The 288358-nt window shown below is 35.0% G+C and overlaps 1 protein-coding gene and 1 long non-coding RNA gene across 4 annotated transcripts; both read left to right on the forward strand.

Moving 5' to 3' along the window:
- Window positions 1–11500: 11500 nt before the first annotated feature.
- Window positions 11501–14602, forward strand: LOC116415408 (uncharacterized). Its single transcript, XR_004226041.2, has 2 exons — window positions 11501–11929; window positions 13187–14602. It is a non-coding gene; the product is annotated as an uncharacterized LOC116415408 (long non-coding RNA).
- A 58895-nt stretch (window positions 14603–73497) lies between these two features.
- LOC100871716 (neurotrimin) lies at window positions 73498–241754 on the forward strand. Of its 3 annotated transcripts, none has more exons than XM_012494179.3 (11): window positions 73498–73628; window positions 128397–128489; window positions 148728–148831; window positions 153678–153885; window positions 155275–155430; window positions 169294–169422; window positions 172238–172375; window positions 173210–173380; window positions 174219–174290; window positions 174762–174830; window positions 240466–241754. In XM_012494179.3, exons 1-11 carry the CDS (start codon window positions 73550–73552, stop codon window positions 240636–240638), a joined length of 1392 nt encoding a protein of 463 aa, XP_012349633.1. In that variant the 5' UTR covers window positions 73498–73549; the 3' UTR covers window positions 240639–241754. The 3 variants fall into 3 exon arrangements, with proteins under 3 accessions (XP_012349633.1, XP_012349635.1, XP_003699038.2); XM_012494181.3 differs by having other exon boundaries at window positions 173231–173380; XM_003698990.4 differs by lacking the exon at window positions 240466–241754 and adding an exon at window positions 182795–187319.
- The last annotated feature ends 46604 nt before the right edge of the window (window positions 241755–288358 follow it).

The following is a 288358-nucleotide window of genomic DNA, read 5'->3' on the forward strand; positions in this document are numbered from 1 at the left end:
TAAAATAAGAAATAATGTTCCAAATATTAGAGCTAAATTAAAATATAAAAGATACATAAATATATACCATAAAACAATAAAATGAAATTATATATTATTTTTAATACATTAGAGCATAAGAAAATACTTTATTTAAATAAATTTATAAAATATATATATACAGAAAATTTTCATTTATATTTTCAACTTGCTAATTAACAATTACAATTTTATTTAATTTCGATGCTCATTGAAATTACGTTTCTCAATTTTTCTTCCTAGAGAAAGCGTTATTTGTCCCGCCAAAAAATGATTGAGCATTACAAAACGTGACGAATTGAAATGAGAGGAAATCGAAACACAAGAGATCTGACACTTGGGGGCATCGTAAACGGCATTTTAATATTCTACAAACTGAGTGAATATCGATGAGATTCTCGACAGGGTCTTACAATATTCAGGTTAAGGGGATTCGATCTTGTAGGCAACTTAAAGTCGTTCCAAAGAAATACAGTCGTTTAAGCGTAAGATGGATCCTTATCCATGAAAATCGAAAAAATCCAAGGGTTTTGCCTTGTTGTAACTCGTTGTTTCGCGATCGCGTGTAAAAATCAAGACACTCTAGTTTCTTCTTTTTGACAATTCCAAGATGATCCAATGCTGTGATGATTCGATCACGTGTATCATTGATTATAATAATAATCTATGCTATTTCAAAATAATTTAATAATATTAAATAAAAATACTGGCTTTGATCGAGTAAAATTCTTATTATTATTGTATTTATAAAGAGAAGTTCTTTACAGTTCAAAAAATTGTAAGGAAAAAAAAAAAGGAACATTATTCTGTTCACAAGCGATTTCAGAATAGCATTAAGGCGAGTAATTAACTGCGCAAAAGTTGGAATTCTTCTTGTCACAGACTTCACGGCATATAAAGTGAAATGTACGAACAAAAATGTAATTTAATGTTTGTCAAAGTTCATTCCTACGGTATCGTGACAATTTTCTAAAAAAGAAAGTTTAATAATTATTAATATAAGCTAGAAATATAATTGAAAATTAAATTAAATTAAACTAGAGATTAAAAGTTTTTTTTTTGACAATTTTTCTTTAATTAGATAAATTATCAATTAATTATAAAAATAGTAGTAGACCTCTTAAAATGAATATTTAGAAAAAAACTTTTACTTTTTTCTACTTTTTCAAAATTATTATATTATTAAAAAGTTTAAACAATACATTATGGGCTTGTTTCCTTCCTAATTTCTCAGTCGAACTCAGTCCAACGCGCCTTGTAGAATAATTCTAAACTGCTTTCCATATCTCGAATACAAACACGATCAACTTCAAAGTACAGACGAGAATCAGACAAGGCGTTTAATTTACTTAATCTCCGTTCCATTTGATCTCCGCCTATGTTTTATTTACGATTCACTTAAGAAGCAGTTCTCTTCATTCGTATATCAACTGTATCACACGGTTCTCATCATTAAACGTGGATTAATACGTAGAAAAATAAAAACTACTACCCAGATATCCAAATACTCATAACAATCCAAACCCAAACTCAAATCCAAGCATTCGAGCATATTATATATAACCTAACTATATTCCGTGTATAGCAATTAGAATTAAAAACAAAAGGAATGGAAAGGAGACTAACCTCCCAACAACAAGGAGAATTAAAAAAAGAGGGAAATCGATTCGAGAAATTAATTTCCACGAGTCACCAAGAAAACCGAGATACCAAGAAACTTGACACCGACCCGAGAGACCGCAAATAACACTGGAAGCCAATAAACCATCAAGCCACTATCCCCCATCCGAAAACATTTCACGAAGCCCGTCTCTAATAATTTTTGTCTTCCGAACGTGTCCCGAGATCACTCTCTCCCACGACGAAAACCGACCACGCGATAATGACGTGCTCCTTAACAAAGGAGAATGGTGGTGGTCTTCTTTTCTCGTGTCTCTGGCTGTCCAAAGGAGGAGAGAGAGAGAGAGAGGGATAGAAGGAGGATCCAACAGATCGATTGTCAGACCGCAGGCTGTTAGAAGTTTAACTAGGGCGTGTATAAACTCCGCTCACGCAGTCGTCAAGCCGCGCACCGAGACCCGCGCCACAATGAATAAAAGATGCCACTGTTAAAGGCAATCCAACAGCTCTTCCCGAAGCCGGCCATCTATCCTCTACCCCTCCCCCCAAATACCCTCGAGGGACGGTCCTTCATACTCGAGAAATACCGGACGCTTCGATTCCTTCGATCGCACCCGGTCCGGCTGAAAATCGCATGCCACGAGGAACCTTCGGCAACAATTCCAACTTTTCTAAACGAGTTACATCCTCCTTTAATGAGGAAACGAACTTTTTTAATGAGAACCGCCTTTTTCGCCGTCTTCCACTTCCTCTTGTCCGGCCTTTCCACTTTTATCGAGAGAGGAGGGAAGGGGGAGGCATTCTTTTGAGGAGGGGCTAGGAACAAAGGCGATGGAATTTCGTTCGATGATTCCAATTAGCGTTTAAACCGTCCTGACAGCTATCTTTTATCGATTTCGTTACCATTCGACGACCACGCGATGGTTCAATGTAGGGGGTTCTGTCTGTTCTTGGAAGATGATGATGATTTGCCGAGGGGATAAATGAATGATAGGATTGAATCGATTAAAGTGATTGGAACATGCAAAAGGGTTGTTTAGTGTTGATAGTATTTTTTTTTTGGATTGAAAAGTAAATGCAGTTGGTAATTTTGTAAAATTATTATTTAATATAGTATTATTATTTCATAGTTTAAATACATATGCGTATATCAACATAGAGTAGCAATCAATTGCAATTATATATTATTGTATATTTGTACGAGAAGTTCACTTCAAATTGATAATTGACTTTAACGGAAATTCAATCGCGTTTTCGATAAGGATATATATTATATATTTGGAATTAAACTCTCCTCACAACGATACTTCGCTATATATAAACATTTATTTATTCGTACGGTATTGGTTAACACAAAGAAGAAAAAATGATTTAAAAACAAAATGGGTGCACGTTCGTGTGGGGAAGTGATACGTATTGAAATTCTCTCCGAATTTTGAAGAGTAATTCGAACAGAATCATCGTCGATGCGTTATTTGTTCCGTTGGATCTACACTATCGACGTAATCAAAATTTCCTGAAAACGGTCCGATCCGTTCAAATTATCGAGTCGTAACGAATTTCACGAGTAAACATTTTACCGATGCGTTAAAACAATGCGTCCACTGTAATACTCCGATTGCTATTATCAAGAGGAGAATAGATGTATATCGGCCACGAAACTTTTTTACTCGAATCACGTTTTCTCGTGCCGCAATTTTGTTTGCCGCCCGATAAAAAACTTTTGTTTCACTCCACAAGAAAATGAATATTGAATATCGAATTGTTTGGAAAACTCGATATCGAAATCCAGGAAAAATTGGAAAGTAATACTAATCTTTATAGAATTAGAATTCGATCATATCGTATCTTTCTCCAGATATCTCTCTCATTGATTTTTCGAACAATGAATATCTTCGAACAATTTGAATTTAAATTTTCCGGATCGTTTGGAAAATTCGATATTGAAGTTTAGAAAAAGAATGAATTAGAATTAGAGTTTGAATTTTTTATTTTTGAAATGATAAATTTTTGTCGAGTAATTTTCAAATACTCGTTTTTGTTATATGCAGAAGAGTTTGACTTTTGCTCGAATAGCATTTTCTCGATCAGGTTATCAAGTGCAGCTGAAAATTCAGCAACGATCGGTAAAGATTTCCGTGTTTCAGGTGGCTCCTGCGATTCGCGGAGTGAATTATAGGCTCGTTAATCTTAATAAATTGCTCGTAGCAATTGGGGAAACGAGAATTGAGTAATTGGGCCACAGGCATCGATCATTTTCAGTCAATTTCATCGAAAAACGAAGAAAAACGTTTCTATTCATGAGCGGCACGGTAGATAGCAACTGGGTCATGCGCTGAAATTTTCTAAGCCAGAATCTCCACCGTGTAAAATCTGCTTAACCTTTAATCCCCTTTTCTCGTAATGTCGAGGAATGGAAGTTAAATAATTGCCCATCTCTCGCCATAATATATATTTATTAATCCACCGTTCACCGAGATTTCTTTGCAATAAAAGGAAAAAAAAGAAAAAAATAACGAACCGTAGAATCGAAGAATAAATATTCGAAAAGTGGCAAATAAATAAATTCTCGTTCCTTTCCAAGATCGACGTGAAAAAAAAAATTACCACGAAAGCTCGCCTAATTTAAATAGCAAAAAAAAAAAAAAAAAAAAACATTAGCTCGAACGATAAAGTCAGGGCAACTGCATCCAAGACAAATCGGCGATCGATCGAGGGATACGCATTCGGCCGCATTACAACGAGGAGGGAATCGAAGAGTTAATAGCGTCGGTAAATTATTCCAATCACTCGATAGATCCCATAGTAGTCGGTTGAACGATCGCACGGCAATCGAGCCGGCATTAATAACCCGATTGATTTGTCTATCGGGAAGAAAAGCCCTGAATCAACGTCTCCGCGCTTTTTATCTTCCTCGTGCCGGTCCTATCCCCTCCTCCTCCTCCTCCTCCCTCGTGAAAAACGTGAAGGAACGATAGAGGATGGGGAAGGTGGGGCGGGGATGACGCGCGGAAGGTGGAAAATGGGGATGGTATAGGTCGATTTGGTCAGGAGAAGGGTCAAACCAATAAAATCAAACGCGGCTAATTCGTTTAATGGCCGTGACCCAAAGCTGGCTATTTATTTAGAGGAGTATATATATATATATACTATATATATATACTATATCGAACGATCTTGGAGATATCCAAGAGCTTGCCTCGGGCTGGCTAACTGATGATCCGCAGTCACGTTCACGCAAACACGATTGCCGCGCCGATTTAATCTACTCAGATCCTCGAAGGAATCTTTTATGCTTGCTCCGCTCGGTTCCCCTCTGAACGATGGCCGAGTAGCCTTCTTGCCACGGGACGAGAAAAGAGAGGAAGGAAGGAGAAGATTCGATTTGCGAATCACGGTGAGCAACCCCCCCCTTCCCCCTCTGAAAAGTATCTCGGGAATTATGAACGGGAATGTGGAACCGTAACCGTTCGACTCGAGCAATCAGTCTGTGGCGGGTTGACACGCAAGTAATAGCAACGATTGTGCGTGTCTCTGTTTCATCGTGCTACGATAAATCTTGGTGACATGTCGCGAGGCACGAGGGGAGGGTGGTATGGTCAAGTTAAACGGGGACAACCCGTGCCATCCTTGCCTCGGGGATTGATGACCGGGGAGGAGGGGTGAGATGTTTGTTTCGGGGGAGTAAATATTATGATTAGAGGAGAAATCTTTTCCAGGGATCGTATTTCTTCCCGACGTTTCGAGCACGTCGAAATGTTTTCTCTCTTTTAATGGAGGGGTGGGGGTACGTGTTTTTGGCACTGCTCGAACGAATATGATGTCCCTTTGGTGGAATTGGATAGGGTTGATTTTTGTAATAGGGAAAGATATTGGAAAAAAAGGAATAATTTAATTTTTTTGGTGATATGCTATTGAGAAAATTTTCCAGGTTTTCTTCTTTTTTTTTTGGTATTTTTATAGTAACATCAATAAGAATATGTTATTGAATCAGTATGAATCGTCACGTATAATTTTTGATATAATTGTTTGTAGTTAGTTAATGCAATATAAATTGTAGAGTTTCGTTTCTAACTAAAAAAAAAAAAAAAAAAAAAAAGAATTTATGCAAATCTGAGCTAAGTTCATCATTTCGAAACAAGGCGCATAACATTTGAAATTTAAAATAATACATCCCTCCCCTGCGGATATTTCTTTCTCGTTTCTCGACGAGAAAAACACGATGCACGAAACGCGAAAACGAAAAAGTTTGGAAAATTAAGCATTTGCACGTGCACGCGCACAGTTCAGCTTTCCAGATTATTTGCATCAACCGAGTTTAAAAAAAACGTCGCAGCCCGAACACTTCATATGTACGCGCGTCATAATGGTTGCACGCTTGAATTCTGTCTCGCATTTCGTCATTCTATTTAAATGCTCGAAAGAATATGTATATAAAAGAAGAAAAGAAGAAAAAAGACTCTAAGCGAAAGCGTATTCGTGCGAAGAATTATTTTCACATTTTCATTTGTGTAAGAAACAAGTTCGATAAAAATTCCTCGACTTCTTATTCTCTCGTTGACACTCCATCCAGAAGTGTCTTTAAATATATATATATGTAATAACAATTCTAAAATTACTCCAAATAACTTCCCTCAAATTCAGAATTTTATTTCCCCCATATCTTATCATTCTATTAATCCAAGAACGATTGAATTTAAATTCTTCTCCCGTACTATGAACTACTTCACGAACTCGTATATTTCCTACGCTTTGCTCCATCAATTCTAAAGTTGGCTGGCAATAATGGGTGCAAGTTAAGAAAAAATTTTTCAGCCTGTCCGCTCGACGAGGCCCCCCTTCCAACCTTGTGGAAGCACATTATCGTCAAGGGTTCAACCAGTGTAAACTCCTGGGGTTGCACGTGCAAATTGAGCACGACTTGTTTAACATGGTCATAGGAGCTGGTCGGGATTGCTCGGATAAGTCGTGCCCCTTGTTGCATCCTGCGTGTATATACGTACGTACACACCTCCTCCAACAAGTCCCGTACAAGTCACGTCTGCGGAAATACAATCGCTGATTTAATCTTGCGAATTCGGCTAGCTGTCTTGTGTATCCAAGGTGCCAAAGATCGCGCTCTTCCACTAGGGTCATTAGTCGACTTGTATATCCACTTGTGCAAATATATTATTGCGTTGATTAATTCAAATGCAAATACGTTATAAATGTATATCGTAATAATTTTTTTTCTTGTAACTATACGTTATATAATGTTATAGATACATTATTTATTTATACGGATATATTAATTACTTCTAAATAAATTTTGTTCCTCAACTGATTTTTGACGATTGTCTACATAATTATAGAATAATTTCGAGGAAAGATAAGTTGGCCTTTATCAAGATTCTAAAAACAAGGAACAATCGAGGGAAACGAAGAACAGAGACGAGTCTATTAATCAACTTGATACAACATTGATCACGTTCACATTTAACGATTGAAACGCCAAAATTGTTTCCGCTCAAGTATCAAAAGACAATACGGCGTATACTCCGGCATAAACGATGATCGTGTTTAGAAATAAAGCAGTTGCTCTGTTCCTCTTCTCTCCGCTTCATTTTGTGGTCGAGCGATTCACCCGTTCAAACAGAAAGGATATTCGATTCTTCCAGATCGTCTGGCATCACAGCAATTGTCATTAAATTATTCTGCGCCTTTACTTTGGTGAAATATCCGGTATCGATATCGTTGTCGTGCTTCGTTTTCCGAACCACGGCAAAAAGAGACATTATTCTCGATGCTTTCTCTCTCTCTCTCTCTCTCTCTCTCTCTCTCTCTCTCTCTTTCTTCTGCTCGTTGTTTGCGGGAACAACCGCTACGAGCGCTCGTGATCATCGAGAGTTGACTAGGCGTAAACTAACGGGGGTTGTTCGTGCAAATTGAGCACGTTTAACCTGCTGAGAGCGCAATATCCATCCTACACTATACAGAAATGTTCTTTCTTCCATTTATTACTACTATTTTGGTTTTGAATAAAGCTCGAACTTCTCGTATTTTTACGATACATAAATTTCAAGGCTGTTGAAGAAACGGGTTTTTCTTAACGGTGGTTTCGCGTTGAAAGTTTCTTTCGGTAAACAGCCATCGAGTTAGACAAAAATTCGCGCGTTGTGTTGGCAAAAAGTAATTATGTTGGAAATGTATGGAATGTATTCGGCGAAAGGCACTTTAAATTTTGCAAATGTAATGGAAATCCTTTATGATTGAAACTTGGCGAGCCGAGAATTGACCTTTCTCAAGAGGGATGTTTAAGATAGCTTCTCAATTCGAGAGATTAAAGCCCGAGCTTTATGAATTATGGATATCGAATGAATGTTTTATTTGTCATCGCCTTGCGCGACCTGGTCGCGTTTGTACAGAAAATAACATTTTAATCATTGAAAATTAATCGTAAAAAAAATATAGACAAACAGATCAAACATCATAGAAAATAATATTTAAGAAAAATATCGATAGAAAGTTTATAATCCATATCAATCGCCAAAAATCTGAGTTACACTTCTTTTCATCTAAAATCTAGTTTAACAACATCTGTATCGAAGATCCACCTTTCACCTTCACCATAGATCGCCCAGATTTCCTCTTTCCTTGGTGAAACTGTACAAAGTAACTTCGAACATTCCGCGGCCAACCGATGTCTGATGAGTTTCCAATTTATCTCGTGATCCATTCGACAGGTTTTTGGCGACACGGATCACCGTGGACAGAAACTCCATTAAGAGACGTGGCGAACCCGGTCTTCTGTCCCAGAATCTAATGTATTTTAATGGAATTCTTGGTCCGCTCGTTTCTCTTACGCCACGCTTGGCCTCCCCTCTCCTCCTTCATTTGCCAGGGGATGAGCATTAGCGGAAAAGTTAGCCAAAGTACCCGCGACCCGGGGTGCAGCTGTGGCCGGTTCGCACGCGGTTTTTCCTTCGAACCAGCGGGTTAACGCTTTTACTTAGCTTAACGTTCGTTAAGGGAACAGCTGCCGCTCGCCACCGCGGAAAACGTCGTCGATGTTTTCTTTTTCGCGCACCCGCTTCTCTCATTTGGAGGGGATCTTCCTCTTTCTTCCCTTCCATAAATATAACTCCGTTTCGTCGTTGCTCCGATCCGTCGCTTTAATCCGGCTCGAATAAGAGCGCGATGGAAATGTTACGGACATTGCCGAGATTGCGCAAATGTGACAAAAAAAAAAAAAAACTGTTAATGATAATTATTGTCCTTTTATCGCGTGTTGAATTTTGAAAAATTTAAAAGCTTTTTAAAAGAGATTGAGGAAGGATTTAAGAAGATGTAAGGTATGATAACGTTTTAGTTTTTAAATAAGGGTAAAAGATAAGGACAATTCTGGTATTTCGTAAAGTGGAGATTTACCGAAAGAAGATAATACGGATTCATTTCTTTTTTTTTTAAGGAAGCTTTTTAATTTTACTAATAGAGGTATACACGCAATGGAAAAATAATTTTAATATTATATATAAAACCGTCGAATCTCCCTGAAACGGTTGAATATTAATTATTTCAACACGTAGTTTTCCCTTTAAATCTGATAAAATATTAATATCTATTGTCACTACAGTTAACAATGAATTAACAAGTTAAAATTTTTACGTTATATAGATTGACTAATGTACAAGTATTAAATTAAGGTATATCACTTTTTAATTTCCTGTAAGTCGATAATAGCACAACACTTATAAATCAATTTGCAAAAACGATTTTCAAAAAAAATAAATTGCCAACGATTTAAAACAATTCCTCGATAGAATAAGCCCTCCGTTTAAATCCATGTCGGCTCGTAGCAGTTGAAAACCTTTCCCAGATTAACCCTATACGTTACACCGCCGAGCCGACGGTTGTCCGGATTTCCACGTCCGACCTGTCTCTCGGGCCTGCATTATTTAACCGACTCCCTCCCTAATTAACGAATCCGCGGTTGTTTAATTTCACCGACGCGTCATAAACGCGCGCCATGTTTAGCGCGTGCACGCGCCACTAACCGCTGAGCATTCCGATAAATTTTGGCCGCGATTAACTTCCACGTTATCAACTATTGTTCCGCGTAAATTGATTTTGATATTTAGCCTGAATATCGTCTTTGGGATTACGCAAGGGGAAGTATGCGTATCGAGTCATCGAACCGAAGAGATGCCTGTCATTGCTCGTTTATCGCTTGACGAGGACTTTGGAGAGGATATTTCGTCAATTTTTTTTTTTTTTAAATAGTAGGAGAAAGTAGTAGGAATTTTAGGAAATTATGATGTTTGTCTATGGTATATGGATGGTGATTTTGGAAAGAATGCTTTGCTAATTTTAAATATTTTAGTAGAAAAGTAATACGAAGGTAAGATGATTTTAAAGATGGGATGTTATAAGTTTGAGATTTTGGAAAATTTTATTAATATTCATTGTGTTCAGTTAGTTTGGAAAGTATATGATGTTTATTGAGGTACAATATAATTTTATTTTTGTTACTCGATATTGTAAGGATTAATTTTAAATTCATGGGGAAGGAAAAAAGAAATGATACGAATTCATGTGAATTTTGGAGAGCACATTTAGGAGAGCTGGTTTTGGAATTTAAAATCCTTGAAGAAAAAATGTAATTGCAGTTACTTCTTTCGCGCTTGCGACCTAACCCCGGATTTAACTCAGGCGTGAAGCCCTAATTGGGGTCTGAATTTAAACAGATTGGAAAGAAATTGGTGAGATAAATTTTGCAAGTTTGTACAGTAGATTTGAGAAAGGATTTTAAGCAAATTTGGATAACTAACATTTTCAAGTTATAATTTTTAAGTATATATTTTACATTGTAAACTTCGAAAGAATTGATATCTTTTTCACTTTATTAGTATCAAATACTGAGCCCACTTTTTTTTCTATATATATTAAAATTTAATCAATTTAACAAACACTTCCTTCTTTATAATAAATATTCCTATAATAATAACAATATAAATAATAAAAAATGAATATAATTCAAATAATTTATAAAATATTGAAAAATTTTAAAGTATAAATTTAGTAAAGCAATTATTAATAAAAACATGTATGTATGTATAAATAAATAGTAGTATATAAGTAGATAATCATCAAGCAAGTAAGTTTGAGACAGATGGTTGTCATTAATTACCTGACGATGGTCCATGATATTGACTTGGAGGTTAATTACTCTTAAGGTTGATTAACTGCTCTTCTATTGACTAATACTGAAAGCTTAATTGCGCCTCAAGTGTTTGACATTTAGATGATTATTGACAGGTGATAACTAATCTTGAAGTCAACTGAATACTAAACTTAGGAATTGATCGATTCATTCACAATGCTATAACTTTGTTTTCTTAAATAAAATAAAGAGAAATAAAAATGATTTTCATCAATATAAGACGAATAAAACTTTAGTATTTATAATATTTGCATGGAATATCCTTCAAATATTTAATTGATACCATTTTCATATAATATATCTAAATTTTTTTAATTTTTAAATAATTAGAAATAAATGCAATGTTCTTGAATTATTCTAAAATCAGAAATTATGTACAATTCGTAAAATATATGTTTCATGAAAGGAGGATCAATATTGATATTAATATCATTAACAATAATAGAAAGCTTCGTGAAATAAGTAACAATAGCTATTATTCACTGTTTGCTTAAAATAGTATCTTAAATCAATTTAATACAATACAAAATATAAATATATAATAATTATTTACTTCTCACTATAAATTTTTTTTTTTTTCATTTGTATCCTTTTTTAAAAAATGCGCCGTTACAATCGAAATTGCTCGCGATAGACAACTCGAATATATCGATAATCAGCGCCACCACTCGTGGCGTCACGTCGATGAGAACTTCGCAGATTTAGTGCGCAATTCGAAACGGTAACCTGTAGACGAAATTGATGTTTATAACACGTAGTGAAACGAGCGGCATTAACGCGTGGTTATAAGCGATTCAAATTACATCGGTATATAGACGGCTACCTACTACAATCAGTGTGCATCATGTACAATTACATGTGACTCCGGCGTGTGCAACCACCGATTAATTTATCGTTCCATTATGAAATATTAACCTTCCAATCGGCTACTTTATTGGAGTTTATCGCGTCGACAGTGCTTCGTAACTTTACACCTCGAGAGTAATAATAGTGCATTATAATTTGGTGAAAGAGAGACACGAAGGATTGTAAACAGAACATTACAAAGATATTTCAAGCGAGTATGCATGAATAAATGAATTGAGTGTATGGGTGAGTGAATTGAAATATAATTCTTTTATTTTATTAATGGCTGATCTCATATTGGCTGTCAGATTATGAGGTTATGTTCAAACTGTCATTACATTTAATCTATTGTACCTATTGTTTCTACCTATTGTTTCTACCTTTTTTGTAAGATAGAAATGGTATGAAAAGAACATTTTTGTTTTAAACAATATATTTAAAAAGCTAAAAGACTATTGTTTTTAATCAATAATATTGGAAAATTATCAATTATGTATAGCTTGTAAATGTGCGTGGTACTATTAATCTTCTATAGATAATTCATGTATCTTTTTTATTCATTTTTCTTTCATAAATTGATTGTATTGAAACATCAATATTTATGAATGGGATAGTGTAATAAAAGAGAACAATATGATAAATTTCTTTAATTATTATTTCTCCAGATGTTCAGAATCATAATAAAGTTATGAAAGAGATATCATAAATTTGATAAGTAAATTGAAAACTAAACCAACGATTATGATATTAATTAAAAGATACGAATTGTTTGTTACTATTTCTTGAATAAGTACTTGTTCAAATACACATAATATATCTCAAAATGTTTTATGAAATACTGATGTTAACTAATTTCTTTCTTATTTATTAGAAACTTTACTTTTAATTTATGAAAAAATTAAATTACATAGTATCATGCTTAATATGAAAATAATTTAAAATGTACTAAAATATTATTACAGAATAATATATCATAGATAGATTTTGCATCTTTAGGAAATTTATAATATCTTTTTCACTTCTTTTCCTTCGGGAATTTTATAATGTCTCTTCTTTCAATTCCTTTTCATGCTATCTATACTCTCTTCAATTTTAATTTCATTTAATATTTAAATCATATATTGATGCTCATTTTTTCTACACATTTTTTACATTTCTACATTCTTTTTTCAATTCTTTTCCTTCGGGAATTTTAGAATGTCTCTTCTTTCGATTCCTTTTCATGCTATCTGTACTCTCTTCAATTTTAATTCTATTTAATATTTAAATCATATATTGATGCTCATTTTCTCTTCACGTTTTTTACATTCCTACATCTTTATTATTATTACTTTCTCTTTAATTCCTTTGGATATTAATTCGTTAATTCCAATTCATCATTCTTCCAATATCTATCCAATCTACGATCCCATCGATCCTAAAATTCAAGACATTACGTGAAAATCTGATACACAAGCAAAAGGATACACCGTATACGCAAACAAAATGATATTTTTTTCACAGATCGATATCTTGGTCGGCAGCTATCCAGCCTAAGCGAATATTTAAGAATTCATTATTCCTTCTTGCCAAAGGTTTACCGGAGTGAAAGCTAAGCCTCGTCGGGGATCGAAAATCTCGAATAAGACGAGCCATGCATTATAGATACCCATTCAGAGCACCGGTGGGTACTTCGTAACCACGTTGGCACCGGAAGAGCCTAGTTAAGGTGTGCCCTCAGACAGGCGGCCGAAAAAAGAGAGAGAGATCAAACCACCTTCCACAAATAGAAGTGATACGGTAAAATGAGGGGGGAAAAAAGAGAAATCAGACTATCTTTTATGAGTAAAAGTGACGAATCGAGAAAAGGAAAGAAGAAACGAAGAGTAGAATGAAACAATAGAAAGGAAATCAGAGAGAAGATTGTACAGAGGAATCAGTCAGAGGAAAGGTGAGATTAGATCACTTCCTACAAATGAAAGTGGATACAGAGAATTGAGAAAATTGAAAGAATGGGAAATGAAGAGTCGGGAAAGAAGTCGCACAAATAATTGAATAATCGAGAAATGAAAAAGGAAAGAAAGAGAACGGGAAACGAGGATCGAAAAGAGATAGAAAAGGCATGAGGACGAAAAGGGAAACAGAGAAGAGAAATACCTATGGTGATATGGATGGAGAAGGTTGGTGAGAAAAGATGGTATGGCATGGCAAAAAGAGAGCGGATACGTTGGGTGGGGGTAGGGTAGAGGGTTCAAATGATTTAGCCCCGCCGTGGGGTTAGATCCGCAATTTCGTTTGAAACATTCATGAGAAATATCCCCCGTCTAGTACCGCAGCTGCAGCGTTTAAAGAATTGCGCCACGCGGTCGCGACCGTTTACTTATCTGGATGGCTTCCTCCTCGGGGCTTCCACCCAGTCTTGAAGAAACCAGGGAAGAATGTTTCGCCCGCATAACCGGATCTTTCTCCGAGGCCAGGCCTTACGAACTGAAAAAAGAAGAAAAAAAAGGAAACGAAAAAAAGAAAGAGAAAAAACGCTCCCGGCACTCTGTGGATGCTGGCGATCTCGCGGAGGGAAACAAAAATAAAACAAGCCTTGCCGGATTTCACGGTCTTCTCACGGCCCAGAGAAATTCCACGCGCGACTTCTTCCAGCAATCCCTCCTTCTGTGTATTTCCTTCTTTATTTTCTATTCCGTCTTCATTCGCCTTCGTTCTTAGTCCCTCGACGAGCTTTAACCAGGTTATGGGTCAACATCAATTTCTTAATCGAGTGATGCGATCTTTGATCGTTTAATCGTGTTATTTGACTTCTTTCTTTTTTTTTGTGCATGCACAAGTAGATCATCATTGGAATTGATACACTTTGTGCATAAACTTATGAGACGATACATCTTCATTGTACCAATTGGATTAATAAAAGTTTTGATGAAAGATGACTTTTGTTCTAAAAATTTCTGTTTTTCTTTTCATTATCTTTTACAGATCTTTCGTATGTTTCTTCATATGTGAATAAAATTGACGTTCTCGACAAAGTTGTGGGAATTGATTATGAAAATATATCTTTTTCGGCAAATTAAAAATCACACGACGTTCTTTCTTTCATTTATAAAATAAGATATCATCTTGTGACCTCCGCCATCGCTGACAATTCACGAACCATATCGTTTATCGGATTTGAATAATCGGCGAACTGTTCGTAGCCAGCCCTCCGTTAGCATGCAGACGGTCAAACTGATTATTCCATTCCGTATGCCGGTCGAATAATGCTAATACCTCCGGTGTACCTGTATGTAATTGTTACCAAATATTTGCCCCGGAATATTGGAACTTCCTGCCGGTTTAATGGGGGAACGATCGTTACAGTTTCCTTGACGAAACTTTAAGGTTGCGCACCAGGACGGAAATTGCGTCCCGCTCGTTCTTCTCGATCGAAAATGGGCTTATTAGCGTGAAGTGTTCCCCAAGTATTTTCGTCCTTAGGATTGGTAATTGGTTTCATAAATATAGAGGAAACTTTTCCACCCTTCTCGCTTCTTCTTCAGCCTATTTTGAGCGTATTCGTAGAGTAGTAGAGTAGTTAGTAACATAAATATCGAATATAGAGGAGTTTGTCTTGATTCTTCTTTTTTTTTTTTGTTTCTTTTTGCTTGTATTTTTTAAATGTTTTTATGTGAAAAATCATTGAATTGAAAAGAATGTATAAAAGTATTTAATTAAATTAGACATATTTTGTAATAGTTTTCAATCTTCCAAGAAGTTACTTCTTTTATTCTTCGCTGAGAAAACTTGATAAAGGCAAAATTGAATTCTTAAATAAAATATATGCTGTTCCAAAGTAATAAGTTTTCTTTATCTTTGAAAATTTTGATAATATTATTCCAATATTTAATTTAAATTTGCCAAAAATAATTAATTTTTTTAACATTTTGAAATTTTTTTTTAAATAATACGTTGTTTCATACGTTTATGATTCGAATATTTTTTACGTATTTCATATGATCGTGCGAGGTAAACGAATGTATTTGGTTCTTCTCTTAGTGAAGCTTAGGAGAAAAGATTACTTCGATCCGGCTTAGGTGATTGAGATGACCAAGACCGGAAGACTCCAAGGTTCCAGCTATTTTTCTTATCAAATTACCCTTAAAACCTTCGTTTATCCCGAGAAATTATTCTTTTTTCAATGAGTTTACTTTTTTATCTATATATATATACTCTAACAAAAGGAACCGATTTATCGCAGGCAAGAGTTCTATTTAAAAAGAGAAGGTACATAATAGCAGTTAAGAGGAAATGAATTCCTGGGGAAAGAAAAGTCTCGTAATGTCGTTCGATCTTCCACTGTAAACTTTTTTCAAATTTAAGTAAGAAGATAAACTTATTGGATCTAAAATTTATTTGCATTTCCCTAATGTTATTACGCTATACGTGATATAAAAATTATAAATTAAAATATTTCTCTTCTTTTCATAGATTTACAATAATTTTTATATAAATATCTCTTCTCTTCTTTTACAAATTATAATAGTAATTTTTTTTTAAAACTTTAAAATAATCATTTGCAAAGGAAATTAATTATACAGATTTTTCTTTTCTTTATCGATTCGGTTAACATTCTTTTATACGCTTATTGCAAATAATTCGCAACATTATTCCGCAAAATCGATCCAATCACATATTGCAATCTCATTCAAATTCTTCCTCGTCGATCGCATCGATCCCAAAAACGAATCAACAATATTATCCACTTCGAAAATCTCTCGATTCCCTGATAAACAACGAGCGGGGGGAGACGATCTTGGAAATCGGTTGGCGTCGATTTCACGGTCGGCACGTGTGGTTGATCCCGGCCGAAATTGGGCGAGGCGGAACTTCCGGAATTTTCGATGAACTGGTGGAGTGAGGTGGGCGGCCGAGCGGAAACGAAAGATATTCGTCTATTCGGTGGCGGAAGAAGGAGACCGTTGTCGACATTGGTGACGACAGGATCCATCGAATTCCGCTGAATAACGATAGCGCGGAAAAGGACCTTAACATCGCCGGTCGTTGGCGTGCTGGCCTCGTCCATACGTCCTCTATTCAATTATCGGCCGTTCACCACTCTCCGCTCGTGCGCGCTCGTACAATCCCTCGTGCTACTTGGAAAACGCTCGAATCCTCTCCTCTCGCCTCGAACGAAAACGACGTCGTTATTTTTCCAACCTCTCTGAACCGTAAACAGTAAGCTCATTTTTCTATTCCTAGGTTTCGATTGGTTTTCCTAATAATTTGTTTTGCCAGCTTGAATTGCCAATTGAGATTGATAAAGTGATAATATCAGGTGGTTTACAAGTACGTAGGATTGTTAATAATTTTTTTTTGAATTATTAGGAAATATTAGATCGATAGGAAGAATACAAGTATACTAATTTATTTATTTTCCAAATATTTTCCGTTCTGTTTGATTTATTTATAATTACGTGTCTATGAGAGGTTGAGACAATCTAGTTTCCTGACCAGTTTCACTTTTCCTTTCTATTTCAAAGAAAACATTTCAATTTTTCCGTGATATAGATTTACAAAAGAAATTGATTCGTAATTTAAATATCTATCTTATCCTGTGCTCGATCAAATATTAATTTAAAATACAAAGGATGTTTGTTTGCTGTAGTTATCTCGCGCACGTCACAAGTTAACCCAAAGTCTCATCACTTAAGAGTAATGAATAAATTATTCAAACATGCATTCGATCCCTTCCATGGCGGGGTTCCCTTGGCAGATATTTCCTCTTCTCTCTCTCTCTCTCTCTCTCTCTCTCTCTCTCTCTCTCTCTCTCTCTCTCTCTCTCTCTCTCCTCATGAAACATTATTCCTTAAGAAATTCTCCTTTGCACAAAGCCCCCTCCCTCTCCTCCCCCGCATCGTGCGACAATCGAATTTCTTCGAACTCGAATTACTCGTCACATCAGAGAAGAACAATCCTTTCGAACCAAAGGTTTCCGCCCATTCCACAAATTCTGTCGCGCCGATACGAAAATCCTACGATGTTTTCCGCGACGACGAAATCATCCCCGAGAATCCTCGTGGCTCCAAGGATCGCCCTCTATATAGAACGGCGAGCCGACGAGCGCAATAAAACGAGGGGAAGGGTGTTAAAGTTTATTGCGGAACGGGTTCGTTGTTCGCGTTTCTCACAGTCGAAAGAGACTGTTATAACTTTATCACGAGCCGTTTTTATTAACCCAACCCGCGACGCGATCGAGTCTTTTTCTCGAGCGAGCCGCGATTTATTATTCGAGCGAAGAAAAGAAAAATTGTCGATGATAAACGTAAGGATGGAGAACTGGCGATCGTCTTAATGGTTGCGTCGATGCTCGCCTAATTGGGGGAACGTTGATTGAATATAGCGTCGTTGGCGCTAATAATCGAGAGGCTGTGCATTAGAGCGTCGGAATAATTGAATCGGTAAGTGCTTTCACTTAGTCATTGTTACGCAGGCAAAATTGGAAAAGCTCTGGAAACTTGTGTAATCGTTGTGTCGTTCAAAACTGATGGGCTTTTTTTTTTCCTCTCCCTCCTATGCGTAACTTTTTTTTTTTTTTTTTTTATAGGGAATAATAGGCGGTATCGATCGATGCATCGAGAGATACGTGATTTCGTTACGAAAAATGGGATTTAAAATCTCGCGAAAAATTATTTTAACAATGAAAATTGTTGCACATATACATTGTTATGGATGTAACGACAATTTGATCCTCGCTGAGGATTTTATAAACTTATCAAGTTTATAAAAACTTGGATTTTAATGGCAAAAGTGTATAATTATATATTTAATTTTTTTTAGAAATCAAATGATCAGATTTATGACGATGATGTCAAGTTAATCAGGTCACGTATTTAAATTTTAAACAGCGTATATTTTATATTGGATATCAATTGTTTTGTACAGTAATAATTGGTCAAAAGTATTGCGTTATAGAAATTTACAATATGTAATTTAGATACCTTCCAGTTTCATTTCACTTATTTGATCGTAATGAAAAGTATTTTTGATTTTTGCAAATTAAAATAGAAAAAAAAAAGAAAAAAAGTACGCTCTTCCTATTGAATTCGATCTCATTGAATTAAAAATTATACAATAGGATGTTATTTTCTCTGCTTTATCTTTTGTCTCATCTGATAAAACGTATGTTTGTAATTCTTTTTTTTCCTTTTCACGTTCGAATGAAGCAGTATTATTGCAGTAACGTTGTTACATGAATAGAGATTGGAAATGGAACGCGAATAAAGGAGAGAAATATTGTGAGAAAAGTAATTCTGATATAAAAACGTTTCTTGTAATATTGTATGCTTTGAAAGTTTTATAACACCAAAAGCCAATGATATCCGTTCCAGGGAATATGTTAAAAAACAATTCTGCCCGATCGATGTTACGAATTTTAGAATTGTAAATTATAAAATCGTTGCATAATAATGGAACAAATCGATCGTGTTACTTTTTTTTTTTTTTTTTACAAAGAAATAACGTTTTTCATAATCGGGATACATACATTGTTTTCCAAGTGTGAATAACAATAAAATTTTTAAATTAAATTATTTTACACAGTTTTTAAAAATTGAATTTCAATTTTCCGAATAATTTTATGCCTTTTATTTCTTGATTTGTATCGTAATGCAATTTTAACGTGCACTTCATTTGCATGATAAGATACAATTCAATAAATGCGGAAATCTAATCAAAATATATTACTACACAATTTGTCTTACGTCGAGAGCTCTAATTGAATCTAAAATAATTTCATTTAAGAGAAACAGCATTTCCTTCTTACGTGTCCATCACCTATTTTCTTATCCTCTTATCTCTTTGTTGAAACTTTTAAAACTTCCTAAGCATTTTCGTATTTTTTTCAAAATATTTAAAGTTTATGCAAACTTGGAAATCTTGTAAAAATTTTATAGAAATTCACAGACACTTTATTTTAATTTTATTTATTATTTAGAAGGGAAAAGGAAAATGACGAAACTTCAGATTTCACAGAAAGAGACCACTATTGGAATAGCAAATGAAGTTCAATCACAGTCCGCTATCCACAGTCCAAATTTTTATTACACTAACAAATACGTTTGAAACAATTATATTTATATTTCATCATTTTCATAAAAAAAAATCTTCGTCCCACGTGAGCACAAAACTTGCAAGACTCCAAAACTATCGTCTCCCTTCATGACCATTAACTAATTGCATTTTGCTAATTACTCGCAAATCCTTCCGTTTCCGCTTTCGCAACTCTGTATACGCCGAATACACGATCGTAAATACCTTCACTTTCGAAGTACCTTCGACTGTGCTCGTCTTCGCCATCTCTTACTTTGGCTATTTCCGTCTCCACTTGTCAGGAACACAAATAAAGACTTTGCACTCTGTTAACTGGCGAGGAGGCGAGATAGCAAGAACGGAAGAACGATCATCGCCATTTCTCCACGAATCTTCCACTGAAGCTTTAATGATTTGTAACTTTTATTAGGGAAACTCTTCTTATCCGGTTTTCTCGTAAAAACAGAGACGAGATTCGTTTTGAAAAGGTTTGAAATTTGATCGAAACAATCCCTTTCGATATCTTGAAAATGAGACGATTCTTTGAATCCAGTTTAGACTATGTAACAAGTTAAGACACGTTGTGCAATTTGTTAAGAGAATGAAAAGCGAAATTTTATGCAAGCTTGTATATTTTATCTAAATAAAGTGAAATATCTTTTGAGGAAAGAATTTTATATGAAACTCTATAAAAGTTATTTGTGAAGGTGTAAAAGAGTATATTATGTGATATTAATAATTTTTTTTGATTGACAAATTTGAAGATGGTTAGAATACAAAGAAAAATTTTCACGTTAATGCATCTTAATATTTATGAATTATAATTATGGAAGAAGTTAATTAGATAAAAAATCTGTGATTAAGGTTATTAATACTTGATTTACAATAATGGTTGCTAGGTTTACAGATAAATTAATATCGTAAAATTATTTTCAACAAATTTTAAAAATGATATATGGATTTGGATAAAATTAATATTTTAGTTGAATAATTATATTCGTTTATAAATAGGGAATAAACGAAGATAAATGATCGTATTAGCAAAAAGTTTATAATTGCTTTGTCGATTAATATCGTCCATTTATGTAATGTACGATACGGCTACGTTGTAATTTTATAATGCTGCCTTCATTAACGTCCATTAAACAACGGATGCAAAATGGTGAATGCTGCAAAATTATTAAATAACATATCACAAGGGTCGGAAATTAGATTTCCTTTTAAACATATCGGATTATCTCTTTGAAAAGAAAAGAAAAAAGTTTCAAACATTTATCCATACTTCACATATTATTTCTGAACGCGAAACAATACGAAATATTCAATTTCATAGCTCCTCTTTGATATTTTTCTACCAAGTATCGATAAATTTTTCCCAATCAAAGATTTCCAATTAAAATCCTCATATTTCAATTATCACAGTCGAAAAACCAGCAAATCGTCTTTTAAAGACGCAGAGATACCCTTAATTTCTTCTCCATTCTTCCTTCAACCCCTCTGTTTCTTCTGTAACAGAAATTTGAATCTCCCCCCCCTTCTTCATCCCCAACTTGGCGGACGTGACCTTTCGCGGTGTGGTTGTAGCTTTCGATTCGAAATAAAATGCATTGGGAATTACGTATATCCCCGCGTGTTCGCCCAACTGAAATATTTCCTATCGTTTCAGCGAGATTCGGGGAGGGCGGGCTCTCCTCTCGCCCCCTCGTGGGAGCGAAAGTTTCGCTAAAACGTTCCCTCTGATAAATCTTGTTTACAGATGGGCAGGCTCAGGTGATGCGTGCACTTGGACTCGTCAAAACTTAAAGCACGAGCCGGGTTAGAACTTTCGAAATACACGGGAGACCGTTGCGGTACGTGGTTGTCCCGGAGGCCGCCACCCCTCCAATAATTGTCAAAAACTGGCGCGAGTGCGTTGGGAATAGTAACACCTGTATATTCGGTCGTAGGCTGTCGTCGATCCTCTGTGGAAATTGTTCCCAACGTTATTCGAATATGGGAGAGGGGAAGATTTCGTTGGGTCGTTAACGAGATGTGGGCGGCCTCGTTGCGGCTAATTCATCGTTTGATTGATGTGTACGCTGGTTGGAATTCCGGATTTTGCGGAAGGGTTAACTTTATATCGAGCTCGATGTCTTCGGCTGCGAGGCGACGTCCTTGATTTCCCGGGTCAAACTGCTGAGCTCGAGTTTTGACAAGTGCGATGCGTCGTCGTGAAAGCGGCGATTCGGGGAAAGCAAGGATATCGTTAAAATTTCTTCAACGAGGGGAATTTTGGGGAAATGAATGCGTGGATGAATTAGAGATGGGGAAAAAGTTGTTGTAATACGTTATACTTTTCTAATATATGTATGTTTTATATCCATACATTGATACGTAATAGTATTGATAATTGAAATTCATTCGAAAATCGGTCATTTTTAATTTTTTATTTATAGATTAGCAGGTAACCAAAGCGGAATCCGCTCGTAAATTAGAGATTGTTATTTGTCCAAACGAGTGATTAGATTTAACGTTTGCATATTATCGAAGCTCTCAAGAAATGAGGGGGTTGAAATTACTTTCCATAGAACGCGAATGTAATTTCATCATGTAATAGCCGTGAAAAGACACAGTGAATAATTTTAGTAGTCACCAGGGTATTCTGCTCTTCTGAGCATTTCCACGACGAGAGGAACGAACGAGTGGCCACTCATAACTTGAACGTAAACGACCTCGTTGTTGAAAATATCGATTCTATCTTACGACTTGTAGCCGTCTATTCCCACGATGACATTTTTTTCCTGAAAAAAAGAAAAAAAAAAAGAAAAAAAGAGGAAAGAAAAAATGGTTGAAAAGATTCACGCGTATCACCCATTTTCGTTTCAATTCGTGTTACGATTAACTTCGTTTTTCATCATCGTAAAGTGGTCTGCTTCACACAAATTATGGCTCTCTTGATTTTCGAAAAAAATGCCTTTAGTGTATATGGGAAAATTTTTGGGAAATTGGAATTGTCCAACGAGAATTTTATTCATTTCGTATGAAATGTTTGTTCCAAAGGTAAAAATAATATTCGACGTGTAATTAAATTACTAATTAAAATATCATCTACATATTATTCAAGTTAAAACAAAGGAAAAGACGAATTAAAATATAAATTTTTGATAAAAAATCACTTGGCAATTATCTTCACGAAGAAAAAGTTAAGAAATAAATTTTTAATCACAGAAATGATTTCTCAATAATAGTTTGAATAAGGGAAGATTGGAACTTGCTAATAACACGACGAAATGCATTTGCAATATTGAGAAAACATATCATCAAAGGTATTATTGATGAATGCAGATCGTAGAAATTTCAACGCTTGATTTCTGGAAAGCTTATAACAAAGTAAAACAAATTAGAGGAATGTATCGAAAATCGATCCTCCTAGATTTGCTCAAGTTAAAAAAGAAGCAATCTATGTCATTAATTTCTTTTTATCCCCGAAATAGCTTTGATCATCGAACTTGTTTCGTGTTAAATATTTTCTTCTCTTTTTTAAAATCAGATACGTGTTACGAATACTTTAAATTTCACGGTCGTAAAAGCGATAAGATACTCGCAAAAATTGAAATATCTTGGAATAAATATCGTAAAGAAGTTTGTAAGCTGAGAAGAAATTACGAATAATATGAAATAGAACTTATTTCCATCTCTTTCTAAAAAATTTTCATTTTTCTTATTTAAATTTGAAAAAGGAATTTTAATTCATTAGAATTTTAACTCACTAGAATTAACAATGATAAACAGAAGTTAGGAAAAATTAGAATCAAACGAATTGGTTATTTCGCGGTTACTAAAAATGGCGAGCAGATTCATTACTGCGAATATATGGAATAATTCTCTCTTTGAAATAATTGCTTAATATACATATTGCTATTTCTCTTTCTGAAAAAAAAAAACGGATTCATGTTTACTTCGGTAAATATTTTATACATTCTTTTTCGTTTCCCGTATAATAACGGTGCATTATTGCGAAATTTCCGCCATGCCAACGATGATTTATGTGCTTTTAGAAGTAATTCTCTTCTGAAGTTATATCAATAACATAATTCGGCGGGATATTGCAACCAATTTTTTATATTTCGTGACAGGTAACCACATGTTACGAGCACACAGATTTATTTTCTTTTTCTTACAATATCACAATAAGTATCATTCTTACGAATTTTCTGAAATACCTGAATAAACGCAGGAACGTCCATCAGCCATAATAATTTCCGCGTTATTTAACACCAATCCGATAAAAAACACCTTTGCCTTCAAACAATATATTTTCAACATCGAGCTTTCCAAAGCGCAATATTTATAATATATACATGTCCATAAATCAATTTCCACGCATTTCACTCTCACTCTCACTTGACCATACATCATATTCAATATATTTTCATCCATATCCAAATATACGTATATTCCTTCGAGACTCAAGATCTCCTTAAAATTGCACGCACGCGCCCTTTATGCTACAATAAGCCGGAAACTTATATCTACACTAAAACACAGTGAAAATCCTGTTTCTTAAGCCTTGTATCCCAAACCCAACAAACTTCGTGACAATATCGCCCCTCGCTGATACAACTTCGCCTTGAAAACTGCCTTCGCCCTCGTCTATCCATTAAGATGTTTCTTTTTGTCTTTTGTGAAATTTCGTTAGGGGACGTTTCGTGTCACGAACTTCGTGTAATGAACAGCCGAGAAGTCGAGGATCGAGAAAAATAAGGGGTGGAAAAGTTGGAGGGTGGAGAGGAGAGCGATGGGCCGCATCGAGAATGTCCATCTCTCAATTTGCATTTTCAGCGTTTCGCTTGGCAAATAACGAGTTCATTACGCCCCTCATCAGATATAAATGACATATTTGATTTTCGTCGTCGCCGTCGGCATCGTTTATAAGGCGAGCGTCGCCTTCCATCCCCTTAATGAGAGGCTCGAGATCGGGGATCTTTTGTGATCCGTGATCTATCCGTAAATCGAGAGACATCTTGTGCATTAACCACCTGCGAACGTTAATCCTATCCACGACTCAGCCGGATCTCAACTGTTCGAGAGATAATTTTCATCAGTTTCACCCCAAGATTTCGACTCGTTTGAACGACTTAGACGTCACGTAAATTGGAACGTATCGCGGTGACGAGGCGTACGATTGTAATTCACTTGTGGAGCGATGATTATACTTGATTTATTTGGGAAGTTCTTGATTGTTTTTGGTTAAATAGATTGTGATTAATTTTTTTTATTCTTTAATGAAATTCATATGGATAATTTTTTGTTTGAAATTTTGTTACTGGTTGTGTAGGGAATAAGGGAATAGATTGGATTTTTTTTTTTTATCGAAATTTTAAAGTTTGAGAAACTGTGATTCATTGTAGCGAAAGATTTAATTTTCTTTTTTTGGAAGTATCTTGAATATTTGCATGTTTATTGATTAATTTTGCAATTTTTATTAAATAATCTGGGTGTGTTTTCATGAGATATGTTCTCCCATTTTTGTTAATTTATTATTGTAAATATTTTGAATATATGCATATATAAAGAAATTTGCGATTCACTTTAGTGGAAAATTATATTTAATTATTTCGTAAATTTTTGAATATTTCAATGTTTGTTAATTTAAAATATACACGCGATAATAAATTATTTATGTTTCGGTAATAGTGATGAATTTAACGAAGGCTGACATAGGATGCATACACATACACACACACATTCTTTTACTTTTCGAAATTAATTCCCTTAGTTGGATTTATTTTTCCTTTAATTCGACTTGTTACTTTAAATTATTAGAAATTTTCATTGTTTCATTTATATCAAACGCAATATTCCATTTCTAATATCGAAAATGATGAAATTAATACAAAGATGTTAAAAATGTACGAACGGATGCGTTTTAATACGAACATTCTCATTCTCTAGAGTATTTTAGAGGAAAAAAGAATACTTTTTTCCCAGTGGCCTATATATTACGTGCTTATCGTATAAAGGCGATGCACACTGGAAGCGTTAGCCCCCTTTTCAACTAAGTTCGTACTCGAGTTGGTGAAAAAAACCATGGAGAGAGAGAAGAAAAAAAGGTTCATCGCCCTGTGAACGTTTGAATAACTTCGATACGTACGTACCGTGGCAGACAATAAAAATCGAATACGTCGAAAACTGAACGGGCAAACAAGGAAATAAATATTCAACTGCATTTTGCATGAAATTACAAAGGGGCCGTTTCGTGTATCGCGCAGCAAACCGCCGTACAACAGAAAATATGACGCGATAAATATTTACGCGGTGGCCTTTAAAAAATTTACGAGTCATTTCCACCCGTAACGAAATATTCTTTTTATCGTTTTCATCTTCTTTTCCTCCTCCTCCTCCTTCTTCTTCTTCTTTTTCTTCTTTTTCTTCTTCGCTCTTTCTTTCTTTTCTTTTATTATTTCTCAAACTCACAGAGTAAATTGATCGATGTGAATTTATGCGAGTAACTTAAATTTTTTAAGAATACACCTTCAGCCGTTTTCCGGGTATATCCTATTCGTGCTCCTTTGGATCGAGTGTTCTCATCGAGGGTACCTCTTGATTTTTACTTTATTTCTCTCCCTCCTCTCTCTCTCTCTCTCTCTCTCTGTCTCTTTCTCACCCCCTTTCTTTCCGGGCTGCTCATTTTCGTTCTCACCCAGTTGGTCGACAGGACGTGCTTTCATCGTTCCACCACTGTTGAAAGAAGAGTAATGACTCAGCAAGATTCCCAACGATCTAAAAGATTTTCGTTCGGATTGGCATCATGAAAATTCGTTCCATCGCTAATGACGAGCACTTCACCGATCGCTATTATCTTCCATCCGTGTACGCGTACGTACGTGACGTATTATCACGGCGACTAGCCTCTTTCCCTTCTTCTATTTTTTCAAATAACATGTTTCAACTAATGAGAATTATGCCCGGGGGGGAAAGGAATTCTCTTGGCGAGAAATGAGTTTTCGAAACGAGATATAAATGTAATGATGAAATAATCCTGGAGATCGGGATGTTATATCTCACTTGTAAGCCTACTGTTTGAAATTCGGAACACTTTTTCATAAAATAGTTAGGATAATAATGATATGAGAGAATTATATCAATGTAATATAACTACATGCTGTAATAATTTAATGTAATGTAAAAATGAGAGAAGATTCGACCCAGTAAATAGTGAACTTTTAATAATGAATCATAATTTTAAGAGATTAAGAATAGTAGGAGAAATAAGGATATTCTTGCATTGAAATTTTTCATTATTCCTTGTTAGATATTTATTTTTGTTACGAATTTTAAGCATAAGTTTAATTATGTAACTAGATATTCGAAAGTATCTACGATAATGAATTTTTTCAAAATTCTTCTTACAAATGTATTTAAAAGAATGTATTTGAAGAAAATTAGGATTATCAACAGATATCTATCACATTAATATTCATCGCGTTTCAAATATAAATAAATATTTTTAAAGCTTTGGACATTTCATGTCTTTTTGCATTCCGTAGATTTCCGTATACAATGTACTTAAATTATCCATAAATTCACGAATATATTCTTTCTCAATCATAGAGGAGATTTCAAGCGATATTAACGAGCGAAATTCAATTCAATCTTGCACAAAAAAATATTCCCATTTACCGCCATTCAAAAAACTCACTCGTCGACAATAAGAATCGAAGAACGTTTCCAAAAAAAGAGGGGGGAGGGAGAGGGAGTGAGAAAGGAGAAAATTGTTAACTGGAACGTAATGGAGTGAACAAAGAAGGACGGAATAAGGAGTAATTCCACTACTTTCTCCCCCCGTTACGCGTGGCAAAGCGCAACGTTAGCATCGATGAAACAATGGAGTGGCTTTTCGAAATAACCGTTCCGCCGTGGAAAATGGGATAGAGTGAAATTCTCCCGGCGATTTTTCACCGCTTAACGCCACGCTCATGCGAGCTCGTGCATTAATCCGGGCCCATCCCCCTCCAGGGGATGGTGATAGTTAACCGGAAGTGACCACGAGTGACATCGTGGATCCTGTTATGATCCTTTTTTTTTATCTATCTCTCTATCTATCTATCTCTCTCTCTTTCTCTCCCTCTTTTTACCTGTTTTCAACTCGCAGGTCAGCCTTGATCCGAGCTGACGAAATGGAATACGTGATGAGCGTTCCGTTCGCTTGCGTCGTCTCCTCTCCGAGCTGACCAAACTGGTCGATTATTGGAAATCGATGGTATTGCGAGAATGACGGGCAAAGTGAGTGTACAATGTAGAAAAAAGTCGAAATCGTTCGAAAGAGTTGGGTGAAGAGGGAGGGGAAATCGGTTGACGGAGAGGTCGAGGGAGGAGTGTATCGAAAGTCTTGGAGATGGAAAGTTGAAGTCGATTCGTTGGAAGAAGAGATATTTCTATGTGTGTATGTGTGTATGTGTGTGTATATATGTATGGAAATGTGAGAAATTGTACGGATGGGTTTGACAGAAGTCATAAAATCGAGTAAATGAATTTTGAGACGGGATATAGTAGTGAAACGGAAGATTACATGTATTCTACTTCGAGGAGTTATTCGTTTTTTCAGGATTTTTAAGAATTTTAAACGGAAGAATCATAATTATTTTTATATATATGCATATTTGAATAATCTTTCTTGAAAATTATAATTTTATGAGAAATGTGTCTCGTTTCTGATTATAAAATTACAAATAATTTTTATCATATGTACACATATCAGTATTATAAGATGATAATCCAAGCAATTTTATATTTATTTTTATATTTACTAGTTGCTCCTAATTAATCTGGGATTTTGCAATTGTTCTTAATTATCTTTTACAAAGAAAGAGAGAAAGATATACACACGATTTCATTTCATTAAGAGATCTTAAGATAAATTAATTAAAATATCCAAAATAAATAGAAAAAAGAAACTACAAACAAAGGAAATTAAAAAATACCTTCACGTTAGAATTATCGGTAAAAAACGATTGATTTTCCAAATTTCCCTCCCTTCAGAGTCTCCCTATTAACTAGCTGAATACTAGCAGCCACAATTCTGAGACACCCAATAGAGAGAGAGTTCCCACTTTGGTTAAACCTCGATTGAGGATAAAGCGAAAAAGGGATGGGACGAGAGAGGAAGAGGAAGGTTTGAAGGTGGATGGTTGCCGGGCTCGACGTCAGCCGATATACATCTTCGAGATCCGATAAGACAGGATAGATATGTTTCACGGCATCTTACCTCTTTACCCGCATTAAATCGAATGCCAGGGTATTCTCATGCATGCCAATTCCAACCCTTGGCCTGCCTTGCCACGTAACCCCGCCACCCCCGCTTTTCTATCTCGACTCTGGCCGTGATTTATGCGTTAACGTAAATATTGTTGCCGGCGAGATTCGAGTGGCCGTGTGAAACTGCTGTACACGATCAGCGCAGACGCTGTTCCCACCTGTTTGCCAATGCTACTGAACGTTTATCTCGGCCAAAGAACATTTCTCTGGAAGGGAGTGGCTCTTCACGCTTCCAATCGAATCGATTTGTATCGGGAATTGGATATTTTTTTTCTTTTTTTTCTTTTTTTTTTATGGATTTATTTATGGCGAGGGATTAATATTGAAATATTCGAGGAAATTATTTATTGAAAATGAATCATATTCGCGTAAATTAGGGCAACAAACAATTTGGTTAAAATAAGGGTAACAAATTTTGAACGTCTAAATTTAGGTAGATAGATATTACACGTGTTACTTATTTGATGTCTTCTTTAATGAATTATACTAGTTCACGATTTTTATAATATTTGAATGAATTCTGAATGAATTTTTAGATATTCGTATTTTAAACTGTGGTTGCTAGCTGTATTGGCTGAAATAGGATTTGTCCAGTGGTATATACTATTGGTGGTATGTGGATAATTTGTGCTATGCACTCTATGAAATTTCTTCGTTTCAAATTTTATTTCTCTCAATTCTGAGTTACTACAAGGTAATCCAAATAAAATATGGACACGAGTTACTTTTTGAGAAACGAATATAAATAATTATTTTCTTTAAATTTTTCTTTTTAAATTATATAGGAAGATTGATCTTCTAACAATAAATTTTTTATTATTAGGAATAAAGGATTGATCTATTTACATTTTAAGTTCTTATGTGCACGACGATATTAAAATTAAATGTATGACACAGAAATTGAATCGAGATTTATTCGCGAAGAATGTATCCATTTCGAATATTTTGGAAACAAATTGTACGACCTTGATATAAATTTTCTGCCATTGAAACGAGCTCTCTGTTATACCTGTGAATAGTCATCTTCTATAAAGCTATTCAGTCAGCAGAGAATTCTCGTTGAATGAACTTATGCATTGTGCATTGATAGTGACTGAGCAAGTAGATCAGCAAATCTGCATCAGCTTTTGTCTTAAATTGCGAATTTTGGCAAACTATTACGTCATTCGTGTTCCTCTCTATAAAATTCAAATGTAGCTTTTTTGAAATTTTCTTAAAGTCTTCTTTGAAAAAAAAAAAAAAAACTGATTTGAACATTAATTTCAAAATTAAGAATAGTTAATAAGAATTTTATTAAAATTCCTTCTAAGGAAAACAATTTAAACAAATTTATATATATCTTGTTTTTCTTTATAAATAATAAATAACTTATATCATTTTTGGATTGTTGGGTATTATATGGAACTTTTGTTGATAGTTTTAACTTAATTGACTGAGAATTTTATTCGTCCATGTACAGCTAAATGTATGTTCAGACATTTAATATCTTTTAACAAGGCTTGTATATTCCTGGAATTGCATACTGCTCGAAGTGCGACACTTGTGGTTGTTACTGGCTGTTTCTTGCGCTAAATCCACTTGTCTCTTTCATTAATGGGAACATTTCGAATTTTTACCTGGTTTTGGCCTGGTTATCTCGCTTTCATAATTCAAGATATGTATATGTATGCACATTACGTAGAAATACTGAAAGTCTTTATGCTTAATCCTCGAGTTACATAATCCACGAATTTAATCTTCTGCGAACATTTAAATAAAAGTTTCAACTTGTAAACAAAATTTATAATTTATATTGAGGAATTATTGTTGTTTTTTATTTCTTTCATTAATATTTCATAATATTTCACTTTAGTTTCTAATGATAAATACACATTTATTTTTCTTCTTTGTAATTAGAATCCTTCTTTTTTGCTAAAATATGATAAAAAATAATATTTACTCAAATATGTAATTTTATAGGAGATGTACAATTTCTTATTTCCTTTTATTAATTATATATATTTTTTAACGATCTTAATTTTCAAGGCTCTATTATTTATTAATTCAAACGTTAATTAATTGTCTTTGCAGGAATAATTTTATCTCGTTAATGCTCTCCTCGAATGAAATTGTAGCTAGAGCTAATTTCCTTAGTCGTTTAATTTGTTGGTGTTAATCTGCTATTTTCTCAAGTCGTTTAAGTACAAAAATTCTTCGTCCAATCGATTATTATTTCATGGGATTGACATTTCAATCGAACATAGCTTTTTATAATAACAAAATGAAAGTTGTAATGAAGAATATTTCAATAATTTTGAGCATACAATTTTTTTAAAATTTACTATAATAATATTATTAACTCAATTTCTTTCCTACGTAATCATTTTATACGAATTTTCAACGAATATTCTCTCTTAATAAAATTATTAAACTACAACTACTTATTTACTAATTTTACACAATCGATATCCATTATTTGAATAAACATTTAAAATTTAAAAACGTGCATGCAACATTCAACTTTCTGTCTTTCAATTCCTGACGATATCCAACTATCAGAGAAATTCTTTTCCAAGACACCCCCTCCTCCTCCTCCTCCTCCAAAGGTATTCGAAGCTGCTGTAACAATCGTCGGCGAAGAGCGCAGAGAGTGCAGAAAGGGATGGAAGAGGAATCAATCGAGTCGAGCTCTGCAGGCACAGACAGAGGCGTCCGGGTAATGGTTTTCTCATTCGAGGAATTTAAGTCACGTAGAAAAAGTATTTGAACGGTGTGAATTAGCATTCCGTAGGGTGTCCGGCCTGGGCGGGCGTTTCGACAGCCGGAGACAATAGAAAAATCAGTCGGTGCAAATCGATTGGCAAATAATGTCCGTGGCCTGAGGGGGGGTGCTTTTACATCAGGAGGAGGTGGACGCTAGAGGCCGCCGCCAGTGCCCACTTCTCTCGAGAATTTCCTTCCACGTGTTAAAATTCATCCCTTTATTATTATTCTCACTTTCTTTCTTTTCCATTCTTTCTTTTTCTCTCTTTCCTTCTCTCGAACGTATGCACGCCTCTCTGACGTCGATCTCGAACCGATCGTAATCCACTCGTTTTCTCGAGAGCAGCCATCAGTCGTTCACCGGATCTTCAAATCGGCGATAAACTCGAAGAAATTAACCGGGCCATCAAATTGTACTTCGTAGAGAAGTTCTCATTGGCTTCGGGACTTTAAATGTCCAACCTCGCGAATTACGAGCCTCACGGGTCTTTAACTTCCAAGTAATTCGTAAATTTCTATCGCTTCACCCTCTATCCAGGTGAACTTCATTGCGCATGGGCCGTTAGTTGGCCTATCGTCAGTTGGCCCTCGTTTCTCTTCTTCTTCTTCTTCTTCTTCTTCTTTTTTTATTCGGGTATTAGCTTAATTTATATTATGGCACGCAGTTTTAATCTATAACGAATGCCGGCTATAAGCGGCGTCGACTTAGAATGTGGTAATGGATTTCAAGCGACGATTTATGGTACGATCGGTGGTTAATTGCTACCATTTGCACGGGATTAATCGCTCCGCCGGTAAACATTTATAGTGTCGATTTGAATTTACAGGTTCGATGGCGCGAATTGGTTTCCTTTTTTTTTTTTTGTGTATGGTGAGAGATCGAAAATCCTCGTATGCTTAATTCGTGCATATGGAGCTACTTTTTTTAGTGGAATATTATTTAATTTTTCAACTCTTAAAGTAATATTCTTGTTAAGAAATAAGTTAACATTTATAATATTAATATAACGAATGAAAGATTTTGTTTCTTTATCATATAAGAAAATTTGGCGTTAAAGATTATTGGATTAGAGATTTATGAGACGATTAATTTTTATAGAATCAATCATATTTGTTCGCAATATCACAAAATTTACAAGACCTTATCTTTTTAAAAGATGGATCAGAATTCGTTGGATGAAAAGTGCAAAAGTATCGATAAATTTAAACGTAGCGAAGTTTGTGCTTCGTAAATCCTTGCGAGCATAGCTAAAGGCTGTTTAAAAATTTATCATAATGAAGCTTAATCACGCAGCATGTCGTAAACTTGTTGAGAGTCGTATACCAGGGAATAATGCATCAAGGGGGATCCCACTGCATGCTAACAGCCTTCTTACTTAACAACCAGTTTACCAAGCATGTTCTAAAAACATCTTCCTGATGTTACGAAATTGTTTAGCTTGTTTTTCTATATACATAGACATTAAAGAAAATACATGTGTACATATAATAATTCTTTTGCATGAGAAACTGTTATATACTTAACAGTGACAGTAGTTAGACAGTAATTAGTGAAACGAACGAACGAGTTGTGAATTAATTATAAAAATTTTGGAAATGTAATATGCTTACAATATTATATTCAATTAATAGTAGTAATCATTAATCGTTACGATTGTTAATTGGGATAGAAGCAATTGCAATTTGAAAATCTCAATGACAAGCTCTGTTATTACGTTACATAAGTACATATATACACGTGCTGTAATCGGACTACTGGGCAGATTAGAATGATAGATAATAGCTTTGAACATCTATGATCCATTACTGTTCATATTCGCCCGTCCTATCGAAATTCATTCGCATTGTCAACATTTACATATGCCGGTATTGTATTTATCTTTTGTTCTGTAAATAATGTCGTAAATCTTTGTGCCTGATTCAATGGCGCCTGTTACGAGGAAATTAGGTTATCATCCATTCAAGAATAATAATACACATTGATAATACAAGTAATAATTTTTTATTATTTCTAATTTCTCAATTTCGAATGATGAATCAGAGATGTAAGAAATAAATCAATTTTAGAAATATAGATTATCTGCAGGTGGATCAGAAATAATTCATACCGATATAAATTTATCTAATTTTCGATATCTGATTAATTTTATCATCGACTATAAAAACTGATCCAAATTAGTAAGAGTTAAAAATAAATTAAAATTAGTATTTTTAGATCTCTACTTCTTCTTTATTTTAGATTTTCAAATATTCTGAAATTATGATAGATAAATCATTGAGAATATATTTTCCACGAAGAAATGTTAGAATGTTAGAACATGTTAGAATAAATTTCTGGATATATTCTTAGCAATCGTGTAAAATCGAACCACCTTGGCTCGTGCATTTACTGCATAGTATTTGATGTTTCAAATCGATTCGTTGATTACTATACCGCTTTGTATATCTCTATGTGTTTGAAACTACAATTGGCTTTAAGCCAACCAAGAATCCCGATGTATGCGTTGTACGGACATGTATCCGACGATTGTTTGTGTTTCTTTTAAATTTCAGATGAAAGTAGCCCTGTTTGACGACTACACGAATACTTTATGCTTAACAAGGTGAATGAAAAAAGTTACAAAAGTAGATATTCATCCTGTACAAAAAAAAAAACTACGATGAACTTCTTTTTATAAAATGCAATGTTCGTATGAAGAGCCATTGAAACTTCTTGTATAAATTGTATGCTCACTTGACGAGTCTCAAAGTTTCTACTTTTCCATAGAAAATGAAAAGTAGATGCAACAAAGTTTTTTTTCTACACGATGAATTTAGTTTTAAGTAGCTTAAGTAGCTTAAACTTTTAGTTTCATTATAAATTAAATTTTCACCTTGTATGTAAAGAAAGATAGTAAATGTAATAAATTATGTTATGTTTAGATACTGTTAAGATATTGCTACCATGTCTCTTGAATATTTATGGGAAGAAGGTATTGATATTTTATATTGAAAGTCCCTGGAGGAAAATATTATTTTCAAAGTATAACATGGAAAATATAATTGTAATACGATAACTGTATGAGAACAATTGAGAAAAGATACACCACCAGTATCGTTGGATAATTGATAAAATGGGACAATGTAACCATAGTAAGTCCAATGGGTAAGCTCGATTTACTCGAAGTAGAAGTTCGCATTTACGCTTAATATAAATATCCGACATTCTTTACATTGTAAAAGATAAATTCTTCCCGCTCGAGAAATTCCGAGAGTAAAGCTTTTTCTGTTTGCATTTAATTTCTTGAGCAATTCATTTGACTGCATAACTTCCAATTCAATAACTTGTGCCGGTTTGTTTAAAAAATCATCGTGGTATTCACGAAATAGAGAATATTAAATGTGAAAATGTGCTCTCAAAAGGGACACAAGGAATACATTTCGATATAAAAATAATTTTAAGATGGAAAAATATATATCTTTATACGTGTATAAAATATTTTAAGAGACACTAACAATAAGATTCGTACTTCAGATAATGGTAATGAAGGATTCATCATATATTGCACAAAATTACAAATAATTTAATCTCACGTCTATCTAAAAATAAACACAATCTTTTATATAGTATCTCTCTATATATCAAAGTATTTCCATTCAGTGTAAGATTCAAGAGAAGCAAGATAAAAATTTCAATCCTCTATACAGATTACAGAAACTTTTTCATCTGAACAAAGATTCGATTTTTAATTGCAGCGAAACGGCCAGATCAACGCCGATTTTATTTTTCATTTCGTTCATTGATGGCGCTTCTTTAACACGGGCCATCAATTATCGCCACCAGCCTTGCACCCGGTTCACGAGATGTAACCATACAATTATCGAGGGATTTGTCGAACGTTTAGCGCGCGGACATCCCGTAATCCGCGCCCCAACGGCGTAAAAAATTAACCGGTGGTAATTCGCATTTATTTTACACGCTGCCGAACGAAGCCCCCGAAATCGTGCATCGTCAAGTCTCACTGTGCATTCGAAAATAAAACAGTGGAACGGATGGGGCGATCGGGCGAATTTTCGATACCGCTTTTATCTCTTCAATCGCCGCCATTGTCGGCCGTTTGTTTCACAACTTCTCTGTTTACGCCCTCTCTTTGTTCCCTCGTCGTTTACAATTTATACCATAATTATATTTATTGTTTAATTTATATTTATATTAATTCATTATTGAGGTGATTTTTGTTCCTTCGCAATTTGACGGATATTAATTTGGTATTAATTATCGTGGGATATCGTAGAGGTGATGATGATTCGATTTTGAAATGGATTGGAACGGAATGGTTTTGTGTTACCTGGCCTTTATTGAGTGACATTGGTATGCGGTCTATGTTTGCACAGGGTTGATATGAATATAAAATTTACTCGCTGATGAATATCGTACGTATATGGATCCAGGAATGTGCTATGTGTTTTTCAGGTTATGTACAGCTTACGTATGTGAATTCCTGTAAACGATATTATTCGCCTCTTTAAACGTGTATTTCTGTTGACGTTAACGAAGTGGATATAAGAATTATAAAATCAACTTCCACAATAATTTTAAGATTATGTTAAGATACTTCATTCGTGACCAATATAATATTTCTATTACAATCGATATCTAAGAAAAATTCTGAAAGATTTCTTACGATCGAAATTTTTAGAAAATCTATAAGAATTAAAAATTAAAAAAATGCAAAAAAAAAACATTCACATTAAACTCCCTTTCACATTTCCAAACGTAAAATAATTCCAACGGAGACTTCACGACCGTAATCTTATTCACGCACAAAACGTCATCAAAAATTCAAGCATCAGCCATCAGAGAGTCACGGGCAAATAACGAGCAATGAAAATTGAAGGAGATTAAAAGAAAGCCCTCTGACAGGGATGGGGGCCGGAAGAACGTGAAAATTCGTCTGCTGATTTCCGCAACGTCCCGGGAGATTATCGCCATTGCCGTGGCTAGGATGGTGCCTGCGGTGATTACGTCGAATGGATATGGGAAGGAACGAGTCCAATCTCAGCATCGCGCTTCGATGGGCAATATCAGTGGCTTATCATCCATCCCCCCTCATGCGCGCGCGCGTGAACGTTCCATAATATAAATTCGCATACTCGTTTGACGAGACGGATAAAACAAGCTAACACGTTCTCTCGTGAAAGGGAGGAATTAATTATTCGCGATTGGGATTGAAATACTTTTCTTGCTGAATTTCTCCTCTTTGACTATGCTATCCGGATATTTTTTTTGCCAAAGATTAGGACGGGAAAAATGTAAAAGTCTTTTCACTTGATGGTTTTACTTAGGTCCTCTGATGAAAAAAGAGGATTTTTAGCGTGACTTGATAAATGTATTTTATAGAAATATTTTGGTAACTTTGATTTTTACATCTTTCAATGTTGATTTTACATTCTTTATTATTCTACTTGTGCTTTCTTTATTAAAAATTATTCGTTATTATCTTTCGAATAAGTTACAAATTCTTTTTCTTCGTTTCGTCATTTCGGCGATGAAAAGAATATTAAAGAATACCTCAAGTATTCATCGATCTCAAAAAAATTGATACCAAAATTTTATTTCAAACAGAGGTATTCTTGGTATAAAATAGCAGCTCTGTAATCTTTTCGTATAACAAATGAATGGTAGATAACAAGGAAATAACGCTTTTTCGTTAAAATTTTAATTACAACTTTGCCTCTCAAAGGATCGTAATAACTCCCCTTTTTCGCGAAATTTTATTTTCCACTCCCAAGCCGCCATATTTTTTCCCTTCTCTCCTTCTTCCTCTCCTCCTCGCTCGTTTCTTTTATTCATCGCGATGGAAACCGATGAAACGTCGTTTCTCTTTCTGATTTCGTCCCAGAGAACAAACAAACTCGTTTTTTTGTCTTTGGTCACGATAAGCTCTGACGAACGTGCTGAAACATTTTAAACGATTTCATGGGAACCGTACGAACGTCGCTTTACTACTCTCATTCCGTTTTCTCTCCGAGTGAAATAGACCTTCCACGGATTTTTCCTTTTTTTCCTTTCTTCTCTCTCTCTCTCTTTCTTTCCCTTTTTTTTTCAGTTTTAAGGATCAAACGTTTCCTTCGTAAGTATTTCGATTGTAAGTCGATGCGAATTTACAAGTTGATCCTCCCAGACAAATGGTCGTAAATAAGCGCGCCAGATCTTCAACTCGTTTTCCCCTTCACTATTCCTTCGTTATATCGAAACCTCGCCAATTTTCAATTGCGTAGCTTAGTCAAAGGCGATAGTTGTCGCTATCTTTTCGATTTTTATTCAGAAATCGTTAGTTATTACATCAGAAACCGTTCGAAGAATGTGATATTTGGGATCGTACTGTTACATATCTTATTTATTCGGATCTCTTCTTGTTATGTCTTCTATTTTTGAGTCAATCTTATTTTTCTACAGTTTAGAAAAGGTTTATTAAGCTCGAAAGAAGCACTGAAAATTTATATATTTATTTTTTAAAATTTCTTTTTTAATTTTTTGCGTTATTAAACATTTTTTTTTTGTTTTACATAGAAGAAAAATATTTCTTTGTTGGTATCTTCGTGTGAAGCATATAATTAAATTATTTATCGAAAAATTCTTATTTTCTTGTTCCTCTGTTCCTAAAGTTTTTTATTCTTGAGGGTAGATTGTAATCTTTAGATGTTACAGCGATGTCTCTCTCTTACATTTAACTTGAAAAATTGAACTTCGTGCTTTTGAGTTGTTCGAAGAAATTTTTCTTTCATAATGGTCTCCCAGCTTCGCTCAATAGATTTGTTATTCAGTTTGTCTTAAAGTATTTTCTTGTAGCTTCTTGTGAATAATGCACTGACATTCTCGTTGGGATACGATCAATAAATTTTGAATAAAGCATGCATTCTTCAATAAAGTATTTATATTTCAAATTATGTGAAAGACAAATAATATATTAAATGTGATCCAAACTAAATGCAATATTATATTGTATTGCACTATTATTTCTGTCTTTGTTCTTTATTAAATTAAGAATCGTAGTTGATTCTACGTTTGATCTGTCATATTATCTATATGAATCATAAAGTATGTAATGTAGTATTGCTTCGATCCATCCAGATGCACAGTATACTTTCTATGATATGTTTATCAATTATTTATGAATTGAAATGTTCATTAAATTACGAATTAAATCACCAATATTCTTTTTCTCTTCGAATTAAATATGTCTACATTTATGGACAAATACAAAATTATTTTAAAATGTATTAAAATTATCTATCGCGTTCTTTTTTATTCTGAGTGATGGTTCGTTAATAATTGAGTCACACGCCTCTCGCGCATGTTTCGTTTTTCTTGGAATCACTTAGAGTCATTTTAACTCTCGCCGAATATTGGTGAATGTTAAGTGTTTGATAATGTGCTTCTTGAGACGTTTCATAGAATTACATGACATCACACACGAACGTGAACGTGAAGGGTGTAGTAGTCGAACACTCGAGGAGGAATTCCAAATTGCTTAATTTAACGACCTAAGTTTGTATCACCCTATATAACGCTGAATCGTTATTGAGTTAAGGCTTTCATTCCATTTTAGAATCAGCATTAAAGGCAAGCGTAACTGTGCTCTTAGTCTTTTCTATTTGCATGATTTTCCTCTTCCTATTTCCGGATACATTCAAATTCGATTAAGAATATTCGATTGTTGAGTAATGTTTATATTATTCGACGAATTACACATCGATATTTTCAATCTTATGATGATGATGATCGGATTGTATTTTTTTTTATGAATTTATTTTTGTGTGTAAATATAAGTTGAGCATTTCATAAATTTTTATATGCACGATTCGTAAATTTTTACTATTTTAAATTCCCAATAGGTATATAAATATCAACTATCCGTAACATTAATTTTCAAAATATGTCGATGTTTTAACTTTACATTTAGTTACAATTTTTCTATAACATATTTATTACAAATTCAAATTTTATCGAACCATAAATTTGTAGTTAATTAACGATAGAAAATATGAGAGAAATACTATTAATATTATATTAAAATATAATTCATCGAATTTTATTTTTTTGTTTCAAATTTCGAAATAATTGAAAATCTCTAATTACGTATTTTATTTATCGCGAATTATATTTACATAAGAATTTCGTAATAATCAATGATTCATTTTCTTTCTCTCCATCGGTTATATTCTATCGAAAATTAAAATTTCAATTCAGATTCTGATCAGAATTCATTTCTTTGTATTCTTCACGTGTATTTTATTCATCGTTTCGAAATTAAATAAATTTCCATCGTTTAAAATTTTTAAGTATTTCACACTTTTCTTAATTACATTAACAAAAAAAAAAAATTATCGCTTCGATTCAATGAAACGAGCACTGTCTCTGAATAATAATAATTTCGATTCGTATCATATTTTAATTCCAACCGTTTGATTTTTATTTCATTTCATAAATTCCACCAGTAACGTTTCTTCTTCAGTTCTATAAAACGAATCACTTCGCATACGTTAATCACGATGGAAGATAATGATGAGCGGAAAGTGGATCGCGTAAAATGGTGTCTGGATGTTATAAACGAACGATATATCGATGGATTTCACGTCGGCTTGTCGAGATGCCCGCCACGTACAGTTCTTTCCTATCCTGTGCCGATACGAAAAGCTCATGGATTCCGAGAGTTCGCTTCATAAGGTTCAACGAAGACATTTGCGTTCCGCTTCGTTGCCCTCTTCCTGCTTCAATCGACGAGCAGAAAGGGCTGGAGCTCTGGATGCTTATACCCTCGAACCTTGGAGAGCGCATCAAAAAGCGGCCGGCTCTCTATCTCTCTATCCGTTGTCTGCGTAAAGAGAAAACACAGATGATCGCGTTGAATTCGCTTTGTCAAGTAGTTGTTATCTGGGATATCGATGCTTTTGAGAAAATACAGCGAGATGATCTCAAATGTTCGCAGATTCTGTGTACAAAAATAAGTCGAGAGAGAGAGAGAGAGAGAGAGGAAGGAATAAATTTTTTTTTTTTAAGATCTCCTTTTGGCTAAATTAAATTTGGAAATATTTCAAATACAAGTGAATTACGTTGAATTGTCAGTAAAAGATTTATACTTTTGAAATTTTTTGAAATAATTGGATGGTTTCGTTTCTTAAATAATAATTATAGAAACTATTGGATTTCTCTAAATTTTTAGAATCTAGGATGTCGAGATATTCTTATAAATTTTCTTATAAAAATTATTTTATGTAAAATAATATGAGTCAAGTTTCTTAAATCTCGTTTATTAGGAAATTCTCCTGCAAAGAATTCGTTTATTTTTATCGTGGTCGTCTTTTAATTAGAATTGTCAGTTCAATTTCATCTACCGTCTCTCGTTACTCTGATAAATATTTCAATCTAGTGACAGAATTTGTGTATTCTTTATTCCAATTTGCCTTTTCATGCGTGTATAAACTTTTAACGTTATTATTATTTAAATCTAAATCACTATCAGTACAATTTCAATTCTACGCATACGATGAATATTGAAATAAATACGAAAACGATAAATTAAAGCAATTTTAAGACAAAATATACGCAACAATTGAAACATACATCGAGACAATTGTGTTCTTTTTCATTCGAATTTACCATTTATGTAGAATAAAATGAAACAATACGACATATTGTACGTTTTTCACGTTAATGAATACTATATGCATTATATTCTTAAGTTTTATCTTCGTGTACACGGAGAAACTCGGTTTGCGGAAGGATAAAGCTCATTAAACTGCACAAAGCTTTGCTCTCTCATTTCTCTTGCATTCATGTAAATAAGATACAATTTGTCCTCATCCCGTGCAGTTCGATATTTTCAACAATGGCCTCTAAAATCCATATTTTGAATATACTCGATCGAATAATTCCTTGGTAAGAATAAGGGTCCTTTACTCACTTCTAAATAACATTAATTAATTTCTAAAATTCTAAAATTATTATTCAACGTATCTATCTTTAGAATATCGAAGAATCTTAGTATTTGTTTCACGTTATATTTATTTTTTCCATGTAGGAATATTGATTTTTTTTAAAGCAAAACTTAAATATCAATCAATTATTTTAATAGAAACCTTTCAAATAGATCTCATTTTCTATAATTATACTATTTCCATCATTGATTAATAGGACGAACTAAAATTAATTACTTACGATAATTAGTAATTACACATTAGTGATTACACATTATAACAGTCATTTAAATTAAACTAATTATATCTCTTCTTATATATCCATAATTGCGAAACATGAATTACAATAGGATTCAATGGAGTCATTCGTTATTATTTTTAATTCTCAATTCCATTTAAAAAATACTAGTTGAAACCTAATGTACAAACTATTAATTCAAAGCACTAATTGGAATCATTTCAACTTTCTTATACACTTTGAATTTTCTCTCATTAAATTCTACAAAATTCTATAAATATTTTCTCCATTTCAAAAATCTCTCCTCCTAAAATCCTTTTAAAATATTTTTCACAACAATTCCCAAGGATTCCATTCCGCTCATTTATTACCTTCTCTCCAATCATCAATCCTCATCGAATCCTCGAACAACCCTAAATCTCCACTTTACGACGACGCAACTACGCACGTTCTCTCGCTCGGTTTCCTCGTTAATCGAGGATTGTTGGATCGTTGTCGAAAACCGGCGAGTTTTCTGCAATCTTGTCCCCGTTCAGAAACTTCCCTCGTTCTCTTCCTATCCTATTGACGGAGGGGGGAAGGGAAAGGTTTTAAAGGATTCGAAATAGGATTACGCTCATCGATCATCACGCGCACCTGTATCTGCCTTAAGCGGCAATATTGGAAGCGGATTTTAACGTCGGTTTTAACGGTACGTATCGCGTAATATTATCCCGGTATTAATAATACCGATAAATCAACCGTCGTGAGAATAACGTTCGACTTCGGGCAACGATATTCCGTTGGTAATTCGACAGGATCGAATGTGCGCAGTGGCACTCTTGGGATACAGGTATACGGTGTGTAGATATGCACACTGTAAATGGTATATTTATATAGAATAATGTACACGTGGAAACCAGTTGTGTAATTAAGCTTGTTACCAATGCATATATTTCTCGAATTGCGGAGGATAGAGTTTAGAATATTGTATATTTCTAACGTGTTTCACCCATTCTGCTTGCTTCCTCGATTACTCGCATACACGAGTATTGGTTTCAGAGGAATTGGTTCCGAGACGTTTCTGAAAATGGGGAAAAATACACCGATAAGAGACTTTAATTTGGGATATTTGGACGATTTTAAAGTTTAATGGGAAAATTTGTTTGACCGTGCGTTATATTTTAAATTTCATAAGGGAAGTTTGAAGTTTTAGCATTTTCTTCTGTTGGTTAAGAGCGAGTAAATCTTCAGCTTTGTAAATTCCATTTGAAAGAAAAAAGAAATATCTGGAACTTGAAATATTCCAATTTTGTGAGACATAAGATAAAAAATGAATTATCGAAAATAATAAAGAAAGAATATATAATAATAATTATAATATCAATCCAATTCACTTTTTAAAAACTTCTTGGATAATTATACCTTTGATCTTAGCCTGGAATTTTAAAAAATACTCTCTCAATCATTCTGAAACGAATTAATTCAAAAAAATCACTTACTTGAGACAGCTTTATACAATATAATTTCCAAGATACAATCTTTATACGTCATCCCTTTTCACTTTATCACCTCGCAAATCATCACACTTTCTTTATTATTATATCTCTTTTTACATCATTACACAGAAAATCGTCTTTCAACCAAATGACGATGCATCCTCCCCTGCCCCTTCCTCCATCTAAAAGCAGCCTGTATTGGTATTTACCAGTGTCTCACGCGCATCGACACGAAATGCTCTTCGAGGATATGACATCAGGATGGAAAGAGACGAGATTACGTGAGGAAGGAAGGCGCGCTATAATGATGTACTTGCAGGATACGCTCGACAAGGAGATTTAGAGCTGTGGTAACACTTGCACCGTGGTCGACTCGAGACATCGCTTCTACAAGAACGCAATCTGTCCCCGATAGTTTCTCCACAGGTTACAGGACGAATATCTGGCGGAGTTGTCATAGTTGGAGGTGCACATAGAGGGGTATCGACAGTTGGGAAAACCGTTAATTACTACTTAAATGTACTTAAACTTGCCTAGCAGTTCGGTTTCAACCACGAGAAACTGTTTTCCTCGTTGCATTGTTAACTTCGTAGACGATTACGATCGTGTTATTTCCATCGTCGCGTGAACTACGAAGTCGTGAATTGATTAATTTGGAACGTGAGCAATTGATTAGTCTGATTTTTCTGGGATCATTAGAAGCAAACTTTAGAGGCATCCATTAATCTAAATATCCTAATGTTTGAACATTCTATTATCTGAATTTCTACTCTGCAACGACGTTACACTGGATAAAGGAAGCTTTCACTTCATGAACAAAACACTTCTCCAGTAGAAGAATCTATTGTGATATCGTATAAAGTAGATTTCACATAGAGATGTGGAAGGTATAACGACAGCATTGACGTCGTAGAGTGGTTCCAATTCGAGGAAAACTGTAACAAAGAGAATATTGTTAACAATATTTTCAATTTTAAAATATTAGGTACATAATGTTAGGAATAAATTAAGTCTAAAAAAAATATGCGTTCAAAAATTTTTTATTAATTTGAATAATGGATATATCATTGCATTTAAAGAAGAAGATGCAATATCTGTATGGTAAATACAACATCAAGGAAAGAATCTTGAAGAATTTGAATTCACATGACTCGAAATTTATATGATTTTTCTTTTTACACGATCACGAAACATTAATTTCATTCAACGAAGTACTGTTTAATCCTTGCTCGAAATATAATAACCCATGTTTTTTAACACGAATTTTTCTTCCATTTCAATTCTCTTTTCCATTTACAAAACCAGTGAATACGTTGCGCTAATATATGTACGTACACCGCATTAATCTAGAGTTAATAGCTCGAAACAGCGAAAGAACATAATAAAAGCAATGAAAAAGTACATTGATCGAAGCGTTTAATTGCAATCAGAGCCGGTCACGTTACGACTACAACTGCACACCAGGGCACGAAAATTATTCGCCATGGAATTCGAATAAACGGTTGACGAATACGTATGACTATTTTCCATTGTGATTCCGGTAATTGTCCGGCCTGTTCCATTGAACACATTTAACTTTTCAAGACATTATTATGGGCAAAATGGTCATAAAGCATGTGGACCCGTCAGAATTTTCTCTCTACTTTCTCGTTCGAATATTTCCTACCATATTTCTCTTCTTCTCTTTTTCTTTCATTTCAGCAGCTTAATTTTTATCCAAGACATAATTCATTAGACGCCGTATCTTGACTATTTGTTCCCTTTTAGAATATAATTGTTATAAATTAGAAATGGAGTAGTCTTTATTAGTATTTCGAATATAATCAATAGATTGGAGGAAAAATGTTAAAGGAAAATGTTCAATCGTAAAATTTTATCTTCTTTCTGCATAGAAACGTTACGTTTGATGTATCCTTTCCTTATTCGAATGCAACATTTATCGGAAATTATAAATTGACTTTAACTACTTTAAAATATCCCTTAAAATGTTCCAGATTATTTGATAGTCACCTCACATTTCCATAATTTATTTACGTACTTCGTTCATCGAGAAACAAGTAAATTAATTAATATTCACATTTTCAACGAAGCTGTATATCTACATATACGGACAGTGGACGAGAAATGAAAACGAAATTACCAATTCCTTCATCAATAAACAAAAATTGAACGAAATATACAGGAATCTTTAAAACTTTATATCAACTTTCCAACTTCTATTCGAAATCAACAGTTTCGTAAAATTCGAACGAACAATAAAAAAAACAAACATTTAACAAATCTTCTATAAACTCGATTCGAAATTTACAAGTATAATACATACCCATTCAACTTGATCTCCCTCCTCCCCCCGTCACGCTTTCACTTTTTACCTTTCCTCTTCGAAATTCCACCGAGATCCATTCCCAGACATTCTCGTGGAATCCACTTACCACTCCGTGAAACGTCTGTTTAGATCGAGCCACCCCCTCACAGGGGGGAGAAGGAAGGAAGGAGAAGGGGAGGTGCAATTTACATATTCCCAGCCGAATCCTTTGCCGTCCTGTTATCATCGCCCTCCACGCCACGCGTTTTCTTCTTCCCTTACTCGAACAGATACACCATTAACGCCACACACACCCCCCACACGCGTAACTACCCCCGTACAAACCCCCGTTTCCGGCTCGCTTTGTGTCAACCGACCCGAAGCGTCGATATCGCGCAGCTCATCGTCAAGTTTCTGGGCAAATTGCAGGCTCTTACCTAAATCATGGGCCGAAACAATGGCTAATTCCAGGCCACGCTTTCAACCCCGCTTCCGAATCTATCGGCCCACTTAGCCGCATTGCGGATCTTCCATTCAGGGTTAGGCTGGTTAGGTGTTCGCGAGAGCCTCATTCACACGCGCGATATACACACACACATATATATATATATATATAAAGATAGATAGTGCAAAATCCTTGATTTATCTTCCCACGCAATTGTAATCCTGGGAGGCGCAGCAAGCCGCCCAGTGCAACCGGAGCCCTCCTTATCTTTCGCCCACTGTTCCTGGCTTATTTCCCTGGCTTTAAATCAAAAGTATTGGTCTGGACACTCCAAGGTTGATCGGGGTACATCTCTTTGGGTATTATGGGCCCTTTAATGGCACGTGGTTATTTTTCATTTGAGTGGGGGGAAAGGGGGAGGTGTTGGATTGGAATTTTTTATTAAATTGGAAAAATTGTTGAAGTCGCTTATAACACGCTGTGAATATGGGAGAGAGATTAATTTGGTTGTTTTAGGTTGAATTGGATTTTGGGTTGAAATTTTGATGGAATTAGGAAAATGGATCGTTTAGATCTTGTACATATTTTATTTCGTGTAATATTCAATAATCCTTTCGTTTACGTGGATACTGTGTCTATACTGTGAATATATCGTGGAATATATTCGGTTTAATATGTAATTTAATACTTGAGATATTTTTTTTTTTTTTTTGATTCAGAGATTTAGAATATATAAAATATGTTATATTAAATGATGAAGAATTACAATCGAGTTATGATCAACTTCGAATCCAATGTGCTGATTACAACAAATGTCGGAGAAGAATTTACGTTTTAAGAAAGGTAAATTAAAGAAATTTTAAATATATAGTAATGTTTAAATATAGAGTGAAGTGTTTGGAAAGTGAACATGGGTTTAACTGACGAGACAAAGATGATGAACGTAACTTTTCCTTCGGAGCTCATTTTTCTTCGGAATTATCAGAGGCTAAGAATTCAAAGAGGCATAAAGTAACTTCGCCGTTTTCATATTCAACGTTTAATACCCTGTTCTTCAGGCAGCGAGTTATTTAAAATATAAAGGATCGCAATTTCCTCGGAACGATTTCCACGTTAACTGTTGTCCGATCCTTAATTATTCCCGTTCTTTCATATTTTGCGGAATCTGTAGCTAGTTGTTTGTGATAAACGAGTTTCATGATTGACGTTTAGCCTTCTGGGTGGAAGGAAAATATAATGAAATCGATAATATTAAAAATGATAAATGGAATAAGATCCAATAATAATTAAAATGATGATATTCATCATTTGAGAATTATATTTCTCATTATTTTTTAGATACTTTCTTTTATTCTAATGTATAAATTCTTTCCTCTCGTGAGCAAAATTTTCACAAGACGAGCATTTAATTCATATATATTCGATACATTAAAATAAACGAGTACATAAATCAATTATCAAGTATCGTCTTGATAAAATGCGATTACATGCGATCGATGCAATTCTTGGAAATTTATTCGGTCTCTATTTAGAGCTTGAATAATTTTTCCTTCTTTTTCCTTTATTTTTAATACAGAGCAATGATTAGCTATGCAAACAACTTTGAGCAAATATATTATTCCTCGAAACTATTTTAATAAGAAATATAAATAAGTTTCAGATTTTTTATGAATGATTATATAGATATGAACGGCGTATAAAATTACAGTTTACTTGCTCGCGATTGATTGATTGAATCCATTGTGGCACGATGACGTAAGAAGTATCTATGCACTAAAAATTTCTCGATACTGCTATATTATCATCCATTGTGCGAGCTCTTAGCATTTTTATTATGAAGATATTGTATAGAATTCATTCATCTTTCTCATACATTCAAGTCATACAATTTCTATAATGTAGTTTTTTACTTAAAAATTATATCCATCATCGTTTTTGAAAGGAATCTAATCAAAATAAAAATAAGAGGAATACTTGTTGAAATTCGGTTTACCTTCAAAAATTTTTCACTGAATAATACGAGTTCGATGATTGTATTTGCATTAATTGTATACACACATTTTTCATTGATCAAAAAACTGTTTTCAAAGAAATAAAGATCATGATCAAGATCTGTCATGAGATATAACGAAAATGTATATTTTCTTCTCGTTTTCCAAAACAACGAAAATAGTAGCCTCATTAGGCCTGAGGCTTACACAGACCATTTCAGGAACCACATCACAACCACAAAATAGTGTTTGCCTCATGAATTAATATGGAACCCCATAACAGTACTTACACGGACCACTAACTGAAATCAATTTCGACCATCATCGTGATATTAGCCACAAAATTGTCATAGCTTGATAATACACTGTCCACTACTTAAAGATCGCTCGTCAGAGTCAAAAATTTCTATTCCCACGTCATTTTTATTTTCCTCGATATAATAACAGCAATCTTTCTTCTCGAAAGTTCGATATCATTTTGATTATTAATACAATTTTCAAATAAGTCCTTTAAAAAATAGCCAATAAACTATGCCTACAACGATTCTACTGTATTAAACCCTATATCGAAATATGTTATATATTTCAACACTGTTCTATTATCCTCGACGGTTGGAAAAAAGCTAGTCGAATAACAGCGGGTTGACACGGTCCGCGAGAACAGATGCAAGAAAGAAAGAAAGAAAAAAAAAAAAGAAACATGTCCAAACCACGGTGCGAAACGTAATTTGCTTTGGTTACGTAAATTTCAGGACGAGAACGTAGGATCAGGCCGCCGTTTAAACCGTTTCCACGACGGAGGAAAGTTTTTCTCTAATATGGTCAGTCAAATCGTCTAATATTAACGTGTGGAAGGGCGGAGAGAAAAAAAGTAGAGATTTTCCACGCATCGCCGACTCTATCCTCTTTCTTTCCAACGGGAAACTCCATTAGTCGCGATATGAAACAATTTCTGAAATCTCGACAGACTGGTGGTATAGGAAATTGATAACGAATGTATTGAAATTTCGAAAGAATTTAACGATACGCGAATTAAATGGGGAGATTAAAATTTTTGTGGATGATCGTTGTGTTTAATGTAACGACTGGATGGAGATCATCGAAAGTAAGAGATTTTAATTGCATGAATTAATTGTTGTTGCGTTATAATTCTTTTTCCTTTTTCGGTCCTCTTCTTTTGCTGATGTATATCTCATTATCACGTTTAAGTGGTCAGGTTATAAAAAGTTATATAAATTTGTTAAATGTTTCATTTAATAAAATCTCCGAATCAAAATTTTCATGCTCCCTCATAATAACGTTGAAATAACTTAGCAATAAGTTTTAAGAATTTTACGAAACCTCTTAATGCTCGAGCCAAGACCAACTTCGATCTTCCATTACGATTGACACGAAAAAATAACAAATTTTAAAAGTGAGAAGGTGTACAAATTCGACGTTCCAGGTTAAAATTCGAATCGAGAATTGAACAGAGAGAGAAAGAGAAGAAAAAGAAATTCCAATTTCACAGTTAGTTATCATTCACGCGCGCCTCGTTTCAATTTCCAATCCTTCTCCCTTTGCGACATCATTCGCGGGAATAACCGATCCGACTATTTGGCAACGATGGTTAGATTTAATGTCGCGAATATATAGAAACGAAATTATGGGGTGGAACCCTCTCGGATAACGAACAACGCGGGATCGTGGGTGGAATTGAAAATCGCGTTGGACACCCCGCGTACGTCCAACTCGTCACCGCCAATTTTTAACCCGCGTGTGGAAGTGGGCCATTACGGTGTCGCGTAAATGAAGCTGCACCGGGCGGCGGATTAACTTTTATTTTGCGTGAAATAAACGGAGGCAGGCGGAAGAGGGGTAGCCGCGAGCGGAAACACGGCTAAAAGTTCGAAGTTCTCTCTCTCTCTCTCTCTCTCTCTGTCTGCGTGCACGATCGATGAATTTTTCAACTGGCAACAGTCGTACGAGTTTAGTATATGGCCGCGCGCGCTCATGGGGCATTAACTTCAAAAAGGTCATTCGCGCGAGCTAAACAAGCACTAAAAAAACTCGAGGCTCGTTCAACACCGCGTTCAACCGGTCGTCCTGGAAAATGCGTGGAATTTTCACGGTGAAACTTTTCCCGCGTGGGCCTCCACCGTCTTCCTTTCGCCCGCGTCATTGCTCTTTCTCTCTCTCTCTCTTCTCTGCGCGTACGTGTGTGTGTATATATACACGTGTACGTGTGCGTGGGCACGGATGCAGATGGGCGTTCCGCATTTTGTCGTCCAGCCGCGAAATCGTTTCGCTTTAATACCCCGTTCAAAATTCGAGGCTGTCGGTTCCCTGGAAAGTACGTCGCTTTAGATGGGACGCGGAACATAATATATGCGGACAAATGCGACGAAATCTAATGTTCCTCCCCCTCTCCATATTCGCATTGAACCCGAAACAAATGGTAATGCGAAACTGGAATGATGGAAACTTTTAATGGGATGTACCGTGGACGATCGATGCTCCCCTCTTGCCCGCTATTACGCGTATTACCGCTACCGGATTTCTTTTTATCCTCGGTTGGAAATGCTTATGGAAATTTCTCTTGCTGTTTTTTTGTAATTTGCTTCCATTTATTAATCGTACTTCTTATTAATATTTTATGCTACGTTAGTTTTATGTTAATTATCTATAGATTAATCCAATCGATCCTTTCTTTTCTATTTCATATTATTTTTTCATTAACTGTCGATCAGTTTTGAAATTAATATCTCTACTTTGGCTATCATTCTTTCATAATTTAGGAATTTTACTTCAATATATGAGCATATATATTGAATATGAAATAAAAATCAATATTTCCTTCGTTGTAATCAATAATTTCCTCTTTCCTCTCAATCAGTAATAATTCATCAACGATACAGAAAAGAATTTAGGACGAAGATCGTAATACGTATTTCTATCCTCCGATTAATCGGTAATTTTTTTCCTTTGGCCCAAGGAACCTGAAGACGAAAATCGATATTTTCTGGAAAAAAAAAAAAATCCGAAACCATCACGAGGGTTCGAAAGAACAAGAAGAAGAGAGTGGCCAACAATGGCCGTGTCACGGCACAATGAGAACGGCATAGTCTTCAAGCGGCGTAGTTAATAAGGAAAAATCGTGTGCACAGTGAACGGGCCAGGTGTCGACGACGTCGCGGCATTACTCGAGAACTAATTGCCCTCGTATTATCTCCATCCCCTACCGGTTCAGCCTCTCGTAATCAACCAGCCGCAAGACCTGTCTATCACAGTCCTCCAGGTGGCAGTGTTGTAATTTGCAAGCCGATATCGCAACAACACCGTGTTTACCGTTACATCTGTCAGGCTAATGGACCCAGATTAAGGCTTAGCCCGTTATCGTTACCCCCGAACCGTATCAATGTCTTTCTAGCAAGCGTTGTCGCGGTTACCCTCCCCTTGTCCACGTGAAATCCTGACTGACCTGTTAATTGTAAGCCAACACCGATAATGGTGCTGTTTCTACCGACGTCCCTGTTAATACGTCCCTCGCCACTGTATCAGCGTTCCGCCACCTAACCCTCTCGCGGTGATTTTCAGTTTGGCAAGGAACTGCACTGGCTTTCTGAGTAATGGGGGTGGAGCGAGTGGCGACAGGAGGGATTGAACAACGAGGGTATTTTGATATTTGGAAATATGACGTGCATTCACGTGGAACTGTTGCATTTTAATAAGGGATGTAACGTTTAGGGATTAAGTGTGGAAATGTCTTAGGGTTCTTATTATTATTATTTTTTTTTTTTTAGAGGGTCAAATAGAAAAGATTGGAAGATGGAATTCTGTTGTGTGTGGAATTATATGGTATACAGTATAATTTAAGAATGTTTAGTTAGATATCAATTGTTGACGGATATTAATTAACATTATCTTTATTTGAATCGAACGTAAACTCATAAAATATCCACACGTCAATTGCCCGGAGCGAAATCAAAGTTTGCTACGTGAAGGTAATATACAGGTATGTGCCCGGCATACTACTTCTTTCGATCCAAAGAATCCAACAACAATATTTTATTTGCCGAGCAAAAAGAAGGACCTTCCAACAATTTAAGCGTCACAAACTTATTGGTTTACCGGATATTCTCCGGGGATAGAAATGTATACAGGCTAGTTCTAGTAGTCGAAGTATAAAGTAATGCTAGTTTTTTTCTTTTTATTGTATTGCTTCGTTTATAGTGGTTTATTGGCACTAATTTAAATGGCACTGTAAATATTTTTACCACCAAAATTTATCGAAGCTAGAAAATTTTCGATTACATTCTCGAGAAAGATAATGCATGTATCTATATCTATCTATCTATATTATTCATATATATTATTTGAAATTCGACAAAAACGACTCTCGTATTCAATGTTTCTTCAAAGAAGTTCAAAACAAGTACTTGCAACAAAATCAACGTACAACCATTTGATTCTTGATCAAAATATTTACTCTATCGAAATGAAAAAAAAAGTCGTACTTTAAAGCATCGACCATACCGATTGACATACCGATATTAATCCGTTTCTGTGACGTGAACCCGCCATAACGCACCAAGACATGGACGCTTAAAGTACGACGATGGAAAATGTCGGGTTATCATCGAGCATCCATCGACGCACCATCGATCCATACAGGCGTCGTAAAAGTGATATCACCTTCACTCTTATTACGTCTGTTATCCTTCGATGCGAGGGGATGCTAGGGAAGGGATGGCGGTCGCCTCGATTCCTCGATCGTTCCTACGTGTGCATCGAGAAATTCCCTTCTCTCCGCGTGTTTGCCACGATTTTGTCTCGCGATACGTGCACGAGTAGCTGACAATGTTGGACCTATCTTGCAGTGGAAAATTGATAATGTCGCAGAATATTTTTTGTATAACATTTGTCCTTATCGTGAATCTTAAAATCTTTAAACGATAGCATCTTGATTCTTGGAATTCTCGAAATCGAATTTGGGAAAAATTAAACGTGAAATCCGAACAAAGTTCAGATTAAAAGATATTATTCTTTGAACTCGAAATATAAATTTTGGAAAAGAATCAGTTTGGGAACAATCTGTTATTGGATCGAATATTAAAATTCATTAAAATTTCATAGTACGAAGTTCACTAAAGCGGAATAATCGTGACACAAGTTACGCCATCGAGCCTCGAAATTTTCATTAATTAGGATAATCTAATATCCGGCAAGCGTTTGTATTAATTATTCGAAATTTGAATTAGGAACTATTCGTATCAATTTTCGAGGAAATTACGATTCAATCGCGAGTTCAAACGCGGTTATTGGACGGGTATAACGTTGAAACGATAAATATTGCGATATTAACTTGAACGTAAATAGACAGTTCCAATTAAATTCGTATCCAGGCAAATTTTATTATTCGCGTGAAATATTTACCCTTAACAATTCCCAATTACTTTTCCACGCGAAATAATTAAAACCTATCTCTCGACACGATAAAGAAGACAGAAAGTTAGATTTACACCCCGTGGAAAACCCTGTGTTTCGAATATTCGAATATTTCTACACACACATACATTTCTCGTGGATATGTGTCTGAGAGCAATTTGCGATAACACCGTTTTAATACCCCGGAGGCGCAATCTGTGAACTCAAACAACCGCGGTTACGTCTAATCGATGGAAGACGAGTGCAGACATGCTATCTGTTTACAGTCAAACAGAACTTAAATTCCGGGCCACGATTTCCGGGATATCGTTTATAAGGGCTTAATAAGTGCTCGAGCCATCTAATTATACGCGGGTACCCACGAAAATGGATTCGTCTAACCTGGTTAAAAGAGGACGAACATATAAAATAGGGGAGCGGAACGTCGCAAAGTTCTCTTTGCGAGATTTATTACGAGGGGATTTCGAAAATGATGTTAACGTTTTTCTTTTCTTTTTCAATCGATTCCCGAATTCGAAGAGTCAAAGAGATTAAATCGTGCGTCGATCGAGAGATTCATTTCGCGTCGTGAGTGTAATATTTTTCTTTATTGCGAATTTAAAATATGAAGAAATTGTAACGAGGCAACTTTGCACCCTGTTTAACGTTTATAATTTGGGGAAAACATCCGATCGCCAATATAAATAAATTTAGGAGAAACAGGAGATGAAAGAATTGGAGTATCATTCGTAAGATAACATTTTTGCTGATTAAATTTTCTCCTAAAATTCTTCTTTCGATAAAGAATAATCAATAATCACATGGTTCGACGAGATATCTTTAAATTTACATCGATCCCGTACAATGAATCGTGGCGATATTAAAAATATTTTATTTCGCCATCCTCCGTTATGAAATTTTCTTCTCGAACGTGGCAAAAGCAACACGGCGTGGAATAATCACGTTTACAACGAGAACTCTCGCGACAACAGCGTAGCCCGGTTACGTTGTGTTTGCATTGAATGTTTGGCGTTTGATTAAAAGTGTCGTCGATAAATCTCAATTATCGCGGTGGCTCGAAGCGCGAACACCAACGTCCGGCGAATTTCTGATTAAATTGTCGTGGGAAATATGCGAAATTAGCATTAAATGCACTACACCTCCCTCCCCCCCCCCGTAATTGGTATGAAAACCAAAATATACGATCGGCCACGCCGTGCGAGCATTAATGAAGTCTGCGAATTATTGCGTTTTGTCACGTTCCGTTCAATTGTCATTGCGATAAAACGAAATATATTTATTTATCATCGCTTCATTAACCACGGTCACGTATACGTATAAGTTGAATGGGAAACACGCGATACGATCGTTGCGCTTTTAGGACGAGTCACGATGTAATACGGCAAATTGCATAGGAATTTGTCATATCTGGGAATCACTTTATTTTACGTTATTTTCCTTTGTGCTCGGAAGACGTTGATACGTACGGATGGATTATTATTTTTAAAGTAAAATAGGTTTCAAAGCTCCTTTTTCAAATAAGGAGCTTTGCGTGAATAATGTGAATTTGGATGGTACACAAGAAATTGCATAGTGTTGCATTAATTTAATCGTAGAAAATATTTTAATATCCGTCCAATTTTTTTGGAAGATTGTTTTTTAATTCTGAGGATATCATGGTAGATTTTGTTACGTGATACATTTGAATGTATCTTGTAAAAATTTAATTTAAAATTAATTTATCAAAATGTATTATTTTATCATAAAATTGCACGTTCGTTTTTTTCGAAGAATTATTTATCCTGAAAAATCTGTCAGCCTTTTTTTTTTTATTTACCCGAACGCTCTTTAGATTTTCTCTTATATTTTGTTATACAATTGACATTCAGCTTTAAGGATTACATAGTACGTAAACGTAATCTTCTTAACGTAGCTTCAATCTTTTTCATGTTGTTGTTTCCCTCTGAATAAACTATGAATGTACGAAAATTAAATAATTCTTCAGTAATATAAAAATGACAAATAATAATAATAATAATAAATCTGTAATTTGAATAAAAGATAAATTAAAAATATATATATTCGACATATTTAAATTTTTCGTCTGTGAAAAATTTCTGGATAACGTGTTGCTAAAAATTTGAGAGTAAATTACTACATATTTTGTTGCTTATTTAACAACTCGGATATCTAGGAAGCCTTTAAAGTCTTAAAATTCCTCAGAGCGTCGAAGATCTTGCACATCTTTAAGACGACGTAAAGTTTGAGATATTCGAAGTTTAAGATTCTTACTCTATCAAGCAGGATAATTTTCTCCCCCCTCCTTATACATAAAGAAAAAACTTGAACGAATATGTGTATATATCTCTGATAAATTCTCTCACACGTGAGATATTCAAAATTATAATTTCGAATTTTCGAGATATTTCATTTTAATGAAACAATTATCAAATAGTTAGTATTTCGAATTTTTCTTTTTTAATTTAGCAATGCGGTGATCCGTCGAAACAAAAGTTTTTCCGAAGGGCTTGTTTTTTCAATTCTCAACGAGATCAATTACCATCAAAAATATCGGGAAAATATTTTTTACGTCATAGTCAATCAGGCTCATTGTAACTCTATTTTTGAAACAATATTATTTTTCCAGCTTCTGACCGTGACGTGACACGAATAGCACTGCACGAAAATTAAAATACATTATTAATATTTACATCTTCGTATAGTTAGTAAATCCATTATTCAACAGTATTTTCCTATCAATCTGCTATAGATTTCATTATTCCAGATCGTATCGATAACCTTTATTGCTTTCGTTAATTTTATCCCCCATTCACAAAATTGTCAAAACAATTAAAATTTCCAAGTGGAATCGATCCAACACTTTTGCTTCCCGATACATTTCATCGCATGCTCCATTTTGCTCAAAATTAAAGCGACGAACATGAAAAACCAAACGTTCTGGAAATTTTAAAAATTCTCTCGTCCCCTAACTTTCGTCCCCGGACGACGTCGTCCACTGCCGTTTTCCTTTCCACCTTTCCGTATATTTCCAGCAAAGCGGCGCTGCGATATAAAACACGGGGATAAAAAAAAAGGATAGGATTAGCCGAGGCACTCGACGCGGGTGTATATACGGGTATATCCTCGTTATTCGGACGACTGCGTCACAATGGCCGCAAGGCGATTATAAACTAAAGCAATTAATTATAAGTGGTCTCGCAGTATAACGACTTCATGTTGGAAATTCCGGCCTCCAACGACGGAGCATACCGCGAATATTTGGTTTCCCATGAAACGCTTCAAGAACGGCCGCGCCTTCGTCTTCCGGTATGCGGTGAAACTGCAGTTCCCTCCCTTTTCCAACTCACCCTCGCGCGTTCTTTTCATCCCCCTCGATCCTCCTCCTCTCTCTCTCTCTCTCCCTTTTTAGATCTCCATTTATCAATTGCAACAAGCCGAGAGAGGGCGCCGGCGGGAATAAACCGCTGAAAAATCCTATTATCGCGAATCCTCTGCATTTATTTTGTTTCCATTTAACTTGCCGGCGAGTCCGTCTTACCTCCAATCAGGTGTATCTGGAATATCGATGCCTGGAATATCGTGGAGTGCTGTGGAGCCAGCAACCCGTTTGCAACCGGTCTTTCTCAATTAGCCTGGAAAAAGTTAATAAGTTGAAAGTTGTAATTGTAGTCCAAACTTTATAGTGTTTGGATAATGTCGAGGTACGAAAGTTGTGTGAATGCATCAATGGTGATCTGGATAGATTTATCGGAGAATATCTTTTTGAAGGGCGACGCGAAAGTAGTTGATGTGTTAAAAGGAAGGAAGGGAGAATGTTATTGGAAGACGAATGGATAAAAATGACATTCGGAAGTAGATTATTTTGAAAAAGGTTACCGTCGAATTGAAATATCAAATTCCACGAAATTTTTGAACAAACTTTTGAACCGACCGATTTTTACCGGAGAGTGAAATTCTCGTCTGCAAAAATCAACTTCGTGAGAAAAAACGTCTAAATATTTAACGTCGAGATCCATCAACTGCCAGTAGAACAAACCTATCAAGAAAAACATTGTCCTCCTCCAGTTCCGCAGAATTTTACATAAATAATGAGAAAAGTAGTCAAGCACTTTACTTGTTTCGCGGAGAAATCCACAATTTCTAAGGTGACAGTTCCAGTCCATCGAACTGGAGAGTTATCGAGTCGAAAGCGACTCTATCCCTTCGTAATCGAGTTATTATCCTCGAAAAACATCTGCTCGAACATCCGATTAAGAAAACCGAACGCACGTTTATCTCTCTCTTTCTCTCTCTATTTCTCTCTTCTCTATCGTGGCGTGGAACATTCGTGGAAAAATTATGTTTTGTCGTTATTAAGTTTTCAGAGAGGAGGATTGGATTCCTCCTCTATCCCTTCTATAAACGAATTTCCTCTCGACAATGGCCTCTTTATAAATCTTGGTATACTATTGCGAGATTGACGACGATAGGGATCTTCGCAAGGAAAGGAAATGGAGATGGTCTCTTGTGAAACGTTGGATAACCGAGATTCCATTCAAACCTTTGATTCGGTTGTTCCTTCGATTGTCTTACGATGTAGATTGAATTTTATCCGGGTTTTGGGATAACTTGGAATTTGAATAACGCCGAAGCGAAGATATATTTGTTATTAATCTTGTAATTTAACATAAAGATATTATTCTAGTATGAACGTACACTTAATTTGACTATTATTATTTGCACAAATTATTCAAACAACAGGTTGTACAAACCTGTACAAAGAGGTTTCCAAGGTGTCATTACAATTCCACCCCAACGAAAAAGTTGTTCGAGGAATCCAAATCACCCTTCCCTGCATTAGCAATACTCGCAAACAGAAGAAAAATTACATAAACGATTTCTACGTTCCTTTATCATCCGTATCATCCAATCTTAGTACCTCCGCATTGGTTCTTATTGAATTTCAGACTTCAGATATTGGCTTCCTTTCCAACCATCGATAGAACAAATGTAACCTCTCCCTGACAAAATATACAATTTCGTCGTGGAAAAATCGAAACGTTCGTGCTATATACCTTGTAATGCATGTTACAATTATCCACGTAGGAATAACTCATAAAATTCGCGAAATCGCCGTTATCATTTTCAAAAAAAAAAAAAACGCAAAGCCTATCCCCTCCTTTCTTTCCAATCAATTCCAACTTCTCGTCTAGGGATGCAATTCATCGCAATTAAAATGACACGAATCGAAACAATAGGAAAAGAGATTCGAGTATTTAGAAAAAAATAATTAGAAGAACAAATGCGTTCAACGAACGAACGTCTTGTTACGTGTTGTCGAAGAACGAAATAAACTACTTGAAACTTGGGTGAACGTAGAGTGTGTATTAATTAACGTAATCTGCATCGAAAATGATTATCTTCAATATGGTCAAGAGTGCTCTCGTTCAAGAACTCTGTATGCATCGATGTTTACCTCGTTTCGAACTTGGGAAGGTAGTCAACTTAAAGGCGGTTCCCCTCGATCTCTTTGAGTATTCCACGCTCTAACCTGATTTCATCGAGGATGGCAGCGAGTTTAAACAGCGCTACTGGCTGGCCTCCTGATATCGGCGTACAACTTTAATGAGGTGACAAAGATGATGTCCCTAAGACGTCAATTATGGCCTCTCTCGTTCGACACTCGTGCAATTAAACATGTAGGATCAGCAAGAATAGCAGCAGTTTCGAAAGTTTAAGAAGTTGGAATTTATTTTTGGAACACGAAAATCTTAATTTTGTTTTGATATATCTTTTCTTTTTCCTTCTTCTTCTGATACCTTTTAACTGAGCAACTGAATAATTTTTTCATTTTTTTTTTATTTATAATCTGCATTATACGAGTTATACGAGTGTAAAAATAATTTCATTCAAATGTAACAAAACTGATACGATCTCTCATTATTTTTATATCCTTAGTTTATTAAATTAGAAACATCAACTGAAGATATATCGCAAAATAGATTCTTCATCCTGATTTATAATTTAGATTTATAATTTAAACAATTCCAAATTTACTTTGGAATTGTCAGATCGGATTAATGGATATTATTTAGTATCCATTAATTGTGTCTAAATAAAATATTGCTTCGATCAATTTCCACGGTTTTATTATTCCACGGTTCTAAAAACGTTTTCCATCTCGAGTTTTCAAAATTCGACAACTTTTTAGGTTGTCGTACCAGCAACATATGACGTCAATGCAGCACGGTTATTTCCGGTATTTTCTTTTCTTTTTTTTTTTTTTTTTTTTTTTTGTTTCTCGCCAAACTACGAGTTTTTTTACGTTGGAGATTTTCAAGCTTCAACCGAGAACTGAATAAAAGGAAAATGAACCAGACCACACCCATCTTCACATAGCGAGACGTTCACTCCTCGTCCAGAAATCAGGTCTGGAAATCACGATAATCTTGTTCCTTTCCTTTTTTTTTTTTTTTTTTTCGTGGAATGAGACTTGTACACGGCTCGAAACAACTTTAAGAAGTTTGTATCTTGCGAGAGAGAAAAGAATCAAAGACGGGCGTGATTTTGCGGCATCTTCTTAAGAGTTCGCAATGATTTGACCGATTGAATCTGTCGTTTTGATAAATTTTGTTTGCAAAGTTTAATCCTTCATTCTCAACATTTTCTCATAATAGAAAATTCTTTTAGTCGGTTAAATTCAAATTATTAAAATGTTAAAATTGTGGAATGTATTTTATCGATAAATAAAGAGTTAGATTAACTAAAATTTATAAATAATTCATCCAGAAAAAGTAGAAAAAGTCTTGTTACGAGAAATTAATTCAAACACGAAGGATTAACCAGCAAGGATTCGATTATGGATTATCCATTATTTATCGTTGCGATAAGAAAAAAAGAATAATTTTTGATCCTCCGTCTATCTGCGTTTGATTTCGAGCGAAGATTAATCCGTGTAAAAGAAATATCGCTAGGAGATTACACGTTTAATTGCAATTAATTCGCGAGGGCGAAAATTTGCAAACGCGGCGATAATGTATTCACAATGTTGACGAAGCGGCCGCAATTGCATAGAATCAAATGACCGCGCTCGTCCACCGTAGATATGGACCGCTTATGAATACGTAATGAGTGTACTTGTGTTTACGTGTTTGTGTTGGCCTTAGAATTAACGAAACATTTCGAGTGAAATTTTTCGATTGAAATCGATATTGAATCATTTTTCCTTAATTCAAATTGTGTGAGTGATGACAAATAAAAGAAATATGAACATGATCGTGCAAATATTAAGAGAGATATTTTATATTATACCTTGAATGAAGAAAATGTTTTATACCTTTGGAAAGGAAGATAGAAAAAAAGGAGAGAGAGAGAGAGAGAGAGAAAGAAAGAAAATAATGGTAACATTTTCTTCTTGGACGTGTTAGTGGACTCATAAGGCTACCTAGTCTTAGACATTGAGATATTGGACTTGTGGTCAGGGGATATATTGTGTTTTCCGTGCGGATTTTTCTGATGCTAGTGCAGAAGAACTTTTCCTTTATCGTTCTATTCAAAGAAGATAGATAGAGATTTCTTTAATCTCGCCTAGGAAAGACAGAAAGCCTCTAATTTCCCTCAAATCGTAGAAATTGCCTCCTTTTTTTTATACAGGAAATTTCTGCACGTTTACTCGAAAATAAAATACTAATCTTTTAATTTTAACACAAAAGTAAAGAAAGTAGAAGATTCCTAATTTCATTCAAAGAAGAAGTAGAAAACTTTAATTTTCCATCAGAATAGGGATCAAAATTTCTCTTAAAGAATGTACCTATAATTTTCCATCAAAAGATAGATAGAAATATCGTAACTTATCGTAAAAAAAGATATAAAAATTTCGAGAGAATAATTTAGAATAATTTCAAAAGAAATATATTTTTATATAGAAAACTTTACTCGATCTATCTTCAGAAAAAAATCTCCTAATTTCCCGAATATTTTACACAAAACTTCCAACTTCCTCTTCTAAAAAAAAAAAAAATACATAAACATTCGAATTCAAACCTACCTCCTTCGAATCAAATCTTGCACTCCCTTCACATCACTCATGAAACGCCCTTTTAACGCCCACGTAAGTAGAACGAAAGCGGAGGAGGATTCGTTTGAAGTCGTTCTTCTAACTTCCCCTTCTTAGTGAATCGCGAAGAACTGATGCTCCTGAGAGATCCGAGCCGTTACGAGGGAAATCAGGCGTGACGTGTGCATCCCGCCCGCAAATCTGCCGGCTGATTCATTCGGGGCACGAGTTCCGCAAGCGTCAGCTTGGAAAAGCAATTATTTCCCTTTAAGCTCCGTCGCATCGCCTCGACACTCGGTTGTGTAAGTCGTGGTCGCCTGCCTCTCCTCTGGACACGCTCAACCGTTGTTTATTCCATCCTCGTGGCCTTGCCTCAGAAACGGCGTTCAACCCTGCGAGCGGACCGCCTCGAATCGTGGTTTAGAAATGATGTTTCGAACGAAATTGACCTCTGCTTGACGAAACTGGTTCGAATTAATGTGCAAGATGTGCGAATTTATATACGCTTTATAGCTGAATTTTGGTTGTATGCTCGAGGTATGTGCTCTTTCTGGGAAAAAATATTCATTCGTTGCATTTTCTTGGTTGAAAAAATGATTTTGTGGACGGCATCTAGCTTGGAAACGGTTCTTTTTTCTGTTTCCAAAGGGAATAAGAGAAGATATTTTAATAATGATGGCAAGATTAATACTGAGACTGCAACAGAACTTTAACGAAGATTATCCCGAAAATCATTTTCATAATTGCTTTCCAAAGTACTTTGAAAGTGACAATAATGATGTATGAAATACAATAATAATTTTATTGTCGTATGCATTGCTTTCACCTGCTTTTGTCATCGCTATTCGCTATAATAATCGTAATGAAGGACACAAGCGACACGTGATTAGGAATTTCGGGTCGATCTGCATGCCCAATTATTCTTGATTTGGGGAAATTATGCGGGGTTCGAAAGTTTACCTTAACAATTTGAATCACCTTGACAAATTGAATAATTCTAACGCGTTAAAGGGAGAAATACTGCATAGAAATATCATATTTTAATTTTCAAAAAATTGAAATACAGCTGAAACCAATTTATCTCTTCGAGGGATGAAAATTCACTAAATATAGATTAATATATTACGCGTTTAAAATTAAAGTAATATATCACTTTCCAAATAAATCGATCGCATTTATAAATATTCAGGGGAAGAGCATGGGTCAATTTATCATTCGGCTTGCCGATATTTTAATAATTTATTAAAACGCGTATCACATGTTTTAATTCGAAAAACTTCAAATCTGATGTATCTAAAATCAATTAAATTTTTCCAATACCTCGTAAACGCTACAATTTACAATTGCTACGGTTTACTATTTTTTCACGATAGATCATAAGTGTATAATTAGGCGAATAAATTACGAACCCCATGAAATATTTAATAGGGGCGTGCATCACGCATAACCGAGCGAGACGAATTCGTTTTCTCGACGTACGTAGCCTCCACGCGGAGGCAAATTTATTCTGTGCAACGATCGTATTACGTTGTACTCCAATTTTCGATCGGGCTACTATAAACAGGTTTCGATTGAATTCGAAACGTTTACCGGGCCGGACATCTTCGGTCATTGAAACGTGTAATTGGTTTTGTATGCTGCGCCGCTATACGAAACGTTGGAACGGAACCCACACCAGTTACCGGTTTGTGATTAACATATGCAATGCGTTGAAACTCGTTTAAACATCGTGGATTACACAGTATTTTAATCATCCGTAGGTAATTTGCGTGCAATATCAAAATGCTAATTCAATTCTCGGTACATGATCCCGGAATTCTTGAAAATGCAATTTCAATTTTCTATAGGATAGGGTGAATGGCCCATGTATTCCAACGTTTGTTAGATTGATCAAAGCGAAAAATAATGACACGATTGAGCAACTGTTTGGGGAAGGTTAATGGAAAATTTTATTTTGTTGAATGGAAAAATTCATCCCTTGCTATTGATTTTGTTCAAACGTAACAAATTCTTTTCATCTTGATTTATTTCGACGTATACCGTAATTATTGTTCTATGATTCTATGGTTTTATTGTTGATTATAACTGGTTTTTTTTTTTTTTTGAGAAAAATGATTAATACGAAAGTGGATTACGATTTGAGCAAATTTAGAATTTGCGATACATTGTATTCGAAACTTAGATAATTTTGAATTGTTCGATCCTTCATCGATCTTATGAATAATAAAAAATAAACAATCAAACTTCAATTCTAAACTTCCTTCCAATTTTAATTTATCCCAATTCTTTCTTTGACGTGTATCTTCCTCTACAAAACTTAATTTCTAATAATGAAACATCGTTCGACAAGGATGCAACTCCCACCCCCTTTAGAAAAAAAAGTAAATCATTAGTTAAAATATTTTCAACTACCGCAAAAAACAATGACAATCACCTTTCGTGAAGCTACTTATCCCCAAATTCAAGCATCACTTCTATTACCGTTCGCAATAACTTTCTCGCGCGCGAGAAAGCACAGATTGCTGCGAACTCGGCGGCACTCCAGTTAGCAAACTATTTTCCAGAAACTGATTGAATGGAATATTTTCGAAATTTTCCACTGGCCATCACCCGACGCGCATCAAAACTCTTCATTATAAACTCCAAACGAACGAGAATTTCGCGAGTGCTAGAGAACGTCACACGTTCAGAATTCATCCTCCTTCCAGCCTTTTCCTACAATCGCAGTTTCGTACCTCGTTATGCCCACATTTCGCGATCCAATCGAATGTGTTTAATCCACGCGGTGGACATATTTTCGTGCAGCTTCCAATTTGCGAATAATATGTGAGGTGATTGCCAAAATATTTCTATATATAAGAGTATCAAAGTCCAAATTGTTCAATATTTAAAAGCTTACATAAAGAATATGTAATCATCGTTGTAGTGATGCTTTTTATGAATCTTATTTATTCCATTATTTATCCTTCTCTTCCCTCCCAGAATATTTAATATTAAACTCTCTTGTTTTGGCCAACGTTTCGCTTCTTTGAGGATACAACAATCCAATTGGAATCTCATCTTTATAGAATATTAATGTGATCCAAAATCCATTTCATAAATTTATCGATACTGTCAGAAACAACAATCGATCGTCTCAACTTCCAACAGAAATCTCACGAATTAGCCGACCGCTATTTCGCAAGCTACTTCCACGTCATTTCAAATCCTAAACAATCTCTGCCATTACCACGATGTTACACGACGTGTCGCAGTAACGAACAATTCATGATCAATGCGATCTCTTACGAGTTACCAAGTTTTACGACGCGATCAGAACCATCGAGGTCCTCTAACAACTCGCCATCGTCGTCCAGGCATCCCGCGTTACGCAGCCATAACGTCACAGTCGTAACACCCTCGTGACGCCGGTTAAGATCAGCGAACCGGATCCAGCTACACGCTCGTCGAGGCAGGCCAACGACGCTTTCGACGTGTCGCATGCGAGAAGTTGAACAACGCCACGGTTACTAACGAAGTTGCCAAGTTTTCTCGTTTGTGCCGCTCTTTAACGTCTCGCTGGGCCATGTTAGGGCGTGTAAAACAACGAGGCCAAGAAACGATGAAGCTTGGTACCGCTTGGAACCGTTCCCCTTGCTCGAATGACAATCCACTTCCTCTTTCATACATATCTGTGTTTATATTCGTAATATAGAGATATCTTCACGTAGAGAGAGAGAGAGAGAGAGAGAGATTTGGCCTATTATTGATACACAGTTTGATGAATAGATATTTATAATTAAATACGTTAACTCTACTACGAGCTATTATCGCTTGCTTGTTTCCTCTTTGTACAGAGAGAATTTTTCGAGAGAACATATGTTTTCTCGAAATTCGTTTGGGGGAGCTGACCTGACTCTCCTCGCCCATTTGCATCTACTGCGGTAACAGGTCATTCTTCCCACAGTGGGGAATTTCAGTCCGCTAACTATTTTTCCAGCAAAGAGAATTTTTCTGGAATCACTCTGCAGATATATGTAATCCAGCATAACCTAACTTAACTTTCCGTTGTTCCATTTGCATCCCCGGCGCAGTAACAGCGAGATCGCCGCTCACTGATTGCATTACTTTCCCTCACTTTTCCCACGGTGGAAATTTTAATCCTAATCCCACACCTTTATTATTTTTTCCCTCCTCGTTCTTTTTACGGGAGGAGTGTGTTTCTTCGAGGGTCGAATAAAATTTAGGAATCGGCATGAATAAAGGGGCTAGGATTTCTTCACCATTTTCCACGATTTGACTTGTTCCTCGAGCCCAGCCGGGACCGAGCTTTCGGTTGCCACTTAGTGAAAATCGAATTACGCGCCTTTCACCTCGCCGCCAGGAAATGAGCTTCCAGTTTCTTGGGGATGAACGTTTTCTGCAAGTTTCGACGTTTCCTCCATCGTTCTTGCTCTTATTTTTCCGCGGAATCGAGAGCAGAGGGAAAACTTGGAGAACCTGCTTGAACGATGATTATTGTATTTCGATTTTCGACAAGTGTTTGGCGGACGGTTTATTTCGTTTATTTTGAAATTATTCGTATTTGTACTTTCATGGACGATATTCTTGGACGATTAATAGTTGATTGTAACTATTTGGGAGTACGAATGACGAACAATGACGTAAAAGTGATTTCAATTTGGTATTTTTTTAGCGAGAAAAGAGAAGTGGATAAAGAAATGTCTAAGCACTGAAAGAGCTTAATAAATTTTTTAAATTTAATTAAATTTAAACGAAAAAAGTGAATTCGCGAATATTTCAATTTGCAAATCTTGAAAATTTGTTAGCTCTTGTTTTATCATCAATAATTATTCGTAAAGTTGTAATCATACGAAGAATAAATTTAAGGAGTTTTTTTTAAATCGATTTCGAAACAATCCAATTTAATATCGAAACAAATTCTTTGAACCATTTTCCGCTTACGTGTACACTCGTTGTATACTCGGCAAAGACTAATCAAAAGCAATCGCACAGCGCCGGTAAAGTTAAATATTTAATGTTTCCAAACCACTTTGTGCTACATATTTCAAAACCTCGTACGAGTGCGGAGGTTATTCAATTATTTCAACGTTTTATCTCTTCCACTTCTTTCTCACCAATTAAATAATATTATTTCCATAACATTGAACGTAATAATAATTTTCTAATTGTCATTGTAACAATTAGGTGATTATAATATTTTCGATTCATTCCAAAGTTTTGAAAAAAATCAAACAAAACGATAAATGATATTTTATAGATTTCATAAATTGTTTTATAAAATGAAAAATTGTGCAATTAAATCTTCAATTTGTTCTTCATTGTGCTAAATAAAAATTACACGATTCTACAAAAAAGGAAGAGAGATTCTACTTGGCAAAGGAAATGATAACCGGGGAAAATCTCATTAAACTCTTTAACTCGCGTGAATAATTTGTATCTTTTGTTTGCAAAAGAATTCGTCTCGTTCAATTTATATTTTTATTAATTTCATGTACACATTACGTATAATTATTTCAATATTAATGGAGTAAAATCTTTAAGAAAAGATATTTCTAAATTTTAAATATAAAATTTTGAATATTTTCAAAACGAAAGAAACATTGCAATAATTTTTCTTCAAATTTCTTCAATATTCATACTTATCGTAAATCTTTTTGATAAAACTTTCATTAATAATATAATTACATAAATATAATATTTTAGGAAAAACAGTAGAGAAGTAAAACGGGTCTGTATAAATTTTATTTCATTTCACCACAATCTAATTATCCAAAAAGGAAAGAATCGCACGTCGAAAATTAAATATTAAATGTAAAATTTTATATGAAATTCGAAATTAAATATCGTTTACATTGAAAATATCTTCTTGGTGAACCTCATTTTGACCAATATCCGGTGTTAAAAGTCAATTAACCATGGCACGTTGGTGAAACATAAAAATTCTTCAGTTTCCCGCGCGGAAAGTTACACTTTTCGTTCAGCTAGTCCGGAAGTTAGCTAGCCGGCTGTACTTTCATTACCGCTAAGATTAATCTACAGTTGAACTTTGTTCATTAATGCGAGATCATAAAAGTTTGACCGATTTTCATCTTGCAGCGACCAACGGATCAAAGAGTGTTTTAATTTCATTCTATACTTTTCGTTGATACATGCAAAAAAAAAAAAAAAAAAAAAAAAGAAAAATGTCGAGGCATAACTCGAGAGCGAAAGCATTTTATTTTGCATGATTTACTTTATGGATCATTCACGTAGAAACCGAAATCGTGTGTGTATCTTATGAAACGATATTTTGGATTCGATAAATTTTTCATTTGTTAATGAAAAATCAACGTGATGGCTATTATCGCGTCGAAAATTGAAAGAGTGTTGTATAAAAAAAATCGATAGAAATTGTTCAATTGTTTCGAAAATTCGCGTTGGAGTTGCACGTTTGGGATTGTAGAATTTATAAAGGAAAAATTTCCCTTCGATATTGATTTACGTTAATTCGACGAAGTGACGATTACACGTGTGTGTGCGTAAAATTATAATTATCATTAATAAGAATTATCGGAAATTTTAAAACGTTAAATTTAATCGTCCATTACGATTTCATTTCTACAATTTTGAAAATCTTGTAAATATTCACGTTGAAACGTTTGCGGTGAAAGTATCCTTTGAATTATATTTTTTGAAAAAAAAAAAATTCCAAAAAGTATATATTTATTAAAAATATAAAATTCTTTGAAATTCTTATTTGAAAGTATAAATGTATATCCGCATAAATATTTATTCTTTTAAAATAAACCGATAATAGCGTGAATGTAAAGTATCATTTTTTCTTATAATTATTTATTTATTTTATACTTTATCGTATACAATTAATCTTGGAGGTAATGGTGTCCTAAAATGTATGAGATATCGACTCAATACCGATACAATTGGTCTACAAGAGATACGCAAGTTACATTGTCTAACGTGGTAATAAATTATCTCCCTAGTGTATACTTAGATGCATAGAATACGTGTTACAATATCGATATTTTGTGTAAATTGTGCAATAAAATGATTTCCTATTAGCCATTGGTATCCTACAAGAAGTAAAAAACAATTATATATATAAAGTATTTATATAGAGTGCAAAATGAAAAATATCGCTTTTCGATTTATTAACATTTAAAGAAATTTATAAAAATATATTCTGTATGCAAACAAATATATAAAAAATATAGGACAATACAGATATCATAGCAATCCTTCAAAAATGAACATATATCACGATGTATCTTGTTACTCCACTTTTAAATTCAATTAAATTCTATTGAAATTAGGAAAACTTTCAAACGCTATAATTTAGAAAATAGTAATTTCCTATCAACGAATGAACGATTATTAGAAGCGTGGAACCTTGCCCTTTAAATCACTTTTTTATTTATCTCGATACGACTTTCGGTTCCCGAGATATCCTCGTGTAAAGAAAAGGTAATTTTCAATCGTTTACTAACGCTATCCTTGTCGCTTATTCGGACCTCTCGCTCGTACCTCGTCTCACTGACCTATCACAAATGCCAGACGAGCGACAGACGCGATTCCTTGAAAAACGTAGTACGCACTTTCAGGAAAAATAGATGGCGCCACCATTCACATTCTCTACTGTCTTAAGTGCTATGAACACTTCAGATTTTTATATCTCGGCAACGGATTGAGATATCGGGATGAATCAAAAAGGGGCTTCAATGGTATAGTTTTTCTGCATTTCTTGAGTGGATTTTGATGTGAAAAATTGAAATTTCATTTGTTGTATATTTGATTTTTTGAATGATTACAATAGTTTGTTGCTGCGATTTAAAGTTTCCTCGCATCGAATCGTTTTTTACCAACACGGTTAACCCGGTATATCCGAGATTGAGATTTCTTTGAAAAAAACTTTTCATTCGCGAGAAGTTTTATTCTATTAAAACTTTTATTACTCTGTGGAGGGAAAAATTTGATACGGATGTTGAACAATTTATAATTTTGATCTATTTTTAGATGTTATAAGAATAACGAGAAGTTGTAAATAGTACAGCATAAGTTATGGATAAAGAAATATATAAATGTATAAAACGTATATTGAAAAAAGAAATACAATGAATTTTTTTATTTTATTTTTTTGTCGATACGTAAATTCAGTATATTAATATTAATAATATCATTCGAGATTAGTATTAACTGAAAGCAAATACCGTTTTCCAACATGTTTTTTGTCAAAGCAATTTTAATTCCGCGTTGTATTCCATTTTTTTTTCTTTTTTGTTAATTTTACATATTTCTATATCATTTTTATCCTCTGAAATTTTTCTGGTTAAATTCCATATAAAGGGAGATTGTTATTATACTGGATTCCTGCAGATAAAATTGTCACGTTATTATTATTGCGTGTTAAAAGCTTTAATTATTAAATTACAAAGTAAATTGTTTCGGATAAATCTTTTTTCAGATAAATTTTGAATACTTATCGATAGATTAAAATAAAAAATAACATTTTATTATTAAAAATAAAAATTTACTTCAGTTTCTTCTTAAAATTAGCAATCTTTTGAAAAATAAAACGCGAAACAATTAGAACGATAGAATTCATCAAGATTTTATTTGATCAACGTTGAAAGTTCTAATTCTCTTAGAAAACGTATTTAATGCGCGGGTTTTCTCATTGACTGGGGAATGTTTAATGTATGATGCCTTTCTATCTGAAATTCTGAGGAAGCACGCTGAATTTAGATCCACCGATAGATCTTAAAATGTCTGCACCTAAGATAAGGGTTTTCTCGACGAGGACCACTTTTTTTCCTCCTCCCTCTCCCTTTTTATCCTTCCAATGCGAAATGTTATCTCGCGTGCTTTTATTACAGCATTCTCTCCACGTAAACCTCAAAGCTCAAAGAATTCCCTTGCAATCATGCTTTAAGAAAGATGCATTAACATTCTTGTGATCTTTAGATTTTTAACTGTTGCATAAAACAAAATGAAATAAACGAACACTGGTAAATTTCCTCTTCATCGATCTCTTATCTTGGAATATTTATACAAGAAGAATTATACATTTTACAATTTTTTAACTTTTCCATACGTGTGATTTATTTCTGTTCCATTAGAAAAATTTGACAAGTTCTATTGATTTTTTCTACCTACGTCTCCCAATCATAGTGTTATTTTCTATTCTAACACAAACGTTCCGAAAATTATATAGACATCGCCATAACTAATTATTAATATCAACACTATTTACAACAATTACCTGTATAGAACGATAATTTGCTTTTCGAAGGCTCGCGTGTATTAAATATACGCGAAAAGCAGAAATATAGTTGGATTATACGACATAAATGTAACGCCTCGTTCGCGCAATTAACAATTTATACTTTTACGTTTCACTTTTGAAGTTTTTGCTTTCCATACGTATTAAAATGAGCCAGTGAAAATTAAATTCCAATTAAAACGAGAGATGGTAATTTGACGCGATTGTGTCAAATGCCCTCAAAATTCGTATCGCCATAATATTTTTAAAATATTAAATTACGTATCTTTTTTTGAAAATTTTAACGATTTTATCGATTCACACATAATTTTGCGTATCTTATAAATTCTCGAGGATTTGATATTTAAAAAAAAGTAGCTTCGATTACAAATTTTTATCATCCTCAATACTACGATAAAATTATAATTATATCTATTGTATACCACTTTTTTAAAAAAAATAACTGAAATTATATCTACATCAATTTCATTTTCTATCGGTCCAAATTCCAAATAGATGGAGGATCGCGCAACTTCACTTCGCCGATCGAGGCGAGCCTCGTTGGATGGGTGGGAAACGTAGGAAAGGGGTTAAGCACGGAGGCAGGCAGAGAAAAGCCGGCGGATGAGTTGGAAAACACGTCTCGCATCCGGTGCCGTCACCTTGAAACCATCTCTTACCGGTTTACGAGGCCACCCCCCGCGAAACTTTCGCTACACTCGCGTTTAAAGTCATGCTTCGAAATAGCGCGATGCAGAGGGGTATAATGTCTGTTACACGAGTACGAGGGTTGGGTTTATGACTTGCACCACTTCGCATCCCGAAAGACGTGAAACGTTTAAACTCTTGCTGAAAAACCTTTTTCGAATGACTTTCGACCCCGCGAAATTTTAAACACGAATGTTATCCTTTCCACTTTAAGATGGAACTTTTGTTTAGTAGATCTATAATACAATTTTCACGCGCCAACTTCGTAATTAGTATTTAGATTTATTATTGAATAATCTAAATTGAGTTACAATCAATAGGATGGTTATTTGGAAATATTGTGTCGTCGAGGATAGTTTGGAGCTAATAGCTAATGGATGTAACAATAGTCGATGCTTATTTAGGTAACAAATAACAATAATTGTTATGTAAATGGAATGGAAGTGATGCACACAGTTAGTTAGTTTTGGTAATTGGACGGAATGTTCGAGGATAGAATCTTTTGTAGAACGTTTTCTTTCTTCCTCTCTTCTGCAGATTACAAATATACAGGATTACGAATATTTTCTAACTTTCTTTTTTTTAACTCAGATTCAGATGAACAAGGATGTATATCAATTATAAGAAGCGATTTGAAGTTGGATCCTAAATTTGATTTGATCTTAAACGAAGGGAATCGATGATTGAAAGATAGTCTGTTAAAAAAAGAAACTCTGTGCACGTTTTCCCGATCTGTATCGCGAATCTAATCTAACCATCTGACTGAGGGAAAAATAGATAATTCTTCTCGATCGATCGACCGAAGAAGTGATTCCGTGATATTTCTATTCGATATAAGTTGGAAAACTTGATCGAAATCGTGAGATTCGAACGTGGATAAAATTAATTAAACGAAATTAAGATCAGAAGGAAAACATTAATGGCCTATTCGTTGCCGAGGAGGTACTTAATCTCAATTTAACCGATAAATTTTCGTATAATACTCGTTTTCGTATTATTACCTTACAAAGCCTACTGTTCTGCTTGCGTTGCGAGCAAAAACAATTAATCAGAGAAGTTAACGAAATTGTATTGTACCGTGAATATATACTCACAAAAATAGAAAAACACGATGCCCTGGAACCGTTCAAAATCACTTATAATACGATTCAATTTTTTTTTCAAATCCACTCCAATAATAATACTAATTAATTCTCGAAACCCAACGAAATTGTAGCGCGATAATCGTGATTTTTAAATCGAAAAGCTTTCGTTACAAATTTCACTTTAATCCCCCTCCCTACGATACTTCCAAAACATCGCCTCACCTCAAAATAATTAATATCACTACTCGCGATCAAACGAAAGTGAATCGATGGAAATTGCATCGAGTTATACCACCCATAACATCAAGTTCCATTTCCAAATATTTATCTCCTCGTCTCGCAAATCTTCGCTCGAACGCTCGCAATCATCGTCAAACCTCCGCCCCTCCGTGCCAAAATAATTAATTCCCTCCCCTCCCCTCCGAAAACGCGATCAAAACCGCATCGATCACCGACCTGGTGCGCTCGCCACCACCGCGCTCTCTCCAAAGTGAACACCGGCTCTGGATCGTGTGTCCTGCGAGGAGCGTCTATCAATCCTAAGGGGAAGTTTCGCGGTTGGATTCCTTGGGGCAAACCTGTGTTTCTACGTGTGTTCCTCGCTATCCTGGGAACGTGTCTTTCGTACGAGGAAGGCGGGTCCAAGGGTTCTCGCGATGGCGGAGGGCACGTGAGCCCCGACGGGCGCATGCGAACCAACCCTAAAGCTCATCGAGAAAGGATCCCTCTCTCTCTCTCGCTCCGCTCCCTCGCCGCTGCCTAGCCCCCTCGCGTGCCAGTCTGCACCGAGATTCCGGCGCGAATCGTCCTTATTCCTCGCGGCGTCACGCCAACTCCTAGATGGATGTTGCTGAACCGCGTTCTCGTGTCAGCGATTTGCATCGTCGCGCGATTCCTCGCGGTCTGTCCAGCCTTCGTGGAAGGTCAGTGCTCCGAACAGTCGTCCGTTTGTTGAAAATTGGAAAAAGTTGCACGGGATCCTCACTTTTACGACGATTCGAGTGACACGTGTGATTCGGCATGCAGAGTACGTGTGTGTGTGTATGTGTGTGTGTGTGCGTGCGTGGAACGCGGTCGTTGATGTGCCTAGGAGCATTTACGATTTATCTTCCAACGTTTTATATGTGATCGAGTTTTCTTTTCATCGTGTTCTGTGTCATAATACGCCAGAGCAGAGTTGTTAGATTCGTTCTGTTCTGAGCTGGGTACACTGCGATCGCGTTCTTCTCTTCGTGAATGTGAAGTTCTTCCTCGGTTCTAACGAAAGTCATCGTTCGAGGATTTACGATGCAAAGGATATGCTTACGAAGTTTGGTTTTTGGTGCGACAATTCGGGGCTTGACAAGCACAGTGTTTCAGGGGGTGAGATGGATATCACGATGTTGTTCACCCGTCCGTGTGCTTTTTCACCAACCACGCGTGCAACGACAACACGTTTGAACGCATATTTAACGCGGACAGAGACAGAGACGGTCTTTGATGGGTACAGCTATTTCCACGCGGTAAATTAGGATAATTTGTTTCCGCGTTTTGCACTCGTTTGTTTTTATTTGTACCTCGTGCAAACCTGTACGTACGGCCAGTGAGATGTAATAATTACGCGAGCTTTTCAATTTGCCTGAAAACATCTCTCAACGTTCGCTGCGGAATAAATCCTGCAGTTCTCGTTTAATCTGGGAATGAGAATAATTCTCCGCGAGAAACGTTCGACGTTTCGAGAAAATTTAAACAATTTTTTTTTAAAGAAAATCAACTCGAGTGGGCTAGCATCAGCTAGCGATATCATTTTTGATTCTAGACGAGGAAAACATCTTCGTTAAGTTATCGATCGTCTTATCAATCGGGAAAAGAGGACGGAGAAAATAATTAATTCAAAACCGAATAATTTTGTCATTTCTATAGTGATTGCAAAGAATATCGGAAGAAAAATTTTCCTGTCAAAATTTATCTCTAATCCTCCTTAATTTTTTTCTAAAATTTTATTTTTTAATGACATTCAAAGGGATTATTTTTTTAGAACCACCTGTATGATTTGGACCATTAATTATTTTTTAAACAAATATATACAGATAAAATTGCCTTTTACGTATCGAAGGTATATCCTGATAGTAAGAAGCAGACTGTATAAATTACATATATTATTTTCAAATTTGTAGGAGATTACTCTTAATCATTGATCGAGGTACATTTTTTTTTTTTTTTTAATATTCTTTCCTGATCTTTCATCTTGAGCGATGCGAATTTTTGAATATTCTCATAATTTGAAATTCAGATCAATTCTTCCATTTATATTTATGCGGAGAGAGACTCGATTTCTCGAACGAAAATAAAAATTTTTATTCAACAATTTCGAGAGCCGTAAAATATCTTCAGAAATGCAATTACAAATGAAACCTTCAACCTAACATATTCTTCCTTTCGTTCGATCTATAATCAAACATTCCTCCTATCTCTTCGGATCATTTGAATATTGTTTTACCTTCATTAAAAAAAATCGATATTAAACCGGTATTAAAACAGCACAGTTATTCTTATTTCGTTCGATTTATCGTAGAACCATTATCTGTAAATGATCCGGGAAATATCATCTTCTCGTTAAGAAACAACTTGGTTTGCGTTCGATATTATGTGGCAATACGATCCCTTGGCAAACTTCGAGATATGCAGACTGTTACACACCGGATATCTCACTCGTGGTGGCTCCACGATTCCTCTCCTCCGTCGACGCGCGATTATCCCTCGATATCACGCTGCATTATTTATCCGCCCCCATAAAACCGTCGAATTTTCGGCGAGAAAAGGAAAGGAAGGCAAGGAAACTTTTGTCCGTTATCCACCGGGTTCCGCCCTCCGACAATAAGAAATGGAACGGAGGAGGCGACTGGCTGCGAAGCTTCCACCTTTTTCATCGTCCCTTTTTTCCCTTCTTTTTTTTTTTCTTCTTCTTCTTCCTCCTCCCTTACTTTATTCGAGCAACTTCCCCGCAAGAACCGGAAATCTGTTCGCGCCGGTTGCCAAAAAATCGCTGGCATCGTAACGACGCTCATTTAATTTCGGGCCAACAAATGCCACTGAATGTATCTTCCATGCCAATGTTCTTTTCTAGCTTATTGTTCGAGCTTCAATGCGTGCGAGGACGCGTGTATTTTTTTTTTTCTTCGTGGAACGACTAAGTCATTTGATAAATTGTCAGTTGAATCGAAAGAGTTAGAGCGGTGATATTTGATAATTATTTGAATCTAATTTTTTTTTTTTGCAATTTTTCAAAAATTTTATGGATGTATGTGCGGGATTTAGACAAAATGCCTGTTTCGGACTAATGACCGATACATGCATCCAATATAAAAAGGTATTGTCGTTGCTCGTACGTGTTGAAAATTAAATATTCACTGCGGATAAGAGAAAACGTTTTAATTAAATGGGAAGGAATTATAGAACGTGGGATACAAATTGTACGATACTTCTGAAAAAAATATAACACCTCATATATAAATACTTAACTCACACGCCAACTTTATCAAGGGCGCGAATACTACCCTCGTGTATTTTTTAACGACCGAAGAATCCACCTATTCCTCCAATCTCCTACCAATCTCTCTAAGGATCTTCATTCTCGCGCGCGCAAAAGGAAAAAAAAACAACCCTCACGAAAAAATTCCCCGGTTCAGCCAATTACATCTCATCCCGAAGCCCGTGCGTAAACCGAGCGATTCGAGCCAAGACCCTCGTCGAATTAATGCGAATACTCCCTCCCCCTCCTCCACCCCTCACCCAGGGCAGATTCTTGTCGATAAACCACCTTTTAGCGAGCCCGCCCGCGTTATATCGCCGCCATAAATTTCCTACACTTCTTCCACCTTCTTGTGCCATCTTCCTTGGTAATAAGCTATCGTATAAAGTGTGTCCCATACCTATCTTCGCCCCTGCTCTCACCTCGAGTAAACAGGCGCTCGATACTTTCCTCCCCCGAGGAGGGGTTGTCGGCGGGGGAGAGGGTTGTGTCCCACCGATAACCGACAAATTTTTCACCGTGGCCGCTCGAAGAGAAAATCCGTGAGGGGAGGCCAGGCAACGATTTTTAAAATTCCGCCCCGTAAATCTGTGCAGGGGGTGCCGAGGAGTTCACGGTTGTATAGATAGGATAGATAAGGGGATAGAGGGATAGGGGATATCCCCTTTTTGGTCTGTTCACGCGCGTGCACGCGCCATTATAGAGATTCCGAGACGATTCATTTCTCGATTAAGCATTTGTTCGAATGGAAATTCCTCTTTTTTTTCTTTTTCAGTCGATTGTAAGTAAAGATTGATCGCTGGATTTTTGAGTTTTGGTTAGGTTGGAGGGTTGGTTGGTATCTGAGATATTTTTGATCCTTTCTTAAAGCGTGATTTAAATAATTTTTAATTAAAAGTATTATGCACTAATGTTTCTTGTTATCTTTTTGCTTATTGACGAATCTGTCAATTATAGAATCTTGCAAAGCCTTGAACAAATTGCTGGAACGAGGAAAGTTGTTATCTTAATAACATTAACGTTGATCTATATTGTGATCAGCGATATTTCGTCTTTTCCGCCCATAAATAATAAAGTAAATTTAAAATGAAGATTGCAGAAGGGGTGAGAAACGGTCAGGTGTAAAGATTGGCGTAGATAGTGTGTATCGCAGTAGTTTTCAAACCGGTTATCTTATCACAAATACGGAACGATAATAAAAATTTTCAATTTGACGCTCAACATAATATTTTAAATGTGAAATATCCAAACATTCACATTTAAAAATATTATGATAAAAGTTATAAAAATGATAGGAGTGTTTAAGTACATTTCAATATAAACAGTAGTTAATATTTTTTCGTAAAAATAAATTTTTAAAATAATTGTTCTCACTGTATTGCTTACCCGACTCGATTTCATTTTTCGATAAAATCATTCACAGCGAAATTGTATTCATTCCCCCCGTGCATAAAAATTCCACGTGCATCGCAATGCAGATTTTTCCAAATTGCAGCCACGATTTTATTTTACGCGTGAATTTGAATTGCTTGGAAATTATCACTGACTTCGAATGCAATACGTTTTTCAAAACACGCATTTACATACGTATGTATACCTATCCTACGTGGGAGGGTTTTTAAATGTAGAAAAAAATTTAAGTTCCTTTCATTACATTCCTCCTTTCTTTTTTTCCAACTGCAATTCTATTCGAATTCATTTAAACTTTTTCATTAGCAAAAAAAAAAAAAAATCGAATCTAACATTCAATCTTTCAGAAACTAAATAATCATCCCCTATAAAATTTAATTCCCGAATAAACATCGGATCACTTTTTAAAAATTTCAAACCATTAATTTCCATCCGCCCAATAAACTTCAATTTAATCAAGTTGTAAGCTCATAAACTTCACTTCATTCATTGTCGAGGATATGTGAATATTGCCAAAAATCCATCATGACCTTCGTTTTGCAATGCACATTAGTTTCACTTTGTCGGGAAATTAGGCTACTGTGATTGAGCGATCTGAATCGATGCACAGCATTGTTCGTAGAATTCCATTGTAAGCATGGTGCGCAGACCGGTCATTAATATACAACACGCCACAAGGCGACATTCAACCCCTAAAATCAGGCGAGCGATCTCTTGCTAGCAGGATATTGATTGATCCGTTGAAATAACTCTCGTGCCGGCCACAATAATGCTGACTTAACAATACGATCCGAGATTTACGATTCGATCATTCTTGACGAGTTTTCGGCACAGCTCGACAGAAATTATCGCACCTTCTTCGCGGACATCGTTCTCCGTAATTTCGTTTTTATGACGTTTCTTTGATTTCAATCTGTGATCCAATTTGTTTGCAATTTTTATTAAATTTCGGATCGAACGTCGCGTAGAATGTCCTTGGAACTGATTTCTTTTTAATACGACGAAATTGGATAAGTTAAAATGGGAAAGAAATTTTGTTAAAAAAAAAAAAATAAAATAAAATAAAACGAAATGTAATGATGAAGTAATTTAATCCAAATTAGGATCTTCTGATGAAAGATATTTTCATAAGAATAATTAAAGTCCCGGATAAATTTTGTGTGCACTTTGATGATTTATTTTAATTGCTTTTGAATTAAATTGGAAAAGATTTTTTTACGATTCTCGGTGGGAAAATTCGAAGAGGAGGAAATAAAAATATGTGTAATCTGCCTCTCTAAGAGGCAATCATTTAATTCCCTACAGATTATTATGGAATTTTTTATTTAGATTTTTATACGACGGAATAATTATCCCATACTTCCAATTAGTGCATTAAATATCATTCACGGAGTTATGAGATGTATAAACGTTAAAATTACCAGCCCGTTATACCAGAATTAATTTTATTTTTAGGCAACGAAGATAAATTTAATAGCCGGTATATAATAAAATAGATGCACGTTGAAAGTACATTTTCGAAAATTGTTAATTGAGATACATACGTTCACGCTTATTATCACGAATGTGGATTATCACGGCCGATTATCACCGAGGTTTGATTAAAATTTACAATTACGATCCATTTTGTCGCTCTAAACACACGTTCACTGTGTATAGCGCGTGCGTATATAACTTTCCAATGTGTGATAATTGTTATCAACGCGAATAATAAATTTGTTTGTTATCGATATCAAAATGAGAGAGAGAGAGAGAGAGAGAGAGAGAGGCGATAATAAAAGGAATTTTCATAACCGTTGTTTTATCAAACTTGTTGACAGATATTTTTCGAATAATTACAGACAAGGCAAAGGCAATTTTCTGCAAAAATTTATCCCTTCATCGCCAAAGTTTCGTATCATTTTTGTATCAATTATGTGTTTAATTCAGCTTGTTGCACGATATATATATATATGGCTAATTTAATGGACCAGCGTACGTGTATTAAAGCCTTTTTTTTTAGCAATTTCATTTCTCGTTATTTTGCAGATCAAAGCATGCACTTGCGTGAACGTATCAATATTTCTTTGACACGTTTCAATTTTCGTGACACGGTCACTTTTCGCCTCATACAAAACGTAGAGTTAATCAGATTTTAGGTGTGACGTGATGGATTGTAATTAGCATATCATTAAATTACTATTATATCGAAGATATGCTATACAATTGATATACAGATTCGAAAATTCATAAACGATAGTGTTACGTATAATATCATTCAATAGTTGAGTCAATGATTGGTGACAGAGAGTTTAATGTACCAATTATTGATTTAACTATTGAATAATGATGCACGTATATTATGCTATATTATAAATTTTTGAATATATAATCTGTCTTCATCTGTCTTATATTATATTGAGAATTCTTTGATTGTGTATTTTTCATAACATATCTTGTTATAAACAAAATATATAATACACAAAAATTAAAATTTAAAAACTTATTCAGAAATTGGTTATTATCTATATTTACCAATTCTTCAAGAACAATCTAGTAAGAGAGATTAGAACACGAATATCACCCTAGATTATTAGTAAGACGGTGATTTCTGAAGTTGTGCTAAACGTATCACAAGTACATGACTTCTGTAATCTTGAAACTTCCAAGTTTTTGAACTTCGAAATTCTGGAACTTGCCAGGATTTTCAGCAAACTTTGACTAGCAAAATTTCAAAACTTCGCGAAACCGATGTAAAAATCACGCGATCAAAAATTATCTGTAAAACGGAATCGTGCGAGAAAACTTTAATATCACAACAATTATTATTAATTTTAACCAAAATAATTTCGAGACAAGGAAAATAATAATTCAATTCAACTTAACGAAGAAATAAAATTATAAATATTCATATTGATTCTATTTTAATTTTAATAATAATAAGAATTAATAAATCGAAAGGGAAATTTTAAGAGAATAGAAACACGAGGAAATTTTGGACCAATATTTTTGGAAATACTCTTTCCGAATTCAATTCAATGAATTGAAATGCAACAATTTTAAATTTAATTCACCACGAATCCAATTTTAAGTTTCAACAATTACTCGCAACTATCCATATTGCCCAGACTTCTTTATTAATTATTCCTTATTATGTATATTTTCTACACATTTTTCTATCGCAAAAGAAACACCAGAAACGACCTCTCCCTTACCTAATTAATAACAAATTAACTTTTTTCACGTTACAATCCTCCCCCCTCCTTATCCCAAGGAGCTGTAAATATTTTCCCCCGATATTTCTTTATCACGGTATCTTTAAACGCGCCTTCTCTCCAGCTAGTAAAAAATGAATATCGTGAATCCGCGTTTTCTTCTTCACGAGAGAGTGCTTTTTAATTTTCGCTCCCGTTTACGGTAAATAAAAAGAAGCGGAGGCAAAGTAGGTTCGTTCGATCGGCCATCTAAAGGATCGATATCGAATATGAAACGTCGAGACGTAGGTGCGTGTCAAAGATAAGTCCCTGGCAAAGAGTTGAATGATAAATCAAACGATCGACATTTACCATTCCGGATATATATATATATATATTTTTCAGCCCGATTCGCGAAATAGACTACACATCAAACGTTTACTGGGCAAATACAAAGGGAAGGGAAAAAGGTGTGTGCCGAATAGACTGAAGTCAGAGTAATTTTACCCCTCACGGTATGATTGGCTCTGTTTGAATCTTTGTTTTCTTGCATTTCTAAATTTAGTCTTGTGGATTGGCTTCTGAGATTCGATATTCGAAGAGTTACGTGGAATTATATAATGCATCTCTTCTTGTTGAACACTAATAATAAGTTTGTCAGAGAATTACTTTTTCGTACGTTTTATGCAAGCTCTCCTCGTGCATTGATGATTATATAAAGGTATCGATATGAAATGTCATCATCGAGAGAAATATTTGAAAATATTCATATGGTTAGAATGTGCTAAAATTGTCGTGAATAATAATTATTATTATTTAAAAAATATATATATATATATTTTTACTATTCGGTAGATTAAAAATATTTCCTCTTTTTCTCGAACGAATAAATAAATTTTGTCATTCCCTTTTAAACGAATTTGAAATATAGTTCCTCTTTTCGCATAACACAGTTCCAGATCTAATTAAATTTAGATCTATTAAATTTTTAATTTTATTTTTCCTCCTTCTGATAAATCTCCTTTTTATAATTTATAATTACCTTTCCAATTACATAATATATTATTTATTTCATCCCAGACTGTTGAGACGATAGATCAAGGAATTTCAGAATTAAGTTTGAACGAAAGCTATTGGATTTTAAATATTTAATTAAATCCAATTTATCGTAATCGACTTCAAGACGATAGTTCTCAACAAGAAGGTGCCACAATTAAATTACTAATAAAATTTATTATCGTTCAAAATTTCTGATAAATCTTGATATACCGCGATGATTTATTTTTATTTTCATGGATCCGTCCGATCAATTTATTCCACCGTATACAATCCAATTCTATTATCGATTCTTTAAATATCAAGAATACGTGCATCTTCCAAAATTCCACGCACCGTCAAATTCTTTCATAAACGTGAATCTCCTTCGATTCCAGGCAGTGACATCCATTGCACGGCATGTATACATATCCATGCATACATTTGACTCGACTAAATTAGAGATTGTACAACACACAGCAAATTTCATTTAAGCGGGATAGCAACGAAATTTTCGTCTATATCGCGAGCAGCACGAAACCATTCAACGACGAGGCTTTCATTTTCACCCCCTGCCATGTTTCCGTGTTTATCTAATTGTACACAGCTACCTCAGCGACTTCTGAGTTGCGTTAAACTTCTTCCGCCGCTAGTTGGCGTGCGTAACGACCAAAAGCTGTCTGGAAACGTTCGTGTCGTGTAAGCAACGAATGCGAATTCTCTCCTCTGAGTTATGGCGTCCATCGTGTCTACCTTTTAAGCTGCAAAACGATCGAAATACGCTCGTTCACGAGAAACGAATGTATACATTCACTTTTGCATGTTTAATCCAGAAATTCTTCTCTTATTCCACTCACGAGTTATTCTTAATTTATTCATATATTCATTTTTATTTATTCATTTATTAGGAAACCGAACGTAACAGCATTAGATTAAATATCATTTTTGTGTTTAATAAATAGTACATTGAGCTTGAAATTATTTTCGGAGTAACGATTGTAAAAAAAGAAAATATCATTGACGCAAGGATTATTTTTATTTTAAAAACTGATCTCAGTAATTTTCGAGTCGGAAAATTGAATTGGCGGATCAATACGTTGGAAGGAACGTATAATTCTTTTCTACGTTTAATGTATCTAATTTTTCTATATACAATTTTTTATCATTCATGGTAAACCTGTAATTTCACAATTATCTAACAATTTCATTTCGCTGACTATCAAACTTCATTTTTTAATCTTCGAATAATACGCTCAAATTTCGATCCTCCGCAAATGAATACCCGAAAATACTTAAATTCTTTTTCTAGAAATTCCAACTAATCCTCCTACTCGTCCCGTAAAAAAAAAAAAAAAAAAAAAAAGAACTTGAAAGAATCCAGAAAAGAAGAGGGGGGAAAGGGAAAATCAAATTCGAGAGAACCAATTACACGAAACACACTCCTCTCTCCTTCTCCCTCCCGAGCAAGCGTGCATTAGCATAATCGGGGGACGGGGAAACGAGCATTATTACGCGAATACTCCTCTTTATTTCGCTTGTACCGTGGACAAATGCGACTAACGTATCGAACTTCCGTCCCGGCTAATTTATGGCGTTGGGATTAGGGGAGTAAAATGGCGGAGGGTGGGGCGGAAAATGGCAATTCTGCAGTGCGGGTGTAACTCTACCCTTGCCACCCTTCTTCGCCGACCGAATCCTGGCCGAAACGGGTTTCGAGACGCTTAAGAGGCGAAACGTCTCCTCTCTCTGACCACGGTGAAATATCACCGTTAAGAGAAAGAAACGACGCCTCTGTCCCCCCACGGGCCTCGGCAAAAACAGGGGTAATAAAACTCGGCCCGATGTCCCTGCGTACCTATGCTACAAGAGGAGGGGGAGGGGGATACGTTCGAACGATTACCTCTTCCACCATGGTGTTCCACCATGCATGACTCCAACCAAGTCTCGATGGGGCAGGGCCGTTTATTCCTTCCTTCGTTTAATGCTTTATTTTCGGACATGGATCGGTTGAGGGGGGGGGGGGATATTTGAAGCAATGACGAGTTCTCGAAGCCGATTCTTCGCAAAGTTTATAGAGAGAGGGATGGGATGGGATGGTTGGGAGAAAACGTTCTTGTTGGCGAAGGAAGACGTATATATAACGCCTGTTAAGAAATATTCGAGAAACCGGTGTCCCAGTTTTTCGAATATTTTAAGAAGTTGTTCGTCCGTTTCGTAAATCGAGAAATTTAAATTATATTATTATTGGAATGCGAAGGAGAGTTGAAATTAAGGATGAGGGAAGCACGTGTGTTCTTGTCCATTTTTGTCACCGTTTCCAAAAGTAATTGTAAATATAAAATTTAATTCTTTCCGAAAGTATATCGAGAAATTTTTTCAGAATTATTTCAGAGTTTCAAGTGAATGATAAGATTAGAAGGATTATTTGTAATTTTCTTTACCTGCAATTTAATTTTAAAAGTTTCACAAGAATAATTATTTATTATGAAAGAAAATATTATTTTTTCATACTTGATGTTTCAATTGCTGATATTTTCACCCGTTCTCGTTCGTTATTTATAAATTTTGAAAAATTCCCGTGTTCCATATTCGCGTTGTAAAAATTTCACGCGAAAAAAAGGAAACTAGAATTAAATAATGAAAAATTTCGAAGAGCAGAGACGCGCGCGCGCTCCTCCACATCAATAAAAATCCCACAATTACGGACAAAAGGAGAATCATTTCGGTACGATATTACACGAAGCTTTCGTCATTTTCAACTATTGTATTTCATCTACATTATAATACCGACTTATTTTCATACAGTGTGATCCAGAGATGGTTTTTATATATATATGGTTTGATGATTATGCGGTGGAAATTATTTATTCCCATGATCAGTGTTATTCGCGTGCCATTGCATCACATCTCCATTGTAATAGCGTACATAGCAATGTAGGATAGTATAATTTAGCTGTGTATATTGAACATGTTTCTCGCGCTTTGTTAACCTCCATTCGCGGCATGAACTCCTGCTTCTTCGCATTTTTTTCACTTGTTATATATTCGAACGAACGAAAAAGTAACGATTCGATAATAAAATCTGAAAATAAATATTTCTTTTACATTCAACTTAATATAAATATCATGACAATTATTATTACAATCTTTTTTACCGAATTTATGGATAACTTTACCGAAAGTAATTATTGTTTTGTTTAAAATTCATAAATATATTTATATATATATATATATTAAAGTAAATACAAATGGAAGAATAAATTTATTCTGGAATTTGTTTGTATAAGAACGCAAGAAAATATCGATCAAATTGTCAGAGAAATTTGACACCGACTAGAAATTGCGTTCCAGTTGTTAAATTAATAATTTTAATGATCGATACAATAAGGTAACGTAATACATTTTCTCATCGCTTAAGCAAGACAGGCCAATTATTTATTAATTCTGGGAAAAACGAGATTTCTTCTACCGATTTCAATTAACTCTTTCGACCCTATGAAAACCTATACCCGTCAAGCAAAATCCATTCTCTTGATTTATGAACATTTCAGGTATTCATATGCATCAAACAAAATTCCATTGTTGCAGCCTACGTATGCTTATATGTATTCAACGCGGTCTATAATGATTTCCTTTCAGTAAAAATATGAGATTGCGCTTTGAAAGCGTTATTTTCACGTTATTTTCATTCGAGATTTTTATAACGGGACCAGAAGTGTGTGGAGCTCGTGAATATGCTTCATTGATTCGACCTGTTAACGAGTTAACTCGTCATCCGGCTTGTCTATAGTTCGAATCTGATTAATCGTTCGACCAGTGACTCACTGGTTTTTAATACCTCACTATCTGTTATTAAATATATAATACGCGTTCATTCAAAAGTTTCACGACATTTATTTACTCGAAAATTATAAAAAAGAAAAATTGGCTAAACGATGATCATTATTAATCGATATAATCGTGCAATCAAAATAAAAACGATATTTGATATTTGATCAAGAATGAAAACAACAAGCAAATATATAAGGCGTGGAAATTTAATATTTTTTACTATGAAATGCATGCAATATTAAAATTCGCGATCACGTATTTCAAAGTTTGATTTTTTCGAAAAACGTAGCTTGTTAAAAACGAGAAAGTTTTATTATTATTTTTTTTTCTCGTTGCGACTAGAATTCAAAATCATTAATGATGCGTTTAAAAAAAAATCAAAAAATTTCTTTCACCTTAAAAAATTCTGTTTTTAAAAAATCGAATCGAGTAAAATTGTTATCGATATCATCGTTTCAAATTAATTTTCACACGTAAAGATTATCTCTATTATAGCACCAGTCGCAATATATTGTACATATTTTTATGTTATAAGTGTGCAATCCTTGTGTTAAAAATTCTCATAAATACATGAATAATTTCCGATGGCAAGAAACTAAAATCATGATATTTCGAAGCAAACTTTCTAAATTTCCCTCTTAATTAGACAATATCTTTACAATATTGTTTAAAATTTCGACAAGGTTGTTAACCATGAACGTGTTAACCAACTGTGTTACGCTACAGAGTTTCAGAGTTTTCCACAAACTGGCGATCTAACGTTATCGGCAAGATTCCCTTCGCGCCCCTTTAGAGCAATTTTCCAAAGCAAACTTGATACAAACTTTCAAACTAGAATACCACCGCCACATTACAACAATTTTTAATTTTCCCCCGGAGGGAAAGCTAAACTGAACGATACACCAATCGAACCAACCTTTTTTTCGTCCATACGTAAGAAGTAATTGAAACACAACCGTGAATTACAATCTCGATTGCAGTCACGATTTTTAAAATTGAAATTATGAGACGAATTCTCCTTTTTTATGCAAATCAAAAGTGTAACATTCAATGTTCTTTCAATATTTCTTAATCAAATTTAGAAAATAATAAAATTACTATTTAGTAACTGTTTTATAGATATATAAAATATATTAGAATTTGAATATCATCAAGAGAAGAATAGAAGAATTTTTCATTTCCTTTAAAAATTCAAGATATTTTGCGCACACATTTCTTGCTAAACTCAATATTGAAATTCATACGTTCATACACACAATGACTTTTATTGATTCCAAAAATTAAAATCAAATACCAGATTTATCTCTTTATCAAAAATTCCTTCGTTAAAAAAGATGTTCTCCCTTAAATACTTTTGTTCCTGAAAAAATCACCCCGTATATTTAATATACGTTCGTAAATTGCATGATCGATACGCCTATTATTCGGAGCAGTGGAGAAAATTTCGATCGCCGCGTGAGTTCTCGAGGGGGCGATCGTTGACCCACTGGACGAAGCGATCCAGCTGCATGATAACCGATTAAAGAACGCCGCTACTCGCGTTTGCTATACGAGTCAAGGAGATTTCTTCGATTGCGCCGGGAGACGATAATTGGAGATTGGCTCGCGACCCAGCCATCCTCCACGATCGTTTGATGTGGCGGTGATGGCCCCAGGGCGCTTTCGTTTCTTCTCTTAGCCGATCCGTAGACAATGGCGGCAGGGAATTGATTTCGCAATCGGTTTGGTCGCCCGATTTATCGTTGATCGAACGACCATTTTCGAACGAGACGAGTGCTAAGGAATAAATGTAATGTTGTAGATAAGGAATGGATCGAACGCGGCTCTGAATTCAAAATTTCAGAAGAAATGTGTAACGAAGTATTCGAAGAATGAGAGAGATCTTTATGCAACTAACATTATTTAATTGTTCAATTAAAAATTGAAGACTATTCTTCGATATTGATTTTCGATAAGTATAAAAAAAAAAATGAAAGAGAATTCCAGAGAAAAATTTGTTTAATATTATTTTTCGTTGTTTTCTCTTTTAATATTAGTATTGCGACTAATTAATTAATTAGTATTAGAAAATTTAAATTTTCATTATATTTATAATATTAAACGTGCAAGAGTGAAATAATTAGATTCCAATTTCACTCGAAGCAAGTACAATACTAAAGATTTAACTAACAAACCGCAATCGGTTTTAACAACTTTCACAGCTTTAACCGACTTGAACAACTTGTACGGATTGAAACGTAGTCTCCAACAGACTTGCACGTATATACCAATAACTGACTAAAACAAACTTCAACTGACCACTGTGCTTTTCAATCTTATCGCGTTGTTCAGTCATCGTTATATATTTACTCGACATCATCGAAATTCATTCTCTTCGCTCGGTGTCTATTTTAGCCTGCAATTTATTTTCTAGAATCACGCCTTACATTTTCTTCTCTTACTTTTATCCAAACATCTTATATAACTCGAAAATTATGATTGAGAATAAGTGACTCCATCAGGATGAGTCATAATGCAAAGGATGAGAATGACTAAACCTTCTTTCACGCTATTTCGGATACTCGATCTAAATAACAATTCTCTTTCACACCTCTACTTAAATATTCCCAAACACTCCTTGCTCACTCTTCTCCCATAATACAAACATCCAATTCCAACCATTTTCATCCCGAATCGCCAAAAATGTACGATTGTTTCGATGATTTTCCTCAAACACTCTTCCCTCCTCAATATCCTGGTATCCACCACAACCATCCAACTCCATGCAAACACCCTCATCCATAACACCGAAAATGTACAAGAACTACTTGACTCGCTTCCCTTAATAATTTACCCACCAATAACGAAACCAGAGTATAAAGCACGTTAAAAACGGCGCAGAATCTCACTCTCTCTCTCTCTCTCTCTCTCTCTGCGTATCTATCCATGACTGGCCTAATTCTCGTCCAAAACAACGGACATCCATGCGTAAACAACGGAACATTAACCGTGGATTTCCAACGCTTTGGCAAAACGCTTCGAGAGAGAGAGAGAGAGAGAGGGGTAATCCGCAAAACGTTGACCGGCTAATTGCGCAAAGAACGACGCGATCCAAGATACGTGGGCACGCGTAGTCGAAAGGCAAAATCCACGACACGACAATGCGACGAGCCCTGTCGTCGTTCCGCCCCTCTAAAACATCGCGACCGCACAACCCTGTTATACCCGTCGCGGTGTGCCGAGAATCGGGGGGAAGGAAGGAGAGGGGTTGGTGCCAGATTGCGCTAATTAATGCTAATTGCCCGAGCTAATAAATAACTGCATGAATAAACATATTCGTTGGCCGGTGGTGGGGCTTGCAAGTTCGCTTGGAAGGGTGGAGATTTCGGATGGGGGGTTGTTAAAGCACTTCGCACACCACAGATAGTTGCGAGATAGTTGAGTAATTAATCGATGTTTTGGCGACACGAAATTTGGCAATTTTGGCAATGGCGATTGCCGATGACGGATTTAAATAATTAATTGTTATACTCGTTAAAATTTACAATTTTATATTTCGTATCGTATTGATTAATTAGGTATATCTTCCCTGAATTCAAATTGAGCTCAAATTTCGATCGGACGCAAAAATATATTATATTTTATGAATATTTACCGGTTAGATCAAATTTTTTGTCAAAATTGATATAATATTACAAGTAATTGTTTGATTTTAATATCACGCGGAAACACGCAATAAGTTTTTCTTGAAATAAATAATTTTTTTTTTTTCGCTTTCACTTCGAATATTCGTATTTCGAATCTAGGGAAGCTGGTGACACGCGTAAATCAATATCTGTCTCGAAATATGAATCGATATCACTGCCAACATCGCAACGATATACTGCATCTCGATGCAACTTGTATCCACGAAAATTTCGTTTCGTTTCACCGTTTGTGCAGGATGCTTAACACAGAAAGGGCCGAGGATGCCCGAACAGCGGCGACAGAGAGAGAGGGGGGGGGAGGGAGGAGATGGGGAACGAAACGTATGCGCCGTCAGGCGTGGAGGTGCAAGCACGCTACACAGTATACGCTGAAATATTCATCGATCTCGGTTGCGGCAATTACGGTCCGCAAAACGAAGCCGTTCTCGTGTGTATCCCTGGCCACGCTGAAAATTTATCTGTACGAATGAACGCGGCCGTCCCTGTTCTGCGGCCATCGTTCGACCTCGTTCCTGCGAGTACCGGCAGCCTGAAAAAAGAGCCGCGGAAGGTGTGCACACTCTCGTCCTCCTCTGTTTGTCTATGGAAAACAGGGGAATTCTCGAACGACGAAAGAATATTGCGGTGCCTCGTGCATTTGACAGGAAGTTTGGTGAGAGTTGAGCGGTTGACAGAGTGGGAGATGATGAAATAATAATGATAGTTACTGACATGGAAAATTGTCTGGAATGGAGTTTATTTAAGATGGGGAAATTATTGGGGATAAAAACACGATTTGAAATTTATATTGTACTGTAATATTAACGCAAAATGGACGAGATTTATATAGTATAGTTATTTATTGCGTACACGGGATGTATTATTTTAATTGATTATTCTACTAAATTACCGATTTTCCTGCAAATATATATTTTTTTATATTACGTGTGCAATAAATAAGTGACACAAATGACACTGACGTTTAAAAAATAATGAACTCGTTAAATGAACTCGTTCGATTAATCAATGTAATTAAACCCGCATCGCTTCATTAAATAAAAATTTAATTTGCTTCGATTAAAGGACTATCAAATTAATTTAAAATCTTTAATGCATCATTGGTAGTATCGTTGTAAACAATATTGTTCCATGAGTAAATATATTTACCTATAATTTAATCTTAAAACTTGAATAAACCCTGTAAAAATTAGGAAAACTTTGAATCGCTATATCTTCGATGATAATAACTTCCGGTCAACGAATGAATTATCAATAGAAGCGTGGAATCTTACCCTTTAAAACACTATTTTATTTATCTCGATACGACTTCCTGTTCCCGAGATATCATCGTGTAAAGAAATCGTGTAATTTTCAAGCATTTACTTTAAACCCATTAAATTCTATTGAAATTAGGAAAAATTCAAATCGTTGTAACTCCGAAGATAATGATTTTTCATCAATGAGTGAACGATCGTTAGAAGCGCGGAATCTTGCTCTTTAAAATGCTTTTTCATTTATTCCGATACGACTTCCGATTCTCGAGATATCCTCGTGTAAAGGAAAGGATAATTTTTAATCGTTTACTAACGCTATCCTTGTCGCTTATTCGGATCTCTCGCTCGCACCTTGTCTCACTGATCTATCCCAAATCCTAGACGAGTGACAGACGCGATTCCTGGAAAAACGTAGTACGCACTTTCAGGAAAAATAGATCACTAGATGGCGCCAGCATTCATAATCTCTATTGTCTTAAGTGCTATGAACACTTTGGATTCTTATATCTCGGCAACGGATTGAGATATCGGGATAAAACAAAAAGCAACTTCAACAGAATGGTTTTCTCTCTTCTTTTTTTTTTTTTTGAGCGTATTTTGATGAGAAAATTTTTAGTTTCTTTACAAGAAAATATTCGAAGTTTGCAAATATTGTAACGTTTCATGGAATCGATGAAAAGTTTTATTTTATATATTTAGATTCTTTTTGTTTTTTTTGTTAAAAAATAATATTTCGTTAAAAAATATTTATTGCATGAATTTTGATACGTATATCCAAGTTTCATTGCAATTTAAACTAATAAACGATACATGGCAATAAATACAAATATCATTGGCACAGAATAATGTTATTTTCCAAATAGCGCACGAGCACGTTCCGTTGACTGAAAATTGAAATTTCACGCGATAAAATATCGGGATAAAAATTCCTATCCTCTGGGCGTTGACTTCTCGTATCAGGAGAGAAAAAAAAAACGTAAATGTTTATTCGATACTTGACTCGCGCGGATGGAAATGGGAAAACGCGTTACATCGAAGCGAATGCAATCTCCGATGACGTATCTCAGATAAGTAATTTACCACCATAAGCGATTCTCGTCTACATTTCGATTCTATATTTATCGCGAATACAGGGGGACGAATTTAAAATTCAAATACGGGAAATCAATGTGAGTTATGGCGTTCCACTTCCATTTTTCACTTACGCGTGAGTTAATCACGATGGGAAGACAAACGACATGTTCGATAAAGGAGTGAAATATCTTTCGAGCAAGTTAATTCAAACTTTAAATTTTATCGCTTTATCTTCTATCGAAAAATAAAAATATACGAATTCTCCTCAATTATTTGTAATTTTAAAGGAATATTTTTAAAATCATATCCTTTTTTTTATTTAAAACACGACGAATACTTTCGTTTATTCGTCTGAAACTTTGAATCTAAAGTTCGAAATTCATTCCAATTCATCTTTCCAAATTCTTTATATTATTTAATAGTTAATTTCATCTATTTGAAAAAATTACAAGAAAAGGAGAAACGAGTATGATAAAATATTTTCAAGTATCAACTATATTGACGAATTATTTTCAGCTAGATAGATATTTGCTAAAATTTCTTTGTTGGTGAAATAAATTATTCTTCTTTTTCACTGTAAATTCATTATTTACAACTATTTTCCTATCCAAGAAGTTGAAAAATGAAGTTCGAAAATTTATTAGTAATAAAAAAATTGTAAATCATTATACAAAATTTCGATCATTCAGATCAATACTTTATATTCTTATTGAACGATCCAATTTTTGGAACGGCATATATTACAAGGATTATAGATTTATTCGAGTGGAAATTCGTTTGAGCGAAACTTAACGCTTGGTGGTGCAAATTCATGTAATATTTCAATGAAAACTCGAGCAAGTTCGAGAACCGAGTATAACTATAGACGAGTATCAATTGAAAGGAGCAGTCACGTAAACTTGATACGGATGTGTTAATTCCAGAGAAGTTTAATGGGGGATAAGTTGACAGAAATTGAACAACAACAACAGCAATGATTAAATATCACGCAGAGACAGAGATCTCGTGTGTATACATTTCACGTGACTATCGAGTTTATAAATCGCCCTGCTTATATTTGGTCGGTGGTTTTTACGTGTCACGTTTCTGGTCCGAGAGGGGATCGACTGGTATCCCTTGGGATAGGATAGCAGGGTTGTAAATCGCTCGGATCTACGCCCTTCTAGTATCGTGTCGAGAAATCTGGCCATCTCGAATTATATTTAAATGAACGAGCCACTCTCTAGAAACGAAGTTATATACGCCAGTGAAATTCTCTCGTTGATAATTTAATTATTTAAGAATTTATAAATATCTTTATTATATTAATTTAATGCTTCTTGCATTACGAGTTGACATTATCATTTTTAACTCGTCAGATATGTTTGAAATGATAATGAAGTGGTGATATGATTTTCATTCTCAGTTTTTTTTTTTTTTTTTTTTTTTTGTATTACGATACATTTTATACCTTTTTCTACGTGAAAATGGTCTGGAAAATGGTGTACATATTATCATAAACAAGTGGCAATAGTGTACGGTTCATTGAAACAGGTGGTCTAATTAAATGCATTTAATCTCGGAATTCAAACACGAGGTCGGTTTTTTCTAACGTTGCGCCACTAAAGAATTCCATTTTCTTTCATTTCAATATTATACGCGGTCTCTCGTTTCCCCCCCTGGTAAAATTGCAGTGATTAAGGAGGGTAAACGGTCTCTCTGAATTAAGATTTCGTCACGCAACAAAAAAAAAAAAAAAAATACTATACTTGTGCACGCAATAGGCGAGAAAATTGACCCTTCGTATACCGTGATAAACCTCTTGTATATCGTATAAATACAACGCGAAACACCTAATTTTTACACCTGAACAACGATCACGGAATTACCACTAAGCATAATATACATTTAAATCCAAATTTCGATTTTATCTTGAATCTTCAACAATACTACACTCGATTCGAAATCTCTGGAAATTAGTTTACACAAATTATTCATACAAGAAGCATTATTTCGCTTGCATTGAGGAAAGGAACGATAACGATTTTCCAATTCTCATAAAATCCGAAGCCTCGCCTCGAAACACAATACTCGAACGTGACGTTTTATTCGCGGGATTTCGCAAAACTGATGATGAAACCCGTAGTGTCGACAATCACCTACGTGGGCGTACCAGTCATTTCGAAATCCCCAAACAAATACAAATACAAAGTGAAACGTTCCGAAGAGAGATTTGAAATCTCGTTGCAGTTGCAGTGCATACACGTGCGTGTTAGCAGGGAATTCCACGTATTCTAATGTAATGGCCCTCGTACGAGTGGACGAGTGTTTGTAACGGCATTTACGGAGAAGAGGGGATGCAACCCCTCTTTCTCTCGCCTCGACCGAGTTGCAAGGCAACCCCGGTGGGAATAATTCCCGTGATTCCCCGCACAAGTCGGTGGCCCATATATGAAAAAAGTTAGAGCCAATTATGGTCGAAATATTTCATGAAAGCGCGTTGAAATCACTATCTGCCTCGCGATCCCTTTGAAGGTACAACAGTAATTAAAGAGTCCTCCTCCTTCTCCTCGTTGTGCGTGGGTGATTATCACGTAATAATTTCTGTAAAATTTGCTCCATTATCGCGCGTACAATTTCGTTTCGTTTCATTTCTCTAATTAATAAGATACTGGCTGTTTCATTCGTGAGTTTGTCTCGCGTATTTTTTTCTTCTTTTTCTAGTTATTAAATCAAATAGTTTAGAGTTTTGATTTTTTTAATTTGTGATTATGTTACGCTTATACAATGAGAGAACGAAATTTGAAACGTTTATTTCATTTTATCCTGTCTGTGTTACTACATCAATTAATGAAAATCATTACCGTATCATAAAGGACACATAATTTAAGGTATAAAGAAAGAGAAAAATTGTTGTTCCAAATTAATTTCCGATAAAAGGAAATATCAAAATAAATTACTCGCAAGAGAGTATCAATTCAACCGTTCAGCTTCCAACCCCAAGCCCATCGCCTACATTTCAACAAATTCAACCCCGAGGCAAATACTTAAAAAAAAAAAAAAAAAAATCCTTCGTTAGAAACCAACGCGCCCCGACAGACAACCCATCCCGAAATGTTTTCCACGTTTCGCTCGATATATCAAATTCACGACCACGATTCAATCCAACGAACGAGATCCGCCAGACCACGTAGGGACCGCCCACCCATCCACCCCCCAAAACGAAGCTACCGTTTCAACATAAGGTTGTTGAAAAACCCGCGAAACGGATGATCTCTCCCCGTGATTATTTATATCACGACGCTCCACCACCCCCGATGTTTTCAAGAAACGTTAACCCCTCGCCCTTCCCCTCCTCCTCGATTCGAAACATTCTCGGTAATTCGGCATTGGCCGGTTTTAAGCCTTCACAGTTTTTAGCTTTCTCCGCCGTCTCGCGGAGAACGGTTTTATTCAGAGACTGTGGCGCGCACTTAACAATTTGCCCGATCTTTAGAAAGGCGATGCAAACACCGGTGAATGGGATTTCGGGCACGTCGGGGAATGAAAAGTGCGGGGAATCAAGGAAATAAAGTGCTTGTCGGCACACGCGTTTCCCTCCATACGTAGGCATAAAAAAAAAAAATAAAAAATAAAAAAAAAAAGAGCGTTCGAGACATAAATGCGCGCCGTTAGCCCGCCGGGATTCAGCCGTGGATTCTATGCTATCCGGTTGTGCGAGGAAGAGAGAGAGAGAGAAAGAGAGATGTGTATAGAGCGAACGCCGTTGTCGTTACTCTCCCCGAGGAATTTTTGTTTCACGGATCAGAATGTTTCACGACAAGGCACGTTATCTATCGAAGATATTTTTTTCGTTGGGGAGGGAGAAGAGAGTTGTACGTCTCTTCGTTGAATGGATGGCTGATCGAACGTCGATTATTGGTAGATTATTGGATTATTTAGAGTCGTCAGCTTGCTTTTTGGAATTTTATTTTATATCGATGAGAACGGAATTATAATACAAATGATTCTTTCTTAAATGTGAATCTTATGCTTTAGTCTGGTAAAAGAGTCGTCAAATTTATGAAAAGCAATTTTGATATATATTCTAATTTTACAAATTAATTTTATCTATTGAAAAATTACTTTAACTTTAAATAAATTACAGTATTTAAAAAATGGATGAAAAAGTTCGATTGGACGCGTAAAAATTGATAAGGATATTCTCCTTTCCTTTTAAATTTAATCGTCTCACGTTCCTATCGATCGATAAATCTTCTTACCAATCAAGGGCAAAGGATGGGAAGAAAAGAGCCTTTTATTCGATCGCGGATTGCAGTCTGATAAAGATCACCCCGGCCAATTAAGACGAGTCTGTCGAAGTAAACAGAGACTACTAGATTTAGCGATACTGCAGGGATTTGTCTCTTTAAATCAGCCCCCGTGACGTGAGTTTGGAGGAATACATTCCATGCACCAACTTAAAGAGATAAAGTGGTTGCGCCCGACATCCGGAGAAACAGGAGGTTTCAGATTCGATAGGAACACCGAACCATTTGTACCAAAGACTACAATCTACTTACGTATATTGCACGCCAAACGTATTGGCAATCGTTTGTAACTCTTAACTGTCCGAGCTGAAATCTCCTGGATTCTTCTTCGGTTTTACGGTGCTTGCTTATCTTAGAAAATCGATCTTTGCGTAACAGGATGTTTCGCTGTTGCTTTGTTAATTTTGTTCGTAGGATCGTTTCTTCATCCTTTCGTATTTTAATTTCTTTTTTTTTTTTTTTTCGTTTGATAATTTGTATGCACAAAAGATCGTACAATTTGAGTTGCTAATTTTGTCGTTACTTCGAAATAAATGTTAATATAAATTTTAACAGTAGTTTTTTTTTTTTTAGATAAAAGGTTTCTTTTTTAAAATAATTTTTAAAATAGCGATTTCAAGCTTTTGCGCGTGTATAGTTTGATATTGATAGAAAGAAAATGGTACGTGAAGAACGTATTGCAAATTTTTAAAATCGTTTTTTGATACAATTTTCATTTCAATAGTTATCGTATAATCGAAGAGATTTTATTTAGTTCGTACTATTCATTTCAATTAATACACGTTGATTATTTTCTCTGCAAAATGCAACAATGTTTTCGAGGGATACTCTTTCACCACGAATTGTTTTTTACGCTCGAAATCGATGAAACTTTATTTAAGCGGTAACACGTGTTCGTTGACGGCCTGAATACACTTTTGGTTTCTTTTTGCGAAGATTGTGAATGCAAAAAAGTGGACAAATAACCGTCAAAAGCTTTGATTATTTGGCCACCTCCATATCACTTTTTATTTCATTTTAACTAACTTTTATAACCGTATTCTTTTTTTATATATCTGCATACATGAACAACATAAAGGATTTTTCGAAAAAAGGAAAAATAATAAAATAAAATGAAATAAAAATAACTTTCCATCTCTTGAATTTATCTTATTTCAATCTGACAATTTTAAAAATTCCAAAAAATTCTTCCCTCCTATCTTTACTATCTTTTACACTCCAAATACGTAATCCTCATCTACTACGCTCATAAATATTTCGTATACAAAGATGAAGAAGCACTTTCATCCCAATAACAATAACAAAAATTCATCCTCCAGAAGAAAACGAATGGATGAAATGATTCAAATTCCAAAACGAATTTCATTTCAAAGGAAGCGTTTCAAAAGACGGTCGAATTCGCGGGGAAAGCAAAAGGAAACGCAAGCATGCCAAACGATGCCACACTTTTGATCAGCGGTAAAACGTAATAGCACGAAAGAACGATTCAATTACGCCTGTCCCCCCCCGTAAACTATTTCCACATCGCGCGTATACCAAGGAGGGAGGGTAACGTTTGAATCTACTATCGCGATGAGCGTGTACACCGGCAACCTGTAACGCTCCCTCGAGGTGTTCCAGGCGAGGCGACGAGCTCTCGGGGATTCGACTTAGAAGGGTAAACCGAGCGCGACGAATATACACCCTCGTCCGCCTTCCACCCACCCGCTCCGCTTCCTGATTCTTCGTCTACCACGAGTTTTGCATCTCCTCCTCGGCCAGAAAACAAGGATTATCCTACTTGCGCCACTCTAGAAAAAAAAGAACGATCGAAAGATCAAACGTATGATAGGGAAAGGGATCACTGCTGAGGACAGTGATCAACGTAATACCCCTTCTTCTTACCAAATATTTATTCGAAGATTCTTTTCTTGTTTAATGCTACGAAAACGCTGATAGGATTATTGGCAAACAAAAATTTGTATAATATTGTAATTAGTGTTAATGTACATGAATTATCATATCGATATATTCTACCAATTATTGAATAACAAGTAAACTGTGAATACGTAAAATTCCTTGTCGGAATCGGATACTGGAAAAGCGTTAAGATCCATAGCGTGGAATTCGTTCGAAAGGAATAAAGGAATTCGTAGGTGGAAAGAGCACTGGCATTAATCCAGAATAGGCAAGAGGCGGGGGTATGAGTTGGTATGAGAAAGGGCTGGTCGAATGGGGTTGGTGAGGAAGAGGGATCGCGGAATGGACGAGGGAATGGAAGAATGGAAGAAGAGCAGGAGGAAGGATAATGCAGCCACGATAAAACTAAGCCAGCTAACACCAAGGATAAAAAGACACGAGGGTTGGACGGTTGGCAATGTCACCAAATTGCTCGAATATTTTGCACCCCTCTTCTCGAGGATAAAGCGAGGGCCACCGTTGACCACTGCCGTCCCCTGATAAACTTTCCGTTTAAGGAATGCGATCTCCGTTTTATTCGACTTATGCTCCATGGAAAACGATCGATGGATTTCGTTTCGCAACGCTTTTTCGAGCGCAAAGGGTGGCATCGACTATGTCTGGCGTTTTACGACCGGCTCTTAAATCCGGCGACACGTCTGCCTTCTCTGTATCATTCTGCCATTTTTAGGGAAGGGATGTTTGTCGAGATTGAAACGTGGTCGGTTTTCTACTTTGTTCCAGTTAATAGTTACTCGATTGCTCACGAATTAATCAATAAACTTTATAGAGAAAAATATTTGATCGGAATTGCACGTTTACAAAAATACTATAATCTTGATCTCTAAAAGAAAAAAAAAAAAAAAAAAAGAATCGATCAAAATTGTTCGATAAAAATTCTATTTCCTCCAATTGTTAGCTCGCTCGTTGAGAAAAAAAAGTTCTTCTCTCCAAAAATAAGAAAATGAAAATTAAAGGGGTTATGACGCGTGCCTCCATCTTTGATTAAAACTTCCCCACCCCACCTTTCCCCCCGCGTTTACCTATAAACCGGCGTATTTCCACCCGAGCTTCTTCCGCTCTCGACACCTGGTGTTCGCCACCGTTTGCACGACACTCCAGAGATTCGTCGAAATTAAAACGGTACGCGGGGATCGAGTCGTTCCGGGTAAACGGTGGCGATCCGATCAGGGAAAGTGCTCGCGAAACGGCGCGTTTCGTGAGGCGGAATGGCACGTTCGAGGATCGAAACCGATCCCCAGAAATTGGCCACCGGTCGTCGAATACGCCGCCAAATTATCCACACTCTCCTTCCTTACGGGCAAACACCCTTGATTAGCCCAAGAAGCAGCTACACCTCACCTCTGTATCCCGCTTCAAAAGCCGTTTCCATCGTTGTTCCACTTGCCAACCATCTCCCTTCCTGCCCTCCTCAGTTGCTTGTAATTAGTCCGCCGCTGATGTACTTGTGGGGGGGTATACGACCGGATGTACACACTCAGGATGTTATAAAGTCGTTGTCGGTGGCACGGGTTAAAGGTTAATTACACGCCGCCGCGTGTAACACGCCTCGGGCAACGTTAAACTTTGGACACCATTGATTTGTGGCGTTCCCTTCCTATGAGAAATATACCTTATACACGTATACACAGAGAGAGAGAGAGAGGGAGGGAGGGAAAGGGTTAGAATGGGACCGAGAGATCGTATCGGTGATCTAGGAAATTCCTTGTTCGCCGGTAATCCAACGAAACTCGAAAACGGATTTGTCCTTACGAGCCGCGGTTCGCAAACTTCGCCACGCGGTGGTGAACAACACGTTCGCCACGAAACACTTGCTACTCTCGAGTATCTTGGGAGAGAGTTTATCCCGTGACTAGCCCTCGGGCTGCTGGTCGAACACCACAACGCCCGTGAAATGATCATACGATAACTCGGCCCCTAACTCGTTAAAGGTATCACGGTTCGTGAAAAGTGAGTTTCGCGAGTGACGATCGACCGGTGTGGCGAAATATTTAATCAAAGTTTGCCGGCCCAACTATGCCACGGAGAAATTGCTTCTTGGATCTTGTGCCGTTGAACGCCGAGGTTAAACTGATCCCCTCCTCGCTTCGAATAATTAGAATCGTACGCGTCCTCGCGTCGCTAAATGTTTTGGAAACGTTTTCGCCGGAAGAGAGACGCGCGGTTCTCCTTGCGCGTTTGTTTATTGTTGCTGCTCGAAGATTCGTGGAAACTTTGCCTCTCTCTCGCTCGAGGGAGTTTGTACTCTCGTTCGTCGATTATTCCCGTTTTCAAGGAATTTTATCGATTGTATTATTGTATTGTATTCGTTTCTGCGAAGATAGACTGTTTGTCGAGAGAACGAAATATTTTAGGATTAAATGTAGATCGTTTTTGTTTCATGTTTTGTACATTACTACTTTATCGTTAATTGAGTGGTATGCGCTTTTGATATATTTTTTATATTTTGGACAAAGAACGGAAAGCTCTTTTTGATTGTCATTTTTTTCTCTTATCGATCGTATAAAACATTATGAATTATAAACAATTACTTTTATTACTGTATTTTTTATTAATAATAAAGTGAATTTTCTTTATTATTAAATGATTGATTGGTAATTGCAAAGAAATCGGATATAATTCTTACTTACTTATATATCATATTTGTGAATCAGAAAAAAATAGGTTTGAGCGAGTCGATATCATCGCGATTATTTAAAATAATATTGGCACAAGGAAGTGAAATTTTCTATAATTTTGTTAAACGTTTAAAAAGAAGCATTTGGTTGAAAATATCTATTATTGAAAATAATACGACAGTAAGAACACAAAGGAAGTAATATTTTCGCGGTAATGTTTGAAAAAAGAACGGAGAGATATTTATGACCGAAAAAGAAAGAAAAAAAAAAAAATACCGGTGATCTCTAAATTTGTTATTTTCATTCTTTCCCCCTTCCTCTGTTCCCGATGCAAATGCGCGTACGGTTCGTTAGAGATCAAAATCTCCTTTCCGCAAGGCAAACTTCATTAAAACGAATACAAAAGCTCGAGTCGCATAAGAATCACAAATATATCGAAATGGTTCCCTTTAAACGAATAGGATTATAAAGCAGAGATCTGACAAACGGAGCATCCCAGAAATTAGCTTATCATTTAATTACACGGCTTTCAACTTAGCTTCTCTCCTTATGCAGATGTGGCGAAAAAAAGGCAAAGGGAAATGTTGTCTTTGAAAAAAATCTCGCGTCACATCCCAAGGAAAATGCTTTATTCGTCAGTACCAAGCCGAAAACCGTATTCGCCCTCTCTCTACCAACGTTTGGCAAGCTCCGTTCCTGGCAAACTTCGTTTCTCGTCGCTGCATCCGCTCATATTTATCGAACTATATCTTTCCATCTTCCCTTTTTTCTCTCCCCCCTCCCCTTCTTTTCTTCTTTGTTTTATCTCTCCACACATTCCTTTATATATTTTCACGCAGGGATAAAATACGCGCGAACGAATATACTCGTTTCGCTGTCTATATTTCGCGGTTCTTTCTGTTCCATCGGTAGTGGAAGTTCCACTAGTGTCGCCAAGAAAAGGTGTTCGAATGCATAAGTACGTTCCCGTGAAACGTGCTCCATTTGCAGCTCCTATTTCTTAACCTGTTCTCTCGCCACCTTCGTCCAAAGTTTCACTTTAACGTATGTATGCGTTCAAATTCTATTTTTTATTTAAATTGTAGGCTTGTAAAATTATTCGTCTAGTATCAAAGTTTAAAGTAATCTACGAAATTGAGGAAAGTAGAAATTAGGGGTGAATGATAAAAATTTTATAAACGAAAAAATAAGTACAAATAATTTCGAGTTTAACCTTATCGATCATTAATTGATACGAATTCGAACTACGATCTCGATTAATTATTATCTATTCCAAAAGAAGAAAGGAATAAAAATTGAACAGAAAGAAATGTCAAAAGAATTAAGAGGATTGAAAACTTGTATCAATAACAAGGATGATTAACTCTTCCTCTTCTTTCACAGAAAAAAAAAAAAACAAAAAGTAGAGAAATATCCTGTACCAATATCAAAGTTAAGAGTCTATCGCAATTGTTCTTCTGTGAAAAGGAATTTCAATGCATAAGTACGATCGCGGAAAACGTGTTCCAACTGCAGTCTCCTTGTCCCCTTTCTGTTCACCAGTCTTCGAAAATCGCGGCTATAACCAGCTTTTTCCAATTTCCTGTGTAAGGAGTACCTTTTCCTCCCTTTTCTACGACCGGCTTTTCCCGCCACGGCTCCCTCCACTTCTTCGCCTTTGTGCGAAGAAAAGACTGGGGGGACAGACGCGAGAAGTTTTAATCAACGAAACCTAATCTCGTAAAAAAGCGGGCGTAACGTGGTCTCAGTTACTGCGATTCCATCGTGCCAAATTCGTTGCAGCCGAAAAGGAAATTTATTCATCCGGAAACGATGGCGCGTGTCCGATCGATAATCGGTTAAATGAAATTTTGACGAAGGTTTCACGGTGTAAAAGTACCGTTTCCGCGATCCGATATTTGATTAACGAGCAATTATTAATTATGCGACACACGATCGACTTTGATGGGACGTTTGCGTATGGAGAATTCAAGGATATCGAATATTTCAGCAATGTAGAAATTGAATTGGTATTTTCTGAATTCTTAATTTTAAGAATTCATAATTATTACAAAGAAAATTGTTGATAGAATAGAAACGAATAATTGAATGTTTGAAACTAATATTGCCAAAAGTATATTTTTAATATCTGTAACGAAGATGTCTAGAATAAAATTAAAAAAAATACCCTGTTATATGCTTGCACGATAAATTTTAATAACGAACCAACGTATCCTGTTCGAAGAAATTAAATCGAAAAAGCCTAGTATTCATTCTCTCTTCAAAACGGAAACACGAGAAAAGACGCGAATCAAAGAATTCACATATGTCGCGAAAGGAAAAGTAAAGAGCGATCGAAATAGGATCGAAATTAGCAGAGCACGAATGACAAGGGAACGACTTAATTAAAAGACGAAAACGGATCCTCTCTCGATAGAAAGAAGAAAATTCTACGACGAAATTCTCGAAATCCTCTCTCTCTCTAAATGGATTTAGCTGCGACGTTTAAAATATCCTCGCGATCGTGTCTCGTTTTCGCGAAAGGACAGGTCATCCGGAGTAGAGGTCTAACGATAGAGTGACCGCATCCTGGAACAAAAGCAAGCCGAGAAGTAGTAGATTTGTGTATATATATATTGCCACTGGAGGGATGGTTGTTAGGACAAGGGAGAAATGTACGAGCGGACAAGGGGAGACAGGGCGAAAGGCCAGGGCGAGGGGATAGAAAACAAGTGGGTGCGCGATAGTGCAATCTTCCGGTGGTGTCGCGTTTTCCGGCTGGCCGATTCCGCGCTGAGCTCGGCTCTCCTCTCTTCCACCGATCCTCAATTCCCTCATCCTACGTTCTCCACCCTGTGTTTCTCCTTCGCTCGCAGGGAATGGCCGATCCTCCTTGTAGCGATGGGACCAAGTGTGCGGCAAGCAAGTTCGAGCATCGTTCGAATATCGATGGAGGGAGTGGACTGGAATATTTATCAAATCAAACGAGTCGTAAATGAATTGTTTGATAACGAAATTGATGTAAATTTATATAAAATTTTATCAAATGTTCAAACTTTCTTTTTTAACGAATTTTAATAGTAATTAATTTACTACTCTTATTATTAACAATCTTTGAAAATTCTTTGCGAAACCTTCCTTTTTTTCGTGTTCAAACTTATTGAATTTGCGAATTGATTGAACTTGATCCCATCGCTAGTTGCCACCACCACTTGTGTCTGGCTCCTAAAGCTCGAATCCAAAAGCGCAGCAAGCATCCTGGGAAAGCCTCGTCAGCGAGTGTGTGCCGCCTTTAACGGATCTACACCGCAAACGTGGCCGATCCTCTCGTATTGGGCATCCTATACCCTCTGTCTACGTCGTCCTCTCGCCGCTTTTGCGCGGCCATCCGTTTCTTTCGTGGTCTGAACACGAATCAGGGTTATTGTGCACCCTGCAAGCAATACAACACACACAGCAAGGGATACACAACTCGCGGCAATTCGTGGTCGATCCCGCCTTGACGAATGTGCTTCTTCCTTCGTGGTTTCAACACGCTCACCGAAACAATGGATGCCCTGATGCTGCGACAGCGAACCTCGCTGACAACGCTCCAGATCTTGCCCGAGCCTTTGTCGTGGAACGACTTGCCGGAAAGAAGGAGGCCACCAGCCGTTAATGTTGAACCGTTGACGAATCTATATATATATAGAGGAGCTTTGTCGCTAAATTTGAACGAGCAGGATTTCGATTTCCTTCAGGATTTGCTGGATTTAGAATTTTCCTCTGATTTGTTTGTTTAGAAGTTATTTCTGGAAATCTCTGAATTCTGGAGGAGATGTCTTCGAAACTTATCAATTTTATATCAAAGCTATATATACACGTATATAAAATCACTTTTAATAATAAAGGAAAACCATTATACGAGATTAAATTTAAACTTACGTACATCGAACAAACTCGAATTATTAAGAAGTGATTATCATCAAGAGTGTACGTTTCTATTTCGATCACAACAATTCGAACCAATTTTCTCTATCATTATTATTATAACAATGAAGTTATCCTTTATAGACAAGCGCTTGGTTAAAAGAGAACGGGAACAGGGAAAAAGAGCGCTGTCGTGGTGATTTTTTTCTGCTGTTGGCTACCAGATTCGAGAGGGGTTGCGAGCGGTCGAAAACGTGGACGAGCAATCCGACAAGCGTGAAAAGCGAGAGCCGTACACATTCGAGGGTTGGTCGTTTTGACGAGCATCGTCGCGAGAAGCATTCGTACGCTCCACCGCCGCGTCGAGCATCCCCTCCTCTCCCCATTACATTACATTGCAAATGCACATTATCTGCATAATAATCCGCAGCACGTTTCACGCCGTCGTGAAAGCGGCAACGTTATCCAGGACGGTTGACGAAACACGGGGGAAGGAGGGGAGTCCTGATTATCAGTTGCGTTAAATTGTGGCAAATTGGAATCAAAGTTTGGGATCTAATCGAATCCAAACCTGCCATTGTTGTTATCAATTTGCGCGCCTCTCTATTTTGACGATGTACCCATGAATTTGAGATGGAAATGGCATCGTGTCTTTTATATTAAACTTTTCGTTCGCTCCCTGATATTTTGAAAATTGTCGATGATATTGAAAACGTTCAAAATATGTATGTATGTGATTTAACGATACGTTTTATAAATTGATGCACTTAATATTTTTCAAATTGTCGACAGTATTGAAAAATGTTTTACATGAAAGGTAAATGGCTTGATGAAAATGTAACATTCCGTGAATAATTTTTCTTTTTTTTTTTTCACAGATCATCAATGCAGGGTCGTATAGTTTTTCGTCCATTGATGGATAAAACTTGTTATTTTCCATAAATCTTCAGAGCGGAATATAATTGTTTTAGAAATATTTTGAAGTATTCTGCACAATTCAAACGGAAAAGTAAGATATTATAATATTGTTTTTATTAATAGAATATCAATATTTTATGAAAATACGTAAAATTTCTTTTGTTAATAATAATTACGTAATAAATTGTGATAAAAAAATAATAACAGACGTTTTTAACGGATTGTCAGAATAATTTTTTAAAAGAAGAAAAGCATTTTGAGAATTTATACTTTATCACTTGACTATTTTTTTTCATTATAAAAATAATAAAAAGTATAATAAATGGAATATTAAATATAAAGCGAACACATATACGGATTAAAAGAATTTATCAATTTTATCAATTAAGAATCTTCTATTTTGAATTCATTGTTCCACGAGATTTGATATTAATTTAATAAAAATTTCTCTCTTTGATCTTTTATCAGAAAATACCTTTTGTATTTTTTTTTTTTAAATCTTTGATATTTCGTATTATAGTCTTTAATATCCTATCAATAACACTATATAATCTTCTTTTGATAGAGACCAAGCTTTGCCGTTGTTATTAACGAGGTTCCTGAAAAACCAATACTTTCTTTTTTTTTTTTTTTTCGATCATATTGTTATGTCCTAGCCATTTGTTGACACCGGACAACGTTTGAAAAATGGTTCTATTTTTTGACGAGAGAACAAAGGAGCACAAATGGAGACACTGTCAATCAAGTTCTTTTCATACAACTCGTACGCCGACAAAAAAATATCAAACTTTTCTCTTATACGTACATCTCGCCTTTGATCATTTCGCACATGAAAAATCTCTGTAATCACAAGCCTTAATCAATTCGTACTTATTACCATCTCAGTTGCCAATTTAACGTTTGTTAAATCCTTAAAATATTACTTTAATTCTTTTCATTTTTTCTATCACTCACGATACAGCAAACAAAACACAACTTTCTTTTTACATTGTATTATTACCACACTCAATTTTCAAGAGCACCTCTCGATAATATCTTCATCTGAAACATCTCTGTTAAAACAAATTCTAAAATCACGAAAAATCAAATCTCGATATAATATATAACTAACCAATTAATCAAGATGCTTTTCCATCCTATTTCAATCCGTATATAGTCAAGCTTGATATACCAACAAGTCCTCGCTTTCACGGAACAGGCAGTTTATATACATAGAATGCACACATAGACGAGCACCCGTGTCGAACACCAAGATCAATATCCGGATGATATCGGTGTCGTATCGATACGAAATTGCGAGCAAGGGCCGCGTTAGCGAATTCGGATTTCACGTTACAATAAATTGATAACGAAAGGATGGTGTGGGGGGTTGGATCGCCGCGGCTGGTTGGGCAAATGCGATTACGGGCGTAAGCAAACTGAGGAATTTGTGCAGAGAAGAATATAATTGGCCCGCCTCGATAATCTACGTCTACGTCCCGTTGCACGAGAATTTCCTTTAAATCACCGAATAATTGCGCCGACGATTTGAGTCACGCAATTTGAACGAATCGTGTCACTATCTCGTTTAAACCGTCGTGTGGATGATAAGATGGGGTGATAGTGTTTAAGAGAGATTGTGTTTGTGAGATTGATTAAATGGAAGATTGTGGTATTCTTCTTTCTTCTCCCTCTTTTTTTTTGTCGAGAGAAACGAAGAGGAGAGGAGGGTGTGAAATGAATAATACCCGTGAACTGCATTTTCGCGAATTTTTCCCTGTATTCTTATTTTCATTTGCATTTGAATGTAAAATTGCGGCAAGGGAAAAAGATGAAGAGATTAATTGTCTCTGTGAGATTGATTGTAGAATCGAAAATGAATGTTCTTTTCTCGTTGAAAAATATTTAGAGATGTGAAATTAGTACCTATGAATTCTATTTTTGGGATACGATGTTTTTATTTTTTTTCTTTTTCGTTTCATTTGAATTTGCATTTAAATTGTTCGATAAATAGCGATTTTTTTCCCTTCTTTCTTTATTTTAGAAATGCTGAAGTAGAACTAGTTTTTTATATGGTCCTCAAACCATATATGATATTTTTCAATCGAATTCCAAAAAATTATCAATTTTTTAATTACTGTACACATCTTGTACTTTTTCAAGATCGTATTTTTAACAAAGAACGTTAAAAGACTCGCACAATCGTCAAAATTGATAAAAAAAATAAAAGTACACGCTCTTATCACGAAAATTCTTCAAAATCAAATCGACTCGAGCCAAAACGAGATCAATAGCTCCGTCATGGTTATGTCATTCCGACATAAAATCCATCGTGAAAATAAAAGGAGCGAGCAACACGATCGATATGCCGTTCGTATACGGAATTCGACATTTTCCAGCCTGTTGAAGAGACGAGAGAACAATTCGTCGGGTCGTTTAAAGCGTGCAAACGTTCACCGCACTCGCCCTTATTATTATTCCGCTCGACTATCTTGTAAAGCATCCCGGCCTCGTCTTATTCCGCTTATTTACCTCTAAACTGATAACGGACTAGCGCTAATCCGAACACACTTCTCGAAATTGTCTTGCCTCCCCTCCCTTCCCACAACACGAATTCGCGAGCAATGATTTTGATTAAGCATCCCTCCCTCCATCCGCCATACTCGAGGGCATTAAATCAACCCGCGCCGTGGAAAAAGGAGAAAAGGAAAAGGGACAAAGCCCGGAGGACTTCTGACTGTCCTCGTGGAGAAGTTTTCTTGGGCCGGGGAGAATAATGACGGGGTTCTCCGGCGCGAGAAAGAAAGTTAGGGAGCCTGGTGGCGGAGATAACACGATGGAATTCCAACCGTGTATTTCTCGATGGGGATGGATATTTCGCGTGTAAACAGAATGATACCGGTTCATTAGATCGAGGCGTTTCCCCGTGAAATGAGGGTGATTTGTTATTAACGCAATCTCGAAAAAGATACAATTGATTTACTGATATTTCGAAGAAAGTAGAGAATTATAAAACTTTCGTATCACTCTGATAATTTTTTCTTTTTTTTTTCTTGAATTATATCATGTTAAATATTTTCGCTTGGAAATTTTTATTATTATTTTTATCTTCTTGAAATGAGAAATGAGTTTTATGAAACTTTGCACTTTTTTAGAAATATAAATATTTTTTTTAAAGAAAATTGCTTTGCTTTCTATTGAACTTTTAGTTTTTTCTTTTATAAATTTGGAGATTATTTTTAAAATAAAGTATGTAATTTGATAATTTGAAAATTATTTGATTTGTTCAAAAAGTAAAAATCGAAGAAGAAATCGTGTCTTTGGAAATTTCTTTTAAGGAAAGTTTAAAGTTTTTCCTGAATATTTCTTAAGACGAGGTTGGAACCTGGTGCAAGCCTATAAATCAAAGTGTCAATACAGTATGAGTGATAAATTTTCAGCACATTACTTGGAAAAAATGAGATATCTGGTCTAGATATCTATCGAAGAACATCATATAATATATTTACCTAACAAATTTCATTTATTGCATAATCGGCAAATTGTAAATATTCTTAAATATATTTAAGACAAATCGATAAAACGTGATTTTTCATTATTATTTCAAGTTAAAGTAATCATGATATAGAAATAAATTTTATTTTGTAAAAAGAATATCATTAAAATTATTCACATAAAAATAACACTCTCAAAAATGTCGATTTCAACTCTGAAGACTGTTTGGCAGAGAGAATATAATGATGTACTTGAAATGTACGTTCAAGTAGCAAATAATGTGTAATTCGTAAAATTATCACAAATGCATTTTTTATTTATCACTGAACACTTACTATTGAAATCTTCTTTAAAGGAAAAATAGAATGTCTTTCAAAAAAAAAATATAAAAAAGTCCATTTAAGAAAATTAATACTGTGAATTCACAAATAAGAGATAGAGAAAAATCTTATCTCTACATAAAAATATTTATATTTTTGATACATATGAATATTTTTAATAATCATAAATATCATAAATAGAAACGAAACTTTTTACAGTACAGTTGAATAAGCTGAACTGAAAAACAAACATTTCCTTATTCGTATGCTCGCCTACTATAAATGCAGTAATCCCATCCTGTTTCTTGCATCTGCTCTACAACAAAAATTACGTCCTGTTCTCACAAATTAGCCCAATTATCCGCAATTGGTTAGTTTGCACAGCGTCCCGACCAACCAACCAAGTCTAACCCCTTAACCAACCGGCATCCCCAAGCAGTGGCATAATGAAATGCATTTGATGCCCTCGTCTTCTCACTTTCGAAGCAGGAGACCGTCGAAACTGGCATATAGAAAGGTCCTTTGTGATACCGCGACCCAACCCGAGGGCCGAGGTCCGTGTTTGCCAGGGGAAAAAGGAGAAAAGAGCATACGCGTCCCCCGCCTTCTTTTTCCACCGTCCAACCCTCTTATCCCCTTTTTCTGTTTCCGCCCCAACCCGTTTCTCTCGTTTGCCCGCAAGAGGTAGAAACAAGAAAGGCAGTCGGCGGAAATATTTCGACGAATCCCCGGACGCATACGAGACCTTCTTTTCGCGAGAATTCCACTCCCAGAGACGTGTACTTTTGTGCAGAGGAAGCGTACGTGGAACAGAGAAACGTAGGAAACGCTTGTACTTGGAAGCGGGGCCGACACAGGTCAGAACACGGACGGAGCGCTCGTGTCGGGGGCTACATCCACGGAATAATACACGCGACATATGAGCACCGCTCTTACACGACTCTCCTGACGTTCGCTAATTCACGAGCCACCTACTGCTCGCCTCTCTGAGACTCATCGATGTGTTTTTCGCCGTGTTGCCTCGTTCACAGTCCGATGAAATGACGGTATCGTTGTTTGAGTGGTTTTTCATGCCTGTGGTTCGAAAGTTGTTTCCTCGCCGCAAATTGTTGCGCGTTCATTACAATTTTGATTATGCTTCTTTTCTAGTGGATACTCGGACGCTGGTTATATGGAACTTAATAATAATACTTTGTTTTTTTGGTATATCGATTTTCTTTGATATCTTCCGGTTGATAGGGTGATGATGTAGTGGTATTTGGAATGAAGATTCGGAATTTTAGTATTGATACGGCATACAGTTGTAGATGAAAGTTTTTTTACTGTTCTTTTTTTCTCTTTTTTTTATCTCGATTTAAGTCATACACAATTTGTAAATTTCATCGTTTTGTGGATCACAGTCTGGTTCCGACAGTCATGAATTTGATGGATACGAATAATCCAAATCATATCAAATTTTGTATAAAATCGAAATATAATGAATACAATCATCTTAATTATTATGAAATTTGATTTGTTCTTCTGGACATCAGAAATTTGATTAACCCTTATTGAAATAATTTTTCGTGTATTCAAGTTCATAATTTTGTTATGAGAAATCAAGAATTGAACGATATCGAGAAACTTGTAATTATTTCGTAGAAATTCGCGGTATTGGAATGCTAAAATATTTTTGTGATCAACAATGTGAGAGACAGAGGGAAGATTGCGAGTCGCGAGTGTGGTATGCATAATGAAAGGACAGATGAGCGGAAACAATGTTGGAGAGGATGATTTGCTTCGTAACTACAGAAGTACTACTAAGTAGTGCTTGCTACAAGAGGATTCGCGAATTGCTAAGTCTCGTCTGCGGCATTGAAACATCATCAGGCTCGAAGTAATGTCTTGTAATTTGAGGATTTCGACTTGCACTTTCGTAACATTACCAGGCTTTAATTTCTTAATGCATCTCCCGGTGTGGTTGAACGTTCACTTGAAACGAAAGAAAATCTCGGGGCCGCGTAATCGGTTAATTGAAAAATGTGCATTAACAAGTAGAATCTTGTTCTTGCAAAAAAATTACGCTTGAAAAATTTTCTTTCAAACCATAATTAGGAAAGAGATCGTAAAATCAAATTGAATTGCGTTTCAAGTTTCTTTGAATTTCTAATAAAAAAAAACTGGGAAAGATTATCAGGATTATTAACTTCTGCTCTTTTTTTTTTTTACCGATTGTACTTTCATAGCAAGTCTCATAATTATTTATTATATAATCGATTAATTACGCGAAATCCTGTAATAGTTTCACGCTTATTAATAATTTATGAATCAGTTATCCATTACATATGATTGAAAATTAAAATAAATTAATATTGTAGTAATATTGTTTGATTGTATTAATTCCACGATGAAATTCATAAATTTTTGAAGCTATTTCAACGGTTGACAGTGAAATTTTAACGCAAACTCTTCCGATATTTCGAAGCGGAAAAATTCATAAAATTTAATTTTTGCAACAAAGAATATTTCACGGTATTTCGTAATAACCGTAGTAACTTGTGCCTTCATATAGATTTTGCTACACATATATTATATATTGAATACGAAATACATTGTATTTCAAATGTAAGTTACAGAAGGGTGATACTACTGTTCGTATATTACATCAGAAGCTGCCACACGAGCTCAACGGAAACTCGGGAGCGTTTGCATACTGAAAAGTTTTTGTAATATCGCAAATGGATCGCGACGTCGAAAAGGTTAAAAATGTACTACTGATTTAGAAGTATGGAAAATGTTATATTAAAGTATGAGCAACTTGTCCGAACTTTCGATATAGCGCACGTCATTCAAAAAGTGGAATGTACTTCTAATGAAATATCTCGTAGTTTTGTCACTTTTCTTTTGTTAACTGGAAATTTTTAAGAAATTATTCTCTTGATTCTCTTGAATTTTTGATGAAACAATATATTTTCGATTTAAATAGGTATGAAACATAGTCTTTTTTTTATTTTTTTTATTAAGTTTTTCAATACTTAATATAACTTTCATTGGGTTCATAATATAATCTTAGAAGACTTATCCTTCAAAAACTTCGATTTAATCTTTGACAATTCTTCAATCTTGGTCAGAGTTCACGAGTTCTTCTTTATAATTCCTAACTTTTGAAACTTTTAATATTCTTACGGATCAATTAATCGATTTGTCTAAACTCGTGATATTTCAAAATCAATAAAAATTTTTTCACAAATATGTATAGTCATAGCTTTTTAACGAATGATTAAAAATGTTTTTATTAAACAGAATTTTAATATTAAGTAGAATATTAAGAAACATTTACGTACAATTATTAATATTCAACTATGAAGTTTGGATATATTTGTTCGAATTCGATATTCCATTATAGATTCCATTACTCGATAGAAATTAATATAATAACGATCCTCTTCAAATACCCAACATCAAATACACACAGTAGAAATTAATATCACTTGTCAGAAACATTTCTCTCTTTAAATATACAAGAATATATTTAATTTAAATAACTAAATAATAGTTGAAAATCGTGATTTATATAAATAACAAGAACAACGTTTTTCCAGAAAACAGAGATCTTTCTTGAAGATGACTTCCTCAGGGAATCCACGTTTATATATAAAACCATTATTCTAACCTCTAACCTTTAGACGATTGCAAGCAAAACCACTATAGTGGCTTCAGCTTTAAGAACTTTATATATATATATATACACTTAACTATTGACCTTCTACGATTTTAATCTTCTCACCTTTTAAACACTTACACAATGAAAATATTAAATTTTCCTTCAGTTTTATCCTTTTGCTTCCGCACTTCCTTATTCACACTTCTCGGAAACAACGAAAATACGAAAATACATTTCTCAGACGCTTTTCCTCTTCACCCCCTCCCTCAACCACAACCAAATTTGAACGCTAACTTCATCGTGCACCTCATTACAAGTTTTCCTATCGCATAACACGACCAGTCGAGGCGCACAAAGAGGCCAAAAGTGGCAACCCAAACCTGTCATCCGGAACTTGCGTGGAACAATTGGCGTCAGTAACGCGATAACCTTGTTCCACAAGGGGGAGAGGCCATGTTCTCTCCATTCAGCCAGGCTTGGATCGGGCTGCGTGTATCGGTGCCAGGCGGATCGGGCGGGGAAAAATTTGAAATTGGTCGTTAAGCCGGCACCGCAAATGCATTTAAGCGTCGGCCGGTGTTCAAGAACCCGTTCGAGCACCGTGTCAATATAAATGTAAATGTCATTGGGAGGCGCGCGAGCGCATACATTGACGGTCTCTGGAGGACGATTGCTCGCGGAGAATATTGCAGATGGCCGTATGGGACGTCCGCCGCAATTGAATTGCCCTTCGGATTGGAACGTATAGAAATGCGCACGGCCGGCGCACTTTGTTTCGCGTATCGATCGTTTCACTCTGCGCTCGGAATCGTATCCGCGGCCGCGTCAAAGAGCGCTTTTCATCCGGACCGGTTACCATTTTGTCGCGCGTTTCACAGCCTCGCGATAACTCGATCCCCGCTAATTCAATCCGATGTACATTACATGATCGAACGAATAAATCAAAAAAAAAAAAAAAAAAAAAAGAAAGAAAGAAAAAGAAGGGAACGTGCGATTTTTCTCACTTTGACTACCTTTTGATTTTTACCTATTGATTATATTTCGATATTGTTGATTTGATCGTTGCGTGCACGAAAGATATCCGTGTTGCGGAATTGGATACGATATCTTTATTACATTGTACCATTGTCAGAAGAATGCACGTAACAATGTGAAAGTTTTGTATAAATTTTAAGAATGGTTTAATTTAACGACGATAATTTGTAAATTTAAATTGTCGATCGAATATTTTGATCAGCTAGAGTTTTCTAAAATAATATTTCGAAATTATTGGTTTAGAATTGGTTGAAATTTTGAAAATATAAATATGTGTTCATTACAATTTTTGAATTAGTTAATTTTTATTAATGTTTAGATCAAATTTAATCTCATAATCACTTCGCATAACCACGTGAAACGTAAAGCGTGTTATAGAAATAATCGCAAAAATTAAGAGAGAGAGAGAGAGAGAGATTTAATTTTTGAAAAGTGACTAACGAACGAGGACAGAAGCAGAGGCGGAAATCCCGTTTCTTTAACCAGTCGAGCTTCAAATTATACAAACTCGACTCGAGGTAAATAGCCCTCTGCTTTTGTGCTAGATGGCCACTCGTTTTCGAAATAAATGGCTCCTCTTCATAAACAGCTCCCAGGATCCGGCAATTTGAAGCAGTACCTCTTAAAAAGAACTGCGCTCCCACTTCCGGTCCTGGTAAGAAGCATCGTTACAGTTTCAACAGTGGCATAACAAGAGAATCTTAATTAGCGACAAATGTTTTACCTCGTACGCTGAACATCGTCTACTCTCATCACAACTTACATTAAAATTATACCAAATAGTTTTCCAATTTTAAATTTTATCGATCATTGGATAATTATTTGAAAAATTGATCGAGAATAAGAGCAAGCCTTATACAAATTTATAAGAAATAATTTTCTAATGAAAAAATTGTATCCGGCAGTTTGATCCGATAATAAGAATATTTCATATTTAATTTTGAATATTCCATTTCCTTCTCGAGATTTGTTTCAATCCCATAATGATTCCAAAAATAATCGATTCTCATCGACGAGGTACTTTTAGAAGGATAATTATCCTTGTTACAACCTCATAAAATTTCAACTTTAAAAAACAACACGTTTTCCTTCCGTTCCGCATCCTCCATCCGTTTCCTCTCGTTTCTCCAAGCCTCTTTTTCCGCCACCTACGCGCGGAAGTCGCGTAGAAGAACCGGAAGGAGAGAAAATCGGCGCGATTTTTAATCCTTTTGACCACGGTACACGCGATTCCATTAAATGTTGCCGCGATCGATGCTTCCACCCGGCCGGTTTTCCGCCACGCTCGCCACGTTCTATCAGTAATTAAAAGGGTGAGAACAGGATGGAATGGAAAATACGACGTTGGCCGCGAGCCGGTCCCGGTGAAATATGAAAGCTGCTTGAGCCGAGGCTTTTTCCAGCCGCTTATCTGGGGAGCTTTACGCGCGTTATTCGATTTTCGCGTGTGTGCATTGTTGCTGGTGTGGCGGCGGAAACAAAGCGTTATCTTTAAGCCGAAACAATGTTCCTCTCTCAATCCGCGCATGAAACAACTGGCTGCAGCCATCTGCTCGAAACGGTATCATCGATCACGTGTGTGATGTATGCCCCGATATCGACATCGAATCCCTTTTTAACACAGACGAATGACTGCCGCTCGATGGAACCGTAGTGGAGATTTTTTTTTTTTCCTCTTTTCTCTTTTTCCTTTTTTTCTTTTTTTTTTTTTTTCCATTCCAGAGACCGAGATCTCGCCGCACGACTGTGGTGGCGTTTGCCCGGTCAGCGAACAGGGGAATCGAGCGCTCGATTTACATCGGGCTTACTATCGATTCGACACCACCTCCACCGCCTTTTGCCATTCGACTCCTCCTGTCTCCGCCCGACCGAAACGCACTGACTTGAGAAAGTTATCAGCCCGAGCTTCCGTCGAGTATCCTTCAGATCCTTCCTCGATTGAATAAGCTGATGAATGGTCCGGCTTGAGGAAATTTTGTTTGAAAGTTAATTTTTAATATAATGGTATTACGGGCTCGTTGAAGATTTCTTTAAGCATTCGTGAAATCGTGAGTTCAAATGGCGGAAATCGAAGGTTTTTTTCTTTCTTTTATTCCGTTAGAATTAAGCATTGTAGATCATAGATCTTTCGTGCGAGCATCTTCGTTATTGTCACAAGTATTAAGCGACACTTTGCTCCTGAAATTTTTCATTCTTCTCTGGTAGTAAGGAAGATAGATAATAAATCGCAAGGCTGGCACTTTCCCTCTTGTAAAATCTTTAATCTTTATCGCGAATGAATCTTTTTTAAAACTGATAATTCAAAGAAAAAAAAAATTGTTTCAAAGTGCAGAACAAAAAGTTAATATACAACTTCCGAAGAGCAATATTTCAAACTTTAATGACTTTCTCAATGAATGAATCTTCGTGGAAAATCTTGCTTCACACTCTTCAAATTTTTCTTCGTATTCTTGTAAATTTTCATTCGAATCTTGCATCAACTAACAAATTATCGACACGTCGCCGACATCCTCTCCCTGTCCTCGTATCTCTTTTTAAGAAACAAAAGGAGCCCTCCTCCGAAAATGCGATTTAACCCGCCTTGCTCCGCATTATCCACGTATCTACAACCCCTTTCCACAACCTCCCTCCCAGTTAAGAGCACACGAAGAGACGGCACAAGTAACGGCAGCCTTTACCTCGGCGTGCACGTGTACAAAACCTCGATACAAGGGTGCTAAACTCACCGCAAGGGGGTGTCTCTTCGTTCTAAAGTTGGAAACTTATACGAGCACCAGGCTGTGAGAGGCACACTCGGTGGTGGAAAAGGGTGGAACAGAGAGAGAGAGAGAGAGAGAGAGAGAGAGAGAGAAAGAGAACTGCCTCACTTTGATCCATATTTTATTTAGTCCGCGGGGTAAAAAAAAAAAAAAAAAAAGGGACGCCGAAAGAGGGAAGTTGGTCGCTGCTTGGACGGTAGAGGGTTAGTGGCACAGGGAATGGCCGACAGAGGGGCAGCTTAGGGCGAGGTATAACCGTTCTCGCACTTTTACGACGGCCACGGTTAATTTGCTGTGCAATTGCCACGTCCTCGCCCACCCTGCCATCCAATTTTTGTTGTTCACGCCTCGAGATTTCGCCCTTTTTATTCCTTCCGTACGTACAGCGGCACGTGAATTTCTACTAAACCGTCTTGAAAAAGAGAATTTACATCTGATATCGGAAATTCGAACTTTAATGAAAGTTTTGCCACGTGGACGTAAAGTGGAGTAGGGATAATTCTTTCGTTAATGAGAAATCCATTCCAAGCGGATGAAATTTTTCACTTTATGATTGTGATTGCATAGTTTACAAAATTGTTTCTGATTTTTACAATATTGATTCACGTAAAAATTTCGAGGATAGATAATAGATCGTACGAACAGTAATTTATTTCTAGAAACTGCAACATCTATGTAATATTCTTTTATGTAAATTATTAAATATCAAATTATACATCGTATCTTCGATATAATAATTTTAAAGTAAAGAACGGTTTGCATGCTTTGACTCGTTCCTCGGTAAAATTTGAAACGTTTGACTCGTTTGGCCCTTGGTTGCAGATATTTATTCCACGCACATATCGTGTCCTCGGTTGATCTCGCAATTTTCCTCGTTCTTGCTCTCGTTACCTGCAGAATTCGCTCGGTTTGCTCCGACTGAGAAGAGTCGAGTATAAAGAGAGAAAGATTAACACGGTTGAGCGTAAAATTAAATTTATGCTCCTGCAAGTTTCCCTGTAATATTCTTGGTCCCCGGTGGCCCGTGTATCCGCGCATTTGCGCGACTTTGAGTTATCAAAATAAGTTGAGGATGTAGACGAGGTAAACGGTAATTCTCCCTTTATTTCTCTTTCTCGCTCTTTTTCCTTCTCTCCCTTTATAATAATTCTTTCTTTCTTTCTTTCTTTCTTTTACAATTTTGTTTCGAGAAAATAGAGCTGGAATTTCATAATTAGATACTTAATTATTGTTCAAGTTGAGCTTCGGCAATTTGTCTACCGTAATGTGGAAGTATTTAGGTGTATATCTGGTAAATTGCTTTTTTAGTGGAGTAATAAATTATGTGCTGTCTCGGTATATAAGTGTTTGGATGCGACTTTACATGTAGCACCAGAATTTTTCGCAAAATGTTTCATTTTTTCTTCTTTTTTGGCCTTTATCGTCCAAATTAGAACGAATTACAAATTGTATTAGATAATAAATTTGATAATAATATAACGAGGTAGGAAAAGTTGAAGTAAAAGAATCACATCCTGTTGAGATGTACAACGTATAATTGATTGTTCCATTTTTATAAATTGTAGAAACAATGTCGTACGTTTCCTCTATTTCATTATTCCTAATCTTTAATCGCAGCAAAAGATTATTTTTCCAAATTTATTTCATTTCACACTTTTAATAATACTTTTAATAATAAAACAAAAAGCTGCATTCTCGATATTATTTCGAAAAAAATTATCATTAAGCTTCAATTTATTTGTTTAAACAATTGTTAAACCACTCTTGAACAATTGTATCATTACGGGCAACGTTATCGAGAGACGGAATACTTTGTCATTGTTAAAATTAACACGTAAACTCTCGTTGCTTTCCGATACGATTTCACTAATAAATCACGAGCAGCATTGCATCTAGCTATAACTATTAAATCTAATTAGCGCGAACTTCCTCCTTTCGTTAGTTAGCTACTCGACAATTTTACCTTGCCATTTGTGAGTGGAAATTTTGCAAGAATTACTACCGCGCAAATAGCGGTGGAATCCCTCGCGGATCTCGACAATCGGAGCGGAGAACAAAAGGTTCTCTAAATAAACGCGGGCCTGCAAAAGGAAAAGAACTTGGGCTTGTTGGAAAAGCGGGTTTGGACGATCGCACAATGTTCCACGGCATTTCATCTTTCAACGATAGATAAAAATCGATTCGCTGATACTCCTTTCATCTTCTTTCCGTCTTTCGACTTATCGTTAGGTGACTCGACGATTTTCGATGATAAAGACGTCGTTTCTCTGTGACAATGTATGGGTCTTCAAGGATCTTTATAGATTCTATTCATCATTTCTTCTCTTTTCTTCCTCTTTTTTCTTTTAATTTTCCTTCAAAACAAATTTGAGGATTTCGCAATTTTTATTCATGAATCGAATTTTTTATTTTATATTTTTTTGATCTCATGCTTTACATATCGTTAAGTGAGAAATTTTTTAGTTTCTTAAAAGATGTGTATTTTTTGAAAAGATATATTAAATCGAAACTATTTTACATACTCTGTTTCTATTTAAATTTAATTATATACATATATGGATATATAATTTTAGAAATAATTCATTTTAATTTTTGTTTTCGAGTTGCGATGGATATTTGTGAAAAAATTGGAAGAAAAGTATTTTTTTTAGGTATATAATTATTACTTTCATCATAAATCAGGATAAAGTAAATATTTGTATCGAGAACGTGGAATCGATCAATTTTTTATTCCGGAAATAAGACATATTTTAAAGCACATACTTCAAACGTTGATCCATACATTCGGCGCATATACGATTTCTGCGTTTAAATCCCATTTTTCCCATCGATTTTTTCCGATATTTACCGCAGGATAATGTTACAGTTTTATATTTTCATATTTATGGCAAATAGTGACCAATGGATAATGCTATCTATACAGCACAGCATGAAAGATAATTTTCTCAAATGGGTATCGGTTTTCGATAGATTCGAGAGATTTGCTTCGAATACGGATGATGATGAGATATCGAACTGCTTTGAAAGTAACGATTTGATAATGGCTTCGAAAAATACCTCTTTTTCTGCTAGAATCGGAAAATTGATGGACTTATGTCCATGCAAATATTTAACTATATCGACTTGAAAGTAACGACTGTTTAACTTGCAGCTAAATATTTGTATATAACAGGATTGGATGAAATTCTTATTCAAACAGTCAATCTAATTTATTATCTTATCTTAAATTTTCTTCACCTTCTTTGATGACACTTATCATTTGATAATTCGATACAAAGATAATTCTATCAAATTTTTTTCTCTTTAAGATTATTTCTCGACGATTATTTCTTCTCCCAAATCAAAATACAAGGAAAAACAATATATTACTCGAAATTTCAAATAAAATTTATCTGAAAGCGATACTTAAATTTTTCATCAATCTTCTTTAGCTTCAAAATAACACATTTTACATTGTTATTTAACATCAAATCGAGACTTCGAATATTAATATTGATATCTTTCTAATGAAGAACACGTTTCACATTTTTCTTTCTTTTTTTTTTTTTTGCAATTACTTGCCTTTCTCCACAGTAGGGCAGCATACTTGGAGCCAGACAGAATTTCCGTAAATTCATCCCTCTTCGTTTTTAATTCCCCTTGAATTTTTATCCAGGGATGCCAAGCCACCCTTGAATTAGTTAAAGAGCCTATCGGAAAAGTGGCGACAGACCGGAACGAAGCGACTCCAGGTTAAAATACTCCTCTGGGTTGTGCGTATAAAGCTGTATTAGGCGTTCGTCGAATAGCCTGGCACAAGTTGCCCGGAGACTGCTCCGATCCTACGGGAATTTACGTATGGTCCGCGAGCCATTCAACGGGACAAAGTGAATAAACAATGCGGTGAAATTATCTTGAGCGATTCTGATTACGTTGATTAATATTAGGAACGCGCAGCCAATTACGGTAACCGTGTTAAACTCCATGCTCTCTCTCTCTCTCTTCGTTCATTTTATCGTGGACGAGGAAAATTAGCATTTCACTCTTTTCTTATTTTATGTTTTCAGAATTTTTTTATATAAATTGAAATAGGTGATGGTGTTACATGAGTCCATATCGTTGATGATATCATTTATGATATTAATGATTGAAAGAGTTTATGTAAAATCAATTTGCTTTTTTTTTGTGCAATACAAGGATATTTGAATTAAGTTAGAATCTCGTTTCGAATTGATCGTTCCGGAATTATTATCGTTGTCGTCTTGAACTTTCACTTTCGATAATTTAAAAATGGATTCTCTCCTCGATAACAATACGTTCTGCAGAATTGTTATGATGTTCGAGGGAATTGGCGAAGCGTGGGAAATATAGTTACAATTTTTACGAAAACGATGTTATTCATAGCATCGGCGTTGATTGTTAATTTAGCTTTGTCGTCGTGGTGAGATTAAAGACGGTAGAAATAATTTTAATTGTTAACAAGATACAATTAAGAGATGGTATCGTGGGGAGGGAGAAAAAAGAAAAAGAAAATAAAAAGAATATCCTTTCTAATAAAGAGAATTGTACCGTGATTAAATTTAATTTCCCTTCCTTCTGTGAAATTAAAGATGGCGATTGCGCTAATGAGACGATGCTTTATTAAAAATATTTAAATTTTCCATCCTGCGAAAATTTAAACAATCGCGTTGTGTGGAAAAAATCGTGTATTAAAGAGGCGGTGGATTATTAAATTAACGAAGAAGAAATGGGGAATTTACGTAAAGATCCTGTCCTCTAAGGATATAAATTCATGAAAGCAATTTTGTATAAGGACAGTTGAAAATTGGGCGCATGAACTACTTCTCCTCTCATTTATTAACCAGAAAGGGATCGATCGAGCTGCAATTTTTACGAGTCGTTTTTCACGTGGAACATATTGTCATCTGTCCATGTCCGACGCAGAAAAGGGGGAAACTTAGGAGGTCGGCTCCATTGATAGCGAGGCCATTGTAAAATTAAAATGGTTTTAGAAACGTGTCTTTTTCAAACATGTCAGCGTAAGCGCTAGTTAATAATTTTTCAACGAATATATTTTCCTCTAACACTTTACATACCTTCGAGTTTAACGATCGAAAAATTTTGCATTATAAGTAAATAATACTTGCAATCACGAATGAAATTAAGCTCATTCGGCTGGAATGTTTCTCGAAATTTCTTCTCTTCAATTTTTGCACGAAGAGGAAAGGAAAATATGAATTTCAATGTAATTATAAATTTAATTTCAATTTATGAAATTGAAGGGGGAAAAAAAAAGGAAGAATGTAGGAAATAAATAGCAACTTGATTGAAACTTCATAAATCCAATTTTGTTGATAATTATATTTGAATAAATAACCGTAGTTTATCACTATAACAATTTGTCGAAATAATTTTTCTCTTATTGATAATAACAGAGTGGTTATTAAATAACGTCACGAGCGATATAAATTGCGTCTTGAAAAAAGAGAAAAGAAATAATAATAGCTTCACGATACGGTATTTTTTAATTAAATATTTCCTCTCCTTTCTTTTTCATTCCTTTCTTTAATATTTTCACATGCTGTATCGAATCTGTTAAAATTGGTAGAAGAAAAATGTAATAGAAATTTAACGAGATACGTCAATTTTTCAAGTGTGTCATCGTTTCTTCTTTTCACTATTTTTTTTTTCTTTTCTTTTTTTCCCCCTCTTTCTTCCCTCTTTCTCGAAATATCCCTTTTTTCATCGTTCCATACCGTTGATAAATAGATTTAGCCAGATTCATCTCTCGATACGAATTCGCGAGGTAAAGACAAATCGATTTTGGTCCCACGTGACTCATGGTTTTACAATAAATATAGACCACGATCGTCGTCGCGACAGTTGCCCTTATGTCGTTATATTTCTTTTTTAATAAAGTCGATACGGCTTTACTGCGAAATCTGGGTCGAAGAATACATTTTTTTCTTCTTCGTTCTATCTTTCTTTGTTCTTGTTTGGATGAAAAAGATATTTTTACTGGAGAAATTCTTTAAAATCGATATAATTAAGAATCGACGGATGCGAGTATTACATGATTTTCCTTGCAATATTCAAATAATTTGCAGCTGCTTTGATTTCATAAGTAAGATAATAAAAATTTAAAAACTAGCACCAAATAACAAACACTTTGTCTTCGAGTCAAGTGAAAGATTCATTTGTATTAAAATAAATAAGCATTAAATTCATCAATTAATTGGTGATCTTTTAAAAATTCTTTGACCTTTTAACGCGTTTAATTTGTTCAACAGGTTGGAAACCAGTGTTCTACAATATTTATTTTATTTATAAACGCATATAGCAAGAAAGTGATAAAAAGTGGAAAGCAGAAGTTTAATCTGCCCTCCCAGTTCACCAAATTTTCGCTAATACCACTTTGCTCGCAAAAAAAAGTTTAAACAGCAGATTACAAAGGATAAAAGTGTGTCAAACTTGTTAAAGATCAAGAGTTGGGAAGTTTAAAATTCACGAGTCGAAGAAAATACCTCTTCCACACGTGTTAAAGTTCTCCATTTGCAATATTCTTGAGAAATTACGTTTGCGCATCGTGACACACGGGAATATTATCCCCGTATTTCTTGCCGGTTTCCTTCATTTCCCGAAATATTTCGCGCCAACTTTCGTGGAACAGCATGCAAATGAGCAACGTAAGATGATTAAAATCTCTTTCGATGCGCAAAATTTACTTCAAATTCACCTCGTTCAACGTATGGTTAATTTTTAATACGTTATCACTTCTTCAATTTCACTTTTCTCAAGAATCGCAATATTGCCACAAAAATTTCCTCTCGCGCTAAATATATAAATATATAAAATATTATTGACATTAACGATTACAATAAATTACAATACTCAATTGCAAATTTACAATACAATCGACGAACGTCTGATAATAATAATTGACCACCGAATAATACTCAGCGCAAAATCATCCACCAAACAAGAATCTTCCCTTACGTTTCTCAAATTTAATACGCTCAAGTGAACGATCGTATCGATCAATCGATCTTCGAAGGAAAAATATAAAAAAAAAAAAAAAAGAAAAAATTGAAATCCATCTCCCCTCACGAACACACACGTAACCCGGTAGCGAAATAAACACCGAACGTGTCCAAACAATGTACGGGTCAAGCCGGGCGAACGAAAACATCCCCTAATTCTCAGAAATAACAAGAATCTGCCGTGTGCACGTTGGAAAATCCGGCCGCGTTTCGTTTGTCGAAATAACCGTGCACGTCGTTTTCTTTGCATCAGCATCGAAATGAAGGAGCCCCGTGGACGGGGTTAAAAATAAGAACGTGGCCGGCGTGTACGGGCAATACTTTGCTCTAAACACCGGCCAATAAGCCGTAAAGTAAATTTCACGGTGGCGGGCAGCGTGAGCCGGCCAATCCTGCGCATAATGTACATACATATCCGGATCCGATGAAAAGCTGCACCCTGTTTCCCGATGTTGCGTATAACATCGGTCACAGCCCGGATTGCTCCATTAATCGTTGCCTGGCCAGCCGTGATATTATCGTTTCGTGATGGGAGCGCGTCCTAAATAAACGTCGATACAGGGTGGAGAGTGCGCGCCACTCCAGAAAATCTTGGCGAGGAGGAAGATGAGGGGAAGGATGGAAGGAGAGGTAATTCGCGATCGAATTATTCCTACAAGTGGGAGAAACGATAAAAGGTTATAAATAATTGGAAATAATCTTATCTTCGCATCCGAGAGAGAACTTTATCGTTCGAACGAATTAAAATTTTAGCAAATATCATTATAGCCATCGATTGCTCGTTTCCTTCGAGATTAAAACAAACGGAGATACTTTTCAGATCGTTTTACACGGGGGGAGGATATCTCAACCTCGGATCATCTTACTATAGGAGAGGGCGAAGAAACGGAGAGAGGGACAGATATATCGGCTCGTACTCGAATTCCAACAATGAAAGCTTTTCTTATGGCGGAGCTCTCACGACTCACCGCTGTGACCAATAGAATTCAGTTACCCGAAGTTGGGGCGTAGCTGCGAAATTTGAAAGCGGGTTAGCACAAAGGCGGCTTCAAAAATACGGGTAGAACCGCGGCGTGCTTACACCGTGGTGAACGAGAAACGTCATTGTTTCGTTCCCCTCCCGCTTCTTCCCCCCTTCTTCCTCCAATCCCCTCCCCTCTCTATCTCGATTTCAACGAAAGCTTTGACGAGTTGGTTGACTCCGACGCCCGGACAGAATACCGATTCAGCGAGTTCGTTAAGTTATCATCGAGGAGGGGGATGTTTTCGTTGATTATTTACGAGTGGAGAGAAAAAGGGGGAGCGGCCAACAGCACAGGAAACTTGGGTTAACTTCCGATCTCTATGGCGGAAGTCCGCAAATTGAATTTTTGGTGTCTCGCCGCGGCGAGGTAAAATCACTCGAAGACTTCGCCCGTGCAGAATTCCAGATTATTCGCGACAGTAGCTATTCCCTGGTAAGTATTTGGTCCGAAGGCGGTGCTAATTCGAGCCTGGTATGAGAATAGTTGGCGAGATGCAATTATCTAAATTGTCGGCTCTGCTCTAATAATCGTTCTAACCCGCTTGTTAGAATTGTTTTTAAATATTCGTTCACACGGATCTCTTCTTTAATCGCGAGTCGAATTTCCTCGTTTTGCTCGAATACGTATTGTTACGTCTGTTGGTTGGTTATGCAGTGGTGAACAATAAATATAAGAAATATACTGAATGGATATATTTTGGTTATACGTGAGTGCACGTGTCGGGCTACAGAACAGCAACTGAACAATTGACGATCCCGTATCGAAGACAAACAAAAGGATGCCAACTACAGAATAATGACACTGCTAGCAACGTTTAATAATAAAATTATAGATAAAATTTCAATTCGAACTTTTATATCCTACAACAATGTCCTTATTATATCTTTGGTTGGTTCGATGACAATATTATTCAAGTTGCTGTATTGAAATAGTTATCAATTAACCTAGCAGTGTGATTGATATATGCAAATATCTTTTCGTAGCTTTTTATTACAAAAAAAAAAGGGGTTCTTTAATTATATCAGAAGTATTACGATCTTCTTAAAGTCAAACATCGAAAGGGCATTTCAGCCTCGAAAATCGAGTAAGCTTTTAAAAGCGGCACGTTCGAAAACGTTTCCCCCAATGCAAACAATTGTTTTCAACTTCCATTGAAATGTCCCCCGTTCCTCGTCATGTTTGCTAAATCCGTGTTCGCGGCTAATCCGAACAGGGCTCAGTCCGAAAAAACATAGGTAGCTAGTACGTCATGTAGCCATTGTGTGGAATTTGCAACCGAACTTTGCAAATCGTACACACGAGTATCGATATACACAGGCTCGACAGGTGAAACGTATTGACAACGTATCAACTTCCGCTCGGAAATGTAATGGCGTTCTACCAACGTTTGAACGGACGAATTTGAGGAAACGCTTTTCCCCTTTTTTCCTTGAATTTTTTAAAATAAATAATCGATATACCAAATATACGTATATCTCTGTATTTCTGTATCATTAATAACCAGATCTTTCAACTTATTAAATTTGTTAAATTTTTTAAGGTACACAAGGTAAATGTTTCGAGGCATCAAAGTTTAATTATCAAATAAATTGATCGCAATTTATAATAATTGAAAAAAAGTCGTCGAGGTGGGTGAAAGATAATACACATTTCTCCCTCGTTAATTCCTTAAGATTATGGATCGTCGGGGCGAAAGATAAACGATAATGCCGGACAGTAAAGTTTGCTAATTGCCGACACCTGAATGCAAGCGATTATGGAGAAAGTTTTTCCATCGGGGACTTATATAATCTTGTCCTTATTGATTTAAATACACCTTCGTAAAATAGGGATTGCTCTTTAAATCCCGACTTTCCACGGGCCAATATGAACTTTATCTTCTCAAATTTCGAGGGAAGGAAACTTCCCTTCTTCAAAGTTTACATTACGGTGCTCACCCCACCTTTGTTTCCCGAGCTTTCATTTTTAGTTATTAGCAATTCGCGGTGAAATTATCGGCGTTCCTCGCAGGATTTGTTTTTAAATAACTTGCAATACTCGTCTTCCGAATAATGAAACAGTTGGAATGTTCGTGTATATATTTATTTCTACGAACTGTGAAATTTCGAGTAAGCAGTAAAGTTAAACGACGAACGAGTGAAATTTTTAGATATTCCTTTAAATTATTTATCCGTAACACGAATATTTTCCGATCTTGTTTCTGAACTTGTCCAACGATTCTACTTTTAATTTGGATAAAAAATCGTATCGATATATTCGTCGTTCGTTGAAGATATTGATACGTGATTGGAATTTGTCAATAAAAATGACAGTGCTCCTTTAATTATCATTAATATTATTAAAAGCGACGATAATTTATCACAGCGTTAATATACCGGTGCAAATATTAACTTTACCCTCTTATTAGGGAATATTATTTAAAACGTTACGTATTCGTGGCAAAAGGTCACGCGATCTGATTAATGTAATACTTTAATAAACCGTTCGCGTGTACCGTGTCTAATAAAGATATTGGAATGAAGATATCCAAGAAAACATGTATATAGACGAGGTTTTGTACAAGTTCAATTGCATGTCGCCAGTGTACCGTCGCATTCTGTGGCAAAAAATGACACCGCAAGAAGTTAGTTGTTACCGCACCATGCAATATTCCTATTTGCCGCTTTTTCCCCAGTTTCGCGGGGAAAAGTCTGTCGCAAGTTACGAGAATTGCAGCGCGCACTTGTCCTCACGGAATATCGTTAAAGTTTCGACCATAGGTTGTCGCGATTTCGCAACTTTAAATTATCATTTTAACGCCTGAAATATCCGGCGAAAGGAAGAACCGAGAAACTACTTCTTCCTTTGATTTTAATAACTTTTCGGGGGGAGGATGGATGTTACGTAAAAATGGGAGACACGATGATCGGCGCAAAGTTTAATTAAAATTCGAGATTGGTGTCGGGAATTGTAATTGCTTATGAATTATAATTTGAAATAGAGATTTATATTTTTTATAAGGGGTGGAGGGGATCCAACGATTTATGCAAATGGAAGATGAAATTATTATTATTATAACGACAAAACAATTTAATTAAAATTCGAAATCGTTTATCACGAAAGTTCGTGAGTATTAGGAATTATAATTGGTTATGGATTACAATGGATGATTGCTAGTTAAGTAGTAGAGTTGCAAAATTAATTGATGTAGCCATTACGTCAGTTTCTTTCAATTTTCAGTTTCACGAGTGAAAATTAATTCATCAACTGCGATCAATAAAAATTTCGTTGTCTTTGCAATATATATATATGTGCAAATTGATTTAATTAGATTTTAATAAATACTAAACTGATATTTACCAATTGCAAGCAAATGATTAAAAATTAGAAATGAGACACTTTTTAAAACTTTCTAACAAAATTGTAGACTTAAACCTATCGTTGTGCATTATTTATCACGATGCACTGCACACAAATACAAGCTCGTCCGATTATCACTGCTTATTCTCCCGGAACGACGGTCCGAAATGAAACGGTCGTCGAGATATTCGCGAAAAAGTGGCTTCATCGAAAATATCGGTCCGCTTCATTAGGGACCCTTTATCGAGATAAGGATTCATTTAAATTGTCGGTGGAATTTCGTCTTGGAAATCTTGGGCTCGGATCAAGAAAAACGACAAAAAGCTTAGAGCCATCGGAAGCATCCCTTTATCTTCGAGAGCACCTAATTTACCGTTATGATTAATCGTGGCCCGATCTTTAATGTTCCCGTTCCCATTGTGCCTTTTTCAGGACGGCAATCGAGGAATCTGGAGATATTGGGGCAAATATCGGGTCACCATCACGGAACGCAGTATGCATCGATGTCGGAGAATTACAAGAACAGTGAGTATTAAGCTTGTACACTTTTTGTTGTTTCTTAAGAATGATTGAAAGTAGAAACGTGAATATATTTCAAGGCTCGGTTTTTCTTCTTAAATTGAAAAGTAAGGAAAACACGAACAAATTTATTTTTATTTAAATTGCGAGATTAATCAATCGTATGTACTTGTTTATTATTATTCTTTGATTGAAACAAATTGTTCGATATCAATGAAAATTTATTTTACTTCTTTCGAAGTAAAATAAAGTAAGAAACGTAATTCAGGGATGGTAATTAACAATTAAAAACTGTGCGCGCGCTATTTAATTAAATCGTTCCGAACGAACGAAACGATTTTTTTTAGATTGAATTAATTTCATACAAATAATGAAATTATTCGAAATTGAGTATTGCTTTGTATAAACATTCCTGTATAATAAATGAACACTAAAGTATACTATGATATAAAATATAATATAAATATATCCTGTTTTTAGTTAGATAACACGATGTGAAAAGAACCATTCTGAACCATTCAATAAGATTTATCTATGTCCAACCAAGCCTTTAGCATTCTTCGTATAAAGAGGATTAAGATATAACGATGAAACAATAATATACATACAATTTCGTAAAAAGCCTCTAATAACTTCTGACCATAATATCTGACCCAAATAATAGCTAATTAAAACGTTTTGTAATATTTCTAATAAAATGAATACACTTAATACCACCATACGAAGAACACAAAATTAATGAAATGAGATGACTTGTTACACCAACCTTATGAAAGTTCCACAGATTTTAATATCTCCTAGAAAACAAAATTTTTTAACCAACTTCTCTTGGCAAACGAAAAAATGTTTAAAACTCCGAATCGATGTCTCTTCTGAAAGAAATCATCCAAATTTTCATCGTTCGAAAACGATGAAGCAGACCGCACTCATCGAGCAATGAACAAACACGCGCACGTTTTCAATGTAGAAACGAAGCAGGTCATTCAGCATTGACCATAATCCAGCCTGAAATCAGTATCCAAGAACCGCGAAATCTCGAGGGATTAGCGTGATGGAGATCACTTCCTCCCTGTCTATTTCTCTCTTTCTTCCTCTCTCCCTTCCCGCCCATGTTGAAAATCAGGTGTGTACGGCAACATTTATCGCCGGTGCCGTTGTTGTTTTCGTTAAAAGCCGAGATAAAACAGGGGAACGAGCGTGTTTTCGCATTGCGTTAACGACTGTACTACACGAGCCAGGTCAAATGGACCGTTTCACCTGGCGTTTCGTTGCCCCCTCTCGATTGTAAAATAACATCCCCCGTTATGGCCCCTGTCTATCACGACTTGGCCTTTCCTCGATTTCAAATTGTCGAGAAGTTTCGAGAAGTTCTTCGTTGTTTCAGAACGGCTATTCGCGGTTAAACAATTGCTATTGTTTGGTAAAAGATGCTATCGAGAGGTGTTGGTGGTTTTACCGATATTCGAAGACTCGAATGAAAACGAATCGAAGTGCAGATGTTGGAATTTGATCGTCTCTGCGCAGGAGCATGGTTGTGCACATGGTTCTCGCGAGAATTAAAGGAAATTTAAGATGATTGTGAACTTGAAGTTGAGATGATTAGTATTGGGTTGATTTTTCGTTCCTTTCCACGATTCTATTTTTTTATTTTTAATTACTCGTTTCAATTACTGATTCATTTCTGAGATTAATTTATAATCTAAGCTTTTAACTGTTCACTGTCCGCTTTCACAACGATAATATTAATTAATCTCTTGCTTTTGATTGAACTTTTTTGTCAAACTCTTTTTGTAAATTAAATACTTTCAATATTTGCTAAATCTTTAATTAAAACTTTAATATTTAATCGCATTAATATTTAATCGACACAATTTTTTATGTTTTCAAACGTTTGGTAAATTCGTGCCAATTATTGGTTAATTTCATCGTTAACATCATTTATATTATAGAAGAACATTGGAGTGTCTTTTTCTTTATTTCGATTTCATTCGATTCGCAAAGCTTCTCTTTTATCCGAGAAAAATAGAAAATAATCTTAACGCATGGATTCGCGTAAATGTTTTTGCATTGTGTATAAAAACAATGAAAATTGCACGAAATCTAAATATCCTGTAATATAGGGGAGAATTTACCACGATTAAATCGAGGCCCATAATTTGCATAGCCGCGTAAAAATTTTAATCTACACTTTGGATTCGTTCATCTGTTCCACAAGCTCTTATAGAATAATCTATCCTCCCGATTGCGTACGAGGCGTATTGGCAATTTTAGTTATTAATTTTTTATAGAGATATGTAAGAAAATTAATTATAGTTTTATATTTTTATTCAATTTGAGATTTAATAATTGTTTTTATCCAAGAAAACCAATAATTGTATAATATGATATAATGAAATATAAAAATAGATTGAGAATAAAATTGAATAAAATTTAAAAATTAATATATATGTAATTATATAGCATTACGAAATTCTCAAATGTATTTGAGCAATTTTTTAAATAAAAAAATAAATTATTAATATATAAATTATTTAGCAAATTCAATCTAAATACAATCTATTATTTCATGTTTCCTCTATTTTAAATTTAAAAGTTCAATATAATCAAAAGAAAACATAAATCAAATAAATACGCATTTTATTAAAATTTGATCATTCCAAACTTAAAAATTGGTTTGAACGAATAGTTCAGAATATAAACGAACGAGAACGAAAATTCAAATTACGTCGAATTATTCGCATATGATGTGATGTAAAAAAAAAAAAGAAATTTCAATGGAGATTGAAATTGTTTAAATAAACAAAAAAAAAAAGAAAAAGAAAAAATAGAATCCATGTAGATTCCACTTCTCCAATCGTAGCATAGAATTTATTTAAAGTATCTATTACAATCTCTTTGAGTCGGGCTGTTATCGAATCGCGAGGGTGCACGGCCGTATCAAAATTCCAGGCATATCACGATATATCCGATAAAGTATGAAAGGCAACGTTCATTTCAATATCCCGTCGTAAACATCGTCGTGGCAGTCGACGATCGATAATCGTGGAAAAATCGGACGAAATGCACTCTGTACAATCCTCGATGCCGAAGAAAAAGTGTATCATCCGTGACATGGAAGCCAAACGAAATTCCTCTTACCCTCTTTCACTTGTCCTCCACGATATCAACGGTATTGTTATCTTTTTTTTTTCAGACGTTCGCAATTAACTACACGATCTTTTGTTCTATGAAATCTCTGAAACACAATGCTGTTTCTTTCGTATCTCGAGCACAATGATCTCCTTCGTTTCTCAATTTAATGATTCATGAAATCTGTCGACTTATTTTTGATTTGTTTTCTTGTACTTTTTTGTTTTGTATTTTTAATTTAAAAACTGGGGAATATCGATATAAACGACATTATATATTTGTTTGTTCCTCGACATTTAATTCAATTAGTTTATTAATAATATTTTATATTATTGTATGATACATTTCATTATTTTCAAAATTATATATCTATGAAAATACTTTTTTTCTTATGTTTAATTTGTCAAAATCGATTCGAATAAATTCGTAATTATTGTATGATAAATATTCCAATCCTGCCATTAATAACTCGAATCGTCGCTGTATCTCGAAATTTTCCATTCATACATCAAGTTTAAAAAGAAATGATAGATTTTATCTCTCGGAACAGGTGTAAAGATCCAATAATCAAGGAAATTCCGATTTATGGACCGAGGAACGCGCTAAATCACGATATAAAAAGCCCTCCTCCGCGAATGAATCACGACTGTCGAACTTCAAAAAAAGTTTTTCATTACGATTTACCTCTCAGCCAATCCCTCCCTTCCATATCTCTCCTATACACCCATACAAATTCCCTCTCCAATTTTTCAAATACCATTCAAAACGTTCCAAAATGTCCCGAGGCGGCCTGTAATCGATTACAAATTCGAAGAAAGAGCCGCAAGTTTGAAACAAGCAGCGCCGTCAATCATAGCTCCCTTCCAGAAGGCGGGCTCGTTTTTCTTCGATACCTTCTTCCCTCTTTTTTTTCCCCCTCGAAGAGAAGTTTCGCTCCATTATTCCGCCCCTGCATCTCCTTGCCGTCCCTCAGGCTCATTCGCGGCAAAGGAGGAACATCCTTCTTTCCCCCGTTTCTTTCTATTTTTCCACGTTTTTCACCGCCGACTAATCAACGCAGCAACCAGAAATCCCACGATATGACCAATTTCGCTGCCCAGCAGCGTGGCGAGCTTCATATATTCAACGTTAAGCCGACATTTCCTATCCCTGCTTCGCTCCTCTGATAATGGAATCCGCCTTGAATTCCATGGATACCATTGCCACGATTCTAGTTACCTCGAACCTTTCACGATTGCCGACTATCTGGCCGTAATGATTTTATTAGAGATAGGTGTCGTGGAACTGGTTCTTGAACGATTCGGTATTAAATTTTTTTGAACGAATATATACAAATTCGTTGTACAAATGTTAATGTATGTATGCGCAATCAAAAGAGATTTAATTGATTTTACAAAAAAGTATATAATATAATACGTATTCTGGTCTTTTAATGAAGATATATCGGGTACTTGATCATCTACATTAAGTTCTACAATTCATTCAATTTTCACGATATTTAATTTTTATAGATAAACCTCTTTTTGACAGTTTTAAAATTATGGGAATTTAAAGATTCCCTGGCGGAAAACCCCGAATCGGGGTCTCCACGTCTTTCGCCAAAGAATCCCCTCTTCTTTAATAATCATCACGTAATTTAAAATATTCAATTGAATCGGATAATCACACTTATAATTTCTGAAATTTATTTACAAAAATTTTTGTTTCATTACTAACATATATTATTTACTTTGAAATCTTTATTTACATTATTATTATTGCATATTAATTTTGTTGCTTAGTGAAATTTCATATCTTTGTTATATTGTAAACATTTTTTTAAAAAATAATTAATATTATTTGTGTGTATGGTGGTTGAATCGCAAAAACATAAGTTCGATTACAGCACATATTTTATGCGGTGTATTGATCGAACGCGTAACCCAGATTCCGGACGAGAAAGCGGAAACTTTCCTGGGATTGAATTTTCGAAAAAAAATTTTAATTAATCCACGTCAACGGCGGAACTCAATTGTACGTTTGCAAGACTTTTAATTAGTACCGTGAAAGTACTGAATAATACAATTTTTGCGGTTCGTTTCCATTCTAATCAAGCGAATTATCTTTATTTTCCCAATAGATTATCATGATTAATATATGAATCGAATATCTCGCGATATTTGAGTTTCCACAACATCATACGAGTAACAATGTGAAATTGTGAAAAAGTAAATGAAAAACTAGAATTCGTTTTAAAAATCAATTCATAATATTCAGATTACATCCCATTATTATTTTTTAATATAAAATAAGAATTGAAAATCACAATTGATAAATTATATTCCCCACGTCATTTACAAAGGAATAATATTTTTTTCAATGTTCAATGCCAAATTTTTATTAATCCCATAAATGTCTTTTTAATTAATTAAATAGATTTTTATTTTATATTAGATAATATAGAATATTTAATTAATATATAATTAATCGCATCAGTAATCTGAACAGTACAAGAATAACAGACTGTTCTCATTACGATTTCTTGTTCATCGATCGAGCTTCGAATTATGAGGCAACAAGAGGAAAACGTTTTCATGGCAACATGACTCTCGAAAAAAATTCTAATTAACCCTTGTCAACATCGCAGACTGATTATACATGTATCTGTTAATTAATAGTCACCAGTGTTGCAAGGGATGAATAATGTAATACTTATGACCCGTTAGCGTGTTAATCAGCTGGCCGTCTGACGGATGTGGTACCAACCGATATGGAAACGTTACATGCTTAGATAAGCTTGGAAGTTGACATTATTTGATGAGTTATTCTACGCTCGTAACAAGACCAACGTAACGGAATCGCGTACATCTGGAATTGAAGTTTGAAGTTCAAGTCATGTAGAACTGTTATTTTAGAACCGAATTGATTAATTATACAATTTCATGTCAAGTTAAATGATCGTTTTATTCCACCATGATATGCTCGAATAAGGTGTCGTATTAAATACCTTGAGTATGTTTAATCGAGTATTTAGCAAAGAAATGAATTACAAAAGATTTTATTTTTGAAAATATTAAAAAAATATTTCAAACGTTTCTTTTTTAATCGTTATATTTTTTAATATTTTATAAGTGGATGCAACACATTATAAATTAAATTTGAACATATTGATAAATATTAATATCAATTTAGAAATTGATACGAAGATTAATATTTACATACAATATTATTATATATCTGTTATCATACAATTCATATAACGATTAAGGATTGATATTTCTTTTTTTAAGGATCAACAGAAATATTTGAAGTTAATTTTCCATTAAACCTGATTTACGTTCATAAACGCGATAAAGCGTTTTATTATTGTTAACAAGCTCTGAAGAGAACTCGGTAAATCTTCCTCTTATTCGCATATAGGCCGATGTATTTTCAGCGGCCTTAGAAAACATTGCGAGGCTAGAAGTGTGTGTACCTGAAAAGCGGCTGCTTTTGTTCCAACAAAAGCATTTCAAGTACTTTCACGCCACTTCTAGCAACAGAACGAGCAAAACGTTTGACCATGTGCTGCTTGTCGCAATAAAAACAAGCATTTCCACAACAGAATTATGATACGTAATTATCACATCTTCCACTTAATAACAATTACACTTTTTAAATCAGTATTTACATCCGATTTTAACTCAAATTCTAAGAATAGTTATATGATAATTAAAATACTTATTATATTTATCATTACACCTATATTTCTTTTCATTTTTCCACTCATGAAAATCACAAAGAGATTTTCATTATAATGCTTTGTATAAAATATGCATTCTTCACATGGTGAAATCTATTTCGATTTAGTCCTATTCGATCACTAATCGTGAAACCATTAATCTTAAAAATACTTCTTTCTTCTTTCAAAATAAAGAATTTGATTTTGTTAAAGTTCAAATTTACTCGCGATACACTTAAACCCATCACTAGCTAGGACAAAATTATTATATTCTCATATTATTGCTATTACGCGGAATATCGTGCGATCAGAAAATGAAAAAAGTGCGTGATAAGGAGATAAGGGACAGAACTAGCCCTGGAGACCATTGCTTGAATCTTCAGCCAAACGCGATCGTGGTAAGTCGCGTTTCGGAGACGAAGTGGCTGAGCGTCGCTATGAATATGAATGAATCCTCGAGGTGATATTCCAAAGCGCGAAATAAAATAATTTCCACCTTTGCAACCCTACTTTGCTGTTTCACGTTTTCCCAAAGCACGTGGGATTACGAAGGCACGTAGGAATAGAGATGGGGGTGTTTGGGGAGCGAGGAAGGGATGAATTCGACGCTAAAGTGACGTTTCTTTGGATTTTTGTGGAATTGTCATTGATATATGTTTTAAAATAAATTTTATCATTTCGTATAAACATGTTATTGAAACTTATTTGATGAACTGCAATGTATTTTATATTTTATTTTAAGAAATATCAATAGTAAAGCATTGCAGTTAACAATAAGTTGAATAAACAAATGAAATATGAAAATTCTGTATAATAATCTCAATGATATTTCCTACAAAAAATAATTGTAACAGATTAAAATTTCTGAATCTAGGACTTAATGTACATTTTCGTAGTACTATATAGGATGATCTAATAATTTTTACCCCATTATTTTAAAAAATTTTAAATTATTAAACATCTTGCATTTAGTTTAAAACTAATTACAGTAAACATCTCGCAACTTTGAATCGTGGTATTACCGAAGTTCTTAGATATCGTTCACATTTAGTATCTACAGCTCTCCGAAAATTGTTCTGATCAGCCTAAATTGAATTTGATCCGGGTTAGATTAGTTAGACAAGATTGGTAAGTTACGTCAGTTTGACATGGGTTGGGTCGGTTAGATAACTTTTGATCACTTATACCAATGCAGTACATGGTTTAAAATTAGCTAGATTAATCACGTGACTTAATATTTCAAAATTTGATTTTGTAAATTTAATTCCATTTGTAAATTAATAATAATTTTGCCTTTCCACAGATTGAATGAAACGGTTGTTTGATCCTTTCACAAATTCCTTTGCACGTTGTTATAGTTGCTATGGACGTTGACCCTTTTCATCTCTTAACTCTTTAGAAATATTAATGAACAAGCTATCAAGATATTATTAAAACAGAAGCTGAGAAAATTTTTTCTGTGTTTTAATATACGAAATGTATTTTCAAAGTCACTTTTTGGAATATATTGGTTTTTCTCACTGACATCGAACATTTCAATTAATAACGAAGCAATAACCACTTTCAATCCTTATTTTTCAAAAATCAGTTTACTACTATTACTATTCATGTATTTCTTTTCTAACGAATGATTTAAAAATCCCCATCACATCCAATTCCAAATTCCAACATTAATTAAAAAACTGTCGTTCGAAAATGTTTTAAAAATAACGAATTCGATTCCTCGATTTTATACTTCGATCCTTAACATCGCCCATTATTTATTCGTAGGTTAGAAGAATATGCGGCGCGTTGAAAATGGCCGTGTTGAATTCGTGGGAATGACAGTTGGTAGGGAACCATTGAATAGTTAAGTACTAAGTGTTAGTAAACGTTAAGTACAGAGCAGTGTATCGGGGAATACGTATTACGTATCGGGTTCTACGTTTCCAAACCCCTCCCCCCTCGCTATCTCGTCTGGATATCACATTTAAATGGCACTTATTTACCCGATGGCTAAAGTGACAAGTCCTGTTACTGCTGCGGTGAAGAACACGCCGTTCTCGTTTCCTTTGGACCCTCTCTAAAGCTTCGCTTCCTGCCGCTATTATCCTCCTGTTCACTCTTCCCGATGGGTTTCCGTTTTCCTATAGCTGCTCCACTTGCAAATCGCGGTTGGACCAGGGAAATTGAATTAGATTTAACGCTCATAATTGTCCACCGATGGCCGTCCCTCTTTAGTTAATAGTTTCTATCTTATAAGACGGCCAGATTGATGGAGAATAATCGTGAAAGTGCTGAATGCCGATGAATAGAGAATTACGTTCGAGTCGTTTCATCATAATATTTTAATTCGTATACACATCAATATTATTTTAATGTATATTGAAAACTTCTTTATCAAATATATTTGATTAATCATGCAACATTGTGTTATAATCATTTTGCATTTGAAAAATTATGGACAATATATCATCTCATCTTATCAATTTATTTTTATCCAAATTGGTGAAATATCTCGAGTTCTACGATAAAGGAATTGAAATCTTTTAATTGTATTTTAATACGCTAATAGTATTTAATTATGCAGATAATTAATTTTGCTAAAAAAAAACACTTGTCGCTTTTTAATAATAATAAAAACAAACGTTTGAGATCAATTAATCAATTTTTTTTCTCGATGTTGAAATTATCCATTTGTGTTTCCTCTTGAAAATATCAAAAGCTGTTCATCCCTTCGAGTATTCCTCCTCAATCCAATCCTATAAAGTTATATATCTCCGATTCCTTCTTAATCTGACGCAGCAACTATTGTTCTTCGTTCCCGCCTTCGCGATACATATCACAGAGGCAAGCTACGAGACAAATGAACCGGAAGTTCATTAAAATCAACGGCGATAAGCGGCCCATGCTAATTGCATATTGATAATTCCCCGGCCAGGGCTTTAAGGATCTTTGCATAAATCTCCACGGCCAAGTCCCGGACCGTTCCTGCCCGCGTCGCCGTATTTCAGGATCAAATTCGACGGAGATAAAATATATTCGCAGCGCGGCAGGGGGTGGCGATAAATCAGGCAATAAATGAAAGCCCAACGAAGCGAGGGAGGCCAGATAAAAAGAAAATAGGGTAGGGAGAAGAAAGTGGTGGAAGGAGGTCGGTCCTCATTATTTCTAAAAGCGTTCCATAGGCAGTCGCTCACCGGCTGGGAGGGATGTTTTGCGGTGGTATATCAACCCACTCTGCCCCGGATGCTTGACAACTGCGAATCGTCGCCGAGGGCGTGTATTTTGAAAATGAAATTTCCATTATTATCGAACAATGATCCATCTTCATCCTTTTGGCTTTGATGTCGGAATTAAATATCCTTTCTTCGTATTGATATACGAAAGTTAAAGATCGTTTTCTGGATGAATGAAATTTTACAAGGAGAAAAGTATTAATGATCACTTTTTTTAGTTTTAATGTCTGTATCTGTATTTATTGCTCAGAAAACTTAGGAATTTTAATTGTGTATTTGATTGTTTTAGTGTTCATCTTCTATGTTTAAAACTATCGAACCATCTTTCTGGAACTCTGTTAAAGTCTATCAAATTCCATTACAAATTGAAATTATCCTTTCGTTATGTTCATTGTTAAAAGATTTAACTTTGAAAATTTTTAAGAATTTCTTCGACCATTTCCTGATATTCTATTAAATATTCGAAGCATATTTTAAAATTTTCTCCATATATAGATATCACTTATAAGTCAGTCAATTAAAAGAAAAAGAAGGAAATAGCAAGTTATTCGAACGTTGTAAAAGAAATCCATATAATGACTGTAAAACTGTCAGTCATATAAAATCCAAAATCCGTTCCAAAATTCAACTCATCTAAGATTCACCAAGATTTTGTCTTCGCAATCACGTAATCTTTGCATAACCACGGGTTTAAATCCCAAAAACAAGATCCCGTAGACGATCGATTAACGCGAACTCGCTGGACTTTAACTTTCAACTAACCTGTATCAAGTCGAAGCTTCTTCTCGAGCTTCGACATAATCTTTTCGACAAGCTCGAGCTTATCCGGGGACACAAGTAAGAGGAAAGCTCATGACTTTCATAAGTCTTTGTACGTCTTCCCCGTGTGGAAAGGCAGCCACGCGTACGACGTCGCAACTTGTTAAAATTCCATCCCGATTTCGGGTCCAGAAAGAGGGGAACCGAAAAGAAACCGTTGCCAGCCGGCCGGATAATCTCACGGCACGGATTATTGGGCACGTTCCGCGGCAACTTCCTTTCCGTTTGCCTCCGATAAACCAATAAACTCTAACTTCATTTAAGAGTAAAACCTTACGAGCTCTGCTCGACTTGCACGCTGATTTTTGCTCGCTCCAAGACCAACCTTCCCGTCTCGACGAGCCGATTAAAAGTTTCCCATGTAAAGAACTTTTGTATCCATCAGTTGTATAGGCAATGTTCACGTCGATTAAATTGGGCAACGATTATTATCAAGATCCCGTTATACTTTCTTACTTATTGCACAATATATTTTCGGGCTGCGTTGTAAATCTTTGCCAAGGTTTTGATTTCGAATGAGGGGTTGAAAGAGGGAACGAGAAGGGCGTGGGGAGCTCGATTGGGTAAAACGAGTCGAGAACGGCGAATGTTCAATGGAAATAATTGATCTTTGAAAGTTTTGATTGATCGGTAACTTGATCAGTTTTATTGGGTTTCGCTTAATTTCTTGCTTTGTGATATGGAGTTGCTCGAGTTATTCGAAGACCGATGAAAGTCTCTGTTTGCGGCGACGTTCGATTTCAACGACGGAGATACGATGTTCGTTGTAATGAATTGGAGATGATTGATGTTTTGTCGCTTTTTTCTTTCTTTTAGCTAGCTCCATTATTTTCATAGATTTTATAGTTCATTGAATTATTACAGAAAGTTGCAAGTAATATCTGGCCATAGTACACTTATAACTTGTATTTCTGCATACTATTGGTAATTCAAATAAAAGTTGTTTCCATATTTTGAAATTCTTGAATGAAAATTTGTGAACTATATATAATCAGAGTTTATAACCAACACCCAATGTGAATCAAGATGCACAAGTAAAGATATAAAAATACAAAATTTCTCGTGAAAAAACATTCGTACATTAAATCTCATAATGCCTGTATTCATTCGTTTCTTCCATATCTTCATCGATAAACGTTATTCTTTCTTCTTTTTTCTCACACCGTTTTAAATGTTCACGTGTTTAATACAATAATCAATTTGACGTAAAACCACGGGCTCGTTTCCGCAGGGATAGAATTCTCCTCTCTGAAGAAAAGAACGATATTGGCTGTTAAAAGTTGATCCGATTCCCGATTAAAGAATGTTCTTCGTGGTTTCGTTTGAATATCGTACAGATATGTCTTAACTATTTTTCGAACGTTTCTTCTCGTCGCACTTGAGCCTGGTTTTCGTTCCGGAAACCAAATTCCTCGAACGATATTCCCTGGAAAACGGAGCGCAGAACAATCGAGGACGTTATCTCGCGGAAAATCTTGCCTCATCGAAGTGGTACCAGATGAGAATGGTTGATTCGACCTCCTCCCTCGTCGGCTCGAAGAGACAGTTTCAAGAACCGCGAGTCCTCTGCAAAACCCGATTCGTCGTCTGCACGGTCTGCAGTTCATTGCGGTGCATGAATAAAACCGTTCTCCGCGAACGGCTCTCTCCAATTTTGCAATAAAATTTTACAGTTTTTCCCCAGAACTTTACGTAACTTTTTATCGAGAGTTTTCGTTGAAATTTCGTTATCTCTTCTCTTTCTTCCGCCGGGAAGGAATTTGGCATGGATTAAAATATTTAATCGATATTTCGTTCGTATCCGAGATTTGTACTCGTAGCAGCTTTCTTTTGTGTCGATTATGTAGATTAGGTTACCTCTTGTTAGGGGTTAGATTGCGCCTTATCTGGCTACTAAACCGGGAAGGAATTGAGGTTATGTTGCTTCTGACGCCATCTTGTTTAGTTATATAATTGCCATGAGTTGCAAATAGATGCAAATCAAAATGGAACAATGTTATCTCTGTTATTTTACGTACTTGCTCTTTATCTATGTTTTATCGTCTCGCGTATATGCCAGGTTTACGTAACCTAGTTTGAAACTGACAATTGTAGGTTGTAATACAAAATTATATAAATTTATCTGAATTTCGAATTGAATTCTGTACGATCGATAATGAAATGATAAAATATAAGATAAAATGACGAAGCTTTTTAATATTTTAGATACGAAAATAAATAAAATAGAATAAATCTGTTTAACAAGCCAATAAAGCGCTTCAATCGGCTTAAAGCGATAATAAAATTTCAGGAAAAGCTTCGTTTCAGGGAAAGAGGAAAGAAATTGGTAAGGAAGAAATTCTTGCACGCAAGCGTCGACGAAAAAGTGACGAAGGAAAGCTTTGCCAATTAGGGAAGAACCTTGTTTTCTTTCCCTTTTTTTCTCTCTCTCTCTCTCTCTCTCTCTCTCTATCTTTCTCCATCCCACGAAATATTCTGACTAACGACCACAGTGTCTAATAGACACTGATGCTGACAAGAAAAATAACACGAACACTCGAATCCATCGAGCATTGGATCACCTTTTAAGTAGGAGAGACTTTTTCGAAATACCGGTGTGGTTTTAAGGGATGGCCAGGATTGATGAGAAGAGTTGAGAAAACATTCTAGAGAATGGATAGTCTTAAGACGTTGTAATTTTCAGAGGATCTTTAATTTTCTTTAACGACAAAGCGAACGTTCAAAGTGTGTTTAAACCTTGTAAACGAAGTCGAATTCAATGTATATCTCAGATAAAATGAAAAGATGTCTTTGAGACGCTGTGTAATTGGTAATAAGTATAAAGAAGTGGCTGTAATTTTATTTCGTAATTCAAAGGAATGCTTGGTTTCATAAAATTGTTTAACAGCTATCACGAGTAAAATTTCATTTCATCATTCTTTAATAATAAATCGTCGAATACTTATATATTGAATATATTGAAATACTTTGATAAATCATGAAACATCCAATTCTTTAATATCGTATACAACGATATCGCGAAAATAATATCGCTAATAATATTTTTATATAAAAATTTATTTCTCTTTCCCTTTTTTATTTATAATTTAATTCTACAGCTACAACTGTGTACGTGTTATTAATATACATTTTCCATCTAGAAAAATTTCCTTTGAAGAAGAGGAGGAAAACGAATTTCACTGTAATCCGAAGATGAACTTTTCAATTAACTGTGATGAAATATTACTCGTGAACTTTCAATATACGCCCATACAACTTGATTGTCAGAATTGTCACGTTATCGATTCTTAATATTATTTATCTCTCAACAATATCGTTATACCGTGATTGGAAGAACCCGTAACACGAAATAATATGTGATTCGAATGTAAAGAAAGAGAGAAAAAAAAAATAAGAAAAGAGATAAAAATTAGAGAACTGGGAAACGAGAGAATTGGGAAACTGGCAACCGTGGATAGAAAACTAGCAAGGAAATAGGAGTATTTGTTCTGAACCTTCAAGTACTTCGAGATTCCAACCAGCGCAATCAGAGATCGTAACAATGACGTATTATGTCCCGCATTCCTCATTATTCTCTCTCGAAAGCGAGAAAGGGAATCTCTTGTACCTTTTACGGTATCCAGAATCACGGAGCAAAAGCATATCGAGACGAATGCCGTGTATCCACGAATCGATACCATCCTTGTTGCCTCGTGTCTCGAAAATGAATAGTTTATATCCGCATGTAAAAATTATTTCAAATCGTTTATAAAATTCTGAAAATGATCGTAGCACCGTTATATAAATATCATCAGGTATGATAAATATATTCATGATTATGCAATTTACACTGCATTATTTCTGAAGGTGACGAGTGAGAAAAATATTCGATTAAGTAATTCATTTCCACCATTTCTTTGTTACTATTGATATTTTTTAAAATCGTCGCGATTTCATATAATGCAATGTGTTAAATTATTGTATTTGTAAATTTTTTCCATCTTTAAGATAATTTTTCTCTTAAATAATATGAAATATTATTGAATATATCGTCGTTCTTCCACGACGTGTATTAAAATATTTTAATATATTTGATACAATCGTAGAAAAAGATATATATATATAATTTTCAAACACCGAGTTCCAATGATATTCAGTCATATCAGAATTTCGGAGTTCCATCATGAATTATGAATTTCGAGTGACTTGAATAACGTTCTTCTACTTCTACCAGCGTAATAATATAGAAGTTGAAATATGCACAATGCCTGAAACGAATTAATCATTACGCTATTTTAAAACATTAATATTTCCTATCTTTATCCCGAATTTTCGAATACATCGATCCTCTTCGCTCCCCACACTTCTAAAATATTTCAAACAATATTAAATCCAAATATTTAATCCCCGTTCACGTAGAATATACGAATAACCTTTTCTAATAAAATAACGTAACGAGCAATTGTTCTTACAAACAATCGAAAGAATAAATAAATTTGGAGACGCGAATAATCCCTCCTCCTCTTTTTTTTTTAACCCTCCATTTCAACAGAAGAAAATCAAATTTCAACGAAAGCACAATTATCAATCGCATCATTATATCGCATCAGCCATCGTCGAGCTATACCGTTTACTTTATTCCGCGACGCGACGCCAAACCCTCCCCCCATTCATCGAACGAGCATTGTCGCCGCGAAATATAACGTGTACACAGATTTACCTTAATCAAGGCCTGTTAATCAACTTGATAACAACTTCCAGGAAACGTGTTTACGAATTCTGGCCGCCACCGCAGCCAATCCCCGGGCGTACGATCATTACCGCATTGTGCGTCGATGAAAGATGCCGCTGCAGCCCCGTTAATTACCCATCCTTTTTGGCACGTAACAGGGATAACCGGAGAAGGAGGGTGTAAAATAATGTCACGATGGAATTTCCCTGCCAAAAATATCATAAGGTGTGGCTGCGTTCAATTAATCCGCCGACTGTTCGAAAAAAAGTATTCATCCACGAATACATATCCGCACGTTTCTTTGCAAATTTTTATTCGCTATCCTCTCTCTCTTTTTCTCTCTCTCTTTCTTTCAATATAATAATGTAATTCCTTTCACATCCTTCTATCATCTAGTCTCATCCTCCTTCGGGGAGTTTGAAATCGACTTCATCATTATTAAAAACGATGCTCGATTCAAGATTTTTTTCATTACGATGTCGTTAACAAATAAGAAACGATCGAACGGCCATTCACGATATTTTGATTATTCGCTTGTTCATTGAATTTCGCGTGACGATTCGAACCAAAGAATTGTTGTAAAATGTTGCGAAATATATACGTACGGATCTTGTTATTTAAATTCGAGCAATGGATTGAAAAGGTCGGTGCTCGCGAGACGCATAAGATCCACGTTTTTATAATTGCGCTGTCTGCAACAATTTCGAAAAAATACGTACAACGGTGCAGAGCGTAGGAGAGGTTCGCGACAGTTGTCTTAATTAACTCGTTACGGAAGAACAGTAACGTGATATTACCACAATTCTGTGATTCTCTTCCTCTTTGCATAATGCACACTGGTGTGTATGTAACGTAATATTTTAACCTTATTGTTCAGCCCTTGTGGCTGAAGGCACAAAGGGATTAAACGGAGCACCATAGCCTTCGCGATTGCAATTAAGCGGAGAAAAATTGTTAGTTCACGAGAAGTGGAAATATTTTATTTCACATCAATTTTCGTAATTTTGATGTAATTTTAATAACATTTCGAAAGCGTCGAACGACACGCTTTTAGTGTAAATTTATCATGGCCGTGATTTTAATTACACGCTTCGAAATATTATACATTTCGGCTTCTCGATAATACGGGATAGAAATGTTAATAGTCCGAATCGAGCTCGGATTTTCCATAAACCTTTGTATCATTTCGATTTAATATAACGTAGTGACTAAATGTAAATGATTGAATTGGAAATATGAAACACTTCTTTGTAATTTTCGTTGCAAATACACTACTTCTCATATTACTAGACGAATAATTATCGAAATAATTTTCAACATATTCTCTGCTTTTTCTTCGACATCTCTCTCATGGATTAAAAACATCTCTCCTGATGTTGAGATTAGTAGCAAGGAATCAAAAGTATAGTTTAGATTACAGAGATTATAAATCTTGCACGTATAAATGTATTATCAATGGTAATTAAAACCAGTTGAGAAATGGAAATGTTAATTCTCTATTTCTCTCTATAATTTCGCCGAAATTGATGTACATCATCTTGCACAATTCCCTTGATAGTCATTAATCCAACTCAAATAGGTCATCTTGCTAAGTAGTTTGCTATCATAAAGCTGTAGTTAATAACCAATCGATAGAGTTAATCGTGTCAGTAATAATTAAGATGGAGGTGTAAACATCATCTTCTATAATATTCAATGGCCCTCCAGTACCTGAAAATTGCAATATATTAGATATATTTCATTTTATTAATTTTCAACGGAGGAATATTCAAACAATGCTTCAACGAATTGTAACGAAATTAATTATTTTAAAAATATTCTTATTTAACTTCACGTGCGTTAACTACTATCGAAAAATTGAAAACTCATCAAAAAGTGTATAATCTCACAGAGAACGTTCCCTTTGAGAACGTTCGATCCCAAAAGAAATGGAATTTTCATTTTTTTTTTTTTTTTTCCTTTCATTTTTCACTTTCGCATTTCCCTAAGCGCGCAAACACGCACACTTATCCTGGTTGAAAAATGATTTTCAATCTTGGCGCGGAATACATACGCGAAATTACAAATGAACTTGTTCATCTCTCGAGATTGAAAGAACTCTGTGTATCAATGTCCTATGTGCGTGAAAGCGTATGCACCGGCCGAAAGGAGATCTACGAAACAGGAGGTGGCCACGTTGATGAATTGAAAATATCGATTCCAAGTCTCAATGGTACGCGCATTGTGCCAGTTAGAATAGAAAACCTGTTGATTTTATGAAGAATGCTTTCGAAAGAATAGCAAATTCGATGGTGCTTCGTTTTCGTCAATTCGGATATTTTGTTATTGGGAAGAAAATATTGAATCGAACGCTATAAGGATTGTACGTTTTATGTTTAGAATCCAATCATTTCTGGTTAATTGATTATTCAGTTATTTGAAATTCAATTATTGAAATGTTCTTTTTTCAAACATTTTCAAGTTTAATGGATATTTATAGATATTTACGATCAAATTAATAATCGTTATCAACTATTTCTTGATAACAGCATTCCACACAGCATTTAAATAAATAAAATGAAATAATGAAACTATTAATTTTAATTCGTTATTTCGTGTGTATCAATATTTCGAATTTTAAATAAAAAGAATAAGAAAATTCTTTTTAAATAAAAAGAATAACAATAAGAAATTAAAAAGTGATAAAATGAATTAATTATCCTCAGACGAAAGTCTCTTGAAACTATGTCTAATTAGAAAGATAATAAATCAAATAAAGTTTTCAAGTAACTAAGTAAATTGTTTGCTCTGAAACTCTATTTTTTTTTTCTCGTAATGCACGTAAAAAAAGAAGTAAATTTATTTATTTGTTTAGAAAGAATTGAATATTAGAATCTGTTCAACAAAAATTTAGTATCAATTAAAGCAAATTAAAGTAAAACTTCCAATCTTGATTCCAAGATATATTTATCACAAGACCTTAAAATAATTTCTTGAACGATCTCATTGTGAAACTGATGAATCGATTTCAACTGATATCGATCTTTTCACCAAGGCGAGATTTCGAGGAACGGAATCGTCCCTCGTTAAAACGACAATCCTATTTATACCTCATCAGTGGGGGAGCGTCATAAAGGAAGATAATAACACCGCAATTTGTACATACATATGCCCGACATAAATTACACGAATTATTCGTTTTCCTTCTTCCTTTTTTTTTTCCTTTTTATTTCCGAGGTGTACTCTCGTTGCAGGTGTCATAATTAACGTGGTGTACCGCAGTCATAATAAAGTATGACAGATGTAATTAACGGCGTCCCTCGTTTCGTGTCCGTTTGAAAAGAGCTGAAAGTAACTCGTTCTTATCCACAACCTCCCTATCCACCCCCTCTATCCATTCTCACCCTCGCTCTCGTTTCGTCGTGTCTACCACGATTTCTCGTCCTCCATTGGGTTCTCTTTGCGGCCATAAATAATTCAGCTGCTCGAGACGTCGTAAAGACATTAACGAAGGTAAAAGCTTTTAAGGACGGGCCCTACGTTCAATCCTGAACTCGTTATGCCTGCTCTTACGATAACTCGGAATCTCGGCCAGTCTCATTGTCCAACGATACACGGCACCCGACGAGGAGCTGTGGTCCATTTCACAAAGTTCATGCAGTTGAACGAAACGTTGTTTTGATACGAGACTTTGTTTTTGAATAAATCAACCACGTGAATATTTCAACATTGCGAGATAATTTGATATGTATTAAAGGTATAAAAGGCATAGAAGAATTTTTTGTTTTGGAAACAAGAAATAATTGAAAAATTGTCGAGTACGTATGGATGAAATTGGTTAATTTTTTGAACAAATGTGGACGAAAAGGGTATTATTTAATATTTGAAAATAAATCGGGAAGAAATAGTAGAATTTTTTAAGCTTTATTTTCATGGAAATAAAATTTGAAAAGTTGTTAAGTACACATGAATTTCAATCATTCTAATTTATACGTTTACACGAGGTGGTTTTGAATGTAAAAATAAATGGTAAAATAAATAAAGCAATAATATTTTTTCCATTGTAGATTATTTTTTCGAGAAAATCATGTTTGTCAAGTACACGAGAATTTAACAATTAAATTATTTTGTTACTAGGTACGAATGGATATTCAAAAATAAGCTAAAAATATAAAATAAAATGTTTTCATTGGAAAAACTTGTTTTGAAGATTGGAAAATTCATCGAGTACACGCATACCTCGATATATACAACTCTTGACTAAACTTATTTTTGAAAAAAAAAAACAAAAATTAAAAAAAAAAAAATTAAACACATTTAAAAATCATTAAATCACTTAATTGTTTTCTCATGAAATAAAAATATTTTTGTGTAATAAAATTTTGTATAGAGAAAATGTAATTAAATATGCATAATATGTTATATGTGAAGTGGTGAAATTTATTTTCATGTAATAATTATTAAATGCGAAGAATGATACGTTTATGTGACGTGAGAGTAAATGAACGAGAAAAGAATGAAAAGAAATTAAATACTAAAATATAACAGTGAAAATAAATTGAAAAAAGAATGTTCGATTCATTCGGAATTTCTTCTTTGCTAAGTAATTATTAAATATTTTTATCTTTTGAAATAATTAAATTTTCTACAAACATGTAAGAAGCAAATTTTTTAAATTTATTTTCCAGACTCAGACCTGCCCAGGTTCGCTGAGGAAATCCAGAACGTGACCGTGAGCAAAGGTCGAGATGCTTTGTTAGCCTGTATAGTGGACAATCTACGAAACTTTAAAGTAAGGAAGAAAGATTATTTAATTTTTCATGTACGATAATTATTTATTAAGATAGTTTCGAGGCTCGATATTTTTTTAATGTTTTCACAATTATGAAGAAATTAATAACAAACGTTTGAATGTAACACAAACTTGAGAGTATTTGAATCGAGAATATTTAATTTGAAGTGTAATTAATGGAATCGCGTAATGTTTTTAAGAAAATGAGACAATTATAGCGTTAAGTTCAGTACGTTCAGTACGTTTTAAGTATCACGTTTAGAGAGCTCTTTTCAGCCATTTTCAGTTTCGAAATTACGGTGCTCCATTTTCACAATAGAAAATTACGCTGAAAGAACGTGACTTGTAAAAACAAGAATAAAATAGTTTCATTATAGTTGTTTCGTTTGTATAACGCGTAGCTTGGGAAGCAATAATTTTCGTTTTATGCGAGCATTTTTTAGATAAAACCGAGCAGAATGGTTAACAGAAATGTGAAATGATTTTCATGTATATTACGTGAAATAAGATAAAACTTTTCCACGATAAGATTAATTCTCTCGGATTCACGATGCTTTAAATCCGTTGAAAATTCCATATTTCAACACTTACTTAATCCCAGCAGAAACAATCAGAAAGTTGAAAAATATAAATATATATGCCCGTCTTCGATATCCATAAATCTCCAACATAATCCACGTTTCCCCCATCATTTGCATCGCACAAGAATCACAATCTTGAAAATAAATATATCAAATGAATAAAAAAAAAACAACGATACAATTTTTCCAAAGATAAAGATCAATTAGATCCCACGTTCGCGCCACCAGATTAATTAAACTTTCCTCCATCAGAGGGATAACCTTGTCCAGCATCCTCGTTACATACCCTGTTATCTCGACAAACACCAGTCAAACGATCCTGTATCCTCGTACAAATAACCGTCTCGAGGAAGTTCGTTATTAGGCAAAGGTTTTTTACGCACCGCTTGAGAATTTCGCACGCGAAGACGAGCGGAGTAATTCTAGCCGTGACTCGCAGCAACGTCAACTTCAGCCTGCTGCCTCGTTCGTTACGCCAATGGAAATACATCACGGTGAAGTGTCACGTTGAATTATTAAAGTAATATGGTAACGACGCCGGTTCACACGATCCCTCTCGGCCGATCCTGGCATAGTCTGCAACCGTAAAGAAGCATCGTGCCTCGTGCTGCAGGCCGCCGCCAACGGGGGTTGATATTCCCCAGACAGGGCTAGCAGGGAACAGGAAACACGCTCCTGCGGAAAAATTATCGCTGGCCTGCTTCTTAACGCGGCTGGAATATCGTAATTTTCCACGTGGTGTCTGGTGGATTAATAATTTTTCGTGAAACGTAACGCGCGATACGTTCTTCAATTTTCAATTAGTTTTAAGTTTTAATTAGGGGACGTTTGACATTTTCATAATTGGAATTATTCGTTGTTTGACGTATTAGATATTTTGTTGGAAAACTTGGTAATCCAGTAAATGGTATAATTTTTACAAACTGTATAAATATTAAATGTCTTATTTTCTTTAATATATACTTTTTTATACATAGAAGAGTTTAGAAGTTCAAGATTATTTCAAGATCATAGCATATAAATCAATTATATTTTATAATGAAAATCCAATATTTAGAAAAATAAAAATGATCTTGAATTTAATTTCTATTAAATATTTAATTTGATCAATTATTTGTTTCTGAGGAAACTTGACGATAATTATACGAATCACTATCGTTCTACATTGTATATAAATTAAAACGTATATGGTTTTGTTTCTATGTTACACACCTTCCTTATCTTCTGAAATAAAATTTCAAATTTCGATCGTTCGACGACATTTTTTTCCATTTTTATCCAATTTGATGTTAAAACGGATATAACTTTTATTTTCTTAACTCTACACGTATCTCAACCATCGAGAAGCTATTCTTGCCATCTTCATCATCTATTTATATTATTTTATTCGCAGGTTTCTCATTCCATTTTCCCCAAACTTTCCACTCTCTCTACAGTGCAATCTGTGCGCCTGATATATGCAGGTCAATGTACATACTTATGTATACGAGCAAAGTGAAGGCATTATGAGATGAAAGTAGGAAAGTGTCGAATAGTGCAGTAAATGTTCATCCCCAAATAACCTTAAATGCTCAAAAGTTGTAGCATCTACTTTCGTAATTACCCAACAGTTATTAATTACGGAGGATGTTCAAGTTTAAGTCGGCAGTGTGTTGTCCAATAGGTGTGACATTAAATTATGCTCAATTTCAACGTGCCTTGTTACAGTCTATCTTGTGTTAAATTATTTTCACATCATGCCACCTCTATTTTTTTTTTTTTAATATTGTTATTACAAATCCATCGATATCAAATTTATTTATTTACTGGCAACGATAAATAGAAAATTCATTCTCGATATTACAGAATTATTATCAGATTATCAATAAAGAATATTTGATCGAATCAACTTTTTCCAAATATTTCTCTAAACAATCCACGTGAATGATGGAAGATAAGTGGCAAAATATCTCCATGCGTCTTTCATTTACATTTATTTTAATCGAACCCGTAATGTAACTCTTCGTACAAATGTTAACAAATATCAAATAAGAAATATCGCAATATGAAGCCCTATTTCATCGTATTTTCATCTATCCTCAAGAGATCTCGGTCACATTGGAGGCTTAGTGACGAAGGAAAGAAAATGGGGTAGATTCTAAGCCTTCTTATACTTACCCTTCTATTCTGTGAAAGTTTCGAAGATCCACGGAGGATACGGAATACAAGGCAGCCTGTATATTGGATTAAGCGGGCGATAAGAACGAAACGATGTTGTATAGGGTGTCCAAAGCTCCGCAAAGGGAAACATCACGGATCGTATAGATCCGTAGAATGTACGCATGAACGATTCTATAGACGAAGAATTATGTTTTGGAAAAACTTGATCTCTTCTTAAATTCTGCTTTCGAAAGATTGATGGATAATTGTGTAAAGAGATTAATTGGTGGAATTCGAATTTTTCTAAAATTATCCGCAAAGTTCAGTTTCTGTTATCGATGACATATTTTTTTTTAATAATAAAATTCCAAGAAAGTTGAAATTTATGAAATGACGCCAAAAGTAAAAGAATATACAGATATCGATGTAAGAAAAATCGAAACGAAATTTGATGTCGTGTAGAATTTCGTGAACGTGAAAAATAAAGAAATTTTTATAAGGATATTTTTATGAAGGCAAAAAACGATAAAACAATTAAGCTCTATTAAACTTCGATTTTCTTAGTAATACCGTAACCTAGAAAATATTGCGTTAAAGAAAATACCAACATGTCGACGTCGAACGTAATAAGAAACTTCGTTAATCATTTTCTTGGTTTTCTATAATCTCCTTCCTGTTTTAAAATCAATTTTCCTTTCAATGTGTACGAGGTAAAGTATGTTTGCAACGAAGCGTAACAATTATGTATAAAAAGTGAAGCAAAGATTCTTAAAGATTTTTTTTTTTAAATAACAAATAACTGCAATGTGTAATAAAGCGAATTTAAGCAAATCTTGATACTCTTTACCTCTGAATTTGAAACAATCATTATTCCAGTTGGCATTATGTTGTTTATGTAATCCGTATGATATTCCTCATACTAATCTCGCGTAACAAATCTCCGTGTTGCTATTCCACGAACACTCACCGATTATGCTAAGCCATTCCTCTGCATTTCCACGAACCGTGTTTGATTATTAGCGGCAAAGCTTCTTACGGAACGTGCACGACACGCGACAACGTCAAATCAACGAACCTAATAAATTATTGATCCAAGGTATTAAAAATATTTTAATGTATTGTAATATAAATAATTTTTGAAACTAGATCAAAATTCATACTTTTCATTTTTCGATCCATTTATCGAAATTGTATTATGAATATTGTATATAGAAGTTTATATTTTCAATATTTTTCACCTTTTAGAAGAAATCACTTTTAATTACGTTCCTTCTAAGCCATGTTATTAAATAAGAATAGTCTTTGAAACTTCTTTATACTTGAAGTGCCTTCCATCTTCTTTGAACAATAATTAAAATACATTGAGGAACTGTTGCGTAGAGATTGTTAAAAATTTAATAGAGTCAAGAAAAATGACTGAAAATGACGTTTAAATATCTCTGGCAAGAAAATTTTTTAATAACCTAAGTAATGAAGCTGATATTCAAGTGACGAAGATAAATGGTTTTCCCTATAAAGTATGTATAACTTTCCACGAGTTTACTCCCATTACGAGTTTCCATTTTCCTCGCAATATTTTCCTGGTGAAATGTTAAATGTTAAATATTATATAAACTCGTTGAAACAATAGTTATATTAAATTCTTAATTAAATTTCTCTTCTAATCCGTTTCCTTAACATAATACTTCTATCAATTTTTAATTTAGAACTCAACACAAGCAATTTTAATATAATCTATTTATACCTGAAGTTTAAACCTCTCGCAAAAATGTCAGGATATTTATTATACTACTCTCTATAAATATTACAATATTAAATGATCATTAATGAGATATTGATTTCATTCTTTACTACATTAAAGTTTATACAAAGTAATTAAAATTTTTAATTTATTAATATTAATTTTAATTTTACAAATAATTAACACTACGATTTACTAATTATTTGTAAACATATAATATTTAATAAGAACAATATTTTAATAATTTTATTATATCATTAAATGGATAATAAATTGCGTATCTTTATTCGCTACAACAGTAAGGAATTTTCCATTGATAATTTATCCACACCGATAGTTTATCTTATGCAAACTTTGTATATATATTCATATATGTTTGTTCTAGGTGGCATGGGTGCGCGTCGATACGCAGACTATCTTATCCATCCACCATAATGTCATCACGCAAAATCCACGGATCTCGTTGTCGTATAACGATCACCGTACATGGTATCTTCACATAAAAAAAGTTGAAGAAGTGGATCGTGGATGGTACATGTGTCAGGTGAACACAGACCCGATGAGAAGTCGACAGGGTTATTTGCAGGTTGTAGGTAAGCACGTTTATATGTGAGATATCGTTTGTTTCGTTAAAAAAAAAATTCTATTTCAAAGTAGATATATACAAAAAGAAACAACAGAGCCTAAGATCTATTGCTGGAAGATTTTTGTTCCTTCTTCTTTTTCATATAAATAGAAAATTTTCACGAATTTCGAAAGAATGATTTTGAATAATATTTATAACGTAAGAACGTTGGATAATTTATGTTATATTAAAGAACGTGTATTATTTGTGAAAAAAAAAAATGATATATGGAAGTAATTAAGAATTTGTCAGAAACGTAACGTTTAAACACCGTAAAAGCAATTAAGGGACCGGCATTAGTCAGCTCGATTCAGTTAGTCTTTGAAGCAATTAGGTTTCCAGTTAGTTGTTAAACTGGGTTAGGAGTCATCAGGCTTCCGATATTCAATCAACAAGCAAAGTACTTAAGCTTCCACAAGATTAGCGAGAAACTAACCTCAAGTTAAAGGGTATTAGGAATGCTATTTTTTTATATTACCATAAAAAAAGATAAATTTGGAAAGAAAGTTATCCAAGTTTCGAAAATTGTCTTTGCTGTATTCAGTGCTTGGAGTACGTTTAATTTTCCTTATTAAAATAAACTTTTTTCGATTATATTCCTTTTTAATTATAGAAATACAATTTAGAAATACGGATGAATCGTTTTTTCAAAAATAATATAGTTTGCGAAACATTCAACTACTTATATATCATTTATATTAAAAAAATATCGAAATAAAAATTTAATTATTAATTACAGTAAAGTTTTATGAAATAAAATTTCAAAAATTATTCCAATAATTTTCAATTGTTATTCAAAAATAAAAATTACCAGAAATATTGAAAAATATAATTTTCTGTATTTGACGTTTCGAATATTGTTTGATTATTAATATAATCCAATTATTTAAATTTAACAGAATTAGCAGCGATTAATAGTAAACAGCAATAACGACGATGAATAATAATAATTCGTATTTCTCTTATCTGGATTAAATATCGAAACTCAACAAGAATGATATCGATTTCGGTTATTGTTATCAATTTTGGTCGAGTTTATTCTAGAAGCGATATGTATGTATAATTAACAGCAAAATTTAGATTTTGCTCGCTCCATTAGGCAAATTCCCGCTTCGCAAAGTTTATCATTAATATTACAGACTGGATATAGAATAAATGAAGAATTTATCATTTAAGTAACATTACTTATTAGAATTTCCTGAATCAACTGAACAAAGAGAAATAAACAACTTGAAATTGAAAAGTAAACTTATTAAATTACCATTGATCTGATTAATGCATTGCTTAAAAGTAAAGTTTGCAGAAGAATATGAAAGGCGATTATTCATTCGACTTCGCGTGTTCTTTTTGTTCGCAGTGCCACCTTCCATTATCACGAAGGAAACGAGCACAGACATGGTTGTCCGCGAAGGTTCAAACGTGACATTGACATGTAAAGCTTCAGGATATCCGGAACCTTACGTCATGTGGCGCAGAGAGGATGGGAAAAATATAAACTACAATGGAGAGAGCGGTGAGTTTTGATTATTAATTTTCTTTTTCTAATTTTGTGAAAATATAATTTTGAAAACTGAGACTATTTTATTTAAAAAAATAAATTCACGTATTCTTTAATCATTATATCGTTGAAACCTTTGAAAAGTTGAAATATTATTTTGCAAGATTTATAAGAAATTGTAAAATTCCATTCCCTCAAAATATGGAATTCTCCCTATCAATTTTCGAAACAATTAATAGCAATGTTATACTCGAATCATTATGACACCGAAAGATAAACGATTAATTATACTTATAAAAAGTACAGGTGTGAAAGTGTTATTATTACGTACATCAGATAACGGATTTTGCTAATGAATCGATTGACATTTTCATTAATTACGTTGGACATAATGATTCAGTCACGGAGAATTGTTAATTTCACGCCAGGGATTCATAATTTTCGCGATAAAATGAGATCTAAATTCGATTCACACGATGTATTCAGTAAATTAATGGCAAATAATTTAATACATTACTAAATTGGTTTCGAATTGATGAGGTGCCAATATCACATTTTCCTTTCGCCTATGAAATATTAGTTACGGGAATCGTTAATACATTTTCATGCAAGATTTAAGATTAATTTATATAATATTAATTTATAATTAACATTAAGATTAATGTTTTGATACAACGTTTTAATATATCCGTCTATTCATAATATTATCGCTTAGCCAAAAAATTTCATTTTGTTTAAAATAAAATATTTATATCAGGAAACGTATTTCCAAAATTTATACGGAATCGCATATTAAATCTTACAACACTTTTTCAATTTTCCATTATAATTGTCCATCAATTGAATCGCAATTCCAAACATACCTTTCGTGTTTCAAAAACGAAGTAAAAATAAAAAGTTAGTCAAAGTATTCTATTACACATGATTTCAACGATTAATTATTACGAAACTGGCTGCTGGCTGGCAATCAAAACGTAATTATTCATGGATACAGTGTATATCTGGCTCGTATCGCGAAACTCTCGTGTGAAATGTATTCAAGAGTTGAATCGTCGTTTCCGGATAGTTCTCAATTCGACAATCGATAGTCGAATGGATACAGGTAGCGCAGCTTCGCACACGATATCGCTTTTTCGTATGCAATGCAAAAAAAAAAAAAAAAAAAAAAAGCAAACGACTAAAACGATTCTTCTTTGTTGTGTCGAAACTTGTACGAAGTTTATATTCACTTTACTCGTATTCAATTCTGACATTCATATACCGACACTCACGTCAAAACGTATAAAATATTCCCCTCGAAACTGTGTGATATTATCAGACACGAATGTAAACTTTATCTTTAAATTTATGTTCTTATGTAATAATGCGTTAAAAATTATTTTTAGTTTTATTTCGTGTTTGAAGGAAAAATTTAATTTAAAAATTGTTTAATATCATAATTGTTATAATACTTTTTAATAAAATAAAATACGAAGGAAAAATTCATATAGAGAAAATAAAAAATTTTCTTTGACATTTCTATTAAGCTGAATGGTTTTTTTTTTTTTTTTGTTTTTGTATATCCTTTTGAAAATTTTAGCTGAATTTGACGAATTGAAAAGCACTTTCGTGAAAACTTTTTTAATTCTCAATATTGTTGAGAATCTGGTACATTTAATATTTATTTTTATAAAATACATTCGACAATGGACAGTTTATAATAATTTTATATAATGTAACAAATGTGGGTTACAACAACGAATTGTTATATTTTGAAAATAATCAATGGTAAAATTTGAAATGATGAAAATCTATCCCCCCTGTTTTGTTGTTTTCATTTCAAATAAAAATATTGATTTTGAAAAACAACCATACCCTTATGTTATGAAATATTACTGGAAATTTATTCATAATTCATTCATTGATTGTTCATTAACAAAATAGCGACGACCATAACTCATTTCAATTCGTTTCATTACGCATATATTTACATATAATAACAAAAACAATTCCCAACAATTTTAGAATATTTCTAAACAAATAAATATCAATTTACGAAATTATTTTTAAAGGATTTTTAAATTATTAAATGCTTTTATTAAAAAATTTAGTCATTGGTAATCCAATATTACACATTATTAACACATTATTATGAATGGAGAATTATTTTAATGATTAATCAAATAAATATAAAATATTTCGATATATTGTATACATCATCGATAAAATTTATCGATAAACAATTAAAACGTTATTGAATATTGAGAAAGCAAGATATTCATAACGGTAGATTAAATCATAATCTTCAAATTTAATAATAATCTGTAATATCTCGTTTTTGCAATCGAATACGAATAATTATCCGTAAATTATTATCTTGTTAGAAATACAAGATTACATTGAAGAACGTATTCGATGTATCACTTGCTTTTGAAGTTCGAATTAGGAAACGTTGCTTCGTACAGCAATTGAAATTTGTGCTGCGTCGGGAAAACAGGCTGTTCCAGAATTCCCTTAGCTAAATTGGTTTCAGAAATTGCGATCTCGAGAACATCTATTAATATAACAATAGTAACGAAACCGTTCTTTACTATTCAAAATGGTTCGATAATGTTAAAAATTCTCGTTCAAAGAATTAATAAATATCAATTTTCAATCAATATCAAGCGAAAGTTTCGCTTCGCAAGTATCGCAATTTCGCCAAATTGAATAGAATTCGATCGATATGCCTTGCGAAACGAGCGTTCTGCTCGCATTACCGGAAGTCCTCCGGTTCAAAAAGTCAACTCGAGGCTATAGAAGGTCGACACTCCTGTCGATAAGTCGAGGCGCGGCATTCCTTCCCGGCCTTAATCAATAAAATCCAACGAATCGATACCCCTCGTGACGCAACGGAAGTTTACCAAGTTTATTCTTCGCCAGAAGGAGGAAACGTTTGATCGTTGAGCATAGTAAATAATCGATCCTCCGCTTGTCGTGGCGCGCTGCTCTAAAAATATCAGTTCCGCTCGAGAGCCTCCTTGGCGCAGAGGTCGTCTCGATCGATGCTAATTACTTTCTTAATTACTAATTATGAAGGGTGTGATAGGCACGACACTTCCATTCTCTCTCTCTCTCTCTCTCTCTCTCTCTCTCTCTCTCTCTCTCTCCACGTATTTCTTGCCTCTTTTCTTTCTGCAAGCCTCGTACTATAGTCTCGCTTGCAATGTATAGAAAAAGAGAGAGAGAGAGAGAGAGAGAGAGAGGGAGCAATGGGCAAAGATGTACAGGATAGAGGGACGTCAGACAATCTGTCCGTTCCAAAGGATTTTCTCAATATCGGATAAAGGCCGGATTTAATTTCTGCTCTAATTTAAATTTTCATTGCCCTCGAGGCATACTCGGCTTCAGACGCTCAGACGAGGCTTTCGAAGCTTACGCCTCGCCCTAACTCCACCGTATAAACTGTCACTGATAAATATGTATGCCTCGAATCGTTCCCTGGGCCCTGGATAAAAATCCACCGTTGCATTATATGATCTGGCCTGTTCAACCGGCCATTAGCGGGGTCGTGGAGATTAATGTAATTCGAAGGGAACTATTGTTGCGAAATTCTGTTTAACTTTTTTTTGCGAGTGAGAACTCGTTGAAATAGAGTTTCGTAGGGGGGGATGAAATATAGGATTAAATCTTTTTCATGCCTTTTTGATAATGAGAATTTCCTACAATTTAAATTGAATTGGAGTCTGAATTTGATCGAAAAATTCGTTAATAGTAGAAATTATTATTTTTAATAATTTATTGTTTCTTTTTCAATTTTTCGTGGTATTTATTCGTATCTATTTTAGAGGAAAATTAAATTTCTTTTGTAGAGAACAGCGAAACAAGTTCTATTCAACCAATAATTTCCAACACTCTGAAGAATCGATTAAAATAAAAATATAGACAATTGAAACGTTTTAAACTCATTCTTCACGACATATACTCTCAGCATCACGATAATTATAAAAAATCGTAACACTCGTCAAATTCAACACTTTTTCAACACTTCCACAGATAAATTTCATTCTCTTTTATTCAACCTCCATTGAATTATCGATACCCAGCTCTCGATCAACATCGATTCCCGTGTTTCCACGTGAATCTACGCATAATTACGAGAACTAGTTCCTTCATTATGAACGCCATTCCATAAAAGCGCATCGATCGAAACGCGTGAAACGCGGCCCACTATTCATGAAAACGCCAATCAATTTGCAACGCAGCGGCGAGCCATCAACGGCTTATGAGGAGACGATATCGTTCCACGATCGAAGGCTATCTTCGGCCACTATCTGCCGCCATACCATGTCATTCGATAGGCGTAATTGGACAAAATATCACGATTGCAAACACGTACTCAAACTGTCCGCTTGCTAACCGATGCGTCGCCCTTTGGGACTCGACAATTTGACTTCTCCAACGCCTTCTCGTTAATTTCATGACTTTACTCGTGTAATGTGAAAAATATGATTTTAACAATATTTCTGATCATTGAGTTGTTCAGATTTAAATGAACTGAGACGATGAAGTGTTTCACGAACTCGGTAAAAATATAGAATATTTTGTAAATACAAAATGTTATTCTTATAGAATGAATTTATCGTGAACAGTGGTATACTGCTTATCATTTAAAATTGTATTATTAAGATTAAAGATAGTCGAAACTTTTCCTCATCGATTCAATACAATTTCAACTTGATAATTATTCTGTAACATGGGACTATTTTTGATTTAATTTAATGAATTATAATACTTGATCCGCTTTTAGTTTCAGATTTCATTTTGAAGAATATTATGATTAATGAATAGTACGTATGCATTATATATTGTGTGTAAAAAACGATTAAAAGTCAGATATAATTTTTATTAAAATACCTTAAATTTAGAAACGAGTTATTTCTAAAAAAAAAAATTATTAAGAAAACTTTCGATACTTTCCTTATTTTTCAACACTGCAATATTCTCATGTTGAAAAATCTAACAAACGTTTGTATCAACCGATTTACTTCCGCACACAGAAATTTATAAGAATTTGTAAGAATTACGGCCGCGTGATCCGATTACATCGAGAAAAGAATTCGACCAAACCATCACATCCACTTCGAGGCAAAGATTAGGAGCAATTTATAGTGTTGGAATGTTGTACGTGTATCGCACATACCAATGCTCCTTCCCTAGCTTTTCGTACATCGAAGTGAAAAAGAATGTTGAAGAGAAATGAAAAAGAAAATCGAATTTTATAAAACGACACGAGCCAGACCCGTACTTTTTAAAGAATGGGATCGAGACACCAATGTGTATGGCCAAGAAAAAGAAGATTTAGCTCCCTGCTACGATTGTCCGAAAAGCTGGTAAGAGGGTAAGTAAAGAAAAAACAAAGAGAGATATCTCGAATTGGGAGAGGAATGCTGGAAAAAGGGGTAACGAATCGTTGGTGCTCGTATTCAGGAAACGAACGACGGTTGAGAGATGTTTACTTGAACTTTGCCAGAAATTAATTGCGGAGATGTATAAAGGGTAGTTCGGCGAATATTTAACACAACTCCGCGCACAGACGCGTATTTTACGAGTTTTGAAAAATTAAAAAATTTATTAATCGAACGAGTGAAATTGGAATTGAAGAAGTTAATATCCCGGATGGGATATTAAAGGATTCTGAGATATTATATTTTGATACAGTTTTTTTTGAATTTCGTTTGAAAAATTAATTGTTTCATTTATGTGTATCATGATAATCGAATTGAAAATTAATTTATTTTCCAATAAACTGTTTCTGAATATAATGAAATATCAACCAACGAGCCAAAATTTTTAATGGATAACTTTGAAGAAGCAAAAGTACAAAACAACCACCTTTTTCATCCTCCATATTTACAAAAATATATAAGATATAAGTAATGATGAATATATTAAATTATAAATATTTTCTCTTTTGAAAAAACAAAAGCCAGTATTGAATTAGAGAGTGAAATGAATATCCGTTACATTTAAATACAGACAAATTACAATATCTCATTCCAAATGAAAATTTTCATCTCCGTGGCGAAGCTGTATGTTCACCGAATTTCACAACATTTTGAAGAAATTGAAATCCTTATATCGAGTAACGTGATCCAATAAACAGGATCGCTTATGGCGGCAAAACAACGCTCCTCGCAATAACAATTTGCCTAACGCGGGGAAAATTATTTCTCCTCGTTCGAGAGGAGCGTTATGAAAACGGATATCGAAGAAATGGAAGTGTACGATGCGCAAAGGTTAGAAAACACTGGTAATCAATGTCGGCATAATGCTGGTTGAACGTGTCTACATCATTGTCTACGATCTTCTTCGAGCGTTCTTTTCCCATCCCAGTTTTACAGGAAATTGTACAGAACGTGGCAAAAATCGCGACAAAGATATTTATATCGCGTAAAACTCGTTTGACGATGCAAGAAAACGCTCAGAAATCTTATTTACTGGAAATATTATCTCTCATAAATATTATCTCATCTTAAATATTCTTCAGGTATCCAAGATTTAATTTCTTCTTCGTAGAAGAAAGTTAAAAAAAAATTAATAGATTCCTTCTCGTTTTCGTAATAATTTGTGATGCTAATACTTTAGAAAAATATGCATAATCGATACATTATTACGATCGTTAAATTTATTCTTCTACCTAAGAAAATTAATTTCTTTTTTTTCTCTCTCTCTCTCTCTTGCATTAAATCTCAAGAAATCTAAAACTATTTTCCCCTTAATGCAAAATGAAAATTCCTCCGCTTTTAAAAATTGTATACAACAATTTCACATTTTTATATTTTATTCTGCACAACGTTTCTTCACAAGAAATACAAAACAAAATATAAAAAAAATTCCTATCCCACGTATTATTTCCATCAATGCTACAATTTTTGCCCGTAGCCGGTATATATCGGGATCAAAGTAACACGAGACGACCGGAAAATCGGGATCTAAGAAGAACGAATTCTTGTTCCAGAAAAGAAAATAAAAGAAGGGGAGGAGAGAGAGAGAGAGAGAGAGAGAGAGAGAGTCGCGTGGTGGATATCGATATAGGCGGTACGGAAAATCGAATCTACGTTGTACTCGTTTTACGCGCAAGCCTGGCATCAAACGATGAGGAAAACTGGCGGCCAAACTGTACCGACGTCGATCCTCGTAGACGAGCTTATCTTGTTGCCGTTTGAGGGTTCCTTTGTACTTTCAAAGACCAAGTCGTTGCTACAGCCGTGCAACTTCGTGAACAATATTGTCTAGCAAATTTTGCGTCTCAACCCCTGAAGGAATAGATTCCAATTGGCTCTCCGCGAGTTTCCTCTATCTTTTCCTTCATCAAAATCGTTCGTCCCCTAATTCGCGTGGGAAAATGAAAGAATAAAAAAAGGATATTGAAAAAATTAAATCCTTTAAGGCTATTTGTACGATTGAAAAATGTACGTGTTACTTTTCTTCCTTTTTTTTTTTTTTTTAAAGTACGAGATTTCTTGACGTGGGAAGATTTTTAATATCGAAGGATCGAATTCGGGCAAGAAATCACGAATTTTTATTTTTGAGAAGGAAGTTTCGAGATTGATTAACTTGAAAATGAAGCTTTGAAAGCTTATATGCAATATTATATATTATATATTTGTATATAATGTTACTTATAATTATAGGGGTATAATCGATATGTTCATTTAGTAAGTTCGTTTAATTTTCATCGGTAGTTATGATTTTTCGTTCAGTTAATAGGATTTTCGGTTCATATAAATAATACTAATTTTCTCGTAAATATATAATAATGTTTTAAATCTGATGAATTTGGAAACGGAATTCGGAATCGCAACATTTGCATAAGTCTCATTTATTTAGTTGTTCAATCGATACAATATATAATTTTCCATTGATATAATTTTTTATTATAAATATTTCTTTGATTAATCGCTTATTCAAATAAACAAATAAAGATAAAGATAAAGTTCATATCGACTTGTTTAAATTTTAGTTAGCAATTTCGTTGAAATATGAAAAAAAGTTTCATCACGAAAAAAAATTGTTTGTGTTTGATAAAGTAAACATCAATAAACTATAATGTCCATCGGTAAAAATTTACATCTCCTTTGTGCATTGAAACAAAAATGCAATTCTCAGTTTCCTCAGAACAATCGCGTACGTAATTTTTCATTGTTGAAGAGTGGGAAAGGATATTCTCTTCTCCGGTCCAGAGAAGAATTGTTTGGAAGTCTGTCTTTATTTATTAATGGTAAAAAGAAGCTAACCTTAAAAAATGAGCTTTCGTAGTCGCATAAAGAGAGTGAAACTAGGAAATTGTACAATATTCACGGTCCCGAAGGTACTGTTGCTTAGCTTTGTCTTTTGCTGATAAATAACTAGCAGACTTTGTTGGAATAAAAGAATTCAAAAACTAGTAGTATCCCATAAAATATTGATCAAAATTCGCTTTTCGACGATTTATGAATAATTTTTTTCAAAAAGATCCAAATATGTAACTTAATATTTTTTTAATAAAAAATATACATATACAACAATAAATTAAAATAATTTCGAATATAGAAGTTAAGATGTGCAAAGAAGATGTAAATTCAAAAAGAATTTATGCTCTCTTTCTTAATCATCGCAAGATCAATTGCAATTATAATTTAAAATTTAATTTTAAAATTTCAACTCTTTCAACCATTACACCAAAATTATGGTATTAAATAATCTTGAACCAATCTCTTCGAGACTATTCGACCTAATTACGAGGAACATCATTGAACATAAATGTCGCGACAACATTCTGCGATAAACGTAGCCACCATATCTACTTAAAATTGTTCGAACTGTTACGAAACAGGTTGGGAACAATTCGTCTATAGGGCGGACGCATGCGGAGACACATTAGCCGAAATGATGGTGGCCGGAGGATTTGGTCGGAGGATGAATGTGGCCGGGTTATCTGGCGGTAATAACGCGAAAAAGGCTACTTAAGGGTGGAAACGAGGGAAAAGAAGAGAGGGATGGGATGAAATATCAACGTCCAGGCCACCGCTTATGGGGTGGAATACATCACGTACTAATTCCCAAATAGGGTAGCTCGCTTCGTGTTCGGGCAAAGCTGTCTGCTTATTCTTAAAGACGTTAAGGAGCACGCGGAAAATGTTATGCAAAGTGGCGGCGAGCATCGACGTTGAACGGCCGCTAATTTATTCCGCGGTTCTTTTTGCGTCCCCTCTTATCTGCCGTCCGTTTAACATTCAAACGAGCTGATGAGCTTCGAAAGACACTGCGTTATCGTGCGATGCCTCGCGTTATGATCTTATGAAAATTTCACGGCGCTCCTTGGCCGCTATTTCGAAGGTAATGCGCCCTGCCAGTTTCGCTGATTTCTCGTTTCGAATGATTTTCGGCAAACTATATTTCAGATTTAATTCTTAATTTAGGAATCTTTTGGAAATATGATCCGCAAGAGAGGATCGATCAATGCAATATAGATAGTTGGAAGAAAATTGGCGAAATTTTTTTGAAATTTACTTCTCACAATTTGATTTTCAAAAAATCGAGCAATTTATCCGTCACTATTTAGCATTGAGATAATTTAAAAGATTTCACAATCTAATAGAAGAATATTGAATATAAAACTCAATATTTATTCTAAAAAATAGCACGGCACATCCAACCCAAATTTTCCAAGAATTACACACATCGTTAAAAGTTATTTGTCCTACCATACTTATAAAAAACTTTTACGATTAAAATTTTTAATTAAAAATAAAATCGAGAAATCTATCTCGAATCTATCATTTCACTCTCACGCAACAATACTTAGATCGTTAAAAAAAAATAATTGATCACGATCTCCGTTAAATCTGTGCTACGCAACAGATTCATCCCCGGTGAAATTCCGTCGAGCAGCGCCATATCGTGGTCTCCCAAAAGTTTTAAAAGTTCCCTCTAAACAGATAAAGCAGGATAATTCCGGGATTCCGCGAAACTATTTGATTAAAACTCTGGAAAGTGGCAGGCATCCCTCTGCTCGAGCATTGTTTATGGAACAATGGATAGATTTGGCGTCTGGTCTGGCAACCAGATTCACACCATCTTCTTGCACCATCGCCGCCAACGGATCTCCTTCCTTTCATCGACCTTCACAGGCCGCCATATTTCCTCCCGAATGATAAGAGTTTCGAGTCACGCGAGATAAGCTCGTACAATCGAGGGTCGTAGTTTCGCCGCCACGACGCGTTTTCTTTTGTCGCCGATTAGGGTGTATTGTGGCGCTGTTGCGGGGCAAGTGTTGTTAATAAGTTTTATCTATTTGATAAGGAAATAATAGGAAGGGGGAAACGCGTAATAACGCGACTTTATTATGTGACGCAACTACTGATATCAAATTTAGATGGAACATAGTGCACAGTAGTGTACGGTAATTATGAAAAAAAGTTTGAAATTAGGTGTAATTTGTAGTAACGAGTTTAATCGATTGAAAAAATGTGTTAGTTCAAAGAGTTTGCTCATTTCATTTGATTGTTATAGGTTTATTTCACTTGTCTGAGCATTGCTAGTTTCATCCACTCGATTTATTGCATTTAGTGCCTGATTCATTTCATTTGTTTATGATCCACTTATTCTATTTATCCGACCATTGGATTATTCTATTCCTTTGATTGTATATTTCATTAAATATACCACGATTGATTTATTTTTACTTATCTACTTGACCAGCGTATTCCACTTGGCCAATAGTGATTGATCTGTTCCATTATCCAACTATTTTTGGCCCAGTTTATTTATCTGCCTAATTTAATCATCCATACATCTAATCCTCGACTCAATCCTTAATGGAATTAGATTTCGCTTTTCCATCTACGACGATCAATAGAAAATGTGTAAATAGTTTACGACTCTCAACTCTGACTCGACGAGACAATATCGCACAATCGCAAGGGGAGGAATAATAAAGGAAGTTAAAAAAAAAAAAGAGAAAACGATTGTCGAGAGAAGAAAGCCTTCCCTTCTCTGGGGGAATAACGTAAAATGTAATGAAACGCAGCCTGTTCGCTGTAAATATGCAAGCATAACGTTCAAAGGAACGTAAAAGCGGACGACGACGATTGCCCACGCGTTCCAATAAGAGGTGTTGATAATAAAACCTGCAGATTCGCTATTTTTATACGCGAAATTATCGCGCATTCGTTGCCAGAATTCTTGGCGAAACAGGGGGCATTGTAAATAGGTTCCGCGGGTCGTTTTAAACTGGTCGTGAGTAAATGTTGGGGGGCGATGGAAAACCAATTGAACGTTTTTCACGGTAAAAGGTAAAAGCGCATTGTATCAGGAGGGAAGAATTGTTGCTACAATTGGCGGGGAACAGTAACGCGAAGGTAATGGGATGGGTATAAGAACGTGGAATTCCTCGAATCGAATAATACCCTTCAATGTATCACGATCATTGCTACGGCTCATGCATCTCCAGATAAATTGTTTGCTTTTAATCCTTTCCAGGGATAATTTTGCTTTGTCCTTATTTCTTTGATGCGTTTATAAGTGTTTATAAATGTCCATGGTGGTGGTATGTAATTTTATAATCTTCTTTAAAATGGAAAATATATACAACGCGCTTTTATCGTGGAAAATTTCAAACTAGAATGGCTTTTATCTTATAGAAAACTTAAGCTACGCATGAATTTTTTACTTACCTTTTACCAAGGATTAAACGAACATTGCAAACCACGTTAAATTTAACAAATAAGTTAATCAACGTTATTAAAGCTAAAGTGAAGCTTGGTAAATGTAATGGAGTGCCCCGCAATTCTCTATAATTACATCATACAGTGTAACAGTATCTCTCCAATTCTATATTTCGATTGAATTGCTTGAATACACGTATGTGTTATTAATCAAAATTAGGTATTATCTAATAATAATATGTTCAATTTCACTTAACTGTATTGTCAGTGAAACGAGCACATGTATCTAGAATATGATAATTCTGATAATATTACAACGTTCCATTTTCCGTAAAATTATCTGGTACTTCTTGAAAAAAATTCCTTTTCAACGAATCGAAGCATCCATTATACAATTATATTCATAATTTAAAAAAAAAGAAAAAATGATTCAATTCGTGATCGAAATTGTATCCAAAAAAAAAAAATATATCAGCTATCAATTGGAATTTTATTGTCTTGGCGAACTTTTCGTTTCGATACTTATTAGAGTGGAGTGAAACCGGAAACCGGACTATTTACGTACATCGTGCGCGTTTTGGCTCACGTGCATAATTCGTTGGAACGGATGACCGAGCACAGCCACAAAATACGGTAAAAGTTGCAGGAAAATGTGGAACGCGGAAGTTTTGCAGGTTTGTGCGACTGGCCGGAATGATAAATCGTTTAACGTAATTTAATTATATGGCCGGTGTATAGCGGAAGCGGTGAATATATAGGATGGAATAAATAATTACTTTCTATGACAGATATTAATGAGCCGTGGCTATAGACGCATTAGAGAATCAAACTTCGAATCTTGAATGGACGATATTCATATTGTTACGAGTAATATTCGGACGTAAAAGGTTGAGTGGTTCAAGCGGTTTGAAATGGAATTTCGTTGTAATAATGAATGGTAATGAAAAGAAAATTGAAAGAAGACGGTTTAGAATAGTGGGGAATATTTTTGAAAGATTAAAATTATCGCATAACATTGAATTTTTTTACGTTAAAAAGGAAATATTCTTACAGTACAGTTTTATTGTACATTTATTTTTTAATGGTATATATATTTTAAAAATATCGTATATATCCTAATGAGAAACCTTCCTTAACATCAAGCTGAATTAAAAATATTTTACATTTAAAAAAGAGTAAGAGCGTTCCAAGTTCATCTTAAGTAGATGGAGGTTTCGCGAGCCTTCTGCACTTATAAATTCGGCACTGTCAAAGTAGGTCGTCTCCTCTGAACTTTTAGCCGAACTTTCAACCTGGAAACTTCGATTTCCCCACAAATAGTGTTACGTCCGAATTTTCACCGATTCGGCTTCACCGAAGAAACTTACCCATCCAGAATTGCACGATTTCGTAAAAAATTAATTCTAAAAAAAAGCACGTATTCCCAAAATTCTATCAAACAAGATAAAGATTAATTTATAATAAATATTCAAACCATATAGATTTTCTATATTCCATGTTTCGTCCATATAATAAATATTTAATAAATATTTTTTGTTCAGGAAAACATTTTTTATAGAAAATAATATCATTCTTATACAGTTTCTATTATAAATTGATTGAAATGTTACGTTATCGAAATTACTCGAGCGACGTATATCGATTTTTAAAGTCGATAGAATAATTATGAGCTGTGGTGTATATTAATAGCTCGAAAGTGACAGAAACATTGAGGTCGCGGTTTTAAAAGTTGCTTATTGGGTCGTGGTATATTTGAGAGACACAGCAATTTAAAATTTCGTATTCCTCTGTCAATTTTTCTAAAAAAAGAAATCATACGCGAGAAACAATGGAAATTACTGGATTAAACGAACTATAAATATTTCTCGTACGAAAGAAAAATGTACGCTTCAAAGCAAAAATAAAAAGTATTTAATTATTTACAAATTATATAATTTATTTTTCTTTTTTAAAAATTAATTTTTAATAAAGAAAAAATTGTTAAAAATATCATCGATATCACTTAATAAAATTATAAATTCAAATACCTCGAGTATCGATACGCTAATAATTTCAAGCATTTTCTTTTTCGCGATAAATAGATGCTGAAATATTGACGCGAGGATTAATCAAAATCAATTGAATTTATTTTCCCTCTTAAAACACGAATTAATTGTATGCGATTTATACACTCGAAACTCTAATGAAAATCGTTCTGTTTGTGTTGTAGTGAATGTCGTGGATGGCGAGGTGTTGCACATCGTGAAGATAAGTCGATTGCACATGGGAGCATACTTGTGCATCGCTTCGAACGACGTTCCGCCGCGAGTTAGCCAACGCATATCTCTTCGCGTGCAATGTGAGTATACCGAAATATTCCCTCAAATATATCCCTCAAATAGTGGCGAAGCGGCGTGTCTGTTTATTGGACTGCTTTATATGCATGTTAATCCTAAACTGCCCCGTTAAATTTTGTGAACGTGTTATATTAACTTCAACCATGCGTAAACCATGCTTCCCTTTTCGAACGGAAGCTTTTCAAAAACTGCGTTCGTGGAAAAATATTTGAAGTTGCTTGAATATTTGTACCGCTCCCGTTTTCCGCCATTTCAAATATATATTTTTGAATGGAAAGTTTTCGAAACTGTTCGTGTCAAATTATTTCTCATTTTTAATACGTAATATCATTTTTATTATCGCGTAACATTTTCTCGCATCGTTCAATCGAAAAGAACGAAGAGAATGAAATTTATATAGGGATTTGTATTGGAATTTTTTCCAATGAGGTGAACACAATTTGTATCTCGTTATCGTACGTATTATAATGACTTTCATTTTGAAGTAAATTCATTTTAAATAAAACTATACTTTTTTTCTGATAGGATACAATAATAGAGCAAAAATCAGTATGATTGATTTTTATCAATGACAACAAACAAAATTGGAAATTTTGGCTTGGAGAATCATCCATAAAAATGTTTGAACATTTAGTTGATGCATAATATTTAACATTCTATTTAAGAAACAAACTGATATAAATGTATATAAAAATTGCACGACAATTATTTCATCCATAAAAAGTGTCACTGTCACTACTCGTGTCGCAATGACAAATTTCAGAATAGATAATTCTCAACAAAAATTGGAAAATTCCAATGAGAAACTCAATTACAGCAAGGATGATACGTTTGAATAGATAAATTTTGAACGAACGATAACGTAGCGCGCGATATCTCGATAAAGAGTGATTGTTCTATCCTAGGCGATGCATTAGGTTGGTTTTCAACGTCTCATTTAGCCAGCGATTTACGGCCGACCACTTGACCCAGATATGCTCGATGTACCTAGATCCGTTCATCCCCCTCACGGCCGTCACGTTCATCCAGTTTTAGGGTGCGAAACGCGTTTCCGCCCTGTCTTTTCCGACACATTAGCCTCCGTTCTACCGCATGGATGGACACGAGCGTTAATAATCGCCCGATGAAACGTGAATTACAGTCTTCAAATGGAAATTTTTCATCGAAAGTCGCGTATTACTCGCGTTTAAGTATCTTCCGTTTTTAGTTTATGCGAGAAAGAAATAATCGGATTTGAGATTTTAATTTTAATCATTTCATGCTACGTGCAAAAAATATTTTAAGTAGTTTTTAAATATTTAATATTATATTTTTACTTGTCCCATATATTTTCAGAATATATTATTACGATTGATAGATCTTTTAAAAGGTTTCTGTAACGCTATCCTATCATATCGTTTAACTTATTCACTCGAATAGTGAAAACTTACAGTTTTGAACGTAGCTCACGTATCCAATCAATATCATCGACGAGTAAAATTACACCATATTTTTTTTTCTTTTTTTCTAAATTTTTCGAGTCAGATAGATAACCATTCCTTCCCAATATCGCGATCGGCTAAAACGCGTTATCCCAATATCAACTCGATAATTCAACAAAAACGTCAGAGGAAGAATATTGAGTGAACGAAGGACGCCATCGAACAAGAGTGATATCGTCTCGAATATACATGTTGGTAGTAAATTGTGATTTACGTTGGTTCGTAAAAGACGAAACTATGACACGATATTGCGGCCATGGAATATATCTGATCTCGGAGAAGCAAACATCGTATAATAATCGAAAATTCGAGAGGAATGTTTTCAACGGAGGAATCTCACGTTTCACGGAGTTCAAGTTTTTTGAGTGCATGAAATCTTTATATAGAACACGTTGGAAAAATGAACAAAAATTAAAGTATATAAAGATGGATAACTACGATTGACTTATTTCGTTCGTTTAACTATGATTAACCTTATTTATCTGACTATTATTAATTCATTTGGATTGACTGATCTACTTTTTTTTTTTTTGATCATAATTATTTAAATATGTCTCACGTGCTTAAATGTGGCTGGCCTATTTTTATTTTGTCGACATATTCCACTTATTTGATTAGACCTATCTGGTTCCACTCGACTGATCATGACTGATCTATTCCATTTGTCTAACTATTATTGATGTATTCTACTTCTCTAACCATTGCTAGTCTATTTTATTTTTCTAAATTACACGCAATTAATCTATCTTACTTTTATAAAGAGATTTGAAAATTTGGAAAAGTTGATTTTATTGTATTTATATTTTATTTTATTACTTTTTTTTTTAAATATTTTGTACGATTATTTCTTATTAGAATTTGTGGAATTAATTATTAACTTCTTAATTATATTTATGGAATATAACTATTTGGTTAATCAATATTGATGTGACAAACATATCGAAAAGTTTTAACGAAATTCGTTATAAGTTAGTGGATTTTCTAGGATTTACAGAATTGCAAACAGAGAGTTCTGATGCACTAGATTACGCAGTTCGAATAGTTCTAAATTTGGGTAGAACAAAGCGTGGAAAGTTTCGTCGCTAAAGTTCAAAGCTCACCTAATCCCAAAAATTGATCCAACCTATTTCAAATATCCACCTTTTCGATTACGTAATTTCCTTATTATCTGAATAAGTATGTATCTTCATTCGTTCATTTTATCAATGAAATTTTGAGCAAGAATATATTTTACGAGAAGAATATAAACAGGATATTTGAGATTATCCGAAATTATATTTAAATTAATAATAAAAGAGGAATTAATTATATCACGTTACTATTTTTATCGTTGCAGTTCCTCCTATGCTTTCGATACCAAATCAATTAGAAGCGGCATATATTGGACAAGATGTCACGTTGGAATGTCACACAGAAGCTTATCCTACCTCGATTAATTATTGGACGACCGAACGTGGCGATATGATTGTCTCCGGTAATTTTAACTGTGATACAATTATATTTATACTTGATTATAATTATTTGTTACACGAAAAGAACAAAATTTTCTGTATACAGTTCTCGAGAAGAACGTTCTCTAAGAATTTTGAGATTTTTATTTGAATTTGAATTAACGTAGAAAAATATTTTGAATTATTCTAATAAAGTATACTTTTCTTTATATTTTTTAAAAATCATTATTAAAATTATTTTAAATAAAATGCAAATCTAAATTTATAAAATATTTATACAACATATTTATTGTTAATTTCGTTTTACATTTATATCTTATTGATCATCTTCTTAAAAAATACTTGAAATTTTGTTCTTTACGCAACAGCCCTTTTTTATGTTTCGAAGCTTTAAAAAAAGTTATGTCGATACCATAAATGTATTCTTAGGAGCTCTCTCACAAAATATAGCTGAGGAAATATTTTGCTATATAAAATTCTTAAAAAAACTTCATCTACGTGATATAATACTAATTCTTTTTTATTTCAACTTTATGTTCTTTTCTTAACAAATAAGAAAAAGTAATTAGTATCATTTTATTTAATAATCAAAATATTGTTTTATTTTTTTAATAAAACTTTCTTCTATTCTATATAATACGAGAAATTGCAGTCTCGTCTAGTTATTCAAACAAGTGCATGCGCATTCATTTTGTTTGTTTAGCGATAAATTTCGCAATACACACGTATACACACGTATCAAACACGAGAAGTACGAAATATTCACGCAAACACTGCTTCGTTCGATATGCCTTGGCGTTTGTTCTTCCATGCATAAACTTTTTCAAACTACGAAGAACGTGGTTTTATTTGCCTAGGCAATTACCATTCTATTGCAGGCGATAAATATGAGGCGGTGTCCACCGACAACGGGTACAACAAGTACATGATGCTGAAGATTAGAAATGTCGGCCCGAAGGATTTTGGCTCGTACAAATGCGTGGCCCAAAATTCCCTCGGTGGAACTGACGGGGACATTAAATTAGATGGTGAGTAATTTCACGTATAATTTTCTCGTACATCGCCACTTTTTTGGTAAAATTTGGATATATTAGCTGAGTATTTTAAATCTTAGAAGAGAGAGGAAGATAGATAACGTGTGTATTGAATTATGAAAATGTGACGTGGTTGAAAAATAAATTAGAAAATTATTATTTTGAGTCAATTTGTTATATCTTTCGATTAAATTTCCAATTAATTTTGATATAATTAAATGCCAAATTTTTATTCGATTGTATTCTATTTGAATTCGTTTTTGTATTATATGTTATTTGAAAAATTAAGTAATTCTTTCTTGACGTATATACGATCTTGTAATGAAAAAAATGAATAGATTTTCAATAGATTTTGCGCAAAAAACTCGTATCATTTCCTAGTCGATGGTTATCGATCGTTTGACGAGGTCAAGCATCCTTATCGTTTCAACGTGCCTCGTAATTGGCGATTAAATTTACGAAAGATATATTTATCCCGAGAGAGTATACTTTTCCACCTCCTTGGGTGAATAAATTGGCTGAAATTAAAAGTTTAACGAGATACGTCGTAATGTCGATTTCTGTGATACGAATATATGAGGGAATTTCACTCTCAAATCTTTTCATTTTTGGAATATATTTGTATATATTCTATGTACAAATCTTATATATTATCAAAAAATTAGAAATCTGCTTAAAATCATTAATTTAGAAATGAATAATAAAGTAAAAAAAAAATAGAAAAAATGTATATATATCTGTTTTACAGAAAGAAAAAGTAATGATTTAAACATAAAATCTAGCGAATATTTATATCCACGAAAATATTCAAACTTCATCTTTTCCTTCACAGAGATTCCAGCACCATCTACGACGTCCACGACACCGCCACCCTATCACGTGACTACATCGATGAAGAAGAACGGTAACTAACCTCAAATTTATCGGGTATTCAGCCTATTTGCGCTATTTTTTATCCCACATCAAAATCACGACACTAAAAATACATGAATACAACACAAAAGTGGAAAAAAAAAAAAGAAGTATTCATCTTAATCAAAATTCTTTTGAAGAAAGAACAACTTTTAAGCGAAAATATTAAACAAAGAAAAAATTAAAAATGAAAAATTAGACAAAAGTATATTCCAAGAAAAAAAAAAGAAGAAGAAGAAGAGAGCGAAAAATTAGGCAGAATTAGCCGAGAGTTTAATTTTCATTTTTTGTAAAACGTCGCACACACACGATCTTTGCACGGATATCCTCCTCATCCGCCCACCCTCCTTGCTATTTTTTCCCTTCATCCCCTGAAGTAAGGACATCTATTCCCGTGTTTCTTCATCTCACGATTCATCATAAAACACACCATGTAAAACCGCCTTTGTGTAATGCATTTTAGGTAGAAACGGTAACAAGAAATTACGACAACGACCTATCGACTACGAGGTCGAGGAATGGCGAAATCCAGGTCAGTAAATATCTATTTTAACGCGGGCCGCATACCTCAGGCATTTCCCACGACGATACACCCTGGTGGCTGCCTGTTGTACCGCTTCGTTCGAGTAATTAGCGTAATTAAAACCTCGTCAACGGTGCACATTCGAGGTGGAGAGATTCTCCGGTGAATCCACTAAATTGCCAATGTTCGGTGATCTCCCTTTATCCGTGAACGAATTACTTCACGTTACTTGGCTCCCTTTAACTGGCCGGAATGGATTTCAGAACTACACTTTCGACAACAGTGATTTTACCGATGGCTCCTCTGATTTCCGCATCGATCTCTTCACTTTTATTTTTGACGTTTTTTTTTCATTCTTTTTTTTTTTTTTTTTTTTTTCTTTGTAATTTGACTGGATGTGCATACAAATGTCGATCTCGAGATTCAGCAATTTTAAGCGATTGAATTTGAACAGTGATAGATCAAAAATTTGAATGATTGATTAAGTTTTATTTTAGGATGAGAAAAACTTTTACAATTTTTCTATTCTCTATTCTCGATTGTCTATTTTTTCTTCTTTTTTTTTTTCTTAATTTGAATTTTTCCGAATGTGTGCATGAAAATATGTGTAATTGTGGGAACAATTTTAAAATTGCATAATTTGTGGGGACAATAAAATTAAATTTATGATGAAAAACTCAATTACTGTTATTTTTAGGTTTAATTTTTTCTTGCATTTATTTAATCTAATAGTTTAGATTTCCTCTTATTTATCTTCAGTTTATTTAAAGGATTTAATAAATTGATTTAATGGAAAACTGAATGAAAGAAATTTAAATAGCATAACAAAATATTTTGACTGAAAAGAGTAAGAAATAAAAATGATATAATATCGAGAAGGGAAAAATTTAATTATTGCCCACGAAACTTTTATAAGTATAGGTAAAGTTGAGGTACGATGAAATGGAATGGAAATTTTCATCTGACAGTTTATTGAACGAAGAACGGAATAGAGTTGTATAGACATTGTTGACATTAGTTTGCGCGATTCTGAGCTGCAGGGAATTTGTAATCCGATTGTCACTGCAAAATTGATTTTCACGAAGTTACTAATTAGTTTCTATCCGTCAAACGTCGAAATTTTCTTGCACATCGAACTTAAATGTTCATATATATCTATTCGTAAAGTTCAAATTGAGCTGGAAGTTTATTTTTCGGACGCGCTAGCTCGAGAGAAACTTCAGATCCAAAGATATCAACAATGGTTGGCACTAGTATGAACTTCTTTTTCACCGCTCAATAAGTGCTTTCACTTTAGTTCAAGAGTCTTATATCAAGAATACTTTAGCTGGTTTATTGATCGAGAGAAATCGCCAAAAAGTAACGAAACTTTTAATTTTATTTCAAAAAATTGAGAAATTACAATAGCTTTCGATATTTCTTTTTTCCAAACTGCGAATTATATCTATCTGAATTGAAAAATTAGAATTTGTAGAAAAATTTTTGACAAATTATTTAAAAAAAAATCATGATCTCGATAAATTGATTTAAATATAAATTTAATCTTTAATAATATAGAAGAAAGATCTTTCAATTTTCATTTTTTTTTTATTTAATTTACATACGATATTTGCATATTATATATTTTTATTTTGCATATTATATTTTTTTATTAAATTCATTGATTTAATTTTCATTTAAATTGCAAAAAGATTGGAAATATGAATTTAATAATTATTGTCCAACAGATTTTTAATTATTTTAGAACAGAAGACGTAAAAGGAATTCCTCTTGAAATAGGGGTTGGTTATTCAAGTCGGAATTTTTCCCTACCGTTTTATTTTCTTATAGCTACCAGTCTGATTCGAGGCGGTGCCGTTTAAAGTATCGCGTAGCTTATGAATATTAAACGTCGTAATATCTTATGAATACGCATGAGAAGAGCAATCCAGCGAGTTTAACTACCGTTAAATTTCGAATATCGATTAAAAGTCTAAATATTCCGCAAGGAAATAATGCATTAATGTAGAATTACGTATGCACTAAATATGTACATTAACTATGATTAAGGAAGAAATAAATTTCTTCGATTCGTTTGAACAATTTCTTTCAAATAATTATACCATGTAATGTTAATCCATGATGACCACATGTTTCATTTCTAATTCTTCGTCATTAATTAAAATGGCATAAAAATATTAAGAATTAAACAATCACGATATTTCAAATTGATACCGCGAGAAAAAAATAATCAAACTTTCTGTTTTAAGTTAAAGTCATAAGTCGTTCTAGAATCGATTCTCTTTAAACTCTCAAATTTATTAGAATATTCTCACAAAACATGCGGCATCAAAAATCGAAGAGGATCCTTTATGGATAAATGCAAAATACAGTCAAAAAGCAGCGAAAAATGCAACAAAATGGCAAATTAACCAGAACACTTGTACTGAACGCATGCAAAAAACGAATATATAAAAAAATCTTTCTCATCTTTCACGTTTCTTGGAAAAATTAATAAGAAAATTCTTCTGTCTCTATCTCGCTTTCGTCATATCTACTTTCTTCCCTCTCCTACTAAAATCAAAAATTTTAGCCAACCAAGATTCGAAAATAATTAATAAAACCGCATATATGAAATAAAACGAAGATAAAACGATATCAACGCTGTATACCGATAAATTTGCAGCAAATGGCACGGACGTCAAACTTTTCGAATTCAATTTCAATGACTTTGTTGAAAGATTCCTCGGGAGACGGCCTCACCCTTTTCTCGAAGTTTACTTTCAATTAATGAAAAACGAGTTTCGTTTGACCCGCGGCCATCGACCAACCGTCGAAACGCGCCACCAGAATTTCATCCGTTTCTTTCCAACCCCTTCCTCCTCTCTCTCTCTCTCTCTCTCGCCCCTATATCTGGACCCCTTTGTTTGCCTCTTTCTCGCCTTCATTTGTTAAATCGATCGACACCCGCACGTGCACCAAAGTCGAGAGCAGTGGCTGCCGGATGAATTGATTCTTATACACCGTGCGAAAACTTTTATGATCTGTATTCGTATCGAAACGGCGCCCGATTCGAGAGAAGCTTATCCTAATGTCTGACGTGACGGAGGAAAGTTTGGACGAGCGTGTATCGATTCGATTTTCATTCCAATCGAAGCGATTGGAAGGTAATTTGAAAGAAGGGAAGAATGTGATTTATTTTGTTTTTGGGGGATTAAGATAACGATTCGGTCGAATGAATAGTAATTGATTCGTGTTTATGATTCTTAAAAATTATTTAAAAATTCGTGTATTGTTATCGTAAAAGTATGTCGATAAAGCTAATGAAGAATTGAAGAATTGATTTTTTTACGTTTTTTGAAAGAAAGTAAAAATATTTTACGCGAAAAGTCATTGTGTGATTTTAAAAAATTAAAAATATAATAACGTGACCTTTTTGAATTTGATTGAAAAATATTGAAGATAAATATATCAATATTAATAATATGATATTAAAGAGAGATACAAAAATTTATTATTTAACTTGATAATATTATATGATAATATTTGGTTTTCTTAATAATATTACCAATAGTTGTTCTTTGAATGAATTTTTTGATATTTTTCCTTCCGTTAAATAAGCGAATTAAATTATTATTTAAATTAATAATAATAATTTTGTTCAAATTGTTTCTATGATTCGAATGTTTAATAACTTTCTATATTTATTCGTCAGTAAACACTAATATTGAATGAATCAGCAAAAAAGTTATAGCTAGAGATTTCAGAATATTTGATCGCGTTTGTATCAGTTAAGTCAAAATCAAATTTGTTAAATATGCGCATATAATTTTAATCCTTAATGGACAAAAAATTAGCATTGAAATACGTCATTACTTCAATTTTATTTTGAATTTTATATTTTTAAATTAAACATATTGTCCACCTAATCGCAAATTTCTTAGTTTCATTTTTTAAAGTTAAGTATCTTTATCCTTTTTCTTTGCTTTTCTTTAACAAAAATCATATATATCTTTTTACAATACTGATTTCCTCTTCTCTCGAATAATACGTTCAATTATTAAATATAATCAGAATCAATCTAATCTCTCGAAACTTCAAAAATTAATTCTCGTTAATACATCCATTTCCAATAAACGTGGGACCGATAAAACCACAAAATTTGCAAAGAATAAAAATCCTGCGCGAACTCGCAGTCGACCGATCATTACAAGTTTCCAAACAATTATTCCCAATCTGGTTTCATTCCAGATATAAACTTGGTTTAATTGGCGGTCGCGTGATAGAGGCGATTGGCGCGATTCTGTCACGGAATCGGGGCCAAACGAAAGAAGAACGAGGGAAACAGGGGCGGTGTAGAACCGGTAAAGACGTTGTTAAAGTGTTGGAAAACGGTTCGTCTGTCGCTGTCCATGCGGAAAGTCACGTAGCGTGGATTTTACTCTCGTAGGTGGGAATAACTTTTTCCCGGGCGGACGTGCGATTTCGACGTCCCTTTCTGGGGAACGAGCCAAAGCGGACGCGGGCGAACTACTCCTGAGGAATGCTGTGAATTCGCCACGACTGTTCCTCGTTCGTTTTTGAAATAAAAAAAATAAAAAAAAAAACTTGCTACTAGTCTCGCAGCGCCTTGCGTTTTTATACGCGTCTTTTATTTCCTCTCCAATAACAAAATTCTCGTTAAATAACGATTAGCTGAATTTCTTGTTGGCAAGAAATTTCTTTAATTGATTGATTTTCTGATTCGTGGAAAGAGGATTGATTGAAAAATAGACGATGTGAACTTTGAATATTCCAAGATCCATAAGAAATTGTGTAATAATATATTACTAAAGAAGAAGCAATTCGAAATCAATTTCTAACCTATGATAATTACAAATGCACCGATAAAAATTCCATAAAACAAATTTTGTATTATTCCTTAAAAAGTAAGGATGTATAGTATCGGACAATGAACGAAAGAAACGAAAGAGATTAAACCGTTTCGATGTCCGTTTCACGCGAGGATGTTTGACAGATACACGTTCCTGTCTACATATCAAACAGCTCGCTTTCCATTCGCGCGATACCTGTATGCAGATCGAAGTTGGTGTCGGGTTAACAGGGGTAAACGTACATATGTATCGACTTCTTCCCCGGTTGATATTCATGTATTCATAGCCAGCAACATTACCGGATTTGTATTAGCGCCACAGGTGGCGGTGTTGATCCAACATAGATCGGTGTGTAAAACTTAGAACAACCGGCCAATCCAATCGAGTGGCGAAATTGAACGTGGGAGAGGGAGATTCGTGCGCCACTGAAAAGAATTCGAGAACTCGCCGTTCGTAAATTACGTATTTATTGCGACGAGATCCGCCAGACACGATACCCCGGGGAATAATTTAATAAATTGTTTTCCCCCGCCATATCGTGATCCATCAAATTTCACGTAATTCCAACGCCGTGGCGCCATCTTCGTTGACCGATTCACCTCAACTTTTCATCCGCCACTCTAACGTTTCTCATCTGGATACGAATATTCAGGAGATATTTTCCAGCGAATTCTCGATTGAACGAATACGTTTTCATACGTTTTGTTTGACGAGTTTCACGATTATACGATCAAAATTAAAGTCGATTTTAATTGTAGGTTAGTTAACTCTTTAGGAAATCACGAATAATTATTCCGGTGGAAGTTCACTAGTATTTTCTAGACTTTTTTTTATTTTTTAATAAGTCACTGTGTCAGATTCATTTTTATAGGGATGGATTAATCTGTATATATGTTTGTTAATTTTAAATTTGTTAATAAATCGAAAAGTTAAGTTTATTTTATAGAGGTGACGAATAAGTTTATTCTAGAAGCGCGAATTGATTTAGGTCGGTCTTGTAAATTATTTTTAGAATATTATATCGAGCTTTGAAGGAGTATAAATATCTTCACAATTCGCGACACATTAATTTTATCACTTATCCCATCCTTCCTTTCATACCGTTCCCTTCAAAGATATTAAATCATACTGTATGTATAATTAGAAATTGTCTGATCGATCGTTTCTTTCAGAGATATCGCTGAATCTGTCGGCTTTAACAGCCTCCGGATGATATCTAATGGAGTATAAATTTATTTAGTCTTCCGCTGGCGAGCCTTTTATCTCATTAAAAAGGGATTTGCGCAGACCAAATATCCTAGAGATTCCGAGAATTTGGTCGAATTTAATTCCGAGACGCGGAAGAGCTTCGAGCTTCCGCCCTCCATTCGTATTATCCGTAACTCCTTGTATTTATCTTCTCTATCCCAACCATTCTCATACTCGTTCATATATTTTTGTTGTCGTTGAAAGATCGACCATTTTATGGGACGATCCTCGTCTATCTAAAACACGATCATCAACCATTCATTTTCTTCTTCGAACGCCAGATGTACAATTTTAAAAAGTGTTTTTAAGGAGAATATTATCAATTTGGACAACTTTTTTTTAATTACGTATAATTTTTAGCCCTTTTTTTCTATTATTATACCATTAATTTAATGATTTTTCGATTTTTCTTTCTCTTTCAATAATTCAAAATGGAAAATCTGGCCAAAATATTTGTATAATAACAAATAAAACTCATATTCAATCGTATTATCTTTCCCAGATTCTGAATTCTCTATTAAAATTCAAACTATTATAGTCAAATTCAATCAAATCTTTAGATTCTTCATCGAAAAATCTAAATTTCATGAATATCACGATCTAATTTCTTTAGATTCTAATATAAAAATGCAAACTCTCTAGATTTATGTAACAACTAAAAATCCCTAAATTCTATATTACAACTCGAATTCCTCGGATTCTAGAAACGTCACATCGAGCTATTCGCCAAATTTCCATCCTTATTCCCTCGTTTTTATTTACAACTAAAATCCTGCTACTCTCGAGCCAGAGAAAAGAAAATTTCCAATCCCTTTGTACACGACGAAGGTAAGATGAAAAGTAGCCTTTCTTGTTTTCCCCTTTTACGGGCGAGCACGACACGTTCCCTTTTCTTCCTATTTCGTAAGATGGCGGCGTTACGCGGGGATCGTTCCCACGGCGGCCATTGAAATTCGGACTTAACGGCGGTACGAATTGGTTTCGCGCATTCATTCCCTATGAAACTCGAATCACCGCCGCATTGTCCGGTCGAAATCCTTTCAGAAACGCTATCAGCATTGTTCGCACGATCACCATCCAAACCTTCGATTATCCGGCCTGTGCATTATAATCGAACGTTCCATTATTCGAGCAACATGTACCCCGGCCATGGCCTTTGTTGTACACTTATTTCCACGTGTTCGCCACGTCCTATCCCCTCTCTCTCTCTCTCTCTCTCTCGTCTCGTTCTCATCGCCAAGGGATTCCAAGTTAATTCCGGGGAGGAACGGTTTAACGCAACACGAGAAAGTAACAAAGCAACGCGGCGATTATCCGAAACGAGTGAATTTGTCGCGTTCTCGATGGTGGTGGCTTAAAATACGGAAACAACGACGTTTGTAAATTACTGTTGCGAACGATTGTCTTTGAATACGTCATTGTTGGGTATTGGAGCGACAAATACGTTTCAATGTAACGTATTTGTCGAACACGTTTTATTATTGGGCCATAAGTTTAGCCCATTTTCCATTAACTTATGACTACATTGCGTTCGGAAAGAGTTCGAACTGTATTTGAACTTTTGAAAAGAGTTTTTAGATGTTTGAGAATTAAGCGAATCTTAACCACGATTATTATTTCTTCGATTCTAATTCGCTTATTAATTATCCACCCTTTCGTGTTCTCTGCAAAAACTCTGTAAGATCAATATCTGAAGAATCGTTTAAAGTTTACAATCTTTTTGAAATTCTATACATTATAATAATAATAATACGCAATCGAATCTGTAATTGAAATTAAAATTAGAAAAATAATAAAAAAAGAAAGAACGAGAGAGAGACAATTTCACACATACTGGACGATTCGTGCACAAGTAGATGTGTTTGCTTGCAGATTATGACAGAAATTACAATCCTCCATCAATGAGGCCGCCAGACGAGCTTCCGGTCGACGCTTTAAGTCCGGGTGTCTCCCATCGGGCTCAGCTCGTCCTTCATCTTTTGGTGAGTCTGCTGTCACTGCTTCTTCCAGCCATCAGAAGGTGATTCTCACGTCGCGGGAACGGGGCTTCCAGTTCTAGTGTTTATTGGACGGTGACCAGACCGGGGGCGGCTACCAGTTTCCGGTACGCCGGCTCCGGCTGGATGATGGACGAGTGCGACGAAACAAGGCGCGCTTGAAATTATTTTCATACTAAACGTAGACGTATACAGAGAGCAAAGAAGATATATATATATATAATATATATATAAATATAAATAAATATATATATATAAATATAAATATATAAATACAAAAAAAAAATATAATATGTTGTGTAAGTATACTTACAGTGAGTATGAAGGGAATTCTTAGGCTTTTACGAATGACGATGATTTTGTGGCGCGCGACATCTTTGCATATTCGAGAAAAGACTTCATCCTCTCTCGTGATGCGTGAATCGAGATTTACAAGAAAATAAGGGGGAGGGGAAAAATGAAAAAAAAAAAAAAAAAGGAAAAAAATACTTTTCGTATCGACTAGACGAATTTTTCTGATCGCGAACGAGAGGGTTTATCAGACAATGTTTTTCAGCCGGTATCACCAGCGACACGTCCGAGATATTTCGAGATAAATTCAAGGGTTGTGTCGTCTCATATTAACGCGTTACCGCTTTAAGTGTTCCGCCAAAACGAGTTTTATAATCAAACGTGTGTCGCGCGAATTTTTCTCGAGACGGCTGAGAATCATTGGCGCTGAGAAAGAGAAAAAGAGTAGTTTCGTTAGTTTCGTAAGAATGCGCAAGTTGTCCGGATCGAAACGAGAATCGAGAGCGAATTTCTTCGTTTCGTCTAACCTACTGTGTAAATATCATTGATTTTGATAAATCATTGAGATTTTGTCAGCGTTCTAGGTATCCTTTTCCGGTGTGAATTAACCACGGTCTCGTTTCATTGTCGCTGTATCGTTCGCGTTGCTTAACGAACAAAAAAAAAAAAAAGAAAAAAAGAAAAAAAAGAAGAAGAAGAAAGGAGAGAAAAATCACCCTTTTGTAAAACACGCTCCCTTCGCGAGAAACGTTGATTCGTTTAATTACCATAAAGAACAATTAAATTGTCCTGGTAATAAATCCCAAAAACCGACGAGATGACAGAGTACGTAAATTCATTCGGCGAGATAAGAAGATAAAAAGTATTATTTTCAGACGATTTTACGTACTTTTCATCTGGAAACCGATCTCATTGCTCGTTAAACGAACAACCAAGACGCTCTTGCACTCTCAATTGAATTAATAATATTGGAAATTGAGAATTTTAAGAATAATCAATATTAAATATGATTGGACGAGTTAACGAATTTAATAATAAGATGAATATTTTCATAATATGATTTTGAATTTTAGCAATTTCAAATATTTCAAAAGTGTTCACAACTTTCCAATCGGTCCAATAATTATCCAATTTCATATATCGTCGACCTCGTTCTTGATACCTCGTTCTATTATATTTTGAAAAAACATTTAACGTTCGTAAAATTCAATATTAATAGTTATCGCTATCTCGATGAAACTTTTATATCATGATCATGTTTCTAATCTTTGAAATCAGTGAAACACATTAATCAATTAATTAGTTTAAAAGAAAAAGAATTGAAGTTAAAAATCGTTAAGAACCGAGTCGACGACGTAATCTACAACTTGTATCTCGTCAATTCACCAATGCTATTATTAATTTCTAAATTATTGTGCAAGAGGATCTAGCGTTATCAACATTCCTCATCGGTCGTCCGCGTTACACGACTACGCGATGGATATTAGTTGTACTCTAGTCGAGCGAACAAGGCACAACTGTATTTCGATACATGTAATAATATATACGTACGCATGAAAGAATAAATGAAAGCATAACTATAACATTATACACACGAACATATACTACATATATATATCGAATCGTAGTTGTGTTGGGATACAAAAGCGCTCTAAAGTTTCATGATGATTAGCTATTCGATTGGCGAAACCGTGCATGCACTTGATGCGAAAACGCTAGTCATATATACGTAACCAATAAAATATGCGATTACAATACTCTCTCTAAATAAGGCTCCTCTAAATTAAACCTCTTCCCTTTCTTTCTCGCTCCAACATTTTTCCATAACACATTTTCTCTGATTTCATGGAATGAAATGACTTTTCTCATTCAGATTCATCATTCATAATTTCACGATTCGATTTTTTTCAAGTAATTACAGTTTCTAAAAGGTTTCTTCCCTCTTGAAAAAAAACGAAGATTTTTTTATACGAATTTTCCAACAAAAAAAAAATCGACTGCTTAAATAGAACCGCGGATGGAAATTTAAAAAACAAGTTACAGCTTTGAAAGTTTGTGCAAATTTTACTCAAGCTACTCGCGGGGTATTGGTGGAGATACTATATTTCCTGGAAAAATATTTCTCTTCGGTATCACGATCGGTTTAACACACTTAGCGTGGACGTATCTATTATATTAGATTCCCTATCTAAGAAACATTTTGCGACACATAAATCAAACACCAGTGATGTATTCAAATCAATGGCTCGTACGAAACGTTATTGCAAGCAATTGATTTAAATCCATCACTTAAATCGACGAATGCATTGCAATTTTTTATTTCTACAATATAAACTCGTGCAACGTGTACAGCTGCATCATGAATCTTTTTCCAAGAAATGTAGAAGATAAAATATAGGAAAAGTAAATCAAATAAATATTTTATACTGTTCACGAGTGTTATCATCGGTATGTGCAATGATGATTTAAACTTGATGCATTTTTCGCCATTTAATAACTGTTTTTTGTAAAAAAAAAAAAAAAAATAATAAAATCGATATAATAACGTTAACGACGCTTTTCGATTTTTGGTACCGCATTAAGCGCGTTGATTTAGAGGGAGTATTGTACAAAAAAAAAAAAAAAAAGAAAAAAGAAAAAAACGAGCGTTTTGCGTGTCACCGCTTGTATTTTTAAAGCGGGGAAACGCCGGTATAGTGATGATGTTGCGTAGCCCCGAATCATCGATCGGACGGTGTCTTCGTACAAAGAGAGCTTCGTCGTTTCAGTTTTAATTATGCATCAGATACATCAGTGGGAGATCTGTCCTCCTATTACGGCTACATGAATATATGTCGATGACAATATTTTTAGCTTTAACGAGACTTAAAGTAGATTTAACGATCTGTAGAGCGAATAATACCAGAGGAAATTCAATTGAACCGTGGAATGCAATTTTTGGATAGAATCCATGATCATAATGTTTTTTTTTTTTTGTGAATGTGTTACTTCATTCTACATCAACTTCGTGTAATCTATTTGATTCGCATAGTTTCGTGTAAATACTAGAGAAATAGGAGCTTTCGAAAATATTTTGTAACTACGTCTATTTGTAAACGGAAGTTTCACCAAGTCTATTTCGAGTTTCGTTCGAGTCTATCGTGAACGTGGTAGTAGAAAAGGTTAGGTTATGCTGCACGATTGAGAAGTATCGAATCATCCATCTTTATTGGAAAATTTATAAACGTTCGTCGTTTCTTTTTTTTTATTTTTGGAAACAATCTTTCGATCATTTGAAAAAAAGTAAAATAAAATTGATAATAAATAATAATGGATCGAAACATTCGTGCTATTTATTTATATTTATTTAAATTAACAATATCTGACAATTTCCAATTAAAACTATTATAAAAATTCATTTCAAAAGACTTTTAAAGATCGATTCAGAGTTGAAAGAAGAAAAAGACGAAAATTTTAAACTTTGCTTGACAATATTTTCAGTCAATCCAACAATTTTGGAATTTTTCTCTCCAATCTCCATGAAAGATAGATGATTCGGAGCTCTCTCGATGAATTGTACGTTTTTAAAAAAAAAAAAAAAATCAACGTGGCATTCGATTTTAGAATCACGTGATTCGAAATTCGATCGTTACACGGATGATAAAGAAACGCGTCTTCGCCGATTGATTGTTCTGTAAATATTGTAGATACGTTATGCTGTGATCAATACGAATCGTCGTCTGTTAATCGCTGTGATGATTCGAGGCTGCGATTGTTAAAGCAAAGTGCAAAGAGAAATGGCGAGTGTTGTGAATAAGCGTAATATTACAGCGACCGAGTACGAAACGTGTTATGGCGATGATCGTGTGAGAACATGGTTCAGTAGAAGATGAAAAATGACAAGAAAAAAACGAATCGAGGCTACAGCGATCATAGATATGTCGTATCGAATTATTATATTAACGTTATTAATGTATCGTGCCCGATAGTTTCACTATGTCGTACACAATTTTTATTGGATTACACAACGGACACATCGAATATAATCCATGGGACGAGCATCAGACGTAGATAGTGAAATTGTCGGTCTGAATATCTTAATAAATCGAATACACGATTGCCATTATAAATCATTGTTCATTTTATTCATTGATTTACATTAAACGTTTTCAATTCGTTCATCATTCTTGCGTGTTTCTTTTGTTACTTTAATATCTATATGATGAAATAACTTGATCAACTTTGAACATCTTGATAATAGAAGAGAATATTCTAAGAAATGATTAGTCTTTTTGTTTCTTTAAGTAGAATTCAATTAGAATGATCAAGTTGTTTTGATCATTGTGTACATTAAAATAGTATTTTCATTTGATAGAATATCGGAAGATTTATAGTAAACTATAGTATAAAGCGAAGAGCATGGAGGAATAGGAGGTAAGTGTTAATAATTCCCGTACTTAATGCATGTATGATATGAGATAGAACTGAGATGTAAATCAACGATTGAATTTTCATTTTCATTCCAAATATTCTTATTACTGAAATAAGTTTATTAACTATTTATATATATATATGACAATTAATGATTAATAATTGTCTACGATTGTTCATTATTAATGTCATTAATAAAATCAATGATCAAGATTTTCATGAAGATGATTCAATTAATAACGAGATATCCTTGTGTACAAATTAATTTCGTGTCAATGATTAAATACGTAAACACAATTAAAATTTTATAACTTCGAAAATATCAATAATATTAAAGTTAAATTAAGCTTGTACGATATATTAAAAACACACGTTTAAACTGGAATCAAAAATAGGATTGAATTAAAAAGTGAAAAAAAAAAAAAATTATCTGTTCTCTTAGCACAAAAAACAAAATTCAAATCAAATTTAAATTAAAAAGTGATGCGTTAAAGACGAAAACTATTAATTAATCAATCGACGATGGAAACGATTAACACCATAAAGTTACGAAACTTGTACAATATTCTATAAAATCTGAGTCTTTGTCAGTGCTTTTACGGCTGACCTGCAACGATACACTATCACTGTCATCTTACAATTCCTTTTCGCCGTCAGTAGAGCAAAAGGTACGGGATGCAATAACAGCGGTGGAGCGAGAGGAAGAGAGAGATAGAGATGGATGGGGAGAGATATATAGAGTGAGAATGAAGAGAGAGAGAGAGAGAGAGAGAGAGAGAGGGAAAGTGGTAATGGTCTGCATCGAATCAGCCCTCGGAAATTCACCGTCCCGTAATAACGTAATAATCTTTCGAAACTCCGTGACGTGTTGTAATGTCCCTTGAAATATTGGATACGCGCGAGTAATTTCCATCTGTAATGAAACCGATATGCAAATGAGATAACAAGTTCGATTGTCTACATTTCAACCCACAACGTGTCCAGCTAATATCCAAGCTCGCAGAACGTCTCTAATAACGCGTGTCGTTGCTTTCCACACAATAATGAGAATGATAAGGTGCGTTTAGAGGGTGGTCTAAACGAACCTGATGATTGCTTTTAATGTGCATATCTTTATTGGTAATTACATCTATGCGAATCATCCTGATTATTGTTGGAGAATAATTGAGATATTTGATTAAAGCTTCTCGTAAAATTGATTAAGATTATACGAATATTACATTGTATAACGTAAAAATCCTTATTTTTTCTATTTTTCTATCTATATACATATTGAAATTGAATAATAATATATTTAATGTTAGCGTCTTTTATAATGTAAAGAGATATTTATTGTTTTTATTTAAGAAGAAGATATCGAGTTTGAAGATTTTACTGTTGCTTATTTAAATTTTCTATTCTAGTCTATATGGCCTGTATCTTTAAATTACGCTTTTTGTTCTGTATTTTTGTACTTCGAAATGAAACGTACAGCGTACGAATTTACATGTATATTCGCTAAGGCGAAATATTAATTTTGCAGTTACAACAAATAAATCGATTAAAAGTACAGAGAAATCCGTTCATGTATTAATTTCTTGTTTCAACAACATATAATCATATGCATCACGTATTTCGTACTCACGTTCGTAAAATGCAGTGGAAAAATATTTTACATTTCAACGATTCTTGTTACGATTTCCTGAAATTTCTTTTCCTATCGCTATGTTTTCTCTTTTCTTTTTCTTTTTTTTTTTAACGATTTTCATAACAGACGAACATTTTATCCACTTCCTTTTTCATTTTTTTTATCAAGCTTTTTATTAACTCTAGCCTCGTTACATTTTCTCTTTCTTTGCTCTCTTTTTCATTGTTTTGAATCTAATTAATCTTTGAGGTAGATAACGCTTGTGTAAGAATAATTATCTGTAAGATCAACAAACAACGGCTCAAAAAAATCGAAATACAATTTGCTTGTAACACAATAAGAGTCAATTTACAACGTTGAAAAAATCAAACTATCATCGCACAATGAACATAATTTCACAGTTTTTCAACAATTTCAACTCTTTATTTATAACGATACGTTTGAGGAAAATTTGACCAACTATTTATTCGTCATTCTCGTCATTTCACGAGTTTAAAATTAAAAACAACCCCCCTCATTATGAACTGACCGCAACACCAATTCAAATTTATATCGAAAAACGGTAAAAAGCTTGCGCGGAACAAAAGCAAAAAGATAAACCGGAAGCGTCTATCTGGCTTGTCCGCGGGACAAATTTATTATCCGCGCCACCGACGATGCAAAAAGTCAATTACATCCTCGATTAATCGATCGAACGCTCCGATAACCTCCTCGTGCAAGATAAACGTTCATAAACGCAACCCCTGGAAAGGGATGAGAATTCCCTCCTTCTTCCTTCCTTCCTTCCTTTCTTCGTCCCTCCATTCCTCGTCCACATCCTTTTTCTTCTTCATTTTTTTTTTTTCTTTCGCAAAACGCCACTTCAACAATACCCTCGATCGATTTCTCTCGCGTCCTCGCGAAAAAGAGAGAGAGAGAAAGAGACAAATGTCTCACGGTTCCTTGCTCCTGAACTTTTTTTCCAACGAAGACACGGAAAAGGTTACAGCAACATCGACGCTTTTCACAGCTCCTCCCTTTCTCACCCCCTTGTTCTCCCGCTGTTTTTCCACACGCCATTTCCTTTTGTCGCCGCGATTTCCGCGACCGTTCTCACCGACCTCGCGTTTTCTTTCCCAGATTTCTGTAAATCGCCGGATAACTTGTCGCCGCGAGCTGTTCGATTACGCGCGAAACCACGGTCGCGCTTTTTTGCCGAGGATGGAGAAATGGATGGTCGTTGTTTTAAAATTTTCCACGGCTACGAGAGATCGTTGTTGCCAGCTTTGGAAACGGTTCGGGGGATTACCAATCATATTAAATTTTTTCTTCGAGTGATATTGTAATGAAATTCGGATCGAGTTAATATATTTTATTATGTTTGAAAAATAAAAAATAAAAATACTAGGTGTTTCTTTTCTTTCTTCAACCTCTTATAAATATTTCTATTTATGAAGAATTTAAAATCTCTATGAATTTATTCTCTAAGCTTCGAATTTATGTATTGTAAAAACGAGACTAGAAGAAAGATCTGTACGCGTGATTGTAAGATAAGCGAAGGTAGAAGCAAAAGAAATAAATAAACAAGGGATTTATCACTCGGGTATTAGCATTATTTATGCCTATTCAATCTGTACGTGCGTATATTAACCACATAAATAACAAACAATGGAGCGTAGCTGTTCTATTCGTTAAAATGACACTTATGCATATTCATCCTGTTCGAGTTCGATATTATTATTCGCGGTTTCATTTGCTTCTATCAGTTATGCGATAACAACGATCGTGCGTGTAAACATAGTGAAATTATACCCCATATATACGTATTCCGGTATTATTTATGCGCTATACAATATTAAACTATAGATAACTTAATTCTCGAAATTTTATTTATTTATTTTTAAGCCGAACGATTCACTTTTTTTTTCATAAATAAAGATATATGGCTGCAAACGATGTGTTCGATTATCCGCAATTACCATGGCAATTATTTATATATATTGTAACAATTCCTAACTATCATTTGTTACATTTTGTATTAAAACCATTTATTCACAATATCAGTATTTACATTTTTATAATAAGAATTTAATTGTCTGTATTCTTCAAGCTTAAATTTTTAATACCTTAATTTGCAGTCAAGAACATTATGAATTTAGCACACTACGTGCTAATACTTTTCTTCCTTTCGTTATTTTTCTATATGAAAAAGAAGAAGCACACGTACAACAATATCGATATTCTCTATTTCTTTAGTTTACACGAACCAATCTAAGAAATCACTTCAACTTCCAAACAATAGATATTAAAGAATTTTATAAATAAGGAATCACGTTAAACATCTACCTCCAACACAAAATTTCGAACAAAAACACATTTCCGTTCATAGTTCCAAAAATCATTCAGAAATTATGCACGCCACGACTCGATCGATTTTCCCAGACACCATTGGCCGTTCCGAACAAAAGTGGTCGTTTGCGAATAGTTCCCATTTTTTTCCCTCTATTTTTCCTTTTTTTTTTTCCCTCCCCTCCCCTTCCATTATTCCATCCATGTAGCGATCGCAACGCCACACGCGACAAGCCGCATAAAGCGGAACGCTTCGACCGCGGTCGCGAATTTTGGCAAACAGGCACCTCGTGCGTTTCATTTCGCGGTTATTTACGGCCGCCCGATTTTGCAAATCCGGCATTCGTTCGGAGGCTGGGTGTGTATTGGCCCCCGAACTGGCGATTGTCGCCGCAAGCGTGTAGTACACGGCGTAAACGGCGCGTGCACGCTTCCTCGGAGCCAGAAAATCGTTGTCGCCGGCTGGAAGGGTGAGCAAGCAAGAACACGGTGGGTGGGAGCAAGTGGTACGGATTTCGAAGGAGCCAATCCATCACACGGGAGGGGGGATTCTATTCAGTTTTTCAGAACTATCGGAAACATACGATCCGCGGGAATCGAGGGATGATTCATGAATAGGATGACAACCGTGTCTGACAGGGAACGACCGTTCACCACTTGCGCGGCCGAAATTGTTTTCGTTGTACTGTTCAACCGATTTATATCGCACCGATAACATTTATGGTAGTTTCTTTTTTTCATGCATCGAATCGAATTCGAGGAATTTCACGATTTCAAGATTTAATTCTTTTTGTGTGTTAAGTAACGAGTTCGTATCCGAGAAATGAATGTTTTATATTTACGTTGTAAAATACCGTTGTAAAATACGATTGTTATTTTCAAGAATTACTATCTCGATGCAATTTATTATCCGTTATATTTCGAGACGTGCATCCGAAAGATGTTAAAAATTAAATGAGATGTATTAAATTTATATCATGAAAATCTAGTGAATTTATAAAAAGTGTTTTTAACTTTAAAAAATGTTGATAATAATAACTCTTCGAAAATTTCATTCAAATATTTCACAAGAAATTTCGATTCAAGCAAAATCAATTTCTCCTCAACAATATTTCCAATCAATGTCTGTAGATAGATTGTATTGTGTCAGGAATAAGAAAGTTAATATACTCTCCTCGGGCAGCGTCAAATTGCCTGCAGGAGAGCCAACAGTTAGGAAATACCAGTTACTATTGTTGGAATTAGCGATAAATGTTTAAGGGCAGGATCAGGTCGACGATGGTTGTGTGCATCGACTGGCACGAAACTCTAACGTCTAACGTGGCCCGCTCGTATCGACACTTCTCGAGTTACTAATTATGGGACATTACTGACTTCCGGAAGTTAGTAGTTCTCCATTCGATCGTTCCTTTGTACCCATTATCGGTCGTACCTGACATTCTGAAAACCAAAATTGATGCTCTATCTGATTTAATAACCTCGAAATTGACTTAGAACTTGGTATCTTTGGTTTCGTGGCAATCAGTTACACAGCGGCCTTGGCGCCACGCTACCGGAAGTCTTTGAGAAACGTTAGTTGATAGTTTAAGGGGACTTGTAGAGAAATTAAAGTGATATTACATTCTTAATCGACACCGAGGACGAATATTTTAAATGTTATGTACTCTTCTTTGTATTAAAATTTGTCTGCGAGGAAAAAAACTTTCTTCGGAAAATTATTTTCAATATTGTAATAGAAACGTGGTATTTTCATTCTTCTTTCTTTTTTTTTTTTTAATTTCGTACTCTTTCTATCTTAAGATGCTTGATAATCTCAATAATTTACGATACAAATAAGATCCAGGAAAATATCCATAGCTCGAACTGAAACGAAAACAACGAATCAGATACACACGTGTATTCGATAAATTTTTAAATTCAATTTTCTCGAAAACGAAATTTTGTTATTCCTGATTTTTGTCTTATTCTGAATCACTCTGATCCTCATAAATCATGATACACTTTCTTATCTTATCGTATTTTCGTTAAAATATCAAAACATTGAAAAAAGTTAAGAAAGAAACAATCGCATTCCAAAATCATCCCACACTTTCAACTATTCATTTCGTTGTATACAAATAACTCGAATATTTTCGAAATATATCCATATCCTCGCGAACAATCGTAATTCAATTTCTCGTGGAAGAAACCAAAATACATAAACGCTCGTTATCCTTTCGAACGCAGCCTTAGCGCAACGCGTACATATTTTACGTTGTTTGATGATCCGAAAACATCCAATTTCCTGCGAAACGGAAACGAGAGGAGAAAGAAAAAAAGAAGAAAGATGTACGCACGATACACGACGATAGAGGGATATCTGTCAATATGTTATGTTTGTCGATCGATCGCGACGCTTCGTGCACAGTACAAACAACGAAAGGGAGATAAAAATCACTCTCTCTCCCGATTTTTGCGATCGGTGTACGTGCCTCTCCTTCGACCGCTTTCTTTTCGATTGGTTATTCGGAGAAGGAAAAAATAATACGACGGACGGGGAAATGTCTTATGGTTTTCGGATCAATTCACGTCGCCCAACGAGGGAACGTAATCTCGAAAGTGTCTCTTCTGGTCCTGTGGGAAAGGCTTCACTTCACATCTCGTACATGGGTGTACACAGCTGTGCGAGCATCTTACCTTCGCCCCTCTCCACACGCTTTCTTCATTCCCTTCCCCAACATTTCTCCACGTTGGTCACTTGTATAAGCTCGTATCATCGTGTTCGAAACTTGTGAAATTAGACGAGTGTCTTGCAGTGTCTTGTATTCAGAAATTTTGTTGAATGATCGATTGATTGATTCTGAAACTACTTGATTCTGAATGAATTAGGCGTTGTTGAAAGGCTTGGACATAAATTCTATCGAGAATTTATTGTTGTTTGAAACAGACAAAAGGATTAGATGTCACTAGAAGCAGAAAATTATTAAAACACGAATCCTTACATTGATTATGATTATATGATTTTAATATGCTAGAAGTAATATGTATCATAGTACGATATATTGGAAATTATATTATCCAAATCATTGGAAAATTATTTAAATTAAAAGATATTGTTATTCGTGAGAAATAATATTATAAATTGAAATATAACAAGAAATAAGTGATAAGAATAGGGATAGAGAGAGCATCTGGTTAGAATACGGTTCGAATGGTTTTATACACGTGGTCAAGGAAAGTACAAATTCAAAGTTGGCAAAGTGCAATAAGATTCTACTACAATGTCCCATTACAGTCTAAAATTGTCCTAGTTCGAACGTATCTCCTTTCCCAAGTCCAAATGCATTTCGTACAAAGTTATATGGTCTGTTAACGCTAACAAGACTGGACGAGTCTAAGAACACTGAAGAGGCTTGTTCAAAATTGAATTGTTCAAATTTTTCTAATGTATTTGATTCGAGTCTATTAGAAATTTGTGTCAACATAATATTACAATTAAATCAAATTATAATACAACTATTATGTATAAAATTACAATATTTCGATGAAATTTTTTATTTACTTTTCCTCTGCTTATTCAAGTTTATTTTTTAATTCGTTAAATTTTTTGACAATTTTAGAAACAAAAGATTCATAAATCTTCATTCGATTCGAAATCGTCAGAATAACGAGAAGACATCAGAATCATTTCATCTTATTTTGAAAACTTGGATCTTCAATTCAGTTTCTAAAAGTAATTTTTCCCTGAACGAACGTATGCCAATCTATATAAAATTCTAAATATATTGACACGGTTTCAACTTCTCGATCTTCTCCATCTCTATATCACTGTAAAAACTCACTTCAGGCCCATGATATAACTTCTAATCTTTATGTTTGGCAAAGTTTAGATATAAAAAACTGTGGCTACGATCGTTCAAATTTTTCGAAAGTTCTTCGAAAGATCCTCAAACAAAGTTTCGAAAATTTTTGATGCACATCCCATTTTATATTCTTTTGTACGGAACAAACGTGTCGGCAAAGGAGGAAAGGAGTTCATATTTCACTGGTAGATTCGACGCACGTTAAATTGCACATCTTGGGTGCGAATGAAGGATCAAAAATTTGTCTCCGCTAAAAGCAATTTTTCCAAGTCAAAGTGGGTAGATGATGAAAGCCGGTGCAAAAGGTAACTTTGAAACCTAGAATCTATTGCATAAAACACGCTGTGTAGTGTGATGAGCTTTGAAAAGTGGTAGTTTTACAATCCAAGTTTATGGAAACACGATCAAATTTGGAATTGTTTCGGGCATCTCATCTCGAATTTTTGCTTTCATTTTTTAAATCGATGTAACAAATGTAATTTAATATTCATATTTATATGATTTAAATAATAAATCATACAATGTATATTTTATTTTATAATAATATTATATAAATGTTAATAATAAACATATCATAAAACGAATGTAAACGAAATGTTGGTTCTTGAGAATTATTTGATCATAATAAATATACAAATTTGATTATGATCATTTATATTAACGAATCTTCTTGATAGCCTCTCCCTTCATTTTACAAAAATAATTGAAATGTATTTCTTACATCTTCAATCGATTTCCCATCGACGAGCGAATTAATATATTGCAATTCTTTTTAAACTTCAATTTAAACTTTCTACTCAATTCATTTAATTTCTTCTATTTCTCTACTCAATTAATCCCCAACATCATAGTTATTCACTTGACAAATGATTCAATAAAATATCCAAATAGCATCACATTCTCCCTCCAAAAAGAAGAAAGCATTTACGAGGATCAATTATACCGAAGAATTATCCAACAGACGTGCATTTCCATGTAAAATTTCATTCACACTTTTTCCACACTCTCCTGGAAAAGAAGTAATCCACAACGTCAGACTTTATTAAGCCATTAATCTCTTTTTACAATCTCTCCCCTTCCTCCCTTCCTTCCCCCTTCTTCAATCCCTCTCTCCCCCCCCCCCCCCTTGTGCACAGAAACACACACGACTCGCAATGACTCAGCCCAACTTTCACAAATATAATGGCCGAATGATAATACAACCCGTTGCATGTAACGCGATTCAAATTCCGGCATGCAAAACGGGTGGAATAATCGAAAGCGGGGGAGTGAGAAAAACGAGAAAATCGGGGGAAGGGGGGGAAATAGGCAGAGCTATTCCCTGAAATATGAAGCGCGGCGAAGCAACTGACGTTACCAGAGACCATGTCGTATTATTTTCGTAGGCAGCGATGCGCAAGTGGATTCTCTGTAGTCAGCAATAAGCACGATCCTTTTTTTCCCCTCCCCTCCCCCCCTTCCTTTCTTGTTTTTTTTTTTATTATTGTTTTTTTCCTTTCTCTCTTTCTGTTTTCCTCCGTCCGTAGGCCCATCCGTTAGGAACTAGAGGTGGCCTCTCATACGTCAAAAAATCCTATTATACCGCGCTGATCCTCTGTCGACGAAATGGAAGAGATCGGCGGACGAGTCTGGTCTAGTTTTGTTCGCTCCTCTCCTCGACGTCGCTCATCGTCTGGAATTGAATCGTTCTGATGGGCTCTCTCGGTTCAAGAAGGAAGTTGTACGGCGAACTCGTGCCAGTTTCTTCTCACTTCCTCTTGTGTTTTATTCCTCTCTCTCTCTCTCTCTTCTCTCTCTCTCATTTCCTTCTTTTTGCACCTCCTCTCGTTCTTTTTGGGACGATCGACGGATAGAGGTCGACAAATTGTCTTCGGCGAACGATTTCGCGCTTGAAATGGCGTTATTAACGTGAATAAGTAACGATCCAGATGCACGAGAAGCTGGTGGATTTGCTCGTTTTTGGATGGATTTCAAATATTTATATATATAGGTGTATATGTATATATATATATATGGTATATGGGATGTGCTCTCGGTGGTTTAATTCGAATCGCAGTTGGCTTTGATTCCGTCGTATCCGCGAACGTTTTAGCGGGTTCGAGCTGTACGCATGTAGATTTATGAAATTTTGAGGCTCGTGGAGAATGATAATCTCGTTTGAAGGCGATTTTGGATGTTTCCAATTTGATAACTCGGTTGCGGAAACAATTTATGATTTTGATATTGGGAATCGACGAACGGCGCAATAACTGACTGCCCTCCATTTATTTCTATATTCGTTACACGAAATATTTATTTTACTATAATTAAAAAATAAAAACAAATTTCAGAATCTCCCTCGAAACGCTAATACAATCGAAGGAGATAAAAATCAATCTTCTCTTCTCGATAACAATTTTTCAAAAAATCAATTCCCAGTATGTAAAATACTGGGAAGCAACGAGAGAGGCCACGAAAAACTAAACCCGATTCTTATTAATCGAAGCTCGATATCTTGTAGCTTGTATTAGAATAACACTGTTGCATTATTCATGCATCTCTCACCGAAGTATCTATTGTAATAAAAAAAAGAAAAGGAAAAGTATAGTTTCATTCCTTTTCCTTCTGCAGGATCTTTATCGCCCCTGGCCGCCATCATAAATAAATTATACCCGCACAGGGGTTCGCGCTCGTTCCCTTCTTCGTTTTCGTCGAGGGATTAACTCCCTCCGACCTTATTTTTCCTATCGATGATTTTCTACGCTTGACGATAAATCCCAGAATCCTTGTATCTTGATTAATCCATCGAAAGAAATTGCTATTTCGATGTAGAATCTTCTAGACCAGAGATTAGTATTTGGAGAAAGTTGTAACGAGAAATATGGGAAGAACATATTTCTATGTAAATGTTCATTTGCGCATTATTCATAAATATTTTTATCCTTATTAAAATTTATTTATAAAATTAAACGAATTAAATGATGTATTCATTATCGAGATTCATTTAGAAATATTGGATTTTTATTTAGGTAATAATACAGACGTATTTTTGTAAATTTCTTCACATAAAAGTGTAAAATACATTTGTATTTAATATATATTGGCGAACGATTTGGTTCTAAACGAGACCGATTAACTTAGAGCTAATTGCATAGTTTGAAACAAGCCATTAAATCCTATTTGAGAGATCGAGATTGCTAATCATTAACGAGTAACTTAGTAAGTGGATCAAGATGAGGTTTGCCAGGCAAACTAATAATATTTTCTTATCGGCCAATCATATTTGAAAATATTGTTCTTTCTCTTTAAATCTTCTCTCGTGTTTAAAATATATTCATTAATGTTGGATGAATGTATCGATATATTTTCCTCAATTATTCAGCGTTATTAAAAATGAGGATTTTTGAATATCGATGAATTAAATCAATCTAAAAATAATATTCGTTATTATTTGAACTTTTCCTATATTTAACGATTGCACGATATTAATTTCCAAATATCTCGAAGCTGATAATCAATCCAAGTTCATGAAACTTATTGTAAGTACGCATTAAAGAATAATTAAATGATTACCATGATTATCTGATATCGCGATATGTGACATCATTGCGCACGTTATTGATTCATCGAATAATTTATTCGATTAATTATTTTTTATTCATGATTACACTAATGAATTTCTGATTGAATTAATACAATAATCGTGGCTGTAAAATAAGCATTCCGGTTGCACGTTATATAACAATTATCCGATTCGTTGTTTAAGCAGTATACTCAGGATTATTATTCTAATGAGAATAATGAACACGTGTTATAATATAAAATTTTAATACGCATTCTCGTTAATTATTACGCAATTCACATATATTTGCATGCGTTTAATTCTCTTGGATAGCACGTGTGACAAAGATATCGTAAACTTAAATTTTCCAATAAATTTTGTTTCTGTCTTCTAAAATCGTATCTCACGTATCTGTATTTCATCAAATCCTATTCTCTTAAATATATTCCAATGAAATTAACCGTAAGACGACATATTTAATAGTATTCTTTTCCAATATTCGTGTAATACGTGCAAACAATTCTCTAGGGTAACAAAACGTCGCCCACATTTTCTCCGTGTCTTCAAATACACCGACTTCTCCCTCTCGATAATTTAAAAAGCCAAGAATGATCATACACACTGTGAGTCTGAAAACACGGCACAACCATCCGAGAAAATTACCTTGCACACCCGTCACAACAGCAACAAGTGCAAAATGAATCGCGACCAATCGCGATTGGCTAACTGACCCAATTGCCTTCCCTTCCTCTTGGAAACAGATTTAATCCCGTTTCCAGGCGAATCCGCGTAAGTAAATCAAAATTTCACGTGGATATTCCTCTCCCTCTCCTCCACGATGCTCGTTCGAGTTTCAACACCTTGGAACACCTTGTACACCTCGAAGCACGTTCGTCCTCGAACGTAAAAAACGATCTTGGAAAGTTTATCGGCGCGGTCCGGCCGAGCCAGATGTCGCCAACGTCCATGTTTCCGCCGATTCTTCGACACCTCCACTCTGGCAATTGCATATTAAATGCATCCTCCATCCTTACGTTCCTCTGCTTGATTCTCTCTCTCTTTCTTTCTCTCATACACACACATACACACACTCATCCCCTCGCCCCATTTCGACTACCCGGTATCCGTTAGGATATCGCGATGAAATACGGCCAGCCCATAAGAGAGAACCGCCAGCGCGAAAATACTATCGCTTTCCAATAGTACGTTAGCCGAATGGAGAGCAGGAATATTCGAGGCTGTTCTCGAGCACGACACGGAGGAAACGAGGAGGGGAGGGTGGAAAATAAGCGAAGAAACGGGAAATATCGTCCGCTTTTGCGGCGCTCTCCCGGCCATATGGTGACCTGCGTATATCATATTAGAAGCCAATTTTTAACTCGGTGGGGGTACATTTCACGCGAAACTGCCGGTTATAACCGGTCCGCGGCTAAAAATCCAATGAATTGATAGGGGAGAAGGTGGTTGTTGGGGAGGGGAGGGTGGTAAGGGCGTTCGAATGGTCGTTCGAGGGGGGGTGAAAAAACTGGCGGCCGACTTTTCTTCGGCTTCTCTGACCAGGGGGAAACGACCGCAATATCTTAGGGTGGAAAGTACACACGGACTCCTCTAGTGGTGGCAAAGAGCCGGTTGCCTCGAATAAATCTCTCTCGCTAACCTCGACCCACCACCTTGTCCACTTCTACCGCCTCGCTTCGTGATTTTTTTTTCTTCTCCTTCTCTTTTCTCTCAGATCCGTTCTTCCTTCCTTTCCCTTTTCATTACCACTATTATAAATATTGTCTTTGAACGCGACGTTTCCTTAAACGAATGGCTCCTCGATCACGAGCTTGCCACTGGCTTGTAACGGGATTAACTCTGTGTTTTCTCATTTTTTTTTTTTTTTTTTGCTCGTACTCAAAATTAACCAAGCTCAGATTTTAATTGAAAGCGAGGTGAAGAGGGTAACACTGTTCACAATTATTCTTCTTATCGAGCATCTTTTCACTTCATTAATCACGAGCATAAAACATCGATCGTATCAAAAGGATAACAAAATAAAAGAGAAATGAAGTTCCGAAAAAAATAGTTTGTCACTCGATGGAATTTTAATCGAGTTCACACGTCACTTGGGAAAATTAAAGAGTTCGAAATGCGTTTCATAGGGCAACTCGAGGTTGAAACTGAAACAATTCTCCCCATTATACTCTCACGTAAGCTCGTGTACAAACACGTGTAAGAAACAGGGTTGATTCCTCGAGACTTCTTGCGTTGTTATGCGTTCGAAGAAATATAATTACGAATTATAGCGCAACACTTTGAATTAATATTGTCTAAGTTGAAAACACTCCCCTGTCTACTATTATCGCGTGTCTTCTGTCTCTGTTCGTTAATTACGAACACTGGAATGAATTTTGGAGCAAGGCTAAAGTAAACGTGGGATATTCGAAGATCGCGGGCTAAAGTAGGATAGAATTATTCGATGATTGAATTCTCTGCCTCATATTCTGCCCGAGATATTCGAAATGTGGATGGGTCTCGTTATAAAAATTATATGATTACTTTCACCACGATTTTTAAGATCAAAATAATGATCTTATTGTTAGAAGTTTTTTAGAAGAACCTTATTTTTCCAAATATCAATTGTCATTGAATTCTTCGAGGATTTCCAATTCTTTAAATCCATTCTTAAAGAATGCATTATTGTTACCTAACGATATCAGAAATAGACAAGCGATAAAAAAAGATTGTATATTTTTTCGAGACACGTTGTCTAATCCAATTTACCAACGAATTTGTAGGATTTGCAAAGAATACTGACAAATTCAATATAAAAGCCACGTGGGACAAACAAGATCCTGTGCGGGAACACGACTTGATCAGCCAATCCTCCAAACCAATATTGGCGTCGGGTTTGTAACCCTATTCCTCCGACAGAGAAATTCGTCCAATCATAGGTTTCGACACGCGGTCAACCGTATGGGTGCTGGCCTTATCCGTGTCGTTGAAACTGTACCTAATTTTTCTAGACAAGTTGACACGACAGATACAGTTATTCCATGTTCACTGTAGAACGCAACGACGAATCGAAAAATTATGGTTACTGATATTTCTGTACGAATTTATATTGTCGTAATCTGTTACGACATACTGAATGACGATGAATTTGAGAATTATTAGAAAATATTTGGAAAAATTTATTTGTAAATAATTTTCTGTTTCTTTGGAAATTGTTTTAATAATCTGAATTATTTTTTTTTTTTTTTGAGTATCGTGTAATCAAATAATGTATATTCTATTAAATATGATTAATTATTATTATAGGAAAGTATTTAATTAGCGAATGGAAAATTTTAATTGATCACGTCTTTTCAGGGATAACATAACATGTAATTATCGAGAGTACAAAAATCATACTTTTAATCTTTCAACACGTATCTCTGAAATATTGAGAAATAGAACAGTTGGCCATCATCCAGAACATATTTTCAAATTTACTTGAAACATCCTATCGTGCTCTATTTTATAATTGTAGAGCAGTATAAACTTTCAAAATATATGTACGATTATCATATAAATTATTACTAATTCTAAATTGAAGAAAAGATTCGAATTAATTAGAAGAATATCACTGAATATCATTTATATTATTCGTGATGCTTATAACGAAAATATTCAATATCCTATTTCTATTTTTATTTATAGTAAAAAAAAAAAAAAATTCCAATCATAATTATTAAGAATACACATAGTTTCTTATTATTAAAAATGATAATAATAAAATTTTCATTCATCCGGAAAAATGAATTTCTGAAATTTTAATAACATCAAAGGAAATGAAAATATTTCGTGTATTCGTAAAATTGTACACGAGTCATAACTGTGAAGAACGTATGAAAAGTATTTCTCTTATTCTCTTGCTTATTCTTATTCCGTAATAGAATATATAAAAGAAAAAAAAAAAAAAAGTAATACAAAGGTAATAATACATCTACCTGGAAATCCAATTTCACAGTTCAGCGCCGCTCGTAGTGTTGCTATCCTTCCAGCTTAATTCTCACCGTGTTTAGTTCCCGCTATAAATTCGTCAAGTCAATTAAGCGTTAAAATTCTCGCATTTCTTAAAAAAAGAAACAGATATTATCAAATTATATCCTATATTCTTACGATGAAACTCGCCTCTGATTTCTTTAATATCTCCATCTATTTTAATATTTATGCAAATATAATAATGATCGAACGATACCGAACAATTAAGAATTTAATTATAAGGAATGATAATTTAATTTCAAAGAAGAATTTAATATAAAAATATCTTACAAACTAAAAATCAAATTACTCTGTATCTCAAATAGATGGAAAAAGATAATATCTACAATTTCTTTCTCCAAAATATTATATTTAACTAATTTATATTAAAATTATGTTATTTAATTAAATTCTTTTTTGACAAAACATCATATTTTGCTACATTTTATATTATTCAGCATGAAAGCAACGCTTAAAATGTTAAGGATTATTCAAAAATGAAGATAGAAATTTTTTTTTCAAATTTTCTTCTATAATCGACAACAACACGTTTCATATTTCTTCGACACTTTGCGCGAACCAGTCGATCTCGCGTCACATCACCGTTATGTTATTTCACAGTCTGGAATTCCAGTTACCTACTTACCTAGAGGCGCGCAAAGAGTAACGAAATGACGATGGATCGATAACTCGACAACCGGTACCCACCAACTACTACCCCTTTCTTCGTCGGCTTTACGTAATTCTCGAGGCATTGTTCACGAGACTCGGCTTCATAAGAAGTTAATAACGCTTCATTTGCTTGTGAACCCCATCGCGCGAGAAAAATTGTTCGCATCACGGGATAAACTCTCGTAAATCAACCGTGTCATTGTGCTTGCTGCAATTTTTTTTACTTTTTATTCGACTTCTTTTTATGCGTTAATAAAAGTTTTCGTACGTTCGTTGTAGAATTCCTCCACTTGTGATTATTCCATCGTCTAAAATATAAATATACTTGAGAGTAAAACCCTCGAGAATTTATTTTTCGTAAGCGAATGATGCATCGAGAGTAATTATTCGAGAGTGATTGCTATTCTGAACCAGTGTCTATTAAAGAAAAATAATTTTCGAGAGCAATTCTCGAGAATTTCACTCTTATATTCACTCCCTTAATGAGTATTGCTGAGAATAGAAGTTGCTGTCGAATAGTCATTCTCAATGCAAAAGTGTCCATTTAGGAAAGATATTCTTGAGAGAAACTTTCCAGGATTTTATTGTCATTCTTAGGCTGACATTAAGCTTTACTTTCGATTCGAAATTAAATAGTAAATTAAATCGCAGCTATTGTCTTATAATTTCTTCTTATGAAAAAAAATATAGAATATTTTCTGTGAACAGCTCATTCGAAAATTTAAATTAAAATAAACTTTCACTAACGTTGCATTGTACTTCTCGTGAAAAATGTATATTTGCTTTTTCAAATGTTCTTACATTTTTCAACATCTTTTATAAATTTCCAGTTTTTATAATAAATATTTTCACTTTTTAAACTTTAATTCAACCTTTTTAAAATTATCTTTTATAATAAAACGTTTTATTTGTTATAATTGCAAAATAGTTGCTTTTACATTTTTATAAAATTTTAAAATTTATAAATAAGTTATAAATGCATTGCGAATGTTTATGCATTTAAAACGTGTCAAAATATGCAAATGTAATTTGTGAAATATGAAAATGTAATACGAATATATGCAAATAAAAAGTACATCGATATATGTAAATAATATGACGTGTAAATATGTAAAAATGTTATAAATATGCTATGATAATTTTATCTTTCTATTTTTTCATTATATAAACATTTATTATTTAAATTATTATTTTATCGATTGTAATTTAAAATTCAATAAATTATAAATTTTGAACGATATTTAAAATTTTTCTATACCAACCACAGTTAATCGATAATTGTTATCAATCAATTAATATCTATTTAACTATGCAAGAGGATCAAGAGCTATTAAAATTCCAATATTTGTAAAAATTCATCAGTTTACCTATCATTAACACTTTTTTTTTGATAAAAAAAATTCCAAACAAAAGTTTTTTAAATATAACATCGTGCTAATTTTTCACTAAAATTTCTCTTTTTTTTTTTTTTTTCCGTTTTTAATGCAAACTACAAAAGATACCAATAGATCCTCCATTACACGTGGCTAATGAAAATGCCAAAAAACAGTGTGAATGTAACGTAACGTAAAAGAAAATATAAATAAATATTATTCGACGTGACGTCGCGCGTTGCAACGCTCGTTAATCTTCACTAGATGCGTCTCTCTAATGATGAGAATCCCTCTGTTATCTCGTTGGCCAACCCCCCATGAGCGCACTCGGTCTCAAATTAACCATAATGAAATAACGATCTCACGTTCCCAACGTCGAGAGGATGCTGACAAAACGGTCTCGAAGCTCTGTTATCTTAGACAAAAGGGCCACCGAGGTTGCAGCGATATTACAAGGAAGTGACGAGATGTAGATGTATATATGAAAAATTCGTAAAAGTTGTGCAACTAAAGCGATTGTTGCTAAATCAACTGATAATGCTTTCGTATTAAACGAATTTTTTTCGATGAAAAAAATTTAGAATAAGAATTATATCTCATCTGAACGAAAATTCTCCAAATTTATACAGAATTTTCTTTTCACGTTTGGAAATTTCTTAATTGATGAAAAATTTGAGAAAAAGAAGAAGAAAAAAATAATACACACGACAAAGCGTTTTTAATAGAAAGCGTGGTAAATGTATAAACTTCAATAAAAAGAATTTGCATGCTATTAATATAGATTACGTTTAATTTCAACGTTAAGTTCATATACACAACATGTTTTCAACAAAATCCTTTGAATCCTGTTTGTGGTTGATTATCGTTTCGATAAAATCTCTTCGTAAAAGATTTTTCTTTAAATATTTTATCCACTATTTAATTTCGCACAATTCTAAATTATACTTCAAAACCAGAAAATTAATATTATATATTTCAATTTCAATAGCCGTTAAAAATCAATTATCCACAAATTTCACTTCCACGTTCTCTTCGAAAAATAATGTTCACAATTCAAAGATAGATAAATTATTTTTCCTTCCCAAATAATTCTTCCATTCCAATTATAGGATATAAACAGAAAGAAGTGGCGAGGAATCCGTATTTTAGCCAATCTCACGTTTGATCCGCTTACGTACCGATCGAGCTAGGAATTACGAATGCTATTTGAGACCTGGTATTCACCACGAAATTCGTGGTGGAGTGCGTGGCATAATTGCTAATTGCTCGTTAAAGTTCCAATATGTTTCAAAGTCGCGACCAATCGCGGAACAAGACTTTGAGAAAAGAAAAGTGCGCTCGTCCAGATAGGCCGGTTGATTGCATTTGCAAAGAGCAAAAGCGTTGGCGCGAAAGTAATGGCGTATCAAGCTGCATAACCGCGTGAACGCAACGAGTGAACGTAAATTCCGGGAGAAGGTGAGGGCCCGCAGGATTCCCTCTTCGTAAACTCGGATTTACCGTTAAAATCTCGCCAACCACCGTGTATCCACTTGTAGCTGACTGCGCTCTCGATAAGCCAACGAGAATCGGATAAATCGATAGCGGGTTAATGGTCAACGTGTCAATTTTGATGCGGACAACGTTCGTGAAACTGAAAACAGTGTTCCTTCGGATGACGTTTTACTGCGATTCGAGATGTGATGATTTGTTGTTGAAACGTATGGGTTTTTCCCCTTTCTTTCTTCGATTACAAATGAAAATGAAAATCTACTACTACGCGTTTCTTCATTATATATTTCATAATATCGATTGTGCGTTTCTGTACGGTGTAAAAAATATATGTCCATAAATATTTTGTCGAAAATTGTTCTATTCCATCAGGCCATTTCATATGGAAATCAACGTGACGAAAATCACTCAGTGAAAATAACATTTACAAACAACGTCGTTTTGTACGCGTGTGTGTATGTGTGCGTGAGTGTGTGCGTACGTGTTTTCTTTTTTGGTCCACTTCACGTAGAACAAAGCTCGCGATACGCTTGGAGATTTAGAATTACGAGGTTCATTTTTGCGCAGTAGTTCAGGTTTTTTCTGCTTTGCGAAACACAAATCAGCGGGTCACGGTTTCTTGATTCCTTGCATTCGCATTCATTAAAACACGGCGTCTCGCAGCAGCGCGTTCATGTAATTTTAAACGCTTCAGTGTGTCGTAAATACTGTATTGTTACGTCGTCTACGAATATTTATCGCTATAGAGGAGAAAGAAAAATTAGAGGAAACGAAACAACGTGTCATTGTTATTTTTCTATCATTTTCTGAAAAAACGTTTCTCTAACTTTTCGAATTTGTACATTATCATTGCGATTGCATTTTTATTTTAGGCATTGTGCAATAGAAATTTCGAAAAAAAAAAACGAACGTGCGTTAAATATATGGACAAATGTAAATTTATAAAATAAATATAACTGATATTGATATAGTTGCTCGATGCTCGTATGATATATATTTTTATATGCCATGCATATGTATATATTCCATGCATATGCTTGTTCTTTTTTTTTTTTTTTTTAAATCATATCGAGAATTTATGTAGCACTGTTTATTCTTTGCTGCTCAATGTTTACGAATTTGTCGATTGGTTGTTCAGCTTCAAAAATAGAAATGAATTTTATTGTGGTTTTATACGGGATGTTTCGTCTAATTCGAATATTTTAAATACTTTATATCTTCTTAACATTAATTTCTACGTAAACAATTTCTTCTTTATAATAAGATATTTTTTATTCTTTAAATTTTTTGTTCATAAAAATTGTTATTCTCGTTTTAAAAATATTAATTGCTTATAATTTCTTTATATCTTTGTTTTGTTATTTAAAAATCATCAGCTACTGCGCATCGTTATTCGCTCGCAATTTTATTCGAATTCGAGGATTATTTTCCAGATTTTTCGTCCGTATTATGCGAAACTCGATGAACCAATTATACCTGCATAACGTTGGAAATAATATTACACTATTTACTGAACTAAATAGATAAGGATCTATTTGGATGCAGGGTGTCTTGTGATATGCTTCGCTCGAAGACTTCATTTGATAACATTGTTTCGCAGTTTGAATTATTTGGAAAGTTGGAAAGCGTTGTCGTGCACGTATGAAAGGTTAATTAATTGATATTAGTTGAAATACATCTCTCTTTATGATTTAGATTAAAACGTGTAATTAACACAATTACAAGATGTATTTGATTGACTCGACTATTACCAAGAAAATTAAAATTTTCCAAATTTCTCTCGGTGTAGTAAGTTATAAATTATTTGCAAGAGTTTCGTATTATAAGAAAATAATGAATTACAAATTCAAATGATTAATTGAATTAATTACTTTTTCCCTTTGAAATCGAGAACTTTAGTTACTGCAGTTTCTGTAACTTCTTCATCCGGTTTGAAAGTTCTGTCTTGAATTTCAAGCTGCATTAAACATTGACTTTTGACGTAATAAAACCTGATAAAGTAACCAAGCCGAAATATACCAATTTTGATCCGAAACTTTCACGATACAAAGTTTCAAACTACTTTCTCCTCATATCGCGTAGATATGTGTACATATATCGAATACTTTCCAACAGCAAGTAAAAAAGATAATGTGCAACAATTAAACTGATCCCTTTTGATACACGTAAATTCCAAATATAGGGATTTTCATAAAAAAAATATAACCGAATGGAAATTTTCAATACGAATTTCACTAATGAACTCAAACTCGTTCCTAAAAATCTTTCTATATTTTCAAAAATTAATGCACAGTAGTCCAATTTCCACGTACGTATTCACGATTCCCATTTTCTGGTTATAACGTTAAATTTCTACAAATTTCATAATACCAATGATAATCTTCGTATATTTCAATCCAATCTAACCCTCTACAGAAATCTTCCGAATAATCCTCCAAAGATTGAATCACACCGTTTTTTCTTTCCCTCCCTCTCTCTGCCTCTCTCACATAAGGAAATTCCATTCCGTTCCATTAAAATTTCAAAAACACAAATTGGCGGGGAATGGATTAGGTTACAATTCGCGCGTCGTTTCGACTATCGCCCATCCATTCCGATCTTTGTCTCGCAACTGCCGCGTTTCTCCGCCATTTTTCTAAATTTTACGGGATTCAGGACGAGGTTAGAGTGCGCCGCAGAGTTTCACTTCTCGCGTTCTCTATTTTTTTCTCTCTCCCCCCCTTCTCTCTTTCTCTCCTCGTGAAATTTAATGCTACGCTTGGACGCTTCTGTACCCGCTATTGCTGAACGCGCTATTTCAAGTTATGATTACGTGCACGCCGCAATTTCCACCTATCCAGCTTTCCTCTGCATGAATTTCGATATACGTGCCGTAGCTTTCCCATTTAATTCCGTGTACACGGATTTCCCCCCCCCCCCCCGAATTATTTGGCGTGGGGGAGGGGAAAAAAGGGAGAGAGAGAAACAGAGGAGTGGGGCGAAAACTAATTGTTACTTCCCGTATTCGTTTGTTTATTTTTCAAAACACGAAAACATCTGTCCACGAACGGAATTTTTTTAATATAAATTTTATTTCGCTGTCGTTCCTGCATTGATTAAAAACGGTCGCGGTGTGTAACGATAGGCTTGGGAATTTTTACGTAGTCCATGTGTTTACGATGTGTGTAATAATCCTCGCATTAAATCTGTTCCTCACAAATTTTTCCCAGTCTGCGAAGATTATCGCGATGATTGGGATGATATCTTCGATCGATGATATTTTACTTTGCATACATCTTTTGCGATATATATATCTTACTTTCCTTTAGGAATTTAAGGAATTTGTTGAATCACGCTGTTAAAAGATACTTTATGGTCCTATTAATATATACTTTAAAATATCTACTTTAAAATTTCTTCATACACGAATTTATATACTTTCCAAGATATACACTTGTTGAGTAAAAATTACAATTAGATCGTGTAAACTTGAAACGACGACACGAGATTAATAACACATTTGTTCAATTTATATCCCTATTCACAAAATTCTTCCCCAATCTATGATCGACACCAAACAACTCGCGCCGAATAACCCCTCCATCAAAGCCTCAAAAACCTCTATCAACTAACACCAGATTAAATCATCGCAGAAACACAGCCACTCCATTACCAATCTCCCGAACGCCTCCACCTCGACAAGATCGCAGAGAACAATCGCGCCAATCGCGACTTCCTCTCCTCTCTCATAATCCGCTATCGCGCACGGCCGAGTTAGCCCACTCGTCCTATCTCCTCTAATATCATCGCAACCGATCTCTCTCCAGGGATGCTATCGGCGAGAGAGAAGGATATTTCCACCCCCGAGCCACCGAGTTTGGGGAGCGTTCGCGAGAAAAACGGGCCTCGATAAAAGCGCCTCGCGCTTTCCTCGCCCTCGATAACAGCCTCCTCGTCCTCGAATCGTGTTTACGAGAAAAAAAAAAAAAAGAAAAGAAAAAAAAAAAGAACTTCCACCGTTTGTCGTTGATAGACAAAGATCGAGGGGGACACGTTGGAAAAAGGAGAGGATCAGAGGTGCGCCACTGTTCTCAAAGAGACGTGGAGGATCGAGAAGGGGGTGAGAAAAGTATTCCTCGGGATTTAAAAGGAAGTCTCAGGAGAAGAAGAGAGTAACTTCTTTGTCGGATGCGATGCGAAAAGAATGACCAGGCAAGAGCCAGGGCGCATCGAGATCGAAAGTCGTGAGGTGGGACAGGGTTTTGGGAGGAGAGGGAAGCGGTCCGATTCGGAGAACGATTCGAAAGCCACCTGCCCCCGGACTTTCCAACTATCCGTTAAGGTCCGTAACCGGGCTGGGTCAGGAAACCACCAGCCAATTTCTTTGAGTGCCCCTACCCGGGCTGGCCATCGTCCCCTGTGTCCCCATTGTGCTCCTATTGTGATCGGATATCAGCGTTATTTTTGCCTGAATCGCAGAACGGATGGAGTTAGCCCGCGAGCGTGTCCTCGGATTCCGGGATCCGAGGAAATAACGGGAATAGAAAAATCTATGCGCCGGGAGGCGATAACCAGTTCGTATTCGATTATATTGAGATGTGATTGAAATGGAAGGATATTATTGTCGCGTGTAAGTGTGTTTAGCACGCTTGGTTGATTTTGAGAATTTTGTTCCCAGATTGAAGATGTGGAAATGAAGCTACGTCGTGTCAAGGATTGTTTTAATAATCAAATTGTTCGTATATCCATGCATGTATATATCCATGCAATTAATTAAATATCGAAGAAGATGATTTGTAGAAAGGTAACGTAAAATAAATGGTAGATGGATCGAAAGAACGTTAAGAAGATTATTGTTTTCCTTTTAAATTATTATGCAATGTGATACTTTTAAAAATAATTTGTTGGATAATTATAAAATACCTTTTCACAAAAAATTGGTATTTTACCATACCAAATAGTTGGCAGGGAATCGATAATTTTGAGATTTCGCGAAGAGGATCAGAAAAATTGCGATAGATTCGTTTAAAAGAATCGTGTGAATGAAACGCGGGGATTGGGAGGAAAACAGCGCGCAACTTTTACAGGCGCACAAAGCAAGCAAAGCGGGCCAAATTGGCTTCGGCGGAAAGTTTAAGAAGCACAAGAAAATTTTCTAAAGATGCTCGACGGGGCAAGAGAAAGAGTGGAGGGTCTTGTACGTGAGAAACGAGTCTGGAAAACCGTGGCACGAAAAGGAAGACGCGAATCTCGTTTGGCAAGGAAACATAAAAATGTCTCGAGAAACGAAGGAAATATTATTCGTGAAACTTTGGTAACGTGACGTAAGATAGAGTGGACAGATAGAGAAGGAAATCATCGATGATGAAATTTGAAGACGAGGGATGGGAACGAGCGATTTATTGAACACGCGAAGAAAATTGCATAATTGAGTTGTGCAATTTTGTAATGCGAGAATAATGTAAAGGATGAGAATTTAAATTACAAAATACCGCCGCGAAATACTTCCTCAGTGGTTAATCGGGGAAGCAGTAATTCGACTTACAATTAGATCTCTCCTTTTCGATTAAACGACCACTCTAGTCCCGCTGCTGAATTTTCATTTTTAGCTAAATTGAATGGATAGGAATTTTTAAATCGAGTTACACGTTTCCAAAAAGAGATTAAACCGTTTTTTGTTCCGCGACACGTACTTCACTTCTCTTAATTTCGAAATCTTTGGACAATATTTCATGTAAGATTAATCTGAAATCTCGATTCCCATCAAGATTAATATACTTTTACGCGTTACGTATAATGCAAATTTTGCAATAAAATATCCAAAAATATCTTCATATTTCAAATAGATTTAGACTATAGACATTTTCAACCATTCATCGAATCTAAACTAAAAAATATAATCGTACGTTCCATTGTCATTTCCATCACTAAATTTTCCTTAAACTTTCTCAGAAATATCGCAAATATCACATACCCAATTTCGAATCAACTTCGCAATCAATTTAGATCTCAGAGATATAAAGACGAATCAGCGGCCGAGTTGATCCTCCATCTTGCCTTGATCTCACGGAATCAAAAGTTTGGGGACTCGTCCGGGAAGTCGGAAAATGTCCAGCTGAGAAAGAGTAGTTGGGGTAAGAATCAGCAATCGATCTACGCCGTGGCAACTCCCTCAGGTACTCGCGAGGCGGTGGTGGTGGAAGCAGGCCCTTTCTTCGTTTTTCTTCGGATGGTAGTCCGGGCGGTGGGTAGCATTAGCGTTAAGAGCAATAGAACAACGTGGCTACAGAGCGTGGCTTAAAGCAACCACCCCCTTCGAGCCGTGCCACGCCACCGGCAATGGTAAGAGCGACAAAAGCGGGGAGAGTTGATTAATGGAAGGAGTAAAGTCGTCACCGAACAACTCTGCCAACCCAGCCAACCGCCGATCCTTCTCCTCCCCATCCCCATCCTGTCACCTTCCTCAACCCTTCCGTCTTTGTTTCTCTCCGTTTCCGCCCCACTTATATCCTCGCCCTTCGCCATACACTCCCCTTCCCCCACCATTTCTTCGCCCAACTCTTTATACATCCCCTTCTAACTACGAAAATACCAAGATCGACGAGGAAATCACTGACTTTTATTGTCTGCGATAATCTTTGACGCATCCCTCTCGAAGTATATACTTATACTACTACCTATCCCTCTCTTTTCCAACTATACGTTTCAACTTTTCGATCGTCTGAGAAATAAATAAAAAGTAAGATAGATAAATATTCCCAATAAATCGGCGCGAGAAAATTAAAAGAAGAAAAAGCTCTTACGCGATGATCCAACGAAATTGTTGTCGAACTAATCTCTAAATCAAGAGGATCGAAGTGGGGATAAGCGAGGAGACGAGTGGCGAGAAGACAATGCGAGGAATCGTCGCGTACAAGTTTCTCCTTTATCGCGCGCGGAATATCTAACACGGGAGGAAGAGACATGGGTGTCGAGGTAAGGAGACTTTGGAACGTCAGCCGTTGTCGAGGAACGTGCCCCGCCGAATTCCACGGGCACAGAATCGAACTCTCGACGTTTGTCTCTCCTTCTATCTCTCGCATCGAGGATACATTATACGCCGGATTTCGGGAAAAGTTTGCCGGAGATGCGATTTCGACGCCACTTCGTTTCACTTTCCGCTCTCTCGAGAAGCAGAGTAAGAATGGGTGGTGAGGGATGACTGGTCGCGTGATCGCGGTTCTACTATCAGCACCGTCACCGTTAACACCCTCTGCAACACCGAGCCGCTACGTCGGGCTTGCTGAAACAGACACGCTCGGCCCAATCAATTCAACGTCAAAGTTACCCCTTTAGGAAACTGCACGCTCCGCGTTAGCCAGTCACGCCATGACGAGCTGATTTGCCTCGAAATTTATTTTCAACGCGTCGTGTAAATGCCACGAGCCGATGCGCGTACATGATTGGTGAGTTGTTGATAGAGCTAGATGCATGGTAATGCCGTTTTTTGTTTCGGATTAGCGAAAATTCTGTGTCTTGTCTTTGGGATTGTTAAGTTTACATTCATAATCGATAGTGTTTTGTTAGAATATTTTTAATTGTGATTCAAGTGTTTCTCAAATATCAAAGATTTTTAAACGTACGAGGAAAATTTTAAACATCATTTGATTATGGTAATTGCTTAATTTGAAACGTTTCAATCCATGAAAATTAATTAAAAAATAATTTATCCTTAGAAATTTTATCAATTTAACTTTACAATTCCTAAACTTATTTAATAATTTCTTGGCATGGATGGTAATTCTTTAGTTCGGAAAGTTTCGTTCCATAAAGATTAAAACAAAACGATAAAACTATTCAGTAATCTATTCATTCTTTGATTGAAATCATTGAAATCTTTCTCAACGCGTGATGATGACAAATAGCGAAGAAAGAAACCGCAAAAATCCTTTTGCAATGTCTCTGATGAGTACAATACCGATATCTTCGTTCATTCGCGATAATAAAAATATTCAGAAGAGATAGAAACATCGAATGCACTTTACGAGGTGTTCCAAAACATATTAAAAGGATCCATCCACCGGCTCATTGGTGGATTTTATGCAGATTTCAGGTGGATAAAACGCGTATTCCACGAATAAATACCACGCTTTCTTTCGTAACACGAGATTCCACGCTTCAACTTCGAATATACTCTTACGCAAGTTGGGAGCAAGGAGAGAAAGATGACGTTTCTTCTGAAAATAAATAGTGGGAACGGTACAGCGATACCCGAGACCTCGCAATATTTTTTCAAGCTTAAAGCCGTGCAGTCTTGCCTCTTGGCGAATGGAAAATATCACGTTTGAATTAATATTGTCTACGATGGGATATGTTTACGCTCGTTGGTAACCAAGCTGGCGTAAATCATACGACATATCTGATGTAAGCTAAGCTAAACCTCCTTGATCCAAGACTTACGTATCTAGTTTACACCTAGCACAAGCAAATTTACCTCACGACGCGATGTACCTAATCTACGCGATTCAAACCCACTCGACTAAATGTAGATTTAACTTATCTAGTCTGCATCTAGCTTCGGTCCAAGTTGGCTTGTCAAGACCTAATCGTCATAACATGGATCCAACGCTAACTTTGGATATCCAAGCCAGCCAATTTATCAGTCTATCAATTCCCAGTCGAGATATAAGAAGATTAAATATCGAGGTTCTGAAAAATGTATTATATATATATTTTTTTTAATATAACGAATCTTTCATAATGAATTGTTTAGATTCTTGCAGTTTGATATGCTTTGAATATTTCTCTACATATATATACTTCTATATCTTGGTATTTTAGATTATAGTTCTTTTTTATAAATAATTTTCAATATACATTTTTTTCCAATTTCTTAGCTGGTAAGATTTTCTGTTTCTCGTAATTTTAAATATATACGAAGTAATACGTCGATGAAAACAATAATTTTAACAATACTTTTTGTATATCTTTTGTATATTTTTACGTGTCCCTTCTCGTCAAATTTTCAACAAACGATCGTTCACCGATTCCAAAATAACTCGAAACGAAATCTCATTGAGAAACGAATCTATTTACGACCTAGCCCAGTAATTATCTAATAACCATTCCCATATTGCACCAATAACTCGTCAATTTCAGTTTTTCTTAATCTTCGCCATCAACCTCGATTCCACGTTTCGCTTTAATTCCGGGAGAACGAAATATCGAAAAATTATTATTTCCGCGTATCGAGAAACTTCTCGATTTTCCCCTGTCGAAACTTCAGGTCCCGGTCTCGTAACTCTTAAACGTAGCCGGGGCCATCGACCGGATAAATCAATAGAGCGCGATATTTATCGTATCCCCGATATTTCGTGGCCCCCTTTATCCCGAACGGGTCAAGAACGATAAATATTGATGGGTAACGCGTCTCTAAATATTCACAAAGATCGTCCCAACGCCAACATCGATGATTATTATATTCAAGATTCATCACCTCGTTCATCTAAACATAGACACTACACGTTGAAAAGTCGATTTCTTTCTCTTTTTTCTTTTTCTTTCTTTTTTTCTTCAACGATCGACGAGAGGTCACTCGAAAGAGTCGTCTCATTAATTCGGTACGTACTTGTACACTATCCGGAGAGACAGAGTGGAAAATATCGGAAGAGGAGGGAGTAAGTAATCGAGTGACTCGATATAATTTTAATGAGTTCCTCGATGACACGAACACTGATCCAAGAGAAACGGAGAGAAAGAGAATCGACGTCACGATCGAATCTCGTCTACAACGAGACGAACGAACGAACGAATGAAAACGGCGAAAGGGACGAAGGAAGGCATTGGATGCTTTCGTTTCGAGAATAGCCGCTTTGACTGAAAAGTGCGAGCGGGCATCGAACGGAAAAACCCAGGGGATAATACTTCCGCAAGTTCCTCTCCGCCTCTTAGGCTCGTTCCCCGAAGGCTCTACGATTTTTCCGTCCAGTCATGAATAGCAACGAGTGGAAAAACAGGAAAGTTCAGGCCGCGGCCAACTTTCTCTCGGCTGCGAGTTTCTTCTAAGCTGTTGCTTCCCGGTTTTTCCCCTCTCCCCCGTGTTGGTGCGAAACGAGGTATCGGGTCGCATCAACCATCGTTGTGGTTGTTTATAATTAATCGATGAACGAGGAATAAAGATAAAGAGAGTACTGAACGAAAACCGTGCTACGTTTGAACTGGATGATTCATTTGGTGGAAAGGGTAGGTTGATGCGCTAGTAATTCCTTTAAAGGAACTTTAATGGAAACGGATCTGTAGATATTATTTTCCTTCTTGATCGATTTGAATTAATAATGTGTTGTTTCAGCGTCGTCCAATCTTAACCTGTTACACATCTCGAAAATTGAACATTCGACAAATTTAACATTTTCTGTATCTATCTTAATTAAATATCTTGACAATTGGGCAATTCGATAATCTCGAGAAACAATAATATCTCACAAAATATAATTTAACATTTTCTACATCTTTCTTAATTAAATATCTTAACAATTGGGGAATTCGATAATCTCGAGAAACAATAATATCTCAGAAAATACGATACACAAAGATTTTAATTCTAAAATCACCACCAGCCTCAGCTTTGCATCCTTCCTTTATATAAATAATAAAACGATACGAGAGAGAGAGTCGATGGACACGAGGCGAACAATCAGTTATAATTGAAACAATTTTCAATATCCACTTTCCACGCCCACATATATATATATATAATAAACAAAACCCTTCTTCCGCGGCTCGAGAACTGTTAAACGGCGGGCGAAATCCCATTACCTCGTTGCAGCAATCAACGGGCGCGACGTGACAAGGAGGGGATCGTTTTCGGCGCATCGGTGCCTCGTCACGCGGAGATTAATCTGTTTCATCGTCCCCCGTTAATAATTGTTGCGGAACGGAGCCATTTTTATTGGACGGAGGACAAGTGTTACGATCGGTAATCGGGTTGATTGCATCGTCATTTAAAAAACGCGACGTTTACTACGTTCCCTCGGTTGGGGAAGGGTTAACATCGAGGGCGAACCGGTAATGCGTCAACGACGAGTGACGTTTTCGGCCAGCCCCAAAAGTACGCCCGACAAAACTGCCCAGCCGCGAATCGAATCGTGCCTCCTCTGTGCCGTAACCAGTCGACAGCCACGACTTTTTAAAACATGCCACACGGATGAAATTCCCTCCAATTTAAATAGTTAGCCGGCCAGACACCGACACGCGTTCACGCAACCCACACGTCCGTTCGATTTAACCCTGCGCGATTTAAATCAACTTGATTTAAGCTTTCCCTCGAACGCCTCCTACCCCATCGTCCACTCCATTTTCGCGGATCCAATCCCTTTTCTGCCATTCTTCTAATTCCACCGGTCACCTGGATCGTGCCTCTGTCTTCCGAATATGCCATTCGTCCAATCGTTACCCTCGTCGCGTTGTTTCTCGTAGTTGTCCCGCTTCCGCTTCTGTCGCGCGCATTCTCTCGTTGCTGCTGTTCGATTTTTTTTTCGTTCTTTTTTTTTTTTTCTTCTTTTGACTTTCATTGTTTCGTCCGGCCGCCGATGTTTCTGGATTCGGATCGATCGACCGGCAAAAACACGTCGAAATCGATCTAACAGCGGTACCGGTACTTATTGTGCAGCCCCAGATTGATTGGGGGTTACGCGTGTCCGCGTAGAGTGCGACGGGGGAACATTTAGGCTAATCGGTTTATTGGACGTCCCAGGCTTTTAGAAGTGTTCAAATTGTACAAACAAGGTGATTGTGAAAGGGTGGAAAGAGTAAGCTGGACACGGGTGTTGTGCATCGATCCCGATCGATCGCAACGACGGATTTCGCGTTACCGCTTGCGATTTCTCAAATTAGTTTCTCGGTGCATGACTGCGTGATGGTGTCATTAGAGCGAAATTGTGCGTTCGACGAATTTGTCAAATTGTTTCGTTGTCTATTGTATGGAAGGTGTACGAGGTTATTTTCCTCGTCGAATGGATGTGTGATGGAAATTGTTGTTCGCGCGTGATTTGAACGATGTAGAATTAGAATATCGTTGAAACGATCTACAAAATATTGGAATTTTTTGTTGAACGATCGAATGGGATAATTATTACGATAATAACGATCGAAGAGAGCTTTATTTTTGTAAAGTTCTGTAATAATTTATAATAATCGATCGATTTATTAATGTCATTGTGCAAGAACGTAAAATCAAAATTATGATGTGGGTACTTGAAATATTATTGATTAAAGCAAAAATATGCAACCCTTTCCTTTTACATATAAATATTAACTTGAAATTGATGTTAATTAATTAAAGAGTGAAAGAAATTTCAAAATAAAGAAGATCGGTTCCAACATCCAATCGTTCATTTTATGATAAAATTATTAATTTCTCAGGTGCATTGAATGCCCTTCTATCGAAGGCAAGGGATAAAAAGCTTCTGCCAACGATATTAAATTGTTCTCTCCTCTTCGATTACGTTCCCTATAATTGATCGAATTTTTATCAAATGTAAGTAAGAACCGAAAATGATTGTCCATAAATCATAAAAATTGAAACATTTATAACATAACATTCAAAGTTATATATTCTTAATTTACAATATTTCAATTTCTTTATCATTCATATTTTAAAAAATTGAATTTTAAAATTCAGTTTCAATTTTTATTGTAACCTCTCTCTCTTTCTCTCTCTTTTTTAAACTCAACCAAATTATCTGCGTAAACAAAACAAGCAAAACAACGCACAAAGATTATTTCATATATCAATTCAAGAGTAATCATCATTCTCCCTTTTTTTGATTTGACGAAATTCCACGCGTAAAAATTTTCACGCAAAAAAAAAAAAACAGGAAAAACCGAGAGAAAGAAAAATCCCGACGAAAAGCAACCGCTTGATGCAGCGATTCAAGACGCCCTTAACCTCCCGCGAACGTGTACCGGATACAGGAACACTTCCTCGAGCAGGCCGGCCAACGTATCACCTGTTCAGCGCAACGTCTTCAACCACAATATAGCGGCAATTTAACTTCGTACATAGTCGCGTGCGTGTTGCATACGAATGGGTTTGCACGACGACAAACGCAACTCGACGGTTACAAAATGATACGCGTGGAAAATGAATGGCAATAGTTTGGAAAGATCGTTAAAACCCATAGAGGAACAACGTTAAAGCGTGTCAGTCAGAGGAATCGGGAAACGGCGCGAGCGTATTACCTTCATCCCCGCCCGATACACATCCATGTCTCCCGTAAGCCTTCGGTTCCCTTTCATCCATCTCTCTCACTGTTCCTCGTGCAATGCAATTTCAAATTAATTATGCATCGAACTACACGGGCCGTAGGCAGCCGTCGAGTAATATTCCGCCAGTTCACGCCTTCGTGGCCGAAAGAGGCAGCTAATAAACCGGCATCAATTAGCCGACACGCTATACCCCGTACACGATATCTGTGGTATCCTGAATTAGGCCTGCCCTCGGCGTACACGTGTATTACACACGTGCGTACCCACGGATCGTTGGAACACAGAGAGGAGATCTCTCCCTTGTGTCGCCATCGGGGTCGAATCTCAATTTTGACGCATTTTGCCGAATCAACGCCGATAGATTGACAGGCGAACGTTCCCTGCCGATCGCTAATACGGGATATGAACTGTCCCGTATCAAAGTAGAGGCGGGTTTCCGCCACTCGCATCCGGACAATGTTTCCTCTCTGTCTTTGCCGCGTCGATAATTAATTAATTCAATTTTATCCTTTGTACGAATTCACCTCTGCTTTGGCTCCATCCGTGTCATTGTGGGCTTATTTACGAGCTGCTCGTTTACGATTGGAAGGCGATACAGTGGAAAATAGTTGCTCTCGATAATCGATTCGCGTGTCGAATCGATATTCTCGTCAAATCACAACGAGTGCGTGCTGGATTTTTATCGAGCTGTATGTAATGGCTCTTTCAGTTTATAATTTTTAGTTAATCCTTTTTTCTTTTTACTTTTTTCAAGAAAGAACGTCGAATCGTTCTTTTAGAATTTAATATACGAGATCATTTTTCTTCTCGTCGAAATTCATTCTTAAAAGAATGGGAGGGGATTCGTGTTCAACGACGAGAGATTTCGAGCGTTTAACTTTGGAACAAATTTTCGGGTCGAAAATTTCTACAGCAACGCGTCACGAACTCGAGGGCAGATAAAAAAAAGTATCACAAATCAATCCTCCGTGAAGTTTCTACGAAATCGAAGGAAACCTCCATCCCCTCCCCCTCCTCCCGAGATGCCCGAGGTCGAAGGCAAGACAGGTATCTGTCCGGGGCGTATAAATTTATTAATGAAATATATCGTCGTATCCAATAGTTGGTAACACGTGTGCTACAAATTTTGACATGTGATAGCGCAGGGGTGAGGGCACGTGTTCCAACGGAAAAAAGACAAGGGCACATTCTGGGTGGGAAACGGTGTAACTAATGGAGAACGCTTCGCACGTGCTATGACGGCTACAATTTATCAGAACTTGTTTGGAGTTATTTTACGAGTTAGGTGGCATGAAACGCTCCTTCCTCGAGGCTACGTGTATAGTCGGAGAATTGATCCCCCGTTATACCGCTTGATTTCGCTCTAAATGTATTTCACGCTTGAGTCTTACATGTTTTACGATTATTACCCCTTTATTTCTCGTCGCGACTCGTATCTATTTATTCTTTGATTTATTCGCCGAATTATTGCCTATACAACCGCGTTTACGTTGGACGACTGGAGAGACATCGATTCTCGAACGGAGTGGGACGAGTGTAAATTTGAAACGTTGCCAATAATAGAGCGAGAATGCTCGCGATAATTTTACTTGGAGCAGCCATCCAGTACGAGCTAATGCGTCTTCTGTTAAGTCTCCGCTACTTTTTTTTTCGATTTTTAGAAGTATATTCTCCGATTTATATTTATCTTTGAAGTATTTCACGTTCTATGTTTTCGTTTTATTACTATGTGTTTTGTTATTACGTGAATAAGGTAATTTCCGAATTGTACTAAATTTGAATTGCATACGTGGAAAGATGAACTTAATTTCGTTATATGTGCAGAAATTGTTGGTGCAATGGCGATGGTCTCGTATTGGACGTAATTAAAACGTGAATGAGGAAATTTACAAACAAAGGCGAATCTTAATACGATTAATATGATATGCAAAAATATGTGAAGTGAACGCCTCATTTTTCTTTTTTAAACTTTTCCTCGTGTCTATTTTTTCTTTTAAATTTAATTCTATCCGTATAGATTTATCGTGGTCCTATCCTTCTTAGTTTAAAATATTTCAAAATACTAGAAAGAAAAGAGCAGAAAATTCCAATCGTTTATCATCAGATATCCTGATCTTTGCTACAGAATTTGGAAACCAATAGAAAATAATTAATAATAAACTAACATTTTCTTTAAATATCCTACTATTTATAAATAAAATTATTTAATCTAAATTTCCACAAATAGTCTTCACACACAGTCTCAACGATATAAAGTCAAACAAACCAAATTGAAAGCGAAAAAAGAAAGGATGTCTAATTCCAGAAATCGTTTCGACAGATTTTAAGTATAAACGAAGCTGTTATTGCATTCATTCAGTTTCTTGAATGAAATCAAATCACCGCACGTACAAAGCAATACGTGATCTTGCGAGATTATTGCATGCCCACGAAGTGCAAAGCCCTCTTCTTCTCCTCTTCGTGTTCAACCACTCTGATTCTTCCCTATCCCTTTTCGAATACTCAGCTACCCTATTTCGATTTTCATTACCTTTGAGGGCGTAACCCCACCAACGGGAGATATATGACGTGCTCCTCGCTAATCCTTCACGCGAAGTAGCGTGGAGAAGGATCGTTTATCTGGGAATGCAGCTAATCCATCGCCAAACGAAAAATAAAATATGTTTCGTGAAAGCATGATGAATCTGGGAAAATGTTTATCTTAATACATCATCCTCCCCCAAAGTCGCTTATTTCTCAGATCCGCCGTTTAGAACGGTCGTTAACTTTCGAAATTGTTTCCCTACCTCTTGACAACCTTGATACACAACATCCCCCTTGTCTTTTTTTTTTCTTTTTTTTAACGCACCAAACATGTGAATTTGCAACATTTTTCTTTCTCTCTCTTTCTCTCGTTGAAATTGAAAGTCGATGTTGTAGGAAGATTGAAATTGAAATTTGTTCAATTGCTCGCACGTTGAAAATAAAATTTATTATAAATGTATTATCCGTGCTGCGGATAGCAGGATGCTTTGCTATTTTCAAAAAAAATACGAATAATAACATAATGGATAATTTAGTTCTGATCAATTGTTTATATCAAAAAAAGTAATTCGATTTTTAACATAATCTATCTATTATTCTATATTCTATATTATTCTATAATGATAACTTAATTCTTGAAAAAAGAGAATGAAAAATTATACATTATCCGAAAAATTCGTTCAAAACGTATTATATAATAATTTCAATATATCATTTAATTTGATATTTAACTACATACTTTTAGGACCAAAATAATATTAATTATACACTTATCGATCAATTAAAAATAATGTATTAAGAACCTCGTACCTTTCCACATGTCTTTCATTTTCCATTATCATTTTTAACAATGTACTCACATTTCTTGATCATGATCAAACTCACGAGATATCCTCGCAATGGCGTACGTCAATAAGACGATTCCTCGTGGAAAGCATCGAATCATCGAACAATCGGTCATATCAAACGGTAATTTCGGATCTACGGCGAAGTTGTTGGTTTATGCAGCCATAAACCTTCCTCATTGTCCACCCAGACCTGGTGGCGACTGCCATGGAGACAGTGTATCCTGAGGGCACAGGATCGCCTTGCGCCCCGAGGTCGCTGCTATGCGATCCTGTCGACACAGGGAGGATTAACGGCGCCAGCAACCCATGTGAACGGATCTTACTCGAACGTGTGAGAGTTGGAACACGTGGTAGGCCGACGCACAGACTATCGGAGTTCGTGATGAAGTTCCTCGAGTGAGGTGGTAATGGAAATGGCGATCTCATAAGCGTCGCCCATGATTTTAGAGTGAATAATCGTCCGACAACTTTTAATATTCAAGAGATACACTTTCAAAGGGAGGAATTTATGCGTGGACGAGTTGCTGCCTTGGCGATTTCAATGGATGGATCATTTTGAAATAAAGTATTTATCTTATCTTTAACAGTTATTTAAAGATACGAAAAAAAAAAATGCAATGCAAATAAATCACTAATCTTCGTTGAATGCAACGAAAATTAATGAACAACGTTCGTCGTGATATCTTTAATGATAAAATCGAAACAAGAATTACGATTCTTTTCGATTGTATCGATCGACCAATTCCCAATACGACCACTTCGCGAAAGCCAAACACGTATAGAAGACATCGATCGAAGACAGGGACAAAGAAAGTCGTCGAACCGAATGATCGGAATACGATGGGGAAATGGGACGGAATGCAGAAGGAGTGACCACTAAAGAGATGAATATGAAGAAGGGTGGGGAGAGAGAGATGGATATCTATCTAGTTGTAGCGGAGAACTGAGCCGCGTGGGACAAAGGTGCTGTTCACCCGTGTCCTCGTGTCCACGCGCGTGCACAGAAACTCTATCCATCCTACCCTTCTCGTTCTCGCCCTTTACGTGGCTCGCACCCTCCCTCCAACCACCACACCTCCACCTCTCTCTCTCTCTCGTTCAACGGACCACTTCAATTTGCATTACGTCCGACCGCGCATAGCCCAAGGATCAATTAAATTTCTATTAAGCCGAGCAGCCTTTTCCAAGGTTGCCAAGGCTTACCACCAACGCACGCGCCATTTATCGAACGGATTATCCGCATTGTCTCGAGTGGCCTCGAATTATTTATTTGCCGGCCGAGATTGTTTTTCCCCTCGTAACTACTAATCAATGGAAAGGGATAAACAAGCAGGCTCGAACGAATTCGAATTGTTTATCGAACGAAAGAGAGTTATTCACGAAAACGAATTCGAATTTGAAAAGAATATTTTCAATGTTAGAATCGAACGAGAATTGAACAGATTCGAAAGAATCTTTACTGCTTCATTCGTTTAAGATCAATTATCTCGATTAACTTCGAGAATAATTATTCCAATTCTCGATGCTATTTCAATTCTCACGTATGATTATTATTTTCTAAATAGATTTATCAAATTGACAAGTGGAGACTCGTCATGAGATTCGATATCAATCTATCTTGCCTCAGAATTATTTTTACCTCTCGTTCAATACGAACACTGTGGGATCGATCTTTTTGCACGAGATTTATAAGTTAATGTATATTTAACTTGATCTCATCGCTAGTCATGACCCGAGGAAATCGGACACGAGGAGGATCTTGAATGATGAGGGGCCAGGAGGGATGCGAGAAGAGATTAAGTGGGTTACGATGTTTCCCCTCTCTCGTTTTCTTTGTGGATTAATCGAGCGGGGGATGGGTTTTGTGAAACGCGTTTTTGTTTTTAACTTTGAAACGTGGGATTTCGAAGGGGGTATCGAAAAATATCCAGTTTGAAATTTTTAGCCGAGTGTGTATGGCGCTTTGTTTGCACGGGGATGGATATAAGTGAGGGGCGCGGTGGATAGCATAGACGCGAAATAAATTGAAATGATAGATTAGTTTCTTGTCGTGTGAAACTTCGTTTTTCCGAAAAATAACCTCGAATGTCGATCAAATTGATTGACCGAGTAATATCCCGCCGTTGCTATAATTGTTTCTTTTATATTTTAAAATATAATTATATGCGCCCGAAACATATTTTTCGTTTCGAGACGAAAACAGAGTTGAAACAAATTGAAAAATTTCGAATGATCGATAGGGAAACGATAAGTTATGATAAGTTACTTTGTAAAAATAAATTATTATTCCCTTTATTGTTGTTTATGCGAGATCTGTAACGGGGAATAATTTCAACGAAAGAATTAATTCGTAAAAAATTAGTCGAATTACTAATTAGGATAATTAATTTATCATAAAATTATTAGGAATTTTTTAAATCTATCCAATTATAATAGAAATATATAATCAAAGATAAATTACAAGATGTGACAGAAAATTTGTTGCGAAAAAAAATTTATTCCACTTTTATTTCGCGTTTCAAATTATTAATATTATCCTGTCCTAGAATTTATATATTATTTGAATACTGTAATTTAATTATATGCACATTGTTGAAGTAAACAAACATGACGTTCATAAGATAAGTTAGTATTAGTATTTCCTATGCACGAAAGTTCTAAAGCACTTAGAACGACCAACAAACTATTTTGTATTAAAACACGGTCAGACATGCTAAATTTAAACTTCAGTTTTAATGTATATACAATTACTTATTCTGTTGTTTATTATCTTGAATAATGCATTAATATTTTCGCTCGAGAAGCTTTAAACACTTGCTAAATTCAAATTAATAATATTACGTCTTCTTATAAATAAATCTCAAAAATTTACTTAATACAATGTTGTTGAAACATTAATATCTTTTAATATCATCTATAAATGATTAAATACTTTCATACTTTACTTTTCCTTTCGAAATTGTTTGTAATTCTGTAAGCCAGAATCAAAATTTCAATTTCTTTCGGAAAAATGATTGTCCTTTTCGTATTCATAGCGCTTTAGCATCGCGCATTCGTCACACCCGAAATATTAGAATAGCAGATAGGAAGAGCAATAACAAAACGAAATTGAGTGACGTTCGAATCTGGATAATATGAAACCTGCCACGAAACAATAAAGCACAAAGCGAAATTGATACGTTGAACGATATTTGTGCGATATTTCTGCGTTGAATCTGAACGTTTGAAATTTGAAATCATTTTGTAAAATTCGTTTGTTCCGTCGAAATCGTTTTACAATAATATTTCGTTTTGTTCCATTGAAAAATATTTTACTAAAAAAAATTTTAATGCCATTTGTATTAAGTTTACGACGAATTCAACGTAAAACAAGGATGATAGATGGCGTTAAGTAGCAATATAAAAACTCGAAAATAATTATCGCCATTATCGTGCAATTATTGTGCAAAACCTATGTTAAAAATACATTATATCGTTATAAAAGAGATATTTTTCCTTTCTCTATAATAAACGCTATAATTAAATTGATAAATTAATTTGTCATGGAAAGTAATTTTATATTCTTTATTTTATACGAATAATTCTATATCGTCATTTAATATGTTTATAATAAATAGATAAATCTGTGTATATATATTTAATATCATATCGTATAAAAACAAAAAGATCCCGATAAATTGAATAATTATAAAAATCCATTTCAATTTAATACCCAAACTACTCTACACGCATCGATTATATTATTTATATCCCTCATAATACAGCACATCACGAACGAAATGAACGATTACCAAACTGAATTCGCTTCAAAATCCATCGCGCAAAATTAATTTATCATCTACCAAAAAAAATTAAAAAAAAAGAGAGAGAGAGCTATAGAAAAACAAAATCCCTTTCAAAGCGTATAAATTGCATATTCAAAAGAGATCAATCAATATACCCGAATATAAAAAAATCTCGGCAGAATAGGAAAAAAAAAAAAAAAAAAGAAAGAAAAAGGAAATCAACGAAATACCAAGTTTTGCGAATCGAATTTTTTTGTATCGAGAATAAATTTTAATTTCCAACTTGTATCGTGCATACACATACGTGTCTCGCCCGATACTGTCATCAGACACTTCGAGGCTAAGCGAATTCTGGTTTATGGAATATTATTCGATATTAATCTCCTGGGAACTTTATGACGCGTAAGAAGTGCAATCTGCGCCTGGCCGCATTTGCTAAATCAACCGCGGATTAAGATCGTAAATCAAAGCGATTTCGAGCGGAATCGAGGCTGAGACAAAGAGAAAATGTATAATGGGAACAAAAAAAAAAAAGGATATTTGGGAACAGACGAGATGAGGATTCGAAAAAGAGACTTGGACACTTTTGAATATTATAAACGAAACACCAACTTCATCCCTGAAACGTACGATTCTTATAAATGATTCAATATATGTGCTCCCATCTGTCAGATGATTTCTTTCTCTCCACGATTCCAATTGATTTTATTATCCGGATCAACCGGACCGGTCCAAGAGGATCGGAATCGAGTTTTTCGCCACGCACGGACAGGGTATAAGTTCTTTTTTCTCGTAGAAGCTTACTTTCGATACTCCTCGCTTTGCCGTCGCCTCGTAAATATATCGGTTTTTCCCTCTGACACCATATGGTTGAGGTTTCTTTCATTTTTTTCTCTTCATTCGAATATCGATGGGAATAAATATACGATTTAATGAAATTATCGTTGCGATTTCTTGCCAATCCGACGAAACGTGATTTGGATTCTTTTGTTGAATTATATAATTGAATTATAAAACGAACGATAGATCAATGTATATAATTAATAGAGATTGGTTAATTGACTTAACTTCGTCCGTGTTTTGAAAATTCTGAAATAATTCTAAATTTTAATTAAAAAATCGCGATATTATTGTAAATTATATTTGATATTTCTAATTCACTAACGTTAATGAATTACATCATGAAATTATATTACGAATACCATAATTGATGTATAAAAACGTTAATAAACGTTGAATAATGCGGATAAAATACAGCGGAACGTTAATAATTTTAAGTAATGGATGTTGGTCTTTCAATGATAAGAGACAGATCGCTTTTTAACTGTGACCACATTGGTCAACGCGTTAATTTTAATATTCGGATTTATAGCTCGCTCGATAATTATTCGACATCAAGCTTCTTATCATTCACCCATTATTTTTATTAATCGTGCGATTAATATTTATATTTGTCGTATTTTTCAATTCTTTATATTCATAAAATTCACCTACATTGAAAAATCACATGATGCGATAGAAACTAAAACACCGCTACGAAAAATTTATACATTTTCCTCGTACGAGAGCAAATAAAAAAAAAAATATATTTTTGATCGCAAATCGACTATAAACAGATTGCCTTACAATTTACCTTACAATCCTATCATCCTCGCAATCTCGACACGTCTCACCTCCCAATTCGAGATAATTATCTAAACTCTCCAAGGAACTTTCTTCGCCTCATCCCTTCTTTCCTTTTCCTCTCGATCCCGAGGCATGAAAGGTTAGCGAGCATCGCACCACCGCCGATCCCGACGACACTGTTTCTCGCCAACCTCGTCCGTCACCAGGGAGAAGAGTGAATGGATACCGAGCCGTGTATACCCGCAACAGCATCCTTTTACCGATGGAGGCCGCAATTCGATCACGATAATCAGGGATTACCCACCGACCTGGGGCCGAGGGGACGTGACAGCTTACCACCTCGTTCCGTTGAAACGCGGAAACGTAAAAACCTTCGTCACCCGTCTAGCCCTATGACGGATCAGCCCTGGCGAATAACCTTTTTGCCAATCCCTCCCTGTGTTTCACAAGCGTAGCCTCTTCACAGACGGCAAGACACCGTCTGAGGTGGCCATATGGCGTTACCGATAAAAACCGATATACCGTGTCGTTGGTAAGGATTCATACTAAGTCTCCCGTGGAGACTGTAAGAAAAAAGGGGGAAAAAAGGAGAAGACATCGTTTGATCGAGGAAGATACCGTTTTTTTGATTGACAGTCGTGTAGTACGTGATGTAATGGTTCGGTGTTTCTTTTTGGAATTGGAAGGTATTTGCGATATGGATGAGTAAAATTTTATTTAAAATATCATTTCTGGTATGGAGGCAGATATTTTCCAAATGGCCAACAAATTAATAATAATTGCTACCATTATTTTTTAACAATACGTTACATAAATGTAATTACGCCCTATATTATATCACGTGAAATTTTATTACCGGTATAAATTAATGTTAAAAAATATTGCTCCATTAACAAGTTCGATAAAGGAAAAATTATTGTTGAAAGTTGTTAATGAATATAAATGGAAGCTATATATATCTTCTTAAAGTGGAAGTATTATTACATCGTAGCATTTTTCCTTTGAAAAACGGTGCAAGACTAATTACCGATCGTTTCGCGTTCCTGCACGAAAGTTTGCGTGGCTACGATTTCATATCTGCAACTTTTCTTTGAAATTGTGTCGATTGGATAGATATGTTGGAGTTCGACAAATGGAGTGCAAGATAACGAAGAAATACGACCCTGCCTTAAAAAAAAATTCAACAATTATAAACTTATTATTAAACCCTAAATTTTCGAATAGATAAAATTGTATCTATCTCGATTTAGAAATTAATTATTTCTTGAATATTGTCATTCACAAAATGATTTCATATATCAATTAATACAAATATATCTTCATTCCATCCACAAATCCTAATTTTATTTGATTCCAAAAATTCTATTTCAGAAATGAAATCAAATACAATTAACGTCGATAAATAGTGACGGGATCGTTACAAAATTAATCGACGGACAACGATCAAGCGCGCCAATTGATGCAATTAATTCGAACCGATAAAAAGAGTAAAAGGAAAAAAATGAGAGAGAGAGAGAGAGAAAAAAAATACTCGTCGATTTATATTTCACTCTTCCGGATTGTCCATGCATTTTCTATAAAAAGTTTTGCTCCTGACGGTATGACCGCGGCGGATGCAATTCGTTCTGCGCTCGTGCGCTCGTTCCACCATATTTACAGGACTTCTGTCTCTGATTGGCTGACGCGCGTGATTTATCGGCGGTGTGAAAAACGAATATCTATCTATCTATCTACCTACAAACCCCTATAGGTCTTTTTCCCTCCATTCAAAAATAACAGTCGTTCCAGCTTGGAACTATGTCAATTCGTGGATCACCGTCAAGCGTGAATCGCTTTAGGAAATTAACTTCTGTCTGTTCACGCCGCCGTGCGCGCGAAATTCGATTACGATCGATGTGAAATACGATAACTATCCCTTTCGCTGTAATCAACTTGGTCCGGATGTATCGCGCGTGATTAGCAACTCGTTCCAATGAAAAATAGGGGATCGAGCATTCGATCGCGTGGATGGATAATCGATGGAATAATACGTTTCTTCTTTCTCCTCTGTCGCAACGAAACATCTCGATTATCCTAATTCAACGGATAAAATCAAACAAGGATCATCATCGTCGTCGTGGTATTCTCAATTTCAACGCAAAAGAGCGTTCGTTTCGGTTCCATACTCCTCCTCGAGCATAATTTACGTAGAGAACGCGTAAGTTAACAGCTTTCAATTTCCACCGATCAAGCAGCTCTACCTTTAGGCTGCTACCGTCATTCGTTCCCCTCGGCTCATTCAGGTACGTAACAGCGGGTTACGTTGGTCGTCGAGCCCCCTTCGACCTGAATCTTTCAGCGGGCAAACGCGTGGAACAGTCGTCGTGGAGGGCGGCGAGGCGATTACAATTCAAACACCTTCCCGTCTCAATCTCGGCAGGCGACGCGGTCGATAAACTGGCGTGACAAATGAAACGCGAAGGCATTACCGCCTCCTACCCTGCTGCGCACCACCGAAAACAGCCCTCCCTTTCTCCAACAACCATCCCCAACTTAGCCACGCACAACTCGTGCAGAGTTAAAAATGCGCGACGTGACTGCTGACGCCTTCGATTGCCGCGCAAGACTCGCCCTCCGGTAATCGATCTTTGATTCCAAAAATCTTTCCTCGCCTCCAGAGAACGTACGCCCTACCTCCGCAAATCCTCTCTTTCTCTCTTTATCTCTAACTCGATTTCTCTTCCTCTCTCTCTCTTCCTCTCTCTCTCTCTCTCTGTTACTAGCCATCAACCCTCGATAGATAAAACTTCATCCAACGTTAGGTTGGTCTATCCCTCACACCACCATTTATACACGATTTTTCCCGTAATCGCGAACATCCATTTACGAACGGGAGCTCCTTCAATTTCTCGTTACCCTCCTCTCGCCGAACTCACTCACTGCCAGGTCTCCCACCCCTCCCTGGCCACCCAACGCCCTTTTGCTATTGATTTACGACGGCTATTTGCAAGATCACGCCGGCCGCGTTAAAACTTTCTACAACTGCACACCATGCCACGCCTTGTGTCGTATTCCTCGGGAGAGGAGAGGTGATTACGTCGAGTCATCGTGAACTTTCGTGCCCGTGGAATTGGACGGTGCCCAGAACGTGGTGCCCTCCCCTTCCTCTCGTAGAATGGAGCTTATTGCGGTGTAATTTCTTTTTTCCTTCTTTCTTTTCGGATACTTTGGGAATACCTAATGGAATATGAGCTCTTGAAATCGTTTTTTCTTTCTCTTCTCTTGTCCCTTGTTTCGTTCCATTTGTTAGCAGGTTATTAATTATTAGCGTTGCGAGGAATGATGTGTTTTGAAACGAAGTAAGTAATCAGGGAATTTTTGCAATTTTTGTGGACAAACGCAATTGCTTTTAGAAAATTGCGATGAAATTCTTTTGTTTCCAGTGTGATGCAATAAAATTTAAATTCCTTAGAGAAATTCAACTGCCATTTCATTAGAATTTAATTCAATTTAAAAGCAGCTAGTCTTCACGATTAATAATTCATCGTCTCTTTTACAACGCAACATCACGCAAATACATTCTTTCAAAACAGGATCTTATAATTAATAAATTAATTTAACCCTTTCGAGATTAATTCATCGATACGATATTATAATATCGCGTGAAATATTGGAAATTAATTATCAACATTAATCATTACTCTTCTATTGCTTTCAAGATGAAATTACTTACGACCCAATAATTTCTTCCTTTCTCTGTCGTTTCGCTTTCTTGGGAATAGAGATCGGTCTTCAAAGCCCGATTGTCTCACGGGGCGACAAATTTTATTCAGTGGCCGGAAAGAAAAGTTTCAGTTTTTTTCGCCACGAGCAACCCCGTCTCGTCGAAAACGATTTTCGATCGTTGCTCGAATACACAAGCGATTGCCACGCAACTCGAGCAAGGAATGCCAGCCATGATCGGAAATCGCCGTTCGTTCTTCGCCGGGATGATAAATCGACGCTGCGGGACGAGAATCGTCCACGTTAAGATTTGTTTATTTCTCAGATTACCGTGTATCCTTGATTAAGCTAGTTTCCTGGGAAATGCTCGTATCGATGAATGAAATTCAACGATGAACGATCTCGCTTTGAACGAGATGCAACTAAGGGTGAGATTTGTCCGAATTTTCGTTGTACGCTGAATTAAATATTTCTTTATATCTATTAATCATTACTTTTCAATTTCCAATCGAGTTGTGAACGTTTGGTCGATCTCGTTCGAAAAAGAAAGAAGCATAATCGTCACTTTAAATTATCATAATTTATGACGAGGGTTGAATCGTATATTCCGAGGAAAATTATTTTCAACCGTACGTTTAAATATTTAAACTCGGTCACGAAACATAGAAAAAAAGACAGGATCAGTTTCCAAACAATAAAAGACCAGAATATCGGGAATTGATCGTTTGTTAACGTTGGTCGAGCGGTTAAACGAGTAACACTGTTTGACGTGTAGATAGAAAAATTGTTTCGCAGGGCCATTGACCGATCGTTCAAAGCCAAGTGTTGACTTTCTCGAAGCGAACGATTGGACGAGAAGAGTTTGCCGGGGAAATCGAATTAGCAGTGCGTTCATATGCGTGTTCCTTTAAGCAACAGGCGTTTTAACCGGCTGTCAAGTGGGAATCCATTCACGAGTCGACAGTGCTGAATCAAGTGTGCACTCGAGCCACGGCTGCAGGCTAGCTTTTGGTACACCGGTGACGTAAATGGCCGTGCCGGCTCAACACCGGCTTCAAAACCCCGCCTCGCTCGCCTCTCGTGATTTCGTTCCGAAAGGCTTTCCAGCCTGGATGCTCTTCGATCCGCCCGTTTCAACGTCATTCAACGGGTATCGATGCGTCTTCCACGCCGCACATTAATGGATGTACATTTTGCATTTTCATTTCCATCAATTATCGGCATTTCAATTATTTTAGAACCGCGATATCGCGCGTATTAAACGACGCCCGCCGATCATGTTCCGAGGTTTTATGTTAACGAGGGTTTATGCACAGGGTGGTGAGAAAATACAGTTGTGAATTTTGAAGGAAGATAAACTAGATGAAGGGAAATTGTGCGTGAATTGGAAAATGAATATTTTCAAATGTGTAAGCGTATTAATTGTTTTTTTCGCGCACGTTTATATAGAAATCAAATAGCATACTTGAAACGATACACGATGTTTATTTAATATAAACAACAATAAGCGTTGAAGATTTTGATGAAAATAGATATGTTAGATATTTTGAATATATTATTTATAATTTTCAAGGAATCGGAATAATTTTATAATTCGCTGTATCTAACTTTCGATACGAATCCCTTTTTTTCTTACTACCTTATATAATGAGCTTTTCCATATTTTTTTTTTTTTTTTTCTGTTTCCTTCGTCTTTTTATCACGCAAGCGGAATTACTTCATAATGCACCGGCTACGACGAGGAAATATCGAGGATGCTACGATTGTTATTCAATAATTATCGCATCAGTGTCGACGAAAAATGTTATCCGGTGAAGCGTTGTTGTTATTTTATTACTTTCCGATACCTCGATATACGAACTCGCTTCCTGGTACGCGAGACCAACCGAAAAACGCGGTATAATTGCGAAATGGATAATCGTTACCGAATATGTCCGATTAATGGGCCAAAGTATTTTCGAAACTGTTTTGAGAGAGCAGAGCTGAAAATATTGATAGGGGATACTATATGCATCCTGCTATAAAATGCAAAAGAACTGTGAAATAATAAAATTTGATAATTGGCCAAATTTTATTCGCGATATTCGAAAAATTTGATATATAACATCTGTGAAATTTTTCGACCAGCAATAGATTATTATAAAATTTTTGCAATATTCAATTTGTCTCGTGATATATTCTAATCAGTTTTTTTGATATTTGAAATCATTTCAAGCTCGTGAATAAAAGATAAAAGAATATCTGTATTTTTTTCTGTGAAAAATCCCATTAGCTTTAAAAAGAAAAATTCGAAAATTCCTTTTCTCCACAATATATTTTCTTGAAATCATTGAAATTATTATTTTAAATGTATTCATATTGTCGAAAGATCTTAGATCTTTTTTTAAATGCAAAAATAAACAAAATAATTTAAAATTATGAAAGAACAAAAAATGATCCTTATATCTGAACTTGATCTTGTTCAGAATCTAAGATTCTGTTTTGGACGTGTATCTAAAGCCAAAAAAAAAAAAAAAGAAGAAAAAGAAGAAAGAAAAAAGAAAGGAAGAAGTTAAACGACGTAACGAGATTTATCTTTTTCCAACTTTTTCTCTTCTTTAACCAGTATAATCACGCAAAGCGACGAGCTCGTTTTTCAAGTATCTTACACTAATACTTTCACACGCGGAACGGAGAGAAGAACCAATTTACTACGTAAAACGTATGCAGTTCCATTAAAAAGATGAGTGCAATTGCACTTTGTAGATATATACCGTCATGCTAACGAAAAAGTGCGGTCATAGAAAGATAAACCTTGTTATTCCATTTTACTTTATCCTCTGCCGCTCTTTTTTTTTCTTTTTTTTTTTTTTTTTTTTTTTTGGCTTCGACCAGACGAGTGGTACGTACGACTCATTCCAATTTCATGACTCACCCCATACATGTTTCAATAAGCGTATAGATCTTTTATAGAATTAAAGAAATTAGTTCTCTTTTTTTTTTTTTTTCAAATTTTTCAAATTTTTCCTTCTGTTTTACATAATAATACTTGTTTTCGTATCATTTTTACCCTTTCATATTATTTGATATTTGAAAAAATTGATATTTGACGAAAGAGAATAAATTTACATGATAATGTTTAAACTAATAATAGAGCGACATTTATATATTAAGGAAAAAGTATGTATATTTTAAAAGTTGAAGAATGTTATACTTCTTTACAGGTATTTCATTGTTAAAACGTATAAATATTCTACTTTAATTTATTTTCAACAAATTCCTCGTTCCTTTCTATTGACTCATTCAAAAATAATTTACTCTCAAGAAATTTTGAACTTGTAGAATAACGTCGATTTATCTCGATTCGTTTTCAAAAAAAAAATCCTTACAATCCAGTTCAAAAATTACAATTGCTCATTTATATAACGAACGTGAAATCGCACGAGATAAATTTACAACGGATTTCCATCTTACACTTCCGACCATTTCCAACGCTTAATGTTGCAACATCACATTTATCAGCGAACTTTTCAATCCTTAAAGAGACGTATTACGATACAACGCGAACACGTGTTGAGATCGCGTGTTGGATTGAAACGGTGTTTAACGATGACGATGGTTTCGCAGATTTCTTCGCAAATTGCGGAAATGTCAAAAGACAGATGCAATTTAGACGCATTCACGCGTCCTCGCGTTTTATTTAAAACGAGATCTGTCCTACACGTTTATCTCGGTTTCACAGGAACGCCTGTTGCTCCCCAAGAATCACGTTCGTCCGTGTAATTTTTTAACACCGTAACACGGATCCTCGCCGGAAGCCGAGGATCGTTCCGCTATGAAATTCTTTTCACGTTTACGCCGCCGTTCACAACGCCGCTTTTTCTCCTTCACCGATCTTCGACAGCTGGCAACAGCTGTTGTGAAAGACATTCCTAAAAGAAATACGAAGTTATATAGAGAGGAAACGTTGCTCCATTCTTTTTATCTTCTTGCGGATTGCCCGACGATCCACGCGGCTATATTAATTTTCCATCTCGACAGTTGTTTATGGAGACTGTGTTATCAAACGATTCAATCTTCGTAACATCATATCTCGTTCATTTCTGTATATTTTAATTGTTATATTATTATTGTTAAATTATTCGCGATATATAAATTTTATCCGTATTGTAAATAATTTGATATTATTAGTTATTGTACTTATGTGAACTTGTGTGTATTACAATATTGCGATGTTTTATCTATTCCTTTAAATATCGTAATATGTTCAGTTTGGAATATTTTATATCTTGTTGCATTATATGTAAATTCATTTACAGAATATTATTTCAATTTTTCGTCGATATAAAATTTTCTATATTTCCGTTTTATTTATTTTACATTTATTTTAATATTGATTATTGATATATATATATATATATATATATATATATATATATATATATATAACAAAGATAATCTTTTCTCATTATTAATGATTTATTTGAATAACGTTAATAATTTAACTTTAAACATTTAAAATTCTTTTTTAATATAAAATTTAATAATTACATTAATTATTTTAACGTTATTTATTAAATTAAAATTCATTTATCAATTTTTCTATTTTTTTTAAATTTTTAAGAATCGATATTTAGAGAAATTTCGTAAACTTTCTATACATATATATATATATATATTGTGAACTCTGATGCATGTACATGTGATACCAGGATCATTGCACACGTCCTTAATTTTCAGAAACCAAATCTGTGAAATCCTTTGATCCGTCAGTGATTCATGTGGGCACACGATAATTGCTATTGGCAAAAGAGCCCCAAGTGTTTCACATGTGATTAGAATTCGTACTTTTGACCACGTATCGACTATAAAGGATGCAATGGTATTAATTCCTCGCCAAATATGGTATTTTGTTCGTCCACAATCACAACTAATGGAATTTCTGCCGCGTGCCATTTCATTTTCACATTTTATTTTGTTATTTTATTTCCCCAAACAATTTCCAATATTAAATTCACATTATCATTCTCAGCTATTAATTTAATCTCTCTAGAGACATTTTTCAAATATATAAAATTATAATATCTCTACATACGTTCATATACGATTCTCGAGTAATATATTGAATGAAATTATTCCGGATTATATTATAAAATGTACAATCTACACTCTTAATTCTTAAATTATATAATTTTATCAATTCCACACAGATAGAATATTCAACGAAACGATCTACACCACCCAAATAATTTCTCCAAAAGAATTCATAATCAACAATCCAACAAAATCCAGACCAAATATTCCGATCACCAGTCATATCTCATTTCAATCTCTCTCTTACATACTTATTTATCTATAACGTAACGTAACCAAACAATTCGATCTGATCAGAACGCGACAACGTTCATAAGCGAGCGATCATTCTTCGAGGAACCCTTCTCCTCCTCGTCCACGCGCCTCGTCCGTAAGTGCCGATAAACTAGTCGGTAATAAAGAAGCATTATAACGCCTCGCATAAACATGAATCAAGCGAATTGACCGAAGCGCACGCTCGCTCGATTCTCGCCGCCTCACCGGAAAGTATTACATCTCATAAACTGAGAGAACACTGTGTATGCAGGCTTACGGCCCCGCCGAGGAGACGGCTAGGCAAGCAGACCGGAGATTTAGTGAGATCTTAGGGTAAAGTGTGGATATTGAGGGTATATCACTCACGGGCTGCGGTTACGACACCCCTAGTTGCCCCTCTCTTGCCCGACCATACCCCAAGGTTACTTCGGCCCGGCCTCCTCTTGAGAAACATCAGCCAGGTACACACCTGCAGCAGAGCAACGGCAGGAGGGAGATGATTCTGGTCTCGTCCAAATAGGGAGCAGGGTTGGCCGGACCATTTGCTTGTGTCCGTGCCATTAGTAACGGAGGGTGCAGCAACATCTTCGCCGGTAATGCAAATCGGAAATCCGCCCACTCAATTACACCGATGCGGTCCTAATCATGCGTGCGTCGAGGCACATGCTGCAATCAATGTCCCTTACGGCTCCTAATTCGGCGAATGATGAGAATTAGATGGAACTGCAGGGTCATTTCCAGCGAGGCCGGTTCGTTATGGCCAATATGCGGACAGACGATTCTTTATTTCGAATATTGGGAAGGGGGATGGAGGAACGATCGGAGATCGATTTGGGAAATTGCCATAGGTATTCTTTGTATCGTCAAGTGGATAATATTGGGTTTTTAATTTTTGTTTTTTGAGATTTTTAACGAATCGTTATGAATTAGTAATGAAAGATTAGTGAAATTGGAAATAAACGTCGTATTACGAAAAACGAATGGAAATTGGAAAAATAGATATGTGCATTTTACAGATGAAAATGCTAACAAATGATTTGTACCAATTTTCGTTCGCGAAATTTTATAATAATAAATTGAACGTGAAATTACAGAATATATTATTACATGTATAAAATATTCTGGATCGAATATTGGAAATCATTTTTTTTTTAATTTAGATTGCAAACGTACAAAAATGGAACGATGAATTTTTGACCTTACTATTTCTAAAAATTCAATAATGAAGATCAATTTATTTTGATTATAAATGAGTTTGAAGCCAGGAATATTGAAAATAGAAATTGGATTATAATTATTAATTAATTTCCGGTGGATGTACCTATTATATTTAGTTTAATTTAACGTTTTTGAAAATGAATATTTTAATTAATAATTTTATAATTAAGATATCATTTTATCACGGAATTCCAGAATTTGTGTATTTTAGTAATTTATAAGAATCATGATCTATTTCCGAAATATCTAATTTTCGAATTTTTTTCTTTATCCCATAGATATTTACGATTAAGAGAATTTAATCTTTGAAAATTTATTAGCCGATCCTATTCTTCGTAAAAATTAAAAAGCAATAAATTTAAAATGTAATTCCCCTATAGAATTATATTGTGTATAAACGATAAAGAAAGTTGAAGTTTTTATTATCGTAACGAATTCATTTGCGAAGAATGACTGATGATTTAAAATCGTAATAACTGTGGACAGATGAAAGTCTTAATTAATATGAAGTACAAAATAATGAACTGGAAATTTATCCAATACAGATAATGTTTTATTAAACGGGAATATTTTCTGCAATCGTTTAAATGTTAATCTAAATATATGCGTAAAAACAAATTGAAAAGTTGAAGAATATAACAGGTATAAAATGTTTTACAGTTAATACCGTTAATGTAAATGCGTGTATCGAAATATATGTACGGATGTATCGGATACATCAATTCGAGAATTTAATTGAAATTTCGTGTCACTCTAATAATTTACACAGCGATGTATGAATGAAAATTTAAATATATGATTTTAATTCAGCCACATTAGCATAATCTTTTGTATAAATGTAATAATATACATTTAAAACATAAATAAATTTTATGATTTCGTTAGTAATTTGAATATTTCCTGAAACTTTTACTAAATTTAAAAGTTAAAGAATTATGGATCAATCGTTTTTAATATTTTCTTACGCGAGTAGAAGAATTAAAATTAAAATTACAGAAAATTTTGTTAAACGTATTTCTTTATGTATCGTAAGAAGTATTGAATTATACTTCTATAATTTCTTAATAAAATCTAAACGAATGAAAATTTTTTTTTCACGTTTATTAAAAATATTTGCAAGATGAAATTATTGTCACGAAATTACATTCGTAATAGACGGTTATTTCTCATCTTTTTGCTCGAACTGAACCGAAACGACAATACCCCTTTCATCTCATCCAACTTTCGTTGCGGTCGATTTTTTAATCGAAAATTCCATCAGTTCTACATCGCCGCAGAAAAATTTCCATTTTTTTCAAAATTTCTTCCCGCATTGACTGCAAACAAATAAATTTACCTCTAACCTCAATTTCCACCACCGAAATAACCATCGAACAAACTCGTTGCTTTTCGATGCACAATCAGTACCGTTGCAATTTTCGATTCTTCACGTTTCAACAAACATTTAATCAACTGTTTAACCCATTCAATCCACATTCTTTCTTTTTTTTCTTTTTTTTTCACAATTATTTAAAGCATACTCGTGCCCCCAATTTTCTCATCCCTTTATAAAAATCATAGGACGTTTATCCGTCCAATTCATCGTGTTCTCTTATACCACGTTGTCGTATCGTCTCTATCCTTCCAAATAAAAAATAATCATTACGAAACGAGTGAAAATCTCCAACAATATACGCTCAATTTGAATTTTTCTTCTTCAATCTTTCCAGATATTTCCAACTGCTCAACGGCTCAACGATTAATTAACGACAGCTACGAATCGAGATACTCGATTATACTCGATGTACAGAACTCCAAAGGCGAATATATCACAAGATCAGAAGGACTGAAAGGAGACCTCCCACTATCTACGCTCGCCATTCGGAAACGCAGCTCCGTCTAAGCAATAATTACCAGGAAAATCAAGACGGATACGCTTGCCAGGTATATCCACCGGTATCCCAGTGGACCCGTCTTAATTATGGTAAGGCGAGCCGGACGGTAACGAATGCACGGGTGAGATCCGCCAAGCGTTTATAGGCAAAGGTGGCGGTGGAACACTGTGCAAACTGCACACGAGGGGTACCCACTAATAGGAATTAGCACCAGTAGCACAATACACTCTCTGGCGCGATATAGGCCAGGATCAATCAAATCTCCAATACCGTGGCGAGCTCCTCGATGACTACGTTTACAAGGGAGACCGCGAGCTCATCAATCCGAGCCTGTTCCGAGCCGAGTCGATATTGGTTTCCTCGCTTGCATTGTTATCGTGCATCCATCCAGCCAACGTGCCACGACGTCTACGTCTACGGCAGGAGGACGAGGAGGACGTGTCGGCGGCCAAAGGTCTTGCACGGAGGAAGAGGAACCGGAACAGGGGACGTTGAAAGAGAATCTACGAAAAGATATTGAAGCTTGGTATCGCGATGCGAGGAAATATACCGAAAGTCTTATCAACCTTGTCCATCTCGAACGGTCCCGTTACTTCTGGTAGAGCGGAGGGACATTTATTTGAACGAAACTTTTGCTCGTGATCTTTTTAACCATCGATTTGATTTATCTGTGATGCGAGTTTTTTTTTTTCTTTGGGAGCTTACAGATTATGGAGATAAAATTGTGAGATTAATTTTTTTTGGTTAAATGATTTCGGGGTGAAATATTTTAAAAAAGTATCTATCGTTGGATTTGTTCGAAGAGAATGTGTTTTGCGAATGACATGTAAATGTTAATGGATTTTGAGTGTGTATATTCGTTGAATTGGTTGAAGTAAATACTCGTCTTAAATTTAATTATAATAATTCATGTGATGTATTATGCTTCTCGTTAATGTTTGAAGCGTAATCAAATTTTATAGACGAGCGATTATTACCTTATGAAACTTAATTAATATAACAATTTTAGCAATTATATTTAATAGTATATATATGATTAAATTTATCGTTATTGTTATTATTAATTTATTATTATTTATTGTTAATTAAGTTTGGCCCCTATAGAGATATATTGTATCATCCATGTAAACGAATCATTACGTATGTTAAATTTTAATTAATTATCACACTTTATGAGTGTTCAGCAGATGTATAAACAAATATATAATGAATAATAACACGTGCATTTTAATTCTAAAATAAATTCCTGAACTTTCTAAAATCTCAATTTATTAGCAATGTACAACGAATGATAGTTTTATTATTAGAATATAATAATAAAACTAGAGATTTTCTTTTTCATATATTTAACATATACAATAATATCAAATATTATACGAGTTTAATTAATAAATTTGAGAATGGAAGGTGTTGGTTGGTCCCAAAAAATGGTTCTCACAACGCGCTCTTTCTAATCTTCTCCAGATGAATAGCCACCTTCGTTACGTTAGAAAAGTCGGCTAATTGAAACAGCTTGATTAATTAACGCGTAATTAATGAGTGGATGAATCTAATATGAAGGTTGCGGTGTAATCATCTGGAAATTTATCATGCGCAAAAATAAGCAAACTTTCGGAAAAAATTTCTGCAGAGATTTTAATTTTTTTCTCTCACGCTGACCTCCTTAATTTTTCTTTCTCCTTTTCCTTCTCCTCCTTTTTTTTTGTTTCTCTTTGTTTATTTCTCCCGCCAGTGCGAACATGGCAAATTGTTTTACATTCGTGAACGCGCACGGCTACCAGACGCTTTATTTTCTCTCGTTTGAATATTTAAGAACGCAATAGCCGCCGCTTATTCCGAGCTATTCGCTTTCTCTAATCTCTCCTTAACAAGCTCATCAATGCGAAATAAATTCCCAAGTGTTCTAACGTGGTTGCTTTACTTCCGTTTCTACATAGATGTTTTAAAGCATTTATTATTCATCTTCGTATCGTATCGCTTAGAAATGCAAAGTAAAAAATTCGTATTATCCTTGCAATCGCAATATCCTTAACTCCCGAATAATCCATTTTGACTCGTGCATTTACAAAACATACAATAAAACTATCCTGTTGATCGAAGATAATATTTAATTTCCTGTAAAATAACTTATACCTTCAATTAACTCGAAAAGCAAAAGCGTTTAATTTTAATTCTCCATCCGATTCACGCGAAAACTTCTCGCATTGAATATTATATCATTTAACTTCGCAACAATAATCAGGGAACCAATGTCGCGCGAAAAATTCGAGAATTCGAGGGGGCAGATAATGGCCCCTCGCGACTTCAACTTTGTCACGCATGACGGAGCAGCTGCCGGTCATACTTCCAAAGCTGACTCACAAACTTCGTCCATTTTTCAACCGGGTCCGGAATCGTATTCCCATTGTCCCGGACAATTTCGTGGACAATCTCGTATTCGACTCGTGACGCTGCAACATTAATAGAACCGCTGTGCTAACAGTGGTCCGCCCTGGCGGCGTTCGTGGCGGGTAGAAAGTCAGCCGGGCGACGGATTTTCGAGGGCCTTGGCCCGGTGTCGAGTGCGTTTATCTTGTTGAACCTACTCGTCGAAAGCTTTGCCAGGACAAATTAGCCGGGGGCTAGACTTTCGAGATTTCCGAAACTCGGTGGCGAGACACATGGGCCCATCCGTTTCGAAGAAAAACAGCCAACTTCGCTGTAACGGGACTTGTGCATGTTCTTCACGCGCCAGTTTTCCAGAATTAGGATAACGTGTCATTGAGAGAAGAGAATTATATTAAGATAAATATTCATAAAAATCCTATTTCTCAGACTCTATACCCAACGTTTGTTCCCTTCTCCGTTTTTTTATCATTTACTCTTCTCCTTGCTTCGAAACGATTGATATTCCAAACAGTTGATTCAACGCAGAAAACAAATTAAATTATAACGCATCCGTCCATATCCGCTTTCGAATCAGATTCCTCCATTTTCCACTCTCCTTCCTCCCGGAATAAACAATGCCATCAAAGTCCCATTGCCGCGCATCTCTGCATAAAAGTCCGTCTATTTCGGTAGCGGAGATTCGAGTAAGTCTCGATGTTTCAATTTCGGCCGTAAATTTATCGCCTATATTACCGGATCCGCCGGTTTCTTCGAACCGCCGCCCATAGTTTCCAGACTTGACAGCGTGATGGTAGTACTTGGCACGGTCTTTTACATGGCCGATCCACAGATTCGTGTCGCGGCACATGTACACGAGCAGGGCGTATACATCATTCGGTGTTCGTTTGGCGTGTAAGAGGATTTTCGTGTACCCACTTGCCGGAAAGCGGAGCGTGTAAACTTTTTCGTCCTCCCCCTTCTCACAACGGGTGCAACGACGGTTTTTCCTCCACGAAAAGTCGAATCTCGAGTTCAATTCGATACGTTTTTCGCGCAGAGCTTGGCCCCGTATCGGCCATCTTTAATCCTGATTAAATCGTGGGCGGTAAAACCTAACCGGATATAAATTCGACGTTAGCCTTTGCCAAATACGAACTCGTATTACGTCGAATTTCTTCCCAGGTCAATCTTTCGTTCTGTCAAATCTATGCGCGATTTTTCGTATGAAGCTTCGTAATGAAAATCGCATCGATTGTTTCTTGAACAATGTGGAAAAACGGGATCGAGATTTTTATTTTTATTTTGTGAATTGGAACGAACGAAAGTGGATTTAAAGGAGTGGAAAAATAATAGAAAAAAAAAATTTGTAGTTAAATTTGTCGTTAAAAAGAGGGAAGAAGCTCTCGATCAATCACGCAATTTAATTTTCGAAAGAGAGATTTATCGTATTCGCTGGTCAACTTGATTAATTCCCTTGATAGTTTATCGTTTTGAAAGTTGAAATAAATATAGGATATTGAAATGTAGAAGTTCGAAATCCTCAAGTTTAAGTAATAAAAAGGATAAAAACTTCTTGATCAACATGGAACTAAAATCCAATTTTCTTTCAAGTAAAATTTAATTCGAATAAAGTTCACCAAAAATGTAACCGGATGGCGATAACTTAAAGTTAAGAAGAAAGATCGATTTCGAAGAAAGTTGTCGTTCGAGAAACGAAAGGAACAAAATTTTCCTTAATATCAACGACGTTGCTTCAATCGAATGAACATTCCACGAAATTGTGTGTATTGTAAACAAGCTTTATAGATTCGCACCGATTGTGAGGTGCATATTTGTAAAATACATATGGAATTGGAAATTCGTTTCGCGATTAGAGGATTTTGAAAATGTATTTTTATCCTGGATATTTTCAATATTGCATATGTTATGCATATTCCACTTAAATGGCGTATAAACGAGTCCATTGTATATTTCATACATATTTAATGCATTTATTTCGTAAAATCTGCATTGTTCCGTGTATATTATATTTATCCTTGATAAATATTTGCCCGTTTCGGATAATCGTTCGGCAATTATGCACGCATGAAACGCCGATCGGTACAGTGAGAAGTAATGAATTGTTCGCGGTATGGAAGCGCTGCAATCCATGGACGAAATGTTTACAATTTCTTTTCAACTTGTTGCTGACGGTGTTTAAAAAAAAAAAGAAAAATTGAACGTCACGTTTGATCTCGTATAATAAATTAATAGCCTTGTCCTTCTTCTTTTTTTAAACATTATTATAATATTATAATTCCAAATTCCAATTCTTTCAACTTCTTATGCAGTTATAATATCGCTCGCTTATTACAATTATTAATTCCAATCTTAGACAAGTAACAGACTCTTATTCTCTTCTGTTGTAACATCTCCAGTAGTGGATTAACTTCTGCCACGTGAAAATGTATAATATTGCAGAAATTGGGCTACAAAGTACTTTTTCGATTAAAGTCTACTTCAAAGTCAAGAAGTTTCTTAAAGAAGACCGGGGAAGATTTAACGAGAGACTGAAAAAGAACCTTGGAAGGCTTAAACGAATTTTCAAAACTTTATTGTATTATATTTTATATAAGGGAATTGTGCTTCCTTATGGCAATAATGTGCAAAAATTAAAACAAATTTTAAACGACAACGATTTATTAATAGATTAAGATTAGAATGGAATATACCACTTGTTTGAACCGTCCTATTCTATTTTTTATCTGGCCACAACTTGTACATTTACTTGTCTGACCATGATCGATCTATACTTATTTAACGACGATTTATTTTATCCAACCATAAAAATTTTACTTACTTCGATAATCAGAATCTGATTACAATTGATAAATAGTATTTATCTGTATGACGATTATTTTTACTTGTCTGATCATAACTAACGTATTCCATTTATCCGGAGATGAATTATAAAACGATGTTTACAATTAAAATTATTTTTACATATTTAATAATTGAATCACATTAAAGATATGAAATTTTTCTTGATTAATAAACTAAGACACGACTATTTGTCAACAAATTCTCTGATCAATCTTCCCTGACAATACCAAATAATTATATCTCTCCTCGACAATAACGGAATACACGTTATACCCTACTCTCGACAAATTTCAAAGCTGTTTCATCAAGCACTAACGAATTTAATTCCGTGATACTGGAAATTACGGTCTATCCACCCTTATAAGAGACCTGATAATGAAACGAACGTTTGCGGGGCGTGCAGAACGACCATAAATAATAAACTAGAGAATATAATAGCGCGATCGTCGGAATTTCTCGAGCATTAGAGTTTCGAAAGCGCCTTTGGCCCTAAATCGATCGAACTTTTTCCAGGTCGGTGCATATTTCAGATGGCACCGATGCCAGCAGATAGGATACACGTAATGGCCGGGCATGTACATGACGGATTGCAATGCTCGTGCATTTCGGTGAGATAGCGTTCATTAAAGAAATATATAGCCAGTATTCGCACATAGATAAACATACAAGCGTGTTAAAGCGGTGAATAATTATTCGAATGATCAACAATTATAATCAAGACGTTTCATATTATAATCGTCTTGATTTTTTCTACTCGATATTCCGCAAAATATCTGATTTCGATACAACGATTGCGTATCAATATTTGTGCATCAATATGTAATAGAAATTTTATTTTCCAAATCAAAATTTAACGATCGTTATTACGCAGTACGTACAACTATGATTATTATATGACATAATTTATCTATAATATAATATTGTGTCAATATTTTATCAATCGTCGAATAATCTCTAAATGCCACGTAACTTATTCATCTACTACCTATAACGTATAAATTCCAAAAATCATTACACCCGAGACCAACCTGCTCTACGATAAAATTAAAATTCCTCGTCGTTCGAATAATTATTATAGCCACTGGTATGTTCATGCTAAAATGGTGACTCTTAGATATAGAAATTAAAAAAAAAAAAAGAAAAAAAAAGAAGAGAGAAAGAAAAGAGAAAAAATGCTGGAAAAGAGGAAGAAAGAAAAGAAGTGAAAAAAAGAGGAGAGGAAGATAAAAAAAAAAAGGAACGAAGAGGAAAGAATCGCATACCCCTCCCCACTGTTAGCACAGTGGTGCATACCTATTTGCGACAGTTGGTCCGCTGCCAAGATTGCTGATTCCCCGCGGCTATCGTAGTACCACTGTTCCACCTTTTTCGGCCGAATACGTAAATCTATTGTGTCGCCAACGACGGGGCGCATATACGCGAGCCAAATACTCCACCGTGTTCCGTGGACGGCCTACGTCCTCCCAGAATCTCTCTATCCGGCTGGCCTCTACCTGAAATATTTCAATTTTCCAAAAATTTCCACCCTCCGACCGGCCCTCGTTCGCCCGACAACCAATCCAACCCCTATACGCCGTTATTTCGGCCAAATGAACGCAGGATGGCTAACGAATTGTTTTCCACGTTCGAAAAGGAGAGAATGGATTCGAAGACAGAACGCGGGGAAACGTTGGTATCTTTAAATATGAACGTCTGTGAAAGAAAGAATTTTGATCCGATAGAATCCGATGGGATGATTACGAAATTTGGAAGAGGTAAATAAATCGATTAAGAAATGAATTCGATGTCAAAGAACCAAATCATTACTTGTTAGCTTGAAATGATTTAAAAGTTTAGCTTTCCACAAAAATTTAAAATTTTAAGAGATCGAAACATTTACTCGTAAAAGCTGGACATCGTACTTTGCAAATGAATAAATTAATTCGTTTGTCTCGTTTAAAGAAAAATTTAAAAATTTCTTCAAGATTTATTCAAACAAAAATTCATAAATACGAAAAATGTCCTTTTCAAAATTAAATCGTCGATAATGAGACAAATTTATTCTCTGTAATTTATAAAATAATAATAAATATTTATTTAAAAAATGGCAATTTCAAATTTTTCTTTATAGCTTTCCTAAGATATCTTCTTAATTGTTTTCTCGGTAGGAGTTTCGAATCGCGTTCTAATGTTCGAGGTGGATCGTAAACCGTGAATTATTATTATTATCTTTATTATTATTATTATTATCGCCTTCCTTTCTTTCGGTCCGGACGAGGCGAAAGAAAATTCGAAAGGTCGACAAAGGTTTGCATTCATTTGCATCCGTGACCGAAATTTATTGAGTTCAGGGAACTGGAACACGTGCAAAGCAGTTCCAACTTGCCAGTTCCGGATCCTCGTTTCTAAACTGCGCTACTACGCGAGCCTGTTCGCGAAAAATTGTGCATTTTGAGGGAATACATTTAAACCCAACTCCCATCCACAAAATAATTAACGGGAAAACTTTTGACTTTCGAATTTGATGAAACCTCGTTAAAAATTGGGAACAGCGTTCACAATTGAATTACATTTCGAATGGCGTTGGTTGGAATGGAAAAATATATGAGAAAATCATTTGAAACATTTATATTATTTTACAACAAATGATGTATATTAAGAATGATAAATTATATGATTGTAATAATAAATTATAGAATAAATTTGTTCCATTCGATTTGATTTCGACTTTGATTTTTGTTTGAATAAATCTTGATCTTATGGAATTAAATACCATATTGATATACATATTTTACGAAGCGTCCATTATAAATTCTTTACATAATTAATCATCATAGATTATATTCATATATTCATACGAATATACATTACAATATGCGATTAGAATATATAATTACCGACAATAACCAGCGATTGATCATTCAACAGGATGAAATATAAATGCAAAAATGAAAATCCAAAAATAAATTAATCTAAATTATCTTAAATCTTTGATCCAACTCTTAATTGTATTATTCCTCAGATAAAATGCTCATAAAAATTTCATCGTCACAATTTCAACGATCAAATCTCTCTTCAAATTTCATTAATCAATTTACAAATCGTCAACAATTTACTAAATCGCTCAACTAAAATTGATCGTAAAACAATAAGTCCGAATTTAAAACAAACTCTGGATCTTATTCTTTTTTTTTTTAACACGCCAATTTCATTGCTCCGAAAAGTCGTTACGTACCAAGTTTAGAACGTCTAATCAAAACTTGGTCCTTGTAATATCGATCGCGATGGCCAGGGCATCGAGGTGGTAAAATCCACAAGAAGATTTCCTCCTCGCGTCGTTCTTTGCACGTATTGGCCGTTCGACTTACAATGCCAATGAAAATGGCCCCGAGTTGCGAAGGCGCAGAGACGGTTTTCGACGGCGAGGGTGGGCCGAAAACCACTCGATGGAAGGTCATTTCGAGGATCTCGAGAATGTTGCGTCCCCTTCTTTCCTCGTTCCCTCTCTTTCCTTCTCCTCGCGGAGGCCAAGGGCGAATAGCTTAGATAAATGCACGGTCTCTAAGAGGGGCACGAGAGAAAAGGAAGCACACGATCGAAACGTAAAGCGTTACGGTCGAGGGTCGATTATCCGAGGCAAAAGGGCAGAACGTGGCTCTGAAAATTGCCGTCACGCATAATCGATCTGGGTGAAGGCAGATATTGAACGGACGGAGGATGGAGGATGGGGCTGCTCTTCCTGGTACGGATTTAATTCGTTAATAGGGATTGAAAATAAAAGGAAGACGGATACAATAACAATTCATTTTTTGGAAAAATGGAAAAAATAGTTTTTGAGGTATTTTTTGATTGGGGAGTACGAGTTTTGTTACGAGTGAAATTTCTGAATAATGTTATTTTACGAATTTTGAGGAAAATTTGTTTCCTGTTATTAAACAATTTTCCTTTTCGTTGTATCGATTTTTAAATTATCCAATTTACTATTTATATATATAAATGGAGATGATGCTTTGTATAAAAATATTGTATCTTTTATCACTCCACTGTCAACTTCATGCTTTTGCACATCTCACTTTACACACTATACTTCACATCTTATATTTCACCTATCATACTTTATATTCTGTATCTCAAATTTCGTTCTTTTTATATCACATTTCTTATTTGTCTCTTCTGTAAACTGCAATTTATTCGATAAAAGAAAGAAATGATTTTGCGAAATTATTTCATAGAATTAATTTATTTTATAAACGTAATTTGAATTTTATCCAATTTTTAATAACTTCACTTTCGATTTAACATTGAATAGAATTAATACATCTTCTAATCTTATCTTTTTGTAAAATAAAATATTATATAATATAGATCTCTCGTGCCTTATACACGCATAAAGTTATAATTAAATTCGATATTTAATTAAATTTTGTGCTAAGCTGAAGCTCGATAATGTATTATGTTTAATCATTATTATTACCACAATTTGATATCTGAAAGTGAAGCAGCTTAAATATCGTCCCATTCTAGATACTATTTCCACGTTTTACATTATCAGGGTCTTCGCATTATCAATCTATTTTCACGTTAATAAATTACGATATATTACAGCACCGAATCTCACTCGTACCACATTTCCAATAGCTCATTTATTTATACGTTTTGAGATGTCGTTAAGAATTAATAATCAGCATCGTCGATATTGGATAAGGATCAAAATATTTATCGAGAGATCATTCGAGTTGATTTCGTCTCCTGATTTTTTCAAAAAGAAATTTTATTAATATTTACCTATTTACTTCTTCTCTTTCGTTTTTCTCTTTCGTTTGTTTCTCATCACTTCTTCGCGCAATTTACAATCGTACAAGAACATGATTATTTATTCTTTCTTCCCATTGAATTCCTATTTATACAATTTATTCTCATTCGTATATTGTAAATCGTCATCTTCTCTGTCGAAACACAGGATTAAAACAAGCATCTTAACTTTCATTCAGATTTCACATATTATTATACTATTATTCATCGATATTAAACCAATTGATATCCGTCAAAATCTTTGACAATACTAACTTTTTCTATTTATACCGATAAACAGATAAAACTAATTAAAATGAAGAGCGAAAACTGGAAGATAAATTTTACCATTCCCAAAGACGATTATTCGCATTCATCGAACAAAGCGGCGCAGTGTGTACACCGGCAAAGAGACCAGTAGCAGAAAGAAATCGAGGGAAATTGCTTCTTTTTCCGGTTGTCACTCAGCTTTCACCCAATAAGTGTCCAGCGAGCAGTCCACGAAACCGAGGACTCGGCCAAACTAGATCGAAGTTGATTCCGGTGCAGACGAGACCGGACTAAACGAACGACAACGAGATTGAATCGGGTAGGTGGAGCTGTTTAACACGTCTCGGTTGCCGCACCTGTACGCAGAACGCCCCCTAACGAAGTAAATATGAGGGAATCGGATAGATCTCTTGGAATAGAATATCCGGACGGTGTAAGATGCAACCCACGTAGCAACATGGGGCCAAAAAAAGAAACAAGGGATGGAGAGGTTTCGAGTTTCGCCCGGGCTTTTACAATATCCATGGCGAATCCCCTTGTATTCACCTTTCCTCGCGTTAACCCTTCCCCCTCGATTCGTTTTGCTCGTTGCTCTCGCCTCTTCTCTCCATCCCTGCTTACGCCTCTCGTGTTTTGTGTCGAGCTTTCAAATGCTCGTGCGCTCGTTCGGAATGCGTGAAATCAGAGAGAAGATTCGAGACTTGAATACCCCGATACGCAAGGTTTTGGTATAAAAGTTTCTCGTATTCCAATTATCGTCGAACTTTTTTTTCTTCTTCAATTCAAGTATTCCTTATAAATAATAATTATTATCCTTTGAAAATTAATATTAAATTTTCCAGATACGTCTTGGAAGTTGTGAAAAGAATAATATATTTCCAATGATTTGTATATATGTTCGTTATTAGTCGAAACGAATGTATAAATAATGATTCATTCTCTATGCGATAAATCTTAATGTTGAAAAATAGATCTCAACGATATCTCCTCGAATTATTTCATTTCCTTTTGGATAATATATAATCTGCGTACACGAATTTTCATCCAATTTGAAAAAGAAATACTTTTAATAATTTGGAAATCCATCTTTGGAAAACAAAAGTGAAAAAATCAAAGAGGTGGTAAGACGTGTTCGAGATTTTTTTCTGATATGAAATCATACTTGAGATGGGGATAAATCAGGGGAGAGCGTACTTTGTGGCGAAATGTTGGACCACTTTAATCACGGAAAGTGCTGATCGAAGGCCTCGGGACCAATTTCCAATGTATCCTCTTGGATGGAGCTTAGCGATCAAACTTGAACGATAAATTGTTCCGCGTTGTCCTTGATGCCTACGATTGAAAGGAGAATGCTTTCTTTTAAGGATAAAGTTGTGCACGAGTCATGACCAAACGAATTTCTCTCTTATCCGGCGTCATTACGAAAGAGGATGAAGGAACTGTTGGGGATCGATGTAATTATAGAGATTATAATCCAACGTCTCTCTAATAGGAATTAATTCAGATTATATGAAAATAATAAAAAGACGAGAGCAGCGCCGTTATATTTAAAGGATAAAGAAAAAGGATTAAAAAGATTTTTAAGAGGATAATTCTCCGATTATTAAAATTATTATAATTTATAATAATTTAAGGATAATACGTTATATGATAATGATTACGTTATTTTTTTTTTCTTTCTTTCTTTTCTCCTTTATGGAAAAACGCGTATCATAGATTCTTGGTAGAAAGGAATTGCTTAAAGGAAAATCGATAGGATAAACGTAATCTTCTTTAAAAAATTTAGACTTTACGTTAGTTTCGTGTAATCTTTTTAGACGTAATCCTCGTGTTCCTTTTGCCGCACAGGACACAGCTTAAGGATGTAAATTCCTCTTTTCAACGATAGACGCTCGGCAGTGGTTGCAAGATTGAAAAATCACTGCTTTCACCATGTTTCCATCGTCAATCCTTGAATTTCCCGTCCTTTAACGGGACCAACCTTCGCGAAAGACATCCACAGATGTAAAAACTGCGCGAGATCCACATTTATTTCGCTTATTTTTGCATGCAAGGAAAGCGCCGCTAACCAAGTTTCTTTTAAATATTTTCTCACAATTTTTAATGCAATTTTTAATCTTCATTTATTTAAAATTTCATCCTTTTTAAAGATTTATCGTTATGATACCTGCTCATTATTCTCTTACACTATACTCGATTACTATGTATTTCACTTGCCCGATTTACTTATTCCATTTATCTTATTATGGGTGTTATATTCTACTTATCTGACCATGAGCGTCTCATCCTATTTATCTAATCCTACCAAAAGTTTCAAATTAGATATAATAATTCTTAAATATTCTAATAATTTTTCAATAATTTTATTTCCCTTCTACTTTAATATTTTAATTATCAATTTAAGATTGTTTGAATATTATATTCGTCAATTCTACTTAACTCTACTTAAGAACTAATGAAGATATCAATAAGGTGATAATTGAAAACGCGATGAATAAAGCACCAGAGATTATCGGTATATAGAAATTAACTGTAAAGGGACCGTGTTTAGGGCACACGCTGGGGAAAGGTAATCGATTCCAGGCACACGAATTACTGCCGTGAAGTTTACGCAACTGCCTCGTTAATTTGGCAATGTCAGTACCACTTGAACTCTGAATTATTCCAGATTCCATAGACTGATTCTATTTATCACGCGTTTCCGCGTTCGTGCATCGCGCAATCCGAGTCTTCGCATCGTGACATTTAATAAAATAGCGGAATAATTTAAGTAACGAATTAAAATGGAAATGTTTCATCCCGATCAATGAGTGCAATATGAGTTGCAAATCGTCGTTTATCTAGAACCGTTCTCGAAATAATTTATCGTTAAATGGAATCGTCTAAACAAGATTCGTTATAAAATCAAAATTTTATAATGGAGAAACAACATAATTTATGAAATAACGATTACTAAATTTCAATTTACTCATTTACGCGAAATATTACACAAACGTAACATTCTAACAAAACATTCCAACGTTTCAAAAATATTTTTCCTACGAAATTTACTTCAACAAACGATTCGATCTAAATGATAAATTATTTACAAAACCGTCTAAACATTAAATTCCAATTAAAGTATTTCAGGGGAAAGGAGGACAACGTAATAAACTTAAACACAAAATTTCTACCAAATCTTCCAACTCGTATACATGGCTAAACGTACGAAACGACACGTGCGACCTGTCTCCAGCACTTCAACAAAGAAAAGGAGTTACATTCACGATTATTCTTATCCCGTTTTCGTCGCGGTTGCGATTCCAACTGCGGGTCGCGCGCGCACGCACATTCGCACACGTTATCTCGTCCCAGGAAAACTCCCCTCGTTGGAAATCCGTACATACGTGGCACGTAACGATGCAGGAAAGTTACGTCTGCACGCGGTCTTCCGTTTCCGAACCGCACGAAATATAGCCGAGCGACTCGCGGCCCAACCGAGCGGAATTTCCAAGAGGTAACTGCCCGATTGCGATCGTAATCGGTGCCTACTGATGGCCTCTGTCCGTCGCAATTCTCCAGGCCAGCTCTCGAAAGGCCAAAGAGTAATTCGCTTGGTGGATTGTTCGACTGGAGAACCGTTTGAAGATGAAAGAATTGGACTGGAAATTGAGAGGGGGGGGGAGGGGTGTCAAAGCTTTTGATTATCGACGAAACAGCATTTTTGGAGAGATGGATTGATTCGAGAATTTGTGGAACGATCGTGGTTCGATTATGTTCGATAATGTGTGCGATAATGTGTGCAAAGCGTGAAAGTTTGGAATTGAATTTTTGAATTTTATAAGGGATTCAAATGGGAGAGTGATGCATTGCGTGTATTCGACGTGTTTTTAGGAGAAAATGAAATGTATTGGAACTTGGTACTTAAGAAATTTGAGTCCGATTCGTATCACATCTTCTTTAAATATCCTACTTCTCGTGGAAGGATCGAACAAAGGCAAAGTGAACATTCGTTAAGTGGATTTCGATATTTCGAGTATACGGAGAATCTTTGGTAATTTAGAAACTCTTCAAAATGTTCGAGATGTTCAAAAGCTTGCAAGACATTGTAACGATGGTTTGTGAAACTCTTGCAAGTTTCGAAAGTTTCTAGAGCCCGTGAACGCTTTCGAGAACTTTTACAATCTGGTACAAAAGTACCAGATGTTTAAAAATATAAGCAGTTTGAATTTATTGTACTATTAAAAATCTTGTACTTGGAATAATTTTTGGAATGCTACTAACTATTAAATATCTTCGTAAGCGTGAAGTATTTTGATAAATTTGAAAACGTGAAAAGCTATTTCCATTCAAAATATCTTTAAATTTTAAAATCTTAAGAACAGAATAAAATTTTCGGATATAATTCTTTTCGTCGAAGCAAAAGAAAAATTTATTTCTAAAATAAATTAAAATGATTCGGGTGTAAAAAATTTATCATAAACCGAAATATTCCTAGTTTTCATCATATATATTTCAATTTTCCGATTCGAGACATATTGAACCGAATCATGCTGTACGAATCCTTATCTCCCCTCCTTTCCCATCTTTCAACCAGCTCTTTCATTCCGGCACCGTACATTTCCAAAGAATACCAGTTTTCCAATGCGTGCGTCGTCTGGTATGATACGGTATGCTCGTTCCGTAGCTCGAGATCTCATCAGGAAGATCCAGAGGGGAGATTCAGAATTAAGGAGGACGAAGGAAACGGAAGAAATTTTAAGCTCGACTGCGTGGAAGCACCGACGGTTCTATTATTTGAGAGCTGCTTAACTCGCGAAAAGTAATTATGACATTTTCACCGGTGAAATTAAAAACTTGATCGATTAATCATCCCCTTCCCTGTCGTTATAATCGCGACGACATTTCGCTTCCAATTTTAATATTAGCCTTTCACCAAATTCCAAATGAAATAGTTTAGATTTAAACAATGATGGAATGGTCGTTGTAAGAAATGGAAAATTTCAGCAATGAAAACAGGTAAATTTTAAATTTTTAACAGCCTCATCTAAGAGGTATGTTTACACATTTCTCATCTATTACTCTTGTTACCTACTTTTGCTATTCTATTTCTCTTTCTTTTATAATATCACACTATTCTATTACTCGATATAAAATTTAATATTCCTACTTTTATTTATTCCCAATTTTTACAAAAAGATACTAATAATATTCGATAACTATAGTTTTATCAAAGACTCGCTAAAAAAAAAAAAAAAAAAAGGAAAAAAAAGGAAACATGTCTTATAAGATTCAACTGAAGCTTAGATGCGCAATTATATCGTCTTCAAGATTGAAGGAGTATTGCTGTTAGCAGCAACAGCATCGTCGTGGCGACAATTTACCGCGACGTCGCGCACGACAAATTAATTCCCGCGTTGCTAACCGACTAACACCTTGTAAACTTCGGGATGATTAACTACCTTAACTGTGCCGGGACAATAGTTAAGACAGATAAGGCTGATTCGCGACCTACTCTAAAGTCTATGGAGATCGCAAAATTTCACTTTAATCTGAGGAGTCTCTAATCGAATCGCAAAGACACGTCACGTCTTTATACGTGATAGACAGTGACAATTTTTTCCTATGCACGTACATTGTCAAAGGAAATCATGATAAATTTGGTTTGATTAAACTATTCGAGGGTAATTGTTCAATACGTGAACTGGGAAATCGGCGGAAGAATATACGATTTATAAGGATCGCTGTAGATAGCACAGTTATTTTAAAACGAGAATTAAAATAAGTAGGAGTCGATTTAAGAGTTGAAGTTTTTAAATCTATATTATAAAAAAATTGATTAAACTTCGATTTCGAGAATAATCATCACGTTTGATAATTTCGAAATAATTATAAACTCATTCGTGACGCTGAATATAATACATCGTAATTGAATTTGAAACAAAACAGTACTTCACTAATAATCCTATCGTGCATCTTTGTTCCAACCTATTTATTTATTTATTTATTCAATTATGTAATTATTTCGCATAATCTCATTGATGTTTCACGAATCATTGCACGAATCATGCTTCGCATAATTATTAAAGATGTGTAAAGATACGAAATTAATACAATATGCAAAATTGTGTAAAATATCCAAAATTAAATTCCTATTGCAATATATTAAATTAATTATCAATTATGATTATTAAAATTAATTGTTAAAATGTTTAAAATTAAAAACTTTTGTATTATTTATTTATCGTTTAACTACAAACACATAGACAGTCCGTATTCCAGAGATAAAATTTCGATTCTAATTCACAATCGTACAATTGTTTCTTTATATTCGAATCGGAATTTCCATCGTCCATACATAAATCGAATACGAGTGGCTAATCCAAACTATAGCTTGTGTACACAAAACGAAATCGTCAACGTATACAAAATATACAACAAACGACGAATCCTGAAATACGATACATTTAATTTTTCACGTTGGCATCTCTGTGGCTAGCATCTGATACTCGCAATTTTATTAGCCGATTATCTATCTTAATCCCAGTATTTAGTGATTTATACTACAAGTAACAATAATAAACGAAAAAAAAAAAAAACGAATCCAATGAAAGCAATGAATAAAATCTATTTGTGGGAAATAAGAATTGTAAGTTTTCTAATTAAATTCGAATAACTCAATCCTCGAACAATTCATCGGATGAAGAAATACAAAAGCAAAGAAGAAGAGTATATTTTATACGTTAAAATTTAAATTTAATTTGCGATAAAGGTTAACGTTGTTGATAGAGATTCAATGTTCACATTATATTGAAAATTTAGAAGCTTCTGATACCTTTCATTGATTTTTATAATACCGATAAATAAATATTATTAAATGATAATACCTTATAACGTTACTCGTTTGATTAGAAAACGACAATAACGTTCATAAAATACCATTCGAAGATCCATTTTTCCACGAAACATCGCACTTCGACAATTTGAAAAATCCTCCAAACGGAAAATCGACGCGAAAAAATGACTCGATACTTGATAAGTAGCAATAATTGCAGCGGATCGATCGTCGATACGAATCCTCGAATCAATTCTACGTGCATGACGTAGGTCAACGATCACGGAATCACGATCCTAATGCAGTTTTTCAACGCGGTCAAACTTGGGGAAGTATAACGTCCCGAATCGGTCGGCCTATCACGGCCGGATATTGCACGCGATTCAGCCGTTGGCCCCGAAAGGGTTTCGAATAGAGAAGCGGTTCTCGATTTGGACGAGATTAAAGCGATTTACCGAATCAGAACGAGCTAGTGTTCTATGAGAAGGGAGGAAGCGCGGATTTTCCCTGGAAATCTGCAGAGGGCCGCATTATTTTGTGACCGGCTGGTTCGCCCGCCCATTGCGCGGCATTATACGGATAAAAGCTCTGCCCGTGTAGGTATAACGGAGGGATTTATTACGAATCGATAACTCCGGCCCTTGTCACTACTCTCCGATGAAATGTTTGCCCGACGCCCAAAAATAAATTCCCTCTTACACGATGCGTGAAAACTTGCACGGCACTGTCGATACTCTGCCCCATCGGATGTTCACTTTTTCCCCCCCTCCGAGTTTTTCGTTCCTTTCGCTCTCGCACCTCTTGTTTCGTTGCCCCGTTCGTTTTTTTTTCTTTTTTTTTTCTTTTTTTTTCTTTTTTTTTCTTTTTTTTTTTAATCGTTCTTCAGGAGAGGCGAAAAATGTGAGATTCTTTTTTTTTAACAAATATTCATAGGACAAAAGTGAGCGAACGATCGCTTTGGAAAAATTTGATAGATAATTGTAATTTCGAATAAATTTTGACGAAGCGTTCGAAAAAAAAGGAACTCCGTGAAATACTTTATAATTATAAACTGAAGTGTATTAATTCAAAATGGCACATTCGGTCACTTTGATATATGAATTGAATTCTACAAGCTGGATATATTGCCATTAGACGAGATAAATACATCATATTTACCTTATTGTCGATAAATTGTGTAGGAAATTGGGTTATAATTTCTGTTAATAGAAATTCCGCAACGGATTTATATTTCCCTGGTATCGAAAATGCGTAACAATTTTTCATATGAAAGTTATTTGATTCGAGAGAAGACACTTAATAAAATATTTAAAATTTTTTATAAATTGTTATATAGAGAGATATCGATATCGATATATTTTTATCATTAATTTTATTTTTTCAATAGAGCTATATATTTTCCTCATTGCCAATTCATTTCAAGTTGTATTCGTTCAATAACGCGTACGAAAAGTACGTTCGAATAAAAGTTTATCTTTATGAATATCGTTGGCAAATGTCGAAATTAATTTTGAATTTAAAAATATTTTTATTTGATATCGATAAAAATTTTCACCATAAAAGTATAATATGAATTTTTTTTTTTCAAATCTCCTCTATCGAATCAAATAATTTTTCGTATAAAATAAACTTTGTCGCATTTTTAATAATTACGAGAATGTCCTCGTTAAAGATAACGGTTCCCGATTAATATTTTTATCACGTTGTATTTGTCAGTCATAACGAATCGAGTGAAAAATTTTGTTGAGAAAATTTTATCGAAACTGTTCTATTTCTATTCAGAAATTGAACATTTTTAAGAATTTCGCGAATCTCAAAAAGCATATTCAGAACGCAATGCTCGAATATAAGGTGGGCCATCGATACCGGATGCATTTTATATTCTGAGAGAAAGGAACTTTCAGTAGAGAGAGCCCAACTTGAACGTAAATAATCCATTGCGTGTATTATTTCGCCCAGACTGTGCCTTGAGGTTGGACATACTGCTTTGAATAACTCACTTCAGTCACAAAATTACTAGAGGTAAATTTCTAATAAAATGGTGCCATTCTTTTCATCGTCGTTTCCAACATGCGCGAATCTGGAAATATTGCCTTCCATAGGTGTTCACGTGCGGATGAAAGAATATATGAAAGGCATATATCTTGATGGAAAAATGTTTTAATATTTGAATAAGTCTTTTAAAAAAAAAAGATAAATATTATGATTAATAATATGACTAATTTTTTAAATTTTGCAGAATATATAATACGTAGAAGAATGTATTACGTATTTTTATCTCGAAAAATGTTTAAAAATGTTGTTGTTACTTTACGAATAAATTATTTTACAATTTTCTCGAATCAAAAAAGTTTTATATCAATATATTATAATTAATCATTATTCATCATTTTTAATAATACTCTTCTCCCTTAATTACTTGAAATATTCAATATTTTAATATTAAAATTTCTTTCTGGAAGCACTCTCTTAGTCCACTAACCTACTATTCTATTATGGTAATTCAATTTAAATTTATTCCTCCGTGAAAACAGGACTTCTTTTGTTATTACTTTGATACATTGTCAACCATATTAGGAAACGCTTAAACTTTAACCCTGCGAAAGGCATAGTTATGAACAGGTCTGCTTTTTAAGACACCGTAAGCTTAGCACGAACGTTAATGTACCCTGTTTAACGTTACCCCCATTACAGTCTTAATGAACACTTTTCTTCTCCTTATCTTGGCCGCCCTGTCTCGTTCGTCTTGTTCTTTTTCTCCCTTTTCGTTGCATCCAAGGATTCTTAAACTGGCCAAGATATCGATGCATTTCGTGCAGTTACCGTACACTCTCCATTAGCATTTTGTTTCCCCGGGCAATAGATACTGGAAATTCCATGTTCTCCCTTGTAACGAGATTGTCTCGTTACTGATATAACAAGCAATTTCTTCCACTCTTTAAAGCGAGTGATTTTTCACTTTCGGCTAATTAAAATAAGGAGACGTGTATTTCGAAGTGGAATTGGAACGACTTTGAAGGCATTCGTATCTATACATCGATACGAATTAACTGGTTTGTGCTTTAAAGCAAATAATTACTAGCATCGTAATTATAGGATAAAATAGAAAGATATTAAATTTGATATATTTTTATATTCTATCTATTCTTCTATTATATTCTTCTATTCTAATTTGTATGTAATATGACGGGCAAAAATTAGAATCTTTTCTCGTTTAATTGACTTCAATTGTTATATCAATACGAAAGTATTATAAAAAAATCTAATCATCCAATCATTTGTAATATTTTGAAATAATTAGATTTATAAATTCTTTATAAATTATCTCTCGAAGCTCGGTCAAATTTCTTTCTCATTTCTCAGATTGTACATACAATAAGCAATCGCTAAATTCAAAAGATCCGTGCGTTCAGAATTAAACTGTCCAACTCGATGACGGGTATAATAGAAGACTTGAGAATTTCGCTTAAGCGAAAAGTTTCCAAGTGATCAGGAAAGAATCGTCGGGAAATCTCAAGAGTATCTACAGCCGTCGGCCAACTTGTAGGATTCCGTGTCATGGATACGGACATTCGTTGAAATCTTGGCCCCACCTCTGCGCAGCGAGCCGCGAATTGCCATGATAAATTCATAGGCAATTCTTATGCGGGTTGGAAAAAGAAATTTTCTAGGTGGTCATTCTTTCTTTTTTTTTTTTTTTTTTTTTTCCTCTCTATTTGTCCCTGTAAAATTTCTATGATGCTCGGAGAATATCAACGAAGTTCGAGATAGGCGATAACAAGATCGATAATTTGATGGTTCCTTTCGTGGAAATAAAATAAAATTGATTGGAATGAAATATCCCGGTTGTTCCAATATAAAGCTAATTAAAACTTACGTGAAAAGTTAATTATTCGTTATTCGATGTTCCGTTAAATTCTAGTCGAGTTAATCATTGAAATTTCTCTTGTCAATACAGCATAACAAGTTTTAAAACGTTTCACAAAATCTTTCGAAATATCGTAATCGTGTATCTTTTTTATAATTAAAAAAAAGAGAAACCAATACATCTCCAATAAAAAGAATTGATAATTGATAAGGAAAGAAACGTATCAATTTCCTTGTCTGTCGAAAAATCGAGTAGAAATAATTACATTTTCATTTTAGCGTACAATATCGAAACGAATCTCGATCACAGTGATATTACTTCCAACATCGTATCTATATCAGTTCCACCATCCCCAAAACTCGACGAGAGACAGCCTGATCTCCGTGTAAATTAATCACTCTTAGCGAGGACGCATTTATCATGTTCCTCGAAAAGTCTCAATCCCTTCGGACGTCTTAACTGTTACGGCGAAACTACTTTCTGATTTCTGACGATACGGGCCTCCGTCGCCTCTAAACAAAGAGGCGGAAGATGAAATGGAAACGGAGGACAGGTGGGAAGCATTTTGTGTGTAACGGATGAAAAACTGACGAGGACGAGCGGTTACTGGAAGCCTGGAGGTTTTCAAGTGGACGGTGCACCTCTCCGCTGGGAACGGTGATACAATCTGAGCTTTGCTGACAGTTTTCTCGCCTGAACCTCCACGAAAGTATCTCCTCCTAAGGTTTCCCCCTCTACTCCTCCTCCTCCTCCTCCTCCTCTCCTCCCTCCCCTCGCCGTCCCTTGTTTTCCAGGCTAGCGATGGCCTCAAGATGCTTCGAATCCGATTTGTGATACCAAACTTTGAAAGTATAATAGAAACGTGTGGTACATGGAGTAGATGCATCACATGGTGCAACAGAGATTTTGATGAGACTGCATGCAAGCAGTTGGGGAGGGGAGAGTGTCGAAAAACTGGATATCGGAAACACTTGGTCTTCGAGAAGAAAGATTTAAAGGATTTAAAGGAAAGAGAATTAACGGGATTATATTCGGATATTGAATGATATAACGTTTGATTTATATCACGTACGACTTTGTTTCTTCCATCTATCTATACATTCCTTTTATTTCCAGGGCCATCGAAAGACCAGTAAGAAGGCTTTTACACGGACAATCGAATGGAACGCGCGTATGAATGGATAGGAAAGAAGGAAAGAGTAAAAGGAATCGCATTTCAGCAGACTCATTGGCAAATGGATTTATCTAACACCGTATTCGATACATCGAGACATCCGATATCCCAGCACGGAATCCATTTACCACGAAACTTCGCGAAACAATCTCATCGTTCTAACGTTTTCGACGATTTCAACCGCATCCAATCGAAAATATCGAAAATACCGTATCGTTTTAATTAGACCCGGTTTTTCTTTCTCCTCGACAACATTCGTTTCACGGAACACGTTAACGATTCCAAACTTCAAACTTATTTCACTTATTTAACACGATCCAATTTCTAAGAATTAAACTGGTTAAACTTTCCGCATTCCCCCGAAACATATTAACCTGCTCAAACTTCACGAGATTACCAAAACCGCCATAAACTTTCCACCACTTCATTCCTTTCAATCTTTCTAAATTGATTAAGAGCACGTTTCACCGAGATTTCGAGCAACTCGAATCCTCCTCCTTCGTGCGAGTCGAGTCGCTCGCAAACGTGCAACAAAGAGATTCCGAACGGCCACTATCGCTAGCTATGATTGGCCGCCGAATCGTTTTCTGTCCTCCTCCATAACCGTCTGCGCTCCCCTGCTCTTCTCTTTTTTCTCGGATACAGCGATTCCACGCGGCGGTACCTCTTGCCGCACGGGAATCCCCCCTGACACGAAGAATGGATGACTCGAGAATTTCATCTCCTAGCCTTTTCCTCTTCTTAGCTAGCTTCTCTCCTTTCTCTTGCCTTCCCTTTCTTTTCTTTTTCTTCTTTTCTTCTCTCTTCTCTCTCTCTCTCTCTCTCTCTCTCTCTCTCTCTCTCTCTCTCTCTCTCTCTCTTTCTCGCTTTCTCTCGACAAACCGCTTCAAAATCGACGCGTTTCTTCCGAGGTTTTGTTCTCTGTTAATGGGGATATCGGGTAAGCCACGCGTGATAGAATTCGGATCCCAACGTTTCCACGGCATTGTCATCAAAGTTAGATGAGAAACTGATACCGAGCTGTTTCATCGTCGGTATAAGCTCCTCGTTCGACCTTGATGAAGGGAGCCACCCACACACAGCCTCGGCTAAACGTTTATGTTCCAACATCGTGAGAGGAGATTTATACCAGTTGCGAAAAATAGGATGAATATTTTCGATATATCGAATATTATTCGGTTTGCATCTGATCGAATTGCAAATTTCCTTCATTAATATTTAAATCGATAGTATTTGCTATATCGATTTATACCCAAATCTTCTATAGAAATAACTTCAATTATAGATAATAGCAGCCACTATCTCAAATACTTGTTATCTCTCCAAGTATTATTTTTAGACAATTATATGTCCTAACGACGAATTATACATGAAAATCTACGTTAAATTTAATTTTCGTATCAATTTTTCTTTTCTCTGTAAAAATTTTCTCCATTCCCAAATCTGATTAAATAATTGGATCTCATCGTTGTGGCGGATAAACATAAAATATAATAAGCATTCTATAAGAAAAACGTATAAACGCGTGCAAAATCGCGGTTTTCGTCGTATCTGTATTACCTTGCATTTTCGCGGAAAGTACTTTTTTGCCCCGAATGCCAGCCTGCGACGATGTTTCTTGCCAGCTCTGGCAGCTAATAAATATTTATAAATCAGCGACGAAACGTATTCGTGCGAATGATAGATCCGCGCGGGCATTTATGCGGGAAAGAATGAATCTCCGGACCAATGTCACTGGAAATGAAATCCATTTATTTCCGATATCGGCTCGAAACAGAGAGAATAAAATGACCGAGCTCGAAGAATGCTGATTCGTGTTTGCGCAAAGATGCGTCGAAAATCATCCCTGATGATCATGAATGTCACGTATGACGAAGAATAAAAATCGCTTTTCCATATTTGTATCGCCAAAATAATTGCATATGATGCGAATTGTAAACATATCGCGTATATAAAGCAGCCTCGTCTTTTGATTTGAGGATTTAAGGATTTGAGGATTTAATTTAACGGGATGTGAACAGAAATTTTCAGTCTTACGTAGAATTAATAAAGGAAACGAATGAATAAGAATTGATTTTTTTCATTCAAAAATTAAGATTTAATGGTATGAAATTACTATTATGAACTTACTAACGAATGAATATAAATATGATGAGTAAAGTTTCTGTTTAAAAAGACTTTCAATCTAAAAGAAATTCAAGTTAATCTTCAGCAATGATCTTTAGTCACGCTTTGATCTTCAAAGTCACGATCATACTACTCGTCCGACACACGATTGACCCATACTACTTTCCTGACAAATTTTTATTTTCGCGATTATGCACAAAACGAGATACCCGTTTAATTCAGACCGAGCAATCATAACGACCACGCGGGAATTTATTGCACGATCATCACGGCTTTATCGAGCTTTTACGTTTCCCGTTCGCGCGTGGTTGAAACTGATATGACAGTGTAAGATTACGGGGACTCCCGGCTTGAAGCATTGCCAATTTCGAACGATACAAATGGCAGCTGCGCCGATACGCCGAAACGTTCGAGCGCGCGCCCCGGATTTTGTAAATGTCCCGCGGTATTCCGTTGAATAAAGAGGATACGTCGACGACCGCGTCGTTTCACCGCGAAAAGTCTACGCACGTTGAATAAATATGTATGCATGCAGCCAGTTGGATGCATGGGAAGATGAAAGGAAGAAAAGAAACCGCTTACCATATCTCTCCCATCTCCCCCACCCCTTTCTTTTAAGGGAACGTGATTCTTCTTTTCGCGACGTTTACGGATAAACCAATTGCGAAAGACGCGACGTAACGCGTATAATGTAGTTTCGTGTTAGATCGTAGATGGTTTATCTATAATCAATTATTATATTATTTTACGGTTAAATAAATAAATAACAAGAAGTTTTCGTGTTTGTCAGATGCCTCTTACTCTCGAAATACTTGGATAAACTCTTCGTAGTCTCGAAGTTCTTTTCTTAAGATTCGAGTTATCGTAATTAAATATTTTCTTTTGCTACCAATTATTTCTATTTTATATATATTTCAATTATTCAACATATTTGTTACTTTCGTAAAATTGACTAATATCTAAAAATAAAAATAATTAATCTCAAGTATCTTATTTTCTAAACTATGAAAAAACAAGAAAATTGTTAAATAATCGAAACGCATGTGTAATAAACATAATAATTGAAATTAAAAAAAAAATTTTTATCGATGGATTTTATCATGGAATATTAATCTTCTTAATTTTTTAACTTTGATAATTAATAATTTAAATTTTTATCAACATTCAAAAATATATTATGATTTTTAATTACCAAAGTTATGAAATTGAAAAATAATGCACGAAAGATTGCCGAGACATTTCTTCATTCGCGTTATACGCGCAAGTAAATATAAATAATTGTCTTCTTTCGTAAGAAGAACGTAGCAAAGCATAATTCGCCAATTTTGTCGAAGCGTAATTCGTGGCGCAATAAATCCAGTAACATCAACGATGATTAAACAATACATGGTTGCGCGTGTAAGCGGGAGCTTAGATAAGCTTTAGGTTAAGTTCGTGCGCCAGTGTTCGTGCGCTAGAGATTTGTGTAAATTTACCGTCTCCTAGTACTCGCACATTCTCCTTGATAGTTAGTGATTTGCATTACATTATGTGTCTGCACATAATCGAAACGTTATACGCATATGTATGTAAGTACCGAAATGGAATTCATTTACCACGGTGAAGTTACCCAGTTTATTTTCCGATTAAATTTTAACCTAAATTTATGCAAAGAGTAAAAGATATTATATTATAACTCGTATTATACCTCGGTCACATTTTAATCAATTCAAAAGCTCTCTCTGAGAAAACTGTAAATGGATAAAAGTAAAGAGAGAGAGAAAGAGAGAGAGAGAGAAAGAAAAAAAAATAAAAACGAATGCTAGAATATAGAACCTACAAAAATTTAATCAATAATAAAATAAAAAAGGAAAAAATGTCGATAATAAATAAAGAAGAAAATGTATTTTAGAACATCTAATATATTTATCCAAAAAAAAAAAAAAAAAAATTGAAACAACTTAAAAAGGAAAACTTGAAAAGGATCTAATCTCACTTTTCATCTTATAATTTCCCAAAAATCTGCTCAATCTTACACGACAATAAATATTTCCATATTAACAATTTTGAAAAAAAAAAGAATCCATTCGATCGAAATTCATCAGCCAAGCTAAACACTTACATCAAATTTCGTATAATAAATAAACAAAAAAACAGAACAATACCCGTATCATCCGCCAAATATAATATTCCACACTAGCTATCACCACTGTTCGAACTTCCAAAACGGACACGATTGGGAAGTTCTCAAGCACGGGAGGTTAATTCAGGAAATAATTCCAAGTGTCGCGTGTGCACTCTAATGTTTAATTCAACCGTCGATCTTTACTTTATGAGAACGAACCGGGCTTAGCATCGCATCGCCGCTCGAAAAACTTTCCGCGAAGTTGAACCGCCTTTTTCCCCGACGCGGTTATCCACGAAGTATTAACACGGATCGTAAAGTCGAACGTGCTCGCCCAGCGATATAAACGCGATATACGTATCCTGCAGAAGCCACGGGGCTAAGAGAACGTGTGAAGGAAGGAAGGAAGAAAGAAAGAAAGAAAGAAAGAAAGGAAGGAAGGAAGGAAGGAAGGAAAGGAGGAGGAGAAAATCGAAAAGAGAGGAAAGAAAGGGTGGAGGAGAGGAACGAAGGAATCACAATGCGGGTGCATCCGTTCGAAGACTTAATAAACCGATTTAATTAAAGCTGCAGCAATTCGCGAGCGGCAGAGGCGAGCAATTAGTGGCAGGAGGAACAGAGGAAGAGGCGAGACTGCTTTGGTGAGTCCTTCCGTAAATACCCGCAATATTGATTCCCAATTCCTTAGCCTGATGTCCATAATCCGTGACTATTACACGCGCAGACGAGGAGTAATACGTTTGCCGATCACAGGGATCCTTGGCTGGATATTAACGGGCAAATGTAACTCTCCGAGTTGGTTGGTTGGTAAGTGAAAAAGTAAATTAAAGTATTGTTATTGTGAGTTATTGTTGCTCGTCGGTATAGACACAATTCGATTGTGTGGATAAATTTACTACTACTTTCGATGTGATTTTATTTTTCTATTCTTTTTAATAATATGAAGAATGGTTCAATTTGTCTTATGTAGAATGATAGTTATTTGAACATGATTGAATGTAAAAATGATTCTAATATTTCAGTCTCGGATAATTTAAGTTTTTGATCATTAGGATGAACCGTTCTTCAAACACAGTTTATGGATGTTAAAAAAAATATCAACAATGTTATAAACTTTATCCTCTTCTATTTTTGATTTTAACAACTTCGTCGCATTCCATTAGAAACATTTGAAACGATAATGTAGATATTTGATGAAAATAAAAATATATCGCGTAGTCGCGTGATAGTTTGGTGAAAAAAATATTGGAAGAAATGTAAAATATTCATACAGGTGGTGCAATACAACAATTTAATACAACTTTATGGTAGGTATATTTAATAAAAACTAATACTTTTCAATTATAAGATCAATCTATTTGTCATGAATTCACAGCAACGTTCAAAATTAATCTCGAATTTATGTCCATCAAACAATTTTCGAATTAAAAGCCAATACTTTTATATATTTTTTTTTTATTTTTTTTTTTAAGCTATAAAAAAATGGTTACACGTTTCAAAGAATAAATTTTATCGTTATTTTACAATAATTACGATTACGACGAACCAAGCATTGTCTTTGAATTATCAAAATTTTCAATTCAAAACTATGGATCATAAAGTACATACATATTTAAAAAAACCAGGTCTTATTTTTAAAATTATATTATACTCCATTCTATATACCTTCTATATACACGATATGCTCAATCCGAAAAATTCTCAAACACGATAATTTCACGATCATATTATAAATCTTACAAGCATCAAGTTGTGAACGTACCGTTGAAATAAATTCATACCGAACCTACGACCTTCCAAATTGAATTTTAAAACTTGCAAACTCGACACGCTCGCGTCATAAATTCGGACGAGCGTAAAATCTATACGCTTTGACTTTTCAACGTGACCATTGGGATGAACAATCTACATGGTTTTGTACAATATGATTAGATGCTAACAGGTTTCAAATCGATTCGAGCAAAAAGTGATAATACCAACCGCGGCTGAATAAACGGCCCTGTAAATGCATGCCATATTGATTCTTAATCCTTTGATTCGATAAACGTAATCCCGCGTATTACGCGAATGGCCAGAATACCGAATCTACACTTTCCTAATCATATTGCGCGTATCAGAGTAATAACCGTGTGAAGCGGGGGTGAAAATTCATTTCGGAACGTCCATCGTGTTGGCAAGCCTATCGATACTTTCGCACTGGAACATTTTCGAATAAAGTTCCAAAGATGACAAGACGGTGATACCACGCGTTTATCTCGTGACATTAATTGGCTTTAAAATCCGTGTTACGAATTTATTGATTGCAAACGATTTTCACGCCACGTAATAGTTTTGATCCCCGTTATTTGTTTCGAAATATTTGTCGTGAATTTTTATCGACGAGTTTTTATCGACGAATATCGGAACAATAATGCGATTAATTATTTTTATCGAAAAATAATTCGAAAGAAATTTTTGGAAATTATATATTTTAAAAAATAAATTCGCGCCCGCTCTTGGAGGATTGGTTGGTTATCAATTTTGAAGTTCACGTACGTATTTGCGATTTCGATAAAATTGCGCTCCTCTAAATTGTTTTCGGTGTCAGGTGGGATATAAAGCGAAGAATTTTTTTTTTTTAATTGAAATTGCACGGTTGTAATGTCATAGAAAACGTATAGAGAATGTTCTATTTATTTCTGGCCAATATTTGTCACGTTCTATAAATAAAGACAAAAACATCTGGGAACAGCTGTATATTTCTGTTTTTTTAATTTCACGAGGTAAATTTGTACACGCTCTTTCTTTTCTACGAATATTGAATTTTAACGACTCGTTTGCACAAGATATTCCGTTTTGTAATCTAAAATATATTTCCTGCTTACAAAAATTCGAATAAACATACGAATAACAAATTTTATCATTTGACGAGAAGCTCAATGGAAACATTTTAATATTAAACGTAAAGGTTACGGAAATATTGCTGCATGCATTTCTGAACGAAATGGAAATATTTTCATTCGTTATTTGTAAAAAAAAAAAAAAAAAAACTGTTTCTTACATACATAAAAACACATTACATAAAAAAAGAAATTTATTATGCATTAGGAATTACCTTTTAGAAATTTTTATTTTTTACAACTTTTTCCAATTTCCATATGTTAATTTAACTAGTTTGATTGAACTTTGAAGATACTGAGACGATAGAGGAGAGCAAGTCAATTTATAATGGCGTAATTTTCCACGATGGATGATTCCTTAATGACAACATTTTTTGCCAGACGTTCCAATTTGGAAAATCGATCTTGAATGTTTTTAAATTCATCACGACATAGATCACGGCATAGACTTTTACATATAAAAGAAAAAAAATCTTCAAAAATTTAATAAAAAATTTAAAGAAACTCGGATAGATTAAAATTTAAATGAAACAAATTCGAATTATTATTTACGACACAATACCACCTTTTAATCATAAACCTTTTCTGGTAATAGCCAAGTAACGTAGATTAACGTAAGCTTTCGCAGATTAAAATGATTAAATAAATAGATAGAAACTATAGGTAATTTAGATTAGCGATGAATATTTGAACAGATACTGGAAATTTGAACGAATGAATGTTTGATGGAATATCTATTCTTAACTCAATTCGATCGAAAATTGATGAATAATATCAAAGGACTCGTTGTTTAAGTGTATCAATGGATCAATTTTGTTCGTCAAAATATTAAATTACATCAATCGTGTGAATTGAGAATCAATGTACAACGACACATCGAAAACTTCTCGAACGAAATATTTTAATTTATCGATATCTTTTTCCAATTGTATTCGCGTCAAACTTAAAAAAAAAAAAAAGAAAAAAACACACGTGTTAAAATTATCGCTCAAAAATTATATCATCCTTACGCGTAATATGTACCTTATTACCCATCTATAAGTAACCACTTATAATAAAATTTCAACAACAATTAAAAAAAACTCGAAAAAGAAACGCGAAACGCGAACGTCCAACGCAACTTTCTTCTCAATGTTGTGTCACAAAAAAGTGCACTCTCTTTGGTTTCATATCTGGCACGCAACGTAATCGGTCGGTGTCATCGCCGCCTAACACAGAGATACACATACACACACGTATGCAGATTCCGCGAGGGAAACCAACTCCCGTGCCAGAGATTAGCGTGCAAAGTGCTCGAAACTCGTATAACATTACTGGTGGATGAGACGTGGCTCGGTGTCCTCCCCCCATCCTACCCACCCCACGTCCGACTACGCGCCAACGGTGTCGGCGTCGAAGGTTGTCGGGTGTCGAAAGAGAACCGAGACTAAACAAACTTTCCGTTGTCTGCTACAAGAATGATAATGCGGATACCGTTCGGCACGTTTTGGATTAGGTTTCGAGAACGATGCCGCACTACGAGGGACAAGGAGGAAGCGAGGAGGCGCGAGAGGAGCGGAGGAGGGGCTGGCTCCGTCGGTGAGAGCGAGGCTTCGAGAGCTGTGTGCGGGTGATACACCAAGGCTGGTGGAGTAAGAAGGGTGGAGCGAAAGAGAACGAAAATGAGAGACAAAGGGATTGGCGGAAGAGGAACGTACACGAGAGGAGGAAGGATTGAGAGCACGAGTTGATATTAGGTATTTAATAGACAGCTCTAGGGAGTTGCTCGCCCGTGCGAGAAGTGAACCGTGATGTTAGCACGCGGCGGGAGGGATTTCTCATAAGCTGACCTCGCCTTCGTGGAGGATATAGTCGAAGGAGGGGAAAGGATGAAGTGGATGCGAAGGAGGGGCCCTGGTTCCCTGACAGTGAAGCCGATCTTGGCCGGTTAAGTTGTCGGATGATGGCCGTGCCTCGATATAGGCGAGTTAAATCCTTGGTGTGGTAATGTTACCTTGGCCTTTTGTGCTCGACCCGGTGGAAAAAGAAAGGAGGGGAGGGGGGATAACTCGAATCTAAGTTTTCTCACGGATAAACCCCGTGGATTACGCGACGCTCTAACTTGGATGGGATACCCTCGTTTCTCAGGTGTCGTTCCTCGAGTGTCGTCATATTGGACACTTTCACCGCGTCTCGCCGCGTATTGTACCTGGGCCTGTTCGCTCTTATTAGAAAGAAATTTGATATATGGTCCCCGTGTTACTCGTACCGGTGATATATCGCGATCTGGTGGTTAGTGGTGTTGGTTGACGGAAATGAAAAACAAGGAAGAAGGGTTGCAATGTAAAACGACAATTATAATCGGTAGAGTGAACGATTTTACTAATCAATTTTTTTCAAAGATGAATCGTTCATTTATCGATGCGTACATCTCTATTCGAAAAATTTTTATTTTGCATAAATATCCGCGAAAGTTTTTTCACGAGAAAAGAAATCAAGAGTCGATTTCTTGACTTTATCTAGAAATTAGCGCTCTGTTGGATTCTGTAAAGGAAATTTTCAAACGAAGGAAAAACGATCAAGACTTAACAGCTCGAAATATCGTATTTGAATAAAGTTTTGTCGAAAATATTAGCTTGGCGGAGAATGGGTGTACATTACAATGGTAATGAGAGATTTAACACTTGAAGATTCTTCTGTGTTAACTACAGGTTGTGTAAAGTTCCAAAAGCTTTCGTAAGAAGGGGAGAATAGGGAAAGTGCCGAGGTTGTTTAGACTGAAATACGTTTGTTTAAGCGGTTGAGAAAATGAAAGTAAACGTGTGCTATACGGTGGAAATCCTTAGGAAAATATAATTACAGATTGATACAAATCTGTTCGTTAAGAAGAAAACTGGAAGCAAGACCAAATACCAATTAAATAAAATTACGATAAAATTAAATTGTCGAAAATTTTAGGGAAAAATATATTCTGTTAACATATACGTGATTATTTAATAGGATAAAATTTAACAATTACCAGATCCGTTGTATTTTTCTTTGTTCAAATATATCGAATAAGATTTAAAAGATCGTTTCAAGATTTTTCTTCGGGATAATAATAAAAATAGAAATTTCCTCACCACGATGTTGCAATATATATATATATAATCACAATTAAAAAATATATATTCCGTATCGAATATGCGACAATTAAATATTAAAAATTCGTTAACTGTCGAATTATTACAGCATTTCACTCAGGGTCAACAATAACGCGATATTAAAGATTCACGGAGATGCAGAGAAGAAATATCGATCCCACCGGTACAGAGTTTTCATAAATTTCGACGCAGTAGACTTCTTAAAAATTTGTAGATGAATAAGAGAAATCGAGTGGCGGGATGAGTATCTTTCTCTTAAGATAGAAACGTCGTGCTACTTTTACTACTCCCCTTTAATGAAAATTTATATTCTCCTTAGGCTGTGAAGCTAGGTGTTATCCTCCTTCTCCGTCTTTTCTCATTCTTTCTCTCTCTCTTTCTTTCTCTTTCTCTCGACACTCGAGATTTTTCTCGGAGATCTCAATTCTCCACGGTTCGTTTCGAGATTCTTCCACTCTTTTTCCACCCCTCCGCCCCAACGAGTCTATCTTCTCTGTGTCTACGTTTCCATTCCCACCACTGTGCACTAACAATATGCCAAATGCATATTCAATTTTGAAAATCCACTGTGTTCCCGCCGAAAGAAAACTTTTATAAGCGAATCGGATCCCCCACATAAATTTCAAAGCGAAGAGTAGAGTTACGCTGCTTGGATTCGAGTTTCCATCCGAGGATCTCGTCTCGATTCTGCCCAGTTTCTTGATCTTTTGTATTACTACGGTTTCTTAAAAAAAAAAAAAGAAACGCGACTGCGAAGATGATGAAAGTACAAAGCAGCCATTCCATAGCATTGACGTTTCTGCTATTTGCATTTGCAGAAATATGCTTACGTGTATCGTTCCACGATTGTGCTTTGGAGCAACGTTACAGCGAAACTCGTGATACACTTTAATATATTCGAGTGTTAACTAAAATTATAATCGATCCAAACGATCGATTCTTCCTCCGATTTCGAGTTACGATACTTCTAAAAATTACACCCAATTATTCCAAAGCCAATCATTTTCTCGTTTCATAAACGAACGAAAAATACACTGGAGACAACGGATAGAATGTCACGAGGAAACGTTGGTCCCGGTTGGGGCCAGTAGTATCCTCCATTCCCAGCCACCACGTTCCCTACAAAAATGTCCAAAGATATCCGCTTCGCTGTTCCTCTCGACAAATCCTATTAAATCCGTCCACCACGGTCCACGGGGACGATGGCAGCGGAGCGCGACGCTAAGCGCGGGTAAGTTCGACAAAATAGCGCCGACTCGAATTCAACTAGGCGCCGCGCGGCTCCGTTAATGGAACGATTGTCTCGAAAAATATTCATTCGAATTGACGACGGGCTTGCCCACGGCGAAATGGAATATAATTAGAACGAAGGGAGAGGGACAGAGAGAGAGAGAGAGAGAGGGAGAATTGCGTTTAGTTGAAAGAAGAAACAAGAAGGGATATTGTGCGCGTGCACGCATGTAAGCATTGAATGCAGAATTTCGATAGAGAGGCGCGATTAAAAGCGAGTCGAGTGTTATTTGATCTGATCGAGAAGAGTGAAATTTCATTTCGGGATTTGAATCTTTCGCGAAAAATTTTTCTTTTTGCGGAAATTCTTTTTCACGGACGGATTTGGAACGTGAATTCGTGTTGCCCGAATTATGCTTTTTCAAAACAAATTCGCCGGAGGTAATTGGTTGATTTCATTTTCGATGAGCGCGATTAATTGAAAATAATTATAATATGCATATTATCCGAGCATATGAAAAATATAAATTATAATATAAATAGTGTGTAATATTTAACTTAATATTTATTCACAATTTGGATACGTGAGATACAACCGAATTGCGCTGTATAAATTATTCTTGTCGATATAATTGTCCGTGATTGTTTATTAAAATTGTACAAATATTAGTCATATTCATTTGACGATTAATCGCAAGCGTTGCATAATTAGTCATGTATATCGTTTTTATTACTAATCATTATAAAGAAACCATTGTAAAAAATATGCAAAACCAGAAAATAAATAAATTGCAGTGCTCCGTTCACGCGATCAAATTTCCATCTCATTAGATTTTCACACTTCTTCGAACAAAATAACCCTCGCCTTCATATTAGTCAAACCTTTTTAAAATTCCTAATAATCCTGTTTAATAAAGCGACAAGATAAATCATTAACGACAACACGGCCCGGTAAAGGAATAATTAGGAATAATTAGAAAAATTCCGTTTCGCGAACGTTAAAGCGTATTTACTTATTTATTCTTAACGTTAAAATTATCTTTGATGTGTTATTAATCGTCGATATCGATATTATCATCAATATTAAACACATAACATCGGTCTCGTGATTATCTCATAATCCGATCAATTCGTGATTATTTCAGCCTAAATAAACCATATACGAAACGAGCATCGGCTAGATTATTGACTCGAAAGGCAATGTATTGAAAACATCGTCGCGCTGATCATTATAGGAAAACGTTAAAAAATGATTAAAGGCTGGATATTAAGAACCGCGCCTGTGCTATAATAAACCTCATCAAAGGAAAACATTTCTTCAATTAACAAGACTCAAAATAATAAAAGTATCAATTCATATAAGATAAGATTTTTTAAAGCACGATAAAAATTTCATTTTCACGCTTCAACGCTTTCTGTTTCCAAACTGAATAAAAATATAAATAAATATGTGAAAATAATTGATCGATGACCACGATAAATGATACGACCCGAAATGTACGATATTCGACACTTTTTCAAGAAACATTATAAATCCTACCTCAACGGAGACCGATTTAAATACAGTTCGTAACAAATTACAAAAATTACAAGTATCATACAAAATAACGATATCGCCCGAAATATTTTCTCTTACGTTCGTCTTCATCTTTAGAAAAGCACGGAATAAGTATCGAATAAAGGAACGGTATTTCGCAATTGATGATATTTAAACAAAAACAAAACAACCGCGTGCAACGAGGTGGATGATCGAGAATAATTTGGAATCGGTCTACCAGTTTTCCCCGATATAAATTACCCCTGCCCGATTGAACAGTCGTCTCTTTACGAAGGGACGTTACGAAATCATCCAACTCCCCGAGTTTTCTCCGTTGATCCGCAATGATGCCGGTGCACCGAAGTTTCGATCATTCATAAAACATGAGTCTCCATCAGCCGGGTAGTCCATAAATTTTCAAGCAGGAACCGGTACGCCTTCATTTTCCTCGCCGAGAAACATTCCTCCCCTTTCCCCTTTCCCCTCCCCCCCCCGCCCCTTTGTTGATCGATAAAAAATAATTACGACCATCCACCAGCACACTTGATTTCCGTCCGGGGGTAAATAAGAGAGCAGTCTGCCCGGCTCGACGTTAAGGATCATTCATCTTTTCTTCGTCAAAGAAGAGAGGAGGAGAGTGCATGGTAAACGAAACTCTTCCGTTCATTATACGCCGCTCTCTTACTTTACGAGCGTGTCCAATCGTCCGCGTGCCCCGACAATTAAACATAGCCGCTGGCTTTGATCTTTTGTAATATCGTAGTGGCTCGAGAACCGATTCGATGTCAACAGTGTGCGAGGAGGGATAAAAATGATGCTGATAGCTCGAACGAGTTTTGTGGAACAGAGATTAACGGATGGAATTTGTTTAAAATTGATAATCTTCTATCGAATTCGTTTCATTCGTGGGTAATTGTTGTGCACCGGATGTTGTAATAATTAGGCGGTAATAATTAATTTTGTTAGGTAATAAAATTTCGATTATTCTTCCAACAGGGAATTTGTTACTAATATATTTATTGCAATAGGGAATTCGCTATATATCGTACACCTCGTTATCATCAATTTCGGTATATTCGGATACATTTGATTATTATTATTAAATAATCTGTTGCGATTTAAGTACATTTTGGAAGAGAGGGGCAATAAAGCAAAAGAGCGAATAAAACTAACGAGAGAAATTCTAATTTCTGTCTTTATAAAATTTCGATTATTGAGTTAAATATTAATATCTGCGAGGGAGAGAACGAAAAGGTTAAGTTGTTAATAGACGAAATGATCCTTAAATAGAAGTACAATGGAATTTTAAATTTAACCACAGAATCTCAAAGCACCGTCATTCTTTCACAGTTTCCTTTATACAGTAAGATTACCGTACTACGCGTGGACATATGAGAAATACGGGATTTAAATTTCACCATGCGGGTACAGTTCACTTTTACAAGAACATACATGTTACAAAGTCGTTTTAAAAAAGTATGACAAATTCCTTTCAACAGGAAATTCTAAAATGTTTAGTCAGGACAGAGTTTTATAAAAAAAAACGCAATAAGCAAATATTAAAATCAAACTACCTCTATTACCACCAATTGAATCTAGAATAACTTAATCAATTAATCTAATTAATTACACATACATTAAATTTTATAACTTTCCTCCAATTGGAATTAAAATATTCATTAAACTAGCACTTCTGACATTCTTGACTTCTTCAACGACGATACTTAAGCTAACATCTCTCTTTTCAAACCAAATATTATAAAATTATAAAAAGATCAATAACCCCCCTCTCTATATCAACATATCAACAATTTTCATAAAACCAAATTTCTCATCGCCAAATCTTACTGTAATAAATAACCGAACAATCGATCTTTTCATAACACCACTCCTACATCTCTAATTATCTCTCAAGATAATAAAACATGAACCTTTCATCAACCTCGAGATTAAGATTAATCCTCAAGAACAAATTGCTCCAAGTTAAAATAATCGCGTCGCTTATCAAAATCTACGATATTCAAATCAAAGATGGCACGTTTAACCATATTAACGAAATCTCTATCGATGAGAGAGAGTCTGACAACGATATCCTCTTCCCGTTCTCGAGGACCTATGTTTTTTTTCTCGCTAAGAGAGGATAAGAATCAGAGGATGTATCGAATGGAGGAAGAAGAGCGACAATAAGGATCAACGAGCAAAATAAGGTGGAAGAGGAGAGAGTCACCGAGATCCGAGAGGGCGAGAGTCGAAAGGATGGTGAGTACAAGAGCCGTGCAAATACGAAAGGGAAACGGATTTCTGTGGTAGGAGGAGTGCTTGGGGCAAGGAGATCCTTGATGTACGAGACGTTTGTTTCGCGAGTCAAGCGACGACAGTTGAACCGGAGAAAAAGGAAAACCGAAAGATCGAACCGGCACTTTGCGTTTCGCGCGCGATAAATCCGGCTTGCTTCCATCAAAGAATAAGGAATCGAGCTTTGACGTTCCATCGAGGCTGAGAACAATTCGCGGGAAAATACGTTCAGTTTTATCCTGGCTGGATATTATCTAAGCTAAGCCCGGGGATTAAGAAGTTCTCGAAGGAAAAATAACGACGAGTTTTCGCCGAGATGTTCGAATCCACATTTCAAACTTTCACTCCACTCTCTCCTCCTATTTGTTTTTTCTTCTTTATCTCCAAAGTTATACGGCTCGAGTTATTTTCAAATAAAAATCGATACCCACAGAATCGAAAAGACGCACCCCCTCTGGAGATGAAATTTTCTCACGGTTAACGGCGAAACGCGAGCGTTGCAAATATACCGTCGCGGCCCAGAAACGAGGACCGGCAAAGAATTATTAAGCGACGTATGAAAATATTCAACGGCAGCTGCTTACGGTGAAATGGAAATCGCGCGGATTTCTCAAAGTGAAAAGCGCTGCAGGGCCAGCCCAATAATACACAAACCCGGGTCTGCGGCGAATAATGGGGCAAAAGCGTGGTTTCAGGGAGGCATTGAGGGATAGTAGATGGGTGAAAGATAAATAATCCAGGTTGAAATAAAGCCGTGGTTGCGATCTGACCGAAAAGGTGAAGGGCCACCAAAAATGGAGGCGAGATGGTGTAATAAGGTGCATCGTGCGAGCAGAATAAAAAGATCATCAATTATCGCGCGAAGGGGGAGGGCGTTTGCCTGTTTCAGCCCACGAGAGCGCGGAATATTATTCAGAGCATTAGGCGTGCTCTCGACCGCGAAGAATTTCCATAAAACCGCTATCTGCTATCTAAGACACCGTCTCTTCGTCTTTCTATTACCATCTTTCCCCCTTTGTCCACGCAACTTTCTCTCCTCCAGATCCGAACCTTCCACTTTCCTCACCCTCGTATTTCACTCGCGTTTCTCTTTGCTCGTTCCTCTTTATTCGTCATCACCCGACGAGGTAAAGGAGGCGTGCGCGAGGCTCCACGCATCGTTTGTGCTTTGTCTTAAAGGAATTCGTAGCGCCATCTGCGCTGGTTTCTGCTACGTTTGCTTCTCAACGCGGACGTGTTTGCTGGCCATGCGCTCCACTAACATCACGTGCATATGTGGCTTTTTATGATCTCTATTTTGCAATTCGGATATTTAATTGTCTTGATTTAATGGGAATGAAATTAATTCGGCATTGCGAAGGAAAGAGAGTAGAAGAAGAAGTGGATAGAAATGAAGTTTGAGTAAAGATATTCAGTTTTATCCTTTAAATATCGTAATATCGAATCTATTTAATAGAAACATAGGAGAATCGATGCTGTGCACGATGCTAAATACAAAATGCGCTTTAAAAATTACTTACTGAAGTATAGAAGAGAAACAGATCTACAAAGAATAAGTGGCAAACGATTCGACGTTTATGTTACGATTCGCAATTTGTTTCATTATGTTCTCTTTAAAAGAAAAGCGGTTTAAGAATCTTTCTCCTTTGCTTGCTCTTTTGTGAACGCTGAAAAAGTATCAGAAACAAAAGTTTGCGTAAGATACAGAGGTTAATTAACACCTATTATCGCTATAGTAAAACAGAAGCTGAATTATAGAGCTAATCTGCCATTAATCTCACTTATTATAAATTAGGTTACATTCTATTAAGCATTTCTTTGAGAGTTTCTTTTTTTTTTTTTTTTTTTGTAACTTCATTTATTCCTAAATCATTTCGTTTAATGAATTATTTGAAGTTGATTTTATCCTCTTGAAATGTTAACATTTTCTCTTTGCTCGAATAAAAGGAAAGTAGAACGTCCAATTATAGTAGAATCAAGATATTATAAATTACGAGAATATAATCCTATTTAACTGCATCATTATTCTCTCTAATTATTGCATTTCCATTACCATTTTCTTTTTGAAAAAACCAATTTGCAAGTAAATTAAATCAAAAAATATATAAATTATGTACGCGCTGGCTCAGAAACTATAATTAAGTTTAATAAATCTAGAAAAATTAAAAATTTAATTCAACTACAAAATTGATACCCCGATCATTACCGATATTTTAAAACTCAACAGCTAATTCGAATCATGCCTCAAACTATCGTTCAATTACCTATAATCCAAATGAGAAATTAAATAATAAAATTATTCGTGCCGATTCTATACCGATTTCTGTACAATTTTAACCGATACAACAAAAATCCAAACATTTACAAATCCCTACTACATCGGGATCATCACCGGTGATTACACTTGACAACTACAATACTCGAGAAAATTAGAATTAATCTAATACAATTGTCAGCTTTGTCAGCTTTGCAGCTGTTTTCACGAAAATCTGTCGATAATCGGCTATGTGACCCGTTTGCGCGCGTCTGTTCGGTGACAATGTGTCCCCATGTTCGGTGTGGAAACGGTTTGCACGCTGACAGCCTGTTATCCATAAGCATGTTGGCCTAACAGGCGAAGTAATTTCGTTTCGCACGGTTCGTATCGGCCCGCGACTAGACCGCTAATGCCGTCACTGGCCTGTTATATTTTTAAGCAGCTCGGATCTAAACCTGTTAAGCCGAGACCTCCCGCAATCGCTGCCCGATATTCAGTTGCCCGTGTCGAAAGAGGATAAAGGTAACGCGATGCGATCATTCCATGATTTAAACGCGGATAATTGCGATTGCGGAAGTTGTAGCAGTAACGTGACCATTTTCTCTTTTTCCTAGTAATTTGTTTTTCCTTTGGAATTTAAATTTAAAAATCTTCATTTTGGAAATTGCAGGATATATTAACGTTTAATTTTCGAATTAAATCGTTTTTGAAACTTCGTTTCATTTCGATTTGGATAAATTAGAATTATTGAGAAGAGGAGAAAAAAAAAATATATACTTTTTATATTTCTTCTCCCTTTCATCTTTCCTTTATTCCACTCTCAATGTATTATCCTCCTCCTCCTTTATCTTTCTTTTCTTTTCTTAAAAAATAAAATTAACACGAGATCCGACAAACAGCAAATTTCCACGATCGAAGAAATTAATTAAGATCCAATCGGTATCACGATATTATACTCAATTTTCCTTCTCCTCAACTTCGATTCGCTCGTTCATTCATATCAATGTATCAATTCACGTGGATACATCTTTCTACAAAATTTATCGAATCCTTATACGAATCCTTACAACCAATAGAATGGCCTCGCGAATTTCGTTTCAGGCCGGCCCGCGTTTAAGCGATCCTCGAAAATTCAATAGCCTCCCCCCTCCCCCCTTGCCCCCCCCCTCCCGTTCGATATTCGCTTTGGAAGAACATTACATCACCATCTTGGATGGAACAAAGAAGAAGAAAGGAAATGCAAATTTCGGGATCGAACACCTAAACCGACTCGCGTTTGCCAATATGTTGGGGTACGGTGGAGGCCAGAAGGTGGGGTTGGACAATTTATCCCTGGGGTGTCCCGAACAAGAGTTGCGATTTCGAAGGAAGGAGATCGAAGGCCTCTCTCCATCCACGCTACCTGGCCCGATGTTTCCGCAAACGAGGCGAAAAAGGATATGCCACGACCCATTGGCTGATATACTATGCAATGTTATCCCGGCCAAGGGTCGGACGAAACATTCAAATATGTATTTTAACGTGTCGACCGAATAATCCGTTTACTTTACGAATTCCGCGCGAGGTAACGTCCTCCCTCCCTCCTCCCTAACGCGTGCGCTCATCCACGACCGTTAAAATTGAATTGTAAATCTGAGCACGATGAGACTCTGTAGACTGGGTGAATTGCCTGCCGACACTTATCACTGTGTTTCGTTTCGTTAAGAATTTTGGGCAACAGAGAAGAATCGTGAGAATTTATTGCTTGTTTTACGTATATTGATGATAAATGTATGAATGAATTCTTTTTTGAAAAAAAAAATTTCTCTTTTTTCTATTTAAAAGATATATTTAAAAGATTGTGATTTTATATATATTTAATAGACAGCCTACTTTGAAATCGACGTGTTCAAATAATATAATCCTTGTGTGGAGGAATTAAAAGATATGAATGAAGAAATATAATAATTGCGAAATTATTTGTGCAATAATCGATTCTTTAAATTCGTGACACTCGAAAGTTACTGCTACCTGCTTACTTTCTAAATTTTTCCAACTATTTTCAACGATAAATCTAAAGTTAATCTGAAAAGCACTAACTTTAATCAAAATAAAAATACAAAAAAAATAAAAAAAAAAAGAAGAAAAATATTTGCGGAACAAATCAAACTCAGATTGGACAGCGGAAAAACACAATCGGTGCACAAATATAACGAAAATTTTTCATCGATTCAAAGGTTAATTGAATTTCATAGTTCGAGGAAGAAAAACGAACACTGTATGAAATAATCGCATTAAAGATATTTGTTCGAAAAATAATTAAAGAGAGTAAAAAAAAAAAAAAAATCCGCCATCGGATCATCTCGATGTTTCTCCACTTTAATTACATCGTCTAAATATCAATTTAGCCTGGGGCGCATCACGCAGCGGAATAACCATAGAAACAGATAGCAAAGGCCGTCAGTGTAAAATTAAATTAACGAGCCTTCGGCAAAATGTGGGTTCGAGGTAAGAATAACAATTCGTAAAAGGCTTTTCGTCGGTGCACTTTATATCGGCCTGTGTGAACCACGTGTACCTCTACCTATATGGATCCTGGTTTCGAAACTCTTTCTCTCCCTCTCTCTCTTTCTCTCTCTCGTATATATCATGCTTTGCGATAATACGATCAAAGGATAACCTCGCGAAACATGTTGGTTCAAGAGACACCTATTGCAAAGAGCGCGGTATTAAAATCAAGATTACCTCTCTTCTTTATATTCTCTTCTATTCTATTTCCATCCTTTTCTTTAGCTTAGCCGTTTCTCCTTTGAGGATAATCGTTTCGAAGAATAAATTAATTCAGAGATGCGGTATTAAGATCAGTCGAGAAATTCACCAAGAATCGAGAAGAATCGTCTCTCTGCGTTAAATATTATATTTACAAGTAATGGGAAACTTGTTGAAAAATGGGATCCGATATTGTTGAGAGAATAATTTCTCCGATGTTTAGTTGAAAAATTCTAATTTTAATATTCCTCGAATATGCTTCAAATGTTTGGAATTATTATTCTTTAAAATTCCGATATTAAATTCGAATAGAAGTTAGATTAGAAACGTGCAAAGAATTATGAAAAATCCACGGAACATTTTATTATCACTAATCCCAAATTCAAAGAGAAAATTAATACGACTACTTTCATTAATCTCGAGTTTTCATTTTCCAATATGACCTAATTTCGTTCATTAGCTGTTCAACTAAGAATAGAAATTTTAAATTCTTATAAATAGCATCGATTTACTAACTGTTTAACAGCAATAACATTATTAAACGATATAAAAATAGTGTTACAACATTATTATTCGTTAATTCCTCGAAAAAAATTCGAAAATTTTCTATTTTACTAATTATTTAATTTTATCATACTTGATTTCCTATTTTATATTTTCTTTTCCGCAATCATTTAACCTTATTTACCATTTAACCAATTCTATCAATTATAGCGTGTAAAATCGATTCAACGTGGCTAATACACATGGAACGCGTACACGTTTCAACATCTCATCGGTGGATTCACGTGGCGAAAACAAACAAGCCGATAGTTGAACGTCAATAGCCATGATCCGCTTCATTTCCTTGAGGAAATAATCGGCGAGAACAAGCGATGGGTTTAATTGAGATTCAAAGATGGCCACGTATTTACTATCGCGCGCTTTAACGTTCCAAGGATCGTTTGTTTACGAGGCTTCTATGAGTGAAGGCCAACAGGCTTTGTTATCACAGCTTCTTTCGTTCCATAACCGTCCAAAGGGATTCGCGGAGATGATGTACGAGCTGGCTTATGGAGGAAAGCCCTTTTTTCCCCTTGTTACTTGAAAGTGCTCCGCCAACTTCCATAACAATTCTTTCCCAAATATCGTTATTGTAGCAGGCCGGCCTGTTCCTCCGGATGTCGATCTTCACAACTTCACGAGCGTCAAAAATGAAATGAAATATACAACGAAAAAAAACGAAGGGAATAGAAATGCTCGTTGCATGCAATAATTCGAACGACAAAATTTTATTCATTTGGATACTTTCTATTCTTTGGACAATCAAATATCTCAGTGAAAAACTATCTCTGGTTTTTTTAAATCCTTTATTAAATAACAATTAATTTTTTCATTTTTTAAAGATGATTCTAACGAAATTGATATAAATATAAATTCAATATTTATTTAAAGTTCCAATAAGAGAAACTGAAAACTAAATGAGAAACTGTGAAATACTTTTTAAAAAGGTAATTTGAAAAGAAGATTCTTTTTAAACAAAAACTGATAAATATCTGAATATACATTATTGTAAAGAAATGTTCATTACGAATTATTAGAATATTAAATAAAACTGGCTAATATTGCAATATTAAAATCCAAAAACTAATAATTAATAACAATTGATTAATGACATTTGTAGCAATTCTAAATTATTACGAAGTTAAATGCAGTTAAAAAATTTCGTCATTTAATTTATGATGCATTTTGTAGAAAATACTGAAAAAAAATGATTCAGGATCAATCTCGAGTTTCACTTCTTTCATAGTGACATCTGACGAACATTTTCTACATCTATTCAACACGACACCACAGGTAAAGAAATTAAGAATAAATTTGCCTGAACAACTTCGTATGAATATCATCATATGGTAAATTTTCTTTTTTATACTTCATCTAATCATAAATAATCAGCAAAAAATTTTGAATTATACGACATACTTAAGCATTACCCAGATACAAAAATCGAACAATAATGCAATATATTTCTTTGGCTTTATAATTCCTAAGGCTCTATAACTCAATATTACCATTTCATGTCACTCGCATCTTTACCAACAAAACAACAGAATCTCATTGTGGCGACATCGAGCAGAAGATACTGACAACAATATCAAACTTCTAAATCGGTATAGAAGTGTACTACTAAAAATTCATAAGATAATCTACTGCACTATATCGCAATATCTAATTATCTAGCCTAACATCATATCTTAAATTCTGAAATACCGACTACAAAAAAAAGAAACTTCGTTCAAAAACCAAAACAAATGACCTAAAAATATTGCCCAAAATAAATAAATAAATACATACATAATCCAATGAATTTAAAACCTAAAAGTAAAAATTCAATTCTACCATAATCTAATTGCATATAATTCTATACAAACACAGACACATCATATACGTCACATATATCAATATTATATACATTCATTATCATGAAAATATAAAATATTAATAATTAAAACTTTAATAAAAAACAGGAAAAACTTTTCACATCAAAACTATTACCACATAACACTACTTTTTACATCACCACTATTACCACATAAAACTACTTTACACATCAAAACTATTACCACATAAAACTACTTTTCACATCAACACTATTATCGCATAAAACTACTTTACACATAAAAACTATTACCACATAATACTATTTTTCATATTGACACTATTATAATACAATACCACTTTTTTTGTCACATCAATACTATTATAACATACTATTACTTTTCACATTCATAAATCACATAACAACATTACTATCATTATACTATATTATACAAATAATATGTAAGTATTATAATATATAAGATATATGTTATATTATAATAATAGCGTCATTACCATCATCATCTATTATACATGCAATCACAAATATATCCTACTCGAAGCAACACTTTGATAAGTTATCCACTCATATTTCATATATCCATAAAATTTAACTTAAAAATAAACGCATTATGATAATTGCATAATTCCATAATCTGATTCTATATAAAACTATACACATCATATAAATTTCATATATCAATACTTTAAACATTCATTATCACGAAAGTATAAAATATTAATAATTACATATTTCAATAACAGCAATACTACTTTTCACATCAACACATAAAACTACTTTACACATCAAAACTATTACCACATAATACTATTTTCCATATTGACACTATTATCATATAACATCACTTTTTTTATCACATCACTACTATTATAACATACCATTACTTTTCACATCCATAAAACATATAACAACATTACTATCATTATACTATATGACACAAGTAATATATATGTAATATTATATATAACATATATTTTACATTATAATAGCATCATAACCACCATAATCTATTATACATGCAATCACAAATATATCCTACTCGAAGCAACATTTTGATATCCACTCATATTTCATGCATCCATAAAATTAAACTTAAAAATAAACGCATTATGATAACTGCATAATTCCATAATCTGATTCTATATAAAACTATACACATCATATATATTTCATATATCAATATTTCACACATTCATTGTCACGAGAGTATAAAATATTAATAATTACATACTTCAATAACAGCAATATTACTTTGCACATCAACAGTATTACCACATAAAACTACTTTACACATCAGACTAATTACCACATAATACTATTTTTCATATTGACACTATCACCATATCATATCATTTTTTTTATCGCATCAATACTCTTATAACATACTATTACATTTAACATCAATACCACATTACAACATGACTATCACTATTCTATATTATACAAATAACATATATACAAATAACATATATAACATATATCTGAATCGAAGCAACATTTTGATAAATTATCCACTCATATTTCATGAATCCATAAAGTTAAACTTAAATATAAACGCATTATGATAATTGCATAATTCCATAATCTGATTCTATATAAAACTATACACATCATATATATTTCATATATCAATATTTCACACATTCATTGTCACGAGAGTATAAAATATTAATAATTACATACTTCAATAACAGCAATACTACTTTTCACATCAACAGTATTACCACATAAAACTACTTTACACATCAAAACTATTACCACATAATACTATTTTCCATATTGACACTATTATATTATATTACTATATAATATCATTTATTTTATCACATAAATACTATTATAACATACCATTACTTTTCATATCCATAAATCATATAACAACATTACTATCATTATACTATATCATACAAGTAATATATATGTATTATTATATATAACATATATTTTATATTATAATAGCATCATAACCACCATAATCTATTATACATGCAATCACAAATATATCCTACTCGAAGCACCATTTTGATATCCACTTGTATTTCATGCATCCATAAAATTAAACTTAAAAATAAACGCATTATGATAATTGCATAATTCCATAATCTGATTCTATATAAAACTATACACATCATATATATTTCATATATCAATATTTCACACATTCATTGTCACAAGAGTATAAAGTATTAATAATTACATACTTCAATAAAAAACAGCAATACTACTTTTTACATCAACACTATTACCACATAATACTACTTTACACATCACACCAATTACCACATAATACTATTTTTCTTATTGACACTATCACCATATCATACCATTTTTTTTATCACATCAATACTATTATAACACACCATTACTTTTCACATCCATAAATCATATAACAACATTACTATCATTATACTATATCATACAAGTAATACATACGTATTATTATATATAACATATATTTTATATTATAATAGCACCATAACCATCATTATCTATACATGCAATCACAAATATATCCTACTCGAAGCAACACTTTGATAAGTTATCCATTCATATTTCATGCATCCATAAAATTAAACTTAAACGCATTATGATAATTGCATAATTCCATAATCTGATTCTATATAAAACTATACACATCATATATATTTCATATATCAATATTTCACACATTCATTGTCATGTGAGTATAAAATATTAATTAATACTTCAATAAAAAACAGCAATACTACTTTTTACATTAACACTATTACCACATAATAGTACACATCAAAACTATTACCACATAATAGTACACATCAAAACTATTACCACATAATACTATTTTCCATATTGATACTATTACTATATAATATCATTTTTTTTATCACATCAATACTATTATAACATACCATTACTTTTCACATCCATAAATCACGTAACAACAT

This window comes from Apis florea, unplaced genomic scaffold, assembly GCF_048593485.1.
Source record: "Apis florea isolate Af1SG1 unplaced genomic scaffold, ASM4859348v1 contig_1484_pilon, whole genome shotgun sequence".
Classification (NCBI taxonomy): Eukaryota; Metazoa; Arthropoda; class Insecta; order Hymenoptera; family Apidae; genus Apis; species Apis florea.

Coding starts and splice junctions, on each gene's coding strand:
- LOC100871716 (XM_012494179.3), top strand. CDS start 73,550: ATGTTGCTGAACCGCGTTCTCGTGTCAGCGATTTGCATCGTCGCGCGA. Junction 128,490..148,727: donor GTCGGAGAATTACAAGAACA/GTGAGTATTAAG, acceptor TTTATTTTCCAG/ACTCAGACCTGCCCAGGTTC. Junction 148,832..153,677: donor ACAATCTACGAAACTTTAAA/GTAAGGAAGAAA, acceptor TGTTTGTTCTAG/GTGGCATGGGTGCGCGTCGA.